The 288,358-nt window shown below is 51.2% G+C and overlaps 2 protein-coding genes and 1 pseudogene across 6 annotated transcripts in view; 1 reads left to right on the top strand and 2 right to left on the bottom strand.

Annotated features, from left to right (window-relative positions):
- ITGA9 (integrin subunit alpha 9) overlaps window positions 1-111,023 on the bottom strand; it is a 293,387-nt gene extending 182,364 nt beyond the window's left edge. The window contains exons 1-15 of the mRNA XM_062179765.1: window positions 110,839-111,023; window positions 90,079-90,206; window positions 88,513-88,619; window positions 79,660-79,783; window positions 63,311-63,378; window positions 55,972-56,101; window positions 52,990-53,075; window positions 52,354-52,422; window positions 46,309-46,446; window positions 43,637-43,742; window positions 37,616-37,710; window positions 34,408-34,498; window positions 31,568-31,613; window positions 24,833-24,987; window positions 16,059-16,219 (exon numbers count right to left, since the gene is read on the bottom strand). Coding sequence (XP_062035749.1) covers window positions 16,059-16,219; window positions 24,833-24,987; window positions 31,568-31,613; window positions 34,408-34,498; window positions 37,616-37,710; window positions 43,637-43,742; window positions 46,309-46,446; window positions 52,354-52,422; window positions 52,990-53,075; window positions 55,972-56,101; window positions 63,311-63,378; window positions 79,660-79,783; window positions 88,513-88,619; window positions 90,079-90,206; window positions 110,839-111,023 — 1,689 coding nt within the window. The remainder of the gene's footprint in view (window positions 1-16,058; window positions 16,220-24,832; window positions 24,988-31,567; window positions 31,614-34,407; window positions 34,499-37,615; window positions 37,711-43,636; window positions 43,743-46,308; window positions 46,447-52,353; window positions 52,423-52,989; window positions 53,076-55,971; window positions 56,102-63,310; window positions 63,379-79,659; window positions 79,784-88,512; window positions 88,620-90,078; window positions 90,207-110,838) is intronic.
- A 42,102-nt stretch (window positions 111,024-153,125) lies between these two features.
- On the bottom strand, window positions 153,126-280,098 carry GOLGA4 (golgin A4). Of its 5 annotated transcripts, XM_062216092.1 has the most exons (26): window positions 279,799-280,097; window positions 259,911-260,000; window positions 243,733-243,831; window positions 238,439-238,504; window positions 227,774-228,088; window positions 224,921-224,968; window positions 221,977-222,033; window positions 212,388-212,486; window positions 211,891-212,023; window positions 210,605-210,792; window positions 210,232-210,315; window positions 207,470-207,617; window positions 195,999-196,177; window positions 194,639-194,770; window positions 190,094-190,249; window positions 184,197-188,398; window positions 183,589-183,710; window positions 182,008-182,138; window positions 175,637-175,747; window positions 174,796-174,816; window positions 174,556-174,624; window positions 172,527-172,602; window positions 164,471-164,574; window positions 159,423-159,509; window positions 157,123-157,185; window positions 153,126-154,218 (listed from the first exon to the last, which is right to left on the bottom strand). In XM_062216092.1, the coding sequence occupies exons 1-25, from the start codon at window positions 279,868-279,870 to the stop codon at window positions 157,156-157,158; spliced, it is 6,819 nt and encodes a 2,272-aa protein (XP_062072076.1). In that variant the 5' UTR covers window positions 279,871-280,097; the 3' UTR covers window positions 153,126-154,218; window positions 157,123-157,155. The 5 variants fall into 5 exon arrangements, with proteins under 5 accessions (XP_062072076.1, XP_062072095.1, XP_062072087.1 ...); XM_062216111.1 differs by lacking the exon at window positions 210,232-210,315 and having other exon boundaries at window positions 279,799-280,098; XM_062216103.1 differs by lacking the exon at window positions 157,123-157,185.
- Window positions 280,099-280,621: 523 nt separating this feature from the next.
- LOC133752263 (multifunctional methyltransferase subunit TRM112-like protein) lies at window positions 280,622-286,009 on the top strand (annotated as a pseudogene).
- Window positions 286,010-288,358: the final 2,349 nt, after the last annotated feature.

Raw genomic sequence — 288,358 nt, 5'->3', positions numbered from 1 at the left:
GCAGCAAGCGTAAGGGCAATGATGGGTCCTCAGAGAGTGGTCCTGACTGGCCCAGGGGCTTCCCCCTCCCACATCCCTGCCACCTTCCAGCCCAGGGGTCTCCTTGGCTTCCGGGGCCTCGGGAGCTGGAAGCAGATTTCCCCTCCCCCCAGAGTCCTTTGCACACTCAAGTGTGGCCCCAGGTCCAGCTGCACCAGGATCGCCAGTCATCAGAAGGCATTCCTGGGGCTGGTGTTGGGCACAGGGGGTTAAGCCACTGCCTGCGAGGCCAGCACGGGAGCAGGTTTGAATCCTAGCTGCTCTGTGTCTGATCCAGCTCCCTGCTGATGTGCCTGGGAAGGCCGTGGAGGATGGCCTGAGTACCCGGGCCCCTGCCACCCACATGCGAGACCCGGAAGGAGTTCCAGGCTCCTGGCTTCCGCCTGGCCTAGCTCCAGCACTTGCGACCAGTATACGGAAGATTTGTCTCTCTTGGTTCCTGCCTCTCTCTGTAACTCTGTGTTACACATCTTCATGCACACACAAAGGCGGGGGCGGGGGTAGGCCGGCATTGTGGCAAAGCAGGTAAAGCCACAGCCCACGACGCTGCCATCTAATGTGGGCGCTGGTTCGTGACCCAGCTGCTCCACTTCCAGTCCAGCTCCCTGCTAATGGCCTGGGAAGAGCAGTAGAAGATGGTCCAAGTGTTTTGGTCCTTGTACCCATGTGGGAGACCCAGATGAAGCTCCTGGCTTCAGTCTGGCCCAGCACGAGACATTGTGACCATTTGGTGAGTGAACCAGAGGTTGGAAGATCTCACTCTCTATCTCTCTGTCTCTCCCTCTCTCTATGTAACACTGGTTTTCAAAATAAATAAATTTTTCCAAGGGAATGGGAGATGGGATGGTTGGTTGTGGTGGGAGGGAGGTTATGGAGGGGAAAGCTGCTATAATCCAAAAGTTGTACTTTCAAAATTTATATTTATTAAATAAAGTTTAAAAAATAAATTAATTAATCTTTTATAAAAATGGAGGGAGGCTGGTGTTGTGATGCAGTGGGTTAAGCCACCATCTGCAGTGCCGGCATCCCATATGGGTGCTGGGTGGTGTCCCAGCTGCTCTAAGTTTGATCCAGCTCCCTGCTAATGCACCTGGGAAAGCAGCAGAGGACGGCCCGAGTGCTTGGGCCCCAGCACCCACATGGGAGGCCTGGAGGAAGCTCCTGGCTCCTGGCTTTGACCCAGCCGAGCCCCAGTCATTGTAGCTATTTGGGGAGTGAACCAGCAGATGGAAGATCTCTTTTGCGCACTCTCTCCGTAGCTCTGCCATTCAAGTTTAGCAAAGGAAAACAGAAAGAAGGGCATTCCTGCCCCAGCCTAGACCCAGGGAACCTGAAATTCTGTGCTGTGATCGGTTCCCCAGGTGACCCCGATGCCCACGGACACCTGAGAGTCACGGGTTTCAAAGAGAGCCACAGACCTGAATTATGGGATGAGACGGCTCACTTCCAGCCACTGCCCGGACAGCGCCTCTGGCTGCTTGACTCACTTCCTGCCCAGGGCCCTCTGGGTTTGCTTGGTGGGCCTGGCCTTCTCGTCCAGGTGTGTTGATCTTGTCATCGTTAGGATTATGGCGCAGTCTTAAATATGGCGCGATCTACGCCCTGACACCATCCTTGGCTCTAGCCCCCGGCCCCGCTGCATGGCTGGAAGCCAGGTGGCCACCCAGTGTCAGCCCCACCCCCATCCTAATGGGATTTGCTGCTCCTGCTTCCCTGCCCGCCCCCAGCAAGGCTTTAAAAGGACCTGCTCCTGAACGTGTGGTGCTCTCTCTCTCTCCCTCTTTCTCTCCATCTCCAGATCTCTCTCTCGCTCTCCTCCCTCTTTTCCTTCTCGCCCCTTCCCTCCGATCCGTCACGTTTCCCCCAGTAAGCCCCTCCCCTGACTCTGGTGTTTGCCGTGTTCTCGGGCGGCCTCACAGTCCCCACTCACGGAGCCTGAAGCGTGAACCACACGGGGGCAGTTCTGCGAGGCCCAGGCTCAAGTCTGTGCCCCCTCCCCGGCTCTTGGACAACTGTGGGAGAGCTGCCTTTGGCTGGCCTCTCTCCCTGGGCGGGCCCTGGCTGGGGAGCGGCAGCTCTGGGCACTCCGTCCTGCTGGGCAGCCAGCTCCCCCTGTCCCACTGCCACCCACCAACCGCCGCACTGCCAGGAACTATCCGCTAGGCTTAAGTCACCACCCCTCCACCTGCAGCTCCCTCTCAGAAAAACAGCCAGAGCTTCTGGCCCGGTGAGCCCCCGCCTCTCGAGCGATGGCAAAGTGACAGTTCCAATTAACAAAAGGCCACTTCTCCTGGGTACATCCCAAGCGTGCGACACCAGCAGCCTCGCCCGAGCTCCAAGCGGACCATGGAGTTGGAGCTTGGTGGTTCTCTAAAGCTGACCATGGAGTCAGAGCGCTGTCAGTTCTCGGCTGCTCCCCTCGGCGGCTGCCACAGCTTGGGTTCTCATTCAGCACGGTTTTCTGGTCTGTGTTTGCCTAGTGTTTTCTCTCCGTACTCCTTGGATTGATTCTCTCATTATTAGTTCCCCTTTGCAATTAAAAAGAAAAAGGATTAAAATAGGAGACTCTGTATTTTTAGAAATGGAAGGAAGCTCTCCAATGTGCAAGGGCGCCCATGTTCCCAGAGGCAGCCCCTGCTGGTGGCCTCCCAGGTCCCTCGGTTGGAAGTGTAAGAAGTATCCCAAGTGAGCCTGGGAGTCCACACCAAGAGGCCACTGGGCAGGGAAGGCAGCAGCAGCCGGACCCACCCACTGCTGGAGGTGCCGAGCCTCTCCAAGGTGCCCAACACCCGCAAGACAACCCAACCCCAAACTCCTTCTTTGCAACTCACAGGGGCATCACTCCCCCACTCCCACCCCAGATGGCCCCAGGCAGCTGAGATGCCACTGATGAACCTTCTGCACACTCAACACAAGAATAGCCACAGCCAGAACCGCCCACAGGGTCCTACAGCTGTCCAGAAGCTGGACGGCACTGGAGAGGGACATCCCACTGGGCTTTGCGGCACACTTGGGAAGGAGGTCAGCCAAGGCCAAGAAGAAACGCCGGGGCCCAGCGGGATGAGGGCAGCCGCTCTGGGGCACGGGCATCGCTCTGCAGGGGCGCTGGTTCTTCACAGCTGTGAGATCCACACAGACTTAAAACCCTCTCTCTGATCTGACTCAATCACGCACATCCTCCAAGCAGCTTCGGTAGAGCCAACACCGCAGTGGGCACCCGTGGAAGCGAGCCACGTAGACCACACCTAGTCTGGCTCCATGCTCAGCCACGACTCTGCCCAAGAGACCTGCAGCCTGTCACTCCAAGGCCTCCCGATACCTCCAAGACAGCAACACCAAGGCCAGGCCGGGGGGGGACCTTGGCACGAGGGCTCCCCTCTCCCCGGAACGTCTCCATCAATGCAGCAAACTCCAACCTGCCTTCCAGGGTTCAGCTCCTCCTGCAGCTAGTCAGATCAGAGGCCAGGGAGGTGCAGCAAGAGACACAGCACATCCCATCGCCACTCAAGCCGCCCCAGGGTCCCCAGGGCTTCCCGCCAAGTGGTTCCCAAAGTGAACCCCTTGCCATTCGGCAGGTGCCTCGTGTGTGGTCCCCAGAACGGTGCCGGGGAACCTGTCCCAGACACAGACTCTCAGGTCCAACCCCAGGTCCGCCATTCATCTGTGTGTGAATGGAGGGGACATTTCTAGTGCACATTCGTACTGCCGTGCAACCGCTGCCGCCACGTGTCCAGAACATTCTCTCCTTCTCCGCCTGCCCCTCTGGGCCCACAGCCAGCCATCGTCGGGCCCAGCCCCCGGCTCCAGGGTAAGACCCGCTCATCAATGATGGTGCAGGCTCCGCGGCCACATAAGGCACGAGGCATTATCTCCCTCCGTCCTCAAGCTCTGTGGCCTCATCTTCTCGCCCACCCTTTGTCCTTGTCTGGGGAACAGGGATGGTAGCCAGGGTTCATCTGCCAGTCCAAACCCCGCCCACAGAAGAAACATGTCCTTGCTTGTACCCGTCAACCCAGCCTTCAACAGGAAGCCAAGGGAACTCGTGAGGCTCAAGGAAACCCGTTAAGGCCAACTAAAGGGCGCACAAGGAGGAGCACCAGCCACAGGCTAAGCGCTGGTCTGGGCGCTCTGGATACAGCATCCCAGCACTCCTCACTGCGGGATGGAGATGCCTCCCTCCCACAGGACTCCAGGAGGTCAGACGCGCACTCGGTCCCGGCTGGTGAGTGCGGGCGTCGAAGTGGCGCCAGGCCTGGTCCTCGCTCACCACAGGGCAGGCGTGGGCCCTGGGTCCCCGGCAACCCCAGGGGCAGGCCCATTCTGCTGCAACCTCTGACCTCGTGGCAGCCCTGCCTCCCAGCTCCAGCCCCACTCCCCTCATTAGGGCGCTGTCTCAGGTGCCTGCTAATCCCACCGGGCCTCTTCCAGCCATGGTCTCCCCGCGGGGTGGAGCTGGCTCTGGCTGCGTTGCTGGCCGAGCTGAGCCTGGCCCAGCACGATGTTGGCTTGCAGGCCCAGGCGTTCAACAGGTGCCTGCTGCATTAAAGGGTGAGTGCATCCATCGCGATGGCGGGTGGGTCACAGTTTTATAAAGACATTCGCTCATCCACTGGCTGCGCCTCTGGTCATAAATCAATAATGATTTAACGACAAGGGAGGGGGAGAGGGGATCATATTTTCTCCCATTAAGATCAGCAATCCATCTACGCCGCTAAGAATCCAGCTAAATTTAGCCCGAGATAGGGGCTTTCAGAACGTCCTCCAGCGTGTAGGAGGCCTCTAAAAATATAACAAACAACTCAGTCCCCAGGGGACCGATGGCAGTCTATAAACAGTGGGGTCCCTAGCGGCTGGGGTCAGAGCCCGCAGTGTCTGCACACGGGTCTTGGTGCAGAGAAGGCTCCGAGAAAAACCTCTAGATGTGAAATCTCACCGAGTCCTTCCATTATTACAAGGTGGAGCCAGAGAGAGTGTGTCAGCCGGGAGAAAGGCATAAAGCCAACTTACGTGAGAGCACACACATCTACCTCGCAGCAACACCTCTTAATCTTCAGCAGAGAAGCGTCTGCGCCAAGCCCACGAGGGAGAGGGCGAAGCGCACGTCCCCCGTGCACATCCTGGCGTGTACAGCTTTGCGGGGACGACAGCAAAGAAAATCACCCACAGTTACACGCAGCACGCTACGTGCAGCGGGCGCCAAACCTTGCGTCAAACAAGCTTTGCTTTGCCACCGAACTTGCAATCACCCTCTGCAACACAACTGAGGGAAATGCTGGCGTTCGGAATGATGCCCCTGAGGCCGTCGGCTGATTCGAGCAGGACCCGGGGTTCACCGAGTTCCGCTCCATGGACAGGACCAGCAGGCGCCCTGCAGCTGCCATGCAGGATGAGGGAGCACCAGGCAGGGTGGGAGGGGCCCAGCAGGACGTCACACAGGTGGCACGCAGTTAGAACAGCGCCCCTGGCCGATGCGGACATCCCAGGAAACCTGAGCAGCTCCCACACGGACCCAGCGAAGCTGCAGCTGGGAACCTGTCTTCCTGACGCAACACTCAGGTGTCCAACGCTGCCCACGGCACACCAGGGGAACGGGGGTGGGGGGAATGAGACAGAATTCAAACACTCCACACCTGCGGCTGAGAGGACACGGGGCCGGCGCAGCCAGGAGAGGCAGCAGCGTCTGCCCCAGGCCCCCACCTCAGAGTGGAGCAAAGCGAGGGCCGAGCACCACCTGCACCAAAGTCCCAAGACCTCCTGTGACAGCCCCGGGGCACAGGCATGGCGCGCTCCGAGGCCAGGCTTAAACACGGGGACTCTCAGGTTACCAAGGGTTCCCAGCTGGTTGTCAGCTTACGTGACCAGACAGGCATCAGAGTACTCACGACAACACACACTGTTTGCTACAACTGTTCAAGAATCGCTCGGACAACACAGAGAAGCTAACTCGGGCTGCATCGCTGGTTCCAAAGCTAGCATAACAGACTTGTAGCAAGATGTCTTGGGCATATGTTCATCTTGGACAGGACCCAGCTCCTCCTGACACTCACAGGACGTATCCTGCACAATCAGTCAACGACAACTACTCAGCGTGGTGCCGGGGATATGGAGACAAATGGCAGCCCCCGGTGCCAAGCATCTTAAAATCTTTCTGGGGCTCTTTATGGCTCTATCATTAATAAAAAACATTATCCCGAACCTCTTTGAATCTATACGTATTTCTGGCCAGTGCTGCCTTGGTTGCAACCCAAGTTCATGGAATTTGGGGCTCATCCATCAGGTAAGGAGACAATGTGTCTCCTGCTAACATTTCTCTAACATCCAGCTGGGGGAGGTACAGGATGGAGGAGGACGGAGGGCACGTCCAGGGCTGCTCCGCGGACACACATCGTATCTGATGCAGAGCGCCGTGCGGGAAGGAGGGCGCCAGCAGTGGAGCCAAGCGATGGCGCTGCAGCCGCCGCTGGGGAGGGAACCGGGAACCAGGAGGCAGCAGCAGCAGCTGCCCCGCGCCCATGATGCAGGCACCTTCCCTCCAGCGCTGCTGAGCAAGACGGGAGCCAGACCTCTTCTCCCTCAGCCTCCCTGACCCTCCTCAGCAGGGGCTGAAGGTTGGTCACAGAGCAAACTGGAGCCCCCAGGAGCTTGGGGCGCCGACCCTGGGGGCAGAGGAAGCGGGGTGGGGTGGAGCGGGACCGGGAGGGTGTGATGCTCGGAGGCATCAGGAAAGGCTTTCGGGCTGCTGACGCCCTGGCAGGCTGGACGGGAGGCTGGACGGGCAGCCAGACCCCGCGGCCAGACCCCGCGAGGCCTCCCCCCGCCAGGGCGCCGAGCTGACGGATGCCCGTGGTTGTCCCTGCTGGAAGAATCCAGCCGGTGGAGCAGCTGTGGGCGGGGTGGAGGAGTGGAGGGAGGCCCTCACTCACTTCCCAGGAATGCCCTGCAGGTGGACAGCATTATTTGTGGGGCACAGGAAATGCTTATGCCCTGACGCCAACACAGGAAGCACCCAGACAGCACGAGGGCCTGCTTCCTGCACCCATCCCCGCACCCCCCAGCCACATGAGTGCTCACAGGGCTGGCGGATATGGCCCGGGGAGCCTTGGACTGGAGCCCATGGGTGAGCCGTGGCCCTCTCTAGCCCCCCCAGGCGTCTTGACCCACACACCCAGCCCCGCCCCTCCAGCCAAGCCCCCAGGAATTCCTGCAATGTCATCAAAAGCCAAGCAGAGGGGCTGGCACTGTGGTGTGGCAGGTAAAACCGCCGCCTGCAGCGCCGGCATACCGTACGGGCGCCGGTTCAGGTGGTTCATGTGCCGGCTGCCCCACTTGCGATCCAGCTCCCTGCTAGCGCACCTGGGAAAGCAGTGGAAGATGGCCCAGGTGCTTGGGCCCTGCACCCACGTGGGAGACCCAGAGGAAGCTCCTGGCTTCAGGTCGGCCAAGCTCCAGCTGTTGTAGCCATTTGGGGAGTGAACCAGCAGATGGAAGGTGGGTCTCCCTCTCCCTCTCCCTCTCCCTCTCCCTCTCCCTACCTCCCTCTCCCTCTCCCTACCTCCCTCTCCCTCTCCCTCCCTCTCCTTCCCTCTCCCTCCCTCTCCCTACCTCCCTCTCCCTCTCCCTACCTCCCTCTCCCTCTCCCTACCTCCCTCTCCCTCTCCCTACCTCCCTCTCCCTACCTCCCTCTCCCTACCTCCCTCTCCCTCTCCCTCTCCCTACTTCCCTCTCTCTCTCCCCACCTCCCTCCCTCTCCTCTCCTAACTCTGCCTTTCAAATAAATAACTCTTTAAAAAAAAAAAAAAAAGCCAAGCGGAAAGGTTGCTCCTCGTGGGGTCAGTGGCAAACTGAACTGACTCTGCCAGTTGACAGCGGGGACGTTGTCCCATCACCGGGACCCCGCCAGTCTGCTTCAGAGGCACAAGACTGCACCGACGCCTGCTCACGGAGCTCTGGCTCCAGCAACCTCGGTTCAGCAGTCAGACCAGGCTTACTGACCCGAGGCTGAGGGCAGCCTTCACAATGGCAAAATGCTTCTCGGACCCTCAGGGGGGGACCCGTGCTGTGGCGTTGCTGCTTACAACGCCAGCATCGCTAGTTCCAGAGCGCTAGCTCCAGTCCTGGCTGCTCTGCTGCCGAGCCAGCGTCCTGCCAACGTGCCTGGGAAGGCAGCACGAGACGGTCCAAGTGCGTGGGCCCTGCCACCCATGGAAGACCTGGTTGGAGCCCCTGGCTCCTGGCTTCAGCCTGGCCCAACCCTTCCCATTGCGGCCATCTGGGAAGTGAACCTGCAGATGGACAACTGCATTGAGTTCCCAGCTCCTGGCTTTGGCCTGGCCCAGACGTGGCTGTTGTGGGCATCTGGGGAGTGAAGCAGTGGATGGCAGGCCTATGTTCTATCTGTGTCTCTCTCTCTCTCTGCCTCACAACATTCATTCATTCAGCACTAACGTGTTGCTATGAGCTGCTGTGTGCCCTTCAAGTTCACAAGCGGATAACGCACCCCAGGACTCAGAGGTGACTGTGCCATTTGGAGAAGGGGACTTTCACGGGCTGATTGAGTTAGGAGAATGCTGGGAGGCCCCGTCCTGCTCGCGCTGCCACGAGAGGAGGAGATTCAGACACACGGGGGGCGCTGCGCCCACGGGACAGACCGTGAGAGGCACAGGCGGAAGACGCCGCCGCAAGCCAAGGAGAGAGGTCTCGGAAGACACCAAAGCTGCCGACTCCTTACCTGGGGCTTCCGCCCTGCAGAACCGGGAGCAGGCAAACATCTTGGCCCAAGCCGCCCGTCAGGGACCTGGGTATGGCAGCCTCGGCAGATAAAAACGAGCATCCAAACTAATCTCGCCCACTCTTCTTGGTGCCAACACGGCTACTAGGAAGTGTATCATTTCGCGTGTAGCACAATCGGATTTCTATCCCAGTGTGACATCTTCCAGGCAGCCCAGCAGTGAGCCCCAGACCCACACCGGCTCCCACTCACCTCCATCAGGGGTCTCCCTGCTGGCCTCCCGGCCTCCCGGCCAGCGGGGAGCTGCCCTCGGCCCAGGGGACAGCTCCGGGAGGCGTCCTCAAGGTGATCAGACCTTGGGCCATTTCCTGAGAGTCCCAGTCCTCCTCATTCCCTCAGACGCTGGCTACTGAGTGGCTGGCACGGGTCACCGGTCTATACGAGCTCCACAGTCAGCACCCGGTGGGTGGCCCCTCCCTTCCTCTCTGCACTAGACTGACCCAAGGAGAGAGGGTAGTGGGAAACCATTGCAGGTGTGTGTGTGCACAGAGCCTCCCCCAGCAGATGCTAACCCCGCTCAGGTGAGTCAGAATTAGAGCAACAGGGGAAACAAGCGCCCAGGCACAGCCCATTAACTCTTCTCAGCCTCAGAAGGGCACCTACAACACCAGAGCCTGCTCGGCCCTGTTTCCCCATCTTTCTGCTGTTTACTGTGAGATTACTATAAAGAGAATGGAATCAATGTATCCACTGATACAGTCCCAAGACTACACCAACGCTTCCCTCCCTCCCTCCCTCCCCCCTCTGTCCTTCCTTCCTAATTTCTGAGATAACATGATTCAAGTCTACATTCTTGCCCAAGGTTTCATGCCCCACTAAATAAAGACTTCAACAAGCAGAGAGGAGAAAGGCCCTGTGAGCATTTCTGGGGTCCGCCCCCCAGGCGAGGCCCAGGGCTTTGGGGCGGGGGTCCTAAGCGCCCCACAAGACGGAAGCTATGCTCTCACGGGAGCTAAGCGCAAACGTCCCAACAGCGTAAACACAGGTGTCTCTGGAGACAGGTGAGCGCTGCACAGGTGCAGGTGGTGGGAAGAAAGCACCAAGAGCAAAGCCAGCCAGGCCAGCCGCGTGGAGGGCACGGGCGCGCGGCTTGGCAGGTGACGGCACTCAGAACGGAGGCCCGCGGAGGCAGGGGCTGTCTCTGTGGGCTCTGTCCCTCCAGGGCTTAGCACCGTGTCTGGCACACAGTGTTGGCTTGGTCAGGGGGCGCCATCAAACCCGAACCTTTGATAGTGAAAGGGGGAACGAGAGGCGATTTCACCACACAGCAGGTTAGAACCAGGGCTGTCCGGGGCATGCCAGGACACAGGTCACAAAGTCAAGAGAGAGAGAGACAGAGAGAGAGGGAGGGAGAGAGAGCGCCCATCCACTAATGGCTACACTCCCCTAATGCCTACAATAGCCAAGGCTGGGCCAGGCCAAGGCCAGGAGCCCGGAACTCCATCTGGGTCTCCCACATGGACGGCAGGGGCCCAGCCAAAGGGCTATCACCTGCTGCCTCCCAGGATGATGGCCTGGAAGTGACGTAGCCGGGACTCAAACTGGCACTCTGGTGCGGGATGCAGGCTGGGGGCCCAGGCCTGGCCCAGCAGGCACACGACACCCATAAACAGGCAAGTCATGTCCACGAGCTGCAGAACCAACACGGGCACCTTCTACCTTCCCCGCCTCCAGAGAGGACAGCTCAGCCCGCCGCACGCCAGCCCTGCAGCCTGGTCTCCCAACCCACACCCCCGTGCAAACCAGAGCGACCGCAGCCACCACAGCCCTCAAAGCCGTGCTAACGGCCCCTTGGTCACCCTCCCGGGAAACACGTGGTGAGCAAGCTACCCTACCATTACAACAGCTCCTTCGAGCACTACGCTCCCGTCTGGGCATGGCAACACTCAGGTCAGAACTTAAAATAAAAGGGTTGGGGCCGGTGCTGTGGTGTAGCAGTTAAGGCCTCAGTCTGCAGTACTGGATTCCTGTATGGGCGCCGGTTCGAGTCCCGGCTGCTCCACTTCCCATCCAGCTCTCTGCTGTGGCCTGGGGAAACAGTAGAAGATGGCCCAAGTCCTTGAGCCCCTGCACCCACGTGGGAGACCTAGAAGAAGCTCCTGGCTTTGGATCGGCCCAGCTCCGGCCATTGCAGCCAATTGGGGAGTGAACTAGCAGATGGAAGACCTCTCTCTTTCTCTCTCTGCCTCTCCTTCTCTCTGTGTGTAACTCTGACTTTCAAATAAATAAATAAATCTTTAAAAAAAAAATACAAGGGTCAAAGATTGTGGGAAAAAATGCAATTAAAAGATGTTTATGGTGGTAGAAAAAAATCGCAATCCATGCATGTTTTTTTTCATAACACACATTTCCCATGAACTTTTTAAAGACCCCTTCATAGGCATGCACTTCAAGAATTCTGCACCAAAATAATACCGCTGTCTGTGACCGGTCTGAAGTCCCCTGTATGGGTTCAAGTCTACAGGACACAATTACGCTGGGAACCCCCCCCCCCCCAGAATATACACACCCTTAATCTAATCTCCTGTGGGGACAGGAGCGGGTCCTGCTGGAGCTCATGCCCAGCGTCCGTTTTCGCCTGCGAGTAGAGCCCTGAGCCGAGGGCTCAACCTCCCCGAGGAGCCTTCCGGAACACCAGAGAACATTCTCCCATGCACCTGCAGCTTCGCAGGCATGCCAGAGCAGGTGGGCGTCCCCTGTGCGTTCCGTTCATTAACATGCGTCCCTGCTCCTGGCTCTCATGGTGCGTGGGACACAGGCTCTGCGCAGCCAAGCGTTCCTGAAGTTTCCTGGAGGGAGTCGTGACCCTCACGGGGGCAGGGACCCAGCGGCCTCAGGCCCCAGACCGCCACCCTGGCTGCCAGCGCCTTAGGAAGCAGCTCCCTCGCCCTAACCTACGAGGCTCCACATGGGGGCTGAGAGCCGCGCAGTCACCATCCGGGCAACCAGGAAACCAGAAAGGACAGGGGCGTGGCAGGACGCCCCCTATCCGTGCTTTAGCCCGGGCCACCAGCAAGCCCCTCCCTCCAAACGTCTGCAGGTGGGTGAGCGGGCCCCGCACGGTGGCCAGCCCGGTTAGTGGCCACACCATGGTTCTGTCTGACAAGCCAGCAGGCCGTGCCTGTCAGCCCCAGAACAGAGCCGGGCTCAGGGCCACAAGGACAGGCCTAGGACAGTGGCCGGCACTGAGGAAGCCCTAGCCTTGAAGAGCAGACGAGCCCTCGGCAGGAGGGATGGGGCGTGTGGCCCACGCAGTGGGAGCAGAGCGTGGCTGTGGCTTCCCAGACAGCACGTGGGAGCGGGCTCACCACACACACAGCCAGGGCTCCTTGACAGGACCCCGACATCTGACAAGTGGGTCCCCACAGGGAACACTCCAGCTTCGCCGCTTCCTCTCCCTCCGGGGCTTTGGCCAACACTGAAATCCAGCTCCACTTTAGGGACCCTGTGTGTCTCCTTCCGTGAAGACATGTGAACATTGTCAGCGATTATTGTCATAGTTACTTTCTGTTTGGAGCCTGTGAGCCTGGGTTTTGTGTTGACAAAAGGGTACAGAATGTTTTCACTTATTTTATTTGAGGCTAGACGTCAGCTGACTTAAAAGAGAAAATATGCAATAAAATACTGCAAGAGGTATGTGCTTAAGATCTAAAAAAATTACAAAACCCACACATGCAGGTGCTTCAGTTCAGACACGACAAGAACCAGGCCTCTGGTGAGGAGCATCAGAGAAGCAGGGGTGAGTGAGAGAGCCCAGCAGGGCAGCAGGAGAGGCGGGTTCTGGCAGGAAAGGCTCAGGGCGCACGTGGGGCCAAGACCTGCACAGCCTTCCGGCTAAGGGGCGCTGTCGAGGTTTCCACTTGTGACCCGGAGACGCTAGAGGTCTCCAGCCCATCCCCCAAACCGGGCTGGTGTGTGGGAAATGGGAGGACAGGCGGGTTGGGGTTCACGGACTCGAGGAGCAGCCTGAACTGCCTGCACTCTGCTCGGGAACAGCCCAGCCCCTCTGGGGGATTGAGTCATCGGCCAGTCTGCAGCTTCTGGACGACCAGCCAGAGCGCTGCGCGGACACAGAGCAGTGAGCTGGAGGCAGGTGTCAGCCCGGCAGACTGCTACAGCACGCACGCTTATCACCATATATGGCATGAAAACTTCCAGGGAAAAGGAAAAAGGAAAGAAAAAAAAAAGATTGGAGTAGGCTTAAAGAAAAAAAAAATACCTAAAGATAGTCTAAACAAAAACCCAGCCCCCCGCGGCGGCCGTGCCGTCTGCCGGCCATCTGGCGCGTGATAAGCCAGTCTTCATTCGGCTCCCGTGACTGGTCAGTGGAGCCCAGAGCCAGACCTCGCGAAAGCGACACTCGGGGCAGAGACACGCCACGCTCCTGCCCGACTCGTGGCTCCCAGGCCCGGCGCCCTCCCCCACCGCCTGCCTGGGATCCCCCCACACCACGGCAGCCTCCACAGCTGGTTTCCCACAGCCCGGCAAACCACAGGCTGCAGCTGCTGCCCCCTCAGCCAGGGCCAGTGCCACACCGGGGCCAGCCCGCTAGCTCACCAGCATCCCCACTCACCACGGCCCCCAGCCATTCATCAGGCCACGGCCACGGCCCAGACAACCACGGGTGGCAAACAGCTTCCCTGTAGCTCAAAGTTTCAGCCCTTCTTCTTTTCTTTGTCTTTTTTATTTATTATTTGTTTGAAAGTCTGAGTTACAGAGAGAGAGGGAGATGTTTTATCCACTGGTTCACTCCCCAAATGGCCACATTGGCCATGGCTGGGCCTGGCCAAAGCCCGGAGCCAGGAACTCCATCTGGGTCTCCCATGTAGGTGCAGGGGCACAAGCACTTGGGCCATCTTCTGCTGCTTTCCCAGGTGCATTGGTAGGGCGCTGGATTGGAAGTGGAGCAGCTGGGACTCGAACCAGCACTCCTATGGGATGCTGGCACTACAGGCGGTGGTTTTACCCACCACGCCACAATGCAGGCCCCAATGTATTAGCCTTTCTTCCAGCAACATCACCTCCTGGACCACAAAGCGCTCAGCTCCAGGTCTCCTGCGCGATGCCAGCACTCGCCTCCTTGCTCGAGAACATGGCCAAGCACTAACTCCACCCATGCTGCTCTAGGTCTCGGCCCACTAACGCAGCCCTGCTCTCTCTCCCGTGGGACACACTGGTACTTAAATTTTTTTTTAATTTAAATTTTTTTTTTTTTTTATTTTTGACAGGCAGAGTGGACAGTGAGAGAGAGACAGAGAGAAAGGTCTTCCTTTTGCCGTTGGTTCACCCTCCAATGGCCGCCGCGGTAGCGCGCTGCGGCCGGCGCACCGCGCTGTTCCGATGGCAGGAGCCAGGTGCTTCTCCTGGTCTCCCATGGGGTGCAGGGCCCAAGGACTTGGGCCATCCTCCACTGCACTCCCTGGCCACAGCAGAGAGCTGGCCTGGAAGAGGGGCAACCGGGACAGGATCGGTGCCCCGACCGGGACTAGAACCCGGTGTGCCGGCGCCGCAAGGCGGAGGATTAGCCTGTTGAGCCACGGCGCCGGCCTAATTTAAATTTTTTTAATTTAAATTCTAGATCAATGCTGATCTAGAATTCAGATTTCACCAGGGACTCCTGTTGGTTCTTCCTAAATCCGGCAACGCTATACACCAGGGAGGAGCTACCCAAGCCCTCGGGCAACCCTGCTGCTCCCCAGGAGCCCTCGGTGGCCCCACAGAAACAGCCCTGCCTCTGGCCTGTGCCCACTCTGCAAAGTTCTGCAGGCTCCTGTGCCCCTGTCTGGCAGCAGGGACCCCAGGCAGAGGCAAACAATTGGCAGCTTCCCAGCCTAAGCCAGAAGCCGCACAACACCCCAAAGCATTTGTGAACCCACAGAGCCCAGGGGAGCCCGAGAGGGGCGCCTGCGCGCAGCCAAGCACAGGCACTCAAAGCCCTGGCAGGGTCTGCACAGGAGCCTGTCCTGAGCAGCCCCACGCCCCCCACGGCACCCACGAGTCCATGTAACCTAAGAGGCAGAGGGGGTACGGGCTTAACAGGAGCATGAGATGTTTATAAACAGCCAATCCCATGAGTCGTGGGCCAGCTGCTCTGGGCAGGCCCCGGCACGAGTCTTGGCAGAAGACACGGCCCAGCCCCACTGACAGCACCCCCAGGGGTATGGACTCTCGGGCCCTGGGCCAGAGCAAGGTCATGGCTGGGCAGCCGGTGCTCCACACACAGTCCAGAAGCCTCTGGGAGCAGCTGTCGTCTCCTGTTCTGACAGGAGCTATGCAATGATAGAGCATCAGGCATCTCCAATCCTTTTTTACTATTTTTACCATTGATCAGAAATGTACCAGTTAATAACCTTAGGTTACACTGCATATGAAAGCGTCAATTTTGTTAAGTCAAAAATATTAGAAGATTGGCAATCCATTATGAGCAGCCCAACCAAATACTGCCAATGTAGTCCCTATAAGCATATTCATCACGGAACACTTCATTCCCACAACACCTTTCGAGGCAAGTGTTACTGTGTCCATTTCAGAGACCTGGAGACTGAGTCACAGATCACGGTACCCACCCAGCCGGACACACACAGGGTCCGTGTGACTCCCAAGCTCACGTCATTCCACCCAACGCACCGCGTGGACCACTCAGCCCTCACGGTCCCCTCGCTCTGTGGCCCTGCCCGGGACTCAGCAGCAGCCGGCTCCTGCCCCTCTGTAGCCTAGCACAGCCTGGCCGCCTGAAGTAGCAGCAAAGTGTATTTAGCAAACAATTTCAAGAGGAGAAAAACATTTGAAAGTTTATTCACGGAGAGTGGGCAAAAGGGGCCAAAAAATGTACTCCTCAAATAAACAGAAAGTAATCAAGTAGAAAAAACATCTCGTCCAAGCAGTGTTACAATGCCCGAACTGTGACAAGGAGCTAGCGTGCAGTGGGCCACTGAGGGAGGTGATGGTACGGTGGATTTCAGTGTCACCGCTGACTCCAAGCAGGTGCCTCTGAGGCTCTCCCCTGAGAAGACCACCGAGCCCCACGGCAGGCTGAGAAACCTCCCCCACACCCCTGAAAACAAGTCAGCCAGGACCCACCCCTGTTCTCCTGGCCCACCACGGCCCCTTCCAGAGGCCGGGACCTGCACACAGTGGGCTGTCCTGCCCCACTGTCAAAGACAAGGTGCGGATAAAGAGCTCCCCACCGGCTGCACAGCACATCTCAGAGCTGAAGGGAAGAGGGTCTGACCTTGACATGGGCCACGTGGTGGCGGCACGCCTCCTCCATGTGCGCCAGCTGCAGCCTCTCGGTGACCAGGCCCGCCGTCTCTCCCGGCAGCACAAAGTAGACCCGCGGCAGCTGCCCTTTCTCCTTTTTGGCCACGTCGGCGGTCAGGACGTAATTCAGGCCTATGAAGAAATGACAGGTGGAGACATCAGCCAGGACAGACCCCAGGGCCCAGGCCACTCGGCACGGAGCTCCACGGCCAGGCCTCCTCAGCGAAGCCAGCAGCTCACAGAATCGGGCGGCTGCCCTTCCAACCGTGCCCTGGCGCCACACTTCTCCAACTTAGACCTCCTGCATCGTGTGGGAAGTGTCTAAAGGAGCCATCGACAATGAGCTGTCCCCCACTCAGGACAGCATCGTGACAAGCAACCAGCGCGGCAGAGCCACGGAACGTTGGCAATAGCTGCAAAGGGCCAAGGCCTCCTGCACTGCTCTGACCAAGCCGTGATGCCTGCCCAACGCCAGGAGGGACCGCTGCCAAGACCTCTTAACTCACTAATGCTAAGTCCGCTCCATACCTGTGACGACGCAGGGGACTTACCTCCCAGCTGGCCGACTGGTGACCGCCTGCTTTTGTGGCCCTGTCTTTTCGGCAAAACATGGCCACAGTGAGGGCTGGACTGCAGTCCACTCACCCTGATACCTGAATGTGTCGTGCCAGATGGCAGACCTGCTGTGCCAGCCCGGGACTTAACAACGCACACCTGACGGAGCAGGTGCAGTGTGGCAGGCTTGGCTACAGCTCAGAGCTCCAGCATCCCAGGTCGGGGTGCTGCTTCAAGTCCCAGCTGCTCCGCTTCCAACCCAGTGCCCTGCTAGTATGCCTGGGAGGCAGGAGAGGATGTCTCCAGTGCTTATGTCCCGATTCCCACATGGGAGATCCAGATGGAGCTCCTGGCTCCTAGCTTTGGCCTGGCCCAGCCTCAGCTGCTGTGAGTGAGCCAACTGATGGAAGGTCTCTCTTTTCCCCCTCCCAACCTCGGATCTGTGTGTTTCCCTCCCTCTCGGTCACGCTGCCTTTCAAATAAATAAATAGGCAAATCTTTCTTTAAAATGCATTCTGGATAAGCCAGAGAAGGCTCACCCCCATTACTTACAAGACTGCAAATCAATACACAACGATGTGTGTTATTAGGCCAGAATGGCTCTAGTACGACCAGACCTGCTTCCGCACTTTCCTGTGCTGGACGCCAGGCCCCCACGGCCCTGTCCAGGTTTTAATGGCTTGTGGATTCAAGGGAACGTGGCAGTGAGAGAACAGGAACCGGAGTCCCTAAACGCCCAGGCGAGGAAGCTGAGCAGTGGGGAAGGAGACCGTCTTCCCCTGATGAGACCAGGCCACACCTGCTGGCAGGGACGTCTGTCAAGTGGCCAGCAGGCAGGGCTGTGGCTTTTAATAACATCAAAGGGACGGCCACAGGGGCGTGAAGGGAAGGGGGCCCGCCGGGCCTGCTGCGGCTGCCGTGGGCGTATTTTTGCTGCAGCTAATGGCTTCCTTGGGCCACTGCCACTGAGGGGACAGTGCCCTGCCAAGCCGGCAGATCCCAGAGGCCTGCAAAAGCAAGTCTGCCCCAACTTGTCTCTTCCCAGGCCAGGCGGGGTCACCGGGAGGGGCCCAAGGCCTGGATAATCCCAGGAGAAGCCATGATGGAGAAGATGAGAATGCCTACGGAGAATGGCGGCAACACAGGACACGCACGGGCAGAGAAGGGCTGGACCCTCACACTGCCAAAGCTTCCCAGCAACCCTGGAGCTGGGGTGGGGGGGGAGGGGCAAGACAGAACAAGTCTGGCTCCAGGCCCAGGAGCCACCAACTCCCCACTCCCACCCCGAGCTGCATCTAGAACCTTCCTCATCTCCAGGGCTGGGCTATGTCTACGGCGCCGGTTCTGGGTGCCTCCCCACCCCAACTTTATCCGACCAAAAGCTCTTGTTTGGAGAATATGTAGACAGCTTATTCCAACAAACAAGTGCAGAGACCAGAGGCTGCTCTGGTCAGCTTACTGTCTATCGAGCCTGACTCCCCCGTGCAACAGCAAAAAGGCGTGCGGTGCCCAAGTCCTGTTTCTTCGGCGAGGCCACGGCCAGAGACGTGCCTGCCGGAGGACCAGCCAGAAGGCCCAGGGTGGTGGTGGCGGCTGCCGAGCTGCTGCCCACCTCCTCCCTGGTCGGTCACCCCGGCGGCCTGCCCTCAGGAAGAGTGACCACCCTGTGAGCTCCGAGAGAGCCCAGGGAGAACCGAACGCAGGAAGACAGAGCAGATGGCCTCGTCCCCACCGTGTCCCCTCAGCTTCCCCATCCCTGCGCTGGCTGGCCCAACCTGCAACCACCAGCGCCCATGCGCCTTCTCCTGCCCGAGTCCCCAGGGCAGCCCCCCGAGGCGCAGGCCCCCGCTCCCTGGGCCCTCAGCAGGGGGAACTCCCAGACATGTTCCCCACCAACCCCAGGGCCCCGGCAGGTGGAAGTCTAGTAACAGACCCATCTGGCCGCTGGGATGGTTAATGCCGTGTGTCACCATGGCTGGGCCACAGCACCCAGCCAAGCTCCAATCTAGATGTCACTAGGAAGGGATTTTTAAGATGACTTTTTTTGTTTTGTTTTGAGAGGCAGGCAAAGACAGAGACAGAGAGCTCCGATCCTCTGGTTCACTCCCCAAGTGCCTGACGTGGCTGGGCCAGGCCACAGCTGGGAGCTGGAATGCGGTCCAAGTCTCCCACGTGGGTGGCAGGGACCCCGCGCACTGGGGCCATCAGCACTGCCCCCCCAGGACGCACGCTAGCAGGAAGCTGGCCTCAGGAGCCAGCCAAGGCTCAAAGCCGGGCGCTCCAACAGGGCAGTGGCATCGCGACGGGGCCTTAACCACCGGGCCACTTTCCCCAAGATCGGAAGTCAGAGCAGCAGCCTGAATAAGCAGACGGTCCTCTGTAGCACGTGTGGGCTCATCGCATCAACGGTCGCCGAGGAGGAAACACGACAGATTCCCAGCAGGAAGGGACGCGGCTTCGAGACGGCAGCCACAGCTCCAGCTCCTCCCGGCGCTTCCACCAGCCCGGCCTGGCCTGCGGGCTCAGCCTCCCCACCCCCACTCCGGCTGGCTGGCGAACCCTGACCTCTACAGCTGCCCGCCTACTTCCTACCGGTGTTGCCTGGGATCCCCCTGAAGCAACCGTGCACACAAGGATCCTGGACAGGGGCTGTGCTTGGAACAACCCAAGATAACTGAAGACGGCGCATCGGGAAAGGGGCGTGGACTTGGCCTTCGGTGTGCCGGCGCTGTGCCAAGTGCGGCACACATCCCAGCTCCAGGCCCCGAAGCCCCATCTCCCTGCCACCCAAGGGAGGGGAGAAATCGCTCACGTTGCCAGGAGCTGAGCCGAGGACTGGGCACCTGTGCTGTGCCCAGTGGGGGTGCCCGTGCCGACACTCCCCCATCAACGGGTTTCCTAACAGACCAAGCCCACGGGCACAGACAGACCCAATTACCCAGCTCACCAAGCACAATCACTCGGGAAGCATTTCATCTCTAGAACTGCCTACGAAGTGCTTCCGCTTGATTAAGCTTTTATTGTGACATTTTCAATTACTCAAAAAGAGGTCAGCTTTGTATCAGGCTCTCTCCCAGAGGAAACCCCAGCCCGAGTGAGGAGGGTCCTGGGGCTGTGGCGTGGCCAGAAGAAATACACTCCATTCTGAAGCTCTTAAACAGCACCCACCCCAAGAGCGTCTGGGAAGAGCTACAAACAGAGGGGGTGTCAGCCAAGCAGCCAATCAGCTCGCTGGGCTGGGCAGCCCGGGCCCGCCCTCGGGCCCTAATGCAAGCCAGCCGGGCCGCCTCGTCCTGGGAGGGTGCTGGTACCAATTAAGGCCTGCTCCGACCGCGCCTTTCACATCTTCAGGTTTCTCCTGCTGGCAGCTGTGTCCATGCCATGTCGAATGATGTCATGTTGATGGAAAAGCTGATCGGCCGCCTCCTCTCCCCGCCCCCCGGCTGGCTCCCCAGGGCCCCCGCTCCGGCCCGGGCCAGGAGGGAGCCAGCTGTCTCACATCAGCTCTGGCTCTGGTCTCTCGCAGAGTTTGATTCATCCCCCTTCTCCACAGAACAAGAATTCCGCTGTGAAATTCAACCAATAAATTCGCCTCCCAGAGTTACTCTGAGCGTCCCGGGGGACAAGGGGAAAGGGGGCCGTGCCCACCTCCCCAGCAGGCCTAGGCTCTCTCCCCTCCACCAGGAAAGAGCTGGCGGTGCTGGGCCCGGGTCACCGGCGCCCATTCCTCACGCAGCGGGGATCTGCCTGATCGTCTCAGCTCCGAGCTTCCCCAGAGAGCCCAGAGGACATCCTATGTGCAGAAATGCACCCTGGGAGCCAGAGGGAGGCCCTGGGGACATACGCCTGGCTCCAACCCTATTTCTGCTATGGGTAGGGTTGCCCTTGGTGTCGCCTCGCAGGACCAGGACTCAGCTCTCTGTCCAGGGGCAGGGCAGGCACCCCTGCTGGCTCACACCTCTGTCAGCCCGGCTGAAAGCCAAGAAACCAGAGGGGCATCAGATCAGAGCACAAAACACCATCACTTCGGGCTCATCTCCACCCCCCCGCTCTTGTGTAGCACTCCAGAGAGAGTCCGGACTGGCCAGCCCGATTCCCGGCAGGTGTAGGCCTCAGCCTGGCTGGGGAGGACGCACAGTGAGCGCTGCCCAGGGGTAGCCAAAGGGTGGAGCCCCCTCCTTACGCCAGCGAGGAGGCACCAAGGGGCCAGACGCTGCTCTCCAATCCAAGAACAAGGAGATTCATGACCCCCTTTGGGACGGGCAGAACTCGTAAACTGCCAATGAACTGTATGGTAAAGCTGTTCTTGGAGGAGGCCCCCATCCGAGTGGGAAGTCTGCGTTGGCACCCTGGCGCCAAGCACGGCACCTGCTGCACCACGGGGCTCCGCACACAGCTACAGGAGCAGATGAGGGTGCCTCCCTGCTCGGCGAGGGCGAGGACCTGCCTGCCCCATGCCCAGGCCTCAGCCCCGTCAGCGCTTCCTAACTACCGGCTGCCCGGCGGGCCCGGCCAGGAGCCCCACGCAGCCGGCTGCTGGCAGGGCTGGGTTCTGGGGCCGCCGTCTCTCAGCTGCAAACCCTCCCTTCTCTTCCCCGCTGAGGAGCTGGGTGCTTCCTGCAAGGCTCTGCCAATGCGGAGACCTTGGGGGCCCTGGGGGTCGCTGCCTCCTGCCTGCTTCCTTTCCCTGCCAGCCGACTCAACAGCAGTCAGTCCCAAGCTTCCGGGTTTCCCCTCACACCCCCATTGCCAGCCTACTGCACCCCTTCAGAGACCAGCAGCACCAGCCGTTTAGGGTAGTAGAGCCCTGCCCCATGCTGTGCAAATCCAGGTCACTGGAGGCCTGGTGACAACACCACCACGTCTCTGATGCTCAGAACTCACGCTCTAACAAGGGGGCACGTGGCGCGGAGGCAGTCGGTCAGGGACCACACACTGAGACCCACCGGTGCAGGCCTGGAGGTGGCACCAGCTCCTGCCGCCACTACGGGGCTCCCCATGGCCTGCTTAGCCCATTCCCGATGTCCAAGTCTCTTGTTAAAATAACTAGTGGGGTCTGTTCTCACCGGACCTGCCAAGGCAGACGCCCCGCCTACAGAGAACGCCCTACTGCTCACGGTGGCCATGCTCACCACCTGGCCCTGAAGCTCCCGAGCCCGGGGCAGCTGTGGTTTCCCACCACGAAAGCAGGAAATCGGTGTCACGTCTGCCTGAGCCCCGCCAGGCCCCAGGATGGAGAAACAGAAACCAAACGGACAGCATCAGCGGCTCCCACAGCCCCGAGCCCCAGGCACGAGTCCCCGCCGCAGACGCCTGGGAGCCGGCGTGGAGCCGGCCAGCCGCTCTGCCCACCCTGAGACAGGAGACCTGGCCTGCCCCAGCATGCAGTCGCTGGGCCACTCTGTGCTGAACTGGAGGACCCTGCCACGCACAGGCGCACCCCACAGCGGGTGCTCACCGCCCCGCACCTGCCCCCGCGACTCCATGACTGCCACCGACTCTCCAGTCCACACCAGGCCGGTGCCTGCACATCTCCCTGGGCGGCCAGGGAAAGGGACAGAAACGACCGAGACCCCCCTGACGCCCGATTCTTCAACCAACGTGGGCAGCGGAGCGGTGTCATTCCTCCATGACGCGGGGGCGCAGGGAGGAGCGGGAGTCGGACGCAGGGTGTGCCTGACGCTGGCCACGCCCAGTGCCGCGCGTCACCCAACCACCTGCCTCCTGCGTGACACCTGACCACCCAAGGGCCACGGCTACGCCTGGGCCTTCGCTGTCATTCAGCCTGGTGGTGGGGAGAGGCCCCAGGAGGTACAGTGTGGGCACAGCCCAAGGAGGCGTCCGCACCTGCTCCTCCTTAGGACCAGGGCTTTGCACCCGCGGGTCTTCAGCTCTGACGCCCCTCTCGCTCCCTCTGGCCCCTGGCTTCCCTCTCCACTCCTACAGCCACTGCTTCAGGGTCCAGGCGGGAGGAACTGTGTGGCGGGGACTCGTGCCTGGGGCTCGGGGCTGTGGGAGCCGCTGATGCTGTCCGTTTGGTTTCTGTTTCTCCATCCTGGGACCTGTCAGGGCTCAGGCAGACGTGAGCTTCAGGAGCTCCACCAGGGCCGGGCAGACACCCCTGTACCGCTCACAACAAATGCGAGTCTCTCACACAAACACCCCGCCGGGCTACCAGCGGCCGGCTTGTCCTAGAGCTCTAGAACCATGCTGCTAGGGCCGTGCACACCAAAAACCCATCTTCAGCACAACCATTCTCCGGAAAAGACTTCCCGCGCCCTTCTAACCATGTCCTGAGTTCCCATCTGAAAGAGGACGCACCGTCTAGTTAGGGGGAGTTTTCCCCTTAAGACGATGGCTTCCGACACAAACAGGGGGGTGCTGGACAGGCCCTGTGGTGCAGCAGGCGGAGCCGAGGCTTGGGGGGCCCTCATCCCACACTGGAGTGCCGGTGACTCGGGTCCTGGCCCCTCTGCTTCTGATCTGACTTCCACTAATGCATCCTGGGAGACAGCAGGCAATGGCTCAAGTGCTTGGGCCCCTGCCTTGCATATGGGAGATCCAATGGAGTTTCGGGTTCTTGGCTTTAGCCTGGCCCAATCCTGTCTGTTGCAGGCATTTGAGAAGTGAACCGCAGGTGGACGATCTCACTGTCACTCTGCCTTCCAAGTAGGTGAAAATAAATAAATAAAATTTTAAAACTGAACAAACAGAAAAAAAAAAACCTGTAATTCTTGGAAAGCAAAACTAAGTATCATCCAATCAGAATTCAATTCCTGGCTTCTCCAGTAGCTATTAAAATTTTTTTTTTAAGATTTATTTATTTTATTTGAAAGGCAGAGTTACAGAGAGGCTGAGGCAGAGAGAGAGGTCTTCTATCTGCTGGTTCACTCCCCAGATGGCCACAACGGCCAGAGCTACGCCGATCCAAAGCCAGGAGCCAGGAGCTCCTTCCAGGTCTCTCACGCAAGTGCAGGGGCCAAAGGACTTGGGCCATCTTCCACTGCTTTCCCAGGCCACAGCAGAGAGCGGGATCAGAAGTGGAGCAGCCGGGACTCGAACAGGCGCCCACATGGGATGCCGACACTGCAGGCGACAACTTTACCTGCTATGCCACAGCGCCAGCCCCAGCTATTGAATCTTGAGTGAGTTCTTTTTCTCACTGGACTACACACAAAAATTTTGTTAATCCTCCCTCACTAGCCAGTTCCCAAGTTTATCATGTGGTTACAGTCCATGTTGAAATTGCTAAGCCCTTTTTAAAAGAAAGAAAGCTACATAAATAAGTACGGAGCTGAACTGCTGAGTTTACTCAACCCACTTGAAGCTCGAGGTGAACTTCCAGCCAGACAGCTGACAAGGATTACCGCGCTGTTAAATACGGTGCCTCGGAGGGCGCACCAACATGCTTAGAACCAACTAGCGTGTTCTGCGTGTTCCGGCGCCTGCGCACACGTGTCCTCATGCTTCTCAAAGCACAGGGGTCTCATTGCAGCGCACATCCTGACCGAGGCGGCCAAAGACTCTGCGTTTCTAAGGAGATACCAGGTCTGAGTGTCAAGGGAGCCACTCCCGACATTAAAATATCCACAGAAGCCCCGGCCCGGGGTGTTATGGGTGTTTTTGTTTGTTCACCTGGAACTTCACTTCCTAGGAAAAGGCAGCCTTTGAAGTAAAAGCAAAGCACCCACCTAGGGCCTGGTGCTCCAGGCTGGCTTCCGCCAGGCGAACTCCAGCTCTGCCTGTGGTCTTCGCTGGCCCTACCCCGGGCTGGACCCCCCCCCGCCTCTGGAGCTGGGCTCACCAGGCAACCCTCCCCAGGTGGAGAAATGGCGGGGAAGGCGACCACCATCAGGGCACAATGCCTGCCTCGTTTCGATTCTCTGAGCCACCAAAGCAGCGCCCCCTTTTCTGTGAACCAATGCCCCCACCCACCACCACCCTTGGCCTCCGACACCCCGACATTTGCCTGATGCCAACGCCCGCACGTCCCATATGCCCACACTGCCTGTAGGGCCAGGCTCCAGGCTCTACATGGGCACCAGTCTCCCCAGCAGAAGGGGAGGCACCTCCACCTGCAGGCAGCCAGGGCACAGCGAGAGGGAGCGTCCGAGACACCCAGGCGCCACCTGCAACCCCAAAAGCCCACGCAGGCTCAGAGACCCCGGGGCCCTGACCAGGGCTCCTTACCGATTTCTCCCGGGACGTGTTTGCCGTGGAAGCGGAAGCAGGTGGTGACGTTCAGGCAGTTCACGGGCTGCTGTCCGTCGTGACACTGGGGCGCCGTGATGTTGATGGAGCCCGGGAGGAAGATGGACACGTCCACGGTGATGACGGGCCTGGCCCTGCAGGGACAGGGGTCGGTGACCTGGCCGTGTGAAGGAGCAGCTCCCAGAACCCACCAAGCGCTGGGCCGGCAGCCAGCCCTGATTAAAGTCCCCAGCACCCAGGAGCGAGGCCGTGTGTCCTGGGGGGCCTCGTCTGGGTTCAGAAGGCGCAGGCTTCCTCATAAATGAATGGTTCCGTCCCGACACTGAGGGCAAGTTAATTGTTAATGAAACACATCTGTGGAAGCTCTGAGCGCAGTACCAGATGCTGGGTGATTATTCAAAATTTCACCAATTAAGTTCCAATTTCCATTTTACTGGGGAGACACACACTGCAGGCAGACGCCACGATCCGAGAAAGCGACGCACACCCACGCCCCCCGCCCCCCCGCCGCCGCCTAAGCGTTTACAGCTGCTGTGAGCACGCAGCGCAAAGCTCCGGCCCATTCCGTAGCGCAAACCTCCTGCTTTATTTGCTTCCATCAACTCCAACTCATTGAGGATTTTTCTAAAAGAACTTAATGAATGGAGTCCCAGCGGGCAACAAAGCTCTTCAGAACCCAGGAACGCAACCCTCCTGGCCTCGGGACCAAACGAAACCCAAGAAACACCCCTGCCCCTCTGGTGTCTGCTGGGGGCAGCACCCGCAGACTCCCCAGGGCACCGGGACAAAGCTGACAGTGAGTCCCGCCACTCCACTGTCGCCGCCGGCATCTGCGAGGCAGGCTCTACCTGAGCTCAGACCTAATGCTGACCCCTGCGGGCCTCCCAAGGAGACCCTCTCACCCCTAAACGAGCCCCAGCTCAGCAAGATTAAGGGGCATCAGTGACCCCACTTGTGTTCAGCGACAGAGAACACCCAGGGGTGACCGATAGACTGCAGAAGACAGCGTTAAGGAAAACCCGGATGGAGAAAGGACAAGCCTGGACCGGGTGCGGGGACTCCACGGCTCCGCCCCGGCCAGAGCACGTGGTCCCCAAAAGGGCAGCTGTGACCAGGGTGATAGAACGTGGGCTCCCCAAGCAACAGAAGTCAGATGGCAGGGCCGGCGCTGTGGCATAGCGGGTGAAGCCACCACCTGCGACTCTGGCATCCCATATGGGCGCCAGTTTGAGTCCCGGCTGCTCCACTTCTGATCTAACTCTCTGCTGTGGCCTGGGATGGCAGCAGGGGACGACCCAAGTGCTTGGGTCTCTGCACCCAAGTGGGAGACCTGGGAGAAGCTTCTGGCTTCTGGCTTCCAATCAGCCCAGCTCCAGCCGTTGTAGCCATTTGGGGAGTGAACCAGCAGATGGAAGACTGACCTCTACCCCTCTCTCTGTCTCTCTCTCCCACTATACCTTTCAAATAAATTAAAAAAAAAAAAAAAGACAAAGATAACAACAGTGCCTGAAAGAAACCTAACATCTTTCCAGTTCTTCCAGGTTCATCCTTGGAAGATTCTAGAAATGACAGAGAAAGTGGTGGCTGTCCCCCAGGCAATGTGATGGACACCTTGCACCGCCTGCCGGCTCGAGGCCCCAGCAGCCCCGGCAGTGCATGGCCGTCTTCTCTGTGGTCCCAGCTCTGGCCCCAATCACCTGCAGACAGGAACCCCGGGATCCTGACCGACACACCCTCACCTTCTCAGCAGAGCGGATGTGCAAACCCTTGTGAAACAGGTGCCTGGGGCCCGGAAACCACAGGAGTGGCCAGGTGCACAGAGGCACCGGGAGAGGCCCAGGCCCGGCCTGCCGCTCAGTGAACAGACCTCGTTAGCCCCAACACGCAGTGAAGTGAGCAGGCCAGAGGGCAGGACCCTGGGACAAGGACAGAAGTGCCCTCGTGAGCACATCTCCCTCCCACGTCTGTCCCATTAGACCTTTCTGTTTCAACTCCAGGTGTGGATGAGAAAATGCCCGGAAATCTAGAAGCTTCTCTGATGGTTCCTGTCTGGCCTTGGATGGCAGAGCATCAGGCGCCCACCCCACCCCCAGCCCAGGACCCGCCCTCCTGAGCCAGAGCTGGGGCCACACTGCAGGGAGCAGGGAGCAGGTGGAGAACAACTTCACCGACCTGCCGGCAACCACACCAGCCTCCGAGACGAAGACAAAGGGCACCCAAGGCTGGGCCCCACGTGCGTCCATGAGAGACTGGCAGCCGGGACGCATCTGACAGCAGCCAGTTCAAATTCCAACACGTGGTGTCCAGCGAATGGGGAGAGCGGTCAGGATGCCCTGAGCCATGGCGCTGCCGAACACAACCCGCCTTTGGCAGGTGATGAGCAGGCTGTCTCGGTGACACTGTTGCCTACTGAAGCAGCCCTGGGCTACTGGGCTACCCACCCCTACTCCAGGGAATTCCTGGCCACGCAGCCCATGGCATGCCTCCCCCAGCACCTCCAAACTCAACGCCATGGGATACCTGAGGTCCCCAGGTGCACTGGTCTCTACATGTACACACTCACGCACGGTCCCTGGCCCTCTCTGCAAAATCCGAGGGGACCCACGGTCCGGCTGACCCATCGCCCGGCTGGGCCATGACGGGGCCCCTTCCCTCCTCGGCTAGCAGCGGCCTCCCAGCACCATCAGCGGAGGCCACCCCAGAGCGGCCGGCCAGCCTGGCCCGTCGGACGGCGCACCTGCCCTCCCGCTCCTCCTCTGAGGGTGCACAGCTCGTCCCTGAACCCGCCCACTCTCCCTGAGCCGCCAGCCCTCCTGGAACAGACAGGCCTGCCCTGGCTTTGCCCTCCACCACCGTCCACGCTGGACGCTGCCCTGACCTCGGGGTCTGGCTCAGAGGCCGAGGCACCCTCCGCCAGCCCACGTGCCAGGCGCCATCTCCCTCCTTCATCCCTCTCAGCCCCTCAACCCCTCCAGGCCCCAAAGGAAGGGGTGCGGCCAGGGCGTCAGAGGCCCTAGGAGAGGGGACACCTCTGATGGCTTCCAGGACAGCGAGGGACCTGGGAGACCAGGAAGGCCGGGAAGGCATTCTTGGGCTAGTCACTGTCCGGAGCCCCTCCCTTCGAGCCCCCGGCCCATCCCGCGTGCTCCTCTGCAGCCAGGCTCCCAGAGAGGCAGACAAGACCCCTGCCATGCCTGCTTCTCCCTCCCTCACCACCACAACCACACAGCTTTGCCCATCACTTCTCCAGCTTACACGGCCAAGGGCCCCTGGCCACCTACTGCCGCCTCCACCAGGACTCCAGCCTCACCCACTTGGCCCTTTCTGCTGAAACTGACATCCACCCTGGACCACGTAACCCTGCTTTATCGCCCGCATGCACTTCCCACTGTCTGGAAGTCTCTTCTTTTTTAAAAAAAATATTAATTTGGAAGGAAGAGTTATAGTGAGAGAGAAGGAGAGAGAGAGGATCTTCTATCTGCTGGTTCACTCCCTAAATGGCCACAACAGCTGGACAAGGGGCAGGCAGAAGCCAGGAGCCAGGAGCTTCATCCGGGTCTCCCAAGCAGGTGCAGGGACCCAAGGACTTGGGCTTTCCCAGGAGCATTAGCAGGGAGCAGGACTGGGAGTGGAGCAGCCAGGACTTGAACCGGCACCCACACGGATGCTGGCAGTGCAGGCAGTGGCCCGGTCTGCTACAGCACAGCATCGGCCCATCTCTTCAATTTAACTTAATGAAGTATGCATTATCAGGAGGACTGGGGGTTATTAATGTATGTTCTGCCAGCAAGAGGATGGGTGGCCAGACTCTAACGTACTCAGTCAAGGGAACAGTGGTGACAGTGACACGGCCACGTGACTGAAGCTAAAAATGCCCCGAGAGGAAGAAGCCAGAACGGGGGCTGCATCTGTGCGTATCAGGTAAAGCCACCGTCAGCGGCGCCGGCATCCCATAAGCGTCGGTTCACGTCCTGGCTGCTCCTCTTCCCATCCAGCTCTCTGCTGTGGCCTGGGAAAGCAGTGGAAGATGGCCCAAGTGCTTGGGCCCCTGCACCTGCGTGGGAGACCAGGAAGAAGCTCCTGGCTTCAGTCTGCCCTAACTCTGACTGGGGAGTGAGCCTGTTCTCTCTCTGTAACCCTGCCTATAAAATAAATAAAATAAATCTTTTCTAAAAAAAAATTTTAAAAAAAGGCAGCAGCAGAAGAAGCCAGAAACAAAAGTGTGCACACTGTGCAGCTATCAAAGTGAAATTCTGAACCCGTGTGGACAGAAATCAGAGAGGCGCTGTCTACCCAGAGACGGCGTGACGGAGGCAGCATCAGTGACACAGGCGTATACCTGGCTCAAAACTCACTGAGCCACCCCGCCAACTGGGGAGCTTGGCTGGACACCGAGTAGGCATCCATACAGAGGGGACAAAGCCACCAGGGTGAACTCACCAGCGACACTGCGTCAGAGCCTGCACGGGGAGGTAGGCACCACGCGTCAGCTGTGTGACCCCTCCCCATGGGTGACCCCTGACGGGCAGACGAGGTCTCTGCCGAATCCCCAGCACGTGGCGGCCCACTGCATCTCACCAGGGCAGGGCCTGTCAGGGAACGGACCCTGGGCTGGCCACCCTGCTCGCTCCCGTGCAGCGGGCACAGCCTGGCCACAACCCCTGGGCATCTCCCAGCCCCGTCGTCCTGGCTGGGAGCCCCTCTCGGAGGTGTGCTCTCCTAGCCTGCTCCTCCAAGGATTTGAGGAAATCACCACCCCACCAGATTCGACCCCCGACAGGGTCTCCCAGCCACTGCTTGACCGCTCGCTGTACGTGGACGGCCACCCCAAGGAGAGAAAGCGAAAAGCCGGGAGACCATCAAACGCAGGAACACTGAGCAAGCCGGCCTGGCCACGGGCTTGAAGCCAGGATTTACGAGGTCTGTTCCGCCCAGCAGGAGCCAAGGAGCTGTGTTTTACAGGAGAGGAGCCTGCGCTGCTCGGGGAGGTGAGGAGGGAGGGAGTAAAAGGACATCGCGAAGGCGCCCATGGGAGCTGCCGGTCTCGCAGCCCTAAGTCGCTGGGACCACGAGGGTCACTTCACCCGGGAGAAAACCCATCAACCCAGAGGCGGGGTAAGGGAGCAAGCTCAAGTGCAGGCCCACCCGGGACTAACACAGGGAGCAGGGAGGTTTTATCTGGGCACCGTCTCTCCCTGGAGGACCCCGCTGCTGCCTTCAGAGTGGGAGGGCGGCTGTGCACAGACACAGGGCCAGAAAGGAGAATTCAGAGCTGCAAACCTAAAACGCCATTTATTCGAGACCTGCTAACATCACTAAGCACTTAAACCAGACGCCGCTCCAGTCACCTGACACACCCTTGCTCTTGGAAGGGCCCGCTGGGATAAGGACTGCAAGTTCACGGAAAATGGAATTAAAAGATAAGTTTACGGCCGGCGCCGCGGCTCAATAGGCTAATCCTCCGCCTTGCGGCGCCGGCACACCGGGTTCTAGTCCCGGTCGGGGCACCGATCCTGTCCCGGTTGCCCCTCTTCCAGGCCAGCTCTCTGCTGTGGCCAGGGAGTGCAGTGGAGGATGGCCCAAGTGATTGGGCCCTGCACCCCATAGGAGACCAGGATAAGCACCTGGCTCCTGCCATCGGAACAGCGCGGTGCGCTGGCCTCAGCGCGCCTACCGCGGCAGCCATTGGAGGGTGAACCAATGGCAAAAGGAAGACCTTTCTCTCTGTCTCTCTCTCACTGTCCACTCTGCCTGTCAAAAAAAAAATAATAATAATAATAATAAAAAAATAAAAAATAAAATAAAAAAAAAAAGATAAGTTTACTTTGAGGCCAAAAAAAAAAAAAAAAGAAATCCACACGTAGATGGGCTATTCAAAAAGTTCATGCAAAGTGCATCGTGTAAGAAAAATATGCATGGATTTCAAAAACCTTTGCACCAAAATACACTTATCTCGGAGTTCCACCTCCCTGGACTTTCTGAAGTGCCTTTGTGTGGTTATCCTGTTTAACAGAGGAGCGTGCTGGAGCCCAGAGGTCACGGGACTCACCCAGGAAACTCACTGAGCAAGGCCTGCAGCGGGGGAACGCGGGCCGCCCCCCGCCCCTGGGCTCTTTGGCCTGGGACAATTCAGGATATAGCGCTACCTGGGGGCTAACAGGCTCCCTCAGCCCCCCTGTCAGGCGGAATCATGGGAGAGGGTGCTGGCAGCCCCGAGGCGGGGACTCGGAAGGCCCTGCTGAAAGGGGAGAACCTAGGGCGTGGTCTGCCCAGTCTCGGGACCCCTCCCAGCTCTACGGTCCTCCCAGTGTGTCTCAGAAAGTTCTGCCATCAGGGTACCCACAAACCAAGAGCTGGCTCCCACGCCAAAGTCGCCCACTGCGACTCACACACACAGAAGCACTCGGACACGCTTCGTGGACGGCAGGCCACTGGCCCCCGTGGGAGAGATCCAGACTGCCCGGGCTTCGGTGGGCACTGGGCCTGAGTTGGCGTGCCTGCCTGGATCCCGGGAGGCCACCCTGTCGCAAAGCCCAGTGGGAAACTCTGGTCAGAGGCAAGAAGCACTGAGAAACCGAGGGAGAACACCAGCAAGCACGGGACAGAGGGCTGGCAGAGGGCTGCCTGGGGGTGAGGAACCTGTGCCTCCCCCACCCGGCCCACCCTCCCCCGTGAAGGACGCAACCCGAGGGGCAAGGCGGAGGGGCGTCTCACCTCAGCAGGACCACGCTGTCGGACATGAAGGCTCCAACAGTGACATCTGGAAACGAGAAGGTCACAGCGCTCAGAAACTCGCTGGGGCCCCTCCCCAGACACCTGCCCTCAACACCAGGGAGGCCTCTGACTCCCACCGTGGGGCCACGCGCTGTCCCACGCGGCAGCCACTCATCACGTGTGGCGACTCTGAACGGAGATGCGCTCCAGGGGCACGACACGCACCAGCTTTCGAGTCCCTAGAAAAACCTCGAACCCTCTCACGAATAGCCCCGAACAACACTTTAATGTAACGCCACCCGCTGCTGTTCCTCTTCTGCGTGATTACTGGAGTAGCCGCAGGTGCACAGGTGGCGCCCATGATAACCTGTCTGGACAGCAGTGAACTGGAGAAGAGGGAACCGCTCTAGTGGCACGGAGGGGCCCCACTCCCCCAGGCTTCGTGCCACGTGGCCCGAGTCTCCCACGGCGTGCCCTCTACAAGACAGAGATCACGCCCCCGGTGCACTCTTCAGGAGCTGCCGGTGGGGGCCGGCACTGTGGTGCAGCAGGTCATGCCGCTCACCCTGGAGTCTCAGCTGCCCCACTTGCTGCAAATACGCACGGGGAGGCAGCAGACGATGCCCCAAGTGCCTGGGCCCCTGCCACCCATGGGGGAGACCCTACTGGAGTTCCTGGCTCCTGGCTCTGGCCTGGCCCTGCCCAGGCCAGGATGGACATCTGGGGAGCGAGCCAGCACATGGAAGCCCTCCTTCTCTGTCTGTCCCTCTTTCTCCGTTGTCACTCTGCCTTTCTTTTTCTTTTTTATTTTTATTTATTTATTTTTTGACAGGCAGAGTGGATAGTGAGAGAGAGAGAGACAGAGAGAAAGGTCTTCCTTTACCGTTGGTTCACCCTCCAATGGCCGCTGCGGCTGGCGCACTCTGCCTTTCAAATAAAATTAGATTAAAAAAAGAGCTGCCAGTGCTTCGTGATATTTCAGAAGATACTGATTAGACATGAGTTAAACAGAATACACGCTAAGCTCTCGAGCATTTGAATATGTTAATCAAACATTTAAATCAGACGTTCACGGAGAGACTTGCTGAGCTGCAGACCAGCCGTCAGTCTAGCCGGGGAGGTTCACTGCTGCGTAACTGGGGGCGTTCCCTCACTCAGAAGCTCTCTGCCTGCCTTTCCCCGACATAACCCCTCACCCTGGGACCCCCCGACCACGGGCAGGAGCAGGCACTGGCCCGGAGAGTGCCTCCATCATCGGACCGCAGCAGCCACACTGGCCCTGTTCGGGAAGCCGCCTGCGCTCTCTGCCTTGATTGATCGATGTGCTAGTCTTCAAGTCCCTTTAAATCGCCCAGATGTTTGACAATAACGGACCCTGCCGAGCTTGTCACGTGCCACGTGAGCACACACTCATCCACAGGCAAGCGGCTGAACCGCGGGGCAGCCCAGGCCTCTGTCCTCCAGGGCGGCCTCTGGTCAGCCCCTGACCCTTCCTGAGGTCCTAAAACGGGGACACACGCCCACCCCTACCTTCCGGGTCCCTGGGAGACGGACATGGCGTGCGGAAGCGTTCTGCACTGTGCAAGTGCTAACCCCACGGAAGGCTTTCACTGGAGTGGTCCTGCACGGCCCACACCGAAAACTGCTGGGGGGCCGTCCTGGGACCGAAGCCTCGACCCCCACCCCTTTCTCTGCCCACTCCTCCTCCTACTGAGGGCAGTTCCAGAACCCTGAGCGGACAGAGCTACAAAGCCTGGGGGCCCATTCAGGGATGGTTTAGCAACTGGAAGAAATTTTTCCTCAAGACAACCTGACCACACGGTCACGGAAGTGCTTTCTGGATTCTACGGTGCGTGCGCACGTCTCGACCTCCTTCCATTCCGTCTTCAGACACCCAGGACCAGCAGCCCACAGCCAGCCGATGGGACCTGCACCGGATACCACTCCGAATGGGAGCTGGAGACTGCAGCTTTTATCCCATCAACCTCAGCGACACGGGCATCAGTTAGCCCTGGGGTCCAGCCAGGCAGCCTGCAGTGGCCGGGGTCTGCTTCACCGGACAGCAGGAGCACAAGGTTTTCTTTTCGCTCCAATGCTTCCGGTCAGTCCCTTTGTTCTAGAAAGGGTGTTGCCCCTGCCCGGTCCAGGGGGACAAGCCTCAGGACAGGGCTCAACAAGAAAGCAAGCACAGGAGCTGCCAGGCACATCAAGTGGACAGTGCCTTTTCTCCCGCACAGCAAGGAATCGTGGCCACAGAACTGCTACACAAATCCATCTCCGGGTGCCTAAACCCATCAGAGAAGATCACTGTGAAACCCCCATTAGGGGCCAGTGTTATGTATGGGGCAGCAGGCTGAGCCGCTGCTTGCGACGCCCACGTCTTGTATTGGAGCTCTGGTTCACGTCCCGGCTGCTCCACTTCTGATCCAGCTCCCTGCTAACGCTCCTGGGAAAGCAGCGGAGGCCGGCCCAAGTGCCGGGGCCCTGCCAACCAGATGGAGCTCCTGGCTCCTGGTTTTGACCAGAACATTGCAGCCTTTTGTGGAGTAAAACAGCAGGTGGAAGATATTCTCTCTCTCTCTCCCCCCCTGTCGGTCATTCTGCCTTTCAAATACATAGATCTTAAAAAAAAAAAAATTCACTTAATTTTTTTTAAGAAATAAAGCCCCAAAACAAATTTCTACACTAGTTCACAAACTGAACAGCAGGCCGAACACCCCACTGTATGGTGGGAACGTCTGAACCCTAACTGGAGGTAATGATGGCTAAGCAGACTGGAAGTGAGTCTACCTCCTGCTTTCTCTGTTTATCTCACGCCCCGCTAGAGGAAAGCAGCTCACCAGGATAGCCATTGCCGTCCATATCAATGCCTCCCGATATGGACTGGCCAAACATCCGCAGAACTGGATTTATCTTCCGCCCGGACAGTTTCTGAAACAGATAACAGGGAAATGCAGTCACTGGAAGGGACCACGTCACACGGAAGGACAAAGGAGCAGTCCGGACTTGATCAGGGGTCTCGAGTGGGCAGCTGGAGGCCACCATGCTCCTACGACCACTTGCTTGGCCCAGTGTCGTCATCTTCAACTGTATTTTAAAAGTCCAGTGTTGACAAAAAATCTATCAAGACCAGTGTGATCCCACTCCGCCAAGTTGAAGCTCAAAACTGACAAAGGTTAACGTCCATTTCTCAGAGAGGTTCCGTCTCGTTCTGACGCAGGCACAGCCGGATGGAATTCTAAGAACATATCTACCCCGACACACATCCACAGCCAAGCTTCAGAGACAGGATTAAACGGCTGCACCCAGCACAACCACAACGCTGCGGTCCTGAAGCTTCTAGAAACTCAGGGAACTGACGCCGCCCTCCTCACCCAACTGGTCGGAGCTCAAGACGCCGCACCTCGGGGCACTCTGGGCACGGGTGCTCACCTGTCACTTGCCACTTGCCACCAAGTTCATCGCGTGTTGACACACAGAGCACTGGTTCGGGAATATCTGGGGCATAAGCAGCTCTGTCACCCTGAAGCTGGGAGTGGCCCCTCGGGCGGCACAGGCCCTCACAGGGACACCACATGTCCTGAACCAGACAGGGGCCAGCTTCCGGCACCCCCACCCCTTATCTGCTGCCGCCCGGCGGATGCCTGGACAAATACTCTGCCTGACCCCCCACGGCAAGACCCGGGTCAGGAGCAGCTTCCGGATACCCAGGGGCCGCTGGGACTTGATTGTCTTATCCTTCTCCCCACTGCGACATCCTGCAGGGAAGTCACCAGGGGAGGGTGGGAGACTCCAGGGACGCCCCCTGCCCCCAGCTGCCGAACCACAAATCCCCCCCACCTGCCAGCCGGCAGCCGGCCGCCGGCCAGAAGTGCCTGAGCCTCAGAACACAGGGCGGGCCCTGCAGGGGCCACTGAAGAGGTGCTTCCTGCTAGCAGCCCACAGGGCTCTGTCTAAACAAACGGGAGGCAGCCGCCCTCGGCTCTGGAGCACAGGAACACTGGCAGCAGCCTGCCCTGGGCCTGCACTTCCAAGGCGGGCTGTGGCTGGGCCGGGGCAGCGGGAACGGGGTGGTCTCCTGGGGGGGGATGGCAAAGCGGGCGGACGCGATGCCACAGACATCTGCAGGCCATTACGCTACAAAGCCAGGACGATCAGTCTGCTCGGTGCTAATAACCCTAAATGAAAACCAGGAGTGCCGGGAACCCCGCGCGGGCCCAGGCTCCGGGCAGCGGGATCACAGGGCCCGCCACGGCCACCGCCCGCCCCGGGGCACTCGCACGGGGGAGCTCGAGAAAGAGGAAGCAGTTAAAGAGTCACATGCAAGAGTCCGGCCCCAAGCGCACGATTTATCCAGCAGAAATAATACCAAGCTGCGCCAAAGAAAAACCGCTCCGCTCTCTGCCCGGCCTCGCACACACAATGCCCGCTCTGTCCCGGCCCCGGCCCGGAAGAATCTGTCGTTAGAGGATTCTTTTTTTCCTTTTAAATCCCTGACCTTATCACACACATATCAGCAGCTTGGAAAACTCTACTCAGAGCTGTTTCTGTTCTTTTTTTTTTTTTAAAGAGCCCCAAACCACCTCTGTTTGTGGAGCCGGCGTGCGTGCTGATGGAGCCGGGTCGGCCCAGCGGCCGCGCCCCACTTCCTACCCCGAACTCCAGCTAACCGCAAGTGCCCGCTGCGGCTCACCCAGCAACCAAACAAAGCACCGCGGGGCCCCGGGGGGGAAGCAGGGGTCTCTCACACGTGGCTTCTCGGCCCGATCAGCCTCCCAGGTCCTGGGACGAGTCTCCAGGAGGATGCGTGGGGGATGACCCTGCCCTGCCTCAGGACGGGGCTGCACAGGCGGCTGGCGGCGTGTCACCATGTCCCCAAGTCAGAACAGCCCTTGGGACACGGAGGCAGCCCCCAGCCTGTCCGCCTTCCTCCTACCCTGCCTGCAGAGCCACCTCATAGGTCACTAAGGAGCAAAGGTAAACACGCGCCCTCCGGCAAAGTGAGTTCCGCGTTTGTCCTTCTTCCTAGGGAGCTCCCCGAAGTGTCCCCCTGTGCGGCTGGAGTCGGGGTGCGGGGAGTTCCATGCTGCCACTCACTACGCGGGGCCACTCAGCACCTCCCTGTGCTGAAGTCACAGAGTGCCCCAGCCCACACGGCTCTTGTGGAAGGGCAGGACACAGCAGGCACACGAGCCCCGCTTTCTCCTCTCCCAGCACCTGCCCGGGGAGCCTCTGAACTGAGCAGGGCGTCAGCAGAGAACCTGACCCCCCACTGCAACCAGCAAACCCTGAACCCTCGACTGCCCACCGACACTGCGCAAGGACCATCAGGAATGGGCTCTGCTCTTGCACGTACACACTGCCTCCTCGGAGGCGTGGAATACAGCCACATACGTACAACACGAGCAGGAAGTGGCTGGCACACAGCAAGTGTTCAATCAATCAATGTCTGCTGATGGGCGATCTCTCCACGCGCATGCTGCCCTTCCCCATCACTGCCCTGGGGAGACAGACGTCCACAAACATCCTGACACGGCCTCTAGCCAACAGCGCGACTTCCTTTTTTCCCATGGGTTGGGCTTGACACCATCAGCAAGATTGGACACCAGGCTGATACGGCAGAAACACAAAACTCCCCACTTCCACCTCCCCTAGCCTGGTCTCCAGCCCAACCTCCGGGCTCGATGGCGGTTGTGACCACAGCCTGTGCCCCTTCAGGCCCCTCCTCGGAGGACCAGGGCCTTTCCCCATTATAACTGACAACGCAGCTCTGTGGCTGACGCTGAGCCAACCCAAGAGAGAGAAGCATGTCCACGCTTCCTAAAGGAAGAGCCCTCTTTAAGACCTGGCACATTATCCCTTGGGGGCACAAGGCATCCCTGACCGTGATGTCCACGGCCTGCGTCTTTACAGAGGTAGCAAGGCTGCAGGTGAGAACAACGCTGTGTCTGCCTGGGCTCCCAGCACCGGCGCACGATGAAGGCACCAGGCGCGTTCGCTGATGGAATTGAGAAGCGACAGTCGCTACAGCGCTGCTCCAGTAATTACCATGGAGTACCGGGGCACCACCCCTCCAGCGTCGCCGTGATAGACGTATACCGCGCCTGCGAAGTCATCTTCCTTGGGTGCGCCAATGGCCACATCTGAGGAGGAAAAACAGCCACGGGTTAGAAAACCCACAACGCAGTGGTGGCTCCCCTAGTCCTGGATACCACGTCTGAGCCCCTGACGCCAGAGATTCTCAACCGCTGACTGCTGAGCGCTAACTTAGACACGAGGTCTCCTAGCAGAACAAAAAGAAAGTAGAATGTTTAAAACGCTGGGAAGTGTCTACCCCATCCTCACAGGAAAAATCCCCTAACCGCCCAATAAAGATAATTCCCGTCCTGATCTTTGCCAGACAGGGGAATTCCAAGGACCACGAGAAAGGCAACGCTATTTGGGGACAGAGGGAACGCGATGAGGGCATGTGCCCCCACCCCCAAGTCCTCTTCGCTCTCACAATCAACAACACTGCAACAAGGCCTGGACCTTGGCTTTCCTCCTAACAAAACTCATGCATCTACAGAAGGGAGATCAGGGTGAGGGGCGAGCATCTCCATGCCCCTGCCGTGGAGCCCCCCCCCCCCCAATGAAGCCCTCTGTGGCAGCTGGCAGAAGCCATCACAGGAGCCTGGGTGCCCAGCCGGGAAGAGCTATGTCCACTCCCAGTCCTGATGTGATTCCTCCAGGTCCTGAGGATCCGCACTGTGCCTACAGCGGGGGGCGGAGGACTCACAGGTCAGAGAGAGGAGCCAAGAGGTGGGAAGGATCCTGCTGACTGAACAGAACTGGACGTGAGACAGAGACACAGAGAGATCTTCCATCCACCGGTTCAAATGGCTGCAACAGCCAGGAACAGGCCAAGACAGAGCCAGGAGCCAGGAACTCCATCTGGGTCTCCCACATGAGTGACAGGTGCCCACATACCAGGCCATCTTCCACTGCCTTCCCAGGCACATTAGCAGGAAGCTGGATGGAAACTGGAGCAGCCAGGGCTCAAACTGGTGCTGCAAGATGGGAGCCAGTGTCTCAAGTGGCGGCTTAACCCTCTGCTCCACAATGCTGTCCAACAGACTGAACACACATGCTTCTCAACAGTGCACAGAACATTTTCCAGGTAGGTCTCAAGCCTCAACAAATTTAAAAGAATAGAAAACATAGTAAGCACCTTTTCAGACCACAATGTAAAAAGGTTAGAAATCAGTAACAAGAAAAACCTTAGAAACTACACAGATAGGAGCTCAAGAAACTCAACTACAACGTGGCAAGTAATCCAATAAGAAACAGGCAAAGCACATGAACAGGCAATTTTCAAATGATGAAATACAAATAGCCAACAGACACATGAAAAGGCGCTCAGGATCACCAGCCACTGTGGAAATCCAGTTACAAACCACCATGAGGTTTCACCTCACCCCAGTGAGAATGGCTATCATCCAAAAATAAAAAAATAAATAAATAAATAACAGACACTGGAGAGAATGTGGAAAAAAGGGTTCCTTAATCCACTGTTGGTGGGGATGTAAACTAGTACAACCACTACGGAAAACAGCACGAGCTTCCTCAAGAATCTGAAAGCAGACCTGCCATATGACCCAGCAGTCCCACCCCTGGGAATTTACCCAAAGGAAATGAAATCAGCACATGAAAGAGTTACCTGCACCCCATGTTTATTGCAGCTCAGTTCACAATAGCTAAGACAGGGAATCAACCAAGATGTCCATCAACTGCACAAAGAAAATGTGATATATATACATGATAGAATCCTATTCTGCCATAAAAAAGAATGAAACCCTATCTTTTGTAACAAAATGGATGCAACTGGAGACCCCTATGCTTACTGAAATAAGCCAGACCCAAAAAGACACACATCACGTTGTCTCTGATTTGTGGCAGCTAATATACAGAGTAAAAAAAAAAAAAAAAAAAACAACCAAGCTTATGAGTGAAACTGAAAATAATCCATGTAAGTAATTCATATAGCATATAACATTTCATCTCTATTTTGATTAAAAAATTTAACATACAAAAAGAAAAGATAAACAAAATTGATAGCTAGAATAAACAAGAAAAAAGAGAGGATACAAATACGTAGGATCACAGACGGAAATGGAGACATTACGACTGACACCACAGCAATACACCGAATTGTTAGAGAGCATTATAAACAGTTATATGGCAACACATTTGATAACCCAGAAAAATGAACAAATTCTTGGACACATACAACTTACCAAGATTGAACCATGAGGAATATAACAGATCAATAATGAATCAGTAATTTTAAAAATCTCTCATCAAAGAAAAGCCCAGGACCAGATAACTTCATTGCTGGATTCTTCCAAACTTTTAAAGAATAAATAGCACCAAGACTTCTTAAATTATTTCAAAAAACAGAAAAGAAAGTAACTCTTTCAAATTCATTCTATGAGGTCAACATTACCTTTATACCAAAACCACAAGGGCACAACAAAAAAAGAAAGCCACAGGTCAACATGTAGATAGATGCAGAAATTCCAACAAAATACTAGCAAGTCTAATCCAGCAGCACTTTAAAAATATCATTAGCCACAATCAAGTGGATTCTTCCTGGGGTTGCAAGAATGGCTTGACAATAATCAGCAAATAAACAAATGTGATACACCACATCGACAGAATTAAATACAAGTCACGTGATCATCCTGATAGATGTAGAAAAGGCACTTGACAAACATCAACCTCCCATCAAGATAAAAGCCCTGACAAAATTAGATACAGAAGGAACATATCTCAACACAGTAAAGGCCATATGTCACAAGCCAACAGCTAATATCATACCAATGAGGGAAAGCTGCAGGCTGTCTCAGATCTGGAACAAGACAAGGATGCCTGCCTGCTTCTACCACTTTAAAAAAAATTATTTATTTGCTTATTTGAAAGGCAGAGTGATGAGAGAGAAAGGAAAAGACAGAGATAGATAGATAGACAGACAGATAGAAATACAGACAAATAGAGACAGGTATTTTGCATCTACTGGTTCACTCCCCAGATGTTTACAATGGCCAGGACTGGGCCAGGCCAATGCCAGGAGCAGGAGCTCCATCTGTGCCTCCCACAAGGGTGGCAGGAACCCAAGTACTTGGGGGCCACTGAGTTGTGGCACCCTGAAATGGAATGCAGTATCACACACAGGCCCCCACTTTCATCACTTTTATTTAACACAGTACAGGAAGTTCTAGCTAGAGAATTAATGCCAGAGAAAGAAATACAAGACATTCAAATTGGAAAGGAGGAAGTCAGACTGTCGTTGCTTGCATATGACCTTACATATAAAAAGTCCTAAAGACTCCAACAAAGAACTGCTAGAATAACCAAATTCAGCAAATCTGCATGACACAAAGTCAGTATGAAAAAATCAGTAGCATTATTATACAGCAATAGTGAATCACCTGAAAAATAAATTAAGATAGCAATCCCATTTCTAATAGCTACAAAAAATAAAATATCTGACAATAAATTTAACCAAAGAGGTGAGAGATCTCTAGAATGAAAACTATAACCCACTGATGGAAGAAACTAAAAAGGATACAAAGAAACAGAAAGATATCCCATGTTCATGGATTGGAATAATATTGTCAAAACATACACACTACCCAAAGCAATTCAAAGACTGAATGCATTTCCTATCAAAATCCCAGTGACATTTTTCACAGAACTTAAAAAAAACTACTAAAATTTGTATAGAAACACAAAAGACCTAAAATAGCCAAAGCAATCCTGAGCAAAAAGAACAAAGCAGGAGGCATTACACTGTCTGACTTTAAAATACATTACAAAGCTAAGTACTTAAAACAGCATGGCAGGGACCAGAGCTGTGGGGCAACAGACGGGGCTGCCACTAGAGATGCCATATTGGCATCCCACATCAGAGCACCAGTTTCCATCCTGGCTGTTCCACTTCCAAACCAGCTCCCTACCCTAACCGAATGTGCCTGGGAGGGTGGCATATGGTAACCCAAGTACTTGGGCTCCTACCACTTGCATGGGAGACGTGGAAGGAGTCACTGGTTCCTAGCTGTAACCTGGCCCAGGCCAGGCTCTTCTCGCCCACCCCCACCCATCACTCTGCCTTCCAATTACATAAATAAATCTAAAAAAAAAAAGCATGATATTGGCATAAAGCAGGTCCACAGACCAATGGAACATAGTAGACTCTAGAATTAAATCCACACAGCTACAGCCAACTAATCTTTCACACAGGCTTAAACACGCATTAACAAAAAGTCTTTTTAATAAATGGTGGTGGGAAAATTGGATGTTCACATGGAAAAGAATGACAGCAGACCTACCTTTCACTATGTACAAAAATCAACTCAAAATAGAATAAAGACCTAAAGTGAGATGTGCAAGCTTGACGTATCAGAATAAAACATAGGGAAAACAGCTGGACACTGGAATGGCCAAGGATCCTTATGATCAACCTCAACAGCAGAGAAAATAAAAGCAAAAATGGACAAACGAGACTTCATCAAACTAAAGAGCTTTAACACAGCCAAAGAAACCAAGCGAAGAGACAGTCTACAGAATGTGAGAAAATACGCACAGGCTATATGTCGGACAAGGGGTTAACATCCAGAATATACAAGGAACTCCAAAATCAATAATAATCCAATTAAAAATGGACAGTGGATCTAAGCAGACCTTTCTCCAAGGAGGATCCAGAAATGGCCAACAGAGACAAGAAAGGAATTCTCAGCATCACTAACCACCAGGGAAATGTAAATCAACAGTGGGATGGCCCTCCCTCAGTAAGACTGGTTACCATCAGAATGACCGAGGTTATCAAGTGTTGGCAAGGGTGTGGAGAAACGGGCACACTACACACTGCTGGGCCATAAATTACAGGAGGGCGGGCCCTCAAAACACTGAAAACAGAACTGCACGGGACCCAGGATGCATCCAGGAGAAATGCCACCCAGTAGTCGAAAAGACACGTGCCACGCCAGTCACAACAGCCAATGAACAGGAGCCGCCCGAGTGTCCACCCCCCGGGGCCTGGTGAACACAGTGCAGAGTGCACGCACACAGCACACGGCTCAGTGGTAGAAAGGAGGGGATTTTGTCCTCTACGACTTGGAACTGGGGGTCACTATGCTAAGTGAAATGGCCAAGAGAGAGACAAGGGTCACATGACCTCACTCACTTGTGGTGTCTCAAACACAGGTGCTCTCAGAGATAGGATTTTTGACGCTTCCACTGTAAAGCAATGTTAAGTGTATCTACCCTGATTGGATCTCATACAAGCTACACATGTAACAAAACACCATCTAGCACCCCATAAATATGCACGATTTTCCTTTGTCCATTAAAATTGTTTTAATAAAACAAATTATTTTAAAAAATCAACCTGGGGCTGGCATCAACCTGCAGTGCCGGCATCCCATATGGGTGCTGGTTTGAGTCCCGGCTGCTCCACTTCTGGTACAGCTCCCTGATTATGGCCTGGGAAAGCAGTGTAAGATGGCCCAAGTCCTTGGGCCCTGCACTCATGTGGGACACCTGGAAGAAGCTCCTGGTTCCTGGCTTCCGATCGGCCCAGCTCCAGCCGTTGCAGCCATTTGGGGAGTGAACCAGCAGATGGAAGACTCTCTCTCTCTCTCTCTCTCTCTCTCTCTATCTCTGTAACTCCGCCTCTCAAATAAATAAATACATCTTTAAAAAAGGCAACCTGTGTGCTGCCGCTATCTGGGCAAAGGTCCCGTCTTCCCCTCACTCACGAGGAGGGAGTGTCTCGGAGCAGCAGAGGCTGATAAACTCAAATGTGTGGGGGAAGAAGCTGGCTCCGAATGCCGCACCGCCAACACGCAGCAAAGAACGCGGCACTGATGCCAAGCGGCCGCCGCAGAACAAGCAGGGGGGCCCAGAGCGCAGCCTGAGAGCTGTCCTCGCCCCACCCCACACACAGACGTGCGTCGGCCCCAGGGGCGAGGCGGGTGGGACAGACACAGGCAGCCGCTGCGCGCTAACGTGAGCGGTCGGCCCGCTCACCTGGGAAGCCGTCGTCGTCCAGGTCGCCCAGGCTGGCGATGCTCTCCCCGAAGTGTGCGTTGTAGGCGCCATCCCCGGCCAGAGCCAGCTGCTCCTCCAGGGCTCCCTGGGAAACAGGATGGAGGAGTGAGAGGGAAACAGAACAAAGACAAACAGAACAAGGCAAAAAACAATAAAAACCAGAGCTGCGACACGGCCCTCCGAGAGCAGCCCCTCGGCCAGGAAACACCTGGGAGGCAGCACAGGCACCCAAGCTTCTCACCCCGGGGGCAAAGCAAGTCCTTTCACCCAGGTGCACCGTGGAGCGCAGGAAATGGCATGCTGGCCATGACGACAGCTCCCCGTGTCCCCACAACTCGCCACTGGCCAGCCACGGCCCACCTCCTCCCCTGCTGTCCCCACAGCGGCCCTCTCTTCCAACGCCTGGCAGGTCCTCCCCAGAGTTGTTCTAAAGGGGCACACACGTCTCCACCGTTTCGCTCCCGTCCCCTGTGGTGCAAATTCACAAAGATGTTTTTGCAAAGCACATGTCTAACGGGTCTTCAGAAAGTTCACGAAAATGTGGACTATGAATATGTACGGATTTCAATTTTTTTTTGGCACCAAAATATTTATCTTTGAGTTCCACTTTTCTAGAAACCTTCTGAAGTATCCTTGAATTAGCAATTTTGATGCAAAGAGTCATGGTTCCAAACAAACACCTCAGCCGGTTTATCAGGCTTGGCTCAGGTCTGAATTTCCGGGCCAGCAGTGAGAGAGGGAGAGCGGTCAAGGCAGAAGGTGTAGGAAAGGCCACTCTCTTCCCAAATCGCCAACATGTGACTATCAGAGCTGGCACCAGGACCAGGGTGCTGCTCTGGGACGGCAGAGTGTTTGCACCACCCCGGTGTACCCACAAGCCACCACTGTCTGGCTTGGTCAGGACAGTCTGCGACCTGCACGTGCTAAGGACGTGAGTCCACAAAATCCCCCATCCCAAACAACAATGCCGTCACCACTCTGGAGCCGAAGGGGGCCACTGCCAGGACCCCACGGTGGGTATCAGGATCACAGATGCTCACGTTCCTTACGTAAGATGCTGCCGCGTTGGCACAACCTCTGCGCCTCAGTCACCTCCAGATCACTTGCCTAATACAAGGTTGTGACACATAAACGCTAGCGGTGCTGGTGGGTTAGGGAACAGCAGCAAGAACCAGAGTGTGCATGTTCAGTACAGACGCAACCTCCCCCGAGCAGGTGCAACCCACGGCTGGCTGAATCCACGGACATGGCAGCCCTGAGTATGGAGCTTTCGCTGGGTGCACTGATTTGCTCCTGGTACAGAGACAGGCAAGAGAAGGCACCAATGGCTACTGTCTACGTGACAGGTGCTGCGTAGCCATCCCCTCATTTGAATCACACCAGGACTCCACAAGGGCACGATCCTTCCCACTTCAAGGACAAGGAAACTAGGTCACCAGCTTCGGGCTACCTAGTCACGTCACGTGGGCTAAGAAATGCCAAAACCAAGGAAAGGGACGCCAGCAGCCCCGGAAAAGGAAAGAAAAATATAGGGAAGGAAAGGAACACGCAGTATAACTCCAGGAGCTCTGAAAGAGACGGAGAGAGGAGCCAGGGCGGGGTGGGGACAGACACAGTGTGCTCTTCAGATGTTATTGAGTTGACTGAAGGGACCTGACTGAACCCTCTGCACACGTCTGTGCAGAACAGGCCACGCCAAAGGTGGCTCCTGATTGGTTCATGTAGCATGTCTCATTAGCATACACTTTCAGTTCCCTGATTATCTGTTATCCCTGCCTCCCGACTGGCTGTTAGACTCTCCTCCTGTTGATTGGTTAAAATTCTACTCACTTTGCAGAAAGGGGCCAATCAGAGGGAGCCAATTTGTGTATAAAAGAGCCAGCACTGGCAAGCTTCTTTGGCGACAGCTCCCTTAGAGTCCCCTTCCTGCCTGCGGCACACCAGGTTTCGCACTTTCAATCTCACTCTGCCCACTGGCCCCGTCCATGTGGAAATTCTTCTTCAAGGTGAGACAAAACAGGTCGCCCTCATCCTCCCACAACACCATGATTCGAACTCCCACCCAGCTCCCAAGCTTCCTGCTTTTCCACTCCTCCATCCACCTTGCAATCAAAGTTCAAATGGGCCAGGGTTCCACGGGAGTAAGATACCCTCATCCCTGGGACATGCCAGCCAGGGGAGCGCAATGAGTAGTGGCATTACACCCACAGCGGGTCTGGGACACTATCATGCTCCACAGTTCCACTCCTGATGCAGACACCAGTGGATCTGCTGGGCCCAGCACCCGGGAAAATGTTTCAGCCCCTGCAGACACGCTGGCAGGCACGCTCACCGAATGCCCACTGCTGTCGTCCACCCAGCGACCTCATTCCTGCCCGAGTCCCTCCCCGCTGCTCCTTCCTGGAACGGCCAAGAGTCACTGCCACCATCCAGAGAAGCGTCTTCCCTCCCAGGTCTTGGAGGAGCCTGCAGACCTCAGAGGCACCACGCAGCGTGAACGGCCGTGGCTCTCTCTTTGTCCCCTGGCTCTCCCTTCGCTGACCAGCCTCACGTTCCGGCCTCTGTCTCCCCAGTAGCACGCCCAGCGCGCGCCCACATGGTTGCTAGCCCCCCCCCCACACCCGCACCCCTGTGCCCAGCTTCGTACTCACGTTTCCTCTGTTGATGTAGACGGTCACCTGCCCCTCGTCCCTGATTTCAGAAAACATGGGGGCCCCCACCAGCAGGTCAGAGAGGCCGTCGCCGTTCAGGTCCACTGCACACAAGGAGGAGCCGAAGTAAGAGCCCATCTGCAACCAAGGGGAGGGCAACAGAGTGTTCAGTGTCCGTGCTACACAGAAGCCTCACCCTCCTCCTCCACCAACACCACTCCCCACCCCACGGCGGCTGTGACGACCCCCAGCCCCACGGCGGCTGTGACGACCCCCAGCCCCATGGAGGCTGTGACGACCTCCAGCCCCGTCCCCACCCCCACGGCAGCTGTGACGACCCCCACCCCCGCGGTGACTGTGACGACCCCCAGCCCACCCCCAGCCCCACGGTGGCTGTGACAACCTCCTAGCCCCATGGAGGCTGTGACGACCCCGACACTGCCCGGGCGGCCTCGGTGGGCCTTCCGGCAGTCAGCAGGGCCCAACCTGAGACCCGAGCTAACTGGCTTGGGGTTCCCGTCTCCTGAAGTCCCCTCACAGGGCAGACAGAGACCCCTGCCCAGAGAATGCAGCGCTGTTTTTAAACATCTAAGATGAGGCTGCACGTTGAGGTCACCACAGTGAGAAAAGTGCCCCAGGGCTGGCACTAAGACACAGAGGTTAAAGCCTCTGCCTGTGACGCCAGCATCCCACATGGGAGCCTGTTTGAGTCCCAGTTGCTCCACTTCCAATCCAGCTCTCTGCTATGGCCTGGGAAAAGCAGCAGAAGATGGCTCAAGTGCTTGGGCCCCTGCCACCCACGTGGGAGACCCGGAAGAAGCTTCTGGTCCTGGCTTTGGTCTGCCCAGCCTCTTGGGGAGTGAACCAGCGGATGGAAGATCAATCTCTCTCTCTCTCTCCCCCTCTCCTTCTCCCTCTCTCTGCAACTCTTTCAAATAAATAAAATAAATCTTAAAAAAAAAAAGTGTCCCTATATGTGACATTTGACAAGGCCAGGCAAACAGGAATATGAAAGTTCACCAGACATGAAAATAAATATCACAGGAAGAAGTCAGGGCCTCTCCAGGGTCTGGGCGGCTAAAGATGGCCGAGGGGAGCAGGACCTGAAGTGACAGAAGAGGTACCACTGGGAAGGGGACAGAGCCGCTGTACACGCAGGGGCCCCGAGCCTCAGCGCTCAGCTCCTGCGCCTTCCACTGCAGGACGCTGCAAAAGCAAAGTGGGTTCAGCGGAAGCGTGCTTGCAGCTCTGTGCTGTGCTCCTTCCCCAGGCTGGCAACAGGAGCCGTGAACCCTGGCCAGGAGGGGCAGCCCGCGACCTCGGGGCGCGCACTGCCGCTCTAGAGCACCGATGGCCGGGAATCAGGTGCGGTGACCAGGCTGGCGACGGGAGCCGTGAACCCTGGGCAGCCCGCCACCACGGGGCGTGCACTGCCACTCCAGAGCACCGATGGCCGGGAATCAGGTGCGGTGACCAGGCTGGCGATGGGAGCCGTGAACCCTGGCCAGGAGGGGCAGCCCGCGACCTCGGGGCGCGCACTGCCGCTCTAGAGCACCGATGGCCGGGAATCAGGTGCGGTGACCAGGCTGGCGATGGGAGCCGTGAACCCTGGGCAGCCCGCCACCACGGGGCGTGCACTGCCACTCCAGAGCACCGATGGCCAGGAATCAGGTGCGGTGACCAGGCTGGTGACAGGAGCCATGAACCCTGGGCAGCCCGCCACCACGGGGCGTGCACTGCCACTCCAGAGCACCCATGGCCGGGAATCAGGTGCGGTGACCAGGCTGGCGACAGGAGCTGTGAACCCTGGGCAGCCCGCCACCACGGGGCGTGCACTGCCACTCCAGAGCACCCATGGCCGGGAATCAGGTGCAATGACCAGGCTGGCAACAGGAGCCGTGAACCCTGGGCAGCCCGCCACCACGGAGTGCACACCTGCTCCAGGGCACCGATGGCTGGGAATCAGGTGCGGTGACCAGGCTGGCGCCTGCCACCACGGAGCGCACACCTGCTCCAGGGCACCGATGGCCGGGAATCAGGTGCGGTGACTACGTTTTTGGCCTCTAGGCGTTTCCCATCCACGACGGGGCAAGGAAACGTGACTCCCCGGGAAGCCAAGCAGCAGCGGCAGCGGCTCTTCCCCCACCATAGCTTACTCGACACTAAGCACTTCCAATCCAGGAGTGGCTCCCACCCAGCTACAGCCAAAGGGAAGACCAACCTGCGGACAATCAAGCTTCCCGTTTCGCAAGAGGAGCCAAGAACCTACGATTTCATTGCAAGTGCCTGGTTTTGAAATGCTGGCATTTATAATTCACAGGCATTGCACAGGCCAAACAGAAAATGTTGTAGGCTCTGTCTTTGCCAAAGGCTGCCAGTTTTGCAATCTCCATTTTAAAATAACAACAACAACAATAATAATAACACATATGTTTAAGCCGCCCTTTAATAAATGTTTTCAAAGGGCTCTGGTTTTATGGACACAAACAAGCTTTTCTCTCACTGCCTGGAGCAAGCTGGCGGCTGAGGTCGCGCCTGCTCCAATCTATTTCCCGCGACGGCACTGGCACAGCAGGGCTTTGCGGTGGCCGCTCAGAAATCCTCCCCCACTGCCTGTCCCTTGCCAAAGCCACTGCTCTCCCCAGTTCTCCGGAGAGCAGAGCACGGGGCGGGGCTGGAATCAGAGGTGGGGAGAGGCAGAACCCAAGTTGCCAGTCACCCACTCGGTGGCCCAGCCCACCTGCTGATCTGAGCCCCCTCCCCGCCCAGTGGGCTAGTGAAGTTGGCATCGCGGGCGGGCGGTGTTGCACCAGAGCTCCCTGGGCAGGGAGCTGCCCACCTAGCTTCTGAAGCGCACGCGATCTGTGTAATCTGGGAATTCAACACAAGTCCGGGATGGCCACAATGCACTCTTGGGAGAGGGCCCCTTGGTCAGAGCTCCCGGAAGGCCAGGAATGAGGAGCTGGGTTCCTGGAGTGACACGGGAGGCACTCAGGTGTCAGCGATGGCGCACGCACTGCGTGTGGAGACCAGGATCACGCTACTTGGCTACGGGGAGCCAGGATGCAGGATCCTCTGACCAGATTCGAGCCAAATGAAGTAGAAATGCATGGTGGGGGGAGGGGCTCGCTGGGCTGGAGCCCCGCCCTGTGTGCTGTGCTGGACCCAGGGGGTAAGTAAAGGCATCCTCGGACAGCCAGGGGCCAAGGCCTCGTCCCGAGAGCGAACGGAAAAGTCAGAAACCAGAAGGCCGCATTTCTCCTGGCAAAAAGCTGGATAAGCAACAGGAAGAGAGACGACGCTGGCTTCCAAACCCGAGCCATGACGCCGGGGGGTGGAGCTGCCTGGAGACACTGGGACAGAGGCACAAAATGGAAGGCTGGCTCCAGTCGGTGTGATGGGAGGGCGGGAGGAGGGCCACGCAGCTCTGCAGCTGTGACCCCCGGCCGGCCCCTCCTCTGGAACAGGCTGTGTGTCCGCCACACTGTGGACACCCAAGTCTGTCCCGGAACGTGACCGCATCGTGTCCGCGGGAAGTCTGGACAAGTGCGCTCCGGTTCACCTGATCCCTCACAGTACCTACGGCCTGAGCCACCCTGGCACCTGACCAGCCTGGGCAGAGGTGGACGGCTGCGTTAAGTTAGTCTCCAGGCAGCCGGCGCTGTGGCACAGTGGGTAAAAGCTGCTGCCTGCAACACCAGCATCTCACACGGGCACCGGTTTAAGTCCTGGTTGCTCCACTTCCCATCCAGCTCCCTGCTGACGCACCTGGGAAAGCAGCAGAGGATGAACCAAGTGCTTGGGCCCCTGCACCCACACGGGAGACTCAGAAAAAGCTTGTGGCTCCTGGCTTTGGTCAGGCCTTCCCCCAGGCTGTTGAGGCCATCTGGGGAGTGAACCAGTAGACAGGAGATTCTCTCTCTCTCTCTCTCTCTCGCCTGTGTATGTGTGTTTGTAACCCTGACTTTCAAATAAGTAAGTCTTTAAAAAAATAAATAAGTACGGCCGGCGCCACGGCTCACTAGACTAATCCTCCACCTGAGGCGCTGGCACACCGGGTTCTAGTCCCTGTTGGGGTGCCGGATTCTGTCCCAGTTGCTCCTCTTCCAGTCCAGCTCTCTGCTGTGGCCCGGGAGTGCAGTGGAGGATGGCCCAAGTCCTTGGGCCCTGCACCCCATGGAAGACCAGGAGGAAGCACCTGGCTCCTGGCTTCGGATCAGCACGATGCGCCGGCCGCAGCGGCCATTGGAGGGTGAACCAACGGAAGGAAGACCTTTCTCTCTGTCTCTCTCTCTCACTGTCTAACTCTGCCTGTCAATAATAATAATAATAATAATAAAAAATAAGTAAAGTTAGTGCCCAGAGCATGGGTGTTCAGAAGAGAAGGAAGAAGTCCAGGTTGTTGCTGATGCCGGCCTGAGCCGGCCGAGGCAGCAGGGAGTGGAGGGGAGGGCAAAGCGGGTTAGGGGGCTCAGCTGTGACAGAACACCAGGAGGCTCGGCAGCCAGGGTGGCAGCGTGTGTGTCATTGTCGCGCCCCCCCCCCCCCCCCAGCAGTCACCGCCAGGAACACTTTAACTCCAGGCCTCCGAGCTCAGGTGCGGAGCGCAGGGGCGGAGTTCGCACCGGACACACCCTTGCCCGGGGGTCATTTCTTGGAGAAGGGTCTGAAGTGTGGGCTTCCTAGCGCTCACATCCAGGGCCTCCCTGCAGCGCACAGCCTGTGGCTATTTATTTTCTAACCTAAGGCGTGCTTGGAAAACCTCAGTCATTTTCCAGTGTTGTTGCTTCGGGGTTTTGGAAATGTTAGAATAACACAGGCCCGCACAGTTCTCGGGGGGAGCGCGAAGCTGATGTGAGAAAAATGCAATGCTGACTTTTTGGATGCGTTGTTTTTTTAATTCAGATGAGTGGCACCATCCTTCATGATGTCTGCACAGAAAACTGCCCAGAAGTCTGTCTGTGAGTGGGAGATCCGGACTCAGAACAGGGCTCGGCATACCCAATATGGGATTGGTGGGATGTTCCAGGCCAGCAGGCAGCAGGACTAACACAGCAGGGGCAGAACTGGGGCGCGGGGAGGGAACAGCCGCTCTCCCACTGTCTCAGGGCGGGGTCGGGTGGACACACCCCCCAGCATTCTTGTCTCCTGCGGTCTCCTCACTACCAGCGCCGCTCTCCCACTGTCTCAGGGCGGGGGCAGGGGACGCACCTGCCGGCGCGCTCCTGTCTCCCGCAGTCTCCTCATTGCCGGCGCCCTCTGCTCCTTCCCAGAGCTCCACCACGTCCGTCCTCCAAGCTACCCCAAACCTCACGGCCTCAACTTGGCCTCAACCAGGCGATCTCAGCCAAACAGCCCTGGGATGCTCGCTGCACTGAGAACAGCTGACAAGCCCGGGATAGCGTGGCAGCACAGCCAAGGCCTCGTGGCATGGATCGTGGTGTGGATCGTGGCGTGGCAGGGAGCCTTCGGGGCGGGGCCCGCTTCAGGGCAGCCTCCTGTTCTGAGGTTCTCAGAGGGACAGGGTGGCTTCTGTTCGGATTTGTGTGTGTGACCAGACTGGCAGGGACAGTGAGGACACAGGGAGAGGGGTGCCCAGCGCTGGGCTGAGACCGGGACGGCGAGGTGCCGCTGTCCACCTCTGTCCTTTAAAAGCTATCACTCACGTGCAACAGCTCTGCCACGTGTCCTCATCTGCCCTGACCCCCCCGGACTTGCAGGTGCACACGTAGGAGAAGGGGAGAGTGGACACAAAGTCAGGAGGCAGAGCAAGGCCTCGCGACACGTGGGATGCCTGAGCCAGGGACAGCCTCTGAATGTCTGCGCTGTCACTCGGCACCGCACAAACTCAGCTCCTACCGATGCCGCCTAAAGGAAGCCCAGACCCCACGAAATGTGCAGGTTTCACACACCGCTGGGACTAGAGCAGACTGGACCAGCAAACGAACACGAAGCCTCTCTGTGAAAGGTGTAGAAAGTGCCGAGTGACGCCACGTGGTCCCAGCTCGCAAACGGAAACCAGCCACTCACCCCGGGAGAGCTCACCTTTTTACCTGATGCCTGAAAAACCTTGATCAGCGTGCCGGATCGTCGATCGGCTCTGAAAATATAAACCTACGGGTGAAGCAAAGATCTGGTTAGGACGGACGCGAGGACCACGGCTATGTGTCAGCTTGTGCCGAGCGTGGCAGGTGTGCTCATCCCGAGGACGGCCAGGCCGACGGCCCCGTGCAGCCTCGAGATGCGTCAGGAGCCCAGTGATCCCTCGAAACCCCGGGAGAAAAAAGCAGGAGGAGACCTCGGGGCATAACTAAAGCTGCACGAAGCCAAAGCCAAACACGGGAAGGACCCGGAGGGGAGGGCCAGGAAGCTGGACAGCACTGGATGTCACTGCTTTGAATGGTGCGTGATGCCAGGGGTCAGTCTTGGAAACCTCTCTCTCTCTCTCACTCACACACACACACACACACAGAGTCAGCGATAAAGAACAGAGAGGGTGAGCGGGGTTCACACTCTGAGCTCTCCAGCGGAACTCTCAGGCGGAAGGAAGCAGCTGGGGGGTTCTCCCCACTTGTCACACATCCGCCAGCTACCCAGGCGATAGCTCAGGTCAGCGGCCCCTACAGTGGAGGCAGCACCCGCCCCGGCCGACCCCTGCCACCCCACAGGCCTCCCCCTCACCTTTCCGACGCCTTCGTCCTGGGGGGCACCTCCCACCACGTCAGTAGTGGATGGGTGAGAGAAGTGGCCAGCGGTCACTGCATAGCCTGGACAGCATGGGTGGAGAGCAGGGACAGGGTTGAGAAAGATAGGCAGGGAAGAGAAACACCCATCAGAGGGAGGAACTACTCAGGTGGTCCCCGATACAGACAGGTACGCTGCAGCCGCCCTGGAGACAAACCCCCCAGGGAACAAATGGCTGCCCCATCTTCTCCCCGGCACTGTTCCGAAGGCCATGGGGGCATGGAAGAGCGCCTCCTGGAGGCACGCGCTCAGATACAACGCACATGCATCTGAAAGGCGGAACTGGACCAACAGGTGCACGTATACACAACCACGCGGCCCCCACCCCGCTCAAACGACAGCACTGCAGAACCAGAGCCCCCGGGGTTCCCTCCCGCCCCTTCCCAGCCACTGGCAGCCGTTGTTCCGCTCTCTACTGCTACACGCCAGCTCTGCCTTTTCTAAACTCCATTCAGCACGACACCTGGACATTTCTCTGTTTGCTTTTTGCTCTTGGCGCTGAGCAGGTTCCAGGGGATGTGTACGTCCCACCTGTGGCCCCGTTGCTGGGCCCTTACGCGGGCTGCTTCCAGCCTGGGGCTGAGCTGAGTCTCGCTGCTATGAACACTCGTAGACCAGCCTCTGGATGCTACTATTTCTTCTATTCTAGCAGCTCCATGCCTACGTCTCCTGTCCTACAGATTTAGAAAGAGCAGCACGTGGCTAAGCAATGGGGTCAAGATCACACCCAACCTGCGGGCCTCTGGAGCCCTGGCTGATGCCCATGCTCTCATACTCCTTCTAGGGAAAAGGTCAAAGTGGACATGATGGATGGACGGACGGTCAGTCAGCCAAGCAATCTAATGCAAACGTGATCTACGGACAAAAGCAGCGGTGGACTGAGCTTGGTCCTCGTGCCTCTGCCCAGCTGGGAGCTGAGATCCCCCTCCGGCCAGCCCTCTCCCGGCTGCCGTACACGCCCCAAACCTTGCCATCACCCGCAAGCCCCCGCTGGGATCGTAAGCTGCTCACGTCTGTGACGACACCGCGTGGCTGACTCCGCCCAAGCCAGAGCCCACACCGCTAAGAGAAGGATGCGTCAAAGCCTCCAGACGCCTGCAATCCGGGTGGGGGGGGGGGGCGCTGCTCTGTACACAGGGAGACGCCGCAGACCCCGCGGTTTTATTTAAACCACCTTTCTTCTGCCTTCTCCTCACTCCGCTGCAGTGAGCACACACAGGGTTCCTACTAGGCGGCCGGCACTGCGCCACGCCCTGGGAACGTGAGACCCAGCCTTGGCAGGGGTTTGGCCACGGTGGCAGGTGGCATCTTGGCGGCTCACTCAGGGGAGGTGGCCCAGGCTCAGCCTCTGCGCCCCAGCTCTGCCATGTGACGTCAGCGAGCTGCAGGACCTCTCTGCACGTCAGTCTCTTAAACCACAACACGTGGATGATAACGGCAGCCGCCTCATGAGGCTGTGTCAGGAATTCCGTGGACACAGAGCCACACGAGCCGGGCGAGTACAGCAGCCCGCACCCCTGAGGCTGAGAGCAAACCCACGACAGCGCCCATGTCACAGGGAAATGGCCAGGGGCAACTTCCTGCCCCGACCTAACCAGGAACTCCCCCTGACTCCCCAGGCAGGCGGGGACCAGGGCTTCCCCGACTGAAGCTACGTGCCTTGTCCCCTGCGGGCCTCCCTAAGCTCAGCTTCACTTTGGGTCCAGAACTAGAGCACTGGAGGTGTGGACTAAAGAAAAGAATCTTCTCATTGTCATCAGCATGAGCCAAGACAGCCGTCTCTTTTCTTTTTTTCTTTTTTTTTTTTTTTTTTTTTTTTTTTGACAGGCAGAGTGGACAGTGAGAGAGAGACAGAGAGAAAGGTCTTCCTTTTGCCATTGGTTCACCCCCCAATGGCCGCCGCGGTTGGCGCACCGCGCTGATCCGATGGCAGGAGCCAGGTGCTTCTCCTGGTCTCCCATGGGGTGCAGGGCCCAAGGACCTGAGCCATCCTCCACTGCACTCCCTGGCCACAGCAGAGAGCTGGCCTGGAAGGGGGGCAACCGGGACAGGATCAGTGCCCCGACCGGGACTAGAACCCGGTGTGCCGGTGCCGCAAGGCGGAGGATTAGCCTAGTGAGCCGCGGCGCCGGCCCCATCTCTTTTCTTAAACAGGCAGAGCCTGGGCCCAGCACCACCCGTGCTGACGGCTGCTAAATCAAATTGTGTCTTCTCTCTAGAAGACTGAATAGGTAGCGAGAATCAGAAAAATTTCTCTGATTTTTTTTTTTTTTTTTTTTTTTTTTTGTGATGTAGACAGACAAAAGGAGAGCTCGCTCTCATCCTCTGGTCCACGCTCCAAATGCCCACAACAGCCAGGAGTGGGCCGGCCTGAAACCAGGAGTCAGGAACCCAACCTGTCTCCCACGTGAGTGGCAGGAAACAAGTCCTGGAGCGGTCAGCGCCGGCTCCCAGGGCCTGCGTGAGCAGGGAGCTGGGGTTGGGAGCTCGAGGTGGGCACCAACCTGGCCCAACACGGGCTGCCGCTGCCTGCCCTCCCTCCTTGTCAGTAAACCTCAACCCGAGACTGCCACCGTCATGGTCATTTCTGATTCCTCCTAAGAGCCGTTTTGTCACCAGGAGGCAGGGACCCTGTTCAAGAATCCAGAATTTCCTAGCGTTCATTTACATCTGAACCCGAGTAACTGCTCAAATAAGGAAATACAGTGTCTGCTTCCCCCGAGGCGCAGCTGTCAGACTGTTCATCAAATCACCCAGTTTGAGCTCAGTTCCCTCCCACGGTTTCCACTCTGTGTGGGACTAGATCCCACGGTTTCCTGGTTAAAGGCGCCCCAATCAGAACTTCTTCTTTCCACCAACAAAGCTTGGAGGAACTTGGGCCCTCTCGCCGTCTCTCCCCTGTCACCTCCCGTCACTCACCCAGGTAGGTGTACCGCCTGCTCATGATCACGTCATCATTCAGCTTGAAATAGGTGTTGTCCGTCAGGTTCAGCACTTTGACCGTCCCAGCCCAGTAGAACGACCCTGGGGCGCCCATCACCACCAGCTCCTGCCAGAGAGGAACGCAAGGGTTAACGGGGACGGAAGCAGAGGAGGGGTGCAAAGAGGACCACAGTCGATCCAGGAGAACCCAGGAGTAAGTCAGAAATGCCGCACCAAGAGCTTTGTGCAGCCAAGCAAGAGCCACGATGACGGTCGCCGCACCAGGTCCGTGGGCCTTCCGGGAGCTCCTACACAGACAGCATTACGAGGACTGACAAGGAGACAGGAGCAGCGACACGCTGGGTTCCTACCCTGCCCACAGAAGAGGGTGCACCTGCTTGTGTTTCCCCGACTTTACACCAGGATCAAACATGGCAATGGCAAACGACTGGCACAGTCCTAAACCCCAGGGAACTTCCAGCGCTCTGAGAAGGCGGCAACAGCCCACAGCCCCGAGGCAGCCTGCCACCCTGGCTGCACCTGCCTGACACCCAGCAAGACGGAACCAGGAGCCAACATCAGCTGAGACTCTACAGGTCCTCCAGGGGAATCCTCCAGGGATGTGAGACCATCGCTGGGATGCCCACCGCAGACTCGGAGAGCAAGAACCAGAACAGCTCAAGGAAGGGGAGGAGAAGAGAGCGCGGACAGCGCGAGGCGGGATGACTGCCAACCACAGCAGAAGGCCCAGGCGTCCCAGCGTCCACAGCCTGAGACCACGTGATGGCCTGCAGGCATGGTCCCGGGAGACCCCGAAGAAGCTCCTGGTCCTGGCTTTGGTCTGGCCCAGCCTCGGCCATTATGGCCATCTGGGGAGTGAGCCAGTAGATGGAAGACCTCTCTCCCTCTCTCTCTCTCTCTCTCTCTTTCTAATAAATAAAATAAATATTTTTTAAAAAAAAAGAAAAACACATACAAACAGACGAAGGTTGGGAGGATGAGCCCCACTACACGGATGGGTTTTTCCAGACCAGAGATGGGGTGACAGGGACCCCCCCTTCTCTCTCTTACCCCCAAAGCTTATTTTTCGTCTCTCACAATTCTGGGACGGCCGGTTTTCAGGGCTCTGGCGACAACTGCACCGGTCAACTCCTCCAACTAAACCCAGTGCCTCGGACAGCAGGCCCAGGACCCCCGGCTGACGCTGGTCTCCCCAGCACACTGTGCACTCCCCGCAACGCCCCACACCTGCTGTGCTCTGACCCTCCCTCGGCCTTCACAAGTCGGCTGGCATGCGGGTCAGTCTCGGACAACGCTGCTGGGAAAAAGAGAACACAGCCCGAGTCCGCTCCTGGGAGGTTCTGGAAGCGCCAGACTACGACGTCGGACAGCGGTCAGAACAGCGTGCTCCCGGGGCACTGCCAGCAGAGGGGGTGAGGAAGCTTCCCGGGCGGCGGCCACGTCGGCTTGATGAGGATGGGGCGACACGGCGCACCGGCAGAGCTCAGTGTCTGCACGCCCCCTACCACTGGGTCTACCCAACGTGACGTTCAAAGCTGAGACAGGGATTAAAGACGGGCAAGGAAGCCATCGCGCCAACGTGGCACACGTGCTCGCAGGATGACACGGCTCCTTGGCCAAGGCTCCAGCCTCCTTCCCCGGGAGGGAGCCCCATTCGCTGAAGTATCCACACGGCGAGGGAAATAACAGAAAACATTACAGAGATCGCTGGTTCTTCACCCATGATGCCCAGCGGGTACCTACAGTTATGCGTGAGCCATTGAGCACGGGACAGAGGTCACGCCCCTTTGAGTGACCCTCTGGCGGAAGGCACATGCAAGTGTGCGAGATACTTCAGAAAAAAATTCTAGAAACGACACGATCTCTAGAGGAACCCCTGAGCTGTTGGCAAAACCCTCACGGCCAAGGCCACGCAGGCTGGGGGTGGGGAGAGCCCGGCCCAGGCCATGCTCTCATGGCCGACACCCACCACCAGTCCCTCCACTCACCGGAACATCCGGAACCAGACCTCTCCCAACCAAGTTCCGCTCAGCTTCCCAGATGAGAGGGGGCGTGGCCAGGGCGGGCCACCTTTGACAGACAAGCTGCCTTTGAGGACTTGGATCCACAGGGATGGATGCTTGCCTGACACACCCCCATGTGCGCCCTCAGAGGCCACAGCGGATGAAGCTGAGCGACCCCTGCCTGCTCAGCCCCATAAAAGAACAGCTTCCTGCATTTTCCTCTCCTTCCACCCAAAGGAGAGAGACAGGGCCAGGCCTGCAAACCGCAGGCCCGGGTAGGGCCCGTGTACCAGGAAACAGGGCAGCCTCTCCCAAGAGCGTCCATTAGCAGCCTCTGCAGAGGCCCCCACAAGGCACCGTCAGTGGACCGGAGCAGGCGCTGGGGGTCCCGGGGTGTGCCGACCCGGCCTCCACCCAGAGGTCCCCTGGCCCCCAGTGCTGGCAGCACTGGCCAAAGCCTTCTCCCGTGGCTCAGAAGTAGCCTTCACCACTGTCACTCTAGTCAAACACAGAGAGATCCCAGAACACTCTCCGTGGCCCCTTGTGCTGGCCAGAACCCAGTGGGCTCTGAGGCCCTGAGGGTGCTGACCTCACCATCAAGCACCCGGGGCAACGGGGCCATGGCCACAAGGCCAGAGAGGCCGTCCAGTCCAGCTCGGGCAGCAGCTGCGAGCCCACGGAGGGGACAGACCAGTTCCCAGCAAAGGCAAGCCCAATGGGGAGAGGTCAGAGGGAGGGCGGCGGGGTGGGGGCGGCAAGGGGCCCCACAGCCCCATTTCCTGCTTAGCCGCATACAGCTGAAGTCCCCCACTGAGGGAGGCAGCGAGTTCAAGGACCTCCTGTTCAAGGAGGCCGAAAGCCTGGGAACCACAGCAGAGGACAAAAACCACAGGGCCGGGAGACAGTGGTCTGGGGTCCGTCGGCGACCGGGCGACGACGAGGCGACAGCTGCAGGGCCTGCCTTCTCCCTGCCACCCCTGCCTGCACGGAGCCCCCCTCAGCAGGAGCCATAGGGCACTGTGCTCCCTGAGGCCCGAATTCCATAGCCTGGAGCTGGAGCGAGGCCCCCTCATTCCTCCCGTCACCCCGAGCCTGCACCGCCCCTGGGCAGCCTCCCTCCTGCCCCCCACACGCCCCGGACACTCGCTGACTTGCCAGGGGCTGGGACCCTCGCAGGGAACCGCCTCTCTGATTTCGGCGGCGAACCTGGCCTTCCCTCCCACGTCTGAGGGGAGGCGTCTCCCCAGCCCCATCTCAGCACACTGCCCTCAGACAGCCTCCAGCAAGGGCCAGACCGAAGTACCTAGCTCAGGCCGGGCACCAGTGCCTGCGTCCAGACGGCTGCCACAAAGGGCTCTGGGAAGGTGCTCGGCGCCTCACTCTGCAGCATCTGATCCATCTTGCACCAGCCCTCCCAGCGGCTCCCAGAAACCCCTTCCCCTGCTCCCCAGTGCTCTGGCCACACAGCCCCCTAGGCCCTGCCCTCACAGGTTCTAATCCCTCCCCCAACCATTTTGAGCCCTGAACCGTCAGCCTTGCCGGCCTGGACGCGTGGCCAGGCCACAGCACAGCCTCCCACCTGGCCTCCCTCTCCCCAAGCCCCAGCCACCTTCCCAACAGCACTGCCGCCCACTGCGGTGGTCAGCCACTTGGAACACCCAGCGCTCACTCTGCCTGCCGGCGCACTGGACCCACAGCAGAGATAACAACCTAGTCCTTCCTGGGAGGGGAGAGCGCGGCACAGCGGGTTAAGCTGCAGCCTGCAATGCCAGGAGCTGGAACAAGGCCTCAGCAACAGCTCCAGTCCCGGCTGCTCCGCTTCTGATCCAGCTCCCTGCTAACGTGCTGCGGAAAGCAGCGAAGGATCTGCCTGTCAAATAAATATCATAAAATCCTGGATGGATAGATGGATGGGTGGGTGGGTGGGTGGGTGGATGGATGGATGGGTGGGTGAGTGGAAGGAAGGGAGGGAGGGAGGGAAGGAGGGAGGGAGGGCGGGCCACCACAGGAGTGGGTTTGTCCCAGCAGCAGCCACAAGCCACGGGGACTGGAGCCGTGAAGAGTCAGGGTGGGCGAGGCTAGGGAACAGATGAAGCCGGGAAGGAGGCAAGGCCTGCAAGGCTGCGGGAAGGCATCTGGGTTTATCCCAAGTGGGATGGGAAGACACGGGAGCACTGTGCTGATTTTCAAAGATGGCTCTGGCCACGCGTGGGGCAGTCTGCCACCCAGCAAGGGTGGACGAGGGAAGCAGGGGTTCTGCCGGGGGCTGAGGGCAGGACAACGTGGCTCAGGCACGCAGGGTGACAGAGGACGTGGACAGAAACCTTCTGTGATGTGCGTTAGGGGCACAGGAGGTGGGACTTGCTGCTGGCTGCTGGCCGCTGACAGGAGAGTGAGGTAAGAGGAGAATCTTTTTTTTTTTTTTTTTTTTTTGACAGGCAGAGTGGACAGTGAGAGAGACAGAGAGAAAGGTCTTCCTTTGCCGTTGGTTCACCCTCCAATGGCCGCTGCGGTAGCGCGCTGCAGCCGGCGCACCGCGCTGATCCGATGGCAGGAGCCAGGAGCTTCTCCTGGTCTCCCATGGGGTGCAGGGCCCAAGCACTTGGGCCATCCTCCACTGCACTCCTGGGCACAGCAGAGAGCTGGCCTGGAAGAGGGGCAACCGGGACAGGATTGGTGCCCCAACCAGGACTAGAATCCGGTGTGCCGGCGCCGCAAGGCGGAGGATTAGCCTAGTGAGCCGCGGCGCCGGCTAAGAGGAGAATCTTTTAACTTCTGCTCCCAACAGGTATGACGATCGGAGATGCCATTCACAGGGCCTGCGTGGACGTCTGGGCAGAGCAGGTTATTCCAGGAATGCGTCGGCACAGTAGGAGTGACTGAAGGTGAGGGACACGCTCGGGAGGGAGGCTACGTCCCATTCTCCGGTTTGCGAGCGAAGACAGTGAAACCACTGTCCACCCCGTTTTCTGCTGTGGGGGACACTTTCTCCCTCCTCCTTGAACTTGAACAGCGGACAGTGTCTCTCCCACACGAAGGGGCGCCCTCCAAGCGGTGTCTGTCACCAGCCCTCCTCCAGCTCTCCCCCACTGTCTGGCACTGAGTGCCACAGACAGGTGGCCTGGGAGAGCCAGGCCCATAGGCCAAGCCATGGAGTTGGGGTCTTCATCCCCTGTGGAATGTGAAGCCTGGGGTCGGAGTGACGTATGAGACGCTGGAAGATTCCGTAGGCTGCTGTGCAGCAGACACAGAGGTCAACGATGGCCCGGGGTTGGTGATGAAGGTGTCCTCAAACTGTGCGGTGGTGACAGTGACCGTGCCGGGCCCGTACAAGACACCACGCACGCCGTGAGCGGGTTCCACTGCTGCACATGCCAGCACGGGTTTTTAAAGGGGACGGAAGGAGGGCAGCTGGGGACCAGGTATCTCCAGGTGATCATGGTGGCCTTTCTGGAGGCAGGGTGCTGACAATGGACGTGAGGGAGTGACAGCCAAAAGCTGTCGTGCTGGGGCTATGTTTTGGAGGTTTGGAAAACAAGACCCCAGATGAGCCAGAGGTGGAGTGAACAGTGTTGTTTTGTTTTTTCTGTGCAACTGAACAGATGATGGCACCACTCACAGAGCCCGGCGTGTCACTGTGCACATGGCAAGAGTCACCGAAACATTAAGAAACGAGCAGTTGACAGGAAAGTCAAACTTACAGTGGATGAGGGTCACCTTGAAAAATGGTCCTGGGGTGGGCATTTGGCCTAGCGGTTAAGAGGTCGCCCAGGCTGCACAGCTGGCTTCAGCTCCCAGCTCCCCTGCTGATACTGGCTCTGGAAGGCAGCAGGTGCTGGCCCAAGTGGCTGAGTCCCTGCCCCCCACAGGGCAGACTGCATTCCTGGTGCCCAGCGTTGGCCTGGCCCAGCCCTAGCCCTTGTGCACATTTAGGGAGTGAACCAGCCATGGGAGCTCTCTCTGTCTCTCTGCCTCTCAAATAAATTTTTTTAAAAAGAAAGAGAGAGCAGCCATTAGAAATACACCTTCAAGGGTTAGTGCTGTGGCTCTGCCTCTCTCTGTAACTCTGTCTTTCAAATAAATAAAATAAATCTTAAAAAAGAAAGAAGTGGAGCAGCCAGAGCTCCTGGGAGGCAGCAGCTGATGGCCCAGGGATGGGGTCCCTGCCACCTGCTTCCTGCTTCAGCCCAGCACAGCGGCTGCCGTTGTGGGCATCTGGGGAATGAAGCAGTAAATGGGAGCTGAATGTCTCTGAAAAAGAAAATTTGTTTTATTTTATTTATTTGAAAGAGTTACAGAGAGAGGTAGAGACAGAGAGAGGCCTTCCATCTGCTGGTTCACTCCCCAGATGGCCGCAATGGCTGGAGCTAAGCTGATCCGAAGCCAGGAGCCAGGAGCTTCTTCCGGGTCTCCCACATGGGTGCAGGAGCCCAAGGACCTGGGGCCATCTTCTACTGCTTCCCCAGGCCACAGCAGAGAGCTGGATGGGAAGTGGAGCAGCCGGGACCCGAACTGGCATCCATACGGGATGTTGGCACTGCAGGCGGCAGCTTTCACCCGCTGTGCCACAGCGCCGGGCCCTGCTCCACTTCTGATCCAGCTCCCTGCTACTGTGCCTGAAAAGCAGCAGAGGACGGCCCAAGTGCCCGAGCCCCTGCCATCCACATGGGAGACCCAGATGGAGCTCCAGGTCCTGGCTTCAGCCTGGCCTGGCTCAGCCCTGGCTGTTGCAAGCATTTAGGGAGTGAACCAATAGATGGAAAATCCACCTAGTGATTGTTCTCTCTCCCTCCCTCCCTCCCTCCCTCCCCCTCTCTCTACTTTTCCAATAGATAAAAATACATTAATCTTTAAAAAAAAAAAAGTGCCCCTCCAGCCCAAGAGCAGGCTACCTCTGCCCTGCACAGGCCTTGGGAGTACAGAGAGGGCACGGTTAGAGGTGTGGACAGATCCAGGCTCTTCACAAGGCCCACAGTGAGGCACCTACAGTGAGGCACCCCCTGAGTGGCCCCAGGCCTCCCTGCACCCTCTTCGATCAACTCTGTCCATGAGTCTCGGAGTCAAGCCCGCTCCCCTAGAAATCTCCAAAGGAGCCACCCCAGCCCCCTCTGCCCAGTGACCTCCAGCCAGCCAACGCCCCCCCACAACGCAACCAGGTTTAAATACCTTTCCCCAGCGTGAGGGCCAGAACCCCCCACCCAGAGCTCAGGCGTCTGGAACAGAAGCCCAGCGCCAGCGCTTACCAAAACCACGCTAGGCAAGGAAACACACAGCCCCCAGAGAAGAGCCGCGCCCGGAGAGCTGGCACCCACCTCGGTGCAGAAGCCGGCGATCCCCGCCTGGCAGGAGCCGTGTTCCTCCCCGTACTTCTTCTTGTACTCTACAGGGGAGGGAGGAAAGACAGCAAACCTCAGCACGTCCGTGCACGCCAGCTGTGTGTGCAGCCGCTGCGGGCTGGCCCCAGGGCGCCGTCCAGCCGGGGGTGCGGAAGGGAAGTCTCCGGAACCCACCAGACCTCAAAAATCCAGACCCCAGTGCCATCAGGTAGGGAGGCTGCCAAGTGCCCTGGGCCGGGGGGTGATGGGGGTGGAAACTTCCTCCGCTCCTGCGGGATAGGGAAAAGGGGTGAGGCAGCCACAGCAATCAAGTGGGAGGGCTGGGGACAATTATTTCATTGACTTCAGAAAGCTTGGGGATCCCTGGTGGGCCCAAGGAGCTAAAAACATGACCCAGAAATGGAATAATGTGGCCATCCCAGCACGGTGTCCCCTGGAAAAAATCCAGCCCTCCTCCAAAGACACCCGATACAGCTGCAGGCAACGTGCTTCCCATGTCCAACCCGGAGCAGGGGCGCCCCGCGGGGGCGGGCAGCAGCACCGGCTGCACTGGGGATGGCCGTGCACAGCCACCCCACGTGCTGACGCCCCTGTCTGCCTTGAGTGGGAGGACGTCCCAAGGCCAGAAGCAAACAATGGGTCCACTCCTTTCCTCAGGCATCCCTTGGTTCCCAGCGCACAGGGGCGTTCTGCAGTTGCTGTTTATTTTTAAGTCGGCAAGGAAGCGGAAGGAAGCTTTGATGACGGTCGGCCTGTGCCAGGCGCTGTGTGAAGTGCCTCTACTCACACCATTTCATTCGGCATCATATCCTTGTCCCTGGGAAGCCACGCCCCCACGTGCTGAAAGGTACGATCGTGGAGGCCCAGAGAGGTCCACAGCACCATCCAAGGCCACACGGCTCGCAAACGCAGCTTCCTCTCACCTCCGAGACCTCTCCAGGTTATGCAAAGTGGGGGATGACACGAAACCCAGAGAAGCGGCTGGATGTTCGAAATTACTTCAGGGATAAGGACAAGAAGCTGGAGAGATGCAGAGCGACTCAAATTAATCACGCAGGACACTGACACTGGCTGGACAGGGGAACCACAGGCTGTCCCTGGGCACCCTTGGGTTAGGGGCGACCCAACAAATGGCCCAGAGAAGCCCGCTCCACTCCCCGGGCTCCTGGCCAGTCTCTAGTACCACGAAAAGCAATGTATTTATTTTTGAAACACAAAATAAATAATACAAAGGAACAATGCAGCTGCGATTGCAACACAGTACCACTTCCTGCGGCTCAGCATCTACTCCAGGAGGTGGGGGCGGGGAGGACCCTGGGGAAATATACAGAGTAATTCAGTTTCTAACAACACTCACCGCAGACCTAGTAACGCGTTCCAGTAAGTGGCCATTAAGCGGCTGCTACATGACAACAGAATGTGCACATAGTTAGCCCTCTTCCGTGGGAGGGCGGGGTCAGCCCCTCCAGCCTCACTCGCCACCGGCCAGAAGGCAGCCAAGTGACCTGCGGAACTCACTGGTTCCCTGCAGAATCTCGCATCAGGGCTGCGTGCTGGGGGCTCACACACAGTAAAAATTATCCCACATCAAACTGCACGATGGCAAGGAGGATCAAAACGCCCCAACCCGAACAAACAGCTACAAACTGCTGCTGGGAGGGCTGGCACACAGCCCATCCACCCCACCGACTCTCTTGGGTTAAGCCCACTGGCAACTCATGCCGCAGAAATCCAGACCCCAAAAGCTGAAACAAGTAGGTCCGGACCACCTGACCAACCCGGCCCTCCTCGGTGCATGCCACGAACGGGAATTCTTTGGGACTCTCATCGTCACAACAAATGGTCTCAGGGCTGCGGCTGTGGTGCAGCGAGCCGAGCTGCTGCCTGCGAGGCTGCTATCCCGCACCCGAGCACTGGTGGAGTCCTGGCTGCTCCGCTTTCCATCCGGCTCCCTGCTAATGCGAGTGGGAGGCAGCAGAAGATGGCCCAGGTACTTGGGCCCCTGCACCCACAAAGGAGACTGGGATGGAGTTCCAGGCCCCCAGCTTTAGCCTGGCCAGACGTGGCTACTATGGCTGTTTGGGGAGTACATCAATCAACAGAGGAAAGATCTCTCTCTCTCTCTCTCTCTCTCTCTCTCTCTGGCATTGTGTGTTTTGAAAGAATGAATAAATAAATACATCTTTTTTAAGAGTTTATTTATTTATTTGAGAGGCAGAGTTACAGACAGAGAGAGGGAAAGGCAGAGAGAGAGAACTTCCATCTGCTGGTTCATTCCCCAAACGACGGCAACAGCCGGAGCTGAGCTGATCTGAAGTTGGAAGCCAGGAGCTTCCATTGGGTCTCCCATGCGGGTGCAGGGGCCCAAGGACTTGGACCATCCTCCACTGCTTTCCCAGGCCACAGCAGAGAGCTGGATCAGAAGAGGGGCAGCTGGGACATGAACTGGCACCCATATGGGATGCCGGTGCTGTAGGCGGAAGCTTAGCCTACTACTTAAAACATAAATAAATATTAAAGCAAACAGTCTTGAGGTCTCTTAGTGATGGGGACTCCAAAACACTCAGACACAAGAACCGCAGAGCGTTTTCCCAACCTCCTCCGCGAGCCGTGCTGTGAGCTCTAGGCCTGGAACAGGACGGAGGGCTCGGTGGTGACCACAGCCTCCTGGGCAGTGGGGAGCACCCCAAGCTGAGGGTCTACAAGGGGAAGCCCTAGCCAGCGCCCTCTGCCTCGGCCAGCAGGAGGCACCGTTTCGGGACCACCCCTCCCCAGGCTGGGCCTGCGCCACCTGAGATGTGCGGTACTGGGACACACACGGAAGGGATCACATCACGCGGCTTGGCCCTCCCTCTCTGAAACCAGGGGTCTTGACCGGCCTTCTCGGGTGCTCTCAGCCCAGGACACGAGCAATGTGGGGCCCGTGTGTGGTACCCCACCCCACACTTCCCAGCTGGAGGGCAGGCGTGTTCCACTGACTTGGAGTGGGACAGAGTCCCGTGGCTTCCACCTCCTACCCCGGCGCCCACGCACGCTGCCCTAGGGGGGCTCAGCTGGAGTCGCCCGCTCAGGGCTTCAGTCCCAGCCTTCCAGCCCCTCTGTCCAGGGAAAGGCGAATGCTGCCCCCTCCTCCTCCAGCTCATCACAGAGCTGACTCAGCACAAGGAGAGCTTACTCATCCCAGGTCCCTGCACCAGCCCATGCTCACCGATGCTGCGCTCAGACGCACAGCCCCACGCACAGCCCCACGCGCAGCCCCAGGCCCACGTGCAGGTTCCTCTGGCCACACAAGGTCCCGAGCGCCCCACGCTGAAGCTCCGCCTCCCTGCAGACTTCAGCCCCGCCTTCCTCTCTCCTGTGAGCCCCCCCCCCCGCAGCCCTGCAGGCAAAGGAGCCGTGCTCTGGGCTGCAGACCTCGAGGCCTTAGGGCAGTGGGCAGAACCCGCAGGATGGGCCTGCAGGGCCGTCCACTCGAGGGTGGCTGCTTCTCCAGGAGCTCGAGGGACACCCAGGCCGCGGTTCTTTGCCCACCCCTGGCAGGCCGTCCACCGACCCTGCGACAGCCCACCCCAGGGGCCTCTGCACGACCTCGCTGTGTCGGTGTTCAAGGCCTGCCCTCAGCACAGAGCTTTCCTGCCAACAGCCAGACCCCCTCCAGCACGGCAGGGAGCAGCCTCTCCAGAAAGAGGCTGTCCCGGTCAGCCTCAGCCTGGGCTGCAGGACACCACGCGAGCCCCAGCAGCCCCAGAGCCCCGCTCTCAGCCCAGCCAGCCTCTCACTTCCTGTTAAACACATACACACGCAGCCAGCCATGTACACACACACACCCCAGCCATCTACACACACACACACCCCAGCCATCTACACACACACATCCCAGCCATGTACACACACACACCCCAGCCATGTACACACACACACAGCCATGTACACACACATACCCCAGACATCTACACACACACACTCCCCTAGCCATCTACACACACACTCCCCAGCCATCTACACACACACACCAGCCATCTACACACACACACACCCCTAGCCATCTAGACACACACACACCTAGCCATGTACACACACACACCCAGCCATCTACACACACACACCCCAGCCATGTACACACACACACAGCCATGTACACACACATACCCCAGACATCTACACACACACACCCCAGCCATCTACACACACACATCCCAGCCATCTATACACACACTCCCCTAGCCATCTACACACACACACACCCAGCCATGTACACACACACATACCCAGCCATGTACACACACACACACACCCCAGCCATGTACACACACACCCCAGACATCTACACACACACACTCCCCTAGCCATCTACACACACACTCCCCTAGCCATCTACACACACACACACACCCAGCCATGTACACACACACACCCCAGCCATCTACACACACACACACACCCCAGCCATGTACACACACACAGCCATGTACACACACATACCCCAGACATCTACACACACACACCCCAGCCATCTACACACACACATCCCAGCCATCTATACACACACTCCCCTAGCCATCTACACACACACACACCCAGCCATGTACACACACACATACCCAGCCATGTACACACACACACACACCCCAGCCATGTACACACACACACACCAGCCATGTACACACACACCCCAGACATCTACACACACACACTCCCCTAGCCATCTACACACACACTCCCCTAGCCATCTACACACACACACACACCCAGCCATGTACACACACACACCCCAGCCATGTACACACACACCCCAGCCATGTACACACACACACAGCCATGTACACACACATACCCCAGACATCTACACACACACACCCCAGCCATCTACACACACACATCCCAGCCATCTATACACACACTCCCCTAGCCATCTACACACACACACACCCAGCCATGTACACACACACATACCCAGCCATGTACACACACACACACACCCCAGCCATGTACACACACACCCCAGACATCTACACACACACACTCCCCTAGCCATCTACACACACACCCAGCCATGTACACACACACATGTACCCAACCATGTACACACACAAACACCAGCCATGTACACACACACCCCAGACATCTACACACACACACTCCCCTAGCCATCTACACACACACTCCCCTAGCCATCTACACACACACACCCAGCCATGTACACACACACATGTACCCAACCATGTACACACACACACCCCAGCCATCTACACACACACACACCCCAGCCATCTACACACACACCCCAGCCATGTATACACACACACCAGCCATCTACACACACACACACACCCCTAGCCATCTAGACACACACACACCTAGCCATATACACACACACACACCCAGCCACATACACACACATGTACCCAACCATGTATACACAAACACAACAGCCATGTACACACACATGCACCCAACCATGTACACACACACACACCCCAGTCACCTACACACACACACATCCCTAGCCACCTACACACACACACAGAGCCATCTACATACACACACCAGCCAGCTACACACACACACACCCCAGCCATGTATACACACACACCAGCCATGTACACTCACACACACACACCTCAGTCATCTACATATACATGCCCCTAGCCATCTACAGACACACAGCCATCAAAACACACACACACCCCAGCCAGCTACACACACATACACCAGCCAACTACACACACAACCAGCCATCTACACACACACACATACACCCCAGCCATCTACACACACACATACACCCCAGCCATCTACACACACATACCCCAGCTATCTACATACACACATACACTCAGCCATCTATACACACACACACTCACACACACCCCAGCCATCCACACACACATACCCCAGCTATCTACATACACACATACACTCAGCCATCTACACACACACACACACACACACACCCCAGCCATCTACACATACACACCCCAGCCATCTACACACACATACCCCAGCCATCTACATACACACACAACCAGCCATCTACACACACACACATACACCCCAGCCATCTACACACACACACACACACCAGCCATCTACACACACATACCCCAGCTATCTACATACACACAACCATCTACACACACACACACACACACCCCAGCCATCCACACACACATACCCCAGCCATCTACATACACACACCCCAGCCATCTACACACACACACACACATACACACCCCAGCCATCTACACACACATACCCCAGCTATCTACATACACACAACCAACCATCTACACACACACACACACACACACCCCAGCCATCTACACACACATACCCCAGCCAGCTACATACACACACAACCAGCCATCTACACACACATACACACACACCCCAGCCATCTACACACACACACACATACAAACACATTCTGCGCTGGCCCCTGGATGCCCACTGATCCCGAGCAAGTGGGAGAGGGTCTGCGAAAGCACTCTACAAAGTGAGGAAGGTGACCCCACAGTGAACTGACCCCTGGCTTCCCCTGTGACCCAGGACTGGCTGAGCTCCAGCGATTCCCAGGAGACACTGAGCGCCACCCACAGACCCTGCGACTGCTTCCACTCCTCACCGTGCCAGTGCTCTGGGCGAGGGACACCATCACTGCTTTAATCTGACTTCATCCTTCCCCCCTCAAAAAAAAAAGATAAACAGGGCAGGCTGAGGCTTCTCCCGAATCCACCTTCTGACTGCCCACACACGAGCCTTGCTTCCCCGAAAAGCACACACAGTGAGCCCCCGGATGTGAGGAGCCCACCAGCTGCAGAGCAAACACTCTTGGGCAGAAGCTGCACCAGAGCCGGGCAGGTGCAGGCCTCCCTCATCCTGACTCCCTGACCGGTACGGCAGAACAACTGTCTACACGGCGTCTGCTCAGAGTGTTACAAGTCACCCAGAGATGCTGTGACGTGTGCGAGAGGGTGTGCCCCGTTCTGTGCAAACGCTCTGCCGAGGCCAGAGGGACTTAGCATCTTTGGATCAGGGCACGGAACTTCCCAGTTCCCACACAGATGTTGTCTTCAGATTTTTGTTTTTGACTTTTTGACTTATTTGAAAGGTGGAGTTACAAAGAGAGAAGGAAAGACAGAGAGAGAGAGATCTTCCATCTGCTGATTCGCTCCCTAAATGACCGCAACAGCTGGGGCTGGGCCAGGCTAAAGCCAGGAGCCAGGAACTCCATCTGGGTCTCCCACGTGGGTGCAGAGGCCCAAGCCCTTGGGCCATCCTCTACTGCTTTCTCAGGCCACAGCAGGGAGCTGGATTGGAAGTGGAGCAGCCGGGATGTGAACCAGTGCCCAAATGTGATACCAGTGTCGCAAGCACAGCTTAACCCACTATGTCACAACTCCAGTCCCTAAGATGGATTGATTTTGGAAAGCAGAGTGATGGGGGGGGGGGGGGCAGGCTGGGAGAGAATCCTCCATCTATTGGCTAACTGCCCAAAATGGCTGCAATGGACAGGGACAGGCCAGGATGAAGGCCAGTGGTCAGGAACTACATCCGGGGCTCCCTGTGGGTGGCAGGGACCCGAGTAGCTGATCCATCACCTGCCGCCTCCCAGGGTGCATTGGCAGGAAGCTGGGTCAGAAACGCAGCACTGGAACCGGCTGACCCACCGGGACGTGGGCCTCCCAAGCACAGACTAGCCCCCTGTAGCACGATGACCGGCGTACCTCCCCGACACGGAGGAGCAGCCCCAGCCACGGTGCCACGCCTGACGCCGTGCGGACAGGATCTACGGACAAGATCCGGGAAGCACAGGATGGGGCTGAGCAGAGGACCCAGACACGGCGCGGGGCAACGGGCACAGCTGGGACACCTGCCTCCGCCTTGGTGGCTCTGCACCACCAGGCCTGCGTCACACACTGCAGGCCGCTAAGTCAGACAGCTCCTGCATTCTAAAAATGGTAGCATCGTCCTCGGTGTGCTCACTGGTGTTATTAAACACTGTCTATAAACAGAAGGCAACTCAGAGAGGAAAAAAACACACTGGTTTCCAAATGTTGCGTCAGCAACGCCATGCGTGGGCCCGCACTACGGCGTGTTAATTCATTCAAGGCGGCCACGGTGGGGCGGGGCCCCCTCCTCGGCCCTGTCCTGAAACACCGGGCTAGAACCACGGCACAGACATGGAGGTTCACACACGGCACGCGTCCTTCCTGATGGTCTCACCCCGCTACCCACCCGAGAAAGTTCCACCTTTCAAACCTGGCCTTTTTAACTGATTATAAAATAATCGTTCCCTAAGTACCAGGCTTAGCTCTGAAATAAATTGGGGGAAACAGCTTCCCGCCTTCCATCATTTCTAAATTTCACCAAGGAGTGGCAAATCCGAACACTCCAGATTCCACATTTGTTCAGAGGACAGTGCCTTGGGGCAGACAGACTCTAGCGCGGGGGGTGGGGTGGGGTGGGGGTGGGGGGGGACTGAAACACCCCCCACGGGGCAGGAGACGACACTCACTTCCCAGGAGCCCCGATACTGAACCTGGAGCCACACAGAGGAGATTGTCATGGCCCCCACGCAAATTCATGACGCGTTCCCCATCCTTTTGGGTACAGGAAATAAATAAATAATAAGCAGAAAACAAAGCAAATGAGCTAGGTTAGAGAAGAAGGGAGACTATTTTATCCAAATAATTCCTGATTAAGCTATGGTAAATATTAAAAGCAAAGGGCACAAAGCCAGAAGCTTGCCATTCAATGAAGTGAGGAACAAGAGTCTTAGAAGCGGAAAAGGAGCTCTGGGGAATGTGTCACAACCCTGCCCCACCCAGTCCTTCCTCAGGTGAGGACCCAGCAAGTGGTGCCTCAACCACCACCCAGCCGGGGGCTCCCGCCTCCCCGTGCCCTTGGCCACACCGCACGGCCCCCTGGAGCTCTCTTCAGTCCCCAGTGGCAGCCTCTCAGCCTCCAAGAGCACACAGGCAAACAAAACGGGGCACCTGCATCGAGGAACACCACTCGGGCTTCAAAGGCAGGAAACTCCGACACCTGCTACGTGACGCCCTCGAGGGCCGATGCTCAGTGAAGCCCAGCCACTCCCACCCCTGCCCTGCTCCACTTCTGTGGAAGGGAGCTGGGGCGGCCGAATCCACAGGGGAGGAGAGCAGGATGGGGATGGTGGGGGCAGAGAGCGAGGACTGTTGCTGAACGGGTACAGAGGTCCGGTCCGGGGTGATGGAAGGAGATGGACGTGGTGAAGGTTGCACAAGGCGAGTGGACTTCATGCCACAGAACTGCACCATAAACACTGTTAACAGGGTCGACTTTACGTTATAGCCTCTTCTACAAGTGTAAAAAATTTACCTTAAGGGGCCAGCGCCGCGGCACAGCAGGTCAAGCTGCCACTTGCAATGCCAGCGTCCCACGTCAGAGTCCAACCTGTACCCACGTGGGACACCCAGCTGCAGCTCCTGGCTCCACGCCTGGGCCTGGCCCAGCCCCAGCCCTGAGGGAGTGAGCTGGTGGACGGAAGATCTCTCAATATCTCTCTCTCCCTTCCTCCCTCCATCACCCTGCCTTCCAAACAAAGCAAATTTTTTATTTTGAAAAACAGTTTTGTAATCTTTAAATAACTCCTTGCACCCACAATCTCACCACCCGTCTTGCTGACTGCACTTCAGAAGGAGTAAGAGGCCGCCCCCCAGGCAGGCAGCGTCCGACAGCTGATCTACACGTGATCTACACGTCCTGCTGCGGCACACGGAACACTCACACTGCAGCGGAACCTCCAGGTCGGAACCAAGCAGAATTCCAGGCTGTGGTAACACGGGCACTGAACGCCGGACAGTCACCTGCCGTCCCCATATTAAAACCACACGTCTGGAGCGGGGCCGGGCAGGCCCAGGACACGCACAGCTCAGCCCCTTGGCAGCCATCTGCCTGACTACGGGCCAGGCCTACCCGGGGACCAGCGAGAACCTGTACGTAAAATCGCAAAGCCTTACCCTGGCTTCCAAAGTCTAGAACATTAAACTAACAGAACATCTCTGTCATGGGCCACGGCACCCCGCCATCACCAACACCCTAACTGAACAGGCAGCCACCGAGACACCCGAGGGCCAGCACCCCTCCCCTGCTTAACGTGCCCGTGCCCCTCACCCACCTTCGGTTTTCTCATTCCTACACGAGGGACAAGGACGCTTACCCCGACACGATGCAGGTCTCAGATGGGAAGTACCCAGCACAGCACTCGGCACCTGCTAGGAGCCAACGTCAGGTGACCCCGAACCTGTCAGCTTCTCACAGAGACACAAAACCCAAGATACACATCTCACAGCTATGCGCGTCCAGAAGCAGGTGCGTAAGGAACAAACTGGAACAAGAGGCCGTGTCAGCCATCAGCCATGCCACACCGTGCTGGGAAACACATCTGGAACACAGAATACAGTTTTGCCCAAGAGGAAAATTCTTGGCTCCAAAGGCAAAGCTCCATGGGCCTCCTGGCACCCAGGAGAGTCACCCCTGCGGCCTGGGGCCTCCTCCTTCACCCCTGGCTGCCCCTTGGGCCACCCTACCTCTCCCCGACCAAGGCCTCCAGCCTCCTCAACCGGCCGTAACAGAGCTGCACCCTCCCGGTACCTGGCGGTATGTACTTCAGCAAGGCAATGCTTCCGAGAGCTCGTAGGAAACTAGAAAGCCCTGTGCAAGTGCAGAGGTCCCTGCTTCACACACAGTTATGGGGCTTGTTGAGCCCTCAAACGGGACACCTTGGCCTTTGAGGGTTCTCTCCAACACAGAAACACACACCGCAGAACCTGCACTGCTCTTCGTCTGTAGGTGAACCCTGGTTGATTTGTATCCCCTGTGGAGCCAGAATATCTTCCCCATTGCACGAGCGACTGTCTCCTTCCCCAGAAGTGAGCCCTGCTGGAACACAGCGCATGCAAAACACGAGAGGAACAAAAGGCCAGCCACCCCTCGATAATAAAAAAGAAGCGGTGTAGAAATCTTTGGAACCGATGCAGCAGTTTTAAAGTGCGGTAAAATCTGACAGTTATGCATTGACGGTCCCAAGCTTGAGAACGTTTCAACGTGGCAGGAGTTACACTTTCAATCACGGTCAAAGGCAGGGAAAGAGAACTTCCCAAGCGGACAAACTGAGCAAATACAACCTTCAAGGACAGTCCAGAAATTATAACCTCAAGAGCTCTTACGATCATCTTAGTCAGACCCAACTCTCTACCCTCCACTATCTGATACTGAAACAGGATGTACTGGACACATCACGTGAATCTTTAAGAATGCTATTACCAGGAAGCTAATAGGAAAATTCACATTTGGGACGGGCGGGCACTGTGACCCAGAGGGTTAAGCCACTGCCTGCAGCAGTAACACCCACGTGCGAGTCCAGGCTGCTCCAACCCAGCTTCCCTAACGCACTTGGGAAGGCAGAAGATGGCCCAAGCACCACGCCACCCACATGGAAGACCCAGACGGAGTTCCAGGCCCCGGCTTCAGCCTGGCTGAGCCCCAACCGCTGCAGCCATTTGGGGAGGGAATCAGCACGTGGACAATCTCTGTCTCTCCCCCTCTCTGTCACTCTTTCAAATAAATACGAGATTTTTTAAAAATAAAATTCCCAGGGTCACTGCTGTGCTGTAGTGGGTAAAGCCGTCACCTGCGACACAGCAGCCATATGGGCACTGGTTTGAGTCCCGGCAGCTCCACTTCCAATCCAGCTCCCTGCTAATGTACCTGGGAAAGCAACAGAAGAGGACGCAAGTGCTTGGACCCACTGTGGCCATTTCGGGGATGAACCAGCGGACGGAAGTTCTCGCTGTGTAACTCTGCCTTTCAAATCAACCAATCTTAAAAAAAAATTAAGTAAATAAAATTCCCATGCATTGAGCACACACTCAGAGCTGGGTCCTGTGTCAACATTTTCTGTGCACCTCAGACACTTCTTAAGTGGGGGTTAATCTCCCCTCCCCCTATGACAGATGAGGGCCCTGGGACCTTCCGGAGCTTCCGAGGTCACCAAGGCAGGAGGCAGGCACACGGGCTCCATCCGAGGAGTGCGCCGCGGTGAGCCGGGCTCTGGAGGTGAGGTCTGAGGATGAGGTGAGCGCCGCTCGCTCGCCACGGTTCTTTATCTGCACCTTGTCTTGAGCTGCCCCCCAGTCACCCCGCACTCGGAGGTCCCTCTGTCGCAATGCCAGGAGGACTTGTGGCCCTCTCACTGCCCCAGCCTTCGCACTCCTGGGCTCAGGGCCCGGGGACTGCTCTTGGGAGCCCTCGGATCTGAAGTGGTGACAGGTGCAATGGCAGGCAGGCACCCGCGGCTCCGCCTTGCGCCCGGGCTCCAGGTGGGACGCTTCACGCCCTGGCCTCGGCCCCTCCGCATTTCCCGGCTCCAACAGGAAATTCTGGTGGCTTTCCCCGCCCAGCCGCAGCCAGGAAGCCCCTGGGCAGCCAGAACACTGCCCTTGTGCCAAACCAAAGCCCGTGCGCTTTAAAACTCCAAAGCTTGAGCCGCCACAGAAAGGTGCTCACGGGTTTCCTGGAACAAGCCCAGCTGAGCCCGGCGAGCGTCCTGCGCCCCCTCCCCGTGAGACCCCCAAGAAGGCCTCGGGCAGAAGCCCGGGTGCTCCCTCTGCGCATGTGCACCCGAGCTCTCTTGCCAGCTCGTGGGGTAACTCGCAGAGCTGAGCGCACAGGAGCCATATAGCATCCAGCCCGGGAGGGCCCAGCCGCAGGCCTGAGGCCGCAGGCACCTGGAGAAGAGCCAGGGCGCGACCACAGAGCCAGCCGAGCCCCCTCCCCACACGCCCTGTGCACAGCGCGCTTGCCACCCCTCTTCCACGGCCTCGGCAGGCCACACACGCCGTGTGGGTCTCCATCCCCACCGCAACCCTAAGAGGAAACAGCCCTCCTTAGGGCCACCTTGCCTTTGGGCGCAGCAGGGCCCCCGGGGAGGAGGCCCCCAGTGCACAGGCACCCCTCTCCCTCTTTAAACTTCCTGCTCCCTCTCTGCCTCCCCTGTGGGTGGGGGACTTCTTGGCAGCTGTCACCACGGTGATACCTGCCTGGTGCCTGGAGACACCAGGGACTTCAAAAACTCATGAAAAATGGAATAAAGAATAAGCGACTGTGATGCGCAAGCGTTTTGGAATCCATGCATATAAGGGGTCTGAAGCCGCCACTCGAGGCCCGCGTCCCTCACCAGAGTCCAGCTCCACACCACTGCACGTCCTGGGAAGCAGCGGTGGCGGCGCAGGTACTTGGGTTCCTGCCACCCTTGGGGAAGACCCGAACTGAGTTCCTGGCTCCCACTGCCATCCGATGGTTCACTCCCCATGTCCACAGCAGCCAGGGTTGGGCCAAGGAGGCACCAGGAGCCGGGAACTCAATCCTGGCTCCCACGTGGATGGCCGATTACCTGAGCCATCAATGCTGCTTCCCAGGAACCAGGAAATAAACCAGCCCAGGAGCTCTGACACAGGACAGGAGCAGCTGAACCACGAGGCCAGACACCCGTCCCTAAACTTCTCTTTTAATTCCATTTTCCATGAACTTTTTTTAATTTACTTTATTTATTTATTTATTTGAAAGACACTGTTAGAGAGAGAGATCTTCCATCCACTGGTTCACTCCCCAAATGGCCACAACAGCCAGAGCTGCGCCAGGCCAAAGCCTGTGGGTGCAGGGGCCCAGGCACTTGGGCTGCCATCTGCTATTTTCCCAGGCTATTCGCAGGGAGCTGGATCACAAGTAGAGCAGAGGGGTTGGAACCAGCGCCCGTATGGGATGCCAGCTTCGCAGGCAGTGGTTTTACCCGCTATGCCACAGCGCCGGCCCCTCCATGAGCTTTTTGAAGTCACCTTGCACTCAATAAGACGAGGTGAACTCAGCTCCTGGTGACAAACCAGATGCACCTGACTGGCTCTGCACATAGCAGCCTGCTGTTTGGAACGGATGTCACCCAGGAGCCCGAACCGGACCTGGTCACCTTCCGCCAGGTGGAACCTCTTGCATCCCGCCACTCAGTTCGGCTCTTCCACCACCCTGGGAACCAAGCCTCTAGCAGGAGAACCTGGGGGACAAACCACAGCCCACATCTGTGGGAAGAATGGATGTGCATCGCTCAGTCCTCTCCACGGCCCGGGAGGCAGGCAGGGCACAGAGGAGTTACCACTCAGCCGAGATCACACTGTCGGACTCGAACCCTGGCAGTCTGGGCTCAGCGTCAGGGTTCCAGCCTCCACACTGTGCTGCCTGTCCATCGTGAGGCACAGGAGAAACGGAAGGAGAGGAAAACTCGGGTTGGGGCTAGCTCCAGCCCCTCCGCGGACCTCAACAAAGACAGGCGGCCAGCCGACTTCCGCCGGCTTCCCCACAACGTGAGCACCGACTTTCCCCGCAGGACTGGAACACAGGAGCTGCCTCCAGAGCCCAGGCAGGCTTGGTTTGGGCCACAAAACAGGGAAGCGGTGGTCCCTGCAGGCATGGGCGCACTGGCGAGCGCCCCCTATCGGCACCTGCATGTCGGTCCCCACCCCTGTGTGAGAAGGCCCGCCCACTCAGTGAGTGACAGCCTACACTCAGCAGCCTCATCTGTGGTCTGTGGTTCACCCCCCAGCGTTCACCTGCTGGAGCTTGGTCCCCAGGGTGGCAGAAGCTCCAAGAGGTTCCACCTGGCGGAAGGTGACCAGGTCTGGTTCGGGCTCCTGGGGTGACATCGGTTCCAAACAGCAGACTGCTATGTGAAGAGCCAGCCTGGCCCCTGCCCAGCTCTGCCTTGTGACGGTCACGCAGCCCCTCCTTCTCACACGTGCTCCTGTCATGACACAGGCTGCCGCGGTGTGACTGTAGCCAGCGCCAAGCACACCTCCCAGACTGAGCTAACCAAGCAGTCTTGTGCATCAAGCACCCAGCCACCATCACCCCCTGCCCCTGGGCTGCTCCGGCCTCAGGGAGGAACCCACACAAATGCACCGCCCCCCAGCCTGCCTTTGGAGCACTACCCCTCCCCCACTGCTCTGTGCCCTGAGGCTCCCCAGCCCACACTCAAAGCAGAATAGGTTGTGCAGTCGGCTGGACAGGGCCCCAGCCCAGGCTCTTTGGGCAGCAGAACTAAGGAGGGGTGCTCCCTGCTAGCCCCCGCCAGGGCCCGCGCGGACTGCGCCCAGCCACCCACAGTGGGAGCCCTCCGACAGCACACCCTTCCCAAGAGTCCTACCGTCCCCCTCTCCTCTCACCTCCCCATCTCCACATGTCTGGAAACTATGCAGCTGCTCCTGCTGCAGCCCCGTTTGGGGTCAGTGAGCCTGGCCACCCTGTGGCTACTGGATGGCAGGTTTGGGGCCAGTGATCACGGCCAACCTATGGCCACCACTGCCCACTGATTCCCTCACTTGCCCCAGCCCAGTCAGCTGCCCTGTGCGGACCCCTGGGGAAAGGGGCAAAGTCAGGTGGGCAGAACACGAACCTGGACCAGCCACCTGTGTCCCTCCCGAGTGTGTGCAGAGTCTTCAAGGACCCCGTGGACGTGTGCATCATGACAGAACTACGTGTGGATTTGCACCAAACGCCATACCCACGCTCCCTCGCACTCTGAACCACCCTCTGTTTGTGGAACCAGGGCGGTCTGCTTCGCACTGGGACAACCACAGAGACAAAGAGGCTCAGGGCTGGATTTCCCCACGTGGCCCAGCCAGGGCTGATCAAACGCAGACACACACAGAGGAGAAGAAAACAAACCCAGGAAAAGGTTGGTGCCTCCGGCAGGGGCCCTGCTGCTTCCTCTGTGGGTCACGGCACAGAGCCCCAGCTTTGTGTGCAGACAGCATTGCTCAGAGCCTCTCTGGGGAAACGGACAGAGGCATGGTGGACCGGGGACCCGGGACAGCGGACATTCTGTCCAAACCGACTGGGCGCGGGGGCGGGGAGGGAGCCGCCTGGAGCGCAGGGACCCCAGGCCCACCCGAGTTCTCCGGTAAGGAAATGAGGCTGCCAAGAGGAGTCCGCGTCCCAGGATCAGAGCACCTGGCGGTGCCCGGAAGCCGTGAGGCTCGGCGAATTGTGCTCCAAGACTTCACAAGGCTTGGTAAGGACCCTGGGCTCCGTGGGCAATGCCTGGATCCGCGCTAACATTTGCACCTGCTCTTACCTGGACGGGGCCTCGGGCAGCAGGAGGCCATCCGGGTGTGGACAGTGCTGCCCTCTCTTGGGAATGGGGGTGGGGGCTGCAGGTGGTGGGGTGGAGGGGGCGGGGTGCTTACGGTGTGAGGCGGGTAGGGGACGAAGGCGAATCCGCCCACACTCACCTTCGTAGCACGGGATCAGCGTCCTGCCTTTGGCCTGCAGGTTGGACGGGATGATATAGCAGAAGCCGTGGGGCAGGATGTGGTCTGTTTCGTAGTAGATGTTCTTCCAGCGGTGGGCACAGGCCTAAAGGAGTGGAGAGCAGGAAGGTCAGCCCCAAGAGCCCAGCGCCAGCAGCTCTGCAGGAGGCCAGAGCAGTGCAGGGGCCCGGAAGCCAGCCACACCTCCCCAGCAGGCCCTGCTCTGGGCATCAAGAGCTCGATGAACACGAAGCAGCCCAGGAACAACAAGCAGCTCCATCAGTGGGAACAGAGGATCCAGGAGGCGCTCCCGGCCGGAGGACGCACCAACCGCCCAAGCCCGTGGGGAGGAGTTCCAGGAGGCTGGAAGGTCGGGAGCGGAGGATGTGCAGTGAGAAAGGTGTGGACGTTCAAGAGAAAGAAGCCGGTCTCGAGTGACCGTGGTAGAGGCAGGGGCCTTGCAGGCCACGGGAATGACTGTCTGCAGGGCGAGTCTTCCCAGGTCTGACCTACAGCGTGGAGAGACACGCCATGAGCAGGTGGGAGTGGGAGCGAGCAGGGTGAGACACTGCAGCCCCGGGCCAGGGACCAGCAGTGATGGTGAGAGAGGGCTGACTCCACTAAGGAGCCTGGGAACCAGCAGGCGAGAGCCCGAGGGACGTGTGGCTGATCCTGAACTGCTCCCGCCTGCAGAGGCCTGCGCTGGCCTATTGACAGTTCTTTTTCAAGATTGATTTATTTGAAAAGCAGAGTGACAGAGAGAGAAGACACAGAGAGAGATCATTCAGCCTGCTGGTTTGCTCCCCAAATGGCTGCAACAGCTGGGGCTGGGCCAGACCACACTCAAGAGCCGGGAGCTCCACGCAGGACTCCTACATCAGTGGCATGAACCCAGTACTCGGGTCGTCTTCTGCTCCCTTCCCAGGTGCATTAGCAGGGAGCTGGATCGGAAGCAGAGCAGCCAGGACTCAAACTGGCGCTCCGACAGGGAGTGCTGGTGTGCAGGCAGCAGCTTAACCTGCTGTGCCACAAGGCCAGCCCCTGACAGTTCCTTTTTTTTTTTTTTCTTTTTGTAGTAAATTGATAGATGGCAGCAAAATGCACAAATCTCAGGTGTACCCTTTAATAAGCTGTGACAAACGCGCACACTGAGGTCCCTAAGCCGCTAGCCAGAGCTATAGCATTTCCTTATCGCCCAAAGTCGCCCCCAGGCTGGACAAAGAGGGGTCCTGAGTGGGACGTGAGAGGGCCTTGGGGTGGACAAGAGCCCGGCTCGCGTCAGGGAGGGGCAGACCTGGGCCAGTCCCAGAAGCAGCCTCTCCACCTTGGAGCCACACCTGAGGGGGCACTGCCAGGCACACGGTCCTCATCAGCAGACACGGGCCAGGGCTCAGCAGGTCGGACAGAGCCCTGCTCACCCTTCTGTCCCACAGGACACTTGCGACAGCTGCCCCGGACCTGCTCGTGTCTCCACACGTCCACCAGTCACAGCGGCCACCGCCTCCCCCGGCCACCCCCGCTCACCCCTGCAGCTGCTTCCCTGGGCACTGGCCAGCACCTGCTTTCTACGTTAACGGGGTCAGAACTTTCAGCGTCTTGCTTTGACCCCTCAAATGCACTGTTTGTACAGGCCGTGGCCTTCGTCACTTAGTCCCCTTCAACCTCCTGTGCGACCCGAGAAGGGGGGAAGAGGAGCTGTTCTTGGAATCCCCACGTTCTCTGGAGGATCTCTGAGCCGCTGAGACAGCTTTGCCTGAGCTGCAGGGTGAGCCGGCGCTGCCAGCAGGGCTGGGATCCACAGCCTCTGCGTCTACCTCGTCTCACTCTAAAGCTCTTTCCATCTTAAAACTCCTAATTCCTGCGCGAGAAGCCATCCACACCCGTGGCTGAGGCAGGCCTGGGAGCTGTTACAGTCCATAGAGCCCTCCCCACAGGCCTCAGGGCCTCGGCAATAACCGCTCTGGGGTCCCATGGGATGCCCAAGGTCAAGGTCAGGAGCAAGTGGGGCGGCACTTGGGGCCCGGCCACCCTGAGGTCACCCACAAGGAGAGAGAGCACTGCCTGCAAAGGTCCCCACTCCAGCCTTCAAGACGACAGCCGCCAGGGCCTGACAGAGGCCAGAGGCGACTCTGGAAACCTGGGCCTGCCCACACTCTGCCCTGCCCCCGCACTGCCTGGCACAAGGCAGCACCTGGTGTCCCTCCTCCCACTGCGAGGGAGCTTCCTCCCTCCCCACTCGGTGCTTCTGCGCTAACAGCACGTTTCTCAACAGATGGAAGTGACACAGGGCACCATGAGCAGAGGGTCACCCCAGCGCCCCCTGACCCCGGGCCGGTGGATGCTCCAGTCCCTTATAGAATGCTAATAACCTACCCAGGTCCAGCTGGCATGCCAAGTCATCCCCAGGTGAGTGAGGACACCCGGCAGGACATGACGTGTGCTATTCCACGCCGCTGTCCTGCATCGTGGAGGGACCCATGGTAAGAAGAGCCCCTCTGTGGTCAGTGCAGATGTAATTTTTCTTCCTGCAGATATTTTCTGCCTACAGCTCGCTGAACCCGCAGACATGGAAGCTACAGAACTGCAGGGCTGACTGTCACTGACTCCTTATCTTTTATCTCTGACTCAATCCTGATGGCGTGCAAACTCGAGCTGCTCGTTACCAGCAAAGCACGGGAGAATTAGGGATGTCCGAGTTGGTGCGTTCGTCAAAGACCGTGGATTGGGGGCCAGCTGTGGCTGACCCTAACTCTGGGTGGCAGGGACTGTACAAGCAGGCGGCTGTGTCTCCTGGTGCTACCGACGGCCAGCTGCTTGGTGACACTTGGGAGAAGGACGTACTGCCTTCGATGTCCACTTTATTGTCCCCTCATTTATTTTAAGGGCCACGCACTTAAAGAGAGACCTCGGAGGAGTCCAAAAAGAGCCAGATACCGCCTTTCACACTCCACTCCACGCTGGGAGAGCAGAGGTCACAGTGCGAGAGGTAAGACCCACGCAGGAAAACAAGGAGCGTCACACAAAGCGGGCTCTGGGGTTAGCCACATTGCCATTACCTGTACACGCACATACGTCAATTAAAAACAAACAAGCCTCCCAGGCCGGTCTCCAAAGCGTGACCACCTCCATCAGTCTCTCCACACGCCTTCAGTAGCGAGGGAGAAAGGGTCAGAGTGGGGACGACCAACGGAGCAAGGAGACCAACCGTCAGAAACAGAAAGATTCGCTCAGTCTCGCTCCAAATAATCCCAAGTCGGGGGGAAGGCCTCGCTCCACCCCAAATCCTACAATCTGACGCATTTCACCATATATGTTTTGCTTCTCCTCTCAGAACAATAAAAAGAGGAAGAAAATGAGCAACTGACTCAAAAATCATTTTTGTTGCATGGAAACAGCAATGTCCTCCCTGGGGGGCGGGCACGGGGCTCTCCGGGCGCTCCCGCCACGCCCTCCCACGCATGCGTGCGCCACTGCAGAAGGCCAACGCCCCACGGTGCTTCCAGACCCCGGTGCACAGCCAGGGCCGGGCCCGGGCCGCCGAGAGCCGTGCATGGTAGGGAGCAGGAGGATCCGAGAGGCTGTGATGAACCCAGCCCAGAGAAGCTCGCCCAGACAAAGGAGCAGTGGCCGGGGCGGCGGCAGGAAGCGGCGTGGGGGGCTGGGAGTGTGGTTCTGCAGACACGCACACAGTGGCAACCCACGGGCCCACGCTCAGGATGGGCGCACGTTCCTGTATGGCTGCTGCAGCTCCACACTCACACCCACTCCACCAGGAAACAGCAGAATGCAAAAATGGACGCTGTGGCTTTGCAAGCTCTGGACGGACGGGAGGCGGCGCAGAGATGGGGCAGCCCTGATATTTAGAAAGGAAGTAGCCAAGAGATAGAGCCAGAGGCCACAGCTTCCACCCAGACATCACCGGGGAACAGACACGCCTGGCGCGTGAGCCACAAAGGGGCACGTGGCTGCCCCCCCCCCGCCCCCAGCTCAGAGGGAAGCGGCCAGGGTCTATGCTGGTAGTGTATGGGGGGTTGAGGAGAAGTGATTGTTCAAGATTCTTCTGGAAATGTCATCTGCACCCCGCAGGTGCAGGAGGGGAGTTTGAGGAGGGGAGAGGCCGGCCTGGGACACGATGCTGCGCTCACACCTGCTCCCTGGGGAAAACCTGCAGGCACCACACCCACGGAGCCCAGCAGGGCAGGTGCTGAGCCAGGGTCCAGACAAGGCCGCCTCTCACTGACACCCTGCACTCCCTGACACAGCTTTCAAGTTCTCCCTCTGTTCCTCACTTTGAAACCAGTACCGGAAGCCACATCCCCTTCTCCCTTCACGCCCGAGCCTGGGACCCAGCACTGCTGTCTGCAGGGGTACGGTCCTCACACCTGCACGCCCGGGAACGTGCGCAGGGCTCAGGACGAGTCTGCACAACATGGCTCGCTCCTACTTTTGATCTGAAAATGAATACTTTCATCTAAAGCTTCTGCAACCAGAACTCGGCCACTGAAGAAACAAGAGAAGGAGGTGAGGCTCCCAGAATGTGAACCGGGGCTTGGTGGCGCTCACTGTCCCCTGTCGTCACCTGTCATTCTGCGGGCACATTTGCGGCGTGCTGCCTGGCTCTCCCATCCTCCGCTTGGATCTGTCAGCTAGCGGCTGCTCGCTGGGTCTCCAACTACTTTCATGCTGCTTCCTTAGAGCCGCCTCCTCCAGGCACCGAGAGCCAAGCGGTCTCGGTCTCCGCGTGAACTCCATAGAGAAGGACGTGGGGGCAGGTGCTGGCTCAGCGGTGAAGACAGCACGTCCCACACCAGAGCCCCTGGTTCAGCCCCCAGCTCCGGCTCCTGGCCCCAGCTTCCTGCTAATGCCCCCCCTGCAGCAGAGTGCCCGTCACCCACGTGGGAGCCCTGACTTGAATTCCTGGCCAGTGCAAGCTTTTAGGGAGAGAAGCAACAGACGGGAGCTCTGTCTACTCTGTGTGTGTGTGTGTGCGCGCGCGCGTCTCTTTAAAAGGAACACAGACGCACAAAATAAATCACACACACCCTACCACACTGAGTTTCCAGCGACAAAGCTGCCAGGCCGGCTCCCAACAGCTCCTACAGCCTCACAGAGGGGACCCGAGGACGGCCCAAGCCTGCAAGGACAAGGGACGTAAGACGCGCCTTTCCAGCAAGACAACACTTAGCAAAACATCAGGAGGGCAACTCAACAGCAACAGTGACAACAACATCCAATGAATAAATGAGCAAAGGACTTGGCGAGCCATTTCAAAGAAGATATTGAAACAGCCAAGAAGTATATTTTAGAAATCAAAAATAGAGGCTGGTGTTGTGACATAGAAGGTAAAGCCACCACCTCCGAACCCGGCATCCCATGTGGGCACCAGTTCGAGTCCCGGCTGCTCCACTTCCCATCCAGCTCCTGCTAATGGCCTGGGAAAGCAGTGGAAGATGGACCAAGTCCTTGGGCCCCAGCACCCATGTGGGAGATGTAGCTCTGGCTCCTGGCTTTGGCCTTGCCCAGCCCCAACCTATGCAGCCATCTGGGAAGTGAACAAGTGAATGGAAGACCTCTCTCTCTCTCTCTCTCTCCCTCTCTGTTCCTCTCTGCCTTTAAAATAAATAAATAAATCTTTTTTAAAAAATAAAAATAGAATGACATGTGACCCAGTAATCTGACTTCTAGGCATACACCCAACAGAAGTGAAAATAGACTGGTGAAGACATTTATACATGCCTGTTTAGCACAGCGTTATTCTTGTTTAAAAAATTATTTATTTCCTTGAAAGGCAGAGTTACAGAGAGAGGGAGAGACAGAGACAGAGAGAGGTCTTCCACCTGCTGGTTCACTCCCCGGATGGCCACAACGGCCGGGCTGGGCCGGGCAGCTCCTTAGCACAGGAGACAGGAGCAAGCCAGCAACGGATGGACAAAGGCAGCGTGGAGCACACCCCAAACACGTTCCTGCCTCAAAGAGAAGAGGATCCGGCCGTGTGCATCTATGTGGCTAAAACTGGAGGGCCTTAGCGAGCGGAACAATGCGGTCCCCAAAGGAAAACTGCTCTGCGAGTCCCTCACGCGCTCTCTAAACCAGCCAGCTCTCAGCAGTGGGGACCGGGTTGCCAGCGACCTGGGGGAGGAGGCGAGGGAGCCGTCTCCATGCGTTTCATGAAAAAGTTCCAGAGACTTTTGCACAACCACGTGCACACAACTGTCTGTCCACTTCTCACCGGTGCAGATGGCTGGCTTTATGGTCTACGTGTTGGCCACAAATCGGGGAACAGAAAAGGCCCCAGGGAAGTGGATGCTGGGGATGCCTCGACTTTTCTCCAGCGCCCACGAGGAGTGGCTTAGGGGAAGCCTGACGCAATATTTGGGTCAAACACGAGGGCATTTGCTGAGGCAGAATGGTCCTGGCACCAGGACCCACGAGTGCCCCCACGCCAGGACCCACGAGTGCTCTGGCGCCAGGACCCACGAGTGCCCCGGCACCAGGACCCACGAGTGCCACGGTGCCAGGACCCATGAGTGCCCCGGCGCCAGGACCCACGAGTGCTCTGGCACCAGGACCCATGAGTGCTCTGGCACCAGGACCCATGAGTGCCCCGGCGCCAGGACCCACGAGTGCCACGGCGCCAGGACCCACGAGTGCCCCGGCGCCAGGACCCAGGAGTGCCCCGGCACCAGGACCCACCAGTGCTCTGGCGCCAGGACCCACGAGTGCCCCCACGCCAGGACCCACGAGTGCTCTGGCACCAGGACCCACGAGTGCCCCGGCGCCAGGACCCACGAGTGCCCCGGCGCTGCCTTCTTGGTTTCCTTGGCTAACTCTTCCCCAGGTCCTCACTGCTGTCCACGAGCCCAGACGACTCTTCCTTGGGACGAATGTGTGGGAAGGCAGGACTCCATCTCGTCCCCAGGGAAGCAAGTCCTCAGGCGCCACGAGGTTACCCTCCCAGGGGACCAGGAAATGTTTGCACAGGCCCAAACAGGCTGCAGGCTCGACGCCCGCCCATAACAGCCTCTCGTGTTCTGCAGCCACCAGGCCGCCGGCCCACCCCGCGTGCTCGGGTCAGAACTGCAGGCCTCCCTTTGATTAAGACCAGGGTCAGCCCTTCTCCTTTCCCCAGAATGACAGACGACAGTTCTGGCCCCTCCAGGGCCAGGCCGTCCAGCTGGGGTCAGGCCACCAGGGCTGGAGGAATGTGGCGGCTTGGAGAGGGGCCAGGGCCTGCAGGGCCGGCGGCAAAAGGACTGGAAGTCAAGGCCGAGAGCGGCGTGGGGGGAAGCCGCCTCAGGACCTGCGACCATGTCCAGTGGGGAGGCCTTGGGAGGCTGGCGACGGCGTCCAGCTGCTCCCTCCCACCCTCTCCTGAGCGGCCCGACCAGGGGGCCTTGCTCCCTGAGCCCACGGCCCTGTCTCCCCCGGGAAGGAGCCCAGGAAAACCAACCGCTCGGCTTCGCAGAAGGAGCGGCCAGGCCTGGCCTCCTGTCTTGGTCTCGCACCCCCGTCACAAAGCCTCCCTCCAGCTTCCCAGGGAAGCAGAGGCGCTGAGGGAGTCACAGCAGTGGCTGCTGGGAGCTGTGACCCGGGACAGCTCGCGGACCCACAGCGAGGCCACAGTGGTGCGTCTCAACCACCTTCGTACCGGACTGCAAACAGAAACGGCTTCAGGGAAAGCAACACAGCCAAACCCTCGGCCGCGGCCGTGCGGAAGGCCTTCCCTGTCGCCCGAGGCCGTCAGGACCTTCTAGGAGGGTGGAACTGTCCTCACCGTACTTGCCACACCGCGGCCAGTGCCATCCGGGTTCCCGAGCGCTCGGAACGCGGCTGATGAGGTGAAAAGCCGCGTTCTCACTTTAATTTAAATGCACCTGCTTTCACTTCCTGCTCCTGGTCTCTCCGTGGGGCAGCCGTGGGGCAGAACACGGCACGTGCTAACAGGTGACTGGTCAGCAGTAACGTGTTGAGAGCGAGCTTTGCGCCTAGGAATTAGGACACCCGGGGCTCACCGCAGAGCACCTACATTCAACCCCTGGCTCCACCACCGACTCCAGCTTCCTGCAAACACAGACCCTGGGAGGCAGCCAACCATGGCTCAGCTAACGGGGTCCCTGCCATCCCCGTGGGGGACCCACATGGAGTTCCCAGCTCCTGGCTTCAGACTGGCCCAAGCTAGGCATGCGAGGAGTGAACCACTGAATGGGGGTCCTCTCTCCCTGTCTCTCTCCCTCTCCAACAAAATATAGTAACAATATGCATTTCATTAAACATCTTCTTATATAGGAATGCATGGGAATGAACTTCTGAAACACACACTATGGACTAATCTCAAAAATATTCGGAGTGAAAGAAGACTTCGATGGACGAGCTCACACACTGTAGGGTTACACTTATACAAACGTGCAGAGAAGTGCAAACCGTGTCGGAAACACAGCCACAGCAGAGGACTCCTGGAGAGGGGGAGGAGGACTCCCCTGCTTCTCTGGGCTGCATTACAAGGTGCACACAGCTGTGAAAACCCACACTGTCATCTTCAGACTCGTACTTCCCAGAAATTATCCCTCGACATAAAAAAGACACCAAAACCATGCGTGTAATGAATGAGATTTACGAGGTACATTTTATTTGTCATCTTTCAGCAGCCGCACTGAGAGCCCTGGGAAGGCACTGACATTTGACAGAAAAGAGAAGAAAAAAGAAGCCATCTGTTACACAGCGGCGCAGGCATGCAACCTCCAGGCCATGTCCGCGCCCTGCCACCCCGTGTCCCCAGCAGGTCAAAGTCACTGGTTCTCAGCGCACTACCCGCCCAGGGCACCCCTGAGGCCTTACCAACACGTGGCCGTCGGCCTTGGGCTGCCGGGCCAGGCTCACTCCCATCCACTCATCGTCCCGGTCTTCCCGGCACGTCTTCCCGCAGGGCGCGCCCCGATTCCTTGCTGCGGGGAGAAGAGAAGAGTCAGGCTGGGATGAGGAAGGATCTCGGCTCTGCAGAGGGCGGCCCACAGCGTGGCCACAGGCGTGAAGCAGCTCCGGCACCACCTACGCTGCTCAACTCGGCCACGTGTTCTCGGCAAAGGGCTCAGGGTTCGTGTGAACAGCGCCTTCACCCGTGAGGTCCCAGGAACGTGTGGCTCACAGCCAGGCTCTGAGAAGCACCAGAGGGCACCACAGACACCTGTTTTTCTGCTAAAGGAAATCAACGCGACTCTTTGTTTTAAAAACAGTCATTAAGGGCCTGGTGTTGTGACCTGTGCTATAGCATGCCAGCATCCCACATGGGCACCAATTTGATTCCTGGCTACGCTGCTTCCAACCCAGATCCCTGCTAATGCACCTGGGAAAGTAGCGGAAGACGGCCCAAGTGTCTGAGCCCCTGTCACCCATGTGGGAGACCCAGATGGAGCTCCAGACTCCTAGACGGCCTAGCCCGGCTCCAGCCATGGTGGCCATTTGGGGAGTGAACCAGCAGATGGACGATCTCTCTCTCTCTCTCTCTCTCTCTCTGCCTTTCAAATAATTAATAATTTTAAAAAGAACAGTCATTAGAAGATCTAGACTGGAAAGGACTCAAAGTGACAGCCCCTGTTTATTGGGAACCTACTGTGTGCCAAGGCAGTCCTCCATCAGCTCACGCTGTCACTCAAGGCTGTCCCCGTGGGGGGTGGGGGGCACCTCAGTCTCGATTTCACAGGAGGCCACAAGACATTCCCAACAAGTCCCAGACAGGCTTGAACCCAGGCTGACTCATCCGACTCAAGAGGTATTTTCCATGAGGCCAAAGTGAGCTTTTAAAAGCGTTTGCCTCATCGTATCTTTCCCTACGTAAGATATAAAAGCTGAAATTTACTTTAATGGCCTCCCCCTCAATATGCATAGAATAAAACCCCAACCCCTCACCCTGGTCAGCCCAGCCTTTCTCGCCAACCTGCTCCACTCCTTGTCCCCTGCTCTCTGCTCCAGCTACGCCACCTTCCGTGTTGCACCTCTGAGCCTGCCAGCTAACTACTGTGTGTCTTTCCAGGCACAGAGAAGGGTCCCCAGAGGGGTCTTTCCATCTCGACTGGATCGAATGCCTGACTTCCCTCAGGCCTGCTCTCACTCAATCATCTGGTTTAATCTCTCTCTGGCCCATGGGGTTTCAAGACCTAGGATGACAGGCTCCCTCTCTGCTTTTTTCACGAATATATCCCAGTGCTCATAACTAGTGTTGGAGAGAGAGAGGGAAGGAGAGAGGGATGGATGCATGGATGGACAGAGGCATGCAGGGGTGGATGGATGCATGATGGATGCTCGGCCAGACGGACGAGCAGGTGAATGATCGGGCTACCCTGAGAGGAAAGAGTCAAGTGTGAGGGTGCAGACCCCACTTCCGCCTTGCCAGTGACGCGCACCCACCTCGAGCCATGTCCAGTTCGGTGCATCTCCGGTCAGGGTTGGTGTGGATTCGGCACTTAAACACAGCCCCCGGGGACTTCACTGAAGTGCTGTATTTGGAATCTGCCTTCGGTGCACCCACGAGGACCCTGCGCATCAAGAGGAAAGCATTGGCTGTCACAACCCAGCACCAGAAAAGAGGAGCAGACGGTTAAATCCTCACCCAGCCATGGGTGGGCCGAGTGAAGGCTTGTTGGGAGGAGGCGAGGGGTCCTCCAAGGAGCCTGTTAGATCTTCTAGCTCCAAAGGTGGTTGGGAACATATCCAACCACCCACAGGTTCCTATCGAGAATCTGTAAAGAACTCCTCGCAAGTCGGTAAGGAGAACACAGACTAGCAAAGTAATGGGAATAATGGGGAAAGACTTACACAGATACTTCATGAAAGAAGACAGCCAAAGGGCCAGCAACCACTTGAGGTCCTCAAACACAGCAGTCACCGAATGAGATACCACTCCGCACTGCCCCAGGGCTAAACCAAAATGCTGGATGCATCAAGTGCCGACAAGGAGGCAGACTAACTGGCACATTCACTCACTACTGGGCGAGTATAAACTGTCAAGATCACTTTGGAAAGCTATGCAGTGGTTTCTAACAAAGCTGCACACCTACCTACCCCATGGCCCAGTAATTCTACTTCTAGGAATATACCCAGTAGAAACACACACATACATCTGCCGGGAGGCGTGCACACAAATGGTCACAGCTGAACATGCAATAGCCAAACATGAAAAGAAACCCCAAGGCCTATCAGTGCTAGAGTGGACAGGTAAAGTGAGACATAGTAACACAACGGAATTCCACAGTGATACAATAGAACCCTAGAGTAACACAATAGAACTCTATAGTCATACAACAGAACTCCCTAGTATACAACAGAAATCCACAGTAATACAACAGAATTCCAACAGTAAGACAAAAGGACCCTATAGAAATACAATAAAATTCTATGTTAATACACTAGAACTCCATAGTAACACAACTATCTACAATAATACAATGGAACCCTGCAGTAACAACAGAACTCTAAATTAATTCAATAGCACTCTACAGTAACACAACAGAACTCTACAGTAACACAACAGAACTCTGTGTTAATACAACAGAACTCTATAGCAACACAATAGAACTCTATATTAATACAATAGAACTCAACAGTAACACAATAGAACTCTGTGTTAATACAACAGAGCTCCATAGCAACACAATAGAACTTTATGTTAATACAACAGAACTTCATAGCAACACAATGGAACTACAAAGCAACACAACAGAACTCTATATTAATACAATAGAACTCAATAGTAACACAAGGGGCTGGTGCTGTGGCTCACTTAGTTAATCCTATGCCTGCAGTACCAGCATCCCACATGGGCACCAGGTTCCAGTCCCAATTGCTCTTCTTCCAGTTCAGCTCTCTGCTGTGGCCCAGAAAGGCAGTGGAGGATGGCCCAAGTGCTTGGGTCCCTGCACCTGCATAGGAGACCAGGAAGAAGCACCTGGCTCCTGGCTTCAGATCGGCATAGTTCTGACTATAGTGGCCATTTGGGGAGTGAACCAATGGAAAGAAGACCTTTATCTCTGTCTCTCTCTCTCACTGTCTATAATTCTACCTGTCAAATAAATTTTTTTAAAAAATAGTAACACAGGAGAACTCTGTTAATACAACAGAACTCCATAGCAACACAATAGAACTCTGTGTTAATACAACAGAACTCCATAGGAACACAACAGAACTCTATTAATACAATAGAACTCAGTAGTAACACAGGAGAACTCTGTGTTAATACAACAGAACTCCACAGCAACACAATAGAACTCCATACTAACACAACAGAACTCTAGAGTAACACATCAGAACTCTTCAGTATTATAGTCCGTGAACATTCACCTGCACCCACACAGATGAGCCTCACAAGAGAATACTAATACTCCAGACACAAAGATAATCCCAGGCCCATTTACCTCAAGTTCAAAAGCAGGCAAAATTCAGCTGTGGTGTTAGAAGCCAGGGTGAGGACTACTTCTGGGGAGGAGCGGGGGGGGGGGGGGTTGTAATTAGGAAGAGCTGGCTTCAGAGGCGCTGAGAATGTTCTATTTTTCAACCTGAGTGGTGTTTACCAAAATCTGGTAATCTACCTAATTGGAAATAATAACAGCTCTTTTCTGGGTATGTGCCCATTTCAATTTTTTTTTTTTAAAGTAAGAAATTTAGGAGCTGGTGCTGTGGTGCAGCAGGTGAAGCTGCCACTGACAACGCTGTTATCCCATATTAGAGCACCAGCTCCCGTCCTGGCTGCTCCACTTCCCATCTAGCTTCCTGCTAATGTGCTGGGGAAGACAGCAGATGATGCCCAAGTACTTGGGACCCTGTGACACATGCAGGAGACCCTGATGGAGCTTCCGGCTCCTGGCCTCAACCCAGCCCAAACCCAACTGTTGTGATCATTTGTGAAGTCAACCAGCCAATGGAATCAATCTCTCTCTCTCTCTCTCTCTCTCTCTCTCTCTCTCTCTCTGTCACTCTGCCTCAAATAAATAAATCTTTTTTTTTAAATAGGAAATTTAGAGGTCTTGTTTCTCTTCTGCCTGTCCCTTCCCTTCTCGCCACCACCCTCCACCCAAGCACTCACACAATTGCATTTAGGAGGGAACACGAAATACACAGAGCAGCGTGGTATTGCGAACTGCCACATCTACCCCAAAGCACAACAGAGGCAGACCAGCTCACACACACACCCAGGCAAGGACGAAGCTCTGCATGGCACACCTGGAGCAGGAAAGCTGCCTGGGGTGGGCCGCCCCCGCCCAGCAGGGGCCTGCCCTGGCCAGAGCGAAGAACCAGACAGGCCAAGAAGGCTTTGGGCCCAAGCGAGGGCAGAGCTCGGGGGGACGGCAGCAGGCTCCTCTCCAGACGCTACAAGAACTCTCTGGCCCTACAGCTCCATCATTATTCACTGTTTCCGGAAAGTAGTCAACTGAAGAGCTACAGCAGAGAACCCAAAACAACACTCATCAGGCAGGGTCTGTGCGGAGCCAGGAGCCAAGTGGAAAGGTCTTGTACAATGAGACTTCAAACAAAATCCACACGGAGCTTCAAAGAGGAAACTGCAGCCACTGCCCACTGAGGACACGGGCCGCTCCCCATCCTGAGCGGCCCGGATAGGAGGTGGAATTCACCCCATAAGGGAATGGGCGCGTCACGAAGCAGACTGGAATAGGGCGCGTTTTCCCGACGGCCTCCTGGGGATGTGGAAAGCTTGGCCCAGCGCCCTCACTCTGCCCGCTACGCCGCCTTCATCATGTGTGCAGTCCCCCCACCCCGCCCCAGGTCTCTAATTGTCACTGCACCCCCACGCACACGCCGGCTGGGCAAGGGGAGAACAGAGGTCCCCACATCACACCGCAGAGGGCTGGGGCCCTGCAAGCGGGACCTCAGAAGGCAGAGCACAGGGGACATCGTCACTAAGCGAGATCACGGGCCCAGTATCAGGGGTCACTGCCAGGCCTCTGGGTCCTTTCTGGTCCTTCCTTACTTCCCACTGCCGGGCACAGCAGGTAAAGCTGCTGCCTGGGACATCAAACAGCCACTGGTTTGTGTCGCGGATGCTGCACTTCTAGTCCAGCTCCCTGCTAATGGCCTGGGAAAAGCAGTGGAAGATGGGCCCCTGCACCCATGTGGAAAACCTGGATGCAACTCCTGGCTCCTGGCTTCGGTACAGCCCAGCCCTGGCCTGTGAGGTCATCTGGGGAGTGGTCCAGTGGATGGAAGACCTCTCTGTCTCTACCTCACCCTCTCTCTTTCTAAGTGACTTTCAAATAAACAAATCTTTAAAAAGCTCAACCCCTCAAACCGTCCGAGGACATGCAGGGCCCAGGAGACTGACCCCCAGGAGGGCCCCTTCCCAGGCCAGCCTTCGAGGGGCTCTGCTAGGTCTGAATGTGTGCCCCCATTAAATGTGGGCCCCCATGTTCGCGAGCTGGAAACGCACCCTGCCAACTCCTCCATCAACGGTATTTGGAGGCACGGCCTGGGGGAGGTCCTCAGGATACGATGAGGCTGCAGCCCCCATGCTGGGATTAGCGGCTTTCTGAGAAGGGGGAGACCCGAGCTAGCAGCTGGCTCTGTCCCCACATGAAGGCCTCGCCGGGTCATGACACAGCGAGGAAGCCCTCCCAGACCCGAGCCAGCGCCTCCAGAACACTCAATAAACCCCTGCGCTTGCCACGTCACCGCTGTGTGGAAGCCAGTTACACCTGCAGAGACGCGCAGGCACGGGCTGCGCTAACCCGACACTCTTCTGGGGTGTGACAGGTGCCAGGCCCCCAGCAGGGAGGGCAGCTCACACCCTCAGCCTCGCGGGTGCAGGACCGCCGAGCAGAGGCAGCACCAGCACCCACAGCCCCTCGGCACTCTCCCCAATCAGCCTCCAACAGACCACGCCACCCACCCTCCCACCCCAGCGGCCCCCAGCTGCTCTGCCGCAGACGCACCAGGGCACACAAAACAAAACCCAAATGGAGGAGCGAGAGCCACCCGCGTTTCCCTCTTGTGGGCTGAGCCTCAGGGCAGGCGGGCAAGCCCAGCGCTGCTGTCCACGGAGCCAGCTGTCTGTAGCAGCAGCACAGCGAGAGGTGAGGCGCACCTGCCGAGGGGCACCGCCAAGAGGGGGTGGCCCCCGAAGTCACCTCCCCTGCCTGAAGACCCCGGGGCCAACCCCGCCCCACCGCAGTGAATGACTGCCACTTGGAATTAACCCACGCTACTCAAATCACAAAGAACAAACCAGGTTGAGAACGCATCACACGACAGGGAAGGGAACCGCCGCCAAGAAACAACCGGCAGCTGGTCTACCTGTCCCCGACCTGGCGCTGAGACCCTGGAAATTGCAGGTGGCGCCACTGCTTCAAATTCACACACACAGGCCGCAGGCTGTCCAGGGAGGAGGGACCCTGAGCGCTTCACTCCATGACACAGGGCAGAAATTCCTATCAGATAGAAAGCAGAGAAGAGACCGGCCGGACTAACCCCTTCCACGCCGGAGGCACAAAGTGGTTCTGACAGCCACGGCTGATCCTCGCCCTGATAACAACCCTCCGGCCCAAATCTGCAATCAGCTGAGAAGACTCTCCCCAAACCCTGTGCAGCGGAAACTGAGAGGTAAAGAAGCGTTGCGCACACGGCGGGACTCTCAGTGCTGGCATGCAGAGAATCGGCTTGTGGCTCCGTGTCTGCGGGACACTGTGGCTTCCTCTGGGCCCGCCGTCCAGCAAGTCTGCCACTGCGGCTGGCCCACGGGCTGTTGGCCAGGCTGATCCCAAGAGACAGAGGGAGTGTGGGGGCCCAGGGTTCGGGGGAAGCCACTGAAAACACGCCGTTTGCTTTTGCACTATCTTCTGAGTTACAGACAACCCGGCCGCTTCACACATCCCCCAAAACCGGCCCTGAGACTCCTGATGAGACAGTGTCTCTCCTCTGCACAGTCTATGCAGAAAGGGCCAGAGTGCCCCCACCACCAGGCTCCCGTTAGCAAAGGCCTCACTGGGGCCGGCGCTGTGGTACAGCAGGTAAAGCCATGGCCTGCAGTGCCAACATCCCATATGGGCGCCGGTTCAAGTCCTGGCTGCTCCACTTCCAATCCAGCTCCCTACTAATGTGCCCAGGAAGGCAGCAGAGGATGACCCAGGTCCTTGGGCCCCTGCACCACAGGGGAGACCTGGATGAAGCTCCAGGCCCCTGGCTTTGGCCTGGCCCAGTCCTGGCTATTGCAACCATTTGGGGGATGAGCCAAGGGATGGAAGATCTCTCTCTTTCTCTGCCACTAACTCTCTCTCTCTCTCTCTCTGTGTAACTCTCTGCTTTTCAAATAAATAAAATAAATAGTTTTTACAAAATGAATAAACAAAGGCCTCACTGATTCTCATCTGTGCTAGTGAGCTCAGGTGTGGTCCTCAGAGCTGCAGCCTACAGAACACCTGCCGGCTGGCAGCAATGCAGAGTCTCGGGCCCTGGCCCCGCCCACTGAATCGGACTGGGCGTCTCATCATGACATGTAGTCGAAGGAGTGTCACACAACCACCTGTCCCAAGGAAAGACAACCGCGGTCACCTGCAGCCATGGTGACCAGACTGCCCTAGAGACGTTGGGCACCCCTGCCATCCCCAGCGAAAGACGCTGCGCACTTCCAAGGCATCTTAGAGACCATTGCTTAACTCAGCACTTCCAACTGGGGCCGCCAGCATGGCGCAGGCTACCGGGCTACGTTCATTATGGGCAGTGTCTAACCAGTCTGCCCAGCAAACCCGCGGGAGATACAGATATGATCTGATCCCCATTCACAGAGCAGCAGGTGGGCAGGGGTGGTTACGGGACTGTCCCAGTCCACAACTCATCTTTCTATTTTTTTATTTAAGATTTATTTATTTATTTATTTATTTGAAAGTCAGAGTTACACAGAGAGAGAAGGAGAGGCAGAGAGAGAGAGAAAGGTCTTCCATCCGCTGGTTCATTCCACAATTGGCCACAACAACTGGAGCTGTGCCGATCCAAAGCCAGGAGCCAGGAGCTTCTTCTGGGTCTCCCACATGGGTGCAGGGGCCCAAGCACTTAGGCCATCTTCTGCTGATTTCCCAGGCCACAGCAGAGAGCTAGATGGGAAGTGGAGCAGCTGGGACCTGAACCGGCACCCCCATGGGATGCTGGCACTGCAGGCGGCGGCTTTACCTGCTACGCCACAGCGCCGGTCCCACAGCTCATCTTAAGATGCCAAGCTGCACCACGCACAGCAGCCGTTGTGTGCGTCACCCACTCCCTGTGCACACACCCCTGAAAGCCAGGAAAGAGCAGGAACCAACAGGGGCCCGGTGCCCACTCCCTGGGTGCCAGCGGCTCATACGTGCCCGAGAAAGCCCGAGTGAAGCTCTGAAGACTCTGATTTGGAAGCTGCCTCCCGCCAGGAACAGACGGAGGTTTGGAACATAAAGGAGGCCTTTCTCCTCCTCCCCTTGGAGCTCAGGGGATCCCAGGATAAGTTTCAATCACCTGCCTGTTTCCTAAAACACTGACATTGCTGGCATGGTGTTAACCAGCGCACGGCTCTCCTTGCAAACGGGGGCCCATCTGTCCTCTGCCAGCAGAGTCCCGCCCACAAGTCTGATTTCCTGCTTCAGGCAACCCTAACAGGCAGCCCCTTTGTGTATTCTACTCAGAGGAGCCGGGGGTGAACCGAGGGTGCCTGTGTCCTAGGGCGGGCTCCTTCAGCCCCCCCAGACTCAGTCTGGCTGCAAAGCCACCATTCCTGCTGCCCACGGCGCTGCCCCCCACATTGAACTGGCCCAGCCTGAGGGTAATCTGTGGGTCAGGTACCTGGAGAGCAGGTGGCCAGTGCGGCTGAGCCACAGCTGCCTCCCTGGGGAAGGCTGAGAACTCACGGTGTCTCTGCTCCCTCCCCACAAAAGCCAAGGCAGCCATTCCACAGGGCGAAATCGCAGCCAGACCGACGGCAGCACTGGGGGATTACAGCCTTTAAACCCATTAGGGTTGCGTCCACGCGTTTCATCCAAAGCCAAAGCTTCCCCAGGGACGCCCATTTTGGTCACAAGCGCTGTGTGTCCACCATGGGGAAACCCCAGCAGAAACCAGCCAAGGCTGTGTGCAGGGAGAGCCGGTGCCAGCAGAGCCACCCCTGGCCACACCAAACCACTCCTAGAGGGACGGGTGCTTGCCCACCGGCGCTGCGGAAGCTGAACGCTCGGAAGCTCCTCTTCTTGCATCGGGGAAACTGAGGCCACAGCTATGTAAGCAGTGGTCACTCACTCACTGCTGCCCAGGGTTTTAAACTCACGGTTACACCTGGATTCTAATGTGTGTAGGGAAGTATTGTAGGGTAAGAAATGTAAGGAACACTGGCAATGACACAGGGTTCACACCCTGCCTCTATCTCTGATGAACTGAGTGACCTCCTACAAGCTAAGGTCTTAACCACTCGGAGCCTCCGTCTTCCTCCTCCCCCAAAGCAGAGGAATAACAATGTACCTCGGGGCCAGCGCTGTGTGTAGTGGGTAAAGCCACCACCTGCAGTGCTGGCATCCCATACGGACGCCAGTTTGAGTCCCAGCTGCTCTGCTTCTGACTTCCGATCCAGCTCTCTGCTATGGTCTAGAAAAATAGTAGAGAATGGCACCCAGGTGGGAGACCCAAAGGAAGCTCCTGGCTCCTGGCTTCAGATTGGTCCAGCTCCAGCCGCTGCAGCCACTGTGGAGTGAACCAGAGGATGGAAGACTTTTCTCTCTCTCTTTCTCTCTCTCTTTCTCTCTCTCTCTCTCTCTCTCTCTCTCTCTCTCTCTCCCTCTCTGTAACTCTGCCTTTCAAATATAAATAAGTCAATCTTAAAACACACACACATACACACACACACAAAATGTACCTCACAAGAGCAAGAGAAGGTTTATAAAGCTCCCAGACTGTAAAAACTTGCCATGGGACTCCAAATGTTATTAAGTTGGCAGGTACCAATGCCATTGTACTAGTTAAAGTGATTAGTTTAAGTTCATAACTGATCATAAAGATAGGATTAAGGGTCAAAGGGATCACATAAATAAGACCAAGCATTTGCTAATACTAACTGATAGAATTAAAAAGGATAGAACGATCCAACATGGGAAGTGGGATACACAGCAGACTCACAGAATGGCAAATGCCCTAAACAGCACTCTGGCCTCAGAATCAGCCCTTAAGGCATTCGGATCTGGCTAAAGAGCCCATGAGAGTATTTCAGGCATGGAAAGCCAAGACACTGTGGCAAAAAATGACCTAAATAAAATCTCTGTGAGTGAGATCCCGGTAGAAAGAAGGGGCCATCAAAGAAGGAGGTACCTTTCTCTGAAGGGAGGAGAGAACTTCCACTTTGATTATGGCTTTGTCTAAATAAGGTCAGAGTTTGTGAACTCAAGAGGCTTCCATAGCCTTGGCAGCTCATGACAAGAGCCTCGGGTGATTACTGACGTCATACATAAGTGTGTCAATTATTAAATCAACAACAGGAGTCACTGTGCACTTGCTCCCCATGTAGGATCTCTGTCCTTAACGTGTTGTACTATGAGAACTAATGGTAAAACTTATCTTCAAACAGTACTTTATACTTTGTGTGTCTGTGAGGATGCAAACTGCTGAAATCTTTACTCAGTATAGAGTTGAAATTCTATATATAAAGATAATTAAAAATGAATCTTAATGAAGAATGGGATGGGAGAGGGAGTAGGAGATGGGATGGTTATGGGTGGGAGGGTGGTTATGGGGGGAAGAACCACTATAATCCAAAAGTTGTACTTTTGAAATTTGTATTTATTAAATAAAAGTTTTCTATTAAAAAATAAAAATTAAGCTCCCAGCCTGGTGCCTGGACAAAGTACGTGTTCAGAAAAAAGTGAGAATCCTGGGCAGTAGTGGCCAAACACCTTGACACCCAACTCTAACTCTTGGCAGCACCCCAGGAGCTCACAGTCCTCAGAACCATGTTCCCTCTCCCAGTGAGTTGGGCAAACTCTTATCAGAATCCACAGAAACCCAGGGGTGAGCAGGATGCTTTCCCCACCAATAGGAAATTGCAAAAGTGGCCACAATGCTCTACCCTTCGGGCATCCCCGACCCTTCCAGTGTGGCTCTGCAGCTTCCTCTCTCAAGAGGTAAAGTCTGGCCAGCACCATGGCTCACTAGGCTAATTCTCCACCTGCGGTGCCAGCACACCAGGTTCTAGTCCCAGTCGGGGTGCCGGATTCTGTCCCAGTTGCCCCTCTTCCAGGCCAGCTCTCTGCTGTGGCCTGGAAAGGCAGTGGAGGATGGCCCAACACTGCACTCCATGGGAGACCAGGAGAAGCACCTGGCTCCTGCCTTTGGATCAGCGCAGTACGCCAGCCACAGCGCGCTGGCCGCGGCGGCCATTGGAGGGTGAACCAACGGCAAAAGGAAAACCTTTCTCTCTGTCTCTCTCTCTCACTGTCCACTCTGCCTGTCAAAAAAAAAAAAGAGGTAAAGTCTGTCTGCCCTCCTCTTGGTGTGTGCTGGCTCTGTACCAGAAAAGGCATTGTTCGGTTTCTGAGCTTAGGCTTCCAAAGACCATGCATGCTACTGACTGTCCTCTTGGCACCATTCCTGGCCACCGTGGGCACCGGCTCAGGCTGGCCTGCAGGAGGATGAGACACACCAAGCAGAGATGAGCTGTCCTATCCCAGCTGGCCAACCAGCAACCCAGAAGCTGGCCACACAGTGAAGCCCAGCTGAGAGCAGAAGAACCACCCAGCTGAACCCAGCCTAAACCGCCAAACACGGGATCATGCACTAACAAATGGGAGCTGGTTTAAGCACCAAATTTTAGGGTGATCTGTTTTGTAGAGATGCCACAGTAACAAAAGACGGAAACATCCTTAAGCAAGGGCAGGTCACTTCTGCAGGGAGCTGGGCCATCACCCACCACTGCTCCTAAGTCCAACACAACGATCCACCTTGCGGCTGAGAACTACTGTGAGGGCTCCTCCGGCCACTTCACCTCCTTTCTGTCCCCCACAGGACTCTCACCAAGAACCAGGACCACAGGGCCCTGCTCTGAGGCAGGCAGGGTGGGCTGATGGAGACAGCCCTGAAGAGCGTGCAAGCCTGGAGTCGCGCTGGGATGTGGGCCGGCTCCCCTCCAGCCGTGGGACCCTGGAGGAGTCTCCCAGCCTCTCAGGCCCTCTTTTTCCTTATCTCTAATAACAAATGCATGGCCCCTCCAGGGCAGTGTTAAAGCACAGGAGGAGCTGGCAGGACAGCAGGACAGGGACGGCTCTGGGGGTCTAGGGGCTGCGGTCTTTCATCTTCAAGGCCAGGAGCAGAAAGAAGCATCAGGGCGCTGCTCCTTCCTCCTTAGGGGCCTGACAGCTTGGAGGGGGGGGGTATTGTTGGGATAAAGGGAGGACAGCATGGCTGACCCTGGAAAAGTCAAATTAGCTCAGACCGGGCCCATGTGGGCTCAAATCACAACCCTGCCATCTGCTTGCCTGGTAACCTTGGACAAGTGACTTGGCTTCTCTGTGCCTCAACAGTAGCAACTCCCACTGCATCAGGGTCTCTGTGAGCACATGGAAAGGATTCCTAAAAGGCTGCCACGATCACAACCTCTCCCTCTGGCATCCCTGGGTTGAGTTAACAAAGCGAGGGCAGGGGAGCCATCCACAGCAGAAACCGGTCAGAGAATGCAACAGGTGGGGCTCCATGCACACGCAGGAAAGAGGAGAGGCACAGGCGGGGACTGTCAGGAAGTGAAGTGTCCTTCGGGGGCTGCCGTTGCCTGGGGCCGGGGTCTTGGCGGGACATACTCTAGGGGAGGCAGTTGGTGCAGGAGGCACGAGGACTGATTCCTGAGAGTTAACAATGAAATCAGGCCAGCAACCTCAGGGAGATCTAAGTAAGAATCTTGATGTCAGGGCCGGTACTGTGGCCGGTAAAGCCGCCACCTGCAGTGCCAGCATCCCATATGGGCAGCTGGTTTGAGTCCCAGCTGCTCCACTTCCGATCCTGCTACGGCTTGGGAAAGCAGCAGAAGATGGCCCAAGCGCTTGGACCCCTGCACCCACGTGGGAGACCAAGAAGCTCCTGGCTCCTGGCTTTGGATCGGCTTAGCTCCAGCCGTTGCAGCCATTTGGGGAGTGAGACAGCTGATGAAAGACCTCTCTCTCTCTCCCTCTCCCTCTCCCTCTCTGCCACTGCCTCTCTGTAACTCTGCCTTTCAAATAAATAAATAATTTTTTTTGAAGAGACCCAGCCTCTTTTTTTTTTTTTTTTTTTGACAGGCTGAGTTAGACAGTGAGAGACAAAGACAGAGAGAAAGGTCTTCCTTCTGTTGGTTCACCCCCCAAATGGCCACTATGGCCGGCGCTGCACTGATCCGAAGCCAGGAACCAGGTGCTTCCTCCTGGTCTCCCACGTGGGTGCAGGGCCCAAGGACCTGAGCCATCCTCCACTGCCTTCCCGGGCCACAGCAGAGGAGCAACCGGGACAGAACCGGTGCCCCAACCGGGACTAGAACCCAGGGTGCCGGCACCACAGGCGGAGGATTAGCCTAGTGAGCTGCAGCACCAGCCTAAATAAATATTTAAAAAAAAAAAAAATCCTGATGTCTTCCCCTTGGCTGCTGGAGATAATTCTCTTCTCCAAGAATAATGGGGCAAAACGAAAAGTTCTCATCACACCACTACCGCACCTTGGAGCTGGAGACCCGATGCTACCTCCCAGACTTATCTGGAGCCTGGGATGAGAGCTAGGTCTCCCCACTACAGGTTTGGCCTCCCCACAACAGGCATGGCCTCCCCACTATAGGCATGGCCTCCTGCCTGTGCCCTGGATCTGCAAGAGAAGTGTTGGAAGAGGCCTGCAGAACTCTATTATAACCCCAGGTCTCCCACTAAAGGGGGTGTCTCAGATCCTTTTGGGAAACAGGCCGAGTATAAACGGATGAAAATGCAGACCTGCACAGAGCATGACCAAAACTGGAGAGACCACACGGGGTGAACAGTGTCTCTTCGTAAGAACACCTCACTGGCTCCCGTGCTGAGCACCGATATTCCAAGTGTGATGAACGAATGCATTTGAGAAATGTACCAAAAGAAAACTCTTTGGGCAGAATGAAAAGAGACATTAGGGTCAGAAATTAGATCACACCAGGGTAGGGGTTGTGGCACACTGGGTTAAGCCACAGCCTGGAGCACCTGCGTCCCACATTGGAGCACTTAGGTCAAGTTCTAGTGCTTCCGATCCAGCTTCCCGCTAACGCACCTGGGAAAGCAGCAGCACATGGCCCAAGTGCTCGGACCCAGCACCCTCGTGGGAGACTTGGGTGGAACTGCAGGCCCCTGGCTTCAGCCTGGCCCAGCCCCAGCTGTTGTGGGCATTTGAGGAGTGAACCAGGTCATGGAAGACCTCTCTATCTTTCTCTCTCTCTCTCTCTGGCTCTCCCTCTCTAACTCTGCCTTTCAGATAAATAAATAAATAAACCTTTTGAAAGAAAGGAAGGAAGGAAGGAGGGAGGGAGGGAGGGAGGGAGGGAAGGAAATGAGACCGAAGCAACAGCTGCTCCTGTCATCAAGCCCCCCTGCGCTGTGCCCTGCGCTTGGCAGAATCATCCCGGTCCCTGCCCCCAACAACCTGATGGGCGGGGTGGGGGGGCATCACCTTCTGACCGAGGCTCAAACAGCTCAGCTCACACGGCTCCCAGGAGGACGCTGAAGAAGGCAGGCTGGGGGCAGGGCTGGCGTTGGAGGCCGCCCCCCACCCCGCCCATCCTGGCCCCTGGGCACTTGTCCATCTGCGCAGCCCCGCTGGGCACAGCAATCACAGACCTGCTTGTGGCTCAGGGGAGACAGCGACGGCAGCCAGGCACCTGGAGGACCCGGCCGGGTTCTGCCTTCTTGTGTCCTGCACAGCAAGCTTCCCCCGCGTGGCGTTGCAACACTGGACAGCTAGCACGGGGCAGCAGAGGTAAATACAGCAAGGGACGAGCGGAGCGGGAGCAGGCTGGCTTCATGTCTTTAAAAATACACTTATTTATTTATTTATTTGAGATGCAAAGAGACAGACAGAGCTCCCAGCCACTGGTTCACTCCCTAGATGCCCACAATGGCCAGGGCTACACTGAGGCAGAAGCTGGGAGCCAGGACCTCAACCCAGGGCTCCCATGAGGGCGGCAGGCACCCAGCTAAGCTGAGCCATCACTGCTGTCCCCCAGGGTCTGCGCTGGGGGGAAGCCGGAGGCAGCAGCCAGAGCCGGGAATCGAACACCGCTCTGACTTGGGATGCAGGTGTCTTAACCTTAACGTACACCCCCATACCTGGGGACAGAAGTCGTCCTCCCACAGCCTGTTGGCCACTGGTGCGGGAAGCGTGACTCCGGGTTTAATAAAGTTGCAGCTCCAGAGGTGAGTCCTAGACACTGGCCCCACGGCTACCCGCCCCGGCTGCTCTCGGAAATGGGGGGTGGGAGACAGGAGGCCTCACAGTGATTGGGGGAGGGGGGGGTGGCAGTCCAAGCAGGTTAGGCAGACTCGTGGAATATTCCAGAATGTCCTGTCTTCCCATGGACTTCACACATGCCTGACAGACCCACTCAGGACGAACAGCACTGGCGAGCAGGACTCCCAAACGCAGCGAGTGGGTCAGGAGCAGACCTCCACAACGGCTTCTGCAGGGGCACCATGCAACTGGGGTTCCGGAACTTTTCCAGTGAGTCAGAGCGGGGCAGACCTCTCGAGAAAAACACCAGGGTCTCTGAGCCCAAACTCAGCCCCTGGACTTGACAGGCAGCCGGGCTGGGGGACAAAGCACAGACCCCACTCCCCTGCCCAAAAGCCACGTGACCGGAGCACCAAACACCCCTGTACCCCGGCTTCTCTCTCTGTGAACGGGGATAAAATGACAGCCGACTGCTGCAGACTGAACGCTTGGTCCCCTCAAGATCCTACGCCCAAGTCTTCCCCCATAGTGATGGGACTGATGCCCTTAGAAACAGGACCCCAGAGAGCACCAGCCTGCACCATGTGAGGGCAGGGGAGGAGACAGGCCCTTGTGTGCCAGGAGGTGGGTGTGCACCAGACCTGGAATCTGTCTTCATCTGGGACTGCAGAGCCGCGTGGGCATAAACCACGCGGTCCAGGCAACTCATCAGAGTGGCCAGCAAGGGCTGCTGGGAACACTGAATGAGCCGACGCAAACACAGTCCGTGGAACGCACCTGGCAGGTACCAGGTACCGGCAGGCAGACTGCCACCGCCGCTGCTGCTGTCACTCACGCTAACTCGCCACACGAGTCCCGTTTAGCCCCCTAAGAGCCAGGAGGGCTCGGGGACCGGGAGGGCTCGGGGACCGGGAGGGCTCGGGCACCAGGAGGGCTTGGGGACCGGGAGGGCTCGGGCACCGGGAGGGCTCGGGGACCGGGAGGGCATCAGGGACCAGGAGGGCTCGGGGACCGGGAGGGCTCAGGGACCGGGAGGGCTCGGGGACCGGGAGGGCTCGGGGACCGGGAGGGCTCGAGGTTTCAGGACCCGAGCTTTGCCCAAGCTCGGGCTCACTCTCGCTGTGTAAGGCTCCCTCCGGCAAAAACAAAGAGCAGGATAAAACATCTCATTCTGCTTTGGTCGCCTGCCAAATCCACTTGGCTAAAGGGATTTGCGGTTCAGAGACCTCGGGGGCTCCACGTCAGGTGAGCCCCTTCCTCCGAAATCCCTCACCTGAGACCAGGAGAGGCCGCTGGCCACGAGAGCGCTCTGGATTCTGCTTCTGGGCCCATCCACTGCCCTGCGAGTCAGTGCCCACGCTCGCCCCCTGCACACACACACACAGGACGGCGCCACGAGCCAAGGCACAGCCAGCCGCCACCACACCTGCAGGAGGTCAGAGCCTCCTAGCACGGTGATCTGTGTGCGTCGGACTCCAGGGCAGCACCGTCAGCTACAAGGGACGGTCAGGTGACAGCCCCCAGCCGCAGCCCCTGTAGGCACTGCGGCAGCGGGCGGCTGAAGCCCCGTGTTCTCCAGGAAGCCCCACGGCAGAGGACGGCCATGTCTGCCCATGGGTCCCTGCTGAGCTGACGGAGACTTGCACCAGACTTCCACTGTAGCCAAGGCTGTCCCTCCCCAACCCCGCTGCTCCCCGCACCGCTCTCACACACAACAGCCACCCCTCATCACTCTCTCTCCTAGCCTGTCTCAGTCTGTGCTTCCTGGGGACGCACTCGACACAGCCCCAAAAGTGTGCCCGTCTCGGTTCCCACACTCACACCCGGAAACCACCCACCAGGGTGACCCCAAGCTCCAGCTAAGGAACATGACCCCTGTGAAAGCAAAGCGCCTGACCCCTTGTAGACACCCAGCAAATTCCATCGGATGGAATTAATCCTGATTTTTTAAAGTTACATGCAACTCCCTGGGAAGCAAAGGATTCCAAGAACACCGTGGCTGCTTTCAGAGGGTCCGGCTTCCTGGACAGCGGCTTGTCACCAGGGAGTCGGAGCCGGCTGGGACTGGTCTTTCACACTCTCACACTCGGAGCTGTTAATGCCTGGCTCAGAGCGTGTCTTCTGGCTCCGGAAGGTTCTCCCCTGGGCAAGACGCGGCCCCGCCCGTGTTCAGCACCAGCTCAGCAAACAGCACCGTGCCAGCCTCTCAGGATCTTCAGGGAAGCATCCCAGAAGGCGCGAGAAGACGCTTTCCGGGTCCCCTGGTGACTCAGCCCCGGTATGAGCCGCCCCTGCCCAAGATCCTGAGAAAGCAGGCTGTGCAGGGCATGCTGGGAGTAGAAGCAAGCTCTGCAAAGACCACATCCAGAAAGCCCAGGGAGGAAGGAGAGCAGCCCCCTCCCCTGCACCCTGGCACGGAGCTCAGCGAGCGGCCACCCGCAACGTGACGAGAGGGCAGGGCTGCCACCACCTTCCCTGGCCGTGTCCTCACGAAGACTGGCAGGGCTGTGACCTCGGGGACCCGCTCCTAACCCTAACCCCTTGCCCCTGCCACAAGTCTCCCTTCCACCCCCTGCCTGCGTGGGGACAAACCTCCCCATCACCTTACACCTGGCCTGAGACACCAGACATCAGAACCCTGCCACCATCTCCCCCATCCGACTGGGAGTGCACTGGCCTTCGGCAGACACCCTGGGGTCAAGGAGCAGGCAGCCCCTTTGGTGGCGCACACTGTGTGGCTCAGAGAGAAGCAGTCCTGTTTCCTTACTGACACCCCCTGACCACCCTCTGATCCCACCTCGCTTGTCCAGACTGAAGTCGCCGCCACAGCCCCACCAGCAGCCCAGGAAGATGCTCGCCCCGGGCTGCCTGACCCAGCAAACACTGCCCCACGCAGCTGCTGGGCGCTGGCAGGAGGCTAGCGGCGACCAGGGACTGAATCCTCCGTTTGTTGAACTTGAGCGCATTTTCTTCGAAACAGTAATACATCTGGCTTGGCGGCAGCCGCCTTGAGCAGCTCTCCAGCACGGGCTGGCTGGCTCCTCTCATTCTCGACCTTAACGCATTGATCTCCTTGGCCCTGAATGCCCTCCCATTCCTCACCAAAGGGTGCTCTGCCGTGACCTTAACAAAGCAAGACGCCAAGTGCATCTTCCATTTCCGAGCACTTGGGCGCAGGCGTCCCCAGAGAAGGGCCAGGAAGCCCGTCGCCAGAAAGGAAGCCAGTGCACCCCGCCGCAGTGGACGCCGGGACGCCAGGGGTGCCGAGGGAGGAGGCCGCGGCGGGGAGGATGTGAGCCGGGCTGTGTTTATTTATATCACAGGGGGGCTACAGTTGCCGGCCCTGCAGCTGAGGAACTGGTGGTCCCTGCCTTGGGGAAGGGCACAGAAATGGGCTTTGTCCATGTTCCCTGGCACTCCTGCTGCTGTTCAAAGGATGCCAGGGACTCTGGGGGTGGGAGGTGTGGGAGAGGAAGCCGGCTCTGGGCACACAGACACCCTCTGGGTGTTCTCAGAAAAACAGGAGATTCAGTCGCTTGCATGTTTGCATCCAAACTGACACAAATGTCACTGGATGTGCCGGTGCATGCGCCAGGGGGTCATTCTCAGTGTCCAGAGCGAGCACGCAAGCACTGTCATGGAAGGTGGCTGTGGGGTCTGTCCTCACTGGGGTACCACCACAGAAGCCACCAGGGCTCCAGAAAGCAAACTCACCCCAGCCACTGCGCAGGGACCCAGGACCCTGTGGCCAGTGCCAATTCTGGTTTGCCAAAGAATGGATAGAGACGTTAAGTTAGGGGCTGGAGAATGGATAGAGACGTTAAGTTAGGGGCTGGAGAATGGATAGAGACGTTAAGTTAGGGGTTGGAGAATGGATAGAGAGGTTTAGTTAGGGGTTGGAGAATGGATAGAGAGGTTTAGTTAGGGGTTGGAGAATGGATAGAGACGTTAAGTTAGGGGCTGGAGAATGGATAGAGACGTTAAGTTAGGGGCTGGAGAATGGATAGAGAGGTTTAGCTAGGGGTTGGACAATGGATAGAGAGGTTTAGTTAGGGGTTGTAGCATGGCCAGAGACGTTTAGCTAGGGGTTGGAGAAGCACACTTCCCCATGCTTTGGGGCGTGCATCTGGAAGTCCCTCGACACAGGGACCCTCAGCTCTGCCACCCGGTGTCTGGGCTCGCCCCGCCCCCTCCAGCCCACGCCTACCCTCCATACAACACAGTCTTTCACCTGTAAAATGGGGGGGGGGGGGGGAGCCGGAAGCAGATTTCCTAAACCACAAAATAGCAGGTTAAGAAGCTAGAGCAATTTCTCCAAGAAGAACCCAAGAGCAGGCATTCGGCACCGAGATTGGGACACCCCTTGGGACGCCCACATTCCACATCAGAGGGCCTGGGTTTGAGTCCCGGCTCTGCTCCCTCTCCCAGCTTGCTGCTAGTGTGCACCCTGGGAGGCAGCAGGTGATGGCTGACACAGAAGGGCCCCTGACACCCATGTGGGTGACCCGGATGGAACCCCAGACTCCCAGCTTCAGCCTGGGCCAGCCCCAGTCCACCCCCAGTGGACCCAGTCCACCTCAATGTGGACATTGAGGAATAAGCCAGCGGACAGAAGCACTCGCTCTCCCTCTCTCTCTCCTTCTCCCCAACAAATGTAAATAAAGGAGTAAGTAATTTTAAACGCACAAGATGCAGGCTCACTTAGCCTCTGCCTTCACCGCCCTCCAGATGTCCACGCACGCTGGCCCCTCTTCACGCCCGTGCCCCGGGCTTCCCTGCTCGTCCTGACTCCCGTCTGGAAGGCTCTGTGCAGCCCTTTGCTGCACTATTCCAAAGGCCAGGGCCTGGGTAAGTCAGCGCGGTGCTCTGCAGCACAGCCCTCAGTGTCCGGCACTCGGGGAACGCGACAGAGGACGCCTCACACCTCCTCTCTCTGCGCCACAATCCCAGCCTCGGGGGTTCGCTAGGAGGGGTAATGAAGGATGTTCACAAGGATTCGGTTGCAAGGACGTTACCCTGCTGCTGCTTCTAATCAAGAATCAGTGCGGCCTCTGAGCAAGGCTGGAAGATGCAAGGCTCGGGAGTGCCCAGGAAGAAACCAACAATCAGTTACTAAGTCAGCGACCCGGCCCCAGTGTCTAACGTTAAGGTAGATCCAGATTTCACAGGACCTGGCGCCTACTCACTCAGTGCGACTGCCTCTAAGAAAACGGATGTAATATTGTGAGTCTAGGGTCAGGAACAAGGCCTGGTGAGGCACCTGCCTACCAAGGGGACGGCCCTGGGCTAAGTCCTGAAGAAGTGCAGGGCACACCCTCCATAACAGCGAGCAGCCGGCAAAGGATCAGGAGGAGAGGGGCCCCTTTGGAGACCAGAGGCGCAGCTGCGTGAGCTCTCCTGGAAGTAGCCGCCCGGCGTCTCCACCAACACAGCCAGGTCCCAGCCGCGCCCTTCGACCCTGTGCCTGCCCCCAGCCAGAGCTCCTCACAGCACACGGCTCTTCTCCAAACAAAGCAGGCTCAATGTCTTCATGCCCCATCCACCCCTGACTGCCCACTTACTCCCAGATGAGGGCTTCGACCCCCGGAGACGGGGGCTTGGCCCCTTGCCCTCCAGGGACACACAAGCCCAGCGCTCGCTGGCCCACTCTCCCCTCTCCTCTGCAGCCCTCGGATTCCCCACAGCTCTTCCCGGTGCTGGGAGCCCAGCCCAGTCTGGAGAAGCTAGGAAAGGTGTGCAGTTGCTTTGCTAGGGGGTTGGCAAGTGCAGGACGAGCCAGTCTGGTCTCCAACTCAGCAGCTGGAGGGGCTACTCAAGGACCCGGAGACCTGGGCCCCTTGGAGGCAGCTCTCCCAAACGGCCTGACTGCTAACCGGCTGCTGGTCCCGGACTCCCTTTCTCCCAGGAGTGCTGAGGACACAGATCCACAAACTACCCCTTTCCATCAGCAACCACTCTCCAGGAAAACTGCGTGCTGGGTGCACGGGCCCCACGGGCCACCACCCCCCAGCCTGCTCACCCCACAGCCCCCAACCCAGGGGCCCGCTGGGGCACGGCCTCCCACGGGAGAGCAGCCCAGCCTAGCTTCGCTGTGGTGGAAAGGTGACCACTGCACGCAGCATCACTGTCGCTAAGCGCTTCCTGGCTGAGCAGGGCGCCTGGCCCACCCCTGGGCCACTGGACTCCTGGATCTCCCAGAACCTTGCCCCTCTCCCTCGGTTCTGGAGTTCACGTGCAGGTAGGACGGCCCACGTGAGACCAGGCCAATGCAGCCCCAGGAAACCCAGCGGCTTGGGGGGGGGGGGGTCCTTCGCGGCATCCGGGGGTCTCTAGCTCCGCTTCCACGCATCCTGCCCCCGGCACGCGCGCCCGCACTCACACAGAGCCCAGGCTGCCCAGCCTCCAGCAGGCAACAGCGCTGGAGAGGCTGCAACGGCGCCCAGGAACTCCCTGAACCTGGAGGGGTGCCCCGCGGGGCTGGGGATGTCCGCCCGGTCCCGGCGCCCCCAGGAAGCAGGCGCGTAGGGAGTGCGGCCGGGCGACCGAGGACGCGCCCCGGGCCGGGACCCCGGGAGGCAGGCGCCCGGCCCGACCCCCTCCGCCCCGCGGGGCCCGGGATCGGCGGCCGAGCAGCGCGCCTCGGAGACATTTAAATCGCCCCCTCGGGACGGCGGCGGGGAAGAAGCCGGAAAGGCGGCGGCGGCGGCCCAGGGGCCGCGCCGGGGAGCGGGGGGCACTCACCAGCGCGTGTGGTCGTGGAAGTGCTCCAGCACCGCGTAGCCGAAGAACGAGCCGGCGGGGCCCTGGAAGCGCACGGGGCGCTGCGGGTCCAAGTTGTAGGCGCCCGCGGGGCTCCCCGCGGCCACCAGCGCCAGCAGCAGCGCGCGGAGCCCCCCGGCGCCCCTCCGCGCCGCCGGGCCGCCCATCCCCGGCCGGCCGCCGCCGCCGCCTCCCCTCTGCCCCGCGAGCAGGGCGCCGAGCGCGCGGGCCGCCGCCGACGGCCGGAGTCCCGGGAGGCGCTGTGCGCGCCGGGCCGGCACCGGGGCGGGGCGGGGGGCTGAGCGCGCGCCCCGGGGAGCGCAGAGGCGGCCTGGAGCGGGCGGCGTCCTCGGAGCCGCGGAGCAGTCTGCGCGCTCGGAGCGAGCGGTCCCGGGCCGGGCGGCGCTGGGCTGCGGAGAGGCGCGCCCGCGGGGTGGGCGGCCCCGCTGGCCCCGGCCGGACGGCGCGGCAGCGCCCCCTGCGGGCCGCGAGCCCCGCGCGCACCGCCCCGGCCCCGAGTGGGGTGCTGGACCCTGCGCCGCGCCCCGGGCTGTGTCCCCCTGCGTCCCCCACGCCGCCCACAGGCGCCACAGCGCCCCGGGCGCGGGACGAGGGCGCACGCCGCTCCGCACGCCGCCCGTGCTGCTCTTGCGGGGAGCGGTACCCGCGTGTCCTGCTCCGCGGCGCCCCACGCAGGGGGTTCCCTGCGTGTGCTCGGCGGCACAACACCGTCAGCGCCGCCCAGGACCTCCCAGGTGTGCGTTCCTGGGGTCCCGCGCGCGCGTGTGCTTGTGGCAAAACACACATTGCACAAAGTCCAGCGGTACGACCACTCTTCGTAGTGTGGCGGCACCACCTTGCATCTCGGGTACAGCTTCACAACCCAGTCCTCGTCCGGGCAACCACCCTCTTCCTGTCTCCTTCAATCTGCGCTCGCTCCAGGGGAGGTTTGCGGGTGACTTGGGGCCTTGTGAGTTGAGCCACGGGAGCACCTGTGCCAGTCCCGCTGTGCTTCCGATCCAGCTCCCTGCTAATGGGCCTGGGAAAGCAGCCAAAGGCGGCCCAGGTGCTTGGGCCCCTGTACCCACGTGAGAGACCCAGAAGAAGCCCCTGGCCTCAGATGGGCCCAGCTCCAGCTGTAGTGGCCATTTGGGGAGTGACCCAGCAGATGGAGGACCTCTCTGTCTCTCTCTCTTCCCGAATCTCTCTATCTGTGTGTGTGTAATTCTTTCAAATAAATAAATGTTTAAAAAAGAAGAAGAAAATACATCAAACTATTACCTCCCAGGCTCTTTTGCAGAAGGGGTGCCCATGTAACAGCATGTAGCCAGTGAGATCGGAGCATATGTTGTTTGGGAGGGGGCTTCTGGGGAAGTTTCTGGAAGAGAACCCGACTCAGCTGGCCCCTGACTTTGGACCTGTGTCCTTCCCGGTCTGGCCAGAACCACGAATCATGGCTGGAGAGGCAGCTGGCCTCAGGGGGACGGCCGGGAGAACCGCAGAGACTCCAGCCCCGGCGTCCGAGAGCCGCTGCACCTGCCTTCCTCTGGATGTCTCGCTGCCCGAGCAAAAGGGAGCACGGCACGGAGAGGAGCCACGGCGTCCTGAGGACCCCGTCACTGGCAGCCGAGAGAATTCCTTGTTGACTCAACATCCAGCGTGAGTCGAATCTGAAACAGATGCTGCCACACTCGAAGCCGCTCAGAAGGCTGTCCCCTCCCCCACCGCGTGCTCGCACACACACAGCTAGACTGCAGCCTGTGCCCGTGTCACCCGGCAGGGCAGAGGACTTGCAGATGTGGTAAAGGCTGCCGCCCTTGAGCTGGGGAGATTTCCCAGGCCTGAGAGCACAGCCCCTCTCCTGGCCGTAGTCAGAGACACACGTGACAACGGGATGGGTCCCTTGCTGGCTTGGACCATGGAGCAAGAATCCAGGAGTCAAGCGGTGGGGAACCTCCGTGTGGTCTGTCCCCACCAGGACAGCCGCAGATGGTACTCGAAATTCGGTTAAGTCTACGGCGGGCTAATTTTTCAGTTGATTATCTCATATGGCCTGTGAGTGATGTTCTAAATATCCAATGGTCCCTGGTAGAAGCAGGAAAAGGCAATGAAATGGGTTACCCCCAGAAACACGGCTCCACAGCACCTTGAATGCCGTGCATGAAGAGCCAGGTCCAATCTCTGACCCCCAGAACTGTAATGAACAAATGTCACCTTAAACCCTGTATTTATGACAAATTGTTATAGCAGCAATAATTAACTAATATACCCTCCCTAAGTTGTGTGTAAAGATAAGTGTGTATGTTTGATTCTTTTAAAAAAAAATACATAGATTGCATCAGGTTTTTTTTTTTTAAAGATATTTATTTGAAAGACAGAGTTACAGGGAAGCAGAGAGAGAGAGAGAGAGAGAGAGAGAGGTCTTCCATCTGACGGTTCACTACCCAGATGGCCACAATGGCTGGAGCTGCACCAATCCGAAGCCAGGAGCCTGGAGCCTCTTCCAGGTCTCCCACTCAGGTGCAGGGACTCAAGGACTTGGGCCATCTTCTACTGCTTTCCTAGGCCATCAACAGAGAACTGGATCAGAAGTGGAGCAGCCAGGATTCGAACTGACACCCATATGGGATGCCAGCACTGCAGGCCAGGGCGTTAACCCACTGTGCCACAGCACCACCCCGCATCAGGTTCTTAAAAGGAAAGATTGTTACTGAAAGGTTAAGCACCACTGATGTAAAGCACACGGATTTCCGTCTTTATAAACAAAACTGTACAGGTGACATCAAGTAAACACTGCAGGGTTGGCCTTTGATGTAACAAAGCACTTGGCTCCCAGGTTTGGACAACCCTTTAAATCCACAGGTTCACACACCCCGACCTGGGTCAGAATCTCTCCAGGGTGCAGTGGGGTAGGCACATCAACCTGCGCACCAGACACCGTCAGGAGATTCGGGGAGCAGCCAGCTTCGGGAAGGACTGTCCTGCCGGGCGAGATTCGGGATCCCGCGGTGCTCTGGAGCAGTGGGCACCGTGGTGGGGTCGGTAAAGCTGGGGACTTGGCACCAGCTGGGGGGGACGTCCACCCCGGGTCTGCATGGAACGGGGGTGCTAACCCACGCAGAAGCCCCGGGGCGCGCTGCCCGGGACAGCATTTTCCAGATGTAAAACTCTCCACGTCGATTACTTATTCATGTAATCTGACATCAAGCTGAGCTCAATCTTCGAGTCGCCAGCGTGAGTGTTTCTGTCTCCAGGATGACGAGCTGCAGCAGGGAGGCCCACGGTTTCCAACCTGGGCGTGGGGAGTGCAGATCCGCTTCACCGAACCGTGTCTTCGGGACGCCTTCCTGTAGTGGCCGGCTTCCAGACGCATCCCGGGTTCCGCGCACCACACTGGCTACAAGCTGCTGGGCGTGCACTGTCAGCTCACCTATCCTTGGCCTTTTCCACAACCTGTCATCCATTTCCTGAGGCTAACCTGACTTCCTGGGGTGATGCAAGCCGTGGAGAGCCCCTCTGCCACAGCAGCGCCAATGAAGGGAAGGCTTTGCTGCCCAGTAGAGGAACAGCGACAGGATCCAGCGTCTGGGTGGAGACGGCACCGGTTCTCACCAGCTCTGAGAACAACCTCGGGATAATTAACGTGTCTTTTTATTTTCCTTCTCTACCAACTTTTTTTTTTTTAAGATTTATTTATTTGGGCCAGCTCCATGGCTCACTTGATTAATCCTCCACCTGTGGCGCCGGCATCCCATATGGGCACCAGGTTCTAGTCCCGGTTGCTCCTCTTCCAATCCAGCTCTCTGCTGTGGCCCGGGAGGGCAGTGGAGGATGGCCCAAGTGGTTGGGCCCTGGACCCCATGGGAGACCAGGAGGAAGCACCTGGCTCCTGCCTTTGGATCGGCGCAGCGCCGGCTGTAGTGGCCATTTGGGGAGTGAACCAGCGGAAGGAAGACCTTTCCCTCTGTCTCTCTCTCTGTCTATAACTCTTTATTTATTTATTTATTTGAAAGGCAAAGTTACAGAGAGGCAGAGAGAGAGAGATTGATCTTCCATCCGCTGGTTCACTCCCCAGTGGCTGCAATGGCTGGAGCTGCACCAATCGGAAGCCAGGAGCCAGGGGGCTTCTTCCAGGTCTCCCACGTGGGTGCAGGGGCCCAAGGACTTGGACCATCTTCCACTGCTTTCCCAGGCCACAGCAGAGAGCTGGATTGGAAGTGGAGCAGCTGGGACTAGAACTGGTGCCCATATGGGATGGCGGCACTGCAGGCAGCGGCTTTACCTGCTATACCACAGGGCTGGCCCCAATTTTTTTCTTATAAATGCATTGATTTTTGTCTGCTTCGCAATATTTCCTAAATAATAAACTACTAGGTCAGAGCTATATGTTAATACACACTGATTGGCTCAGTGAGCTTTAGAGTTTAATAAAATTTTTCATGACAAAAACCTAACATTATCACAGAAAATACACAGCTCTTCCACTTGAGAAGGTGAGTGAGTGAGTGATTCAAGCCCTGTCTTCTCCTCCTCTTGTTTGTCTATTTATTTATTTACTTGAAATGCAGAACATCAGAAAGAGAGAGAGATTCTACCCATTAGCTCACTCCCCCCAATGGCCACAACAGCCAGATCTGGGCCAGGCCAAAGCCAGGAGCCCAGAACTCCATCCGGGTCTCCCCGGTGGGTGCAGGGGCCCAGGCACTTGGGCCATCCTCTGCTGCCCCCCAGGGCTGTTAGCGGGAGCTGGGAGAGAAGCCAGGCCTGGAACGGGCACTGGGAAATGGGAGGCAGCGGTAGCAGGCAGCAGCTTAACCAGCCGCCCCACAGCACTGGCCTCTCAGGGCCGGTCTTGAGCTGCGGCTTTGCCTGCCCTCCGTCTCTCCTGGGGGGTGGGGGTGGGGTCTTTCCCTTGGGCTTCAAGAGAAAGCACAGTTCCCGCCTCGACAAAGCTCCCCGGTGCAGCTCCTCCCTGTGGGGCTCTCCCTTTCTGGCTTTAGACCTTACAAGATGTCACGGGTGGACTGACCTCATTAACCCCGCACAGTGATCCGACTGCAGGACACGGGTTAAGATCTGCTCCCAGTGATGGCAGAACCGTGTCAAGGGAGGAAGGCTTGGACCACAGCTCCGCAGTCCTCGTCCCAAAGTCTGGGGGCTGGATGTGTTTCTGAATCCAGAGGTTGGCAGGTAATACAGCCTAACCACTCTCTATTCTCTATCCAGCCCGTAAAGCAAACATAGAAATAGGCAGCAAAGTGTCAGTTACTCACACGCGTGGCAGGCAGGATGCCCCGCTACACAGACACCCGAAGAGGTATCAGTGTCCAAGTCACTGCATCTCTGACGCCTGTCCGGCCGGCAGCAAAACACTGGTGGATCTAATTGCTGCGGGCGTGGGTACAGCTAACCTTCCTCCAGGTCCCTAACACAAAGATAAGCCTTCCAAGTGCAGAGATGTGGATAAGCTGCACAGAGTGATAACGACATTGACTTACAACTATCAGAGCCAGAGAGGTATGGAGAGGGAGCCCCGGAGGAGCCCCTCCAACCGTGGTGGGCTCTCCCCACTTGTTCTCTGTTATGGGGAGGGTGCCTCTACACGGGTGAAGCCACCTGGGAATTCTAGCATCCCTCCATAAATTCCACGTGGAGCTTAATATCCATATTGCCGTGGCATCCCCCTCTGAGTCCCAGATGAAGCAGGTGCATCCTGAGAGAGCCGGTGTTTGGACGGACAGGCGAAGGGGAAACGTGACAGCGTGGCCTGCAGGGACTTCCAGCTCACGCAGACCTAACCCAGCTACCCAGCTACACCGCATCGTGACTATGTTCAAGATCTCGCAAGGGAGAATTTGCCTGGGGCGACCCAAGGGGGCCCAATGGAAGCATAAGAGTCCTTACCAGAGAAAGCAGAGTCCGTGGAAGAAGGCTTGCCGACAGGACAGCCATCCAGGGTGGGCACTGGCGCACCTGGGATGCCTGCATCCTGTATCCCAGTGCCTGAGTTCAAGTCCCAGCTCCGCTTCTGGTTCCAGCCCCTGCTAATGCTCACCTTGGGAGGCAGCAGGCGCTGGCTTAGGTACTTGGTCCCCACCATCCATGTGCAAGACCTGGATTGAGCCCCAGGCTCCTGGCTATGGCCTGGCCCAGCCCCTCCCCTGTGTTGCAGGGTTTTGAGAAGTGAATTAGCCATTGGAAGATCTCTTTCAAATAAAAATAAATTTAAAAAATCATTTTAGGGGCCAGTGGTGTGACATAGAAGATTAAGCCTCCACCTATAGCACCAATATCCCATATGGGCGCTGGTTCGAGTCCGGGCTGCTCCACTTCCAATCCAGCTCCCTGCTAATACACCTGGGAAAGCAGTGGAGGATGGCCCTAGTGCTTTGGCCCTTGCACCCATGTGGGAGACCCAGAAGAAGTTGCTGGCTCCCGGCTTCGGCACAGGATGTTGTGGCCATCTGGGGAGTGAACCAGCAGATGGGAAGTTCTCTCTCTCTCTCTCTCTGTACTTCTGCCTTTAAAATAAATAAGCAAATAAATCCTTAAAAAGTATTTTAATAAAGTAAAAAGTATTTTTAATAAAGTAAAATAAAATTAATCTTAATAAATAAAGAATGGTGTGGCCTTGACCAAGGGATGCGGGCAGCCCCTGGGAGCTGGAGATGCGCTCTCTCTCCTGGTGAAAACCGCGCTGAGCTCCTCGGTTTGTGGTCACCTGTTACAGCAGGGTGGGAAACAAGCCCCCCACTCCACGGACGATCGACTCAGAAACACACAGGAAGCAGATAGCCAGGGTTAACTGAAGGGCGCAGTGGCCAGCGGGTGGAGGCAGGCACCGCTCCCTTATACCTACCTGCAAGGTTCCCTTCCCCCAGTTTGGGAAGCAAAATCTAGCAGACACAGCAACGCAAGGGGAGGGAGAGGGGATGGGGTAGGACTGCTGGGGGGGGGGGCGGTGGTTATACTGTGACTACATAGATGAGACTGTTAGGAAGTTAGGGATCAGCCCGTATGTGAGTGAGGGCCTGAACACAAGAGAAGCCACCAGAATCTCACACTAGGGAGTCCTGGCCCTAACCAGGATCTCTGCAGGTGGTCCCGGCCTTCCCCACAGGGGACTGTGTCTGCCTGGCACCGGGCGGGGGGGGGGGGGGGGGTGCTCACCCAGTCTGACCACACTGAGAGGAATTCCGCCCAATCCACACCCAGGAAGGGGGGGGTGGGGCAGGGAAGGAGGAAGGGTGGAAGAGCTCGACCCCATGGCCTTTGAAACCCCAGGCTAAATGGAAAGTGGCGCTCTGTCTCAGAGCCTGCGGTGAGAGGGCCATCTGACGATGTCCCCCTCACTAGACCTTGCTACCTCGCTCACCACTCCTCTCTGTGTCTGAATTCCCTCCTGCATGAAGACCAGAGCCTGCTCCACTCGCTCCTGCTGAGCGAGCTCATCTGGGGGCAAGGCCCTGGCATCATGGCTGTGCTTAGGCTAAGCTGAGTTCTTAGGAAAATACGCCACTGGGTCACTGCGAAGGCAGCAACAAGAAATAATTTTTGAGGGCCAGCGCCGTGGCTCACTTGGCTAATCCTCCGCCTGCAGCACCAGCATCCCATAAGGGCGTCGGTTCTAGTCCCAGTTGCCCCTCTTCCAGGCCAGCTCTCTGCTGTGGTCCAGGGAAGGCAGTGGAGGATGGCCCAAGTGCTTGGGCCCTGCACCCGCATGGGAGACCAGGAGAAGCACCTGGCTCCTGGCTTCGGATCGGTGACACTCTGGCCATAGCGGCCACTGGGGGGTGAACCAACGGAAGGAAGACCTTTCTCTCTCTCTCTCTCTCACTGTCTATAACTCTACCTGTCAAATAAAAAAAATAATTTTTGAAAAGCTCCGGTTCTCAGAACTTTCTGTATTTTAGAATTTGAGTCGCTCCCCGACCCCAATCCTTACATTATACATGGTAAAAACAGGCACGGCAAGGTCAAGGCCACGCAGAGAGATGCACAGTCACAACGCTAAGTTTCCCATAGCGAGAGAAGACCTCCCCAGCAGCGTGTGGACAGGAGAAACGCTCTGTGGGTAACTGTGCCCCGTCAGGCGTGTCCAGCGAGTGCCGAAGGCCCCACGTCCCAGACGCTGCTCACAGCTCTGGCAATTCAGGAAGGATCAGCACGCTAAGAAGTCTCCTCCCTCCCAAGCCTACGTTCCATGGGAGGTTGGCAGGCAACAGACGGGTACCCGCGTCATCACGAGGCGGGGCGGGCAGGTGGTACCGAATGCTGTGAACCAGTGCAATCAGGAAAGAGGGAGAGGAGGCAGGGGAGCCGGTCACGGCGTGGTAGTAGGTGCTGTATGTGCACAGTCAGGGTAGCAGGCAGTCAGGCAAGGCCCCTGTGGACGTGACAAAGGGCCAAGGGCCCTGCAAGAGTGGGGAAGAAACGCCTGCTTCTTCCTGTGACAGCGCTTGGCGTCCTCACAAAGGCTGAGTGACGAACCCGGTGTCTAGGAGAGAGAAGCCCCAGAAAGGCTCCTCCGACTCCATAGATAAGCACGGAGCCCCGTGGCTTGCGCACTGGACAATTTCTCCTCCTGCCTCCCTGGTTGCTTGCTAGCCCCACGGTCACAGCCCAGTCAGAGTGTAACTTTCCACAAGGCACTGTGCCCCTCCGAGTGGACACAGTTTCTTTTCAATCCTTTAAACTGGCCAAAGAGCAAGACCCCGCTCTGGTGCTACTTTGTGGATAAAGGAGCCCCGGCTTGCAAGGGGCGCTGGCAACCCCTCCTTTGGAGCCCCCTCCTGACCGCCGCATGCCAGAGAAAGACATTGTAGGTTTCTTACTAATTCTTACATCCTACTTAGAATGCACTGGGTTCCTGACTTTAAAGACTGTCACCTTTCTTTGATTCTGCAATGTTTACAGCTATTTCTTTCTTTTACAAATCTATTTTATTTGAAAGGAGGCGGGGGTGGGGGAGGTAGAGAGAGAGATTGATCTTCCATCTGCTGGTTCGTTCCCCAAATGGCCACCATGACCAGGGCTGGACCAGGCCGAAGCCAGGAGTCAGGAGCTCCATCCCGATCTTCCACATGGATGCAGCGGCCCAAACACTTGGACCATCTTCTGCTGCTTTCCCAGGTACGTGAAGAGGGAGCTGGAGAGGAAGTGGAGCATCCGGGAGTCGAACCGGCACTCACGAGGGATGCCAGCGTCACAGGCAGCCTGGTAAGCCGTAACACCGGCCATAACCACAGCTATTTCTTTAGATCCCGCCTCTCCCAAGTCTCGTCCTCTCCTGGGATTCTAATCTGATGTGTCTTCAGGCCTTCTTGTTCTACCACCCACATCTTTAAACCTCTGGTATTCTTGGTCTTCATGCTTTGTTCGGCTGAATTCTGAGCAACGTCTTCAGTTTTGCTTCCAGGATCACGTCCTCTTCAGCTCTGCTTGGGCCGTCGTTAACGACAGCTGGGACTGTACACCTTGCATTAGCACACTTTAGTCCAGAAACTCCAGGCAGGGCTTCTCTTAAAAACTGCCTGGGCGGTGTTGACAGTCCCTTGTCAATCCTGATGGACTCTGTTCAATGCTGGTGGCCCCTTGCTCCTTCGTCATCGCTTCTTCAACCTCCTCCTCGTTCACCGAAATAAACCCCTGTCTGTTTCTGATCCTTCTGTCTGCAGTCCGCAGATCCGCGGCTGCCCGTTCTCCCACGGTGGCTTGCTTCCCTGTGCGGTTTGTGATCCTTGGCTGGGCGTTCACGTCCCTTGGAAAGTTATCTTTGTTTAGAAGGCTTGTATGTGTCCACACAGGGATTTCTATGTGCGCCTGCCAACGGCCTGGGGCACTGCTGATTCACCACCACTCTAACCTAAATGGCTTAGTTTTTTTTTTTTTTCTTTTTCTTTTTGCAACACATACAGAAGAGCACAGGTTTATCACTTAGGATTCTCAACAGATATAGTTTCTTTTTTTTTTTTTCTTTTTTCTTTTCATTCCATCAACAGCCAAGCCCAAAGCAGGAAAGACTTCTTCCAGTTTCTCTCTGTGGATCAGACTAACCTGGTTCCAGCGCTAACGGGATTCAGCTTGGAGCCTCCCACTGGTCTCCACCCCAGGACTTGGGCTCCGGCTTCACTGTCTCCCGCGTGGGTGAGTTCCAGTTAAACTCAGACACCCCCAGCCCAGTGCTGACTTCAGCACTCATTTTTTCCTGTAGATTAGAATTTTTTCATGATTTCTGGCCCCTGAACATTTACTTTCTTTCTTGCCAGCCAAGCCATCCATTATTCATTTTTATATTTAATTCAGCAATTGTAGGTGTTTTACACCAGGAAAGCGTTTCAGATATCTGCACAGTGATTCTGTTATACTGCCAGAAAGGAAACCACTGATTCTTAACTTACTGAATAACCTAATTGCACTTTTAACCCCTTATGCTACTAGGAAGTTTCATGTTCTTTTCTTAAAAGGGAGCCAGAGTAAACGTGGGGCTCTGTGATGTGAAGTTCAGCTGGGTCTAGAGCAAAGGGCTTTGCCTCCTGGGCGAGCAGAACCTTTGGGGGGAAAAAGGGACACAGATGAAGACTCGGCCGGCTCTCCTCGCTGCCCCAAACCAAAGTTGTACAGGAGCAAAAAGCAAAAGCCTTTATTTTTCTTACCTACTCACTTTTTTGCTCACACGCATTTGGATTCTTTGTTCACGCCTTTAAATCTTTCCAGCAGCCAAGTCGGCCCCTTTCACCCTCTCCCTCCATCCCCGCTGTGCCCGAGTCGCCCAGCGAGTCTCGGCACAGTTCCAGAATCCCCTGGGTGCACGCAGGTGCGGCGCTTTCTCTGCGGTCAGCCCCCTCACAGCCTGTGCAGCCAGAACTCGCAGTGAGATGGAGTCATCCCGTGTTAATGTGACCAGCTTCCTGAGGACTGCGTGACTCCACGCCCTGACCGACCATAACTGGTTCTCTCTCACGCACACGGAGTTGGTGGATATTGTTGGTTATTGCTGGACAGTGCTATGAACATTCTGGTACCGGTATCTTGTGGCCGTGGGTAACTATTTTTGTCTAATAAAATCCTAAAGGTGGAGCTCCTTAGTCGAGGGGCGTGTCTATTCTAAATGAAATGGCTATCACCAGATCGCCCTCCAAAGAAGGTGAGCCAATGCATAGTCCATTAGCAAAGCATGACAGGTGCTTCTGGGGTGCTTGTTTTTTAAGTTTTATTTATTAAAAAGGCAGAGTGTCACAGAAAGAGAGGACGAGGAGAGAGAGAGAGAGAAGAAGAGAGAGAGAGAGAGAGAGAGAGAGAAATCCATCTACCACCCACTGCTTCAATCCCAAAATGGCTGCAACAGGCAGGTGTAGGCCAGGCCAACGCCAGGAGCCTGGAGCTCCACCTGGGTCTCCCACCTGGATGGCAGAAGCCCGAGTACTTAGGCCATTATGATTGCCTCGCGGGCGCCTGGGCAGGAAGCTGGAGCAGAAGTGGAGCAGCGGGCACTCCAGTATGGGATGCTGGCACCACAAATGGCGGCTTAACCCACTGTGCCATAACACCAGCCCTGGGCATGACACATGATGCCTATTATTAAATATAACCTCTCTACGGGTGGGCGAGCTGGGCAATGACATTGAAGTTGTAGGTAAAACTGTGTTTTATTTCTAAATTACCGCCTGAGGCTGAAGATGATTTAAACGGCCTTATTCGTTGACAGTCCATCAGAAATGGATTCTTAGGCTTTATGTCCAAGATTATATTCTTCCTTGTCCTTCAGCTCTCCTCTCAGCACCACAACGTGAACCTCAAAGTACCAACAATTTGACTAGATTTTGTTTGTTTGTTTGTTTTTGTTTTTGACAGGTAGAGCTAGACAGTGAGAGGGAGAGAGACAGAAAGGTCTTCCTTCTTTTGGTTCACCCCCCAAATGGCCACCATGGCCAGCACTGCACCGATCTGAAGCCAGGAGCCAGGTGCTTATCCTGGTCTCCCATGGGGTGCAGGGCCCAAGCACTTGGGCCATCCTCCACTGCCTTCCCGGGCCACAGCAGAGAGCTGGACTGGAAGAGGAGCAACCGGGTCAGAATCCGGCGCCCCCAACCGGGACTAGAACCTGGTGTGCCCGCGCCACAGGCAGAGGATTAGCCAAGTGAGCCGTGGCACCAGCCTTGACTAGACTTTAAAAGCCGGGGTCCTCTTACATTCACTTCCCAAGAATTTATCATAAGAAAATAATTGATTATGAGATTTTGAAATGTTTACATAAAGATTTTATAGAAGGTGTTTTTATAAGATTTATTTATTTATTCAAAAGCTAGAGTTCCAGAGAAAAGGAGAGATTGAGAAATTTTCCATCCATTTGTTCACTCCCCAATTGGCCGCAACAGCTGGAGCTGCGCCGATCCAAAGCCAGGAGCCAGGAGCTTCTTCTGGGTCTCCCACGTGGGTGCAGGGGCCCAAGGACTTGGGCCATCTTCTGCTGCTTTCCCAAGCACAATTGCAGGGCTGGATTGCAAGTGGAGCAGCTAGGACTCGAACCGTACCCATGTGGAATGCTGGTACTACAGGCCACAGCTTAACCTGCCACATCACAGTGCCGGCCACTTCACACAGTCAAAGATTGAAAATGGCTAAATGATTTAATGTCAATACAGAAAATATGGGCTTATACTTTATGGGTATCCATGGAATAAGAATTTATACACGGGGCTGGCGCTGTGGCATAGCAGGTAAAGCTGCTGCCCATATGGGCACCAGTTCAAGTCCCGGCTGCTCCACTTCCACTTCCCCTCGCTGCTGTGGCCTGGGAAAGCAGCAGAAGATGGCCCAAGTGCTTGGGTTCCTGCACCCACTTGGGAGACCCAGAAGAAGCTCCCGGCTCCTGGCTTTGGATCGGCGCAGCTCTGGCCATTGCGGCCAATTGGGGAGTGAACCAGCGGATGGAAGACTTCTCTCCTCTCTCTAACTGCCTTTCAAACAAATAAATAAATCTTTAAAAAAAAGGCATCCTCATTCCAGGTCGGTGGAGACATTAAGAAAACGATGCACCCACCAGCTGGACTATTTCCATTATTTGGTTGAATCAGCAGCTTACACAGGCACAACTTAATATACTGACGAGTACCTACGGCAGAGGAAGGGTTAAAAAAATGTGGCCCCTTAATGCTACCATTTGAACTGCTGCAGGAGTTTGGGCCCCCAAGTCTGATAGTAATAACACGAAGAGAGGCCGGCATCGTGGCTCACTAGGCTAATCCTCCGCCTGGGCTGCTCTTGCCTGTCCATCTATCCTCCTATCTCGCCCTTGGCATTGGCTGACTTGTCGACAGAGCGCCAGCATGGATGTAGAAGATGCTACCTCCCAAAGCGAATGCCTGTTGGAAACAGGGAAGCAGACCAGAGCTGTGCCCACAAAGCCATCTGCTCCCCAAATGCAAAGGAGACTCGACTTTCCTACAGCGGAGCCAGAGGCAGCCACGTCGCACACCTGCCGGTGGGCCCTGCCCTGCAGCCGGGCCTCTGCTGAACCGAGGGACCTCTGCAGAGGGACCCGCCAACCGTGGCAGACAGTGGTCAGTCCCCGGAGGGCCCGCTCAGCTCACAAAGGTGGGAGAGAAAAACACAAGCCTCTCGCCCCCGCACGGCCCGGGTCATCGTCCTTCAAACGACCAACACTGAGGAAGTGAACTGATTCTTCAAAAGCCGCTCTCCCTTATTATTATTTTTTTTTTTGTACTTGCAAATGGTTTTGAAATCCAGAAAGTTCAAAAAGAGGGCAAATACTATCGCCAAACCTTCAACTATAATAGCAGGCAGAGATTGAAGTAAATACTTTCCCACTGAAGTAGTTCATAAGCCAAAGGTCTGACTGTTATTGCTGGGTGCAATCTTTCCAACCTGTTTCCATGTTCAAAAAGTTTTTTCCAGAGACCTAAATTTAGTGAAACAGCTTGAAGCAACAACCATCAACATCAACCGTCAAGTCTTAAACAAACAAAATAAGCCCCGCCTCTCACCTCAACTGAATTTTCGAACTGAGCCTACTACAACCTGTCAAAATATCAAAATGGTGACACGAACAGCCCCCGCTTGTGACGGGTCGCCTGGAAGATGGTTCCACGTTACGGTGGTGTGAAAGCGCCTTTCCTTCTCACTGTCAGTGCAGTGCCCAGGGACACAGACATCGGCCACTTTATCACAGAACAGGCTTTGTGTGCAGTGACTCTGCCCAACGTTAGTGTCCCCAGCGTGTCTGGGACAGGAGAGACCAGGCAATGACTTCTCCACGTAACGTGTTTTCAACCTGCGATGTTTCGAACCTGTCGTGGGTTCGCTGGGTTGTAACACAATCCTAGTCGAGGGGCACCTGTGTTCCTAGGCAGCCGTCGAGAGGGAAGGGTGAGAGTGAACTCTCTACTCTCTGGTCCTCTTATGGGGACAGCAATCCTACCGGATCCAGGCCCCACCCTGCCCACCTTAGCGACTTTCCCCCTCGCGGTCTAGCCACACTGGGGACTAGGGCTGTGACATTGCAGGGGACACATCCGTTCAGCCCCGGGCCTCCGGTGTGCGGCTGTGAGAAGTTTTTTTGCAGCTCCGGCCTCAGTTCCCCATGTGTAAACAGGGCTCCTAAGCCAGGGCGCTGCTGTGAGTGAGGTCTCAATGAGATGAACCAGGTCCAGCGCAGCACAGTGGCTGGCGCCGGGAAGGGATGGTAAGCGTCAGCACCATGTTGCCATCACGGTCCTCGCCTTCATGTCACTCTTCTGAAAGCAGCCGGGGCAGGCATTCAACCCGGTGTTAAGACAACAGTGGGAGGCCCGTATCTTGAACCAGAGTGCGCGGGATGGACTCCCTCCTCTTCTGATGTGCGAGCCTTGGGAGGCAGTAGGTGACGGCTAGAGTACTTGGGTCCCTGCCGCCAGCTGGGAAAACTGGACTGAGTTCCAGGTTCCGGCTTCAGCCTGGCCTAGACCCGACAGTTGCAGGCTTTTGGGGGAGTGACACAACGGATGGGAGATCTCTGTCTCTCTGTGCCTCTCTCTCTCTCTGCCCCTCAAATTAGAAAAAAAATAATAAATAGCTATTCTTATTTTGAATAAGAAAAAGATGACTTCTCCTTTTCAAAATTTTTATTTATTTATTTGAGCAAGAGAGAGAGAGCAAGCTCCCATCTTCTGTTCGACTGGCCCAGTGCCCCTGGCAGCCGGGGCCAGGCTGGGGCTGGAGCCAGGAGCCAGAGTTCGAAGCAGGTGTCCCGAGTGGGTGTTGGGGAGCCAATCCGCTGAGCCGTCGCTGCTGCCTCCCAGGGTGACGGAGCCAGGAATGAAACAGGACAGGATGCACAGGCATCTCCTGCCAGGCTAAGGCCATCTGGGCTCCATTCTAAAGCAGGTCGTTTAGATCCTTCCTTCGTTTAGGAAGCTCAGGACCCCGAGCTCTTGGAGCTCCGGGTGCACCTTGTGGGGCTGGAACACTGAGTCCTGACCCTCACCCTCACCTCGCGGCCCAAGTCCTGCCACCTCTCTGGGGATGTCTCCAGGACCTCGGTCAGCGGTCAGATCCACATCTTCCCAGCTTCTGAGAGGCGAACCATCAGAGGGAGGCTACTGAAGGTCAGACCCACTGTTTTCACGGAGTTTTAAAAAACCGCTTTGTGTGAAACTTTGTGTGAAAGGTAGACGCACAGAAAGACTCAAATGCTCACAACAGCCAGGGCTGGGCCAGGCCAAGGCCGGGCGCCAGGAACTCCACCCAGGTCTCCCACGTGGCTGGCAGGGCCCCAAGTACTTGGGCCATCACTGCGGCCCCCCGGGTGCGCGTTAGAGCCAGGCCAGCACTCTGATGCGGGGTGGGGGCAGCTCCAGCAGCCCCTCCCCCGCGGGCCAGCCGCCCACCCGGTTTCTCACGGTGTAGACCATTGGGGTGCAGCCGCACACGAACGAAATAACAAGGCTCGGAAAGGGGCGAGGCGGCGAGGCGGCGAGGCGGGGGCTGGGGGGTGTGTGCGGGGCTGGGGTGAGAAGTGGAGCGCAGCTCCGCCCCCTCCCTGTCTTCTCTCAGGCAGCCTCAGTTTACCCCAAGCTCTAAAGAGATGCGCTTACCTTGGGGGTGGGCAGGCTCACGGTGTGGGCGGGGGCCGCAGCTGCACCTGCTGGGTCGCAGTAGGGGTCCACCGTGGCAGTCGCGGCCGTGGGAGGAGTCCGGGTCACGGCGCCGCTGCACGCACGCCCCGTGGGACCCCCCAGCCCCGCGGAGAGGTCCTGGCGCCCCCAGGTGGAGAGGACAGGGACACGTTGTACCTCAAGGTGCCCAGGTGAGGGCTCGAGCCCGCTCACCGAGGGATATCCTCCAGGCAGAGAATCGGGCCACGCAGGCCACACGCGTGGACCGGAAGTGTCTGCCCTGCACCTGGCCCTGCGGCCCCAGAATTCAAGACCCCATCCGCCGGTGGACCGCAGACCCAGGGCTTCGCACACGGGAAACCAAGGCTCTGGGGGCCGCAGAGCTGGAAAAGGCAGCCACGTCCGCTCCCCCAGGCCTCTCTGGCCAATCAGAAGAGGAGCAGCAGGTGTGCGCATGGGATGCGGAGGCCCACCTGCTATGCCACAGCGCCAGCCGCGGGCCCCGCTGTCCGGTGTATCAGTGTAGACACTGGGCGAGAACCGCATCTGTGCCCGGCACAGCTCAGGGAGCATCCGCGGGATGGATGGAGTTTGTCCCCTCCCTCGCTCTGCTGTCTCAGGGCTTCCAGGGCTGAAAATGTCCATCTGAGACCCGGGGGACACCCACACCACGTGGCAGCTGACTGGTAGGTGGCCGTCAATGGACTTGGCGTGGGTGACTGCTAGGGTACCTTCTGCTCTACCTTCTGAAGGGACATCTGGGGTCGGTAAAGCCACTGCCCTGCAGTGCCGCCATCCCATATGGGCGCCGGGTCGAGTCCTGGCTGCTCCACTTCCGATCCAGCTCTGCTATGGCTGGGAAAGCAGCACACTGTGGCCCGAGTACTTGGGCCCCTGCACCTGCGTGGGAGACTCGGAAGTTCCCGGCTCTGGATCGGCTCAGCTCTGGCCGCTGCGGTCATTTGGAAAGTGAATTAGCACATCGAAGATCTCTGCCGGGTCTCTGCCTCTGCCTCTCTGTAACTCCGTCTTCCAAATAAATAAATAAATCTTTTTTAAAAAATTAAAAAGAGACAGTTGTTTTCTCTTTATTTTTTTAAAGATTTATTTATTTGAAAGGCAGAGTTACAGAGAGGCAGAGGCAGACCACTGGGTCACTCCCTAAATGGCCGGAGCTGGGCCAGGCTGAAGCCAGGAGCCAGGAGCTTCTTCCAGGTCTCCTATGTAGGTGCAGGGGCCCAAGGACTTGAGCCATAGTCTGCTGCTTTCCCAGGCCATAGCAGAGCTGGATCAGAAGTGGAGCAGCCGGGTCTCGAACTGGGCCCATGTGGTGCCACAGGCAGAGGCTTTCCCCGCTGTGCCACCGCACCGGCCCCAGACAGCTGTTTCCAGACTCGATGGTGAGGATCCAGGCAGGGTCCCTCTTGCCGGCTGCACAGTCCTGATCCACAGCGTGTCCAGGCACCGCACTGCTTGGGTTGAGCCCCAGCCTTACAGCTGGTAGCCTAGGCCAGGCTTCCTAACCTCACGGCATCTTCATTTTCTCGTCTTAAAGGCAGCTGACAAGAGCACCTATGGCATGGGCGTGTTGGCTGGACCGAGCGAGGGTGCAGACTTGAAGCCCTTACTTGTGTGATGGATTGGAGAGGGCTGCAGATTCTCTGCTCGTGTCCCCACTGAGAAGCCGAGTGGAGCGCCCCCCCCCCCCCCCACAGCTTGGCCTGGGTGCAGTTCTGGGCCTTCTGAGGCCAAGTCATCAGCAACCTTGCAGCCTCCCCTGGGCCCCGGCTCTGGGAGTCCAGAAGCCCATCGGGGGGTCTGACTACCCTGGAGAGCTTCACACAGGAGATGCCGTGTGCAAGTGCTGAGATGGACAGGCCCAGCCGAGCCCAGCCAATCAGCTCCTCTCACCCCGGGCTGTCCACATGAGCCCAGCCACTAGCTCACCACCGCTGCGGAACCTCAGTTGATGGCCCACGAAACCAGGTTGTCCAGTCAGGCCCTGCCTGGGTTCCACAGAACGCGTAGAACGACTCTCAGATCTACCGGACAAGGGCTACAGCCAGGCCACAGCTGGAGTCCGGGGCAGGCAGTGTGGACAGGAGTCGGGCCCCATGCATGTCCGAGCTAACAGAGGAAGGAAGCCTCGATGGGAGGCCAGAGCATGCGTCAGGAGGATGTTAGAGGAGACCAGGGAGGATGGTGCATTCGGCAGTGGCCGGAAGCCGGGGGGCAGGAGAGCAGGTCCCTGTCCTAGGAGGGGGGCAGGGGCGGAGGTTCCCTGAGCCTGGAAAGAGCGTGCAGGAGTGAAGGTGGCGGGGAGCCTGTGGGAGGCGGAGCGGACGGTGCAGCCAGCCATGGGAGCTGGAACAGGGGACAGGAGTGCTTAGACTCTCCTTCCTAAAAAGGATACTGCTTCCCTCCAGGAGCTGCTCCCTGAAGGAAATGCCAGCTCGAAGTTGCCAAGGAAACTTGAACAATAACCTACAGCACGTGCGGCCTGCACAGGTGGGCGGGGCATCAGTCACAGCCCCACCCCACCCCACCCCCGGCCATGCCTCCAGAGATGAGGCCAGGTGCTGGCTGGTCCATAACAATATACAAATACGGGACACAGGTGAGCCCAATTTTGAAAGGATTCTCCCCACGTGGGAGAGGGCTCTTGCGTGAAAATGGAAGAGGGGAAGTGGCTCCAAACGCCTGCGGGGAGCGGAGATGGGCAGAGGTGGCTCTGAGCACCTGGCGGGCCATCGCGGGGGTAGGAGCCATCAGGCAGCCTTCCCTGGCTCCACTGCCCCTGGGCTGGGCGGCCACCATGGAGCAGGGGGTGGGAGCCTTCAGGACAGAAGACCGAGTCCCAGGGCGCTGGTGCGGCTGGTGAGGAGTGAGGAGCTCTCCTCCAAGAAGCCCTCCCTGTGGCCTCTGGCTGTCCCCCTCCATCCCCGGGGTGGCCTCAACAGACGGCCGAACAGAAGCTCGCAAAGACGCTGCCCCAGCTAAGAATGACTAAGCTCTTCGCTGCTAACAAGTGCAGAGTTTACACCTGAAAACCAGGGCCGGCAAACCGAGCTGAGCTGAGCTGAGTAACATTCTCAAGGAGATGCGAGATCCCCATGTTGCAAGCATCAGGAATGATTTATTTATTTTAAAAATTAATTTGAATTTGAAAAGTTGAAAGAATCCAGTGTGTAAGCTGACTACGACAGACTGCCAAAGAGAAAAATCTGTGAGTAGCAATAGCAAGCCAAAGAAATCTTCCAGGATGTAATTGAGATTTTTAAAATGGGACATAGAAGCTAAGAGACGTAGAATATGAGACTTCACCAGAATTGAAAACTTCTGCTCTTCAAAAGACACTGTTAGGAGTATGAAAACACAAACCTAGCCGCAAAGAACATCTTCACAGAACATATTGAAAGACTTGTGTCCGCGGAGCTGGCGTTGTGTGGTGGGCAAAGCTGCTGCAGGGCCGGCATCCCGTGTGGGTGTCAGTTTGAATCCCAGCTGCTCCACTTCCGACCCAGCTCTCTGCTGATGCACCTGGGAAAGCAGCAGTGGCTGGCCCAAGTGCTTGGGCCCTGCACCCATGTGGGAGACCTGGAAGAAGCTCCTGGCTTAGGTTTGAGCCAGCTCTGGCCATTGTGGCCAACTGGGGAGTGAATCAGGGGATGGAAGATATCTCCTCCCCCCCGCCCCTGTAACTCTGCCTTCCAAATAAAATAAATCTTTAAAAAAAAAAAAAGACTTGTATCCAGAATATGTAAAGAACACTCAAAATTCAATGATAAAGAAATAAACAGGGGCTAGCACTGTGGCACAGTGGGTTAATGCCTTGGTCTGAAGCGCCGGCATCCCACATGGGTGCTGGTTCTAGTCCCAGCTGCTCCTCCTCTGATCCAGCTCTCTGCTGTGGCCTGGGAAAGCAGCAGAAGATGCCCCAAGCTCTTGGGCCCCTGCATCTGCATGGGAGACCTGGAAGAAGCTCCTGGCTCCTGGCTTTGGATTGGCGCAGCTCCGGCCGTTGTGGCCATCTGGAGAGTGAACCAGCGGATGGAAGAAGCCCCCCAGCCCCCTCTCGCTTCTCTTTGTGTAACTCTGACTTTCAAATAAATAATTTTTTAAAAAAAGAAATAAATCAAATAGAATAAACAAAAAATTTGAACACACCCTAAAGAAGAAATATAGATGGCAAATACGTACATGAAAGCATACTCAGTGTTGTTAGCGATCAGGGAAATACAAACTAGAACAGTAAGAGATTTAATACCACCACACACCGTTAGTACAGCAGAGACTAAAAGGATGACCATACCACGTGCTGGGGAAAATGGGCGGAATAGGAGTTCTCCTACACTGCTGATGGGAATGTAAATGGTGCATTTTGGAAAGCAGTTTAACAATTTCTTTAAAAATTAAGCACAGGGGCCGGCATTGTGGCACAGCAGGTTAAGCTGCTACTGTTAACACCAGCATCCCAGCATCCCATATGGGCACCGGTTCAAGTCCCAGCTGTTCCACTTCTGATCCAGCTCCCTGCTAATGGTTGGGGGAAACAGTAGAAGATGGCCCAACTGCTTGGCCCCTGCACCCACGTGGGAGACCCGGACGAAGCCCCTGGCCCCTGGCTTTGGTCTGATTTGGCCTGGCCATTGTAGCCATTTGGGGAAGGAACCAGCAGATAGAAGACTCTCTCTCTCTCTGACTCTGCCTCTCAAATAATTCAATCAATAAATCTTTTTTTTTTTTTTTTTAAAGAAAAAAGATGCGTGCCCACCCGGGCGTTTATTTGACCGTGCCCCTCCTCCCCTGCTCACATGCCGCCCCAGTGTGCAGACCCAGGTTGGTTCCCAGCTGCACTAACACTGGCCGTGTGCTCTTCAGTAAGTGGTTCACAGCTCCGAGCCCTGTTTTCTCGTCTTGAAGTTGGGATTGTGACCAGGATCAAACCATGGGGCAGGTGCTTGCACACTCGAATCCACCGGCCGCCCCAGAAATCAGCACGTCGTCTTCCTGGTTTCCCCGGGGCCTGGGCTCTATTTTTAGCCACAGAGGCCAGCACTGCGTCATCTTGTGTCCAGAGGTCCAGGGGGAGGGACGTGGAGATGCGGGCCCATCTGCTTCGCATTAGCCGGCCTCCCCCTGTTTGTTATTCCTGTGGCAAGCCGCCACCCATTCTCGGTGAAACACTCCGTGCACAATAACCTCTTTATCACATTTTCAGGATCTGGGCCTGTTTTGGAAAGCTAGCACCTTTGCCTTGTTGCCATTGTTTGCAGGCCGATTCCAATTTCTGACAAAGGCATTTGGAGCGCTTTGCTGGGAACGGCTGTGTGCAGAGGAACATAGCCCTGAAACGGCACGGAGCGGCCGGAGGAGTGAGCACGCGGCCCTCGCCGGCTGTGGCTGGGCCCTGGCCGGGCGGGAGGCAGGGAGTGTGCCGGACCAGGGGCTCCCGCGTGCTCTCTGCTAGGCCCGGGCCCTGGGACGTTTCTCCCTCTCCTTCTCCCCTTTGGCCAAGTCTCAGTTGGGTTTGGAGAAGCCGCCCTCCCGTGGGGCCCGCACTGGGACGTGAACCGGGTGCAGCCCCTCGGACTCCTGCAGTGGCTTCTTCCAACCCCAGTGTCAGGGGTCTCCCCGACCAAGTACAAAACAACATACATGCAAAGACGTTCACTGTGGCCTGCTTATGCCACCAAAGTCCTGGAAACAACACAGATGTTCTGGCTGGTTGGATAAATTATAGAGCATCCATGCAGTGAGACGCTGGACCGCTGGGAAAAGCAGCAGGAAGAGGACGGAGCAGTGCCCGGGGTTTACTGACAGGTGCTCGGAGAGCAAGCAAGATGCGGAAGGATGCACGTAGCAGGCCAGCTGTTGTGTAAGAAAATACACGTGTGTGTGTGTGTGTGTGTTTATAACACACGTATAAATACACATACAAGTATTGTTATCTGTTCTTGCCACAAGAAACACTGAAACATGAAGTACCATACAGGGGAGAAGCAATACTCTCCAAGGATATGCTTTTTAAAATGTTTATTTATTTATTGAAGAATCATTTATGGGGCCGGCACTGAAGGATCATAGTGGGTAAAGCCGCCACTGCAGTGCTGCCATCCCATGTGGGCGCCAGTTCGAGTCCCAGCTGCTCCACTTCCAGTCCAGCTCTCTGCTATGGCCTGGGAAAGCAGTGGAGGATGGCCCAAGTCCTTGGGCCCCTGCACCCACGTGGGAGACTTGGAAGAACTCCTGGCTCCTGGCTTCAGATCGGCCCAGCTCCAGCAGTTACAGCCATCTGGGGAGTGAACCAGCAGATGGAAGACCTCTCTCTCTGTCTATGCCTTTCTGTAACTCTTTCAAATAAATAAATGATTTTTTTAAAAAAAGAATAGTTTTGGGCCAGCGCCGTGGCTCACTTGGTTAATCCTCCGCCTGCGGTGCCAAATCCCACATGGGCACTGGGTTCTAGTCCCGATTGCTCCTCTTCCAGTCCAGCTCTCTGCTGTGGCCTGGGAAAGCAGTGGAGGATGGCCCAAGTGCTCGGGCCCTGCACCCGCATGGGAGACCAGGAGGAAGCACCTGGCTCCTGGCTTTGGATCGGCGCAGCACCAGCTGTAGCAGCCATTTGGGGGGTGAACCAACAGAAGGAAAACCTTTCTCTCTCTCTCTCTCTCTCTCTCTCTAATGCTACCTGTCAAATAAATAAAAAATAAAAAGAATAATTTCTTTATTTGAAAGGTAGAGTTACAGAGAGAGGAAGAAACAGAGAGAGAGAGATCCTCTACCTGCTGGCTCACCCCTCTAATACTCACAACAGCCAGGGCTGGGCCAGGCTGAAGCCAGGAGCCTGGAACTCTATCCAGGTCTCCACACAGGTGACAGGCGCTCCAGCACTTGGGTCATCATCCACAGCTTTCCCCGGGGCATTAGCAGGGACCAGGACTGCCCTCATATGGTGTGCTGGCATCGCAGGCCATGGTTCAACCCTCCGAGCCACAGTGCCGACCCCTAGGATACTTCTGATAGTGTCTTACCCCATGTAAATGCCTCACAACTTAATGTAAACTCTAAAACCAAAAGTAGAGCAACAAGGATTTGGTGACCCTTAGATGCCACATGCAAGAAAGAGCCGGGTGCTGACGAGACCCTGGAGAGGTGGCCTTGCCTTCCAGCACCCTGGGAGCCACAGCAGGAGCGGCAGGCTGTGGGGACAGGATGCGGCGCTGAACTCGTGGGGCCGTCAGACTCCCCCATCCAGCTGGAGATGTGCGACAGGAGGTTGGGTTTGTGAACTGGGATCAGGGACGGTGCTGGAGCTGGAAACGTGAATGGGGGTCACCAGCGTGCAGCTGGCATTGGATGAACTTGGCCGTGAGACAGGATGACATCACATAGGAAAGGGAGAGGCCTGGACCCTGAACCCTAGGCCCTTCCAATATTCAGGGTTAGTGGTGTGGGGGTGAACCAGCCAGTGGGGACGAGGGGGAGGTAAGAACCAGGCACCCTGGGAACAGCGTGGTGAATCAGGGACCCCACCAGACTGTGTCCAGAGGAAGGGAGGAGGGCCACTCTCCAGAGAGGTTTTAAGGGGAAGGCGGATGGTGAGTGCAGTTACTTCTTTTCCAAGGGTGCATCTCTGACAAGGAGTAGAGAGGTGGAGAAACGGGGCAGGCCGGAGAGTTGAGAGCAGATCAACACTCTAAGACAGGAGACAGCACAGCGTGCTTGCACACTCATGGTCACGACCCAGTAGACAGGGGAAAGCAATCAAGGCAAGAAAGTCTTATTATATAATTTGTAAAGGGAAGAGGTCCTCTGGGAGGCGGTGAGCAGAGGTTGGAATGGTGTAGGCCAAGGTCACGGAGCAGGATGTGACCCACACCTCCGGCCCCACCGTGTCCTGGAATGAGCACGGCAGAGTCTGGCTCTGCCCATACATGGCCACAGAGCTGGGAGCAGCCTCTGGCCCGGCTGCTGGGGAGACAGGCGGCCACAGAGGGACAATAAAAGTGAAGCTGCCTCCATTAATCAGTGTGCTGGATTAGATGTGAATGGCTGGAGCCACGCCAGCAAGCTTCGGCCGTGGATTAGATGTGAATGGCTGGAGCCACGCCAGCAAGCTTCGGCCGTGACAGCTGACTGGGGAACCGGGAGGCGCTGCAGCACAAACACGCCTCTGAGAGCTTCCAGGAAGCCTATCTGAAAGACAGTCACACCGCTCACTGCGAGCCCAGGCACAGCTCACAGACACAGCCGTCGAGCCGGGGCAGGGGCCAGACAACCCCGCGGAGCCCAGCACCGCTGGGAACCGCAGCAGCAGCGCGGGGACCTGTCACAAGCAGAAGCTGTGACGCTCACAGATGAAGAAACGTCCCCCTCCCCCCACTCATAGCTGTGTGGTCTGCACACCAGCCAAGTGTAGTCAGCGTTTGGAAAATTGGCCCCAGTCTTCCCTTCCGACGTCCATGCCCCTGTACAATGTGACACTGGAGCTGCTCCCATTAAGAAGTGGAATCTACAGCCCCCCTCGAATCCAAGCTGGTCTTGTGATTTGCTGTGGCCCCCAGAATGAGGTAGAAGGGATGGAGTGGGCAGGCTGAGCCTCGGCCCCTTAGAAGCCACACATATTCCTTCTTTCTGGGCCTCCTGGGCGTCTGTGTGAGCGAGCCCAGCACCCTGCTGACCCTGCTGACCCCACAGAACAGACAAGCCATCTTATCCCCTGGGCCAGCCAGTCTCAGCTGACACACAAGTTAACTGCAGTTTTATGCATGAGCCCGGCAGAGAGCAGAAGAACCGCCCAGCTAATCCCAACCCACAGATTTGTGAGCTCAGTAAGTGGTTGCTGTTACAAGCAGTAAACCCCAACCGATGTCCACATGTGACCAAAAAGAATTTGGTCCCTGAAGGTTTATAACATCTCTTTGATGAAGAAATATTCAATGAGACTTTAAACCTCAATGGGGGGGGGGGGGCAGTGTTGTGGCATTGCAGGTTAAGCCTGTGATGCTGGAGTCCTATATGAGCACCAGTTCCAGACCCGGCTGCTCCACTTCCAACCCAGCTCCCTGTTAATGCACCTGGGAAAGCAGCAGAGGATGGCCCAAGTGTTTGGGCCCCCGCACCCACATGGGAGACTCAGGAAAAGCTCTGGGCTCCTGGCTTCAGCCTGGCCCAGCCCTGGCTATTGCAACCATTTGGGGAGTGAACCAGAGGATAAAAGACCTCTCTCTCTCTAAATCTGTCATTTAAATAAATACAAAAAAAAAAAAAGCTCAACTTTTGGCATTGGCATAAGGCAGTATGGGCGCACACCAGGCTTAGAAATGAGGGGCGAAGGCCCCAAAGAAAGGGTGGGCAAGGCTGGGCGTGCACTCAGAGACGCGTGTGCAGGATGGCATGCTGCCGTGGTTTGCATGTCCACTCCCAAACCCACGCTGCAACCTGGTGCCATGGAAACAGTATTTATTAAGAGATGGGAAGTTTAGGAAGTGGCCAGGCCCAGGGGCTCCACGATCCTGATGGCTCAGTGCTGTCACGGATGCTCATTATCGCAGGGGCGCGTTTCTTATCAAGGGGGTGGGCTCGCCACACAAGAGCCAGTTTGGTGCTCCCACTTGCACACTCCCTCTGTGATGACACAGCAAGAAGACCCCCCCTCAGAGGATGCCCCTTGCTCATGATGTCCCAGTCTCCAGTGAGAAGTTGCTTTCTGTCCCTTATACATGACCTGATCTTGGGCATTCTGCTTATAGCAGCATGAAGCTAAGACAGAGCTCTGGGAAACAGGCCCGGGAGCCCCACCTCTGCCCACCAGCTCCAGGGCACAGCCCAGGCCTCCTGGGGGCCTGTGCGGTTCCCTTCCTTGAGGCAGGACCCCCCTGGTGCTCACATACCCGACACTCACCTCTCCTCAATGCTTCCTTCTCCGTACCCTGTCCGTCAGAGCTAGCCGGCAAGGTCCCGCCTCCGTCACAAAGATCTGCAGCAGGCATGGGCTCTATGTCGCAAGGAGGAGGGTGCAGAACTCACATGACTCCCTCAGACACTGGAACAGGCTGGCTGCTGAACCGACGTATTTCTTTCTCCCTTTCTCTCCTGCGGACACAACAGGTGCAAATGTGGCTCGATCAGAGGGGAGCGCTGTGAAATGTCATATGCGAGCAGCACCTCGAAGAGATGAGGACCACACCCACGTGCTAGCCAGGGTGGCAGCATTTTGTTTGCCGGAGTGGTGCATGCAAAGGCCCTGAGTGGCTGAGGCAGAGGGCAAGCAGCCGAAGACCGAGAGTCAGACCGTGACCAGAGAGCCACATCACTGCAGACAGGACTCCGCGTGCCCGTGGGGAAAGCTTTTGGAAAGCAAAGGCTGAAACACGAGACAGCGTAGGGGGCCACTGTCATAGTTCAGTGAGAGGTTACGGTGGTCTGAGTCAGGGTGATGGCCGTGAGGTAGACAGCACACGCATTCCGGAAGTAGACACAACAGGGTTCGCGGTGGAAGGGGGTCCGGGGGTCATGGCAAGGTTCCAGCCGGAGCAGCTGGCGGCACGGAGGAGCAACGCCCAGAGCGGACGCCCGCCAGACGGCTGTTACAGAGTCCCCTCCAAATTCACACGTCCAAGCCCTGACACCCAGGGAGGCTGGACTTGGAGAAGGGGCCCCGTGGAGGAGATCACGACTAAAAGAGGCCACAGGGCTGGGGCCCTAACCCGACAGGACAGGGACCTTAGGTGAGGAGAGAGACGCCAGGAGGGCGTGCGCACAGAGCAAAGGCCAGGTGCTGGCACATGGAAGACGGCCATCCACACGCCGGGCAGAGAGGCCTCAGGAGAGCCCCCGGCCTGCGCGCTGGACTCAGACCCCGGCCTCCAGAACCGCGAGCGAAGGCGCTCTGTCGTTCGAGTCTCCCAGGCTGCGCTGTCTTGTGGCGGTCCCAGGGGGCTGGAACAAGTCTCTTGGAGCTGTAGAGTCAGCTGTCGGGTGCTGTCTGGAGTAGGTGGCGAGCTCCAGGCTGAAGATGTGCACTTGGGAGCTGGAGCCCGGAGACCGAACGCGTTTGTCTAGGGAGAGAGTGTGGAGAGCGAGGAAGGGCGGCGGTGGTCTTGGTGGTTAAGGACACGGGCAGATGAGCAGCAAAGGAGACGGAGGACGTGGGTTGAGGTGGGAAACGAGAGCGGCATCCCAGAAGCCAGGAGGAGACGTCGGCGAACTGTCACAAGCCCTGACAGCTGGCGCAAGATGAGCCCCGCCCGGGAGCCGAGCACTGGACCGGGGAAGACGGAGGTCACCAGTGACCTGGCGAAGAGCCATCCTGGCGCAGTTACGGTGTGAACCCCTCACTTAAGTGGTTCGAGAAGACGCTGAGAAAGTCTGGAGACAGTGAGCGCATGCAGCTCCTTCCAGGAAGGTCTCACCAAGAGGGTAGGTGAGTGGGCTGGGTGTTGGAAAGGAATATGGGTGGTGGTGGGCTGTGGCACAGCGGGAAAAGCCACCACCTGCAGCGCCGGCCTCCCCGATGGGCGCCGGTTCATGTCCCAGCTGCTTGACTTCCCATCCAGCTCCCTGCTAATGGCCTGGGAAAGCAGCAGATGGTGGCCCAAGTGCTTGGGCCCCTGCCACCCACGTGGGAGACCCAGATGAAGCTCCTGGCTCCTAGCTCTTGGCTTCGGCCTGGCTCAGCCCCGGCCCCCGGTGGCCATTCGGGGAGCAATCCAATGGATGAAAGATCTCTCTGTCTCTAACTCTGACTTTCAAATAAATAAATCTTTCAAAAATAAAAAAGAAAGAGAAGGACTATGGAACCAGGCAGCTACTTGCCCTTGTGCACACTGCTCTGTCTTTGGAGTGGATGCTCCCACAGCACGTTTACAGGTGGGCAGATGAGGCCTCTGCTTTGGGTTAGAGCACAGGATTCAACTGCATTAGTGGGAGCAACGGTCAAGGTTACGGGACCGGGGAACGGGTTGTAGACGTGGCAGAGCTGCCACTGCCTGTCTTTCCAGTGCAGTGGGAGCTCTCCGGGGAGCGAGGGGGCGGGGACGAGGGCACAGTGAGACTGGGGCTCACGAAGGGCCCTCTGGAAGCTACTGCCTGTGAACGTAGAGGTAGCCGGCGAGCCTACCCCAGCCGATTTCTCCAGCCTCCAGGTTGCAGGCGAGGAGCAGGTGCAGGATGGGTGGAGCCAAGGCAGGGATTTTGTTGGGCGACTTCAGGGAGAGGCAGGCACTGGAGTTGAAATGTGTGACAACGAGGGGCCAGGGACTCTGGGCTGGCCAAGGAGAAGAGTGAGGCAATGGACAATGGGGACGAGGTGCGGGAACAGAGGAGGAGGAGCAATGGGTCCCTAGGTCTGACCTCCAGTGTTGAGGAATTTGGGGTGAGCGCCTCAGAGAGAGGAGCAGCTGATTGGAGGGGCAAGAGCTGTAGAGCTCAAAGCTCCGGGGGTGGGGGGTTGGAGAACGCGGGCCAGAAGCTGCAAGGTAGAGGCAGGCTCGGCCTTGGGGCCCAGTGATCCGAGGGGCAGGGAGAGCAAAGGCACAGCCCAGCCCCAACCCTACCGCATGCAATCCCGAGACAGCTGCAGGGGAATCAGTTCTGCAGGCCGTCGGGCTTTCTCATAAATCAAGACAGCGCAAAGTCCTGGGCTGAGGGAGAGGGAACTGGGGGATCTGCTGATGGGTTGGGTTGAACGTGAGAGGGCCCCGGGGAGGGACTTGAAGAGCAGGCTTCAAGCCCCGCCTTCCCGTCACATGGGCTGACCTCTGCCATGACTCCTGTGGCTGCTGGGAAAGCCACAGAAAAGGAGGCGTGAGAAGTGGCTGGAGAGAAGCCACAGCCAGCCAGGGCCGCACTTCCGGTGATCCAGCAGGTCGCAACCACTGTCTCAGATGCTGTGCTCACAGCCAAAGCTCTTCCTGTCTCCTGACTGCTCGTGTTTCTGGGGTTCCCTCCATTTCTCTGTCCACACCCCCTCCTCTTCCTCCAGCCCCCACCTCCACTCCAGCCACTTTTGGTTAAGCAAATCTTTTTTTTTTTTTTTAAGGTTTATTTATTTATTTGGAAGGCAGAGATAAATAAACAGACAGATTTTCCATCCTCTGGTTCACTCCCTAAAATGCCGAAATAGCTAGAGTTGGGCAGGTCCAAAGCCAGGAGCCAGGAGCTTCCTCTGGGCGTCTCACATGGGTGCAGGGGCCCAAGCATCTGGGCCGTCTTCTGCTGCTTCCCCAGGCCATAGCAGGGAGTGGAGGGGAAGTGGAGCCACGCCCATAGGGGAGGCCGGCACTGCAGGTGGTGGCTTCCCCAGGCCATAGCAGGGAGTGGATGGGAAGTGGAGCCCATAGGGGAGGCCGGCACTGCAGGTGGTGGCTTCCCCAGGCCATAGCAGGGAGTGGATGGGAAGTGGAGCCCATAGGGGAGGCCGACACTGCAGGTGGTGGCCTAGCACTCAAGCCACTCTAACGCATCCCAGTGCTGCCAGGGGATGAACCCCCGGGTCTGATCGCGGGACCACAGGAGCCGACGTTTCTGATCCTGGAGATTTCTGTGGATGCATCTCTCCCTGCTTAGTGCAGGAAGTCATTAAAAATGCCAAGGGCGAGTCCTCACCGGAGTAGCAGGCACGCGATGCCTCTGTCTCTGAGGGCTTAGGCCTGTGCTGCTGCGGCCTCGCTGGCTCTGCGCAGCCTCTCGGGTTGCCTCGACCTTCAGCATCTCTGCCTTGACCTTGGCACAGCTCAGGGGCCCAGCTTCCAGCTGCTTTGGCATGGCGACTCTTCCTTGTTCTTTTGCAAAATTTTCTTGTCTATCCCCGGCCTTTCATCTTTCCACATAAATTGTAGGCTCTGGAACATTCTCAACTCACCTCTGTATAAATCATTTTTATTTTATAATCATAAATATATTTGCTTCTCAAACTACCCTCCACGTCTCTTACCTCCCCTTCCAACTTCTTCCCTGCCTTCCTGCACTGGACGGTGGGCTACCTCCTCATACTATCTTCCAATTTCTGATTTGCATCTTCACCTAAGTTCCGATCTAGAATTCTCTCACCAATAGGCACTTTTGTTTCAGTGAGTAAAGCTATAATTACAATGATAAAGTTAAGGCCATTATGATTATCAGTAGGAGCTGGCATTCAGCGCAGTTGTCAGGATGCTAATTGAGATGCCCGGATCCCGTATCAGAGGGCCTGGGTTCAAGTCCTGGCTCTACTCCCAGTTCCAAAGAGGCAGCAAGTGACGACGTAAGTCACTGGGTCCTTGCCACCCACGTGGGACCTGGGTAGAGATCCAGGCTCCTGGCTTTGGCCTGGCCCAGCATGGGCTGGTGTGGGCATTTGGGGAATGAGCCAGGGGATGGGAGATCTCTTCATCCCCTCAATCTCTCTGCCTCTCAAATAAACAAATAATGTTAAGGAGATAATGAACAATTAGGAAAGAGGGACACATGTATCCATGACCAGAACTGGGAGCCCAGGGGCCAGGGTCATGGCGAAACGTGGGCTTCCTCCCTCCTGGGAGCAGCCAGACTGGACGATCACAAGCTTCCTCCAAACTCAGTCTTCCCAGGAAGGGAGATGGGAGTTGCTAGGGGAGGGCGCAGAGCAGGGCACAGGGCCTGGTCCGAGGTGACCCCGCTCACACCGGAACAGGAGGGGCGGCATCCCTCGGGTCCACGCACAGCGGAGTGGGGGGAGCTGGGGTGGAACGAGGAGGAGGTGTGAGATTTCAGAGTGGAAGAGAGAACCCGAGAGTACTTCAGCGTTCACGGAAGACAGGATTCCCAGATAAGCTTGCTTTGGTGCAGAGAATTTCGAAATCTCTGCATACCAGGAGTCTTCAAGAAGTTCACCCCACCAAAAAAGTGTGTTCTCACAAAACTAGATGTTGGCCTGAAACGTCTTTGCACCAGAAGACTTGTCCTTTAGTCCCACTTTCCCACGAGCACTGCAAGGACTCTGGATTCTTGAGTGCCTGTCTGAACTCCTGGTTGATGTAAACTTGTAGACGCGCCATTCCCATCTCCGAAGCGACTCTCCCCTGTGGGACCTTCAGAATCTGCCAGAACACAGAGCCTGTGAGCAGCCCAGCCCCAGCCCCTGGCTGAGCCAGCGGGGGAGTTGGGGGGCTGGGGGCGGGGACAGGGCCCTGGCTGCTCCAGCTGCAGCGTGCGTGTCCCAGGCTGCTTCCTCCTCCGGCCCTCATCACAGGCCCTCCCTCTGGCCCCCCCGTTCCATGTCTGCTGTTCAGAGAACGTGAACTCACGCACTTGTCGTGAATCTAAATCGAGACAAGCCAGCCTGACCGTGTGCTGGTGGAGAGGAAAACTCGGCCGCTCTGGTGCACACACAGACTAGGCGTGGGTTCTGCTGGGTGTTCCTGTGTGAAGGGACTTGGGAATGTCGGTAAGATCGTGAACCAGGAAAGGGGGAATAAAAAGACATGGGTGGGGGAGACTGCTGATAGTGATAAACTTAAAGGACCAATGAATTAGAATAACTTGTGGTGGGCCAGCGCTGTGGTAGAGCAGGTAAAGCCGCTGCCTGCAGTGCCAGCATCCCGTATGGGCGCTGGTTCGAGTCCCGGCTGCCGCACTTCCGACCCAGGTCTCTGCGACAGCCTGGGAAGGCAGTGGAAGATGGCCCATTACCAGGGAGCTGGAATGGAAGTGGAGCAGCCGAGACTGGAACCGCGCCCATGTGGGATGCTGGTGGCAACACAGGTGGTGGCTTTACCCACCACGCCGCCGTGCCAGCCCGAGGATAATCTTACAAAACCATCAGTTTGCTGTTTGTATTCGGGTCTTCTTAGAGAAAAAACAAGAGGCGCGGAGTGCCGGCTGGCAAGCAGGATTGTGCAAGAGCACATGTTGTGCATTAATGTGCAGAGAAGGCTGAGGGGTCCCGACAGCCTCAACGAGCCGAGACCTGGGAACCAGACAACCCTGGATTCGAGTCCCGGCCCACGCGCCAGCTGTGTAATGCTTGGCAAGCCGCTCCACTTCTGATTCTTCACTCGTTTTCAAAGAATTACCACGAGTCTCCGCGAAGAGTGGACCAGACGGAGCGAGGTGGGGATTAAAGTGTGCGAAGAGCCGGCCGCTCACTAGTGCCCTCGGTCCCGCGTTGATCAGGATGCCCGAGCCCTCAGACGACGTGAGGCGGGGGGCCAGCCGCGGAGTCGGCCCAGCCTCCCACATCTCAAATGGAGGCTTCTGCCGCTCTGTGCGCACGAGGTGCACAAGCCGAAGGGGCTCCAAGGAGAAAGGACAATCTTTCCAACGAGTGGTGCTGTGATGACTGATGTCCACGGGCAAAGGGATGGAGCCGGGCCCCTTGCCCCACACCAGCTACAAAACTGTCAGAAGACGACAAGTAGATCTCTACACCTGTGGATAGGCAACGGTTTATTGGATATGACACCGAGGCAGAAGGGACACAAGAAAAGGAGATAAATTGAATTTCACCAAAATTAAAAAGGGCCAGCACTGTGACACGGCAGCTAAGCTCTGCCTGTGATGCTGGTGTCCCCTGCGAGCTCTGGTTGGAGTCCCGGCTGCTCCACGTCTGATCCAGCTCCCTGATGATGTGCCTGGGAAGGCAGCAGGTGATGGCTCCAGTGCTTGGGCCTCTGCCACCTGTGGGAGACCCGGATGGAGCTCCCGGCTCCTGGCTTAGGCCTGACCCAGCCCTGGCTGTTGTGGCCATTTGGGGAGTGGACCAGCTAATAGAACACATGTCTGTCTGTCTGTCTCTCTCTCTCTCTCTCCCCCCCCTCGCTCTCTCTTTTCCTCTGTCTCATAACTCTGCCTTTCAAATAAATAAAATAAACCTTTCAAACAAAAATCTAACCAGTTCCTCTATGACAAGTTCTAAAAAGAATCACCAGGCCCACTTGAGGGCAATGCCCTGTGACGAGCTATGTGCAGAGAACCAACAAAGATCAGGGTTTGTTTCTCCCTGGCATTTACCTTCAGTTGAGTTCAGAATCACTCGCCAGAAGGCATTTTGGCTCCTGACCCTCAGAGCCACCTCCTGCCGCGCACCCCCTGGGAGGCCTCTTTCCCCTAAGCCCCCAGGGCTGCTGGCTGAAGGAGACCCCTGGGTTCTGAACCCCTGAGATCTGCAGGGCAGGTTTGCCTCTGCCTCCCCTCTGCTAGGGATCTGCCCTTTGGAGTGGGGCCCCCAGCCGGCCAGAGGCCTTCCCCGCCTGCACTGGCGCCATGGCAGCCCCTCCTGACTGCTGGTTGGACCCAGGAATAACTGAGCTCACTTTACTAAAGCACGGTCCAGGCTAAGAACAACAGGGAAACACAGAACCCAGAACCAGAGGGCAAGTCCAGGGTTGAGAGAGAGCAGCAACCGACTTGAATTTGGCGCTGAGGTTCCCAGTGGCCAAGGTGAAGAGAGAAACACGTTACATAAAACAGCTCTTATTGTCCAAGAGGAGAAAACATACTAAAACATCCCCCTGGTGCCCGCCTATAAAATAAACTGCTCACAAATGGGTGTGTCTCGGAAGACTGGTGAAGAACACAGGAACAGTCACTGGCAACCCGAGGTTCTTTCCTATCAAGGCCTTTGAGGAGAGCCCAAGGCAGAGCCAGCAACACAGCTGGGCAAGGGCTCACCTGCAGACACACCTGGAGAAAAGCTTCTTTCTTAAGAGAGATTCTTCTTTATTTATTTGAAAGGCAGAGTGGCAGAGAAAGAGGGAGAGAGAGACACACACACAGAGGTCCGTTTGTTCACTCCCCAAATGGCCAGGCTGAAGCCAGGAGCCTGGAACTCCCTCCAGGTCTCCCACATGGGTGCAGGGTTCGAGTTCCCAGGCCACCTTCTGGGGCATTCCAGGCGCATCAGCAGGGAGCTGGATCGGAAGTGGAGCAGCCGGGACTGGAACTGGCACTCACACGGGATGCCAGCGCCACAGGCTGTGGGTTAACCCAGTGTGCCACAGTGCGGGCCCTGAGAAAAACTTCAAGTTTTTTTTTTTTGACAGGCAGAGTGGACAGTGAGAGAGAGAGAGACAGAGAGAAAGGTCTTCCTTTGCCGTTGGTTCACCCTCTAATGGCCGCCGCGGTAGCGCGCTGCGGCCGGCGCACTGCGCTGTTCCGATGGCAGGAGCCAGGTGCTTCTCCTGGTCTCCCATGGGGTGCAGAGCCCAAACACTTGGGCCATCCTCCACTGCACTCCCTGGCCACAGCAGAGAGCTGGCCTGGAAGAGGGGCAACCAGGACAGGATCGGTGCCCCGACTGGGACTAGAACCTGGTGTGCCGGCGCCGCAAGGCGGAGGATTAGCCTGTTGAGCCACGGCGCCGGCCTGTTTTTTTTTTTTTTTTTTTTTTGAAGGCAGAATCTTTTTTCAAAGTCTCACACAGAACACTAATATGCAAAACAAACGGGCTGGCGCTGTGGCACAGGTTAATCCTCTGCCTGTGGCACCAGCATCCCGTAAGGGCACCTGTTCGAGTCCCGGCTGCTCCTCTTCTGATCCTGCTCTCTGCTGTGGCCTGGGAAAGCAGTGGAAGATGGCCCAAGTCCTTGGGCCCCTGCGGAAGAAGCTCCTGGCTCCTGGCCCAGCTCTGGCTGTTGCGGCCATTTGGGGAGTGAACCAGCAGATGGAAGACCTTTCTCTCTCTCCTTCTCACTGTCTGTAACTCTGTCAAATAAATAAATAAAATCTAAAAAAAAAAAAAAAAAAAAAAAAGGCTAGGTGCTATGGCATAGCAAGCAGGTAAAGCCGCCACCTGCAGTGTCAGAATCTCATATCGGCGCTGGTTCGAGTCCCGGCTGCTCCACTTCTAATCCAGCACTCTGCTTTGGCCTGGGAAAGCAGTGGAAGATGGCTCAAGTGTTTATGCCCCTGTACCTGCGTGGGAGACCCAGAAGAAACTCCTGGCTCCTGGCTTTGGATCGATGCGCCTCCGGCCGTTGTGGCCATCTGAGGAGTGAACCAGTCTCTGTCTCTGCCTGAGCTAAACTGTGGCTTGTTTCAGCCCTGGGGAATTCTGGGTGGCTTTAGGTGCAGCACTTACTGTGGCGACAGACAGCTGAGACCGGAGTCTGTACTGGAAGCGAGCCGACCACATCCCTGCAGGTGTTCTGGGACAACCGGTGACTGACTGCTCCTTCCTTCCCTCCGTGTTACCCCAGCCAGAGGTCTGCCCAAGACCTGCAGAGCTCAGCCTCACGCGGTGCCTGCAGGAGGACAGTGCATGGGGGGAGTGGACCCCCTCGGAGCCAGAGAGGAAAGGGAACCTCGCAGCTGGCAGGCAGCCCCGCTCTTCGCCTCTTGTGAGTCCTCCCCTTGCCTACTTCCCGGCAGCGTGCAGGCTCCTGTTTAGGCGCAGGCTAGTCTCTCGGCGAGGTCTTCCTGACCTTGGCAGGGGTTGGTGCCCATCATCAGTATTTTGCTGTTTCTGGGGCCGACTCAAAGAGTGCCTGGCTTCAGTTGCGTTCATCTCGTATTTTACCCAGCACTTCTGCCTCTTAACGGCGGATCATTTCAGTCTCCAGAGGCTGGGACGAGCCAGCTGTTACCGCGCTTGTACGTATGTCAGCCCCTCTCACCACTCCAAGCGTCTCAGTTCCAGCTACAACTGCTTGCAGAGGTAGATGCTATTATTTTTTCCATTTTATAGGCGAGAGAAAATGGCCCAGCCAGGGCAGGACGCCTGGCAGAGCGGCCGTCCTGGTGCATTCGTACGGCTGTAACGGAATGTACTACAGACTGGGTCGCCTGTGAAGAGCGGGAAGTGAAGATCAGGCTGTCAGCATCTGACGCAGGGATTCTGTTGCATCCTCACCTGGTGGAAGGTGAGGGCAGGAGACAGCCACAGCAGAGCCGCGGGCGCGCTGCACCAGCACACAGCGCTCACCATGCCTGAGAGCGGAGGCCTCCTGACCCCAGCACCTCTCCCCCGGCTCATCTCCCAGCACCGTTGCACTGGGGATCAAGTTTCCAGCGCAGGACTTTCAGGGACTTTCAGACCACAGCACCATCTCCAAGCCTGCACTCTTAGGGGAGTTTGCCATGCTACCATCCCCGCCCCGCAAGAAATGTGGAAAAATAATCTATCGGGACAGATTCTTTGTCTGGACCTAGGCTACTCTCCAAACCCAAACGAGTTCAATGTCCAAAGGAAGGCCCACCTAGGAAAGCAATATAGGCAGGCAGATAGGACCAAACTGGCTAGATTTGTGAAATAGAGACCACATCTTCACACCACGCTCATGTCTCTACCTGACCTCACCTGGACACTCACCTGCCACTCAGACTGTGTGACCACTCTCCTCTGGAAGTAAATAAAAGGCCTGGAACACAGCAGGTCCCTCCCTGGTTGCCCCCTGCCTCCGGGTGTGCGAGGCCTTGTGGCCTGCACCCCGCCTCTGCTCTCCTGCCTGCACACTTGCTCCACGTTAGCTTCTAGGCTTCTTTCTCCCCTGACTAAAGCCCTCACTCTCCTGTGCATTTTTCTCACTGAATAAAATGCTTAAAAACTTACTATGTCGCCTGGTCTGTTTGAGCCGATCCTCAGTATTCTTCTCTGAATAGATGGCAAGAACCCACAGGATTATTAATAATAAGATTATTAACAAGGCTAGATGATACCAAAAGCAGGGAGGAGGCCTACAGCTAGGGCTTCCGACAGCTGACTCATCTCACTGGCATGTTCTCCTACCCTGCCGGGGTAGTCCCACTAAAGCAGAAGGCGTGAATTCGATTCAGAGCCTCATGATATCCAAAATGTCCAGGTTTCAACCGAAAGTCACTAGACATACCGAGAACCAGGACTATCTCAACTTGAATGATAATGAGAACCCACGACACTGAGGGGACAGAGACGTTAGAATTCTGACAAAGCACGCTTGAACCAACCAAAGAATCCAACTAAAGTCTCAGTAAAGAAACACAAGATGTAGGGCTGGCGCTGTGGTGCAGCGGGTTAACGTCCTGGCCTGAAGCGCCCACTTCCCCTGTGGGTGCCGGTTCAAGACCCAGCTGCTCCACTTCCGATCTAGCTCCCTGCTATGGCCTGGGAAAGCAGTAGAAGATGGCTCAGGTCCTTGGGCCCCTCCCTGCACCCTCATGGGAGACCCAAAACAAGCGCCTGGCTCCTGGCTTCAGATTGGCCCAGCTCCGGCTGCTGCAGCCAACTGGGGAATGAACCATCAGATGGAAGACCTCTCTCTCTCTCTCTGCCTCTCCTCTCTGTGTAACTCTTCCAAATCAATAAATAAATCTTAAAAAAAAAAAAAAAAGAAAGAAAGAAAGAAACAGAAGATGTAAAGACCCAAGTGGGAAGTTTAGAACTGAAGAATATAATAACTGGATTTGACAACTCAGTGAATAGGTTCAATGGCAGAAGGGGGCAGTGAATCCGAATGAAGAACAATAGGACTCACCCATTCTGGAAAACAAAGAGGACAGAGGCCAAGAGAGAAATGAACAGAGCCCCAGGAGCTTGTGGGACTGACCACAACAGAAGCTCTAACAGTGTTCCACTGGAATCTCAGGAGGAAACTGAGTAGGGCTAACCCCAAAACACAAAGGCTGAAAACAAGTTTGGCCAAAGACATAAATCTACAGATTCAAGAAGCCAAGCAAACTGAGCAGGATAAGCCTAAAGAAATCTATACCAAGACACATCACAGTTAAGCTTCTAGAAACTAAAGATAAGGGGTGGGCGCTGGGGTGCTGGGTTAAGCTGCTGCTTGGGATACCTGCACCCCGTATGGGATAGCTGCTTGGGATACCTGCACCCCGTATGGGACAGCTTCGGACCCTGCTTCCTGCTAATGCATCGTGGGAGGCAGCAGACCACGGTCCCTGCCACCCTCATGAAGACTCACCTAGAACTCCTGGCTGCTGGCTCTGGCTGTTCTAGGCATTTGGGAGTGAATCAGCAGATGGGAGATCTTGCCCTCTCTCTCTCTGCTTTTCAAGTAGACGGAAGTTAAAACATAAACATTAACCAAAAACCAGACACTCACATTATCCTGTAACTTGGTTTGTTTTGGTGTTTCGTTTGGTTGGCATAGTATATTAGCTTTTTCTGGATTATGCTACAGCAACAACTGATGCTCAGATCTCCGTGGCTTACAATAATCTGCGTACTTTTCACTCTTGACCTGTCTGCTTCCTATGTCTTCATTCTTCCAGGGCCCAGGCAGAAGGAGCAGCCCATATCTTATCTAATGGCAGAGATAAGAGTGATGGCTGAAGAGCCAAGGCAGCTTACAACTACTGCTCAGCTGTGGCATAGGTCATGTCCACTCAACACTCACGGACCAAAGTCACAAAGCCAGAGCTGGCATTAGTTGAAAGTGGACCCTGTCTGCCCTCAAAAAAATCACAGAACGAAGTGTGCACGGCAAAACCCAAACACAGGCAGCAACAGACGGGGAACAGCGACCCCATCACCACAACCTGGGTGGTTAGTAACCATTTCCTCCCTGTCTGGCCCCAAAATAAACTTCTCTTCTCCCCCAAGACACTCCCAAAGGCTCATCCAATGCCCACATCAGACATCATCTACAGGAGATCTCGATTCAGCTTCTACTGGGAACGTGAATTAAAAAGACAGATGGCCTTACCCATGCCCAGCGTACAGTGGTGAAAGAAAACAGGCAAGACAGGGAAACTCACCATCCCACCTCCCCAGCCCTCCCCGCAACCACCCCTTACCAGCAAAGTAGAAGGCTGCTTCTCCAGGGTGCGGGCCAACCAAGGGCTCCTCTCCAGCAGAGTGAACGGTGAGAAACCAAGAAATACAACCGTATTTGCATTTTAGATTGTGAAGAGAAAAATCTTAGAATACAACTTTTTAAAAAAGATTTAATTATTAGAAAGGCAGAGAGGGAGAGACACAGACAGAAAGATCTTCCATCTGCTGGTTCACTCCCCAGATGACTGCAATGGCCAGCTTAAGCCAGGAGCCTAGAACTCCAGCCAAGTCCCCTACATGTGTGCAGGGACCCAAGCCCTTGGGCCATCCTCTGCTGCTTTCCCAGGAGCATTAGCAGGGAGCTGGACTGGAAGTGGAGCAACCAGGACTTGAACTGGCATAGATACGGGATGCCAGCACTGCAGGCAGCAGGTTAACCCACTGTGCCACAATACCAGCACCTATTGTTGACTGTCACTCAGACCACGTTCACATCTGGAGTTTTAATGCTTCCACAGAACACAGCCAAAACCTAACTGAAAAGGATGAAAATTAGGGAGAGGAAACTATTACCAGGCAACAAACACTCAGCTCAGGGGCCGATGCCACAGCTGCCCTGCCGGCGACCCTCCCACGCCCCCGCTACCCGTGCCAGGGGTTCAGGCCCTGCAGCTTCCAGACTGGGTGAGGCCCAGCTCCGAGAGGGGACGTTCCAGGAACACACGGACTCAGAAGGCTTGCCCGGCCATCACAGCCGTGGGATGTGCGCAGAAACAGAGCCGGCCGAGCCTGGCACACAGCCCCCTGCAGTGAGGCCGCCGGCTTGGCCGCTGGCTTGGCTGCTGACAGACAGGGTGGTGCTGCAGGGTTCCTGCAAGTGCCTTCAGGCCCAGCACAGTGAGAGCATCAGGTACTTGGGGAAAGGGATCCCACGCAACCCACACGTTCCGCGGTGGACAAGTGGGTAGAACAGTGGCCAACCTAAGGACACCATGGTATGCAGCTGAGGATGGTTTCAAAGAAACCCGAGTGACCCTCCTCAGTGATGGACGCACAGATGCACACACACACGGCCTGTCCTCCCATCTTCTCACATGCTGGGGAAACACTCCAGGATTAAAGGCTCCAAGGCAGTAACGACGACTTCCTGGAGGACTGCTTTTGTTTTTTTAAATGAACTAACTACATTGCTAAAACGTTAAATGTAGACATTTAGTCTACAATGAGCCTAACTTTCTTTCAGGGTCAGGGAAAAATTATTTTTGGCTGTTTTTCAGAGATAAAAATAAAATTCAGCCAGAATAGTCTTTGAGAGAGCAGCCTTGTGGCCACCGCTGAGCCACAGCCCACCCTGGGCCCCCAGCAAGGCAGGGGGTCCCTCACAGTCTGTGTGACTCCACAGGCATGAGACTTGCGGATTTTCCAAAGAAAAGAAGGTAGCACTTACACATCAGAAATTCAGAACTAATGTTCCAATTTTCTAACTTAGGAATGCCTAATGCAATGATTTTTCTTTTTAATTTGAAAGTCAGAGCTGGGGTGGGGTGGGGAGCTCTTTCATCTGCTAGTTCACTCCCCAGATGGCTGCAATGGCTGGAGCTGAGCCAGGCTGAAGCCAGCAGCCAGGACCTTCTTTCAGGTCTCCCACGTGGGTGGCAGGGGCTCAAGCACTTGGACCATCTTCGATGTTTTTCTCAGGCCATTAGTAGGGAGCTGGATTGGAAGTGGAGCAGCTGGGACTGAACTGGCGCCTATGTGGGATGCTGGCATTGCAGGTGGCAGCTTTATCCATTACACCACACAGCCAGTTTCCTAACTCAATTTTTAACAACAGTCAATGACAAAGTCTTTACAACAATTCACACGCACCTGACCTGAACAAGGTGACTACAAATTCCAGAAACTGCACATCAAGTTTCTGCTAAAGTGGTATCTTAACAGCATCTAACACCTTGCGAACCGAATGTGTGCTTCCTGGCAGCACGTTCTGCATCAGCCCTTCTGTGTGTTAGCCGTGAGCCCTTGGAGACAGCCTCCGGGATCAGAGCTTTCCGGGTCCTCAGCTGATACACCCGAGTCTGTCAACAGCTCCAATCAGAGAGCCAATCACCAGCCACGGTGCAATCGAGTCCTTTACCTGCTGCTGGAAAGACTTTGGCACTTCCCAGGCCAGGAACACAGTTAAGGAGATCTTTGAGAAAACTTCCAGAATTCAGCCTAACCCCCTAACTCTGACCACAATGAGACATGCTTTCACCTTCTCACCAAATAAGTGACAGAGACAATGTCACCTGATTCTCCATCAAGGTGAAATGAGTTTGCTGCACCCTTCTCTGAAGGAAAATGAACAATGAACAACTCCTATATATACCTGGTCATTGCTTTTTGTTTTTAAGATTTATATAATTATTTGAAAAGCAGAGTTACAGACAGGCAGAGGCACAGCGAGAGAGAGATCATCCATCCATTGGTTCACTCCCCAAATAGCCGCAATGGCCAGAGCTGGGCTGATTTGAAGACAGGAGCCAGGAGCTTCTTCCGGGTCTCCACGTGGTTGTAGGGACCCAAGCACTTGGGCCATCTTCCGTTGCTTTCCCAGGCACATTAGCTGGGAGCTGGATTGGAAGCCGAGCAACTGGGACTCCTACTGGTGCCTGCATGGGATGCTGGCACTGCAGGCGGTGGCTTTACCCACTAGGTCACAGAACTGGCGCCTGGGTCATTACTTTTACATTCCAGGATGTTTCCTTTCTCAGGAGTTGGCAAACTACAGTCAGCCTGGCAGGGGCCTTTTCAGGTAAAGCTGTCTTGGAGCACAGCTGTGCTCACGCACTTACGTACTGTCTTCGGTGACAGCCAGAGGCTCAGCGCAGACCACATCAAGCTGAACATACTCACCGTGTGGCCTGCACAGAAGGCTGTGGACCCCTGCTCTTTTGGATGTGCTTGTCTCCACAAATGAGTGGACTAAGGAGAACTCGTAACGAATGTCCCCCAAGAGTCCACCACTTCCACCCTAGAAAAAGGTATAAAAAGGGTGACTACCTATAACAAGACAGAAAAGAAGTCAGGTCTGTTGTCAGACGCCTTTTAGTGGGACAATTTAAGTAAACCAGAGCACCCCGACTCCAAGAACTGCCCAGTTTCCATCACAATGTAAGATACACCAGCAAAGCTAGGGTCTACACCGAGACCCCCGGAGCCAGAGGCACGCAGGGTCTACTGAGCTCTCTCTAGACACTCCCAGGGCCTGGTGTCTCTCAGCACGTTTACAAAGAAGTCAAGTGTGCTCCACGCCGTGCTGGCAGCACCCCAGCGCAGACAACAGAAGGGTTCTTCATTCCCACTCCTTCTGACTGACCCGGTCAGACTACTTTTCAATGCAAAGACTCTCCAGTATTCAGCTATCCTACAGACAGGTCTTCACTATATTCACCTAAAAGAAACAGGAATCCTTAAAAAGATGTTTTTAAAGGTTTATTTATTTATTTGAAAGTCAGAGTTACACAGAGAGAGGAGAGGCAGAGAGAGAGAGAGAGAGAGAGAGAGAGAGAGAGAGAGAGAGAGAGAGGGAGAGGTAGGTCTTCCATCCGCTGGTTCACTCCCCAGATAGCCGCAATGGCCAGAGCTGCGCCAATCCGAAGCCAGGAGCCAGGAGCTTCTTCCAGGTCTCCCATGTGGGTGCAGGGGCCCAAGGACTTGGGCCATCTTCTACTGCTTTCCCAGGCCAAAGCAGAGACCTGGACAGGAAGTGGAGTAGCCAGGTCTCGAACTGGCGCCCATATGGGATGCCAGTGCTTCAGGCCAGGGCGTTAACCCACTGCACCACACAGCCGGCCCCTCGGAATCCTTAAAAATTTTAAGATAAATTCCAATTTAGGAAGAAGCACAAGAACATGTTATATAGTAAATAAACTTTATTTATCTCTTCCTCTGAGATGACTTTGCCAAGTCACAGATTTGCATACAATAGTTAGGTGCTGACTATGTACAATTGACAGTAGTATTTTCCTCCGAAAAATGTAAGTACAAAAGCTAAGTAAACAATGAGGTACTGCCATCTGGGATTTATCATATGGCATAGCTTAAAGAACTAGTCTTTAGCAAATATTCAAAAAATTAATCTGGGTAAAATAGTCAATTAAATGCTCTGATTCATCAGAAAAAAATCCACTAAGTTTTCACCTCAAAATGTATTGCACAAGTCTTTGGGAGAAAAAAATCACCCTAAAAATAAATAAGAAAGGCAAGCAGTTCAAAAAGAGGGACAAAAAGAATGGAAGAAAGAAACATTAAGTGAGCCCATAAGTCAGGTTGAGTTATTCAAAATATCTTTTTAACAACAAAAAACTCTTCCCAGCAGAAAACTGAAAAGAAAAAGCTATCACCGCGTCTCCACTGGTAACATCTATCTTCAAGCAATCTGTCGTCAGTCTGCGGCCAGTGTCCGATCTCCCTCGGTCGGCCCGCTGCACCAGGGCCCTGAACGACAGCTTCACTCCCAGGAACAGCAGACGAACGGCCTCGCACGCAGCGCTCGCCCATTCTTCAGGATGAAGGCCGGAGCCAGGACTGGGAAGAGCAAAGAGAGAGGGTAAAGAAGGAGAAGAAAACTTTGAAGGTCAACTTTTTGGGGAGATTTGTTTTTCTAGGTTAAAATCATAAACTATGGTCTGGATGTTACAGTAGGAATATTTTAAACGCTGAATCTTCACAGGATCTTCTAAAACGGATGTTCTTGGAGCGAGTCAGGCTGCCTGTCGTCAGCAATTCTGGACAAGAGCTCTTCTAAGTAAAACCTGACACTACGACCTTTCAGCACATATTGAACACTATCAGGCCATAAAAAACGCAAAGGAAGACGAGATGTAGCTTTCCAGACTGATTTTTAAAGAGGAGAGCGCGCTCCCAGTCTTTGCCAGGATGCTCACTTTCCTACATATTACAATTCTCCCAGCACGATGTACGTGGCAGCAAAAGGCACTTTGATAGCATGAAAAGCTATGCTTCATCTGGAATTAACAAACTTAACTTTAAAATTAAACATGCTAAGAGAAAGAAAGCCAAAATCTTAACTTTTGTTTTTTTTATTTAAATGTTCCAAGCCAGTAGTAAGATCAACTAAGAGGTTTAAAATGCCATAAAAATATATTCCCTAATAAGATGAAGTAATCTGTCGCTTAATGTGGGTAATGCACTCTCGAAAACAGGTGATAAATCACTTGCAGGCATCACTGGCTGTTCGTACACCGAAACTGCGAAGTCACTGCGGGATTCGTTTTATGGGATCACATTGTACATGTGGTCTCTCAACGACTGATCAAAATGTTGTTAAGCCAAACACAACTACGTCTCATGCAAAGGGGAGATTCTAAAAGTCTCCTCAATTTGTAAATGAACAGTATGATCCACTAACTCCTGAGAGATTCCTAATGGCGCATTATTTATAAAACTAGATCAACAATTATGCTGATCCTGGAAGCCTAAATAGATATAAAAAACCTTCAGTTATATGTGAATTCCTTTGTCAGTTATATTGAAACCTAAGTCTGCGCTGTTGCAGGAAATGATAGTCACGAATGATTCCACAGTGCTGCACAATGTCAATGCCAGGAAAGACAGAAAGGCTGGGGGAACTTCTCCAGTTTAAAAGAGATTAGAAAAAATAGGAAAACTAAGTCATGTGATCTCAGGCTTTAAAAAATTAGATGTCAACATCCCGTGAGTGCCGCTTTGAGTCCCTGATGCTCCACTTCCTCTCCAGCTTCCCACTAAAGAGCCTGGGAAAGCAACCCAAGTGCTGGGCTCCTGCCACCCACATGTGAGGCTCCTGGTTTCACTGGGCCTGCCCCAGCCCCAGCTGTTGGGGCCATTTAGGGAAGTGAACGAGTAGATGGAAGAGCTGTCTCTCCCTCTCTGTAACTCTGCCTTTCAAATAAATAAACTAAATCTTTTGGAAAAAAGAATCTAATATATATTTATTATATACTATATAACAAAATTGTGTTACTATTACATTACTTGGGCTTAACAGCCATATTGTGGGTATGTAGGAAAATATCCTTGTTCTTCAAAATACATGTGATTTAATGTATTTTTGTAACTGTCCAATGCTTGCAATCACAATGTTTGTTGTAACTGTAAAATGTTATAAAGGGGAAGAGAAGTCACAAGTGAGAGCAAGAGACAAAGTTCGACAAAATGTTAATAACTGGTAAACCTAGGTTAAGGATATAAAGATGTTCATTGTTCTGTTTTTTCAAATCTTATGTCTGAAATGCTTCAAATTAAAAGTTGAGGAGACAATGAGGCAATCGACAGAAATGCGAAACAGCACACATTTCCAGTAATAACGTAGCAACAAGCATGGTGTCATAGTTATGGTACTAAAAAAAATGCAAAACTTAGACTTAGTGGATTACAAAGAGGAATTACACTGTTTTTAATTTTCACAGACTAATTATCAAAGCGAACTACTACAAACATGCACTGTACTGCCAGCCACTGTAATGTGCCTGACAGGAACAACAAGGTTGTTCTAGATAACCACTGAGGCAAATTAAATGATACATGGGTAGGGTAAATCAAAAGGAGACTCAAATGTAGACATCAATAATTTCTATAGCTCAAAGCTTAAAGGAAACATTTATCTTGGCATTTTAAACCTTAATATTGTTAGCTGAATACTGGCTGAATTACCAATCACAGAGAATCTTTATTTTAATTCTAATCAAGCTAAATAAATTGTGATGCAACTAATGTATGAAAATTCTGGCAACATCTGAGGTAAACATGTACCCTAAATTCTTAGGGGGTACTAAATGAATGATCATGTTGTCTTCTACTAACAGCAGACGAATCCACGATGAGGGGGGAGGGACCACTGCGCAGAAACCTGTTGGGTGCCCTGCTTCTCTGTTAGTGACACAGGCGTCAGGAACAGCCACGCTCAGTACAGCAGGCTGGGGAGGGTCACCCTGGGACAGAAGCGTCACTGTCTGCAGTGATCCCAAGAACTAATACAACTGCATCTGCTTTCAAATCAACCTTACTGGTTTTCATTGTTTCCGACTAGATCTGATTCCAATTAGGCTTTACAGTGTTTTAAATTCTGGATTTGTAAAGTATATCATATCACTCTTATCTAGAAAGCGATTTTTCATTTCTTTTTTACAAGCTTAATTAATTTCAAAGACCATTCTTGGGAAGTTGAGAACCAAAAGAAATATAAGATACATCAACTTTGATTCTTCAACAAAATTTCAATTACTCTTCAAAGAAATAAAATTTCCAAACATTCTGAACTCTCACTGGTGGTAGTGCTTATTAACCAATGGAAAAGAATTAACAGAAAACATGCTGACCCACAGCATAATCATAACTGATTAACGAGAGCAGAAGAATTCCAGCAAAACAGTTAGTAACATGCAGGACACGTGAGTTCTGAGCAAAGCCAGACACGGGATCGTCACTCACCACAGGCTAACTACGCACAGACTGACGTTTTACTCAGAAGAGGCCACTGCGCGGCGAAGTAGACTACAAAGCCAGGGAGAAAAAAGCTTATTGGGTTAGTCTTCAGGCAACATAACACACAGATTCTATGTGTATATCAAGATCACAGGGTTAAACAGATTGTACTTATTTTTTTCTCAAATCTCCCCAAACCAAGGGTGCATAGGTAAATAACAAGGAATCTGGAATCCCCTCCCCCCTTTTATAGGTAAATATAATTTCATGTAGTTGAGATTCTACTTACAACTTTCACTTAAAAATGCAAACACCGTGACAAGTGTCCTTCAGCCTTGAGTAGACACTGACCTGCTAAGCAAGCTAGGGGTCCTTGCCTGCATCATAAAATGATGCTTATACCTCCATTAAGTACACAATCCAACCTGATTTACATAATTTCAATTTACCTTCAAAAGTATTTGGGAAAATGCTGATGAGACACAGACTAAATGAACAACAAATATCTACATGCTCAATTCTCAGTCCCCAAACGCATCAATTTTATCAGGAATGGTTTCAGGGATGGGGGATCCAGGGTGAAATTTCAATTTATAGGAACTCAATCTCCAGTTTAATTTGCACAGTATCCAACAGTCTCAAATAGTTTCTATGGCCTTTTTAAAGATGGTCATAATCCAAAATCATTCATGTTTTATTTTAAAATGTCAGGACCAAAACCAAAGGTGTAACCAACCTCAGAAGCATCATTTTAATTAGCTTTTACATCTAATGTGAAGTTAGTAAAAAGCAGCAAAATCAAAATTTGCAGCACACACACACAGTAAGGTTAATAATATCCTACAGGAAAACATGCAGAGGTCTGCGAAATAGGTACATGGATACTCCCCGTGTCAATGCTGGGAGCCGGAAAAGCCGAAAGCAAGGAAGCAAACGGAATGAACAAAACATCATACAATCAGCCATGACACAGAATGAGGTAGGTCAGTTTGTAGTGAGGCAGAACGCCATGAAAGCATGTCAAGTGAAAACAGCAACTTGTCAGGGCCAGCACTGTGGTGTAGCAGGTGCAGCGCCAGCTAGAGTCCTGGCTGCTCCACTTCCAATCCAGCTCACTGCTCATGCACTTGGGAAAGCAGCAGAAGATGGCCCGAGTCCTTGGGCCCCTGCACCCATGTGGGAGTCTGGGAAGAAGCTGGTGACTCCTGGCTTCAGCCTGGCCCACCCCAGCCATTGAGGCCATTTAGGGAGTGAATCAGTAGAAAGAAGATCCCACTCTCTCTCTCTGCCTTTTAAATAAATAAATCTTTTTTTTAAAAAAGCAAATCGTCACATATTCTCATTTTTATAAAACAAAAAATCAAGTGCTAAAGGAGGAATGCTAACTCCATAACTGCAAGCTGTAGGGAAACATGGGGACAGTCACCAGACCAACAGAGGTGACGTGATGTGTCACAGTCTGCAGGCTGCAGATGAGGAAGGGCCCCTTCTTCTGTGACATGTTTCTGCACTGTTGGCGTGCTACGTGAAGAACATCAGAGTGAACAGCTTTTCTGAGATGAAAGAACACGAGGGAGAAGATGTGTGCTTGCTCTCGTGAGGAGGAAGAAGAGAAATGCAACATTGGGGTCATGAAACAGGTAAAGAAACTGGGGGGAGGGTCAAGGACAAAAAAAGGAAGCAGAAAGTGACAGACACGACAAACACAGATGTCACAGATGTCAGTCTGCCTGAAGGGGATCTTCTTATTGAGTTACTGGCCAGGGTGAAAGATGTTAGGCGTGAGGAATTGTGCACAATTTTTCTCATTTTTTAATCACAGCTGACTTCACATAAAGTGTTTAAATAATAGAGTTTTCTATCCTTTGCAAGATGTGTAAAGCTCAAAGATGATTAAATTCTTGTACCCAGAAATTACCTGAAACAGAATATGGAACTATAATCTGTAAAACACCTAACATCATGATGTGATTTGATTTAAAAAATTATTACTCGAAATGCCATGTCAGAACAAATGCCTTTCCATCCTTTTTCTAAACAGCCCAAGTTCTAGAAATCCCTATACGGCATACACATGTGTCAACCTCAAGTATGCTATCTAAAATATTGTCCTTTCATTAAGGGCACTCATTTCATTTGTCCTTGGTCAAACTTTCTTGGTGTAAATTCATTCTCACTTTGCAGGCAGTAGTACAGGAAAGGTTCAAAAAGTTCAGTTCTCTTTTAGCCACTCAGAATTTACAGATGAAAGAATACTAACAGATGACACACAGTTGTTTCCGCCTACAACCTTTCCTAAAGCTTACCATTAGCCGAGCATCTTCTCTTTCCAAAATTTTCTGAGTCTGATCATCAGGGAACTTGAGTACAGTGGTTATAACCTTTGCCATGGTCTACAAGAAAAACGAACAATGATCACCAATAGACAGGGAAGCCTCAACCCCTTCCGACACGTTCTGTGGTGGGATTCTCAGTGCTCTCAATGGAAGCCACAAACAAAGAAGTATGATGTGAAGGTATTGGTCAAGGAAAGAACAGCCAACACTAGAATTTCAATTTAAAAGGACTCCTCACGCTGTCTGGGCTTACAGTATTTGAAGAAGATGCATTTACAATAGCATGAAGCTGGATAAAGTTCTAATGCTCTTGGCCCTTTGTCTCATTCAGATGAAACATTATTACTCATTCATTTTAAAAGACTTTTTATTGCACAATCTATCAACTGATGTGTTGCCAAAACATACGTTCTAGATAATCAGAATTAGAAACCCCCCAAGTTCGGCTTTAATTTAATCACATCATATATCTCATAAACATGGGCTACTGCATGGACATGAACATGCTTAGTAGGTATTTTCAAGACATGCAGCACATCAGCCTAATAAAAATACAAATTACATTTTAAAGAAACACAAGATGTTTTGTTTGGAAGAAAACATGATGAATCAAAAACATTACACATGGTGGCTTGCAAAACAAGATCATAAACTGTGCAGATCTAAACAAATATACCGTAAGTCAGACTGTCACCCATAAGCTCCTGGCAAAGTCTCCTCAAGGCTGAGACTCCCTATTTTGTATCAAGATGAGATGTTTTGAGGAAGACAGAGAGGAAAGAAGATACCGCTTATGAAATACATTGGATAACAAGTTCGTGCTTACATACAGTCAGGTGCTATTGATCTCCTGGGGGTGCACAGGGTGGGAGGGGGCCCAGAAAACTGACTCTACCATTCTCCACTCACAGTTACACAAGCTCTGGTTGGGGGGAGATGGGGGAGGGGAACGAGGGCTGGGGAATCAGTAAGGAAAAGGAGACAGAATACAGTTAACCAAAAATTTTGGAAACTCAGAAGAAAGAGTAATTATTTCCAGGAAGGAAAGGTATTAATGAATTTTTTAAAGTTCTAAGTTTGCACCAGGCCTAGGTAAGACACTTTACATATTTCTAATATGTACTTCAACTAGTAGAGCAACTGATACTAGTTCTCAATCCCAAACCCCACACAGGGCACGATTTTAGTGTCAGCCCTCATTCTCCTCTTTATCTTTGCCTCTGCTATTTCATGATTATATCTTAAAAAAGCATTCAAAATACCATTTAAAGTTACTTAGTTGTTGTAGAATTCCAAAACCCTCAAACTGTATTTAAATTGTATTGGCTAGATGGAACAGTGTCTCATGTACTAAAAGTCTAGAAACCAAGTATACATGTGGCATGCAATGGCAAGAGAAATACTTAGTAGTTATTATTCCAACATTTTCTTTCTGTATATACCCTGGAGCAACTTCCTGCATCCTCCATAGGAACTTTATCTTTAGGAAGTACCAAAAATTTTGAATTTAGGGCTTTACAAATATAGGGAACATTGCTTTATCTCAATAGCACATAAACTCAAAGTTCCAAAAAGTCCATTTACATTCACCGTGAAACCACATACACGTGAATGGACAAGCATGGTTTTAACTTTGCTTATCTGTCTCTTCACATTTCTAGACAGCGGGAAACAGCAATGTCATCAGTGATCCAGAATTTGCATAAAGCCTGAGAGCTCAGCCCTGGCCTGCAGAAAACACTTCGGTGGAGAAGCGCGGGCTCCTGACGCACCCGGGGAAGAAGTCAGACTGTCTGCTCGACATTCCATAGCCTCAGGCCTGGGAAGGAAGGAAAAGCTCAAACCAGCCATCTGCCCTAGAAGGGACCTTTCCCGCCAGGCTTCCTCAATTAACCTCCAGATGAAACACACTTTTTCCTGAAAATAAGGATCAACAGCAGCATGGAGCACCCAAACCCAAGAAAAAGAAAGTGCAAGACAGAAGCAAGGAGAGCCTGCTTAACTGCATACTCCAAGAATCCGCACAACAAATGCGGTCTTTAAAAAAGTCACGGGCCTCCTAGAACAGAGACATGAAGAAACACAGGTGAGGTGACGCCGGGCCTGCTAGACGAGAAACAACTGCCAACGGTAATTAAAGTACAAAGGCCACAACATACTCTGGCCCACTGTAAAACCGCAGTCTGGTCTCCTTTCCAAATTCTTTGTTAATGCACAGAAATCGGGCAAATTGGCAAAAGGCTTGTCTAAAACCATCTCTAATCTTGTCAAACTCTGCTCAGAAATGTTCTGGGCTATCCTCTCCCCAGTACCTTCAGGTAAAACTCTGAGAACACTCAAGGCCCTCCACACCCTGCACAACCTGAAGTGGGCCCACTTCTATCTCACAGGTCCAGTTTCTCAGTTGGACCAGCTGACTTCTCATTCCAGAAGCCCACGGTCCATTTCCCGTGGAGGACCTTGTATCTCATCTATCAGTCTGCCTTCCCTCCTAAAGCCCAGCTTACACAGCACCTCGCCCACATGAATACGAGGGCTCAGCTCCTCACACACTGCTCTTGCACTCTGTCTCACACAGGGTGATCTGAGAACAGCTCCACTTTCTTTCAATATGGACGACTCCTTAAAGTTAGGGATGGCGACACTCTCATCTTAATACCCATCACGATGATAAATAAAGGGTACTGTGGGTAAGTGCTTAATAAATGGGCAGTAAATTAAACCGAGTACCTGCTACCAACTTTCAACACTGACCCATAAAATGAGGTGGCAGACTACTCTGCATTTTTCTACAATGGATGCTAAAGATAAAGGCCAGAGACAGCAGCGCTCTCGTCAACATGGATTCCCAGCCAGGATTAGATATGGCTGCACGAGCCAGGGGACATCTCTCCAGCTGCCTCTCACTTCACACTCTAAATCTGACTGCACGGCCCTGAAAGCACAGCACAGTGTGGCTGAACTGGCACCACCCTAGAATGCAACCTAGGCTTGAGCTGGGTCCTCCGTTGTGGAGCTCCAACTCTGCACACATCTCATCTAACATTCAGTCTCCAGGAAAGCAGGCTGAGGCCATCTCTGCGTTTTACGTATCAGGAGAAAGTTAAATTACTTTGTTTTCTCCCTACAGATTTATTTATTTTTAACGGCCAGGGCTGGGCCAGGCCGAAGCCAGGAGCTTCATCCGGGTCTCCCACGTGGGTGCACAGGCCCAAAGACTTGGCCCATCTTCCACTGCTTTTCCCAGGCACATCAGCAAGTGGCTGGCTCAGAAGTGGAGCAGCCAGCACTTGAACCAGTGCCTCTATGGGGGGGGGGGGGGGGGTGCCAGCGCTGCAGGCGGTGGCTTAACTCGTTTTGCTACAACACTGGCTCCAAATTATATTACTTTTATGGTAAGGATACTTGCAGCAAAGCTTTAGATTCACTGATGAACCAAGGTAACTAAACTTCTGGGAAGGTTTTTTAAATATGTATGCCTCTTCTTCCCATCCCTGATGAGGTAACAAGATAATTTTATCTGGGGCCAGCATCGTGGTGCAGCAGGTTAAGCTGCCACTTGCAATGCCGGCATCCTATCCTGGCACCAGTTCGTGTCCTGGCTGCTCCACTTCCAATCCAGTTGCCTGCTAACGGCCTGGGAAAGCAGCAGCAGATGTCCCAAGTCCTTGGATCCCTGCCCCCACATGAGAGACCTAGAAGAAGCTCCTGGCTCCTGGCCCTGTCCTGGCTGTTGCGGCCATCTGGGGAGTGATCCTTTTCTCTTCCTCTCTCTGAAACTCTTTCAAATAAGTAAATCTTTTTTTTTTAAAGATAATGTTATTCTTATCCTGCCTCAAGTACAGGCTGCTACTTTATATCCAGTAAGGACATAACAAGAGAAAATGTTATCTCATCAATTTAATAAGAGAAGTGAAAATTAATTTTGGCTCCTTTTGACTTTTAAAAAATCCTTAAGAAAAGAGACAATGAGTAACTGTGGATTAATACCCCTCCTGTGACACACACGCATGCTCATACCAGCTATTACTTCAATCTGAAGACTACATGATGCTATCAAATGTGATCTTTGTACATGATATGGATCCAAATGATTCCTAGTCCTGGAATTCTGGGTGTTTACAGGAGTTTCCAACCTATAAATTCATAGCATTCTTTTAAGATATGTTCTTTTGCCCTTGCTTTTTAGGTTTTGAATGTTTGCCTGATCAATTCCTGAGCTGGCTTAAAACCCTGTAATCCAGGAACCCCACAAAGATTTCAGTGAAAACATCGACTGCTTCCACAGACAGAAAACCACAGTAAATAGACAACATAAAATTTCACAAAGGTAAAATGCTGTAACAATATTATTAAGAACAGAAAGTGCTTTAAGTGAAAAAATTTTGTTTGACAAAGGCTCATGAATTTCCCTAAGATAAATCAATCTATTCAAGATACACTATCACATGTCCAACACGGGCTCTTTTTAGGACACAAGTAAGAAAAAGGTAAGACTTAATGCTCAAGGACCTTACTGTAAATATAACACTCTAGCAAACCAATTAGCCACACATTATTCCTTACATGATGTGGTAATTTAAAAATGATCACTATTCCAAATGTGCAGAAAGGAAAAAGCAGTTCTCAATCTTCCTAAGTACCCATTCTAAATTACGACAACCTTCAGGATTAGCCACAATACCCTAGCCTCCTTGACAGAGGACTCTATTCTCCTGACTTTAAATCCAAGCAAGAACAGACACAGGCTTTACAAAATAGTCTCAAGTTAGTGAATTTTTAAATTTTGGTATTTAGCATATCAAACAGCATTTTAAAAACTTGTACTTTATAAATGTAACAAACGTAAGCAAGATCTGCCAATTCACTTTTCCAAACCAAGAACAGCAACTTAATTACCTATGATAGCATGTATGACCTGCTAACAGCAAACATACGGTATCAACATATGTATCAACAGTGGAACATATCTCCTTTTCAATTCAGCCATATACCAAACTACCAGACAGGATTTATACCTTAGTCTCACGACCCATCATATACTCAAAAAGTACTTTTCGCAAATACTCAAACTCGGTAGGTTCTCCGAAGAGCGATACGTCAGTATGGTATAAATTGCCACCTGTAAAGACAAAACCAGATACACTATTTATTACTCAGAAAACAAACTAAAAACAATCAAGGGAACAAAGAAAGGGGGCCTGTTTTTTATTAATAATATTATACTGCACTGTATTATATTGTATATATACATATGCACTGAAACATTCCAACTGGTATTTTACTCTTGGAAATAAAAACAAGAATTATTACAATTTTGCTTCACATATACATCCTCCTCCTCCTGGCACAACAATTTTGAAAGTCTGTATAGGTAGTGTAAGGATTCTTTCACATCAGCACTTCTCTTCTAAATATTATGTGTTTGGCTTCAGATATTCCACAATGACTAAAATTAACAATCACTTTTATTTCATTAAGAATTTAGTACATCAAAACAGTATTCTATTTTTTCCAGTATTCCAAATCGAAAAGCACTTAGTTTAAGTCAAGTTTAAACATAGGATAGACAAAAGTGCATAAAATATTGATGTATATGAAGTCATGCAAACTTTAACCTGAGTAAATTCAGAACTATGCATTACTGGCATCCACTTCGTGCAGCACATCACACTGGATCATCTGAAAAGCCCTCTGCTATCAAGAAACATCTAGACGCTTGAAACCCTCCCAGAAAACAGGAAATCCCTCAGGGGTGGAGGAGCGAAGTAAATGAAATCACAGAAGTAATGGCAAGGCAGACAGGAACCTGCAGACGCCTGGGGATGACAGCTAAGAAACAAGCGACTGGCTGGGGGATCTTGCAAAGTGGGAGGGCTGAAATACAGGTTCTGATGTAAAACAGGAACTCTGCTGGCGGAAAGCTAACTGACTAGGAAACCCATCCCCTGAAATGTGTGACCACGGATCTCCTCTCAGGGCTCAAAGTTACAATTTTAGGCCAGAAATTCTAAAACTAAGAAAATAAACCCCTTGAAGGATAGTTAAAGAAAATGTAAATCCTCTTTGACAAAATCCTTAAGATCTAGGACTCTCCAGATGAACAAACACAGGTTATTTTTAGCCAAATGAACTTTTTTTTTTTTTTTTTTTTTGACAGGCAGAGTGGATAGTGAGAGAGAGAAACAGAGAGAAAGGTCTTCCTTTTTGCTGTTGGTTCACCCTCCAATGGCCGCTGCGGCCGGCGCATCACGCCGATCCAAAGCCAGGAGCCAGGTGCTTCTCCTGGTCTCCCATGGGGTGCAGGGCCCAAGGACTTGGGCCATCCTCCACTGCACTCCCAGGCCACAGCAGAGAGCTGGCCTGGAAGAGGGGCAACCGGGACAGAATCCGGCGCCCGGACCGCGACTAGAATCCGGTGTGCTGGAGCCACTAGGCAGAGGATTAGCCTGTTGAGCCGAGCCGCAGCACCTGCCCCCAAATGAACTATTAAGGAAAAAAAAAAAAAAAAAAAAAACTCACGCCATAGGAGACAAGCCTTAATGAGTAAGAATTAGCAAAACAGTAACCAGACTTAACTTCAAAAAGATCCTGCTATTAGAATTATAATTTAAAAGTTAACTATGTTTGAAATGTTTAAAGAAAGGACAATATTGAAGAAGTAAAACCATGAGACAGGCACTCAGCACAGCCATCTGACACTGCTTGGTACACCCCTGCCCCGCCCCCCTCCCCAAACCAGAGTGCCTGAGTCTGAGACCTGGCTCCACTTCCAACTCCAGCCTCCTGCTAATGCACACTCTGGGAGGCAGCAGATGACGGCAGAATACTTCAGCCACAGCCACCCATCTGGGAGTCCTGGATTGAGTTCCCAATTCCTGGTTTAAGCCTGTGTATCTGCCTCCATTTCTCTCAAATGATTTAAGATATAAAACTATATTTGCACATAATATGATCTTGCATATAGAAAATTCTAAGAAATCCACTAAGAACCTAATTGTTGAGTTCAACGGTATTACAAGACACAAGATCAATGTACAAAATTCAATCTTTGACACACCTGCAGTGAACAATCTGAAAATCAAATTTAAAAAGTAATTTCAGTTAAAATAGCATCAAAAACAATACGATTACTAGAAATAAATTTAACCAAAGAATGCAAAACTTACATTTTGAAATTACAAAACACTATTGAAAGAAATTTAAAACATTTAAATAAATGGAAAGACACCTCATATTCATGGATTAGAAGATTTAACATTGCTGAGATGACAATAAACCCAAACTGCTCCACAGATACCACAGGCTCCCTACCGAAATCCTATCTGGCTTCTTTGCATAAATCGACAAGTTGATCCTAAGACTCATGAAAATTGAAGGAACCCAGAATAGCCAATCTTCAAAAGGAACAAAGTTGGAGGATTCATACTTGTAGATCTCCAAACTTAACGCAAAGCTACAGTAATCAAAACAGTAAATTTGTTGGGGCCGACACTGGCACAGTAGGTCAATCCTCTGCCTGCAGTGTTGGCACCCTATATGGGCGCTGGCTATAGTCCCAGCTGCTCCTCTTCTCATCCAGCTCTCTGTAGGGCCTGGGAAAGTAGCAGAAGATGGCCCAAGTACTTGGGCCCCTGCACCCATGTGGGAAACCTGGAAGAAGCTCCTGGCTTCTGGCTTCAGATTGGCCCAGCTCTGGTCGTTGTAGTCATTTGGGGAGTGAACCAGTGGATGGAAGACCTCTCTCCCCATCTCCCCTGTCTGTAACTTCAACTCTCAAATAAATAAATCTTTTAAAAAAGAGATATGCATTAAAAAGTCAATTCCAGAGGAATTAAAGACTTGAATTTTGAAAATGAGAATACAGGAACAGAACTTTATGACAGTGAGTGTAGGAAAAATTTATGTGAGACACAAAAACAATAACCATAAAGGATTTCTTTAGGGGCTGGCACTGTGGCACAGAAGGCTAAGCCTCTGCCCATGTGGGTGCCAGTTTGTGTTCTGGCTGCTCCTCTTCCAATCCAGTTCTCTGCTTATGGCCTGAGAAAGCAGTGAAAGATGGCACAAGTGCTTGGGCTCCTGCACCTACATAGGGGACCCAGAAGAAGCTCCTAACTTTGGATCGGTCCAGCTCCATCTGATGTGGCCATTTGGGGAGTGAACCAGAGGATGGAAGACCTCTCTGTCTCTCCCTCTCTGTCTATAACTCTGCCTCTCATTTAGTTCTTAGAACTATTATTAAAAAAAAAAAAAAAAAAAAAAGGATTTCCTTATAGTAACATTCTACAACATCAATATTAAAACATTTTAAAATGTATGCTCATTCAATCAATGACAAATCCTGGCAACTTCATTTCCAAATATTTACCTAAGAGAAATGAAAAGGTATGTTCACATCAAGACTTCTTTGTGAATGTTCATTGCGGCTGAAGTCACAGTACCCCAAAACCAGACAGAGGCTAGATGTTCACTGACTGGGACAGGGTAAGAAATTTGTGGCTGAGCTGCACAATAAAACACACTAGGGGCTGGGGCATAGCAGATAAAGCCACCGCCTCCAGTGCCCGCACCTCTACTTCCTTTCCAGCTCTCAGCTATGGCCTGGGAAAGCAGCAGAAGATGGCCCAAGTGCTTGGGCCCCTGCACCCGCGTGGGAGACCCAGAAGAAGCTCCTGGCTCCTGGCTTCGGATTGGCGCAGCTCCGGCCGTTGCGGCCATCTGGGGAGTGAACCAGCGGATGGAAGACCTCTCTGTCTCTCTCTTCTTTCTGTGTAACTTGACTTTCAAATAAATAAATAAATCTTTAAAAAAAGAAAAAGAAAAAGAAAAAGAAATGGATGAAACCAGATAAGGTGTCCTTAAAGGTCAGACACACCAAGCAGCTGTGAAGAGGTGAAACGACGGAGACTGGCGCTCCAGCAGGACAGGGAATAAGCGCTGGGAGTAAGGCTGTGGCAGCTCGGCGTGATATGGTGAAGCTGCTAAGCAGAAGACAGGACAGTCCACGACACAGAAATAGCCAATTCCGAGCAATATGTCCTCGGCCAAAACTGCACGCGTATGCTCCAAGTCACTGTCCACACAGGCATCTGCGCATCACAAGCAAACCTGAGACAATTCAAATGGCTACCAACAGGAGAATAAAGTGTTGACTAAAGATACAATGTACTATCACCAAACTCAGCATCAAAAATGGCTACATTGTAGCTTCACATTTCACAGAACCTCAAAATCATAACGTTGCGTGAAAAAAAGTTACACAGAATACATACACTAGAAGGTTATTCCTGTGTGGCTCCAAACACATGAAGCACTAACGTTGATGTGTTAGGACAGAGCTACTCATATTCTAAGGCGGAACACTGTTCACCCTGAGAGAGCAGAGAGTACACACTGCAGAGGCGCGCAGAGGCCTCAGACGTAACGACAACGGGGGCTCCGGGCTCCGCAGGCTGGACTTACATTACAGGCGCCTACCTGGCATATTCCACTTTTTGGTTTTCTTTTATTTAGCTGAGATGCAGACACGGAGACTGACGGGAAGGAAAGAGAGCTACCATCCACTGGCTTACCCCCATCATGACTGCACCAGCCACGGTTGGCTAGAGCCAAAGCCGGTGCCAGGTCACCCACTGGGTGGCAGGGACCCAACTACGGAGCCATCACTGCTGGCTCCCAGGGTGTGCCTTAGCAAGAAGCTGGAGTCAGGAGCTGAAGCTGGGAAATGAACTCAGTTACTCTGACGTGACACGCAGACATCCTAACCTGTGCCTTAATCTCTAGGTCAAATGCCCACTCCTCTCTCTTTTTTATGATTTATTCATCTTACAGGCAAAGTGAGAGAAAGAGAGAGATAGACAGACAGACTGGGAGGTCTTCCAGCCACTGGTTCACTCCCCAGAGTGGCCACAACAGCAGCCAGGGGTGGATCAGGCAGAAGTCAGGAGCCCAGAACTCTATCCTGGTCTCCCGTACGGGTGGCACAAGTCCAAGCACCTGGGCCTCCTCCACTGCTTTCCCATTAGCAGCATTTGGTACATTAGCAGGGAGCTGGATCAGAAAAGGAGCGGCTAAGGCTGGAACCGGCACTCCTAAGGGACGCTGGCGTTCCAGGTGGTGGCTTAACCTGCTGCACCAACACTGGACCCTGCTCCTCATTTTTAAAAGCGTGTACTTTTAGAAAACTCAATTGACTCAAATCACTTTCTGCAAGTACACAGTTCTACAGAACTAAATAATAATAATATAGTAGTTATCTTTTCTTTAAAATATAATGATCCATATTTTATTCCTCTATCTATACAACTCCAAGAATTTAAAATGCTTTTCATTTTTCAGAGAGCAAAGTTTTGTTATTTTAAACATGCAGATCACTTTGTTACTTCTTTTTCAAATAATAAAATTTAAATAAAATGTACAGGTCGGTGCCGCAGCTCAATAGGCTAATCCCCTGCCTTCGGCACAGGCACACTGGGTTCTAGTTCCAGTCGGGGCGCTGGTTCTGTCCCGGTTGCCCCTCTTCCAGGCCAGCTCTCTGCTGTGGCCCGGGAGTGCAGTGGAGGATGGCCCAAGTGCTTGGGCCCTGCACCCGTGTGGGAGACCAGGAGAAGCACCTGGCTCCTGGCTTCGGGTCAGCGCGGTGTGCCGGCCGCAGTGGCTATTGGGGGGTAAACCAACGGAAAAAGGAAGACCTTTCTCTCTGTCTCTCTCTCTCACTGTCCACTCTGCCTGTCAAAATAAAATAAAATAAAATAAAATAAAATAAAAGTACATATATATTCTTAAAACTAATTAAAAATGGGGAAATTCTTGAGTTGAAACTAACAAGAAAAATCTATCCTGTTCTCTAAGCACTGTTGGCACTGATCAGCATAGTTCTATGCCGACAATCTCACACAGTGACTTTGCTATACCTAATAATCTTTGCAGCAGGAATCACCTCTGTAATGAGCATGGGAAACTTCCAGGTTGGCTTTGCTTTTTTCTGTACAGTGGTTTGTAAGCAATCTAAATTTAATTATAAATGATTTACATTATCTACATGTAATTAAATATATAACAGCTGTATAACTGCTATTATATAGTAATAAGACAAAACCACAAGAGTGGCGTGGCACAGCTTGGACACACACGTCACATTTCAGAGCACTTGGGTGCACGCCCTGGCTCTCCTCCCACATGCAGTCTCCTGCTGATGCACACCCTGGGAGGCAGCGGGGGACGCTCAAGCAGCCCGGTCCCTGCCTCCCACATGGCAGACTGGGTGTTCCTGGCTCCCGGCTTTGGCCTGGCGGAGTTCCAGCAGCTGCAGACCTCTAGTGAGTAACCCAGCAGATGTGAGCTCGCTCTCTTCCTCTCGAATAAATTAAGAAAAAAAAAAAAAAAACTGAAAAGAAACAAAATGCTAAATGGTTTGATCCATGCCCTGTGCCTCCCATAAGAAAACACAAAGTTTCAGAAAACACCTAGCACAACAATAAGAACTATTAGCACCCAGAAGCGGTGAAGCTGAACTTTACAGAAACGTTAACTGTTGTGAGATTACCAGAGATCATGCTTATCTCGAGCAGTAACTATGGAAAGCTCATCTTTAAAGCCCTCTGTAAGTGGAAGTCTGTTTGGACCCAGAGAAAAACATTCCTCCCCATCCTGACTGTACGAATTTTTACGACATTATTTCTAGCGTTACTGTAAGAATAAACACAAGAACCATCTAAACCACGGAGGAGTGTGTATGTGTATGGGCACGTGCAGTGGGTTAAGTAAGCACACACAGAGGAGTCTGGAACAGCACACACAAGCGGGCACGGGGTCCACGTGGAGAGCGGAGACGGAAGTGGGAACCTGCAGTTCACTCACGTGAGTACACAGCTGTCTGCTTTTCCCGTTTTAAACAAGTGTGCGTCAATTTTTGTCTTGGATGACCATCATTCTTTCCTTAAAACTTACTGTGATTGGCAGAATAAATTCGTTATTAAAATAAAAGTCCTGACAGAATATTACTCAGCCTTAAAACTGATGTCCTGTCCTTTTCTACAACGTGGATGAACTTAGAGGGCACTGTTAAGGGGGCTGGGGTGGGGGCAGGGGAGATTTCTTCAAAGGATACAAAGTTACAGTTAGATAAACCAAGTGCAAGACCTCTACCATGTTGACATGGCTACTAATAATGTATCATTCTTTTTTTTTTTTTTAAGAATTATTTATTTATTTGAAAGCTAGAGTTAGAAAGAGAGAGATATCTTCCATCCACTGGTTCACTTCCCAGATGCTGGCAATGGAAGGGGCTGAGTCAGCCCAACGCCAAGCGCTTCTTCTGGGTCTCCCACATCTGTGCGGGGCCCAAGCGCCTGGGCCAGGAGCACCAGCAGGGAGCTGGATCAGAAGCACTCGGACTCCAACTGGCGCCCATATGGGATGCCAGCGTCACAGGTAGAGGCTTAACCTGCTGCGCCACAACGCCAGCCCCCAATGTATCAAATTCTAGAAATCACTAAGACTGAGTATTCTCACAAAAAAGGTGTGTGAGGCAATATACATATTAAAAATTAGTTCAACTTAGCCATTCCACAACAAATACATATTTCTTTTTTTTGTTTTTTTAAAGATTTTATTTATTTGACAGGTAGAATTACAGACAGTTAGAGAGAGAGACAGAGAGAAAGGTCTTCCTTCCGTTGGTTCACTCCCCAAATGGCCGCCACGGATGGAGCCAGGAGCCAGGAGCTTCCTCCTGGTCTCCCATGTGGGTGCAGGGGCCCAAGCATTTGGACCATCTTTCCCAGGCCACAACAGAGAGCTGCACTGGAAGAGGAGCAACCAGGACTAGAATTGGTGCCCATATGGAATGCTGGCACCGCAGGCAGAAGATTAACCTAGTACGCCATGGGACTGGTCCCACAAATACATATTTCAAAACATGCTGTACATGATTAATACATATACTTTTGTCAATTAAGAGAAAATAATTTAAAATAAGAAAAACTATAAATTAGCAAAGACATAACTAAAAATCATCTGTAAGCCCATCAATGAGAGAGAACTGTGGACAACACGAGAAATCGTTCTTACCTTTGTGAGGTGTCCCCACGGCTGTGGCATATATGTTCTTTTCATACTTTTTTAAACGGTCTTCTAAATTGTGAATCTAAAAATAACAAACGGTATCTTAGGATTCTTTTGAACACTATATGTAAGGAAAAAGGAATGTTATAGTCACTAGATTTTTAATGCTAAAAACAGATAAAATTAGAACAAATGGTTTCTTAGATACGACACCAAAAGCACAAGAAACAAAAACTAAGTAAGTTAGACCTTATTAAGATTAGTGTCTCAAAGGGTAGGGACTGTCAAGAAGTGAAAGACAACCTACAGAAGGGGAGAAAAGATTTGCAACTCATACATCTGGTGACAGATCCCACCTGGAATATACAGGCAGTATATGAACTTCACAACAAATCAACTGAAAAACGGGGGCAAAGGACTTCACAGACATTGCTCAAAAACAGTGATGCAAAGGGCCAACAGGCAGATAAAAAGCTCTGGACACCGTTAGTCATTAGAGAAATGCAAGTTAGAACCACAAGGAGATACCACTTCATCCTGACAGGGATGGATATAATCAAAACCTGTGGGTGAGGATGGAGAGAAACCAGTCCTCCAGCTGTGTTGCTGGTACTGTAAAATGGCACACCTGCTTTGGAAAGCAGTTTGGCGAGTTCTCAGAAAGCTAAATACAGAATTACTAGCAATTCCACTCCTGGGTATATACATCCAAAAGAATGGCAAACGGGTGTTCAAACAAAAATGTGTACACAAATGTTCCCAGCAGCACTGGTCACAACAGCCAAAGGGGGAACAACCCAAATATTCAAACACTGATGAATGGATAAAGGAAATGTTATCTGCCCATAACATGGGCTAGTATTCAGTCACAAAAAGGAGTGAAGTATTTAAACAGGCCACAACACTGGTGAATGTAGAAAACATTAAACTAAGTGAAGGAAGCCAGACACAGAAAGGCAAGTGTTACATGGCTCTGCGTATAGGAGACGCTCAGGAGAGGCAAATCCAGAGACAGAGGCAGGCCCGTGGCTGCCAGAGGCTGGGGGGGAAGGTAGTACAAATGGACACGGAGTTTCCTTTTGGGGTGAAGAAACAGAACAATGATAGTGATGGTTCACAACATTGTGCGTGAACCAAATATCAATGAATTGTGTACTCTAACACTAGTAAAACAGTACGTTTTATCTTATATGTATATTACTACAATAAAAATAACAAAAATTGCTAATGATAAAACAATTTTGAAGACTTGAAGATGCTAAAATAAGAAAATTTTAAAGCAGCAATCTTGAGTATAGATGGAAAAAGATAAACCACTTGAGAAGTAGAAAAAAATAAAACGACATAGAGACTTAGCATCTTTGTGAATTTTTACAAGTATTAAGAAAATTTTCAAATATACTCAATTATTGTCCATATATCCAACCATCACCCAGTTTCAACAGTTATCAATATCTAAGTCTGTATAAATTTTAAGAGAACTACAAAAATCCCTGGTGATTCATCCTTAAACCTAGCCTCTGACTCGGACCACTGTTTCTTCAAAGTTTAGAGAAAGGTTTTAATAAACAACAAATACCCCAGACACATATATGACTGGTGCACACATACCTGCTCATTCTTGAAGGTTTAAAATGATTTAGATGTATTGTCCAGAGATAATATAGGAACAAATCATATTAAATTAGGAAACTTTAGCCACCAGCACTAACGGCTGATGTCAACTTTCCCCACTGGTAAAACAAGGACAGAGCATGCTACAACAAAGCATGTTAGAACTTGAGTTATTCCAAACTGTGCCAGAACAGGAAGTACTGGAACAGCAGGACGCAAAGGTTCTCACACAAATACATGTGACTGTGAATTTACAGAAACAACACCAAATGTAACACTTTCAGTCTGGAAATGAAATTTCTTATACAAAAGAATTTCAAAGTCAACTATTAAATCAGATGTTTTTCAAAAATTAGCTACATGCGAAGTGTACACATCAGCATAAATTTAATTAAAAATAAAAGGCACCAATGAACTCTACCTGTTCTCTGAACTCCTGTTCTTTCAGCTTTGAATCACTGATCAGAGTAGTCTTCTGTGCTAGCTGTGTCTGAAAGAATAAAGATTTGAAATACATATGGGTTTCATCGTCGCCTGGATACACTTCTGTACTGTCTGGGTCATTTCTCCTGGTTAACACCGTCTTATTATACATGTGTACCATAGAGAAGCTCTGAAGATGCACTATCTTCAGCCAAATTTAATGAAGAACCAGCCTTACCTGTAGCTCCATAATTGTCACCTGAAGAGGAAAAAGAAAAGAAATAAATGTATACCATAAAGTCTATTAGTAAAGAAAAAAATTAAACAGAGCAATATGAAATTATAAAAGAAGTCAGCATTAAGCAATGTTCATAATCAATAAAAGTATTTGCTTTTAAATCTGAACTTTTCTTCTTTATCTTAAAATTTTATTTGCAAAGTAGAAAGAGAAAGAAAGAGAGAGAGAGAAACACTCCCATTTGCTGGGTCACTTCCCAAACGGCCACAATACCCAGAGCTGGGTTAGGCTGAGCCAGGAGCCAGGCTTCCACACGGGGGCAGGGCCCATGTACTTGGATCATTATCTGCTGCCTTCCCAGGCACATCAGCAGGAAGCTGGATTGGAAGCAGAACAACTGGGATTCGATTCACTGCTGCAGCATAGGGGGCTCTAGTCCAACCTGCTGTGCCACAACACCAGACCCTGTCCAGTGCTCCTAACTGAGATACACCTACCAAGTGGCACAGCACAACAGAGCCCTTTATAAAGGAAGTAAGTCTGCATTTTGGGAAAATGATCCATGTAACTAACTGGCTGTACAGAAAATTGCTACTTTGGTAACCGACTTTATGTAATAAATAAACATTTAACTTTTTGGAACCTTAGTTTCCCTGTCTGTAAAATGAAGGCAAAAAATCTCTTTAAAAGATTTTTGTTAGGACTAACCGAGATAATCCATATGTTAGTAGGTGAGTAAATGAGATAACACATGTTAGTGGGCAAGTTAGCAGGTATCATGCAGGTATCATGCAAATGATAGTGATTTCAAAAACATGCAGCAAACTCAAACTGCTCTCACGGTATCACTGCTAGCGCTCTCCTGCTGCAGCTTCTGCTGATACTTTTTCTGCAGCTCCTCAAGTTGAATCTGCAAGTCCATTACTTTGGCAGTCATCTCTTCTTCACGAGCCTTTAAGATGAAAAAAAAATGTTAATAAACACCCAAAAAAACTGTATACAGAAAACATGGCACAGAGAATGAACACAAGCTTTTGAGACACACATTGCTGGTTTTATTTTAATCATTACCACACTCTAAACACTTTCCTTCATGCCCTGCATAGAACTCCAAGCTCTTTCCAATGCTGCTCTCCATTCCCAGGGTATCATTTTTCCCGCCCTCAATACCTCTCGTCCTCACCCTGCTAAGCTCATTAATCTGTTTTTCCTCCTTTAAAATGGGGTCCCCAGGCTTAAACAACAACTGGGGGATGAGAGAGTGTTGTCACAGAACTACCACACAGACCCTATACTTGAAGACCTTTGCCTGTCCTGTACTGAGATTCAATGTCCAGAAAACATTCATTGAAATGAGCTAGCAGGGGCCGGCGCCGTGGCTCACTTGGTTAATCCTCCGCCTGTGGCGCCGGCACCCCATATGGGCATCGGGTTCTAGTCCCGGTTGCTCCTCTTCTGCTCTCTGCTGCGGCCCGGGAAGACAGTGGGGGGTGGCCCAAGTGCTTGGGCCCTTGCACCTGCATGGGAGACCAGGAGGAGGCACCTGGCTCCTGGCTTCAGATCAGCATAGCTCCGGCCGTAGCGGCCATTTGGGGGATGAACCAACAGAAGGAAGACCTTTCTCTCTGTCTCTCTCTCTCACTAACTCTATTTGCCAAATAAAAATGAAAATAAATAAACTAACAGATATTTTTATACACAGCACTGTCCAACCAGCTGGCAACGTATTGGTCACAAGCAGTTAGGGAGTGTCTACTCTCTGGATAGACTGTATAAATCAACAGATTCTCCTTTGTCCTGTTTAGCACATCTGCATATTTCCTGTCCATCTGCCCCCAGATCATACCCACAGTTCTTTGGGGTAAAATGCTTAAAATCTATTCTTGCCGGCGCCGTGGCTTAACAGGCAAATCCTCCGCCTTGCAGCGCCGGCACACCGGGTTCTAGTCCCGGTTGGGGTGCCGGATTCTATCCCGGTTGCCCCTCTTCCAGGCCAGCTCTCTGCTATGGCCCGGGAAGGCAGTGGAGGATGGCCCAAGTCCTTGGGCCCTGCACCCGCTTGGGAGACCAGGAGAAGGACCTGGCTCCTGGCTTCAGATCAGTGCAATGCACTGGCCGCAGCAGCCATTGGAGGGTGAACCAGCGGCAAAAAGGAAGACCTTTCTCTCTGTCTCTCTCACTATCCACTCTGCCTGTCAAAAAAAAAAAAAAATCTATTCTTGAAAAAAAAAATGCTGTCCAATACGTTGATAACCAATGCAATGTCTCCAACTGCCCTGAACTTTGAAAACAAAACAAAAGCAGGCTCCATGAGAAAAAGAAACATGTGACTTACTGGCCCAATGATCCCACTTACAAAATCTGGCCTCGAACCATCCTCTCTTCTGCCTGGACCACACATGTAAAAGGCCGCTGCCCATGTTTGCATCCCTTCATTTGTCTTGAATTGTGATGTATTACACAGAACAACCCAGACCTCTCCTCATTCTATAAATCCTGCAATAACCTTTGTGCTACAGAACATTGGGAAGTGGACTATCGATCTGATCTGAGGAATGAAGACAAGCGTTTGCTGAGTAAGGGACTTAACAGGAGAAATTACACAAAGGAATCTGAACAGGTGCTGGTGCGCCAGAAACAAGCACTGGCCTTCTCGAAAACAAACACAGACAGCCCCACGGCACAAAGTGAGGCAATGAACCACAGAACACTAGGGAAACTAATTTTAAATACAACTTTGTCATAAAACTTTCTTAAACTAATCGAAACCAACCAACTTGTTCTCTCGATACATGCAAAGTGAGATTCCAGCGACTACTTTCCTTCAATACTGCCCCACTGAGGCCACGTTACCCTGGCCTCCACTCCCAAAACATCACCAGCCAGAAAGTGTTCTAAGGACACTATTGCCCTCACTCATGACTGAATGTTTTCATTCTACCACGATGCATCTTCTGTAGCTGTCCATGCCCATGTAGCTCAGCCTCACTTGAGGGGACCCCATCCATAGCAACTTTACTCATGTAGGCCCAGATTTCAATATGACAATTAGTTATTTCTGACGTTCCCTTTGACAGTTGTGGGATACCAACCTAAAGCAAGCCCTTCAAAAAGTAGAAAGGAATCTTTGATGTGTTATTTCTAATTTAAAACAATTCTGGAATTTCCTTTGTAAAAGCTTTCCAGTCTTCTTCAAAAATAAGAACAAGAAGGGCCGGCGCTGCGGCACAGCAGGTTAAGCCACAGACTGCAGCACCAGTACCCCATATGGGCACTGGTTCAAGCCCCCACTGCACCACTTCCAATCCAGCTATCGACTAATGTGCCTGGGAAGGCAGCAAAGGATGGCCCAAGTGCTTGGGCCCCTGCCCCCATGTTGGAGACCTGGAGTGAGCTCCTGGCTCTGGCCATTGTGGTCATTTAGAGAGTAAACCAATGGGTGGACGCTTTCTCTCTCTGTCTCTCGTTCTAACTCTGCTTTTTAAATAATAAATAAATAAATAAATATTTAATTAAAAAACAAAGAAAGAAATTAGTTTTATATCTGATGCTGCTGTAGGAGCTGCTTTTCCACTGAGACTGCTCTGGAGCTGGAACTGGGCTACGAGGTCAACTCTTTCACTTGTGAGTCTCAATTCCTCCTTTGAGATGTTACCATGCCCTCCTCCCAAATTCTTCACTGCTGGGGCCAGTGTTACGGCACAGCAGCTTAAGCCACCACCAGTGACACTGGCATCCCACATCTGGAGCATCAGCTTAAGTCCTGGCTGCTCTGCTTCCAATCCAGCTCCCTGCTATTGCACCCAGGAAAGCAGCAGAAGATGGTCCAAGTACCTGGGCCCTTACTACCCACATCTGAGACCAGGATGGGGTTTCTGGCTCCTGGCTTCACAAGCCATTGCAATTCATTTGAGAAGTAAACCAGTAGATGGAATCTCAATCTCTCTCTCCACCCCCACCCCACTCTCTCCATCTCTTCCTCCCTCTCTCACTCTGCCTTTCAAATAAAGAAAATGAATCTTAAAATAAAAGGTTCTTCCCTGCCTGCCATGTCACCCAAGTATCTGACGTGCCAGGCATGGGGTGAGGTTTTCAAGACTAGAGATAAAGAACAAAATCTCTGCCCCACAAGACAGTTACAGTCTAGGGGATAGGACAGATAATATTAACACATCCCTATGCAAATCTATATGCCAAAAATTACATGTTATCATACAGATGTCTATATTTGTATCAAAGGAAGAAAGATGCAAGTTAATTATATTTAAGGGATTACCAAAAAACCCTACTAAATAGAAGAAAATATGATTCAGGTAAAGTTACTCAAAAAGTTACCTTCTGACTAGGAACAGGAAATATGAAGAATATATTTCCTTTTTGTCCCTGTCTTTATGAGCAAACCTTGGAACACTGCACAGGAAACTACTGACTGCCTGAGGAGGGAAGAAGGGGACAGAACACAGAGAAGAGAAACGGGTGCCATGTTCATTACACACCATTTCCAAAATACTATTTTGATCTTTAAGTTGTGACTACATTTGATTCAAAAACTTTTTTCTAAATAAAAGTTAAATTCAAAGTATTTCTTTAAAAATATCAAAATACATTAATTCACCAAGTTTGAGAAGGGAAGTTCAGGCCCGCCGTGAAGGGTGAGCAGAGGTGTAGGACGGGCAAGCTGGAGTGGAGTCTGGAACGCAGGGTGCACAGGAGTCAGGGAAGCCCCTGGGCGTGTTTGGGAGAAGTCATGTGATCACACCCTTGTTTCAGACTGGGACGGATGAACGTATTGGGGTGGGGGGAGACCATCGGCAAGATGAGGAAGGAAATTAACACAACAGACCAGACCAGACCAAAGACGGTAGCCAAGTGGTAGGAGCATGCAGCTCAGGAGAGCAACATGCAGTAGGACTAAAAAACAATTCTACGAGTCTAATGTGTGATGGATATTGTGCTGGGGACACAAGCCGATACGGGATAACAACTACGTGTCTGCGTATGGAAATCAGTGATGACAAAAGTTCCTAAATTCCTAATACAGGAACAGTAAGAATGTTACCTAAGACAGGAAAGGCAAGAAAATGAACACGTTTCTGTGCTCAAGTCTGCTATTAACAAATCAAACAATTACTTTAATAGTTGACAAAAATATAGCATCCTACAGCTTTTCAGACAGGAAACAAATACCAGAACATAAGAGAAGGCCTCAAAAAGTTCAAGGAAAATGTTTATTATGAAGACTATGGAGGGATTTCTGAACTTCATGCACCAAAATAAATTTATTCCATTTTCCATGAACTTTTGAAAGTACCCTTGTACATTCAAATCCTATATAAACACTCTATTCCCAGAAAATGTTAAATGGGAAAAAGGTAATCAAGGCAATATGCTATCTGCTAAGAACTGCTAATACTCCTTTTCAGGAGTCTCTGCATTTAAAAATTCTCTGAGATAGAGAGTATAGTAGGGATGATTAGATGAGGACTGCCCACTTAATTACCAAGTCCATTCTAAACTATCCAAGACAGTAGTCACTATCCAACCCAGTTAGTGAGCATCAAAAATACGGCTAAATTGTTCATAAATGTAAAAACACTGTGGATGTCAAAGAATTTATACATGTCTACATATAGATATATAATTTTATATTGATTACATGGTGAAATGATTTTTTTTTTTTTTTGCATTGGACTCACTTATTTCATTTTTTAAATGCAGCTCCTAGAAAATGTTACAATATGGCTCACATTGTATTTCTCCTGGAAGATGCTGGTCTGAGGAAAAAGGAGGGACCTGCCCACCCTTCCCTTTCATGTCCACTTGCTCTACTATTCCAAGCCTGAAGCCCGGAGAATGTTTCCCTAAGATACATGCGATGTTCAAGGAGGAGCCGTGTCAGAGCACCTATTACCTGTCTCCCTTTTCTCTACCCCTCCAGATACAGGCATTTGTCATGACCCTTAAGAAGTCTATCATGTGCTGTCCTATATTCCAGACAGAGAGAAGCAGATCATAAAAGGGAACCCTAGAGCCGTGGCACACCTTACCCTTGCAGATGAAGCTCCCTCTCTTTAATGCACACAATAAGTAACTTGCCTTCCCTAAATTGCCTTCTGTGGAAGTTTTTATTTATAGATCATGTGAGGCTAATGAAGAATTACTGCTCTACCACTTATTAAGTTTTAAGGAAATCACTTAACTTTGCTAAACTTGCTTTTCCTTCTGGAAACAAAAAAGTAGAATTAGCTTTAATGTATCTTCCAAATCCAGCATACTCTAAGCATTCAAAAAGTAACAGTATTTTTTTTTTTAAACTTAATACATATATAGTCTGGAGGTATAAGAAGTGGTGTGAAATTATTTAAATTTTTTCATAATAAAGTTTAAAGCTCAAATATTATATACAGAGGTAACATTTTTAGTAATGTGTCAATATCTTAGAATTTCAGTCACTTCACTTTCCACATTTCACTTTTAAATTTGTTCCTGGCTCAGACTTCTATGGCTAACATATAGTTAGCTGAAGCATAATTCTTCAATTTATGGATTCATAATCATCAAATGGTTTTGACACACAGAGAAATAAAGCTTGGAGTAACTAAAGGACCTACAACCTAAACAAGGACAATGTGCACTGTTTTACATCTGAAAAGGTTCTCACGGTCCAAAGCACTCACTAGCATACACGGCTTGTTTTCATGGCTCATTTTATTCTATTAATGGCAACACCAATTAATATAAAAGATTTGCCTGATGCATTCATATCCCTGCTCTCCCACTGAAACTAACACAACCTCTGCAGGTCGGGCAGGGGTGGAGAAAAGCCAACTGGCCCTCATAGGAAGATCCCAGCTAAATTCGGCAGCCACACTCAGAGGCACAGTGTCCATTACTCAGAGTCTTAGCCTGCTTCTTTCACAGTTCAGTCTGAATTTGTGAGGAAGACAGAAAAAAAGCATCTATTCCTCCCTGTAACAGTAACTCACTGTTGCTTCAATAACCACCAAGCAGACTGTCCTGTTAGCAGAATTTCATCAGAAAACTACAATCCTGGCAGAAATCAACCGGACTATAAATCTGCATATAGTACAGGAGTACCTATTCATATAACATCATGCCCCACAAAACTCTCTACACTAGAAAAAGAGGAGATTTTCAACACTATCATGAAATCCAGTATAGCTAAACTTCAAAAGAAAGAAAAGAAGATACATCAAGGATTTCTTCATATCTTTTGGCTGTTCTTTTCAGGTCGTCATCTTTCTCAGCAATTTTTTTATGTAACTGATTTGTCTCTTCTTGATGGCTTTCCAAAAGTTCAGCTTCTACCTCCTGGGCCTTATCTAATAAATGAACACACAAAGAAAACACATTAGTCAATAATATCTACATCCCACTTTTAGCCAGAAATTCTACTCTAAATTAATCTTGATAAAAGTCCACTTTATAGGTAAGTATTACAACACTTTTTTTCCTTTTTTTTTTTTTTTTTTTTTGACAGGCAGAGTGGACAATGAGAGATAGAGACAGAGAGAAAGGTCTTCCTTTTCCGTTGGTTCACCCCTCAATGGCCGCTGTGGCCGGCACACTGCGCTGATCCAAAGCCAGGAGCCAGGTGCCTCTCCTGGTCTCCCATGCGGGTGCAGGGCCCAAGCACTTGGGCCATCCTCCACTGCACTCCTGGGCCACAGCAGAGAGCTGGACAGGAAGAGGAGCAACTGGGACAGAATCTGGTGCCCCAACTGGGACTAGAACCCAGGGTGCCAGCGCCTCAGCGGAGGATTAGCCTAGTGAGCCAAGGCGCCGGTCAACAATACACTTAATGAGACACACAGCTCAACACTAATCAGAGGTACCCTCCCCCTGAGAATAAGGCCTTAATAAGGTACTTAATTAGTAAATACTTCCAGGTTCTTTCATGTGCTACACCAGGCAGGGCAGGATCCCCTCAGAGCACTTTACTGGCCAAGGATCTTTTTTTTTTCTCCAGTTTAGGGATTTACAGCACTTAAGATAAGTACAAAAATAAATAAGGTTAAATTTATAGTTTCAGAATGGGTGTTTCACCCAGAATTTTTTTTAAAGATTTATTTATTTTATTTGAAAGTCAGAGTTACACAGAGAGAGAGAGAGAGAGAGAGAGACTTCCATCCGCTGGTTCACTCCCAAATTGGCCACAATGGCCGGAGAGCTGTGCCGATCCGAAGCCAGGAGCCAGGAGCTTCTTCCAGGTCTCCCACATGGGTGCAGGGGCCCAAACACTTGGGCCATCTTCTACTGCTTTCCCAGGCCATCAGCAGGGAGCTGGATTGGACGTGGAGCAGCCGGGACCTGATATGGGATGCTGGCTCTGCAAGTGCCGACTTCACCCACCGTGCCATACCGCACAGTGGAGCAGCCGGGTCTCAAAGCAGTGCCCATATGGGATGCCGGCGCTTCAGGCCAGGGCGTTAACCCGCTGCACCACAGTGCTGGCCCCTCACCCAGAATTTAAGATGCATTCACCCCACAACAGAGAGCCTGGGTTCAAATCCCAGCTCTGGTTCCTACTCTAGCTTCCTACTAACACAGATCCTAGGAGGCAGTGGTAATGGCTCAAGTACTTGGGTTCCTGCACCCACATAGACTGCAGACCCAGCTTCAGCCTGAGCTAGCCGCAGTTATTGTAGGCATTTGGAGCGTGAACCAAACGGGAGTTCTCTCTGTCTCTGTTTCTGCCTTTCAAATAAGTAACTTAAAAAACAGTCTCTGCTGAGTGTGATTTGTTCCTTGCTGAATTTAAATTGTACTTACTGATGGTTTCTTTTACGGTCACTTCCAGCTCCTGCTCCTTCTGTGCCAGCTGGGTGTTAAACTCCCTCATCAGCTGTTTCAGTGTGGAATTGTGCTTCAACTCAAGATCCTCCTGCTCCTGTCTGAGCAACACAAATGTAAAGCATTAAGCGCTGCCACAGAGAGAAGCTTCAAAGACTTGTCTAGTCTCCCAAACGGTGCACACGCATGATCTCACTGTATAAAAACCTTCTAGCTGTGTGTCTGTATGGGCACAGGAAACTTCTGGAAGGACACATAAACTATGATCACCTCTAGGGAGTAGTCCTGGGGACTGAAGAATTTTCCTTTTCCACTTTAAATTTTCACCTTATACATCTATGTTCTATAATAATAGTGCTAATGCTAAAAATAATAAATAAAAAGAAAAGTTACTTGGTTATATACCTAACAACCACAATCTTACACACAAGGTTTTCCTTCTCCATGGATATGGAGTAATACTGCCTCGTGCCCTAAGTTGTTTTTATTTCTCCTCTGTATTTAACTTATGGATTTATGTCTTACGCTTTGGGTAGGGGAAACTGACCCAAATAGCTTGAAGTAACTGTACTAGGCACAAAACTTACTTGATTCTCTCCTCCATTTCCTGTTCGCACTCCTTCTTCAGGATGTCCAGTTCTTGCTGATGCTCTCTCCTCAGTGTCCGGAGGTCTTTCTGCAGCCTCACGACCTCCTTGCTCAGCTTCTGCTTCTCGCGCTCTGCCCCGGCTAACTTCAGCTCCAGCTCACTGCGCTGGGCTTCCACGTCACTAGGCGATCTGGGTTGGACCACGTGTGGTTTGGACTTCTGCTCAGCACTTTCATCCAAGGCTCCTGTGGGTTTATTTTTTCCCTCCATCTGCTGTTGCGAAGCCTGTAATTTTTCATATTTTGAGGTCAACTCTTCCAATTCAGCCCTATGAACTTCCTTCTCTCTTCCTAAGCAGGAGTCCAGTTCTTTTACCTTTTGCTCCAAGATCTGACAGGTTCGCTCCTTCTCCTGGAGGGCTTTCTGGACATCGCCAGCCACACTGTCCCAGGTCTGCTCTGCCCCCGTGTCATTTTTATCTCCCTCTTCTCCCACATGCGGGGACATTATCAAGGAGGATTTCTTGCTTTGTCCCTCGAGTTCTTCCTGAAGATGATTCGCCTGCACCTGAGCCTCCTGTCTCTCTGCTGCAGCTTGCTCTACCTTTACCAGGAGCTCCTGGTATTTGCCCTGCATTTCAGAAAGAGAGGAAAGTGTCTCTTCTTTTTCCCGCTCGAGCCTCTGCAACAGCTTTTCTTTGTCAGCTAAATCTCTCTGTAAAGCACTGATTTTCTCCTCACATGCCTTCTGCACGCAGCCTTGGGAATCTGCTCCACGCGCAGTGCATGCTGCCACACTGTTTGCTGATATGGGTAAAACTGATGCTTCTGAGTGCGGTGAACTTTCCACTGACTTAAGTTTTTCTTCCAAGAAGTGAACTTCCCTCTCTCTTTCCTGCAATTTTGTATTCAGCTCACACAAATGGCTTTCTGTGTCTTTTTTATATTGCTGTTCTTTCTCTTCCATTTGAGATAACAACTGCTTCTTGATGGCAGCGATTTTCTGTTCAGCTTTCTTCTTCAGTTCTGCTAATTTCGCAGCACTTTCCAGCTCCAGCCTATCTCCCAAGGCCTTTAGCGCCTCCTCGTTGCTTTTCACACTTGAATTCGCCTGTTCCAATTCTTTCTTCTTAGTCTCAAGTTCAGCTTCCATGAAAGACACCTGCTTTTCAAAATTTAGTATTTGTTCTTCCGCTTCTTTAACCCTATTGTCCTTTTCTTCTCCCATCTCCTTAAAGTGCTGAAGTTTCTGGACCAATTCTTTCTGCTCGATATCCTTTTGTTGATTATGATTTTTAAGAATTTCATTTAAGGACTCAATCTCCACTGTTTTCTGAGTAACCAGGTCCTGTAATTCCACAATTCTTGCTGTCTGATTCTTCAGCTCGGTCTCTAAGTCACACTCCCTCTTCTCCATCTTGGTCTTCTCTTCCACCTCACCCTTTAAACACTCCAACCTCTCAGTCTGCTGGCCCAGGTCCTCCTTCAGTGCCTGTATCTGCTCATCCTTTTCACCAGCTTCCTTTGCTTTCGACTCAAGCTGCCCCTGCAGCTCTTCAATAGTTTCCTGATACTGCGCGTACCTCGACTGTGCTTCCTTCTCGCACTCTGAGAGCCTGCCGGCCGAGCGGTCTGCCTGCTCCAGAGCAGAAGCCTTCTCTCTCCCCAAGGCACTGACTGTCAGAGACAAGTCCTGCACCTGCTGCAGCAGTTCGCGCTGCTGCTCCTCGTGCTGCTGACGCAGGGACGACAGGGCCGCCTCGTTTTCAGTCAGACTGGCACTCAGGCGAGCGTTCGCGTCAGCCAGCTGTTTGCTCAGACTGCCGACCTCGGCCTTCTTCTCTTTCAGCTCCTCCTTCATCAGGGTCACAGCGTTGATGTTCTCAGACAGCTCCTTCCTCAGCTGCGTGATGCAAGACTCCTTTTCTGAGGCGGCCTGCTGCTGACTGCCCCCTTCCTTCTGCAAGGCCTCCTTCTCTGCCACGAGACCTTCAATGTCAGCCTCCATGCTCTTAATCTGATTTTCTTTTTCTTCTAACTGATGAGTAGCTTGCTGAAAAGAACTACTCAGCGTATTCCGCTCATCTGTTAGCTGCCTAAGTTGCGCTTCCAACTGAGAAACTTGGCGAGTTTTCATTGACAGTGCCTCCTTAGCTTTAGTTGTGTGGTGCTGACATTGGGAAATCCTAGAGAGGATGGCGTTGGTTTTACTACTGCTGATGTGGACCAGCTCATTTGTTTTCGTTTCTAATAAGGCTTCCACTTCCCGACAGTAACCACCTAGCTGAACTGCTACTTCCTCGGACAGCTTTCTGAATTCCAGGGTTTTGTCTTCTAGGCTTTTCTTACTTCTTTCATGGGAAGACTGCAGGCTCCGGAATTCTGCAGCTGCGGCTTCCAAGCTGTCGGTCAGCTCCGAAATCTTGAGCTTATCTTTCTCTGCTAGCGTCCTCAGTTCAACCAGCTGCTCTTGGAGAAAGGCATTTTCCTTCTGCGAATGCTTCCAGTCGGCCTCCAGCGTTTCAAGCTGTGCTGCCTGACGCGTGAGAGAACCAACGTGAACAGACTTCTCCTTCAACTGTTCCTGTAACTCACGCAACGCGGTCTCCTGCTTCACACCCTCTTCCTTCAGCCACGCTAGCTCCCTGCTCATCTCTTCTTTTTCACATCCAACTAGGAGCATCTTTTGTTTCAGCTCCTCCACTTCTTGCTCTTTGCCCTGTAGCTGACTCTCATGTTTCTCCTGAAGTTCCTCGGCCTGCTGATGAAGTTTCTGCTCCCAGACTGATATGACGTCATCGAGTTCTTGCCGATGCACCTCAGTGAGGCTTTCTATTTGCTCCTTTTGGTTTGCTTCCAGTCTTGACACTGCATCGCTGATTCCAGCTGAGTTGGCCTGCGCCATTTCCAGCATTTTGGCATTGAACTGCTTTTCTTTCTGACTAAGCTCCAGAGCTGTGTTCTCAAGCTCCTTTTTAAGTTTGGCTTCCTGATCTAACAGTTTCTTCTTCAGAGTTTCCTGCATCTCTTTGGCCTTCTGCTTAATTTTTTCCATCTTTTTTTCTTGATTTTTAAATTTAGTTTCATATTCCTCTTGCAGAAGACTGATACTGTCCTCCTTGGCTGACAATTTCTGTTTGAGTACCTCAATTTCTTTGCTCTGTCCTTCTCTCATTTGTAAAATTGTATTTTCCTTTTCCATCAAGGTTTGCTTTGTCTGTTCCTGCTCTATGTTACTGTCTTTAAGCTGGCGCTCATAGTGCTGGGTTAAAGAGTTAACTTTCTGCTCCATTTCACTATTCTGTTTTTTAAGTTGCTGCATTAAGTCCTGCACCTGGATTTGGTGAGTACCTAACTCAGTACAAATATCTTTCTTTTGTGTTTCAACTTCAGCTACCTGTTTGGTAAGAAGATTTTTTTCAGTTTCCAAATCCAACAACTTCTGCTGCAGCTGAGCCACCTGCTCTTCATGTGCCGTGGCCTGCTCCCGGGTGGCGCTCTGGTGCTTGGCAGATGCCTGCTGTACCTCCTCTTCAGACCTTTTGATATCTGCCTCTAGGTCTTCTACACGCGCCTGATGTTCCTTCAAATGCTTGTCCTTTTCCTCCAAGAGAAGCCCGAGTTGATTGATCTGATCTTTTAATGCCTTTTCCGTTCTCTGCATTGATACCTCCTGTTCTTTAATGATACTGTCAACTTGCTGCTGGTGGTGATCTCTCTGTTCATTGAGCTTGGCTTCTAATTCCTGCTTCATTCTATCGGCGTGGTCCTTGAGAACAGAGAGCTCCTCTTCCAGCTTGTGACGGGCTTTCAACACTTCTGAGAGCTCAGAAGACAAGGACTCCAGTTCCGTCTGCTTCACATCAAGCTTCTCCAGGGTCTTCTCATTCATCTCCTCGATGTGAGCCTGGAAGAGAGCCTCCTTCTCCTTCAGCAAGGCTGCTTTCTCCTGCTCACACTCTCCTCGGAGCTTCTCCATCGCAGCCTGATGCTCCTGCTGCAATGCATGGAGTCTTTCAGTCCACAGCTTCTCCTGCCGACGCTGCAGGCTTTCTAACTCCGTCTTGTGGTTTTCAACCATGACTGTAAGTTCTTTATTGTGCTTATTTTTTTCAGCTTCTAAATTAACAGCCAAATCTTCTGACTGACTTTTGCTTTCTTGTAAGCTTTTTTCCAAAGCACTTTCCAATTCAAGAATCCTCTGTTAATGAAAAGTTGTAGTTTCATTAAAGTACATACTTGTTGACTAGCAATAACATAAAACATGATGTCTACCACCTAAAGATTAAAATGTAAATAACTTTATCTAAATGACTTTACATATCATAAAATTCAAGAAAGAAGAAAGAATCTGTGCTTAAATACTGAAGAAATCTAAGAAAATATTATATTTTTAATACAAATCATAATTCCAGATAATTCTTATTTGGCTAACCATTTAATCTGCCTATATTTTCGAGAATATTCTACCTGGATAGTCAAAAAATAACAATTAAATAGAAAATAAATAAGTTAAAATTAAATAGAAAAGAGTAACTTTTGGTAGGAAAATGGACTATTTTCTACATTTTTATTTTAAGCCCTACAATTGTATTTTATTTTCATAATTTAATTTTGCAAGAAAAATATCCAATTTTTGCACCCTCAAAATCATGATTTACAGGGTGATTTTTTTTCTCAAAAAAAGAAGGGATTCATACAAATTTTACCAAAGAGTCTATTTTCTCATGAAAATATGAATCTTGAATCTGAAGGAAAAAAGAGCCAATTAAGGCAGTCACAGAACGTCAGAGCTACAAAGGTCCTAAGGGCTTTACCAATCCACTTCTTCATGTGACGGTGAGGAAATTAAGGTACAATTAATTTTACAAAGCTAGCAAGCAGACGAGAGAGACCTCCTAGGTGCCCACTTCACTCCACCATGCCACCTTTTAGAAACGTTGGGAAGGGGAAGATTAGAGCGATGGGCAAGATGTGCAACTGCTTCACTGCCCAAATCAGGGCAGGAAGTCCAAAAAGTCTAAACATCAGTCGGTTTTCCAAACAGGCAAAACATGTCAAATATTGCTAAAGGAAGGGCCAAAGGGCCTTAAAAATGTGCACAATGAGACATATTTACAAATATGTTCATTAAAAAACTATATTGAGGACCGCCATCATGGTTTAGGGGATAAAGCCACTGCTTGTGATGCCGGCACCCCTTATGGACACCAGTTCAAGTCCTGGCTGCTCCACTTCCAATCCTGCTACTTGCTACTGTGCCTGGGAAAGAAACAGGAGATGGCCCAAGCTTGGGCCCCTGAACCCACGTGGGATACCTGGAAGATGCTCCTGGTTCCTGGCTTCAGCCTGGCCTAACCCTGGCTGTTACTGCCATTTGAGGAGTCAACGAGCATTTTGAAGATCTTTCCCCGCCCCTGCCACTCCCTTTCTCTCTCTGCCTTTCAAATAAACAAACCTTAAAAAGACTGTACTGAGAATGGAAAAATTGGGGAAAACTGAAACAGAAAAGCGGCATTAGTATCACTCAACTGTGATACAAGCAGAGAATGGATTATGACCAGGACACGGCAAGAGATGAGTCCAGACACGCAAAACGATGTCAGAGCAAGTGCTGCGTACAAAGTGAGGCCACCCGATGGGGCTCAAGGAAGTAAACGAAGGAGTGGAGACGCTACAGAGCCTAAACTGACAAACACAGGGCCAGCTGAAGGCACAGCACCAAGTAAACACAGGCCCACGAGTAGCTCTCACTCCTGACAAATAAAGGCGTGGCAGACAGAAACGTACCCCACGAAAGCCAAAGCTTCTCTGACGCCTCACGCAGACCGCAGAGAACAACAGTTTTCATACAGAAACGCCCACGGCTCTGGGCCCGAACACTCCTGAAACTTACAGTTCGGTAAGTCTCCGCTTCCTGCTGCAGGTCCCGAAGCTTATTTTCACTCTCTGTGAGGATTGCTTTTTTCTGCAACTCTAACTCTTCCAGGGCCAAAGATTCTTGCTGTTCTTTCTCTTGGGTAATTCTCAAATATTCTAAATGACTCTTTTCCTGTGCCAAAAACAATTAATAGTGCCATCTTAGACGCCCATCAACCTTTAGCACTCCTGCAGCACTTGCATGGGAATCACTCCTTCCATTTGATCTGCACCCAGATCCGCAGAGTAGGCAACGTCTTTACCTTCTCCTCCCATACTCCACTCTGCAGAAACAGGTCCTTTGGCTTTTCCAGTGTGGTGGCTCCAGTTCTGCAACAATTACTAATGACATTGAAGGTTTTGTTCCAGCAATCCCCTGTGTCTGCTATTTTTCCATTAGTTAGAATGTGAGCCAAAGTAACAATGAACGCAGGGCTGGCACTGTGGCATAGCGGGTAAAGCTGCCATCTGCAGTGCCAGCATCCCACAGGGGCGCCAGTTCGAATCCCGGCTGCCCAACTTCTAATCCAGCTCCCTGCTAATGCATCACAGAAAGCAGCAGAAGATGGCCCAAGCACTTGGGCCCCTGCCACCCTTGTGGGAGACCTGGCTGGAGTTCCTGGCTCCTGGCTTTGATCTGGGCCAGCCTTTGCCATTGTGGCCATTTCTGGAGTGACCCAGCAGATGGAACCCCCCCCCCCCCCGCCGCCTCGCCCTCTCTGTAACTCTGACCTTCAAGTAAATAAATAAATCTTTAAAACAAACAACAATGAATGTGGTAAGTCATACAACTGTCATTACCTCTTCTTTGTAGAGTTTGGTGTTTCAACTCTAGATTTAGAAACTAGATATTAAATTTATATAATTCATAAGCAATACTTCACTACACGGAGGAACCCCACATGCCAACACCAAATCAGACTCAGAAGAAAACTACTTGTAAACATAAAGAAAAGATCAAGGAAATACCTATGAAACTAAACCTACAAAATAATACTCTTCAGATGATCTGGGCTGTATCACCCATCAACCCTGAAATGCTGCTCTGATTCTCCTTACTACAGATCAACATTCACACCCAACGTGTTTCCTATTTTGAGAAGAGAAGTTCTAAAGAGCACTTTTGGCATTAACCCATAACTGTAAACGTCTTACTGAACTCCTAGTAAGAAAAGTACACTTATCTATGTATACCTTTTGCTTACGGTTCATATTGCCAAAGCAATATTTTCAGTTCACAATGCTCTGGTGAGGCACACTTCTTTAAAGAATAATTCTGTACAATGTTAAGGGTAGATCAATAAGAAAATAATTTCTACAACATTGATTTTAAAATATTTTAAATATTCTATATTTTTGATGTAAACTATATTTTAAATGAATTTCTATATACCCATAAAAATAAAAGAGAAAATTTTAATTCTCTGTTGAATTAGGAAGGGGCTAGTTATGTGTGCATGTATGTGTGTGTGTGTGTGTACATGTGCTCTCTTGTGATCTCTATTTGGAATATATCTGATTTTTAAGGCCAATACTGAAGGCTCAGTGCCCACAAAGGCCAATTACCTCAGCATGAAATCCATGAAGGTATTAAAATTGGACATTTAAATGTATTCCTGGCTTCATTTAAGCTACACTTTGCTAATTTCCATGCTCCTATTTATACTTTATGCTATTCCATCATAGTTTAAATGTTCTTGTAAACTGCTTTAATTCCTTTCCAGACAACAAAGGGGGAATATAAATATGTGCCCATATATATGTAACCTTCATGACCACAGACTAATATGCCCTCAGCCAAATGTACTATAAACCCATGTGTCCATCTGCCCCCCAGAGCAGATGAGAATTTTTGCTAACTCTTCCAAGAATCACTGCTCCTGGAAATTCTCAGAGCTCCAAATCCAATGAAAAATGGAAAAATAACACATGAAAGATTAAAACTTAAAATACAATTTCTTATCTTTTGGCACTAAAGTATTTTAAAACTGCACACATATTACTACCTTATAAATAACTTCATATAAAAACAAACTATATTTCTGGCATTAACACTTTTATGGTGACTTATCTAGAAGGCTTTCCCAATTGAAGAAAAATACTTTTGACTTTTTATTTGCTATCACTGTTCTATTTATCTGTATTTCATATATACAATTTTAAATCCACAATGATACTTCCCACTCTTCTTCCCTCCCTCTTCCTTGCTTTTTAAAAAAGTTTTTTGCAATAACAAAAAGTCACAGGCTTAATCGTACACTAAATAAACAATTCAACAAGTAAAAAGTAGAAAGACCACTGTTCCTCAGGAGTATAGACAAGGGATAAACAATTATCAAGAGGCCAGAACTCTGGCGTAGTAGGCTAAGCTTCTGCCAGTGGCACTGACATCCCATACAGGCACCGGTTCTAGTCCTGGCTGCTCCTCTTCCAATCCAGCTCTCTGCTATGGCCTGGGAAAGCAGTAGAAGATGGTCCGCACAAGTACCTGGGCCCCTGAACCTGTGTGGGAGACCCAGAAGAAGCTCGGGGCTTCATATTGGCCCAGTTTTGGCCACATCTGGGGAGTGAACCAGTGGATGGAAGACCTTCTTCTCTCTCTTCCTCTTTCTGTAACTCTAGGTCTCAAAAAATAAGTAAATAAAATAAAATAAAATCTCAACATGTCAATTTCACTTTTTTTTGTACTGTATATATTAGCTACCACAAATCAAAGAAAACATATGATATCTCTCTTTTTGGGTCTGGTTTATTTCACTAAGCATAATGGTTTCCAGTTGCAACCATTCTGCAAAAGACAGGATTTTATTCACTTTTATGTTTTTTTTATAATTTGTGTATATATGCCACATTTTCTTTATCCATTCATCAGATGGTGGACATCTGGACTGATTCCATAGTGCAGCTATTGTGAACTGAGCTGCTATAAACACGGAAACACAGGTAAGTTTCATGTGCTGATTTCATTTCCTTTTGTGAAATTCCCAGGAGCAGGCGGGCTGGGTCACTTTTCAGATTTCTGAGGAATCTCCATACTGTATTCCATAATGGCTGCACTAGTTGACATTACCACCAACACTGTGTTAGGGTGACTTTTGCCCACATTCTACCATGCATTTGTTATTTTTTAATTTCTGGATGGCAGCCATCCTAACTGGGGTAAGGTGAAACCTCACTGGTTTTTATCTGCATTTCCCTGATGGCTACTGACACTGAGCTACTTTGTACTTGTTGACTTCTTTTTCTTGTCTAATGGCTGTGGCTAAAACTTCAAAATTATATTGAGGGGACAGCACTGTAGTGGAGAAGGCTAAGCCTCCGCCTGCAGCGCCAGTATCCCATATGGGAGCCAGTTCAAGTACTAGCTGCTCCACTTCCCATCCAGTCCCCTCTAATACACCTAGGAAAACAGAAGATGGCCCAAGTCCTTAGGCCCCTATACCCACATAGGAGACCCAGAAGAAGCTCCTGGCTCCTGGCCTAGCCCTGGCCATTGCAGACATTTGGGGAGTAAACCAGTGGATGGAAGATCTCTCCCTCTCTCTCTCTTCTTCTCCTTCTCTTTCTCTCTGTATTTCAGCCTTTCAAATAAATTAATAAATCTTAAAAAAAAAAATAGAACTACCTTGAATAGTAATGGTGACAGTGGACATCCCTTTCTGGTTCCAGATCTTAGTGGAAAATGCTTCCAGCTTTTCCCCATTCAATATATGCTGGCTGTGGATTTGTCATCTATTGCCTTGACTGTGTTGATGAATGTTCTTTCAATACCAAATTTGCTTAAGGTTTTGATCATAAAAGGATGTTGCATTTTATCAAATGCCTTCTCTACTTCTATTGAGACAATCATATGGTTTCCGTTCTTCAATTTGTTAACGTGATGTATCACTTTATTGCTTTGTGTATGATACATCACATTATTGGTTTGTGTATGTTAAACCATCCTTGCATCCCTGCAATGAACCCCACTTATACTATTTCAACAAATCCTTCATCAAAAATGAACCTTTGCTTTTATGGCTATTGTTTTCATTAATTCAGACAGCTTTTTAAATATCACATTATTTTTTAAACATTCTAAGGATAGGAAATTAGTACTGAAATTATTCTGCTTACAGTAAAAATCACACAGTCATTTTCAGGTTTTTCCTCTTTAAAATGCAACTCAGATCAAACTTTCTGAGCTTTGAGCTCTGAGCGTATTCAGTCAGGTGAATGTTTAGTTTGTGCATTAGTCTTTATTCTTTTGTCAATAAACCTGCCTCCTCCTTACTGCCACGCTGGAAGGCACATTCACATCAGCACATAAACAGCCTGACAAAAGCTTGTTACATCAGCCAACTTAACTTCCACACATAACCACATTGAAATCTCCGATGGCCTTTCTTGACAGCTTGTTAGCCTCTTGGGTACCTACAGGCCAAAGCTTCCACAGTTTCATGTCAAGCTGGGAGGCAAGGCTGAGGGGACCACTTTGTAACTCTGTGAAGTTGACTTGCAACAAGGACAAACAGGTACTCACAAGAGCCACCTTCATTTGCTCCTGAAATTCCCTTTCTCGGGACTCAAGCTTCTTGGTCAGTTCCTCCTCCTTACTGGCCAGCTCCTTCTCATGGAGCGTCTGTAGTTCAGCAATTCGTTCTTCTGAGGACTTCTGAAAATCAGCGAGAGAGAAAAGTGAAAACACCCAGGATACAATGTGTAACTCCACAAATGAATCTCATACACGCTAGTAACCTGAAAGGAAAACATCTCACATATATCAAAAGTCACCAAAGTCATGATAATTTTTTTTTGACAGGCAGAGTTAGACAGTGAGTAGACAGTGAGAGAGAGAGGCAGAGAGAAAGGTCTTCCTTCTGTTGGTTCACCCCCCAAATGGCCGCTACGGCCAGCACTGTGCTGATCCGAAGCCAGCAGCCAGGTGCTTCTTCCTGGTCTCCCATGCAGGTACAGGGCCCAAGGACCTGGGCCATCCTCCACTGCCTTCCCGAGCCACAGCAGAGAGCTGGACTGGAAGAGGAGCAACGAGGACAGAACCGGCGCCCCAACCGGGACTAGAACCCAGGGTGCCGGCGCCGCAGGCAGAGGATTAGCCTAGTGAGCTGCGGCGCCGGCCAAATGATAGTTAAATGAAAAAACTCAGCGTAAGGCAAGAGTGTTGCTGCTGCAGGACAGTCCGACAGGGCAGCAGCTCCACTTTCACCTCCAGCAGGGATGTGCCACACCAGTCAGGATAAGGAAGCGTGAGGGGCAAGGCCCAGGATGCTCTCCGAGAGGGCCCTTCACTGTGGTCAAGCTATGCCTACTTCCAGGCATGCCCTAGCTAAAGATCTTATAAAAATGCCAAATCTCCCCAAAGAAGTCTAAAAAGTTAATATAACCAAATAAATCTACCAATAGAATGGGAAGAGGCTCACTAGCTAGAATGAATGCACAAGAGCCTATAAACAGCACCCTCCTGGCTAGGCCCAGAGGACGAAATGCTACTGAAGCGGCTAAGCACCACCTTCAAGGAGCCCTCAAACAGCTAAGGTGCACCTCAGCTTGTAACGCGGCCCACTGAAGAGGAAGTGAAGCTTACAAGGCTCCAAAGAAGTTCCTGAGTATTAACCTCATTTCCTGGAGTGAACTTGTTACAGGGTCTGGGGAATGAGGCAGCAGACAGCTCTGTCGACCCGTCTATCTTTGAAATAAAATAAAAATTAAAAATTTTTAAAATAATTTCATTGCTCTATCAAAGTGCCTTTTTATTATACCTTGAACACCACAAAACTTTCAGACTGAAAACAAATGAGCTCTTCTTTACAGTAAGACTGCAGAAAAGCATCAGACTGAAGTTCCAAAATCACGCAGCCACTCCTATCCAGAATGATCCTTACTTTCATTATGTCAACAACCTCCTGTTTCACTCGACTCAATTCCTGCTGAAGACTGATGCGTTCCTCCTCACTTGTTTTCTCGATAGCTTTGATCTGCTCGTCCATTTCTGCCTTCATTTGTCTCCGTGCTTCTTCTGTTTTTTGGGCTGTGCTCAAGGCTTTTTCAAGTTCCTCAAAAGCTACAATGAGAACAGCAGAAAACAAGTATCTCAAGAAATATCATCACTGAGCAAACGCGGTTTAATTCAATTTATGCAAACTAAGAGCAGCAGTAGCAGGACAGGTTAAAACACTCACCCCTGCTCTCAGCCAGGAGCTAGTTTTCAGTTATTCAACAAAGCACCAAGAAATGCTTGGTTACTGAAACCAGTTTGTTCACTGAGTTCATTGAGTGCATTAGATATTAAAACTACTTAGGCTTAAGCTCGGAAGTTTGAAAAAAAAATGAACACCACTACAGGTTCTTCACTCCACCCTTACAGGCAGCACCTTGAAGAAATGAAGACTTTGTCCCACTTTTGTACGGTGTGACTCCCGGGGCTTTCTGTTTCTTCTACAGTCCCTTCCGGTTGACTAGAAAGAAATGACTGCAGTACGTAGAAAGGCTCTATCGGCAAGGACTTCTTGGGTGAAACAAGTTAGAATTCAGGCCCCGCAAAAGCAGCCATCTTGGCAAGAATGGTAAGGTCTTCAGAGAGGACAAACAGGTTACCCACACTCACACAAAACCACAGAGCGATGGCGCAGGGCTGGGTAACCTGGGTACCAAAAATACATGTCTGTTCATGTACATGTGAACATCGGCATGCGTGCCTGTGTGTATATGTGTGTGTTGCATAGGTATGTGTACATACGCATACTCAAATACACAACATTAGCATAACAGCACCCTGTGCAATACTATTGTGATGGTTATCCTAGAGGATCTCCTTTAGGCCTCACAGAAAAGAAGACCACAGGGGCCGCGCTGTGGTGCAGTGGGTTAACGCCCTGGCCTGAAGTGCCGGCATCCTATATGGGCACTGGATCAAGTCCCGGCTGCTCCACTTCTGATCCAGCTCTCTGCTGTGGCCTGGGAAAGCAGAAGAAGATGGTCCAAGTCCTTGGGCCCCTGCACCCGCACGGGAGACCTGGAAGAAGCTCCTGACTCCTGGCTTCAGATCAGCACAGCTCAGGCCATTGCGGTCATTTGGGGAGTGAAGCAGCAGATGGAAAATCTTTGTCTCTGTCTCTCACTCTCACTGTCTGTAACTCTACCTCTCAAATAAATAAATCAAAAAAATCTTTTTAAAAAAAGGGGGGGTGGTGTTGTGTGTTAATCCTATGGCCCCAAGTCTGGAGCCAGCACTGTGGCACAGTGGGTTAAACCAACAGCTGCAACACCGCTGTCCCTTATAGGAGCCAATTCGAGTCCCGGCTGCTGAACTTCCAGTCCAGCTCCCCGCTAATGGCCTGGGACAGCAGCAGAGGATGGTTCAAGTCCTTGGGCCCCTGTCACCCATGTGGGAGACCTGGATGAAGCTCCTGCCCTGGCCACTGCGGCCATCTGAGCAGTGAGCCAGTCAGTGGAAGATTTCTCTCTCCCCCTCTCTAACTCTGCCTTTCAAATAAACAAATAAATCTTTAAAAAAAGAAAAAGAAATATACGTCTAGTGGGGACAATTCATTGACATGTAAAGTATTTTCATTTGCAGTGGTATAAGAAATGTAGGAACCTTAACATATGGCATCTCAGGAAAAAAGTCTGATTAACAACAGTTCAAACAGAGGCTTAGGCACAGGAATCCCATTCCCACAGACAAGCATCTGTTCCAAAGCACTATTTTATCAGGTACAGAAAAAGGCAAGAGAAGGCTGGATGCTGGTAACAATTGGGAAATACAGTAAATTTTGTTCAACATTTTAAAAATAACTTCTCTCGGCCGGCGCCGTGGCTTAACAGGCTAATCCTCCGCCTTGTGGCGCCAGCACACCGGGTTCTAGTCCCGGTTGGGGTGCCGGATTCCATCCTGGTTGCCCCTCTTCCAGGCCAGCTCTCTGCTATGGCCCGGGAAGGCAGTGGAGGATGGCCCAAGTGCTTGGGCCCTGCACCCGCATGGGAGACCAGGAGAAGCACCTGGCTCCTGCCATCGGATCAGCACGATGCGCTGGCTGCAGCGGCCATTGGAGGGTGAACCAACGGCAAAAAGGAAGACCTTTCTCTCTGTCTCTCTCTCTCACTGTCCACTCTCCCTGTCAAAAAACAAAAACAAAAACAAAAAACAAACTTCTCTCAGGCTGATGCTGTGGCGTAGCAGGTAAAGCTGACGCCTACAGTACCAGCATCCCACGTGGGCACAGGTTCGAGTCCCAGCTGCTCCACTTTCAATCCAGCTCTCCTCTATGGCCTGGGAAAGCAGTAGAAGATGGCCTACGTCCCAGCTCTTGGCTTTGGATCGGCTCAGCTCTGGCTGTTGTGGCCACTTGGGAAGTGAACCAGTGGATGGAAGACTTCTGTCTCTGTCTCTGCCTCTCTGTAATTCTGCCTTTCAAATAAAATAAATCTTAAAAAAAAAAAAAAAACTTCTCAGATACAGAAAAAGAAAACCTAATCAATTTATTCATTTTATACATCTGAAGTATAAAACTGATGAAATAAGGTCTAAGTGCCAAAGAAATATTAATTAGCTGAAATAACTTTTAATGATTTCTGTTGTAACTTTACTGGCATTTTCCTAAAAACACCAAAATAACAATTCTTAGACAAGAGAATGTTGGAAAATGAAATTCTTAAAGTAAAATGTTGCCTTTGTTCTATTTAGATATTCCTTTAGGGAAATTCTAGAGTCAAGGAGAAACGATTGATACTAACAAGCAACTAGTTTCCTCAAGCAAAAACCAGTCAGGTGAAGTGATGACTGTGACAGAGTGTGCAGCAGGGGCTCACCGCCGGGAAAGGGACACAGGAAAAGGGAGGACAGCACTTGTGACGCTCGGATGTCAACAGCAGCTTTTCAATACTATTACTCAGACTGTATCTTAACACTTTCAAGCATTTCCTAGAAATTTCTTAAATCAGGCCCCAGAGAACCTGAAGATACTTGTGATACTCCTCCTGCAAAACAGAGTTTAAATGAAAAGCTTCTATCAATTAAGCAAAATAAAACAAAACTTTAGACGTCAATGTCAAGTGAACTTTGTTTTCATTTTTTAAATTCCAGAATCCAACACAGAATAAAGATAAATGTAAATGCAATGCTTTCCCCTTTTCAAGCAACAGAAAAATTCATACCACAGGTTCCTGTTTAGATAGAATTTTCATACTTTTTCCAACCATACTCAGCAAATGGCAGACCATTCTTCTGTATTATATTCTAACTTCAGTGTTAAATCCACTAAGCTGGTTTAGTTATAGCCCATCACGTAGCTGAAGCAGGACACTCTGGTTTCTGTCATTCTCATCTTTGCTCCCACTTTTCACCGTGTCAGACAACCCAGTAATTTCACATCTACAAAGAGATCTCTGAAATCTTTTCATTTAACACCTTCATTCAAGTGTAGTAACTGAGGCATCCGATAAACCAACTTAAACGCTAGAACTTTGAGACTGGGTTGAACAAATGATCCTTACCTTCATTTTTTTTTTTTTTTTTTTTTTTTTTGACAGGCAGAGTGGACAGTGAGAGAGAGAGACAGAGAGAAAGGTCTTCCTTTTGCCGTTGGTTCACCCTCCAATGGCCGCCGCAGCCGGCGCGCTGCGGCCAGTACACCGCGTGATCCGAGGGCAGGAGCCAGGTGCTTCTCCTGGTCTCCCATGGGGTGTGGGGCCCAAGCACTTGGGCCATCCTCCACTGCACTCCCGGGCCACAGCAGAGAGCTGGCCTGGAAGAGGGGCAACCAGGACAGAATCCAGTGCCCCGACCGGGACTAGAACCCGGTATGCCGGCGCCGCAGGGTGGAGGATTAGCCTAGTGAGCCAGGGCGCCTGCCCCTTACCTTCAATTTTTAAAAACTAAGAATGCTAACAATGACCAAGCTCCACTGAGCTATAATATTTCTTACTAAACCAGAATTTCTGAATCTATTACTAATGTCTCCTAACTCTCAACATACAGCATGTTCTATCTCTGACACACACAAACTCACTGCTGTCATCTCCATTCTGCTTTAAGTCACTGAATCTCAAAGTACGTTTTCTGAAAAAAGCAACGAAACACACCACATGGGTGCATATACAGAAAGCCCTGCAAACCCGTGATGGGCTCCACACTGCATCCTTAACGAAACGCTGCCTCTCAGGGAGTGCGCCTCCAGTCAGCAAGGAAGATGGGTGTACGAGGGTCCCCTTAATAACCAGAGACGTCTCACCCTCTGACCTGGCAACCACAGACACGGTCCGTGGCTCTCTACACGTGGATTCCATACTCTTTGCTCAGTGAAATGGAGCTAGTGTTTTAACGTAAGTACCAAATAAGTATTTTCTGAATGTCTACACGATGATCTTTCAACTACCAACAGAGGCTAAGTGAGTGCGGAGAGAGCGGGCATGCGTCAGCCGCCGCTGACAGGTCTGCCGACATGCAGGGTGCGCGGGAAGGCCAGCACAGCACACACCCACAGGGGCTAAGCACCAACCGCGGCACGATGTTGCAAGAACACGTGTGTTCTTCCAAAGCAAAATTCAATGTATCTCAGGCAATTTTTATTTTAAACAAAGTTGAATCACTTTGAAAATATGTACTTCTGGGCAAAAAACTAATGAAGCTTAGGTGTGGTCCTTTACCAGTTCATTGAAACGCAAGGCGGGTCTTCCACTGCCAGCTCCTCACCTTCCACTTCAGATGAGGTTCACTCACATCCGTGGGCATTATTGAAATGGACACAGTCTCAGCAGAAGAGTTACACAAGAACGGCTAGCAAGCTGCAGCTCTGTAACTCAACCATGTTCTGATCAAATATTTACTGGACATTTATCACCTACCAAGCATGTGCTAGGTATTAGGTGATGCAAAGAAAATGTTTCACAAAAAGATGGCTGAAGTAGTAAGGAGTGGAGGGGAAGAAAATGGGAAAAAACAAAACAAAACAAACCCCGTTTCTGCCACTCCATTGCCTTTCCCGTCCTCATCCTCAGCGTCCTACAGTCATGACAGCCAACGGCAGAACTCACAAGTACCACATGTGGCATCACTGCCTTCTCCCAGAGAACACCGCAAAATAAGGCTACCAAGACCTCCTGCTACTGATACCATGCAGACGTGTGCAAAGACTGCTGATCTTGAGAATCCGGCCAACAGGGCTACTGTGCGGCACAGCGGTTAAAACACCATTTCTTTAGGATGTCTGCACCCCACCTCTGAGTGCCTGCGATGGAGCCTGGCTCCGTTTCTGATTCCAGCTCCCTGCTAATGCAGACGCTGGGAGACAGCAGGTGAGGACCCAGGTACTTGGACCCCTACCACCCACACGGGGAGACCCAGGCTGACTTCTGTGCTCCAGCCTCTGGCCGGTCCCAGCAGTTATTTGGGGAGTGAAGAGCAGATGAGATCTCTCCCTCTGGCAGTCTCTGGTCTGTTTTTCAAATAAAATGAAATAAATGAATAAAAATTTTTTTGAGACTAAGATGCATTTCAAAAGTGACATCAAAAATTTAAAAAGCTGGCTAATGACATCAAGAATAAGTAAGCCAGTGCCTATGTCAGTATCCTAGTTAAAAAAAAATGCTGCTAGTATACATGTGGCAATCAGCTAAAAAAGAACATAGCTAGTATTGCAAAATGAGTAAAATACAAATTAACAGAAGAAGTACAAAAATTGTTCTTACTTATCAGAATCCCTATACAATTCTCAAGGATTCTTTTATGAAAATCAAGTCTAAAGCAGCAGTTTCCAATACGTGGCCCAAAGATCCTGAGGTTCCTTCAAGAACCTGTGAGATTATCCCTTTTCCAAATACCCTGTAGCTATAGCAGATTTTCCTCATAGATTTTAACCAAAATTACATATTACTACAGAAACAAACATGGAAATCCAGCTCTATTCTATTCAAACAATGAGATAAACAAAAATGTTAAACAAGGCCACTTTTCACACTAAATTTTATTTTGGAAACATAGGCATATTTCATAAAAGTATGCAAATATGACACAGATTTATAATTGTTATTTTTAAAGTGAATTAAACTTCAAAAAAGTTTTAGTCTTTAGTTACTAGTACAAAAAATAGCTATATATAACCCACATCAACAAAACTCTCTGGAATCCCCAAGATCAAAACGCTTGGAAAGCACTGGTCTGGAGCTTCCATAAACCGGAAACAAAAGACCACCACCCAGTGGCACAGAACAGACAGTGCAAGGTTCACATATAAACTGGAGTCTTCAGAAATTCACTAAATATCATGATGCAAATCTACTTTTTAAGCTATTTTCTTAAGTTTATTAAAAAAATTCATTCTACAACTATACTTTGACCTTCAAACATCTGAAGATCCATTTAAATTTTCACATACTCCCTACCCACAAATCTACCTACCAAATACTCTGAAAATAACAGGCTAATCTCAAGAACTATTAGACTAAGCAAGGACAATTTAATTAAAATGGAAATACAATTCTACATCAGAGAAGTGTCGTCTTCAGTTTCTGATGCAGTCTATTAACAGTGACATTTCCTGGAACATTTAATTTTTTTCTATCAGAAATGCATGCAGTGCACAGATATGTACATACTGCATATCTAGCATGGCACAACTAAAACCTACTTTAATTCAAACTTTTTTGCCTGAGAAACATGGAATTTTCTTTGTAAAGCTTATTCTAAGTATTTGTGATAAAAGCAAAAAAACAGCCCTTACCCCAGTCCTGTTCATACAAGGCTTGGGAAAGGCACCATGATTCACTTATTGGCATGTGTGGATGCACAAAAATAAGATGTTTTGTGAGACTTAAGACACCAAGAAAATTCCGTTACATAAATTATCAGCAACAAAAAGCACTTAAATATACATCTAATTCTGGTTTGTTGTATATACGAATATATTACACATTATGTATATATATATATATATAAACTCTATTTTAAAGGGTATATTCCACTCAATGTCTCTCATATATCAGGCCTATACTATATAAATGAATTTTAAAAATTTATTTGCTGCACAAACACAACATGACAATAAAAAAAAGCAAAGAATGTTATGAGTTAATCCAAGTTTTTAAATGCAGCCAATCATATAACACATGAGTTTAGCAAAGACAGGGCATAGGAGAAGGAAACAGGTTTTACAAAGTTACTGTCGTCTAGAATTGCTCCTAATCCAAGCATAATAGTTCCTTCATTGTGCATAATTGTAGCAAGAACACTGTAATGGAGGGGGGAGGAAGGCTTATCACTGTAGCATGGGTTTGTGTGTACGTATGTGTGTAATGATCATATTTAAATCACTTTACAAAAAAAGATTAAAAACCCTATGGGTAATAGTTTATCTTGAGAAAAAATACGGAAAATAATCAAAGATATGGAATAAGCTGTACCATAAAATTGTTACAGTATTATATTCATAACAGCAAAACCACAAAACCATCTAGGGATTGAACAGTAGAAAAATGGTTACCAAGAAAAATGGTGTGCATGCACTCTGACCCAGCCGTCACCGTGTGTTAGTACTGCAGCAACATGTAAAGGAATTCCCAGAATAACGCTAAATGGGAGAAGGTCAGAGCAGACAAAACGTATACGCAATGTGGTCACAGTAATATAAAAGGAAGGACTGCAGAAAAGACCGCACGGAAGTGTACAGAAACCACGATGCACTGTCATCTCATTTTCCCTTTTTGATGATTTGCTGAATGAGTAACAGACAGCCACTCCTACCCTCCCACCCTGTTAGACACACACACACAACAGCCAAGACCTAGTGTGACCTTAGTAACACTAAGCGTCTACGCTGCTGCTGCACTGAGAATGTTGTTTTCCAGACAATCAGAAATGCTGCCTAACACCCAAAATACAGCATTATGCACTTAAACTAAATTACCAGATTACCTTAAGTTTAAAATCTCGGCACTGGAAGAAAAGACCACCTGCTTTTAAGTAACATTCAGAAATGAACAGTACCAATGGTTACAGTGACGTACCTATAACAAACATTTATGTTGCGTTTTCTTTATCACTAAAATAATTTTAACAAACCCAAGAGTACTATAGTGTCATGCTTCAAAAAACCAGAGAAGGAGACTGTTTAAGAGCCGAAGGTTGGTAGAGCATCCTGAGGTTGGTACATCACCATCTTCATAGCCTCAGGATTTCAGCACGGATTTTTTTTAAAAACAGAGACATTCAAATTTCTTCTAGCTTTCAACATATGGGAAGCATGACATCTTTCTAGAAATTACACAATGTGTAGTACAACATACTTTCCCAAGAAAAGTAGTAGGAAATGTTCTTCAGCCATCCAGCGTGAGTAGGTCAATGGAATCAGTGATTTGTCTACAAATATCCACGTGTCAAGAATTACTAACAATATCAAACTTAAGTGTTGCATCGTTGAAAATGCATTGGTAGAGTTAATTTGCTCCCACAATAGTACACAGACACAGCTACTGCTAAAACCCTAACAGCAGCAAGCCCTCATATCCTCATCTCAGGCCAGCTCTTTTGTGTTTAGCCTTTGAATTTTAAATCTGAGAAAAAGGAAACAAATGTCTAGGAGAGCAAATGAACTCCCCAGAGTTCCACGATGTCCACAGACTATTTTCCAAAACCCTTACATGGAATTTTTCTCGTGTCCAGCATGAATAGGAATTTTTCTTTTGACTGGAATGTGCTTTGTATTTGAACGAGAAACCACTTCCCATCTGATCCATTCCATTCAGACTCAACTGAGACCATGAGAGGAAACATCACTGGGGCACAAAACTAGTTTTCATTACAGACGCAGAAACCACCACCCACACGTGAGCAAGTCTGTCTGTCACAACTTCTTGTCACAGCCCTCCGTAATTCGGACTACCAACCTAACTTTTAAGAATATCTATAAAAGCATGCAAGACCTTCCAAAGTGAATGTATCTATCAAATAATTTCAATCTTAATTCTCACATATTCATTAACTTTTAATATTTTGACAGCACTCATGAAAATCACATCTGACGACAAAATACATCTGTGTTTTCAAGGTATAGTACTAAAGATCATCTGGCTGAAATAGTTATGTGGGAAATGTTATCTTGTGTTTGAATTAGAAATGTATTTTGTCTTTTCATCATTTACCCTTTCCAGCTTGATACTGTTCATCAGTTGCTGGCTCCTCACAAAGTATACCCCAATTTTAAAAGGCAATTTAATCCCCTAACCAACATTATATTTTCTTCGCTGGTTACTACAGTCAAATAAAAGCAGCCCTAAAAATGGCAGGGCTGGACAGGAGCAGCTAAGACTGTGCACTCTGTGTTCTCCTTTCTGACACAAACTGTTGAACAACGTCTCACAACTCTCAGACCGCTTCAAGTGCGTCTTCAGAGACTGCATTCTGAAAAATGCTTTTACTGACTCTGAAGGGAAATGTTCCTAGGCTGAATGGAAACAAATTCATTAACTGGATTCTCCAACCACTTCACCATACAACAACTCAAGGAGATGGGGAAATATTTCTGAGAACATTTGGGGTCAACCAACTGTTTCTCATCCAGACCCATTCCCTTCCTTAACACTTTGCAACCTAGTGTCTAAAATAATTTCTCAAAATTGCATCCTAAGATCAAATCCTCACCAAGTTCAAAAACCTTTTCAAAGTCTTAATTCTCCCTTCCCCACTTCTTAAAATACCTTGTAATTCTCTCCAAAAGCCTAACTATCCACAATTCCTCGACTTCTCTGAATAACTTGTTTCTCTGCCAAACTCAGGACCTCTCTGGTCAAGAGCACTGACTCTGAGTGGTAACGCTTGGACTGTACATTTTCTATGCATGAATGTAACAAGTTACTCAACTTCTAATGGCCTTAGCTCCGTATTGGTAAAATGAAGATAATAAATAGCACTACCTCCTAGAATTGTGAAGATTAAATACCAGTCAATACAAGCAGAGCGCTCAAAGCAGAGCCTTCCGTGGCTCACAGTAGCAATGCCAGGCGGCAGCAGCAGCTGCTCCCACCACCATCAGCACCACTGCAAAACATCACCTTCTGGAGAAACCAGCCTCTCCTGCAGGCTGACTCACAGGCGTCCATTCCTGCAGGACAGTCCAGCTTCTGATTTTCATATTCCTAACAAGTCAAGTTCGTTTGGAAAGCTCACGATTGGCTCAAATCCACTATCTAAACAAACTCACCAACTCACCGCCGTCCTCAATCCTCACCTTCCTGTTTGAATTCGGACTTCCTATTCTGACTGCATACTACTTATTTAGTTTCCTGAGTTAAGACTCTGGAGTCATCTTAGATTGCTACTTGACGTCTGCCCCTCCACGTGGATCAAATACCAAGCTCTGCAGATTCTGCCTTTCCTCTCCGTGCCGGAACCACCACCCTAAGCCACAGTGCCAAAGCTCTCAGTCCCCCAAGCCTGGATTTCCATCTTCGCTTCTAAGCTTGACTTCCTCCTTCATTTCTTTTCTATATACAACACTAGTTCCATCACATTATGCGCGTTTTCCGTTGCCTTTTATACCAAAGTCTAAACTCGGCTACTCACCTTTTAGGATTTCAATAGCAGTTCCTTCACAAGCCAACTTCATTTCCCATTTCAGCAAAAATGGTTCCAGCTGGTGAACACATCCACTGTACTGCCTGTGCCTTTGACCTGGCAGCACCTGAAAGGTGTGCAGCCTCATCTCTCTGTGTATGCTCATTTTCTACTGTTTGAGGCCCAATGCAAAACTCATACCCTCACTGACCAGAAGACACAGTCAGCCCCACTCTTCTCTCTCTGACACCTCTCTTGTCCTGGAAGTACTCAGTGTTGTAGCTTGTTGAATCCTATGCTGGTCTCTATGCTTAACAGCCTGGCATTCATAATGGTATCCATGTACACTGATGGTGCACTGCTCCCTGTGAAAGCAGACAATCCCTCTGCTGTTGTTTACCTTAGGGCATCCACAAGGTAGCAGTTACTTTAAGTAAGAGGCTGCATCTGCTTGGAAGCTCCTGTATTTTAAACCTGAATTCTGATGTTCTAGGGCAGAAGTCAGCAAACATGTTCCATAGAGGGCCAGCTGGTAAATATGTGAGGTTTTACAGGCCACAACTGGCCTCTGGTACATACTCTTCTCTTTTTCAACTATTTAACAATCTAAAAATCATTCCTAGCTTGAGCCATATTTATTTCACAGACCACAGTGTGCAAACTCCTACCTCCTCTAATGAGTAGTATGGTATCTTAACACAGCCCCTACAATGGAGCACTTTTATCAGTAGTTAGTTTAAAAGTATTTGGCCAAGCACTTTAAACAACTGTTGAGCTCCAACATAAAGCAAGCAACCCCTGGGTTCTCACCAGCTCTCTCGGACTTTTCTTTCTGTTCCCGCAGCTCCTCCCCCTGGGTCGTCATCTGCTTGATGCGACTACGAAGTTGAGCAATTTCTTCTTCCTTCATCTCCAGGGTCTCATGCATCTGACGCTTTGTCTCTGCGATTACCATGCCCTAAACAGAAGTGAGACACTAACGCATTTACATAATCAAACTCCAGCATCAATAACACACATCAATCTCAATAAAACGTATGATTTACTACGGCATTTCATGGAAAATAAATTAAAACTGGGGTCTGTGTTCTGCATCCCCTCAGTTACCTGGCATGTTATCAGGGTATTTTTGACATGAAAGATTATTTTAGTAGTAAGTTTAATCTTGTAAGCATTAAAATACATTTTTCAGCTAAAAGATTTTATAACTCTGTATAATGTGCTATAATTCTCTCTTATTAAGCAATTTGTAATGAACAAAATAAAGCTTCCTGTACTTAGCTCAGGTCAATAGGAACTACCATGACTGATCTGTGCTATAATACAGACAATCCCAGAGACTGCACAGCGTGCACTGCCTGCCGTCACACCACACGAGCAAGGCTGCTCCACAGAGGCACCTGCTTTCCTCTTCCTTCCTGAGACTCTCTGCTCCCACCACCACTCCTTACTCCTCCACTCTTCCACTCCGCTTGTTGCTGTTCCCTCTCTCTGGATAATCTATACTAGAAATGTAGGTCACTGTGGGGAAAAGATAATCAAATATTTTGTGTTAAATCAGTCATTTAAGACTAACAAGAAGGCAATGGTTCAATCTGTCTCTTGGAAAAGTGTTCAGGCTTTGTGACAGCTATTTTACAATTTTCAGAAGATAATGGCCTGACGTGGAAGGTTGCCAACCACTGCTGTACAGTCTGACTCCTCAGAATGCCCAATGCTAATGAACAGACAGTAACAAGGTAAATCTCAAACCAAAATCATGGACCTCTGGCTTCTTCAAAAATGAAATCACAATAGAAAAGAAAAAACAAAGGATTATCAAACCTGTAGACTAAAAGAAGTCTTGGGGTCAGTGCTGTGGCACGGTGGGTTAAAGCCCCAGCCCACAGAGCTGGCATCCCATTTGGGTGCCAGTTCAAGTCTCAGCTCCCCTTCCACTCCAGCTCTCTGCTGTGGCCTGGGAAAGCCGTGGAAGATGGCCCAAGTGCCTGGGCCCCTGCACCCACGTGGGAGACTGGAAGAAGCTCAGGAGACCTGGAAGATGCTCCTGGCTTCGGATTGGCCCAAGTCCGGCTGTTGCGGCCATTTCGTGAGTGAACCAGCAGATGGAAGACCTCTCTCTCTTTCTCTGTAACTCTGCCTCTCAAATAAATAAATCTTCAAAAATAAATAAGTAAGTAAAAGAAGTCTTAAGAACCACGCCAACCAACTGCAATAAAGGAACGTCATTTGGATCTTAACTCACAGAAGGGAAAAAAATGTGTACAATAATAGAGAAAATCTAAAACCGAGACAGCAGATTATATTAAGGAATTATTATTAAATGTTTAGATCTATGCAGGATAATGAGATTTATTTCTGTAAAACTGAAAAGTCCCTTATTTTAAAGGTAGATTAAAATGTTTCTGGAAGAAATAAGATTTCTTAGATTTGCTCTAAAACAATCCAGAGCTGAAGAGCACAACAGGGACTGGTGCCGTAGAGATGAAACTGCATGGGTTCACAGGAATTGACTTTACTAATACGAAGAGTTCTTTTGTTAAAAAAAAGTTTTTCGTAATAAAAATTTTTTATATAAAGAAGGCTCTTATGAAGTTTATAGTAGAATCTAGCAAAATGACATTATAGAAATAATGAAAAAACTGCCCAAAAATTTCCATAGCTAGACAGCTCTGACATGGTTGCTTTTTCATTTCTTCTCTCTCTTGTTTTGAAAAGCAGAGTGACAGAGAGCTTTCGGTTAAGTCCCCAAATCCAAATGGACGCAAAGGCTGAGGCTGGGTCAGGCTGATGCCAGGAATTCTATCTTGGTCTCCTACGTGGTGGCAGGAACGCAAGCACTTGAGCCATCATCCACTGCTTCCCAAGCACATTAATAGGAAGGTGGATCAGAAGCGGAGCAGCCGAGACCTGAACCAGCACTCCAATACGGCATGCAGGTGTCACAAGTGATGGCTTAACACAATGCACCACAACACCAGACCCTGCCATGTTCCTAATTACAAGGTCACTGAAAACTTCGGCCTGAAAAACTTAGCTCAAAACTGTTTACCTATGATTTTCAGTTGGTTTTGCTGTATAGGTATAGCTGTTACATTAATTCCAAATAGCCAAGGGTTAAGATTCATTCCTTCCTTAATCTTCCAATCTAAAAAGTTCAATTTTTCTGTTCATACTAATATATACACTACGACTTCTTGTTAGGCAACTTCGAGACGAATTCGTTTCCATAATATTTGAAAGAATATACTGATACCATTCCCATTTAGAATGCCTTTGCTATGAATAACTTTCTCTGAAAACTAGTTATGTACTATACATATAGACTTCCTCTGCAGCAGATATTCTAATCTACAACCCAAAATGCTCACTGGGATCAAGAAAAATCAGACAAAGAATCAGCCTCACATGATATAAACTAATGCTAAGTTATATCCATGTCGAATCAAAGTTTTCGGGGAAGCAGCTACAATAATTTTGGAAAGCAGAAGTATGAATGCTGCCAACTGCTTCTAAAAGTGAATTTTTGGGTCCTCTGACAAATTTCAGTATCATAAGTTTTGTTGTTTTACCTTATCTTGTTCAAGCTGTTCAATTAAGTTCTTTGCATCACGCAACTGAGTGATAAGTTTAGTCTTCTCAGCCATATGAAGCTCCTAAAAAAATTTTAAAAATTCATTTCCAACTCTAATAAAGCTTCCCGTATGAGAATGCTAACATTTTCTCTAACTTAGGTACTTCTAATAGTCTACCAGGAGAAAGACATACAGCAAGACTTGGAAGTGCAGTAGGCCCTATGGAGCCCAGGGCACAGGGGTGCCCAAACAACACCCCTCTCCATCCGGTCTCTGCAGGGTGGAGGAAGGGGGAGACCACACTGAAGCCTGTGCGTCTGGCTTCACACAAGACCAGAACCAGAACCAGAACGACTCCGTGCTCCATTACCTTCATCTTCTCCAGCTCCTGCAGCCTCTCATCCAGCTGTTCCTGCAGAGCTTCCTTCTCACTGGTGAGCAGCGCACACTGCTCCTTATGTGACTGAAGGGTCTCCTTGCAGCGCTGAAGCAGATTCTCCTGGCGCTTGACTCTTTGCTGGAGAGCCTCTAGCGTCTTGGCAGAGGCGCCATCTCCCACTGACAACAGAGCAGCACAGCAGGGCCGGTCAGTAAGGAGCACAGGGACTCCGGCAACAGTGCGTTAGCATGCAAGAGTACGTTCTTGTCTCTACACTCTGAGCCATCGCAAGTGGCAGAACAACCATATTTAGTAATAAGCGAGCTAACACTACAGCCCCTTCCAAACCTCCACTTAGTTACCACTTGTTTGATAGTGCATCCACCTCTTTCATGTTCAACTCTATCCCAAATAACACAGTAGTTAACTAACACAAACTGAAGCCACCTCCCTAAAAGAGAGTTTAATAACCATATTTTATTATTTGAAATGATCCCACGTGTCTTAGAGCCCATCTCAAAAGGATTAACACAGTGTCTGCCAATCCCATTCTAATCCCTCCCCAGGAGGAGTTCTGCTGAGGACGGCTCTGCCCAAGTCCTTACGTTCAGGAGTGCGGTTTCCACGTCCCAGAGGGATCGCAGGACCCTCAAGGCTGACTGTGCTGGCACCAGGTGCTCTGCAACTTACTATGGCTGGACCAAAGTTCTGTGTAAGTCTCAGATTTAAAAAAAAAAAAAAAAGCCAGGAAATAAAAAGTGGGAATAGGGAGAGCTGTAACTGAGTTTCCAGTCAAACAACTAATAGGCCAAGGCAGCATAGGCATCATTGAATATAGAGATATATAAGTATTATTTTAAAGCTAAAATATTCAAACAATTACAAATAGCATATTAACAGTAAACAGAACTGACCTGTTGATATGAAATCTACCTACTGCTATCAATAAAATATTATATTTATTATATATTATATTTATTATATATATATTATATATATTATGTTTAACATAATAAACAAATTTCAATTATAACAAAATGAAGTGCTACTCACAGACTGTGAAAATTCCAAAGTTTTAAAACAATTATTTCCTTTCTCCTGAATAACAACAAGGAACCAAACAGCAACAACAAAAATCCTTGCACCTTTGTGGAAATGCGAAGCCCAAGGATACGTCTATGTCAGCCTGTGTCTACCAGTTCACACCCTCCAGTTTTTGGTTTCTGGGTTGTCTCTCCTCCAGTTTTAAATTAACCTCCTGACACAACAAGTCTTACTTGCTGGTTCCACATGACTCTCCACATTCTCTTCTTTAGTGACACTTTCAACCTGAGCTTCGATCTGACAGACTGGGTTTGGGGCATCCACATTCCCTGGGCCATTTCTCAATCGCTGTTTCAGTAGAGAAACCTAAGACACATGCATTTCATTAGAAGACAAAAAAGTCAGGAAAACATATGGCAAGAACCCTCTAAAACACACAGGGACAAAGTAAATGATATTCTTTTTATTACAGAGAGGAGAAAAAACAAAACAAAAAGGTTGTTTTCAATGCAGTTAGATTTTATGTCAGTGATTGCCAATGATATCATAGTTTGTAAAAAGATACAAAAAAATTTAAAAATGATCTTTAAAATTAACTAAGGAAAATCGGTGAATTTTTAAAATAGGTTATTTCTGGAAAACAAAAATCTGGAACCTCTTAGATATCCCACCAAAACTCTTGCATTTCTCTCCATCCCAAAACTCCACACCTTCTCTCTGACGCTCGTACCTGAGTCTGGAGAACACTGATATACTGATCTTTCTCCTCTAACGAAGCGTCAAACTCCTCCTGCAGATGTTTCTTGGCCTGCTGGTCCATTTGGAGCTCCTAAAACACAAAGGAGTTCATAGATCATTTTCAGTATAAGACTAGCAGTACAAACTTAAGGCATTCCAAATTTAAAACCATGATCTGATCGATCTAGTTTTGTATTTTGCTTGAGATAAAGTATCAGCAACAATAAAAGAATAATCAGCATTTAAAACATCCTGTAAGACAATCACACCAAACAATCATCCTGTTCCTAAAAGAACATGAACGTGCAAGAAGAAAAAGCATACTCTGTGGAGCTGTAATGACTGCAGGCTACATGATAACAAAGAGAACAACTTCCTTAAGACGAAAGTAAAACTTCACTTTGAGAGATGGTACTGCTTGTGTTACCATATAGTCACTTCAACTAAACCTACGTGGTCATGTATCAGTCAGTAGTCTTTCACCTCCTAACACGAAAGCTTTAATCACAAACTTGCTCACCCACAAAATGAAGAGGATGGGTGTCAGCACTGTGGTGTATCGGGTAAAGCCACTGCCTCTGATGCCAGCATCCCATATGGACATTGGTTCGAGACCCGGCTGCTTCATTTCAGACCCAGCTCCCTGATAACGCACCTGGGAAGGCAGCGAAAGATGACCCAAATGCTCGGGCCCCTGTGCCCATGTGGAAGATTTGTAAAAAGTTCCAGGCGCCTGGCTTTGGCCTGGCCCAGCCTTGGCCGATGTGGCCATTTGAGGAGTGGACTAGTGGATGGAGATCTCTCTCTGCCTTGCGCTGTCTCTCTATGACTCTGCCTTTCAAATAAATAAAATAAATCTTTAAAAAAAAGAGGATGAACTAGTCGATTGCCAAACAATTATATTTTTAGTTTCAGAAATTGGTCAAACATATTGCTTTCTTTGTCATTAAAGAGCCTTCTTAACTAAATCCAAAGATCTTTATCTCTTTGTTATATACCAGCCACTAATAATTCAACTGAGGCACCCACCTTCCATCACCTCGGGGGTCCCATTGTCCTGGTTTCCTGTGTCCCTCACCAACTCTGTAGCCCCTCCTGGGCTCAGCACTGTGTCCCCTGTTTCTGCCTGTCACGCGCTCCCGTAGAGTGCTAGAGATTTACCACTGGGAACGTGCGTGCTAGCCCGCCAAAACCGCTTTATTTTTCTAGGACTCCTCCTCACTACTTAACTAAGTTTGAAATATATAAATATTAATCTTTGCTGATCCTTGCGTATGATCAAAACATTTTACGAATTCTCTACAATTCTTAGGTTTACCTTTTCCCACAACTATAACCACAGACCAGATTCAATCAGTTATTTTCAATAACTGATTTCTTTTGCTAGCCTTCTAGAAAGTTTCTTATCTGAAGTCTTCTGGCTTAATCCATTGCTCACACATTTGCTAGAATAATTTTCCTCAAATGATATTTTCAAGGACTCATAAGCAACTCCACCTCTCACTGTTTCAAATTTATGAGTTCTCCAGTCCACAGAGGTGCTGTCTGATACCTACTGTCCTCCAACTCCCCCACCCACACTGCCCCACGTCCCCAAGCCCACAGCAGTAGTCTTCAAATGCTGGTCAGGTCCAGAATGAAACTACCACAGCCCCATGGTGAAGCTAGAAACAGAGGAACAATGTGGAGATTTTTCTTATGTCTAAATTGCTTTCATTTAAGCAACGGTATGGAGGTGGACATTTGGCTCAGTGGTTAACATGCCACTTGGGACACCCACATTCCATACTGGTGCACAAGTGACCAAGTCACAGCTCCACTCCCAAATCCTGCTTCCTAGTAATGTGCAGCCTGAGGGCGAGCAGGGGATGGCTCACCTGCTGGGACACCTGGCTCCTGGCTTCGGCTTGGCTTAGTACCAGCTGTGGGCATCTGGGGAGTGAACCAGCAGATAGGAAATATCTAAATGTCTGTCTGTCTGTCTCTCTCTCTGCCTTTCAAATAAAAATAAATAAAAGATTAAAAAAAAAAAAAAGCCACTCAAAGGGCCAGCACTGTGGCATAGTGAGTAAAGCAGATGCCAGTTCAAAACCCAGCTGCTCCACTTCCAATCCAGCTCTCTGCTATGGCCTGGACAAGTAGTGGAAGATGGCTCAAGTCCTTGGGCCCCTGCGCCTGCATGGGAGACCCAAAAGAAGCTTCTGGCTCCTGGCTTCGGATCAGGCCAGCTCTGGCTGTTGCAGCCATTTGGGGAATGAAGCAGTGGATGAAAGATCTCTCTCTCTCTCTCTCTCTCTCTCGCTCTCTCTGCCTCTGCATCTCTGTAACTTCCTTTCAAGTAAATAAATAAGTAGTTTAAAAAAAAAAAAAAAGCCACTCTAGGGACCAGCATTGAGGCACAGTGGCTTAAACTGCTGCCTGCAAGGCTGGCATCCTATATTGTTTGGTTTGAGTCCAGGCTGCGCCACTTGCAATTCACCTCCCTGCTAATGCGTCCAGGAAGGCAGAAGATGGCCAAGTACTTGGGCCCTGCCACCCATGTGGAAGACCCGGATGAAGCTCCTGGCCCCTGGCTTCAGCCTGGCCCAACCCCAACTGTTTGGCCATTCTGGAGAGTGAACCAGTGAATGGAAGGACTCTTGCTCTGTCTCTCCCTCTCTCTGTAACTCTGCCTTTCAAACAAAATAAATCTTTTTTTTAAAAAAAGCAACTCTATTTTGTCCTCAGGATATGTCCATCCTAATTTTTTTAAATATTAAAATAAGCTTTCCTTCATGAAATAATGACCATAAAGCAATCTGGTTGCTTATTCTCCATATCTCTACTTGAAAAAAATAAAAGCAACCCTATTACAGGTCTCCTTTTCCCCATTTCTGGAGAGAACTGGGAGGTAATCCTTCAGCATACAAAATCCAAAACTCTGATAAGAATTACCCTCCATTTCACTCCACACATCGTCTTTAAGTAGGTCCTTTACTTTCTTTAAAATTCATTTCTTCTACATAATTGTCAGCCATCTACTCATTCTGGATTCTGTCAGCAGCCCACGAAAACGTCTACACTTCTACACTTCCGTACCATGGTTTTTAGATTGTGTATGTTACCAGCTTCTCATCTAGACAAGAAGGCTTCAGCTACACAGGGTGCATCTTTTAATCGTGTCCCCTTCACCCTCTCCTGGAACCACTACTCGATTCTATCAAAGAACACTCCATAAACAAGAATGACCACTGTTGTAAGGACCTTATGAGCTGTCTACACTTAGATCCCAACTACAGTCCACAGGCTGGCTGGTAAAACGCCCAGTACCTCCACGGCCGGGAATTTCACTAGTTCTACAAGTGGACGGTAGTGTCTGGGGTCACTGTGCACTTTTAGTAAGTCTTCTGGGTGGGCACTGTGGCAGGGCAGGTTAAGCCAACACTTGGGATGCCTACATGCCACGTCAGAGACCTGGTTCAAGTCCTGGCTGCACTGCCTCTCCAATCCAGCTTCCTGCTGATGTGGCTCGGGGCAGCAGGTGATGGCCCAAGCCCTGGGTTCCTGTCATCCTCATGGGAGACCCACATGGAGTTTCTGGGTCCTGGCTTTGGCTTGACCCAGCCCCAGGTATTGAATGGATTTGAGGAGTGAACCAATGGACAATCTCTTTTCTTCTCTTCCACAGATGTCACTCTACCTTTAAAGATCAATTATTCCGGGCCAGCGCTGCAGCTCAATAAGCTAATCTTCCGCCTGCGGCGCCGGCACACTGGGTTCTAGTCCCGGTCGGGGCGCCGAATTCTATCCCGGTGGCCCCTCTTCCGGCCAGCTCTCTGCTGTGGCCCGGGAAGGCAGTGGAGGATGGCCCGAGTGCTTGGGCCCTGCACCCGCATGGGAGACCAGGAGAAGCACCTGGCTCCTGCCTTTGGATCAGCGCGGTGCGCTGGCCGCAGCGCGCCGGCCATGGCGGCCATTGGAGGGTGAACCAACGGCAAAAGGAAGACCTTTTCTCTCTGTCTCTCTCTCTCTCTCACTGTCCACTCTGCCTGTCCAAAAAAAAAAAAAAAAGAAGAAGAAGAAAAAAAAAGATCAACTATTATGAATAAATAAATAAATAAATAAATGGTCCCTTTTGGGACAGGCATCTTGCCTAGCCATGAAGACCTCAGTTGAGATGCCCACGTCTCACTACAGGGCGCCTGGGCTCAGTTCCTGCTAATGGGCTCCCTGGGAAGCAGCAGCTGATGGCTCAAGTGGTTGGCTCCTTGTCACTCACATGGGAAATCGGAGCTGAGCTGCCAGCTCCTGGCTTCAGCGCAGCCAAGCCTTGGTCCCTGTGGGTATCTGAGGAGTGAACATGGATAGGAGCTCTCTGTTTTTCTTTCTGCCTCTCAAATAAATAAATAAATATTTTAAAGTCCTTCTTTATACTTTGAAGACCTTTGTAAGAACAAATCTAATCCTTCTTCCCGTGACACAACTTTCAAACTCTGAATCCCACCAAAATCAAACGTCAAATTATTCCTAGTAAACCTTACTGTCTCCTACTGTTCTCTATCTCACCAAAGGACATCACCATTCACTGGGCCACTCAAGCCAGGAGCCTCAAAGTGACCTTTACCACTGCCTCTTCAGCCATGTCCGATCATCAGCAAATTATACCAGTGCTACCTTCAAAGTAGGTGGCAAATCTGACCATTTCTCTCCACATTCAGTCCCCACCACTACTGCAGGTGTCTCCTAACTGGCTCCAACTCCCCACCACCATTTCCCAAAGAGAAAGTCTCTGACCACCCTTTCTCAAGGCTCACTCAACCTTCATCTCTATGTTTGCTTTATTTTTCTTCAGAAGTTCTACTACCTGACACTGTGCTACAGATTGTACGTACGCCTTACCCTCTAGAAAACTTCCTTCATTGATCAAAGGTGTGTGTGTGCGCACACAGAAAAAATGATCCAGGTATTTACTAGGTCTGGCACAGTACGTATTGATTAAATACTATGCCTTTTCACATAACACAACCCCCATTTGTCCAACTACTCCCAAAGAACATGATTTCAATCCCCTTTCCCATTCAGCTCACTTTGTTTCTTAAACATTCCAGCAACTTGATTAAATTGTTTAAAAAATGATGCCAAGTACTGATTCTAAGTCCAATCTTTTTTTTTTTTTTTTTTTTTTTTTTTACAGGCAGAGTGGACAGTGAGAGAGAGAGACAGAGAGAAAGGTCTTCTTTTTGCCGTTGGTTCACCCTCCAATGGCTGCCGCGGCCGGTGCACCGCGCTGATCTCAAGGCAGGAGCCAGGTACTTATCCTGGTCTCCTATGGGGTCCAATCTTAAAATTCAGCATCTTTCTTGGGGGAATAAAAGCCACATATCAGTCACTCAAGATTTACAATCATCTGACAGTTTATATACTAACTTCAATAATCAAAATCATTCTGCTAGAGCATAAACGTATGGAAGGAAAAAAACCTCAGAGATCACAATAAACTGTATCTCCAGTTTAGGTTTAAATCAATAAAAATTTAGAAAATATTTCCAATTTGGTGCTCCTTCCCTTTCAACAGTTCAACATAGCCCCTCTTCAACTTACAAAAACAAGATACTGGATTGTAATAAAATTGCTGTAAAACATCTACCCCTCTATTCTTTTAAAACACAATTAAACTGGTTGTATAAATGGAAACCTTATGAAAGAACAAGTAAGAAAACACTGTTGGGGCTGGCGCTGTGATGTAGCAAGTAAAGTCACTGCCTGCAGTGCTGCCATCCCATATGGATGCCACAAGACCTGGGTGCTCCACTTCCAATCCAGCTCTCTGCTATGGCCTGGGAAAGCAGCAGAAGATGGCCCAAGAGCTTGGGCCCCTGCACCTAAGTGGGAGACCTGGAAGAAGCTCCTGGTTCCTGGCTTCCGATCAGCCCAGCTCTGACCATTGAGGTCATCTGGGAAGTGAACTAGTGGATAAGATCGATCGATCGATCAATCAATCAATCAATATCTCTCTCTGCCTCTGCCTCTCTATAACTCTGCCCTCCAAATAAATAAATAAATCTTTAAAAAAAAAAAAGAAGATGACACGGTTGAAGCCCATCTCCAGAGGGAAAGGCGAGGTCTGGTTGGGATGCACATTTTCAATGTGTATTTACAGTATTTGATCTGTTCAGCACAACAATAAGCGGCTCTATAATAAACTTGTAAATATACAACCAATTCAATAATTCTATTATTGGCAATTTAAATTACTTCTAAAGTTTTGTAAACTCTTGCATTAACATTCTTCTAAGCATTAGTTTCACAAGGTCGTTATATTAAAATTCTGATGAATGAAATGTAGCTAATATCTTTAACTTTCACTAATATTTTATCCCACTATGGTCAGAGGTGATCTCAAGCTGAAAAAAAGTGAACATTCCTTGTCTGTGGTTAGCTTGAGAATACCCACTGTGGACAGAATGGCGTCTGGTAAGCCTGGGTAAAGCACAGGCCACGCACAGGCAGAGGACAAGAAAGGAGGAAACATCGAAGGCGACGCTTTACTTCATTCTCCATTTAACTGACCTGGAAAGCAATGAGAGAACCCTTCCTACCTAAAGGAGCCCACAGTCTGCAAAATGCATTTACCTCTTCCCCCCATTTATAGGGCTTTTATGTTATAAGAGTCACGATCAGGCAAAGACATGACAGGAAATGTTTCTACTTACCTTTTTTTCCTTTTTCCATGATTTAAAGTGTCTAATATGGTTGATACAGAAACAAGACATGTGCCTACACAGAGCTGTTGTTTTGTCATCTAGAAATTACTATGGGAAATGCTCATGAATTCCACCTATGCATATTTCCATAACCACACAGGAAAGAAAAAATACTAGGAATAATTGTTGAATGTCTTAATATAGTAAAATAAAGGCCGGCGCCGTGGCTTAACAGGCTAATCTTCCGCCTTGCGGCGCCGGCACACCGGGTTCTAGTCCCGGTTGGGGCGCCGGACTCTATCCCGGTTGCCCCTCTTCCAGGCCAGCTCTCTGCTATGGCCTGGGAAGGCAGTGGAGGATGGCCCAAGTGCTTGGGCCCTGCACCAGCATGGGAGACCAGGAGAAGCACCTGGCTCCTGGCTTCGGATCAGCGAGATGCGCCGTCCGCAGCGGCCATTGGAGGGTGAACCAACGGCAAAAAGGAAGACCTTCCTCTCTGTCTCTCTCTCTCACTATCCACTCTGCCTGTCCAAAAAAAAAAAAAGGCGTCAGACTCAAGTGTGGTCTATGAATAAAGTACCCAGGAACTACGTAACTTTTACAACTTTATGGGTTATACTATTATGGAAGGAAATTCTTTCCATAAACAAAAGTCCTCCAGGCGTGTACTTTGGTGCAGAAGTTAAGATGCTGCTTGGGATGCTGCCATCCCATAGCGCAGTGCTCAGGACAGCCACAGCTCTGCTTCCTGCTAAAGCACACCCTTGCAGGCAGCAAGGATGACCCAAGTACTTGAGGTCCCTGCCACCCAAGTGGGAGATCTGGACTGAGCTCCTAACCCCAGGATCCTGGCAGCCTGGACCAGCCCTGGCTCGAGTGGGCATTTGGGGAGTAAACTAGTGAGTGGGACTTCTCTGTCTCACTATCTCTTTCTCTATCTGAAGTAAATATTTTTTAAAGTACCTAGAAGAGCTGGTGTTGTGGTAAGGCGGGTAAAGCTGCCACCTGTGAACCGGTGTCCCATATGAGCACAGGTTTCAATCCTGGCTGCTCCACGTCCAATCTAGCTTCCTGATAGAAGGGAAGGCAGCAGAAGATGGCCCACACACTTGGGTCCTTGCCACCCACCTGAGACACCCGGAAGAAGCTCCTGGCTCCTGGCTTCGGCCTGGCCCAGTTCTGGCTGTTGCAGCCATCTGGGGAGTGAACCAGTGGATGGAAGATCAATTGATCTCTCTCTTTCTCTCTCTCCCCTTTTCTTCTCTCTCTTTCTTTCTCTCTCTCTCTCTCCCACACACACACACACACACACACACACACACTCTGTCTCTGTAACTCTTTCAAATAAATAAAATATAAATTTAAAAATAGGCCGGCGCCGTGGCTCAATAGGCTAATCCTCCGCCTGTGGCGCTGGCACACCGGGTTCTAGTCCCAGTCAGGGCACCGGATTCTGTCCTGGTTGCTTCTCTTCCAGGCCAGCTCTCTGCTATGGCCCGGGAAGGCAGTGAAGGATGGCCCAAGTCCTTGGGCCCTGCACCCACATGGGAGGCCAGGAGGAAGTACCTGGCTCCTGGCTTTGTATCGGCCCCCGTTTTGTATATATTTTGAGCTAATAAATTCCATAAATTATACAGTGTTAGCACTGCTAATACACTAAACTCTGATTTTTCCTCAAGCTACATGTTTCAAACTTCTTATCGTGACCCTGATTTTGGTAATAAATTAACAGGAAGTAGCAAAACAAAAATCATGAGGAACATTCATAACAAAAATAGGCAAGTATCTCCTACGATTAGGTAACGCTGAAATGATTCCAAACACTTCCACAGCATGCTCCGTGACATTTTGTTTTAGAGTGTACCTCTCCCACCCCTCAGGAGTACATCTTCCCAGACCCATACCTGAGTGTGTAGAGGGACTCCCCTGCCCCAGACTCCCTGCTACGTGAGTCACTGACCTAGTTACCAATCTCAATCACCAGACTTCAAAACACATATCAACGCAACAGTCTGATCAACACCCGGACGGCTTAGCCTGCGACAGGGCGACATCTTGTGACAGGTTTGCCAGCGCTGCCTGCGCGCTCAAGACCTCCTGTACCATCAAGGAGCTCCACAGCGTGGCACACCTCCAGCCGTAACCAGAGCCCTCCACAGAAGCCAGTACCGCCAGGCAGCCGGCCTTGAAGGAAACGCTCTCACCAGCTGCTCACGTTATTCTCCCCTCTTGCATGGCAATAAACCATGTGATGTGTGAAATCACACTTGGATCATCTGCCATGTCCACCATATACAACACCCACAAATACCAAAACACAACAAGACAGCATCAACAATAGCAGAGGGAAGAAATATGGTATCAAGTGGACCCAAGAGCAAAGGACCCCAAAAAGTCAACAAGTACTCACTGCAAAGCACAGCAGGCTGGCGGGGGGCAGGGGGTTGACACCAGCCATCCTGCCCACTGAGAGGGCAAGAGGGCCCCCAGTAAGACACAAAGGAGCTTCAACAGACCAACCCCTAAGAAAACCTCCCCCCAAAACTACAATGAACCTGGATTATTATTTTATTTCACCATAAAGATGGTTGGCTAGAGAAAGCAAAAAGAAGCCTGAAACACCAGAGGAACAGCTGAACTCTAGAAGCTACCACCAACTGTTCAGTCAGACAAATGATATTCTGGTACTAACTAGGACATTCTCACCCTGTTAATTCTGACAACACATGTGTTTGGAAAACCATGCATTTTAAAACTCTTAAAAAATAATCATGGCTTTGTAACCTGGGTAGATTATTATAATTAAGTGCATATGAAACTACCCTAACATATATAATAGTTTGGATAAATAGAAAGGATTTAATTACTGTTCTTTAAGTACTAATCACTGAAACTTACCTCTCTTAATTCTCCAATTCTCCGAAGTGCTTTATCTTGACTCTGACTTAATATACCCTTTAATTAAAAAAAAAAAAAAAAAAAAGGTTAAACAAAACTGCATGGCATAGTAATGCAAAATAAATCAAAATAATTACTTTAAAAATATTACAACTGTTGAGGACGGTGCTGTGGCAAGCAGGCTAAACTGTGGCTTGCAATAACTAGCCACACCCATATCAGAGCAGCAGCTGGCATCCTGGCTACCTCACCTCAGACCAGCTCCCTGCAAACGCAGCTGTAATAGCAGCACATGACAGCCCCAGTACTGAGCCCCTGCCAGCCACGTGGAAGAACCAGATGGAGTTCCAGGCTCCTGGTCTGGGCCTGGCCCAGTGCTGGCCACTGCAGCCATTTGGGGAGTGAACCAGCAGGTGCAGGCTCGCTCGCTCGCTCTCTCTCTCCCCTCTCCCATCTGTCACCCTGTCAATTTTGCCTTTCAAATAAAGAAATAAATCTCAAACTTTTAAAAATTACAGCTTTCAGAACTAAAACGTTATGACCATGTTGGAAATCTGTTAAATGTTAGTGGTTATACAACTCTATACCCTCGTTAAAATACATAGGCAAGTAAATCAAACAAGAAGTAAATTTTATTATTATGTCAATTTAAAAAATAAAAAAGTTCAATCAAATTTCAAATGCAATGTATTTCACTGTAACCTATAATGTGTGGAATATATCAATTACCAGCCTGTTCTAAAGGTTTTTGTGACTTAAAAAGAAACAGTTCTTGGGGCTGGTGTGGCGTAGTGGGTAAAGCTGCCATGTACAATGCCAGCATCCCATAGGGGAACCAGTTTGAGTCCTGGCTTTCAATCCAGCTTCCTGGTAATGGCCTGGGAAAAGCAACAGAAGATGGCCCAGGTGTTTGGGCCCCTGCTACTGACATGGAAGATGTGGAAAAAGCTCCTGGCTTCAGCCTGGTCCAGCCTTGGCCACTGCAGCCATTTGGGGAATGAACCAGCAAACAGAAGCTATCGCGCTCTCTCTCTCTCTCTCTCTCTCTAACTCTGCCTTTCAAATAAATAAATGTATAAAAAAATCATTTTTCAAAAATAAATAGTTCTTATTTATATTAAAGCAAAAAGTTGAGGGACACTATAGATGGCTAAATTATTAATCATACATAAGAATAAAAAAGCTAAAAGAGTAATACTGAAAGATGGAATGACTCTTTCTTGAGAGGTATGCCTTCCACTTTTGGAAGAAAATAAACTTGTAAAGTTACCATCTATGGAAACAAAAAAAACCATCCATTCTTGTTCAATATACCTACATAGAAGAAAGAAACAGAGTGACCTGGAGCTTCCCTGGTGTGTGTGGACTGACAACAAAAAGGCAGGGACTCAGGTAGGCAAATGGTTTGCCCATGGTCAAGAGAATGTGGCTGGATTGCATTTGTGTTCCCTTGTATGTGAATAAAACTAAAACTAAAGGCTTTTTTTTTTCCTAAAGCCATGAGCACAGGTTTTATTCATTAAATTTCAAATACAGGTTTTAAACACAGGAAGATAAATGCTGAAAAAGACAGTTTGCAGTAACTTTACAGCCGCATGATCTGGAGTCCGGCTGCTGGAAAGTGGCCCCTACCTATTTCGGGCTGTGCAACACTGAACATGCCAGGAGCCAGGAGCCGGGAGCTTCTTCCAGGTCTCCCACACGGGTGCAGGCGCCCAAGGACTTGGGCCATCTTAAACTGCTTTCTCAGGCCATAGCAGGGAGCTGGATCAGAAGTGGAGCAGCTGGGTCTTGAACCGGCATCCATATGGGATGCTGGCACTTCAGGCCAGGGCGTTTACCCGCTGTACCATAGTGCTAGCCCCATTGCAATAATCTAATTTTCATTCTTTAGTGTGTACAATTAGAACACTAAATTAGCAATGAATAGCTGTAACCATTCTGAACTGATTATATTACATTTATTAGTGGTTAAAAGGTATGGCAGATTAATTATTTTAAATAAATCACAAGAGAAACAAATTAATTTTACCAAAGCCCACTTTAAAAATTAGTTTTGAGTTCGTTAAGCTTAATGCTAACCTATTTGAAATCATTTTTAAAATATTTTTTATTTTACTGGGCCATAGCTCTCTGCTATGGCCTGGGAAAGCAGTAGAAGATGGCCCAAGTCCTTGGGCCCCTGCATCTGCGTGGGAGACCCGGAGGAGGCTCCTGGCTTCAGATCGGCACAGCTCCAACCCATCGCAGCAAGTTGGGGAGTGAATCATCAGATAGAGGACCTTTCTCTCTGCCTCTCCTCTCTCTGCATAACTCTTTCAAATAAATAAATCTTAAAAAAATTTTATTTTAAAAACACAGCAGACTGATAGCACCATTTGAACTGGAGTAGATGTTCCCCTTAACGCTGATGTGCAGTGGGTATTTCTGGCCACAAGCAGGATGGCAGACTGGGGCCAAGGTGGGTCGCCCAGAAAAGCTGTAACAGCTTCTTATCCCCACGTGTAACAGCCTCTAAAATGGTGATTTTAGAAGACAGGATGCTTGTTTTTAGCACCTGATAAAATGCTAAGAAACAGAGACACCTGCAGAAATCTAAAGCAGAGGGGAAAACACAGACAGCTCAGTGTCTCTTTTCAATAACCCGAGAAAGCAACCTGCAGACTGAGAGACGAGGAAACACACTCGAAGGAAGCAAATGTGATTTAAATCCAAACCTCTTAAACACTGTAGGGACGGGAAACTGAAGTGCATCCCTAACAAATGTAAAATCTCAAGGATGTCTCGTTCACTCTCTTCACCACACCTCCCATAACAGTAAAATAGGTTACATATTGTAATCATATGGAGAATTATTAAAAAGGGACAGTCAGAAATATCTTACTGTAACATCCTCTAACTATAACATTGCATGACTCAAGAATAAAGCAAATAAATCACTTACTTGTAGCTTTTTCTTCTCTCTCTGAAGAGTCTGATAAGCTGTAACAAGCTAAAATAAAGTCATCAATAATGTTAGTTATTCCTAAACAAGTGGCATTATACTAAACTCTCAAATAATTCTAACATATCTCTATGACAGTCAAAAGACATACAAATGAGAAGGGCCTTTTATTAACAACTCAACCTAATTAGATGCATAATAGGAAACCTCTTTCTAAAAAGAAAAATGTGACTTGACTATAAGAAACAAACTCTCTGCACGACTCCTGCTTAGACACATATCTCTTTAAGCTTCAGAACCTAATTTCACAGGTGGGGATTTGAACCTGGAGGCAGGAGGCTAGTCAAACTGTAGTCACAGACTCCATCAGCAACATCATCTGGGAGTCTGTGGAAAAGCAGGTTCCTGGCGAGAACTGAGTGAGAACGGGGAAGGGAGGGTGGGAAGAGGACTCGGCTCTCAGAAGCGCCCCAGCTGCGGGCTACAGCAGCCTCATACCTGGTACCTCGAAGTCCCTTACAGTAACGGGCTCTGTACTACGTCTGTAAAACTCGGGGGGAAACTTACAACTGACACGGGAAAGGTGGTCATTCAAACAGCAAAGATGTATTTAACCCAAACTAAACATTCTCGCACCGCTTGGCGAAAGTAAACCCCTAAGCGACAGGGCCCTGCGCAGCTGAAGGCTGTGAGTGGCTCCAGGGCATTATGTGGGCCCTGCTGCACGAAAGTCCGAGTGGTCTCTGAGGAGAAGGCTGCGGGCAGCTCTAAGAGGAAGCACGCCCCCGCCCTCAGTCTTGCCAGTCCCCTGTGAAGGCTGTGCACTGTGTGCCCCCAAACGCCCCCTCACGTCCTGAGTCAAGAGGCAGGGAGCAACGGAAGGTGAGGCCAGAAGCAGACGTAAGGACACAGAGACAAAATTCTGCTTATGGAGGAGGAGACAAGGGCTGTGGGCTCTTTGGTCCCTAATACGCTACTTGGTTGTACCTGAAGTAGCACAGGACAGCTGAAACAACCAGAAAGACCTAGAAGCCAATCAACACTGCCAACTACCACCTGTGTGGCCTTAAACACGTTCCTGCATCTCCTTGAGTCTGCCATCCCTTTTCTACAAAACAGAGCTAACTATGTCTACTTCACGGGCATGGTACAAAAGCCAAGGAATTACAAATATAAAATACACAGTGTCTGGCCTAAAGCAATATTAATTATACTGCTGCCTCAGCTTCACACTTAAAAGCTGTGGATAAGTTACTGAAGGTAACGTGAATATAAACAAGCAAAAAGACTCTAGACTAGTACTAACTGTGGTGTAAATTAGAGAGAGAGAGACAGAGCGAGCGAGCGAGCGCGCATTCTTAGAGGAAAAAGCTGCCTGACCGCACCAGTGCCCCTGGGATGCAGCAGCTACAGTGCCGTTCACACAGCCTGAAATCCAACAGCACGCGTCCTGGGAGACAGTCAGGGACGACTTCCTCCAGAAGGGCTCCCCGAGGAAGAAGTGTTTCAACAGGACAGGACAGGACAGGACTCGAGGGAGGGCAACGAGCACAACGCAGCTGGAAAGGAAAGAGCCACGTTCCTGAAGGATCAGAGACACCTCTTCCTCCCTGAGATGGTCAGGGGCTGTCACCCTCAGAGAAATCCTCATAGGAGGATCCATCTGAGGGGCAGGCACTGGTGGTGGAGAAGACGCTGCCTGGGACGCCCATATCCCGTATCTGAGATCCTGGGCTCCTTTCCCAGTCTACCTCCAACTCCAGCGTCCTGCTAATGCCCCGTGGGAGGCAGCAGGTGATGCGTCACGTACTTGGGTCCCTGCCACCCATGTGGAAGACTCATGAAGTTCCAGGCTCCTGAATTCAGCCTACCCTGAATGTGGGCATGTAGGGAGTACACCAGTGGGTGGAAGGTCTTTGTGTATGTGTGGGGTGTGGATGTCTGTCTGTCTCTGTCTCTCCCTCTTTCTGCCTCTCAAATAAAATAATTTAAAACTTATTTATTTATTTGAAATCAGAGTTACACAGAGAGGGAGAGAGAGAAAGAGTGTTCATCTGCTGGTTCATTCCCCAGGTGGCTGCAATGGCTAGGGTAGAGCCAGATCGAAACCAGGAGCCAGGAGCTTCTTCAGGTGTCTGGGTGCAGGGGCCCAGATATTTGGGCCATCTTCCACTACATTCCCCAGGCCATCTGTAGGGAGCTGGATCGGAAGTAAAGCAGCCAGAACTTGAACTGGTGCCCATATGGGATGCTGGCATCACAGGCGGTGGCTTTACCCACTATGTCACAGTGCTGGCCCCCAAATAAATATTTTAAAAATGAAAAAAAGATTCATAAAAGGCAAAAGCATAAATGCAGGCACAATCAGAAAGAACCAAATCTGAAGATCAACAGACACCTAAAATATAACTGGAGTCAATCACAATGGGAATCTGGTTGGCAGACTTTGGAGCCGTGGTACTTAAATCTGAACAAGGGAGGCTATGTGAGGAGGAAGGCGGATGAACTCTATACTGGGTGTCAAGTGACCTGGAAGAGGAGGGTGGACAGGAAAGGGACACAGAATGGGAGTCTCAGAAGGGTATGGACAACAAACATTTACCAAGCGTCTTGCTGCAGGGCCTCTGTAGCACTGAAGATCTGCACCAAGACCTTGCCAGACTACCTACCATCACTAACCAGAGTGTCTGGTGAATCCAGCTGAGCTAAAGATGCACAGGGTTGTAAAAGCAATATAGCAAAGCAAATGAAGAGAACAAGGAGGAAGATTGTGTACAGTGGATTAGTGACATCCCACTCTGATCTGCTCACCATTCTGTCTACTGGAAACAAAAGGGCCACCCACGCACGTACCTCGGAATACTTTCCTCTGTAGCTACTCAAGCTTCGCTCCATTCTTCGCAAGCGCTGAATCAACTGTTCTTTGTTGAGACAGTCTGAACTCCCCAGTGAGTCTTCGGCCTCACTCTCCATGTCAGAGGGCGGATCAAAGGTGGCAGTGGAACAGTCCAAGTCAAGTCGATTCAGGGACTCCCTGGAAGACGTGCGTACCAAAGACTCCTTGGAAGAAGATCGGAATAGAGACTCCTTTATGGGACTTCGAAACAAAGACTCCATGGAAGGCACCCGGAGCTGGAGCTTCTGTGCAAAAGACTGTGTGTCGCCTGGCTGCAACCAAAACCCAGAAGAATGCGTGGGTTACAATACACATGTGTACTTCCAGTGTCCTCTATCACTAGCAATGAGCCAGAATGCGTGGGTTAAAACACACGTGTATATTTCCATTGTCCTCTATCACCAGCAATGGCCCATAAAGCACTAGGAAATGCAGTCTATATTCACGACAGTTTACACACTACACTGTTTTATGAAAAAGAAAAGGCAGCTGGCTATTTCTGAAAAAGGACTGGACCAGGAATCAGAGGCTGTGGTGCGGGTCCCAGGTCTGCCAGTCATCGTCCAGGTGACCTCACAGGTGTGTTGTGAGGGTCATCAACTATCCTGTGAGCTCCTTGAAAGCAGTGACCATTTGGGAACCCCTCATGCAGCACCAGCATATACCAAGTACCTAAAACGGGAGTGTACACTGTGAGGGGTGTGACAACTAGCACAGCAGGGTCACCTGTAAGTCTCAGAGATGCCAGGGGAGACTGAGTCACGCGTAGGCAAGGATTATAAACAAACAGAAAGATTCTCTTCAGTATATAATTTTAAAAATTCAACAGAAACACTCTTAGAGGCTTATTAATATTAAATAACACTACCAGTAGTATGGGTTAACATTAATACTGCTGAGAGTGAAGATGAGCTAAAATGTCCTACCCCCTCCATATGCACACAGATTGACAATAGTATAACCTAGTAACAATCCAATGTTCAACCACTACAGGATACATTATATACAGTAAAGTATATGAAGAGATACACTATTAGACGGAAAACAATCAGGTTATAAATAATGTGCCTACTGTGAACTCATTTAGACTTAGAATACATAGTTCTCAATGTATGCATATGTTTGCACAAGGCCTTTAGAAGCAAACCATGAAGGACAAATGCCCTAAGTCAACAGAGGGTCTCTGAGGAGTAGGATTTGGGATAGCTTTTTCTTCTCATTTTTATATTTTTCAGTACTTTGATTTTTTAAGAAAATAAACAAGTTTTATCTCCATACTGGAGGAAGAGGAAGGTTTTAAGTGGAAGGAAGGACTAGTATGTTAAAACGATTTAAGATCATTTTACTGATATTCCATTTTCAGCCACTCCTGACCCATGAAAAATGCACTTTTCAGTTCACGGCAGACAATTTTCTTGTAAAAATGCCCTAGGACAAACAGGCGAAGCAAGTTCAAAGAATGCTACTAAAAAAAAAGATTTTAAAAAAAATAATGCTACTAACAGCTGGTATTTTAGGGTCAGCCAGAAGTCAACACACAGTGTCAAAGTCTGGAGTTCGTAGATGCTGATGACTTAGCTGTCACAGCTCCTATGTTTGGGAGTCTCATTTTTAAGTGTAGTGATTCAGTCTTTAGGCTGCTGAGATGGGCTGCTTACGTTCAAATCCAGGCATCATCACGGCGCTCTGCATGACCCTGACCAACTTCCTTAACCTCTTAGTCCTGTGTCCTGCTCTGTACATGCAAACGACAAAAATGATGATAATGAGGATGATACAGTACCATCCACGTCACCTGGCTGCCCCAAGGACTGAATGCCTTACAAAATGTTTACAATGTGACAAACAATTATTGTTATTAGACAAAGAGACTAAAAAAGATGCTGAATCAAATAAAAGACAAACTTGCAAGGAAGAATGTCATTACAGCACACAGCGAATCTTTAGGCTTAGGAGCCGGGAGCACAGGCTGTATCTCCCCACTTTATGGACAGGCACTTTGGGTAAGTCACTTAACCATTCGGTGCCTGTCTCCACCTATTAAATGGAGATAACAGACAGCACACACCTCATAGGGTAGTTGTGAAGAATAATAAATACATGAAGTATTTGTGACTGGCTTGAGGTCAACACACAGTATTACCTACAGGTAGAATCTAACCTTGCCTTCCTCCTTGCCACCACACCCTGTTCTTGCTCAGGGCAACCACACGCCCCAGTAACAATATTCACCTTCTCAAACACAAACTAAAGCCACAATGAGATACAACCCCACACTCATCAGAATGGAAAAATACAAAGTGTTGATGAAGGTGTACAGCCAGCTATTCTGAAGAACTGTTTGTCAGTATTTAAATCTAAAATAGTTTGAGCCACCAATTTCAGTCATTAAGGGTACACTTTCAGAAATGTGTAAAGATGTTTAGTAAGATACCTCCCCTAGGAGGTTCACACCTCCCTTAGGATATACCCCATGTGAAGAGATAGATAGGTCTGGGCCTCTTCACTTACAAGGCCTAAAACCCAACAGATTATTATCAAGCCCCTTCTATCAGGTTCTATTTGCCTCTCAATCAGAAAAATTACTTGTAGCTTAGATAGCACCTTTCTTAGCTCCTCTAATAATGACTCTGTCCTTTGTTCTAGACCCTGTCTAGTGCACTTGAGCCTCATTCCTTTGTAATCATAACCTCTACTCTACCACCAATGGCTCTACTCCCAACCTGTGTGTACTGATGGTCCTCTTCCCCACTTAATGCTGTATAATTGTTCAGACCTGGTTAAGGCCACTCTTAGGATCATTGGTTACTATCCTCACCCTGTCTTTTATGACCTTGTCTAAATATGATCAGAGTCGGGGAACTTGGAAGGCTTCCATAGCCTTGGCAACTCATGACGACAGCCTAGGGTGGTTACTGGCGCCATAAACTAGAGTGTCAATTTGTTGGGTCAACAACAGGAGTCACTGTGCACTTGCTCCTGATGTGGGATCTCTGTCCTTGATGTACTGTACATTTTGATTTAATGCTATAACTAGTACTCAAACAGTATGTTTCACTTTGTGTTTCTATGTGGGTGCAAACTGTTGAAGTATTTATACTAGATTGACCTTCTGTATATAAATAGAATTGAAAATGAATCTTGATGTGAATGGAAGGGGAGAGGGAGCGGGAGAGGGGAGGGTTGCGGGTGGGAGGGAAGTTATGGGAAGGGGAAGCCATTGTAATCCATAAGCTGTATACTGGAAATTTATATTCATTAAATAAAAGTAAAAAAAAAAAAAAAAGATACAGACTAGCAAGTTCCTAACAGCACTATAAAAAATAGCCCCAAACTCAAAACGTAAAATTACTTTATAGTACTATGAATTGAAAAGAAAAAAAAACATACTATATTCATTACCAAAACAAAGGCAATGAGAATGAATGATTTATAGCCAACCACAAGCAACAAGATAGATAAATCTCACAGAGAAAATAAACCCACTTTTGATTCCATTTACATAAAATTCAAAAACAGGCAAAATTAACCAACAGTGTTAGAAGTCTACTACGGTTCCCCTGGGGACGGAGGGGAGCGTCTGGAAGGGCACACAAGGCCTTCTGGGTGTAGGTAAGTTCTGATTTTAGGTCTTGGTGCTGGAGATAAGGTGGCTTTGGTTTGTGAAAATCCAGAAAATTACATATGAATGTATTATACTTTTATGTGCATATATACATGCATTATGATATTAGACTTCACTTATTTTTTAAATGCACTTTCCCCAGACTCTCTCACCTAGAAGTAGGCCATATGACCCAGTTTGTCCAATAATACATATTAAATGAGAAAATCTTCAGGACAGAATCTTTTGGGACAATTACTGATTTACTGAGGAAACAGAATCTGCCTCTTGTCCCTGTCTTCAGCCTTCCCCCTGCCTGGAACAGAGATGCAACACCTAGAAAGCCATACGTGTTTGTGAGGGTGGAAGGCAAGTTGTCAGGACGGGCCAGCTTAGGGGAGACCAGGGACAAGGAGCTAAGGGGAAGGCCGGCGCCGCAGCTCACTAGGCTAATCCTCCGCCTTGCGGCGCCGGCACACTGGGTTCTAGTCCCGGACGGGGCGCCGGATTTTGTCCCGGTTGCCCCTCTTCCAGGCCAGCTCTCTGCTGTGGCCAGGGAGTGCAGTGGAGGATGGCCCAAGTCCTTGGGTCCTGCACCCCATGGGAGACCAGGAGAAGCACCTGGCTCCTGCCATCGGATCAGCGCGGTGCGCCGGCTGCAGCGTGCCAGCCACAGAGGCCATTGGAGGGTGAACCAACGGCCAAGGAAGACCTTTCTCTCTGTCTCTCTCTCTCTCACTGTCCACTCTGCCTGTCAAAAAAAAAAAAGAAGCTAAGGGGAAACCGTGGGTCTTTCTGTCCACCTGGCTATCTGGAGGCCTTCTGAGACATGAAGAACTAAACTCCCACTGGCACCCACTGTTGTCAGTTTCTGGCACTCAAGACCTTCTCTATCACTCCTTTTGTTAAAAGTGATGGAGGTTAGGAAAGTGGAAATACACAAGTAAAAGCAAATACACATACCCGCTTACCTGCTTTGTCTCCCCACTTCCCACTGTCCCCTGCACTACTCTGCGTCAGTTACCCGTCATCAGCAAATCTGCAGTGGCCCTCTGACTCTGGCCTCCAATCTCTTACCAACCTGCTCCTGCCACACCGTCACCACGACTGATTTTCTTTCCTTTTCTTTTCAAAAAAATATTTATTACTTAATTGAAAAATTCAGTGATATAGAGGAGAGGAAGAAAGAGCTCTTCCATCTGCTGGATCACTCCCCACATGGCCGAAACAACCGGGACTGGGCCAGGCCAACGCCAGGAGCCTGGAGCTCTGTTCAGGTTTCTCATGCAGCTGGCAGGGGCCCAGTGACGTGCGTGGGCCACTGCTTTCCTAGGTGTGTTAGCAGGGAGCTGGATCAGAAGCAGAGCAGCCAGGACTCAAACCGGCCCTCTCACATGGGATGCCGGTGTTCAGGAGGCACCCCAGCACACTAAGCTACAACAGTGGTCCTACCAAGAATGATTTTCTGATTCCAATTCTTAAACACATCACATGGACTCTGATTTAACACAAAGCTCCCAAGATTCAATTTCCTATAAATCCATCCTTCCATGCAACAAACACTTGCTGTGCCTTGAGCAGAAGTGCTGTGACGTGCCTCAAGACCTGTGCCCACACTTCCTCCCGAAAACAGAAATGCTAACAACTCAGTTCTTACGGGCAACGTGAGACCCCATCCATCAGATGTGTCCATTCTTATGGCCTAAGCACTTTACCAGGACCACTACCAGAGCATTCCCTGTACTCTGATATGTATGGTGCCAGTGCCGCTGTGTAGCGGGTAAAACGGTCACCTTAGATGCCAGCATCCCATACAGGATCCACACTCTCTTTGTCCCTTGCCAAAGTGCTTTCCAGAAACCAGGCACTTAGTATGTATCTGTTCAGCTGAACCTGAACCTGGCAATATGACAACAGTGATCGAGTGGGATACATTTAAAGACCCAATGCCTGGGCAGAATCATTTGTATCAAAACACATCTTCTATACATGCAATGTATCAAAACACACTTTTATTATATGCAATATATGCTATTTTGGAAATCATCAAAAACTAATATTAATCAACAGCATTCAGGAAGAAAGGAAAACACATCCACACAAGTGTGCTTAGTGGTTTTACTTATAATAGCCACCAGCTGGAAACAACCCAAGCACCTACGAACAGGAGAGCGAGCTGCGAAACACTCAAAGGAATACTACTAAGAAACGAAAAGCAATGACTGATCGCCACAACACGGGTGAAAGGACAAAAGCATGCTGAGCTAGAGAAGCCTTCCACAAAAGGGTGCGTGCTCCAGGGGACTTCATTAGAGGGTGAACCAACGGCAAAGGAAGACCTTTCTCTCTGTCTCTCTCTCTCTCACTGTCCACTCTGCCTGTCAAAAAAAAAAAAAAAGGAACTAAAAGATAAGCTCACAGGGCAGGAGTTCGGCGTGGTGCTTAAGATGCCTGCACACCACACTGGAGGATCTGGGTTAGATCCCCAGCTCCCTGCTAGTGTGGATCCTGGAAAGCAGCAGTGCCAGCTTGAGTAAATGGGAAATCTGGATTGTGCTCCCCACTCCCAGCTTCGGTCAGAGCCAGCCCCAAGGTCATATGGGTATCTGCAGAGCGAACCAGCAGATGCGGGGGGGGGGGGGGGGTGCTCATGTGCACGCCAGCTCACTCTCTCTCATTCTCTACCTTTCAAATTAGAAAATAAATTTATTCTGCTGCAAAAAATAACCTGAAATCCATGCATACGAGGCCACTAATACCAAGTTCTATAGTAAGCAAAACTGATCTGTGGTATGGTAGAAACAATTATAACAGTGGTTCCCCTGGGGGGAAGAACCTTAAAAGAACTTTCTGGGGTGCTGATAATATTCAATACCCTACATGAATGCCAGAGGGGTCTGGCTTACAGATTTGTTAAAACACAGTGTACAGTTGAGTTTTAAAAATTTCATTGTATATTAATTGCACCTCAAAAGAGAAAATACAAATACTGAGCTCAAGTTAATGACATTCAGGCTGAAATACTAGGGGACCAGACTGTTGCACTTTGAAATGCATAAAAAATGTATTGAAGGACAAACAGAGGAATGGACAGATGGACAGCTGAATGAGAAAGCATCAATGGTAAGTATGGGTGGCAGGTACGTAAGTGCTCACTATCATGCTCTTAAACTTCTGTTTGAAATTACATAACAAACTGGGGCCAGCGCTGTGGCATAGTAGGTTAAGCCTCTGCCTGTGACACCGACATCCCATGTGCGTGCCAGTTCAAGTCCTGGCTGCTCCACTTCTGATCCAGCTCCCTGCTAATGGCCTGGGAAAGCAGTGGAAGATGGACCAAGTGTTGGGCCCCTGCAACCACATGGGAGAACCGGAAAAACTCCTGGCTCCGGATTAGCCCAGCTCCAGCCATTGCAACCATCCGGGGAGTAAACCAGCAGGTGGAAGACCTCTCTCTGTCTGTCCCTCTCTCTGTAACTCTGCCTCTCAAATAAATAAATCTTTAAAGAGAGAGAGAGAGAGAGAGAGAGAGAGAGATGAGAGATGAGAGAAAGAGAGGTCGGAAATGACAACTGCTTAGCTGTCTAGACTGATGGCCAGAAAGTTACACCTGCTGACAGTGCATGGAGGATGTGAGGACCTTAGGGCTAGAAAACAATGGAGCAAACTGAGAAAACTGTCAGGACAGAACAAATTGTACAGGAAAGGAAATGTTCCTTTATTAAAAAAAAGAAGTTACGTAACAAACTGTTGAAAATAAATGAAAAAACAGAAACATTCAAACAACAAAAGGCAAAATTAGATCAAATACTGCCATAATTTCTATTATATTAAAAAATTATAAGTGGTTTTTAAAGCAAATGTTTATCCCCATGATTAACAAGACAAAAACAGCAAAGGAGATGGGCAATTTAAATCCCTATATTTTGCTTTATCCACTCTAATGAAATTCAGTTCTCATTTTTTTTTAAAGATTTTATTTATTTATTTGAGAGGTAAAGTTACAGACAGTGAAAGGAAGCAAGAGAGAAAGGTCTTCCATTCGCTGGTTCACTCCCCAATTGGCTACAACAGAGCTGAGCCAATCCGAAGCCAGAAGCCAGGAGCTTCCTCCAGGTCTCCTGCAAGGATGCAGCGGCCCAAGCTTTTGGGCCAGCTTCTACTGCTTTCCCAGGCCATAGCAGAGAGCCAGACTGGAACTGGAGCAGCCGGGACTAGAACCCGTGCCCATATGGGATGCCAGCACCGCAGGTGGAGGATTAACCTACTGTGCCACAGCACCGGCCCCCTCATTTTGTTTTAACAGCATAGAAATTCAAATTAAGGTGATGCATGGCAAAGACATAACAGATAGACAAAATGTTTGCGTTCTTGTCTGACGAGAACAATCCCACAGTGCTGCCAATAACCAAACCTGGACGTATCATTTAAGATTCATGGCTGATTTCTCATAGACACATAAGAGGGTAATACCAAATCCCTGACGCTTCCTCAGCTCCCATATATTAAAACTATGATCCAAGGAAACACTTCACAGCTTATCAGATAACAAAATATATTTTTCTCTATTATGTGACAGCATAAACTGGTTATCTTCCCAGAGTCACAGGTTACTTGGCGACAAGGATGTGCTGTCATCACTGCCAGCTGTGTCACTGTGAAAGGCCAGAGTGCGCCTACACAAGTGAAGGCAGCCGAGACAGCACCTCTGGCTGGAACCGTGCTGTGCAGAGCACGGCTGCGGGGTTGACAAGTCTGTCTGGGAGAAAATGCCAGTCACCCGCATTCTTCTGAAGAGGAACTGAATGAATGATTTTGATTAGCACAGTGCTGTGAACTGCATTAGACGCCACACTAAAATCAACTATTTTAACAGAAATTGTTACGAAATATGTATCTACCTTTCTCCTTCTTAAATTAAGAAGCGAGTATATCTTTCTTAACAACACTCGTGGCACAGCAGGTTAAGCCTCCTCTTGCGATGCCGGCATCCCACAGAGCGCCAGTTTGGTCCCCAGCTGCTGCACTGCCAATCCAGCTCCTCGCTAATGCACCTGGAAAAGCAGAAGATGGCCCAGGAGGGCCCCTGCTTCCCACGGGGGAAATCCAGACGGAGTTCCAGGCTCCTGCCTCAGCCTGGCCCAGCCCTTGCAGCTGCGGCTATTTAGGGAGTAAACCCGCAGCCGGAGGCCCTCACACTCTCACTCCTGCAGGCGGGCTCTCTCTCCCCATCTCGCTGTGACTCTGCCTTTCAAATAAATTAAAAACAACACTCCTGCTATCATTGTTATATTGTGTACCAAATCTACTGGTTGCTACAGTATAGTCTGTGCCCATATTAAGGAGGGGTCCAGAGGCTGCTGTGTTTCATGAACTCTTGGGCTTGCTTTTCATTTGACCTCCTACCTCAGCATAAGCTACGATGTCTTGCTGCTGTCAATACGCCCACCACAGGAAGCACTGCAGACCCTTCATGTATACACTCAGTTCCTGATCTGCTCAACCCAACAACCGACTCATCAAAACTTTGTTTAAAATAAAATAGACCCTGAGTGAGGGCATCTCTTTATTATGAGAATGATATTCTAAATGTAAAATGCTTAACACAATGCCTGATGCGTACTAAACATCTGGGAAATGCAATTTTTTAAGAAAATAACTACAATTTATTTTAAGAAAGCACAGGCTTTTAGTGGGCTTACTTCCTGAATATCATCCACAGTCATTCTTTAAGTAAAACTACCTTGAACTTGCTGTAAAGCTGGCTATCATTCACGCTAGTTTTGCATTCATGTCTGTATTTAACCATTTTGCACTATTCTATAAAAGAAGTTCCATATTTTAAGTAAATTCTTTAAAGATCACTGGATATGGCCAGTACTGTACAGTTTGGATTGGGCTTCTCAATACTCACCCCTGCCTTACTGCTATTACAGAACATGATGCAGAGGACTTGGGATGACCAGAGAGGCGGCACAGGCCCGAGTCAACGCCCAGGGACTCGGGCTCTTCCCAGAACCTGACCAGCTCCAGCTGAATGCCGTAAGGACCTCAGCTCACACGTCCCTCTTCCATCCACTGAGTTCCAGACGCTGTTGTTTATCATCTGCTAGACAGTACTTAACAAAGTGGCTGGTCTACATAATTTAGTCCACAAATCATTTATCTCATAAATCAAATTGTGAAGATTCTTCCCCTGAGTTCATAAAACTAGAAACATTACTGCTCTACATTAGCGAGACCACTGAGAACAACTAAAACATTTGTAACAGCAACCACTAAAACCAAAGTAAACATACATTTATCTAAGACACTGGCTATCATTCCGATTTTCTTCTTCCTTTTCCAAACCGGTCCATATGTCACTTGAGGCCCACTCTCCCTGAAGTCTCGAGCTGTAAAATCCTCTGGCTGCAGGGATTGCCCTGGCACTTGGGATGCCCACACCCCTGTCAGCGTAACTGGCTGCAATGCCTGGCTGGGCTCTTGCCTCCAGCTGCCTACAAATGCAGACCCTGGCAGACAGTGGTGAGAGCTCAAATCATTGGGTTCCTGCCACCCATACACACACCTGCATTAAGGTCCCAGCTCCGATCTTTGGCCCAGCCCAGTATGCATTTGGGGACCACAACAGCAGACAGGAGTTCCCTCTCATTCTATCAAATAAATGAATTGTTTTTTTAAAAAAAAAATCTCATTTCTTTCATACTCTCCTTCCAGATTATGTAACTAACATGTTTCTCAATATGGCTATCTCCATAACTTCTTACAACTATAAAGTCAGATTTCACTTTTAAAAAGCTTTTACTTCACTTCCCTCATTTTTTAAAATAAGAAATAAGTGAATGTCACTTTCATTTTAAACTTTTCCCAAGAAACCAGAAACAAACTTGTATTTGCAATACATTAAATTTCAAATGTTTTATATTATCACTGTCTCAACAGATTCAAATGCTGATAAAATTAGATTGACCAATAACCTGAAATGACTTATTTTTTAAAACAATTAATAACAGACCTGATGAATGGTTGGTTCACTTCCATTAACATTGTCAGGAGATTTCACGGCATAGGCAGATGCATTCTAAGGAAACAAGAGAAACAGCATAAAGAAAAGGAACAGAAAACTGAAGTCCCACAAGAACAAAGTCCAAGTACCAAGACCTATTGGACACATTTATCTATTAAACAAAATTAGTAATTGTTCATTGATTAATATTTTCATGCAAGGCAAAGCTAGTGTGGTAAGTATTTTAGGAAACTCATTTTGCTGTAATATATGGAACCAAACAGCAAAGATTAGTATGTAAAAAAAATTATTTCTAGCTAATCACAAAACTCTTACAATTCTATCTCCAATTTTTTCCCCATGACAAAAATCAATGCCAGGAACTCAATTAGCAAAATTTATTTAAATAAAAGACTATCTAGGAAAAGAAATAATGCCAACTATTTCCTAAAATAACATTCAAATTAAAATTATTTGGCTAAGCAATGACAACAAGAAATGGAAATGCCAGGGCCAGCACTGTGGCGTAGTGGGTAAAGCTGCCACCTGCCAGCCCATGTGGGCGCCAGTTCAAATCCCAACTGCTCCACTTCTGATCCAGCTCTCTGCTATAGGCCAGGAAAGCAGTTTAAGATGGCCCAAATCCTTGGGCCCCTGCACCCACATGGGAGACCCAGAAGAAACTCCTGGCTCCTGGCTTTGGATCGGTGCAGCTCCAGCCATTGCAGGCAGTTGGGGAGTGAACCAGCAGATGGAAGACCTCTCTCTGCCTCTCCTTCTCTCTTTCAATTAAATAAATAAATCTTAAAAAAAGAGAGAAATGGAAATGTCTCATTTATTTGAAGGCAGCAATCTAAATGAAACTGTTGTGACAATATCAGAAAAACTTATAATGTAAAACTTCTTCTCCCACACGGGAGTTTTTGTTTTGTTCAGTTGATAAGACAAATACCCAGGATAAGCAACATTCTACTGATTATATCATATTACCTTAGAGTTCATGGTAGTAAATAATATTCTATGATAGTCAAAATTCTTTATTGCATTCATAATATACTAAGTATCTAACTTCAATTAGAGCTAAAGAAATAGCTCATAATAAAATAACCTTCATGTTTTAAAAAAAAAAAGCATCTCACCAAATACAGTATTAGCCACTATTTTTCAGCAACTTGGTACTTAACTAGTGCATTTCTCCATACCTTAATGTCTAACCAAGAACCAATTCAATACCTGGCCTAACCTAGCCTTAAATATCAAAGGAGGGGGCCTGCGCTGTGGCACAGCGGGTTAACATGCTGGCCTGAAGTGCTGGCATCCCATACGGGTGCTGGTTCGAGACCTGGCTGCTCCACTTCCCATCCAGCTCTCTACTATGGCCTGAGAAAGCAGTAGAAGATGGCCCAAGTTCTTGGGCCTCTGCACCCGCGTGGAAGACCCAGAAGAAGTTCCTGGCTCCTGGCTTCAGATCAGTGCAGCTCTGGCTGTTGCAGCCAACTGGGGAGTGAACCATCAGATGGATGACCACTCACTCTCTCTGCCTCTCCTCTCCCTGTGTAATTCTAACTTTGAAATAAATAAATAAAATCGTAAAATATATATATATATATATATATCAAAGGAGATGGCAATGAGCTCTGCAAAAGTGTTCTCTAAATTTCTGAATGCTGATTAGCTAAAAATTATTAATTTTTAGATAGGATACATATTTTGATATTAACTTTGTATCTTTTTAAAACATATACTGAAATATTTAGAAATGAAACAGGATTTCTGAAATTTGCTTCAGATACAAAGGGGTTGAGCTGCATGTGTGGGGAAGGTACTAGTAGCATGATCAGGAAATACAGGAATGGGGCAGTAATAGACACGGCATGCCTGTGAATGAACTGCTGACATGGGGTAATGGATAAGGGGAAGGGTGGATTCTTGCACCACTTCCACTCCTATTTCCACTTTTGCAATATGTTTGAATTTTTCCTTAATGAAAAAAAAAGGTACCTTCTTTTACCTCTAAGATAAAAATTAATGAAATTTTATTAGTCTAAGAGTTTCCTGAAAGATATGCAGCAAAGAGAGCTTGGGAGAACATAGGAATTAACTTTTATCTTCCTGTTCTCTACCATTTGAAGAATTCTAAGTTATACACAAGGAATATCACTCATATTTGTATAGCATCAAAATTCTTTAACCCTAAAAATATACTGCACTAAACACTATAAAATACAAAATATATTTTACATAGGTCAACGATTCTCTTGGCCAGTCAGTATATTAGAAAAATAACACTTGCCGGCGCCACAGCTCACTAGGCTAATCCTACGTCTGCAGAGCCGGCACCCCGGGTTCTTGTCCCAGTTGCTCCTCTTCCAGTCCAGCTTTCTGCTGTGGCCCGGGAGTGCAGTGGAGGATGGCCCAAGTGCTTGGGCCCTGCACCCCACGGGAGACCAGGAGAAGCACCTGGCTCCTGGCTTTGGATTGGCGCAGCGCGCCAGCCGTAACAGCCATTTGGGGGGTGAACCAACGGAAAGAAGACCTTTCTCTCTGTCTCTCTCTCTCGCTCACTGTCTAACTCTGCCTGTCAAAAAAACAAAAAACAAAAAACAAAAAAACACTTAAATAATGGAAAAAGGAGATGAAAGGCTTCCTAAGATACCTGGATTAGGAGGAGAGTGACAAGAAGGTTTTAAGTAAATGACTCAACACATGACTGTGGTCTGTACAGAAAGCCACTCCACCATCTCTCAAGTATCATCCCACCAAATACACAGTACAACACTTGAAAACGTGCCCTCTCTGCATATGTATTCCAACATATGTACTAGGCTTTATGTCCAAATCAGGGGTGGGGAAGCTTTTTTCTGCCAAGGGTCACTTGGATTTCAGAGCATCATTCACAGGCCATACAAAATAATCAGCTTAAAAATTAGCCTGCTACAGATTTATTGAATTTTGAGTCCTGCCAGCAGTTGCAATGGCAGGGATTCCCACATGATTTCATGGGCCTTATGTGGCCTGTGGGCCCAGCGTTCCCCACCCCTGGTTTAAATAAAGGCAGGACAGCTTTACACAAAGTGTTGGCCTAATTCACCCTCTAAATCCAAACTAGGAATCTTCAGAGGCAAGAGATACTTTGTCACTACCAGTAACTCCTATTCATCTTTCCACCTGCAAAAATCCCTTTGTGAAGCCTCCTATGGCTTGCCCGGATGGAGGGCTAACACATTCCTTCCTCTGGAGCACAAGTGGACACCGACATATAGGCCTCCACTTCGATTACAATCTTCCAGAGGACAGACTCCACATTTCACATCCGTCCCCAGGGCCTAACATTTCGCTCAATAAATGCTTGTTCAATCCTCCACAGTCACTTCCTTTACCATAAGACTTCCAAAGGCTTTCTCCCAGAGAGAAGTCTGAAGAAGTAACCCAACGGATACAAACACTCCAGTCACCAGTGCTTTCTACTGGAGGAAATTCTCAGATAACGGGAAAACCCTTCCAAAGTGTGAAAACACTCTGATGGTGTATTTAACTTAGGACACACATGAACTCCTTGCCCGGGTTGTTTTCAATTACATTCTTTTCTACCTTCCAACTGTTTTGTTGATTGCTAAGCACTAAGGATACAGCAGGTTTTTGAATTTGGGGTAAAGAGTAATTCAGTTAAAAAAAAAAAAAAAAAACTGATTTAGGGGCCGGTGCTGTGGCGTAGCAGGTAAAGCAGCCAGCTGCAGTGCTGGCATCCCATATGGGGGCCGGTTCCAGTCCCGGCTGCTCCACTTCCTATCCCGCTCTTTACTGTGGCCTAGGAAAGCAGTAGAAAATGGCCCAAGTCCTTGGCCCCCTGCACCTGCATGGGAGACCCAGAAGAAGTTCCTGGCTCCTGGCTCCTGGCTTCAGATCGGCACAGCTCCGGCCATTGTGGCCAACTGGGGAGTGCACCTGTGGATGGAAGACCTCTCTCTGCTTCCTCTTCTCTCTCTGTATAACTCTTTCAAATAAATAAACAAATCTTAAAAAATAACAATAAATAAAATAACTGAATTAAGGAAAACACAAAACCTGATGAATACATTATGGAATTAGATCATCACTACAATTTTTTTTCTGATAGAAGTTACACTACAGTTTTTCCTTTGTCCCACGGGGAGATAGTTTTTATCTAAATAATTCAAAATTTTTTAAAAATTTAGAGGCAATTTTTAGTCTTCTGAAATTATTTTTTAATAGTTCTGAAGTCTCAACTTTTACATTAATAGAACAGGTACTCAATATAAATTACATTTATGAACTTATGGCAGTGGGCATAGGAGAAGCTGTTCTTTCTTGGAACAGCTTTTATCACTACTACACGAGTTGTACATATCATTTTATGTTATTAAAGTACACTGGAGAATTTTGACTGGAATTTCCAACTTTCTCAAATCAGTTTTGGAATAGTGTGGCTTTGCCCGTAGCCAGAGCCAAGACCAGATCCCTGTTTCGGCATCACTAGAAAACTCACGCTTGCCCTGATAAGTTTTTTTTCCCCTCTAAAATCAAGTTTAGAACGTAATTTAAAATCGCCATGGCCATACCCAGCCACGTCTCTTCTGGCTACATGGTTTAGATACAGAAATGTTTCCCCATTGTTTAGAAAAACCTAAATCCCAGTTCAGTCAGCAGCCAATCTAAAACCAAAAGCTATATCCTTACTGCGCCAATCTCTCTAAAGTTCAATTTGCTAAATTATGAACTTACCAGATACTCTATAGCAAAAGGTCCACTTTCCCAAAATGAAATTATATACAAGACTCAAAATTGTATGAATTCAGTCAGTTGAAAAAGAATGAGATAATTATTTTTATACAGATGTTTAATATACACAAAACTAGTAATTGCAAAATAAGATACAATTATTTGTTTTTGTAGAACCACCTAAAGTAAACTAGATTTACATAACAATGAATTTTTCCCTAAAAAACATGAGTCAGAGCTTAAAATATTCTTGACCATAGTAAAACAGAGATTTCTAGCAATGATCACCTTCCTCCAGCTAGTGAGCAGACTTAAGAGGAAACTTAGCAGAAGGTGGTCTTCAGCGCATTAGTAAGTGTTATTCTGTTGCTGTTAAACTACCAGGAAGCAGTAGCCATCAGAATTCAGCAATTCACTCTGATTTCTTAGAAGTGGGTTAGCAAAAGGACACCAAGGATGCTTTACGAGATGGTAAGTGACAAGCAACATCAGATTTGCTTCTACAATTGCCAGATTACTTTGCTTCCCCACAAAGGGAACGCAGAAAGCGGTGGAGAACTCACCACACTGTCACTCTGTGTTTTAGGCTGCCTGGGGGAATCCAAAGCAAAGATAGTGTATTCAGAGAGAAAAGCAGGCTCTGCTATCATCCCGGCTAGCAGCTGTCTCATCCAACGTAACAAGCAGAGGTACAAAAATGAACAAATGATGAAAACCAAATCGTAACAGCATGTTCTCACCACACTGCACCCTCACGACCACCACCCCAGCCACAGAACAGCATGCTGCTGGCAACAGTCAGGAATGGAGGTAAGCTGATCAGTTCAGGGTCTCAGAGCCCAACTTATAAACCATGCTCTGTGCTTAGCAGCAAGAGCGGATATTCCCAGCAGGAACGCAAGCACAGTGTCTCTGGCAATTTCTTATAAAAACTCACACCAATAACAACAATACACGAGGCACAAAGTTTCAGATACGCAAAATGAATAAGTTTTAGACGTGTTCTACACAGCACAGTTTCTATAACTAACATAATGAATATCTTACAATTTCTAGAAAGACAGAGCTTGTTAAGTGTCCTTGCCACAAATAAAATAAGAGAAATAATATCAATAGAGTGGGAGGAGCTCTGGGAGGTGATGAGTGTCTAGAGCCTGCATGGCAGTGATGGTTTCATGGGGTTACGGATTTATCCCCAAATCAAGGAGCTGTACTCATTAAGAATGTACAGCGTTTCACACATCAGTCAGACCTCAGTCAAGAATGAATTTTTAAAAGCTGCATATTAGAAAAGAACACAAAGCCTTAATATTCATAAATACTGAGTCAATCAAAAAGATAGCATGAGAATGTACACAGGGAGGGTAAAATACAAAAAACTTCAAATAATCATTTATTTGAACTTATACACAAAATTATTTTTCTCCAAAATACAAAGAGAAGAAACTTTTGAAATGGATATTTACAGTAAGTTTTAAAGACAAATTCTATCACACTAATCCTTTTGACAAAATCTCTTTTGTGCTTCAGTTTTCTTTTAGAAACTGTACATTACACATCAAATACTAACAATATGGTTAGACATACAAGAAATTATAATTAAAATGGACTTTTTGAAAGTGGAAGTTACAGGTCTTCAAGTGATAAAACTGCACAGAACTAGACACACACACACACTATAAACACATGTAAAAGTGGTGAAATCAGAACCAGCTGTGCGGATGTCACACAGCTTAGCGACGTCAAGGACCCTGTGTGGTAGTATACTATGGTCACACCCGACGGCACTGCTGGGGAAACTAAGTGGAGGTACACAGTGTCAGCGAAATGTCATCGTCTTATCTGAAGTGCCATCTTGAGCCCCTGGACACCACCCTGGCCTCTCCAGGACCCCACCAGGCTTACTGGGAGGCAGGTGACCGGATGGCCCAACCATAAGCGGCAGCCCCAGGCCCACTCTAACGGGATTCACTGTTCCATTCTCTCGCCCCCGCGAGTCTACAAAAGGCCTGTTTCCCAGTCCAGGGTCTCTTTTTCGCCCTCCCCCTCCAGCCTGTCGGGCTTCCCTGTTAATAAACCCTTTCCCTTGAAGGACCCTTATGGGGGAGAGGGACAAGAAACTAGGCCTGGGCAGATATCAGGGGCTTCTTAAGAGGTTAGATGTTCCCCAGGGTCCAGCGGGCACGTTCTCTGGGAAGGAAAAGTCTATCCCCTTTAGAGAACCTCTAGGCATGCCCAGAGCAGAGCTGCCACTCCCCCTTCGAAGAGTCTCAGTACTCTCCTCAGCATTCTCTTCAGCTGGTTCCCTCAGTACTCTCCTCAGCATTCTCTTCAGCTGGTTCCCTCAGCACTCTCCTCAGCATTCTCCGGTATGCTAATTATCCCTCTATATAACCTGTGTGAAACTGCCGCTCAGGGCTCCTCACCGCCTTAGGTGGGGGCCCGTTTGCGCAAACGTACAATAAATACCTCATGCTTTTTGCATCAACTGGTCTGGAGTCTGGATTTTTGGGCGTCCTCTCGAGCAAGTGGGCATCTCTACAACTGAGAGGTCCAACACCCTTACCCAGGTGTTTGGTGGGTTTTGTGGTGGCCTTCCACATAGGGCTTCCCCCACTCCCAAAAGTTTTTTTAGAATTTTGTTTGAATCTATAATAACCTCAAAATAAAAACCTAAAACCAAACCCTTTGAAATATTATCTTAGCCTAATAAAGAACGTATATCTAACAATAAATATCCGAAAATGCTTAAGATCAGAGACTTGGGGGCTGGTGCTGTGGCATAGCAGGTAAAGCCCACCACCTACAGTACCACCATCCTATATGGGTGCTGATTCGAGTCCCAGCTGCTCCACTTCCTATCCAGCTCTCTACTGTGGGCTGGGAAAGCAGAAGATGGCCCAAGTCCTTAGGCCTCTACACCCACATAGGAGACGTGGAAGAAGCTCCTGGTTCCTGGCTTCAGGATGGCCCAGCTCCAGCCATTGTGTCCATCTGGGGAGTGTACCAGCGTATGAAAGACTCTCTCTCTGCCTCTGCCTCTCTGTAACTCTGCCTTTCAAATAAATAACTAAATCTTTTAAAACAAGAATCAGAGACTTTTTATCTCAGTATTGTATGGATACTAACTAGAGCCTGCACTAGCTCTCCATCTGGGCCTATATTACACAGCATCATAATCACAGACAGGAGAAATGTTTTTTTGTCTTGACATGTAATAACTGACACTCCTTAGCTAGGGTTCGAGAACTGACTATATACTAAATTTTAAATGTTAGGAATAGCAGTGTAATCGTCGCCTCCAAGTTTCTACTACCCTCCAGGAAATTTGACTCTTGGGCAAACTCAGAAAGATCATCCTTGGAATGAATGTTAAATGTGGTTTAAAGAATACACAAATTCACTCTTCTTGGGTTTCCAAAGTTAATTTCTTTTTCTTTTTTTTCTATTTTTTTGACAGGCAGAGTTAGACAGTGAGAGAGAGACAGAGAGAAAGGTCTTCCTAACGTTGGTTCACTCCCCAAACGGCCACTACAGCCGGCGCTATGCCTATCCAAAGCCAGGAGCCAGGTGCTTCCTCCCGGTCTCCCATGCGGGTGCAGGTACCCAAGCACTTGGGTCATCCTCCATTGCCTTCCCGGGCCACAGCAGAGAGCTGGACTGGAAGAGGAGCAACCGGGACTAGTACCTGGCGCCCCAACCAGGACCAGAACCTGGAGTGCCAGCGCCGCAGGTGGAGGATTAGCCAAGTGAACCACAGTGCCAGCCAAATTTAATTTCTTAAACGAAGTCACTCTAATCCACCCATGTAAATAACTCAAAAATTTACAGGGAAGAGTATGTTTAAAATTTTATGAAAAAAAAAACAAAAAATTGATGCCTAGCAGAGAGAAATGTTGACCACCATTTTAAAAGATGCTGCCAAACGAAACTGACACAAAGGCCCCACCCCTACAAAAACTCAAGTGCATCAAAACTGGCTTCCACTGACAGCAACCTCAAAGCCTAAGGGGCTTTTTTCTCACCTGTTCTCATTTGCTTCAAATACTTGCGCAAGTCTCGCAAATACCACTTCTCAAACTCAGTCTCTCTCAAACTCTGCTCAAATTCTAATCCAAGTCTTCTACAGATTTACTTCCCATCTTCTATGTTCTCCTCTGAGGCCAAAGTCGACCATTCATGAAGATCATCCGGGTTGAGTGTGTGGCCCAGCAGTGAGGCCACGGGCGGAGAAGCCGTGTATCACAGTACTCAGGTTCCACCCCGGGTCTGCTGGTGACTTCACGTACCTCCAATGTGCACAGGGATGACTCAAATAGTGGAGTCCAGCAGCACTCTCTGTCTTGCAAATATTTATGATTGAAATAATAAGCAGCAGGTGTGAGCAGAAGGCCTTCACTCACTCCTGCTTGTCTCTGACTCACACAGGTGCCCCTCTCTCTGTGTGTCTGTGCTGCTGGTAGGGCTACTCAACGTTCTTTCTGAACTCCCTCATCTTCCCACTCCTAGCACCAGTCTGAGTTGCACTGTGATTGACATGTTTGTATTAAATTTTTTTCTTCATCTCTAAAATTTCTATTTAGTTCTTTTTCACATCTATTATAGTTTTGCTTTGGCTTGTTTTCCCCACAATTTTTTTTTAAAGATTTATTTATAATGCAGAGTTACAGAGAAAGAGGGAGAGACAGAGAACTTCCACCTGCTAAATGGCCACAACAGCTGGGGCTGAATCAGGCCAGGTCTTGAACAGGAAACCATATGGGATGCCAGAGTCATGTGCAGCAGCCTAACCCATTATGCTACAACACTGGCCCCAAATTTCTGTTCTTTTAATAAAGTTATTATTTATTTGTGTTACAAAAAATTTTTGTTTTAAAGTCTTTTCAAGACTGGTCTATAATATTAATTTCATCTGGGATACATTTATATCCCAATTCTTGCTTTTATTGGCTGCATTTTTAGCATTTTAGAATTTTCATTTACAGGCTCGTTTTGAGAAAAATATTACCTTTCTCATTTCTGCAACCATCCCTCCTACCCAGCCAATCTGATTCCCACGACCCAGTTTGAGTTTCCTATTCCATACAGTATGAGCATTGCCATAAACTCCACCACTAAGACAATGAGGCCTCCCTAACGACAGCAGGTACCCATCACAGGCCACAGAGAGTGCGGGGCAGCAGTTAGCAAGAGCTTTTCTCAACCTCTTTTCACCATGGTTTAAGAGCCCCCATTAGCCTCTGACTTGTAACACAAAATCCAACTCCCTAGAATCTTTTCATCCTTCTCAACCAGAATTCAAAAAGAAAATTAGGGGCCAGCGCTGTGGCACAGCAGGTGAAGCTGCCGCCAGCAATGCCATCATCCCATATGGGTGCTAGTTCATGTCGTGGCTGCTCCACTTCTGATCCTGCTCCCTACCAATGGCTTGGGAAAAGCAGCAGATGATGGCCCAAGTGTTTGGGCCCTTAGACCCACGTGGGAGACCTGGATGAAGCTCCTGGCTTCTGCCTAAGCTTTTTGGGAGTGAACCAGCAGATGGAAGATCTCTCTCTCTCTCTCTCTGGCTCTTCTCTCTGTGACTGTGACTGTGACTATGACTCTCAAATAAATAAATAGGGGCCAGTGCTGTGGCACAGCCGGTAAAGCCGCCACCTATTGTTCTGGCATCTCATATGGGTGCCAGTTCGAGACCCAGCTGCTCTACTTCTGTTCTAGCTCTCTGTTATGGCCTGGGAAAGCAGAAGATGGCCCAAGTCCTTGGGCCCATGCACCCACATGGGAGACCCTGAAGAAGCTCCTGGCTCCTGGCTTCGGATGGGCACAGCTCCAGCCATTGTGGCCATTTGGGGAACAAACCAAAGGATGGAAGACCTCTCTCTTTCTCTCTGCATCTGTCCCTCTGTAACACTCTGCCTTTCAAATAAATAAATAATCTTTTAAAAATAGATTTATACAAATAAATCAATAAGTTTTTTTTAAAAAAAAAAAAAGGAAATTGGGGCCAATGCTGTGGCATAGTGGGTAAAGCTGCCTCCTGCAGTGCTGGTATCGCATACTGGCACTGGTTCAAGCCCCAGCTGCTCCACTTCCAATCTAGCTCTCTGTTATGGCCTGGGAAAGCAGTAGAAGATGTCTCAAGTCTTCGGACCCCTGCACCCGCATAGGAGACCCGGAAGGACATCCTGGCTCCTGGCTTTGGATAATGTAGCTCCGGCTACTGCGCCCAACTGGAGAGGGAATCAGCGGATGGAAGACCTCTCCCTCCCTCCCTCCCTCCCTCCCTCTCTCTCTCTCTCTCTCTGCCTCTCTTTCTCTCTGTGTGTAACTGTTTCAAATAAATAAATAAATCTTTAAAAAAAAAAAAAAGGAAATTAAGTCCTAAAGCCTGCTCTAAGGTACCCACTACATGTAATGACTTGAGGTGTGCCCTATGCATTTAGTACAGTACTATAGAGAACTAATATCCCAGTTGAAGGTAGTTGCTTTTGCCCCAGCGGTAAGCCCTCTAGGCCCAGAGCTTCAGTCCCTCTCGGCCCCGGAAGACGCTCACTTCCTTCGTGAACCCAGATATCTCTCAATTTCTTTAAAGTTTGATTTACTCCTTCTGCGTTTTTTGTTTGTTTGTTTTAACAATGAGGGTACCTCAAGGGTAAATCATGGCATGATCTGACCAAAAGTCTTTACATGAAGATTTAGCATGGTGAGTGGCACACCACTGTCACTGATTATTGCTAATAACCAGCAGTTTTTTGTCAAGTGAAAAAGCTTCTTTGAAAGTCCTTAAGAAACTATTATTGCTTATGTTCAGATTTCTTTTTACTCACAGGCAGCAAAGTTTGACATCTATCTCTCACATATAATGATGGGCAGGGACAGGAAATAAGAGGTTTACCTATAAATCCCTCTGTCTTGAAAACAAGTAGCCCTGTTTCTATCTTCCCAGACACTGTTATACACAATGGCTACTAGCAACACTTACAATTTTGTGTCAATTAAACTAATTTCATTCTTATTCACAATTCTGTATACTTTTTAAAAGTAGCTCTATGATATACCCTGCAGAAGATACAAGAGTAAAATTGTCTACAGCAGGGGCTAGCATTGGTACAGTGGGTTAAGCCACCACCTGGGGTGCCAGCATCCTGTATGAGCACCAGTTCACATCCTGACTGTTCCACTTCCAAGACAGATCCCTGCTGGTGGCCTAGGAAAAGCAGTGGAAGATGGCCCAAGTGTTTGGGCCCCTGCACTCATGTGGGAGACCCAGATGAAGTTTCTGACTTCAGCCTAGCCCAGCCCTAGCCACTGCAGGCATTTGGGGAGTGAACCATCAGATAAAAGACCCCTCTCCCTCTCTCTCTCTGTAACTCTGCCTCTCAAATAAATAAAATAGACCTATAAGAAAAAGAAAAAAGAAAACTGATATCCTGAAAACTATAAAATAATTTTTTTTTAATTTTTTTTTTTTTTGACAGGCAGAGTGGACAGCGAGAGAGAGAGAGACAGAGAGAAAGGTCCTCCCTTGCCGTTGGTTCACCCTCCAATGGCCGCCGCGGTAGCGCGCTGCGGCCGGCGCACCGCGCTGTTCCGATGGCAGGAGCCAGGTGCTTATCCTGGTCTCCCATGGGGTGCAGAGCCCAAGCACTTGGGCCATCCTCCACTGCACTCCCTGGCCACAGCAGAGAGCTGGCCTGGAAGAGGGGCAACCGGGACAGGATCGGTGCCCCGACCGGGACTAGAACCCGGTGTGCCGGCGCCGCAAGGCGGAGGATTAGCCTGTTGAGCCACGGCGCCGGCCTATAAAATAATTTTTAATAAATTAAAGAACTCAACAGAGAGGAAGAAGACAGCAAGCTTCCCAATTAATTGTACTAAAGACAGCACAAACAGAAAAGTATAAACCACTCTCCTTAAAAACACAGTTGAGAGAAATATAAATAACCATCCAAGCAGGTGCAGCAGATTAGTATAGACGCATTGTGACCAGAAAAGAGTTGATTTAAGGAATATCAGGATGGCTAATTACATAACCCATGACCTATATCTCTAGATCAAAAATAAGTATTTATAAGAACTGAATAAATGCCAAAGGGCAAATTAACAGGTCTTTTACCTTCATTAACTGACAGCGAATAGGTAGTTTACTCGGTAACTTCTGCTGAAGTAAATGCCTATCAGCTTTGAAAGTCAATTCATTAGGGGAAAAATTAACTCCAAAGTTAGGAAGGAATGTTTCTCATCCATCACTTGAAGATACTTCTTAGTAATCCCTAAAGGATACTGGATTTAAAAGTCCTAAAACAGGGAGCCGGCGCTGTGGCGCAGTGGGTTAAAGCCCTGGCCTGAAGCGCCAGCATCCCATATGGGCGCCGGTTCAAGACCCAGCTGCTCCTCTTCCGATCCGGCTCTCTGCTGTGGCCTAGGAAAGCAGTGGAGGATGGCCTAAGTCCGTGGGTCCCTGCACCTGCGTGGAAGACCCAGAAGAAGCTCCTGGCTCCAGATCCGCACAGCTCCGGCTGTTGCGGCCATCTGGGGAGTGAACCAACAGATGGAAGACCTCTCACTCTCACTCTGCCTCTCCTCTCTCTATGCAACTCTGACTTTCAAATAAATAAAATAAATCTTAAAAAAAAAAGTTCTAAAACAGAATAAATATCTAAAATGTGCTTTAGAGGGGCTGGTGCCTGCAACACTGGCATTCCATGAAGTGTGCTGACTTGATTCCCAGGTGCTCCACTTTCCAATCCAGCTCCCTGTTAATGACCTGTGAAAGCAGCAGAAGACAGCACAATGACTTGGGCCTCTGCACCCATTTGAGACAGGATTGAAGCTTCTGACTCCTAGCTTTGGCCTGCGCAGCCCCAGTGCTATCACAGCCACTTGGGAAGTGAACCAGCGATGAAAGATCTCTCTCTCTCTTTCTGTCTCCCTTTCTCTCTGTAACTCTGCCTTTTAAATAAATAAATGTCTTTTAAAAAAATAATAAAATGTGCTTAAGAAGTATCAAAAACTGAGAGCATCAGGAATCTCTTAGTGCAAACTAACCTAATAATACAAGAGACAAAACAGCATATCATTTCTGCAAAGTAAGAATAAAAAAGAAAAAGTGGGTCAGCGCTGTGGCTCACTAGGCTAATCTTCCACCTGCGGCACCAGCACTCCAGGTTCTAGTCCCAGTTGGGGCGCCAGATTCTGTCCCGGCTGCCCCTCTTCCAGTCCAGCTCTCTGCTATGGCCCGGGAAGGCAGTGGAGGATGGCCCAAGTGCTTGAGCCCTGCACCCCATGGGAGACCAGGAGGAAGCACCTGGCTTCTGGCTTTGGATTGGTGCAGCGCCGGCCATTTGGGGAGTGGACCAACGGAAGGAAACTTTTCTCTCTCTCTCTCTCACTGTCTCTAACTCTGCCTGTCAAAAAAAGAAAAAAAAGTGTCATCTTTTCTGAGGTGTGGGAGAGCACCTGGACTGTAATTCTCCTGCTTCAGGGTTTCCTTCCCTACAATGTCACTCCTGACACAGTTGAGTGCCTGTGCTATCCAACCACTCCCCTCCCGCACACACGGAAAGCATGTTCCTGTTCTGTATGACAGCTATCTTCTGTATGTTTGACTCACAAATTACAAGTATTTTCCTATCTCACAAGAGCCTTGTGAAAGCATATTCACATCACACTGTTAGAGAGGAGGAAGCCGAGACTGCAAAATTGAGGAAGTTGCCAAAAGCCACAAACCAAATGGGGGATGAAATCCTACAATCCTCCCACTGCCCTGGACTGTCCCTCTGCACACAGGAAAGCAACACCGCCTATGACACGCATGAACAGAGTCCATCATTACCTAGAATTATTTCCATGCTTCTTTTTAACACATGCTCCCCCACTCCCACCCCACCCACCCCCAGCAAAGGATACGACACTGAGCTCTGGAATTTAACTTAAAAAACGGGACGGGTGCTGGGCCTAGTTGTTGAGACACTGGTCAGGACACCTGTGTCTCCCTCTGGAGCACCAGGTTGATGCCTAGCCTGCGCCTTACTTCAGCTTCCTGCCCATGCAGAACCTGAGAGGTGTAAGTGCTGGCTCACGTGATTGGGTCCTGCCACCCACACGGAGCACCGGGACTGAGTGTCCAACTCCAGACGTCAGCCCGGCCCAGCCCCAACCATTGCAAGCATTTGGGAAGGGAACAGCAGACTGAGTTAGGAGTGGGGGTGTTCTCTCTCTACCCTCCTCCCTCCTTCCCTCTCATAGAGATGAAAAGATATATAGAAAATGCTTAACATACGAGTCCAGGATAATGAGGACACACCTACGATGGCCCCTAATCCATGAGGAAATGTCAGAAAGAGACCAAACCAGAGAGCAGGATTGGAGGAAAAGTAGATGCTCCAGGAAGACAAAGACGAGTAACAGCTCCAGGACTCGAGTCCACGTAATGGTCCATCTGTTTCTCTTTCCCTCACAGAGGAACCTATGTGCAGTTAAACTGAGCAACCCTCCACTTTTCAACAGCTATCCCCGGGCCGACACTGTGGCATACCGGGTAAATTCAGCCACCACCTGCAGTGCCGGCATCCCACATGGGCACTGGTTCGTGTCGTGGCTGCTCCACTTCCGACCCGGCTCCCTGCTAATGGCCTGGGAAAGCAGCAGAAGATGGTCCAAGTGATGTGGGACGGCTCAGATAGGTAATTTTAAGTTCAGCAGCTGGAAGCCGCACCGCCTTCACTTTGTGTTGTCATGCTCATCTACCTGTCAATCAGGGGACCCCTTTCCAGGAAGTACCTCCTCTTACCTGGAACATGGGGGTGGTGCCATGTAAACACGTCCATTTTCCCAAGCGCATAAAAAGCTGGGGAGAACAAAGGTGTGCTCTCTCCTCCGCTGGACTCAGGACAAGCACAGCAGGGTATGGTAATTCCACTTCTTTGGCCCCATTCTCCCTAAATGAAGCTCTAATGAGCCTCTGTATTTTTCTCATTTTGTAAATAAAGTTTATTACACTGAATGCCCTGTTTGAGCCTATATTTAGAATTCTTCTCTAAGTAAAAGGCAAGAACCTAGAAAATTAATTTAGGCCCAAAACTCATCCCATAACACAAGTACTTGGGCCTCTGCACTCATGTGGGAGACCCAGAAGAAGCTCCTGGCTTCAGATCGGCCCAGCTCTGGCTGTTGTGGCCACCTAGGGAGTGAACCAGACAATGGAAGATCTCTCAATCTTGATCTCTCTCTCGACCTCTCTGTCTCTCTCTGAAACTCTACCTTTCAAATAAAATAAATAAATCTTTAAAAACAAATAGCTGTCCCAAATTAACAGCTTAGTGAGCGCCTACTGTCTGCAAGGCACCATGCAGCAAATACTGGGAGTCCTGTAACAGCAGCACAGAAAGTTACTATTCCCTTTGTACAACGGAGAAAAACTGAATTGTTGAGAAGTTAATTTTTGAGGCCTGGAGCTTTGGTGGAGCAGGTAAAGCCACCACCTGCAGTGCCGGCATCCCATATGGGTTCCAGTTCGAGTCCTGGTGGCTCCACTTCCAATCCAGCTCTCCGCTATGGCCTGGGAGTACAGTTGAAGATGGCCCAAGTGCTTGGGCCCCTGCACTCATGTGGGAGACCAGGATGTAGCTCCCGGTTCCTGGCTTCAGCCTGGCCCACTCCTGGTCTTTGCAGCCATTTGGGGAGTTAAACAACAGATGGAAGATCTCTCTCTCTCTCTCTCTCTCGCTCTCGCTCTCGCTCTCACTCTGCCTTTCAAATAAATAAAATAAATCTAAAAAAAAAAAGGCAATAGTAACAACAAGTTATTTTAAGGGTTTCAACAATATTGTATGCAATCAAATATACAATAATACTAATCAACATACTGAGTATAAGAACAATTCTGGGGCCAGTGCTGTGGCGCAGTTGGTTAATCCTCCGCCTGCGGCACCGGCATCCCATATGGGCACCGGTTCTAGTCCCGGCTGCTCCACTTCTGATCCAGCTCTCTGCTATGGCCTGGGAAAGCAGAAGATGGCCCAAGTGCTTGGGCCCTGCACCCACATAGAAGACCAGGAAGAAGCACCTGGCTCCTGGCTTCGGATCAGCATAGTCCCACCTGTTGCGGCCATCTGTGGAGTGAACCAACAGATGGAAGAACTTTCTCTTTGTCTCTCCCTCCCACTGTCTGTAACTCTACTTCTCAAATAAATAAATAAATAAAATCTTTTAAAAAGATAATTCTATTAACACTGATTAAAAATAGTACTGCAACTTCCATTCAAACTGGTTACATGTGTAAACTAAGTTCAACACTGCACTTGAAACGAGTTACAGAAATGGAGTGTTCTGAGTAACACATAAGGAAATAGGTTCTGAAGGAAATTATGCCTATACTCTGTACTTTTACATGGCTTTATCGGATCATTTACACATATGCACCAATGTTACAGTGTATATGTTATTAACTTTGAACACAAAAACTGTACCATGAAGCTTTTAATTATTTTGCTATCAATATCTACTCAATAAAAATGAAAATAATCATTTGTTTTAAAGTGCATTTTAAGACAATTTTTTTAAAAGATTTATTTATTTATTTGAAAGGCAGGGTGATAGAGAGCAAGCTGTTCCATTTGCTGGTTCATTCCCCAGATGGCCACAAAGGCAGGGGCTGGACCAGGTTGCAGCCAAGAGCAGGAACCCCATCCATGTCTCCCACCCTGGCGGCAGGGACCAAGTACAGGGGTCATCCTTCCCAGGCACATCAGCAGGGAGCTGGATCAGAAACAGAGCAGCCAGGACTAAGGTTGGCACTCTGATGCTGGATGCTGGGTTTGCCAGCAACCGTTTAACCTCCTTTGCCACAATGCTGGTCCCCCATCAGGACAATCTGGAAATAGCTTTCAAGGTTTTAAATTTGCTTACATCCTGTCACTAGCAATTCCATTCCCAAAAACCTATACTAAAAAACAGCAGTACTATAAACATACTAAGATACGAGAAGTCTTCAAAACTTCATGAAAAATGAGTATTATGAAAAAAGCTATACATGGATTTCAAAATCTTTTGCCATAAAATTAATTTATCTTTTAATTTCACTTTTCCACATTCTGAAGTATCCTCATATGTACAATGTCCACTACTGCACTATTTGTAATACTAAAAAATTATAAAATTTAATTTCTAATATTGAAACTTTCTCCAAATCCACTTATAGACTTAATGCAATCTCAGTCAAAATCCTTATAGGTTTGTTTTGCTATCAGTTCGTGTTTTAATCTGAGTGGGACTTTTTTGTGGAATGTAAATATTTGATTCAAAAACTTACATGGAATTATATGGAAAGGAGTAAGAATAACCAAGACACTGAACAAGCATGAAGCACAAAACCTGCTCTACTGCCAGCAAGAAGTAATGTAAAATGACAGTTATTAAACCATGCAGATCATTTCCAAGTGAAGTATGCATCAGGTGTAAAAAGCAAAACAAGATAATACGGGAAGATATTTTCAGGGTAAGAAAAGAATGCTTTAAAAAGTTTTTTTTAATTAATGTATTTGAAAGGCAGAGAGACAGAGACCTCCCATGCACTGGTTCACTCCCCCAAAAGCCTGCAACAGCCTCGAACTAGGGCTAAGGTTGTCAGCTGAGAACTCCATCCAGGCCTCTCGTGTGGCTGAGGGGACCCAATCACCTGACCACCACCTCTGCCTCCTACGATCTGCTTTAGCAGGAAGCTACAGTCAGAAGCAGAGCAAGATACTGAACCAGCCAAGAGCCACCCCTGACAATTCTCCATGGAAAAACAAAGAACGCTAGCCATACAATGAAATGAAACACTGACAAACTGGAGAGTATATGAGAACTAAGAATTTCTGATCATCAAAGGATACCACTAAAAGAATGAAAGACAAAAAAAAATGGAAGAATATATTTGTGAGATACAGATCCAATAAGAACTTCTATCCATGTTGTATAAAAAGAACTCATTTCAGCTCACAATTGATAGCTCTGATAGCTCTAAGAGTCAAAGAGATCACACAAACAAGACAAGTATCTGCTAATACTAACTGATAGAATCAAAAAGGGAGAGAAAGATCCAACATGGGAAGTGGGATACACAGCAGACTCATAGGATGGCAGATGTCCTAAACAACACTCTGGCCTCAGAATCAGCCCTCAAGGCATTCAGATCTGGCTGAAGAGCCCATGAGAGTATAGCAGGCATGGAAAGCCAAGATATCATGGAAAAAAAAAAAAAAGACCTAAATGAATGATCTCTGTGAGTGAGATCCCAGTGGAAAGAACGGGGCCATCAAAGAAGGAGGTACCCTTCTCCGAAGGGAGGAGAGAACTTCCACTTTGACTATGACCCTATCGGAATAAGATCAAAGTCAGCGAACTCTAAAGGCTTCCATAGCCCTGGCAACTCATGACTAGAGCCTAGGGAGATTACTGACGCCATGAACAGGAGTGTCAAATTGTTAAATCAGCAACAGGAGTCACTGTGTACTTACACCCCATGTGGGATCTGTCCCTAATGTGTCGTCTAAAGCGAAGTGATGCTATAACTAGTACTGAAACAGTATTTTTATACTTTGCGTTTCTGTGTGGGCACAAACTGATGAGGTCTTTACTAATTATATACTGAAGTGATCTTCTGTATATAAAGAGAATTGGAAATGAAAAAAAAAACAACCTGGTGTTAAAATGGAAATGGCATAGAAAATTAATTAATTTGAAAAAAAAAATTATGTAAGATCTCTGTCTTTAATGTGCTGTACATTGCTATTTAATGCTATAATTAGTAATCCAATGCTAGTTTTTTCACTTTATGTTGCTATATGGGCAAAATGTTGAAATCTTTACCTAATATATACTAAACTGATCTTCTGTATACAAAGAGAATTGAAAATGAATCTTTACATGAATGGAAGGGGAAAGGGAGCGGGAAAGGGGAGGGTTGCGGGCGGGAGGGAAGTTATGGGAGGGGGGAAGCCATTGTAACCCATAAGCTATACTTTGGAAATTTATATTCATTAAATAAAAGTTTAATAAAAAAATAAAAAAAAGAACTCATAAATTAGCAAGAAAAAGACAATCCAAAAGAAAAAAGGGCAAGAGATTTAAACAAGCATTTTATAACAGGAGATATCAAATGGCCAATAAACAGATGAGCAATGCATACTTTTATTAATTTTCAGAGAAATACAGATTAAAGCATAATGAAAGACCATAACACATCCAGCAGAATGGCTGAAATTAAAAAGACTATGAAGGACGCGGAACAAAAGCAACTTCCACGAACTCCTGCTGGGAAGGTGTATCTCTAAACCACCCTGGGAAACAACCAGTGTCGTCTCCTGTGTGTAAAGCTAGCTAGGTCTCCTCTACACCACTGATTCTACTCCAAAATACCTACCAGCAGAAACGCAGGTTCATGTGTGTCCACTAATGCTCACAGCAGCCAAACACTGGGGACAACCCAAATGTTTAGTTATGGTGTTTGCATTAAGAATGGAAACTTAGGTGGTCAAATTTTAAAGAAAAGGAAGGAAGCCAGTGCTGCGGCTCACTAGGTTAATCCTCCGCATTGTGGCGCCAGCACACAGGGTTCTAGTCCCGGTCGGGGCACCAGATTCTGTCCCGGTTGCCCCTCTTCCAGACCAGCTCTCTGCTGTGGCCAGGGAATGCAATGGAGGATGGCCCAAGTGCTTGGGCCCTGTATACCCCGTGGGAGACCAGGAGAAGCACCTGGCTCCTGCCATCGGATCAGCACGGTGCGCCGGCTGCAGCGCGCCAACCGCGGCGGCCATTGGAGGGTGAACCAATGGCAAAGGAAGACCTTTCTCTCTGTCTCTCTCTCTCTCACTGTCCACTCTGCCTGTCAAAAAAAATAAAATAAAAAATAAATTAAAAAAAAAAAAAGAAAAGAAAAGGAAGGAGGGGCCGGCGCCATGGCTCACTTGGTTAATCCTCCGCCTGCGGCGCCCGGTTGCTCCTCTTCCAGTCCAGCTCTCTGCCATGGCCCAGGAGTGCAGTGGAGGATGGCCCAAGTGCTTGGGCCCTGCATATGCATGGGAGACCAGGAGGAAGCACCTGGTTCCTGGCTTCGGATTGGCACAGCGCGCCAGCCGTAGCGGCCATCTGGGGAGTGAACCAACAGAAGGAAGACCTTTCTGTCTCTCTCTCTCTCACTGCCTAACTCTATCTGTCAAATAAATAAAAATAAAGAAAAAAAAGAAAAGGAAGGAAGCAAATACCAGAACTCCAGGATGTTGGTGCTCTCTCAGGCACAGGGAAGGAGCACTGAACCCTGGCAGGGCCCCTTTTCCTGACCTGGGCGGTAGGAACATGGGAATTTACTTCGCGATTTATGCTTTATCCTCTTTTCTGCATTTGTGTCACACTTCACAGGAAAAAAAAATGAATCTCGGTGCTAGCTACTTGTTACATGGCAAAGTGAAGTTACTTCTCAGTTTCTTCTCACCAGTTTGAAAACACGGGATGCTTTCCCATAAGATGATATGTTGAACAAATTGTTATCAAATTATTCTGAAAGCTTTAAATATTAAATGCAGAGTACATTATTCTTTCAAAGAGCTCAAAACTAATCATGTGATTAATAAAAACAGTATCTAGGATATTATGTAATTGCCCTGTCAAAACAATTTCCCATTTTATCAGCAGCAGCATTACATTTCAGATCAATGTGCTTCTTGTGAGAGGGATTTCAGAAAAGAAATGTCAAGCTTACCTCTCTATTGGGTGTACCTTCATCAAGCTGCTCTGTAAACGAAGAGGTCCTGTTCCTGGTTCTTGCTGGTGTTGCAGAACTGGAGGGAGCCTGGATTTAAAAGTGATTGCATAAATCAGAAAAGGCTGGCGTCACTGCATGCACTGGGCACTGAGCACTCCTTTTCTCAGTGCAAGTTCAGAGACTCAGAGAAACAAAGGAAAAGAGCAAACACATGAGAAACAGAAAAGGATGATGTCTACTAAAATAAATCAGCTGGAACACCCAGCTGACCTACTTTGCTCTTGGCCTGACTCTGCCACCCATTACAACTGTGATGTTAGCTAAGGCTACTTTTGAGGGCTATGTCTCTCCGTTTACAAAATAAGGTTGTAGGGGCCAGCTCCATGGCTCCGTGGTGCAGTGGATTAATCCTCTGCCTGCAGCACCGGCATCCCAGATGGGCGCCGGTTCTAGTCCTATCTATTCCTCTTTCAACCCAGCTCTCTGCTGTGGCCTGGGAAAGCAGAAGATGGCCCAAGTGTTTGGGCCCCTGCACCTGCATGGGAGATCGGGAAGAGGCACCTGGCTCCTGGCTTCGGATAGGCGCGGCTCCAGACGTTGCAGCCATCTGGGGAGTGAACCAGCAGAAGGAAGACCTTTCTCTTTGTCTCTCCCTCTCACTGTCTATAACTCTACCTCTCAAATAAATAAATAAATAAATTTTTAAAAAATAAGGTTTTAATGGTAACATTAGATGGATAATTTTAGGGAAAACTGAAGCAAAGTGAGGAATACATGAAAATTCTCTGTACTACCTTTTTAATTTATAATCAAAATTATTTCAAAATTAAAAGTTCATTTTTTTTTCAAAATAAGCTTGTCACTTCAATCTTCAATGTCTCCTTCAGCTCTGACATTCAATTCTAAGAAGAGCACAGGTAGACAGCGCCACCCCATCTTCAAGGTCTTTGCTTTGAGCCTAGCTCATATACCACAGTTGGACAGTGAGATTCTAGGGCAGTCTGAATCCTGTAACCCTCCACACAAAAACCATCAGGAGAAAGAGCCCAAAATTTAAAATAACATTAGCTCTAACATTAGCTTTAAAAAAAATCCTGAAAGTATAAAACCAACTTCAAGACCCCCATATGACTGTAACAAAACAGATCTGAACTTATCTACACAGGAAAATGAGTAGTCTCCACAGCTCTACACAAAAGACATCTAATAAGTATCTGTCAAGTACATGAATGAACAAGTGACCTCTGACCTGTCAACCCTGCATCCATACTGCTTTGTCTGGGCTGGGATGAGAGGTCACGAGGAACAGTGCACATGCATATACACACACAGACAGCCTTAGTTTACAATAAACATTAACACTATGGGGGGAGAGACACCAATCAGATCCTTAGCTTACACTTAAACTGTATTAAAGATTTTAATTTATTTTTACTTAAACACACACACACACACACACACACACCACAGGAGTCTATTTCTATCACCTCCAAACGGGAAAGATTTTGATATCAAGCAGAAGGCAAAAGGAGCAGTTCAACTGGGAGGCAGAGGAAACCAACTATAACAGATCACAGAAGTTTAATGATCAAAGTCTTTTCTATAAATAGGTCTAATAAATCCATTAGTTAGAACTTAGAAGACTGACTAACCGAGTCATTTTATCTGGGGCAGGAAACCTAAACTCCACCAGACACACCCACGTAAGGCTCTGAGTCACAAGTGAGCAACATGAGAAAACAGACATGGAAAACTGAAGTCCCATCACGGGGCAAGCACGAAGACAGAACTCATGCAGCCTTAGGAGATGCACCCCAGTGCAAGCTGCGGCAGCTGCAATACTCCTACATTAGAGCAGGCTCCCAGTGTGGGTGGATGCAGCAATCAGTCCTAACTCTGGCCCCTTAAGGAAATTCTGTAATCCATGGAATACCTTTAACACATTCCTTTTCTGCTTATCTAGATCGACTGAGTTCTGTTGCTTTAAGTTAAGAACTCCAACACCACCACCCCTGCTTAAAAAAAAAAGTCCAAGAAGTTGGGACATCTACATTCTACATCTGTCTGGATTTGAATCCTGGCTCTGCCTCCAGACTCCAGCTTCCTAGGCTATTGCAGACCCTAGGAGGCAGGGGTGATAGCCCAAGTAATTGGGCTCTTGCCATACATGGGAGTCCTAGATTGTGTTCCTGATTCCCGGCTTCAGCCCTGCCCAACCCTGGCCTTTGCAGGCATCTGGGGAGAAAGCTAGACTTGGGAACTCTCACTAGCTCTCGTGCATGCACACACACTCTCTCTCTGCATCTCAATAAATAAAAATAAAAACATTAAAGGTAACAGGTGGATGTGGAATAAGGCTGAGGCTTTACCAGTGGTTCAAATGTCTAGAAAATATCTAACAAATGTGGCAGGCACTGTGGCACAGCAGGTTCGGCCACTGCTTCAGATGCCCACAACCCATATTAAAAGGGTCTGCAATCAAGCCCTGCTTCCGTCTCCAACCCAGCTTTCTGCTAACGGCACCCTGAGAGGCAGCGTGTAATGGCTTGGCTCAAGCACCTGAGTTCCTGCCACACACACGTGAGACATGTGAGACCCAGTGGGAGTGCCCGGCTCCTGGCTGGTCCAGCTTTGGTACTGTGGGCATTTGGGAATGAACCAGCAGACGGAAGATATCTGTCTGCCTTTCAAATAAAACTAAGAACATAAACTTTAAAAAAAATTTTAAAGAAAAGGTATGACTAAGAGTCAACATTGTGGGGCCAGCATCGTGGCTCACTCAGCTAATCCTCTGCCTACGGCACTGGCATCCCATATGGGCGCCAGTTCTAGTCATGGTTGCTCCTCTTCCAGTCCAGCTCTCTGCTATGGCCCAGGAGGGCAGTAGATGGCCCAGGTGCTTGGGCCCTGCACCTGCATGGGAGACTGGGAGGAAGCACTTGGCTCCTGGCTTCGAATCGGCGCAGCGCCAGCCGTAGCGGCCATTTGGGGAATGAACCAATGGAAGGAAGCCCTTTCTCTCTGTCTCTCTCTCTCTCACTGTCTATAACTTTACCTGTCAAATAAAAAAAAAAAAAGAAGAAGTCAACATGGTGCTTAAAGAATGAGAAGGGAGGGGCCAGCACTGTGGCACAGCAGGTTAAAGCCCCAGCCTGCATCCCATGTGGGCGCAGTTTGAGTCCTGGCTGCTCCAATTCCCATCCAGCTCTCTGCTATGGCCTGGGAAAGCAGTAGAGGATGGTCCAAGTCCTTGGGTCCCCAAACCTGCGTGAGAGACCCAGAGGAGGTTCCTGGCTCCTAGCTTCAGATTGACACAGCTCCAGCTGTTGTGGCCAGTTGGGGAGTGGACCAGCGGATGGAAGAACTTTCACTCACTCTCTCTCTGCCTCTCCTTCTCTCTCTGTGTAACTCTAACTTTCAAGTAAATAAATAAATCTTTTTTAAAAAATGAGAAGGGAAAGCAGTTGCTGAACAGTTTATTCTAAGACCAAAGCTAAATTATAAATGCTCAGATTATGTCTAAAATCACTTTCACTAAAATTAAGGCAAATTCAATAAACCCTCCCATCCCCACAGCCGAAGTCTTGAAACCAGGCAGCTCCAAGGTTAAGTGCCTCAAGGCTGCCATCCGAGCAGGAAGAGCTCCTTCGGATAGACTTACAGCGGTATGCAGGCTCTTTAGGAAAAGGGACTGAGGGGGTAAAAGTCAGGAAAGCAATTAGAAAGGTAGGACTAGAATAAAGGAAGTATCTCTTGATCAGCCCCTGTCTTTCAGTGACTCCGTCATTAAGATCTTTGGGTTATCAATGCAGCTATCCAAAGATCTGCAGGCCAGGAAAGGGCTACCCTAGAGTGTGACCTTCCAATCATCTGAAAAATACACTCCATGGTAAATTTTAGAAGCTGGCAGGATGGCTTAGAGCCTGACCTCATGTGAGTCTAGTCAGCAACTGAGAGCATGCATCAGCCCTCGATAAACATAAAATCCAATGATGGGTGGGGCTTACAAAGTTAAAGAAGAGGTTCTAAAACACCTGTCCTCAGAAAACTAACATCCCCGGGAATAACCTGGCCTGGCGGCTTCTTGTTCGAGTAAGCAGCACGTGAAAGAATGGATGCAACTATAAAGTAAAAAAAAAAAAAAAAAAAGCCCACTGTATGAAGAGCTAAGTGTACGTGAGCATTCGTCCCAAGTACCCAGATCCTCACTTCAGAAGGAGCTACAGAAGAGTGAGGCCACTCACGTCCTGCACTGGAGGGCCTGGGTTTGATCCCTGGCGCCGGCTCCTGACTCCAGCTTCCTGCTGATGCAGAACCTGGGAGGCAGGCATGCGGCTCAAATAACTGGGCTCCTGCTCCCCATGTGGGAAACCCGGATGGAGTTCCTGGCTCTCAGATTCCTCCCCGTGGCCACTGTGGGTATGTGGGAGGTGAACCAGCATATGGGAGGGCTCTTTCTCTCTGCCGCCTACATCATTTTTTTTTTTAAAGGGACTTGTGTTCTTCAAACCAAATTTGAGCTCATTAATTCTCACAGCCATTAGCAATCTGTGAAGTCAGATGTCTAAGCTATCTGCCAAGACTTGTGATGGTTATATATCTAGGCTCATGATTAATATTTTTAACCGATCACAGGCCTCAATTTCAGTACCAGAAAAATCAGTTTAGTCACTGTTTCAGCAAAACACAATATAAGAAAACCTGCTGCAGAAGGCAAAAGACGGAGACTGAAGACAGCAGCAGACAGCTCCAGAATTAAACCAAATGTACTTTACTGAGGGGAATTATAGACTGGGAGTTTGATATAGACAAAGGTGGCTCTTGGCAAACCACAACACACCTGGACTCTCTCGGGAAACAGTGGCACTTGAGATTACCTGATGTCTGAATACCCCTCAGGGCTCGAGGTAACAGTCTAAGGTACGGAAAGGGTGAGACAGCGGTTATAACCAACAGCTGTGGTCACATCAACTGAGTCCCCACAGCGCTGTGAAAGGCACAGTTCACTCTTGCCCGTGAATACATCACTCACACGATTATATTACCTGGCAAAAGGAATTTCTAAGGTATACGTCAGGTCATAATGAGTTGAGTTTGAAATAATCAAAAGACAAGCTGGATCAGTCTAACCTAATTATAAGAGTCATCAAATAAGGACGTGGAGAGCAGAAAGCAAAGTGCGCTCTCGCTCCCTTGGGGCCGCGGCCAGGAAGTGATTCCCCTCACCTGTCAGTACGAAAGGAGGACCCCAGTCCTAGAACCACAAAGCACACAACTCCACCACACCCACAAGAGCACACGGGAGGACCCTGAGCTCGCGATGGGAACACAGCCTGGATAACAGCTCGTCTCAGCTGTCTGAGACCTGGCAGAGGGCCCAGTCATAACACACCAAGCTTCCGACCCACACAACTATGAAATAATAACTGGCTATTAGGCACAAAGGTTGTGGTAACTTATTATGCAACATGAGAAAACAATATAGTCACCTTTGGGAATAAGCCTTGAATACCTTTTCCTGTACCATGACTTTTCTTTTCTTTTTTTTTAAAGATTTATTTATTTACTTGAAAGAGTTACACAGAAAGGAGAGGCAGAGAGAGAGCGAGAGAGAGGTCTTCCATCCTCTGCTTCACTCCCCAACTGGCCGTAACAGCCGGAGCTGCGCTGATCCAAAGCCAAGAGCCAGGAGCTTCTTCTGGGTCTCCCACATGGGTGCAGGGGCCCAAGCACTTGGGCCATCTTCTACTGCTTTCCCAGGCCATAGCAGAGAGCTGGACTGGAAGTGGAGTAGCCGGTCTTGCCCATGTAGGATACTGGCGCTTCAGGCCAGGGCGTTAACCTGCTGCGCCACAGCACCGGCCCCACCATGACTTTTCAATAGCCATCAAGTATATTCAGATGTCATCCTTACACTTTCCGGAAATGACTTACCGTATGCAGCCACAAGACCCTTGCCCACACCAATATAACACTGCAACTATCTGTCTCTCAACTCTGATACAGACACTACACCTACCCTTCAAGGCAAATGCATTACCCAACACAGCATCTTGCAGGCACTGTTAAACATACTCTACAATTACAACTGCTTTCAAATACAACCAACCAACCAGATAAGCAGGACAGACATCATTCCCAACTTCCTGACGAGAATATAAAAAACTCAGATTGCATACTACAAACTCTGGCTTAGCCCACGGGTTGTCTGTCTTTTCATTTTTTTAACCTGCAAAGCAGAAAGAGGTCTTCTTGATGTTTCACTCCCCAAATGCCCACAACAGCCAGGGCTGGGCCAAGCTGAAGTTAAGACCTTGGAACCTATTCTGGGTCTCCTATGTGGGTGGCAGGGGTCCCAAATACTTGAGCCATCACCTGCTGCCTCCCAGAGTAACACTAGCAGCAGCTGGAGAGCCAGGGCTCGGAACGCAGGAATGCGGGTATGGACCTGGGATGTAAGTGTCCCAAGCAGCATCTTCACTGCTGGGACGAACACCTGCCTCCAGCACACGGGTCTTCTGATTGCCTCATCTGCTTCTGTGGTATTCTGTTATAAAATTGTATGTATTTTTGAGAGGTAGAGAAAGAGAGAGAGCTCAACTGCTGGTTCATTCCCCAAATGTCCACAACGGCCAGGGCTAAACTGGGACCAGGGCCAAAGTCAAGAGCCAAAGCCAGGAGCCAGGAATTCCACTGAGGTGTCACGGGTGGGTGACAAGAACCCAATCACTTGGCCATCACTGCTGCCTCCCAGGGCTCACATTATCAGGAAGCTGGAGTCAGGAGCGGAGCCAGGAGGGAAAAACAAAACAAAGGTACTCTGATGCAGTACCTGGTGCCTTGACCATTAGAGTAAACACCCACCCCCACCCCCCACCATCCAGCCCCCATTAGATCCCTGTTTCTCACACTTTTCCCCTCTGGGACTCACAGTCAAACCAGTAATGATGAGGAGGATACTACTCAATGTACAGACACACCTCTAAAACAGAGTCTTACAGAACAATCTTAACCTGTATCACATGAAAAACCTCATTCTCCGATCTGATTTATTTTCCCATTAAAAAAAAAAAAAATAGCTACCTCCAAGAACATGCATTTGCTGGAGCTACGAGGACGTGACCTGGGAAGCCCATGCCACGTCAGAGGGCCTGGGCTTGCGCCCCAGCTCTGCTCCCGGTTCCAGCTTCCTGCTCTCGTACATCCTGGGAGGCAGCAGGTGACAGCTCTGGATTGTTCCCAGCTCCTGTCTTTGCACTGACCCACCCCAGCTCCAGTGGACATCTGATGAGTACAGCAACAGATGGGAGAATTCCTTTCTCCCTCTCTTTCAAATAAATTAAATAAATAAAAAATTTTAAACAAAGTTTATTCTATTGGGTATTGCATGGAAAGAACATTTAAGAAACAGAATTAGGCCGGCGCCGTGGCTCAACAGGCTAATCCTCCGCCTTGCGGCGCCGGCACACCGGGTTCTAGTCCCGGTCGGGGCACCCATCCTGTCCCGGTTGCCCCTCTTCCAGGCCAGCTCTCTGCTGTGGCCAGGGAGTGCAGTGGAGGATGGCCCAAGTGTTTGGGCTCTGCACCCCATGGGAGACCAGGATAAGCACCTGGCTCCTGCCATCGGAACAGCGCGGTGCGCCGGCCGCAGCGCGCTACCGCGGCGGCCATTAGAGGGTGCACCAACGGCAAAGGAAGACCTTTCTCTCTGTCTCTCTCTCTCTCTCACTGTCCACTCTGCCTGTCAAAAAGAAAAAAAAAAAAAAAAAGAAAAGAAAGAAACAGAATTATTATTAGATGACATTCATGTGTATCTCAAAATTTCTTCAGGCATCAATAAATTTTTTTATTTATTTGAGAGGCAGAGTTACAAAGAGAGAGAGAGAGAGAGAGAGAGAGAGATCTTCTATGCATTGGTTCACTCCCCATATAGCTGCAACAGCCAGAGCTGAGCTAATCCAATCCAAAGCCAGGAGCTGGGAGTTTCTTCCGGGTCCACCACACAGGCATATGGGCCCGAGCACTTGGGCCATCTTCCACTGCTCTCCCAGGCCATAAGCAGAGAGCTGGAACTGAAGTGGAGCAGCTGGAACTCGAACCGGCCACATGGGATGGTGGCGCCGCAGACGGAGGCTTAACCTACTAAGCCATAATAGCACCAGCCCCCATCAATGAAGCCTAACCATTTTGGATCTATAGCTTTTTGACTGATTAACTAATTTCCGTTTTCTAAGATACAAGGAAGCGGAACATAATTTAACGTTTTCTAGGTCAGTGTCACTCCCATCAATACTGCTATCCATGCTGGCCTGCTACTAGTTTAGAAGCCACTTACATTTACTGGAACTGGGGGCAAAATAAGCATAAGGAGGCTCTACGTCAGGATTTATTTTTCTTATAAATAATATGAGTTACGAAATGTGAAGTTAGTGACATTAACACTTTTGATGCTCAATTTTTACTTATTTTCCACTTCTCAATATTACTCTGTACAAGCATAATAAATACTTGATTCTTTTCCCTCTTTCTCCCTCCCACACCTACAGATAATCATCACGTAAGCACATAGCCAAAGAATCTTCATTACGGCACAGACGAAAGTCACTGCCAACTCCATTTGACATCCCAGCTCTAAAACAATGGTCGGGGCTGGCGCTGTGGCCTGCAGTGCCGGCATTCTATATGGGTGCTGGTTCAAATCCTGACTGCTCCACTTCCAATCCAGCTTCCTATTAACGCATTTAGGAAAGCAGAGAAGAATGGTCAAAGTACTTGGGCCCCTGCATCCACATGTGAGACCCAGAGAAGCTGCTGGCTCCTGGCTTCGACCTGGCCCAGCCCTGGCTGTTGCAGCCATTTGGGGGGGTGAACCAGAGGGTGGAAGATCTCTCTCTCTCTCTCTCTCGCCTTTCAAATAAATATATCTTAAAAAAAGAAATAAATAAAACAATGGCCACGATAACAGGTTAATTCTTGAGTACACCTCTGAATTTAGTTATTAGAATTGTTACAGGTGGCACGGCATTGTGGCAAAGCAGCTTAAGCCATTGCCTGCAACACCAACTTCCCATATGGGCACCAGCTCATGTCCCAGATGCTCTACGTTTGATGCAGCTCCCTGCTAATGCCCCTGGGAAAGCAGCAGAAGATGGTCCAAGTGCTTGGGCCCCTGCACCCACGTGAGAGACCAGAATGAAGTTCCTGGCTCCTGACTTAAATCTGGCCCAGCCCTGGCCATTGAGACCATTTGAGGAATGAACCAATGGACAGAAAATCCACTTCTTTCTCTCTCTACTTCTCTGTAACTCTTTCAAATAAATAATCTTTATTTTAAAAATTGTTAGTTTTTCATCATGACCTTAAAAAACTACCTTTCTCATCCTGATGTCTAAGATAGAGGTGCCAGAAATGAAATGTTCTTCATGCTATAAATGTTTATCTCTTAAAAACAGCCCTTCAATATAGTGAAATCCACTTAACCAAAAATAATGTAAGGAAAAAGTCCAGTTAAACATGGCAGATGGAAATATGCTCCTAATTTCTCTCTTCTTCTCTCCCAAAGAGTTCAAAAATTTCAACCAATTTTCAGAAGACTGTATGTGAATGAAAAAAGGGGGGGGGGGGCGGATTTAGAATGGGGGCCGGTGCTGTAGCACAGCAGGTTAACAACATGGCCTGAAGCGCCAGCATTTCATATGGGTGCCGATTTGAGACCTGGCTGTTCCACTTCCGATCCCTCTCTCTGCTATGGCCTGGAAAAGCAGCAGAAGATGGCCCAAGTCCTTGGGCCCCCGCACCCACGTGGAAGATCTGGAAGAAGCTCCTGGCTCCTGGCCTCGGATCGGCGCTGCTCCGGTTGTTGCAGCCAACTAGGGAGTGAACCATTGGATGGAAGACCTCTCTCTCTCTCTCTGACACTTCTTCTTTATCTGTGTAACTCTTTCAAATAAATAAATAAATCTTAAAAAAAAAAAAAAAAGGGCCGGCACTGTGGCTCACTTGGTTAATCCTCCACCTGCGGCACCGGCATCCCATGTGGGTGCCAGATTCTGGTCCCGGTGCTCCTCTTCCAGTCCAGCTCTCTGCTGTGGCCCGGGAAGGCGGTGGAGGATGGCCCAAGAGACCAGGGGGAAGCGCCTGGCTCCTGGTTTCGGATTGGCGTAACTCCAGCTGTGGCAGCCATTTGAGAGATGAACCAACGGAAGGAGGACCTTTCTCTCTGTCTCTCTCTTTCACTGTCTAACTCTATCTGTCTAATAAAAAAAATTTTTTTAATAAAAAAAAAGAATTTAGCATGGCTGATGACATTACAATACCAGCGACCTAACTAAGGGAATACTGATGAAAAGAAGTCCTCTTTGCCTGTTTTCATCCCCAAAACCCTAGTAAGACTCAGAACCTTAAGCAAAAGGCATAACAGGATGTAGAAGTGAAGAGGCAGGACCAAAGCCAGAAAGACTAGCTGAAAGATCCCCAGGGCCTCTGGCCCATCCTGCACAGCCTCTGAAGGAGCAATGAAGCTCCAGACTGGGCAGCACCAAGCGCAGGGAGCTGGGGCAGTGGGGAAAGTCTACAGCTAAACTTAGAGGGACTGAGTGACAGCCTGTGCAGTGCTGGGGGAGCCGCGGCCCCTCCCGGGCAGCGAGGCTTCCCACAACAGAATGCTTCTCTGGAGACGCTCCATGGTCGCCTAGAAAGGACCTCTGGTTACTGACACATGGGTATCCCCCGAGTAACAAAGCCTTTACAGCCCATCAACCAGCAGTGAACCCTCTCTATCCCTGTCACATGCTACTCCCACACAGCATGGGCACTTTCACTGCCTTACCCTGAAATACGACCAGACATCCAGAGCATTCAATGTCAAAGAGCCAAATAAATAAATAAATAAACCTGGAAAAAGCAAAATCAATAAAGATGAAAAGAGAATGTCAAAACAAAAAAATGTGTCTAGTATTATCAGAAAGATCAAAGACTTTATATGTATAATAAGAACAAATGCTATGAAAAAAGCAAAAGACAGTAAGAAACAGCACTGGAAATTTTAAAAATAAGTCAACTAAAAGTAAAAATCCAGTTGAAAATTAGATAAACTGAAAAACATCTCTCAGAAGTGGGACAAAAACATACAGAGACGATAGAGCAAAAAAACAGACCATCTATCTATAACGTGCAAAAGCCAACTCACTGGAGTTCCAGGAGGAAGAGAACAAAGGAGAGGAACTGTCAAAGAAGTGATTATCTACACGTTCCCGCGGATCGAAGCACAGACATCTCCCTCCTTGATGTGCCTATCGAGTCCCCACCACACTGCGTCAAGAAATGCATACTGAGACATAAATGTCATGAGATTTCAGACAAGACATAAAGGAAGGGCCCTAAAATCTTTGAAAAGAAAGAATGACCTCCCAACAGCAACACTGCCAACAGCAAACAACGGTTTAAAAACCCCTTTAGTAGTACTTGGCCCTTAGAACTATGTAACATACTCTTTGATAGAAATAAAGCAACATTGTGTTTTAAATTTTGTGTAAAAAACCATGACTCTCTGGGCTGGCATTGTGGCATAGAGGGTAAAGCCACCTTTTCCGATGTTGGCATCTCATACGGGCGCCAGTTCAAGACCTGCTCCACCTCCAATCCAGCTCCCTGCTAACACACCTGGGAAAAAAGCAGAAGATGGCCCAAGTGCTTGGGTCTCTTGCACCTTCGTGGGAGACCTGGAAGAAGCGCCTGCCTCCTGGCTTCAGCCTGGCTCACCCCAAGCCCTGCATCCATTTAGGGAGTGAACCAGCAGATGGAAGCACTTGCCTGTGCTCACTCTCACTCTCTCTGCCTCTGCCTCTCTGTAACTCTGCCTTCCAATTAAATAAATAAATCTTGAAAAAAGAGATGTATTTACTTATTTGGCAGTCAGAGTTATACAGACAGAGGCAGAGGCAGAGAGAGTGAGAGTGAGCACAGGCAAGTGCTTCCATCTGCTGGTTCACTCCCCAAATGGTCACAACAGCAGGAGCTGGGAGCTTCTTCTGGGTCCCCCACGAGGGTGCAGGGGCCCAAGCACTTGGGCCATATTCCACTGTTTCCCAGGCCATATCAGAGAGTTGGATGGGAAGTGGAACAGCCAAGTCTCCAACTGGCATCCATATGGGATGCTAGCACCGTAGGCGGCAGCTTCACCCACTATACCACAGCGCTGGCCACATAAATAAATCTTAATTAAAAAAAAAAAAGCTCTGAACTCTAGTTCAAAAATTTTAAAACATCATGACTATCTAACATGCTCAGTACAAGATACTCGGGAAAATTTAAAGGCATCATATTTAGATTAAAAGATGATCTTGGGCCCCTGCACCCACGTGGGTGACCCAGAAGCTCCTGGCTTCAGATCAGTGCAGCTCCCAGCCACTGCAGCCATCTGTGGAGTGAACCAGTGGATGGATGACACCCCTCTCTCTCTTTCTCTCTCTCTCTCTTTCTACCTCTGCATCTCTGTAATTGCCTTTCAAGCAAATAAATAAATCTTTAAAGAAAAAAACAGGTGATCTATCTTTCACCCTAACTCTCATCCAACAGCCGATAATGCGCAAGTAGACTGATACTCTCCACAGTTCAGGTACATACAGCGCATGTCAACTCAACTGAATGTTTCTATAAAGGAAGATAAAAAAACTGGATAGCATCTTTACTAATCTAAGGTGTTCCCGTAATACCCAATGTATGGAGGTACGAGAGACTCAAGGAAGAGGTGGACAAACCCAGGACTACAAAGTGTGATTTCCTGGGGAGGCTTAAGGACAGAAGTGAGTCACAGGCAACCATGAAACACACGGACCTCCGCACCACACAGCATGGCTCGTGGCTACTCAGAATGAACCCTAACTGTCTCAGGAGACAGGAACATTCATGAGAGACATTCGAAGTGCCATGTAAGAGGGCAGGGTATCTTAAGGACTTTATTTACCTCCTAGGTTTTGGGCTGACCTCCAGGGTGACCTAAGGGGTAAGACGGCTGTGGTCATCTCAAGCTGAATCCCTACACAGAATATGTAATTGCTGAGAATTCACAACTTAAAAATCAAATGTTTTAGTCCAGCTGCTCCACTTCTGATCCAACTCCCTACAAATGCGCCTGGGAAAGCAGTAGAAGATGGAACAAGTCCTTGGGCCTCTGCACCCATGTGGGAGACCAGGAAGAAGCTTCTGGCTCCTGGCTTTGGCCTGGACCAGCCCCAGCCATTGCAGCCATTTGGGGAGTGAACTAGCAGATGAAAGATCTCTCTATCTCTCCTTCTAACTCTGCCTTTCAAATCAATCACTCAATCTTTTTTTTTTTTTTTTTTTTTTTGACAGGCAGAGAGGACAGTGAGAGAGAGAGACAGAGAGAAAGGTCTTCCTTTTGCCATTGGTTCACCCTCCAATGGCTGCCGCGGTAGGCGCACTGCGGCCGGCGCACAGTGCCGATCCGATGGCAGGAGCCAGGTGCCTCTCCTGGTCTCCCATGGGGTGCAGGGCACAAGGACTTGGGCCATCCTCCACTGCACTCCCTGGCCACAGCAGAGAGCTGGCCTGGAAGAGGGGCAACCGGGACAGGATCGGTGCCCCAACCGGGACTAGAACCCGGTGTGCCGGCGCCGCAAGGCGGAGGATTAGCCTAGTGAGCCGCGGCGCCAGCCTATTTTTTATTTTTTTTATTTTTTGACAGGCAGAGTGGACAGTGAGAGAGAGAGAGACAGAGAGAAAGGTCTTCCTTTTTGCCGTTGGTTCACCCTCCAATGGCCGCCGCGGCCGGTGCACTGCAGCCAGTGCACTGCGCTGGTCCGAAGGCAGGAGCCAGATGCTTCTCCTGGTCTCCCATGGGGTGCAGGGCCCAAGCACTTGGGCCATCCTCCACTGCACTCCCGGGCTATAGCAGAGAGCTGGCCTGGAAGAGGGGCAACCGGAATAGAATCCGCGCCCCGACCGGGACTAGAACTCGGTGTGCCGACGCCACAAGGCGGAGGATTAGCCTGTTGAGCCATGGAGCCAGCCAAATCAATCAATCTTAAAAAAGAGAGAGAGAAACCCTAAAAATCAGATAAATCAAGAAACAGAACTTAATATACATGTACATATAATGCTTATCTTCTCAGAGTTTTAAGAAGTTACAGTTTCTATGAAACAAACACAAGCTGAAAACTAAAACAAAGCAACAAGCACAGTCCAGTGGTTCTACCAGGTGCAGTGACACTGAGGTATGGTTACGTAGGAAAAAAATTCAAAGGGGCTGGCACCGTGGTATGGTGGGTAAAGCTGTCGCCTGCACTGCCGGCATCCCATGTGTGCACTGGTTCGAGTCCGAGCTGTTCCACTTCAAATCCAGCTCTCTGCTATGGCCTGGGAAAGCAATGGAGGATGGCCCAAATGCTTGGGCCCCTGCACACACATGAAAGAACTGGAAGAAGCTCCTGGCTCCTGGCTTCAGATCAGCACAGCTCTGGCCATTGCAGCCTCCCGGGGAGTGAACCAGTGGATGAAAGACCTCTCTCTCTTTCTCTGTCTCTGCCTATCACATGAGTAAATAAATAAATGTATTTTTAAAAAAGGTTGTGGAAAAAGAAATTCAAGAATTGTGTTACACAGTAGAGTGACTGTGGATAGTGTACTGTATTATACAATTATACCAAAACATAGCCTATATTTCTCTTAAAAAGCTAGAAGAGGAGTACACATTCGGCACAGAGGTTCACATGCTGCTCGGGGTACCCTCATCGTGTATCAGAATGCCTGGGTTTGAGTTCCAGTTCCGTTTCTGACTCCAGCTTCCCGCTATAACACGAAGCCTGTGAGGCAGCAGGTGATGGGCGAAGGACTTGGGGCCCTGCCATCCATGTGGTAGATCTGGATAAATTTCCAGGCTCCCAGTTTTAGCCAGGCCAGGCCCAGCTGTTGTGAGCATTTAGTGAATCAGCAGATGGAAGATCTCTCTATCTTTCAAATGAATGAATAAAAATTAAAATGATAAGCTAGAAGGAATTTTGAATGCGCTCACCATAAAGGAATTAAGGTTTGAGTATCTACGTTTACCGTGACTTTTAAACACTACACAATGTATATGTGTACCAAACCTCACATGGTGCGGCACACATATGATGGGATTTCAAAAAGTTTAGGAAAAGTGTGATTAGAGAAATGGGGCAGATGTTCAGCTTAGTGTTTAAGATGCTGCCTGGGGGCCGGCGCCGTGGCTCAACAGGCTAATCCTCCGCCTTGCGGCGCCGGCACACCGGGTTCTAGTCCCGGTCGGGGCACCGATCCTGTCCCGGTTGCCCCTCTTCCAGGCCAGCTCTCTGCTGTGGCCAGGGAGTGCAGTGGAGGATAGCCCAAGTGTTTGGGCTCTGCACCCCATGGGAGACCAGGATAAGCCCCTGGCTCCTGCCATCGGAACAGCGCGGTGCGCCGGCCGCAGCGCGCTACCGCGGCGGCCATTGGAGGGTGAACCAACGGCAAAAGGAAGACCTTTCTCTCTGTCTCTCTCTCTCACTGTCCACTCTGCCTGTCAAAAAAAAAAAAAAAAAAAAAAAGATGCTGCCTGGGACACCCACATGTTGCATCAGAGTGCCCTACCCAGTCAAGTCCTGGCTCCCGTTTCTGATTCGTTTCCTGTTACTGTGCACCTGTGAGCCATGGTGGCTCCTAACTTCAGCCTGCTCCAGCCTTGGCTACTGTAGGTATTTGAGGAGTGAACCAACAGATAGAGTTCACTCACTCTCTGCCTTTCAAATGGAAAGTGAAAATATTTTTCTTTTTTTTTTTTCTGACAGGCAGAGTGGACAGTGAGAGAGAGACAGACAGACAGAAAGGTCTTCCTTCTGTTGGTTCACCCCTCAAATGGCCACCACGGCCGGCGCTGCGCCCATCCGAAGCCAGGAGCCAGGCGCTTCCTCCTGGTCTCCCATGTGGGTGCAGGGCCCAAGGACTTGGGCCATCCTCCACTGCCTTCCCAGGCCACAGCAGAGAGCTGGATTGGAAGAGGAGCAACCGGGACAGAATCTGGCGCCCCGACTGGGACTAGAACCCGGGGTGCCAGCGCCGCAGGCGTGAAGCTTTCTTTTGGTAAAACTTTAACTAATGTTCTCAGAACACTCTCCTAATATGCTAATGGTATCACTCTTTGGTCCTTCAGAAAGTCCACACACAAAATGCCTTAAGCAATCCCAAAACTCTTGCCGGCACCATGGCTCAACAGGCTAATCCTCCGCCTAGCGGCGCTGGCACACCGGGTTCTAGTCCCAGTTGGGGTGCTGGATTCTGTCCCGGTTGCCCCTCTTCCAGTCCAGCTCTCTGCCGTGCAGTGGAGGATGGCCCAAGTGCTTGGGCCCTGCACCCCATGGGAGACCAGGAGAAGTACCTGGCTCCTGGCTTCGGATCAGCGCGGTGCACCGGCCGCAGCGCGCAGGCCGTGGTGGCCATTGGAGGGTGAACCAACGGCAAAAGGAAGACCTTTCTCTCTGTCTCTCTCTCTCACTGTCCACTCTGCCTGTCAAAAACAAAAACAAAAACAAAAAACTCTGCTGCCGGGACCTTCGCTCTTGACCGGTCTGGCTCTGCTTAGACTGGAACACCTTCACCCTGAGCCGCTGTTGCTCTGACTGCGCTCGGTCCTCAGGATGGGACGGTAAAGCCACATCTCACCTGCACAATCATCTGAAGAAACGCTCTGCTCCCGGCCCCCATCAAGCAGCAAGTCTGCTCAACTCTAATTTTTCACTCAAACTGTGTAAGCTGAACCAACTGAGATGTCATGGTACAGGCTACTACTTCTGCTATTAATCATTAGTGCTCTTCACTTACAGCATGATTATTTTTTCCTCAAATTGAAGCTGCAGGCTTCATCTTCAACATCATCTTGTCCCTTCTTCAAATGAGTCAACCATTTGTAAACTGCTGATTTATTTGGGGAACTGTCCCCATAAACTTCTGATGAAGCATTAACGACTTCATCATTCTGGTACCCACGCAGGATTCACGTAGCCCTGATAGGGACTCTTCAAACTGAGGTCTTATCCTTCTGAGTGCCTCAAACTAGATCCTCCTCCAACATGGCACAACCAATTAATGCAAGTTATTCTGGTGCAAAGATTTTGAAATCCACATGGAAAATTCCCATTTTCCATGAACTTTTTGAAGACCCCTTCCTAACTAATTGTAGAATTTTTCTGTATTGTCGGGCGCCGTGGCTCACTAGGCTAATCCTCCACCTGCAGCGCCGGCACACCAGGTTCTAGTCCCGGTTGGGGCGCCGGATTCTGTCCCAGTTGCCCCTCTTCCAGGCCAGCTTCTCTGCTGTGGCCCGGGAGTGCAGTGGAGGATGGCCCAGGTCCTTGGGCCCTGCACCCACATGGGAGACCAGGAGAAGCACCTGGCTCCTGGCTTTGGATCAGCGTGGTGCGCTGACCACAGCGGCCACTGGGGGGTGAACCAACCAACTGAAAAGGAAGACCTTTCTCTCTCACTAACTCTGCCTGTCCAAAAAAAAAAAACAAAAAACAAAAAACTTCTGTATCAGGGTTTTTGTTTCTTTTGTTTTAGATTTACTTATTTGAAAGGCAGAGTGACAGAGAGCAAGGGAGAGAATGATAGGTTTTGTATATGCTGGTTCACCCCCAAATGGCCACAATGGCCAGGACTGGCCCAGCCCGAAGCCTGAACTACATGTGGGTCTCCCACATGGGTGGCAGAGGCCCAAGGACTTGGGCACTCTTCCACTGCTTTCCCAGGCAGGCACATTAGCAGGGCGCTGGATCAGAACCAGCATTCCAATATGGGATGCTAGTGTTGCAAGCAGCAGGTTGACCTGCTGTGCCACAAAACCAGCCCCTAAAAGTTTTTAATTAAAAAAGAAACAAGGAGGCAGCGCTGTGGCATAGCAGGTTAAGCTGCCACCTGCAGCTCAGCATCCCACGTGGGCGCCAGGTTGCATCCCGGCTGCTCCACTTCCAATCCAGCTCCCTGCTGACGCACCTGGGAAAGATGGGAGATGGAACCAGAAGAGAACTGAGTTTCTTTCCGTATTGAACATGATCAACTTACTTTCAAGTTCTGGATAAATATACACATTACCCCAGAGAACTGTTTTACATGTGGTTCACACAAAGTGACTTTTTTTTTTTTTTTTTGGCAGAGTGGATAGTGAGAGAGAGAGAGACAGAGAGAGAAAGGTCTTCCTTTTTGCCGTTGGTTCACCCTCCAATGGCCGCCGCGGCTGGCGCGCTGCAGCCAGTGCACCGCGCTGATCCGAAGGCAGGAGCCAGGTGCTTCTCCTGGTCTCCCATGGGGTGCAGGGCCCAAGCACTTGGGCCATCCTCTTCTGCACTCCCGGGCCATAGCAGAGAGCTGGCCTGGAAGAGGGGCAACCGGGACAGAATCCGGCACCCCAACCGGGACTAGAACCTGGTGTGCCGGCGCCGCAAGGCGGAGGATTAGCCTGTTGAGCCACGGCGCTGGCACAAAGTGATTGTATTGGATTCAGAGGCACCATCTAGGCAGCAGCTTTCAGCTACACCCCCTGCCAGTCACCAGCTTTTACTACTGCTGGTTCTAAAAGCAACGTCTCTGTTTACACAGAACTCATTTTCATAAAGAGAAACTAAACACTGCAAATGAAAGATAGCACACTCAGTATCCCATTAGCACTTATACCCTTCTTACACTTTTCACAATGGCATATATAAATACTTATACACACTATTTTTTCCTGCAAAAGTAGGATCACAGTCCACGTGCTTTTACTGTTTCACACTTTCACACCTATCATCCTGGGTAACGCTTTTGGGGGGCTCTAACGCTAAGCGTGCAGAATCAGGAAGGACCCAACGAACGCCGGCCTCCTCTAAGGGGCAGCATGGCTGACCCCACACAGGGTAGAACGCCTTTGCCCGGCTAGCTTTTAACCGACCAAACACTGAAAGGAGAACGCCCCGCGTAGCCAGGTCTATAACACATCGAGATCTTCTCAGGACAACTTCGAGAGCCGGGTCTCCAATGGCGTAAGGTGGCTGCGCGTTCCTAACCGCGGGGCTCGCGCTCGCCGACCGGCCCGTTCCTCCCACTTTCAAGTCACAGCGCTGCGCGAAGTGAGAACGGACGGAGGCGACGGGCCCTGTCCCACGGAGGGAGCAGAGCAGCTCGCAGGTCCCATCCCCTGCAGAGCAGCCCACCCGCACGCACGCTGTCGGACAAGCCGGGGCAGCAGCCGTGGGTCAGATCGGTGCGCCCGGAGGCTGCAGACTGATGGATTGGTACCATCACCATCACCATCGCCATCACCATCACTTCGGGAGCCGGGGGTAAGGCGAGGGATCCGCGCACGCCGAGCTGAGCCGCAGAAAGGTCGGCAGGCGCCGGGCCCCGCGCACACGGCCGCGGCCACGCAGGGGCAGGGCAGGTGCAGGGCAGGGCAGGGCCGGGCAGGGCCACGCAGGGGCAGGGCAGGGCCCGGCCGCGGCCACGCAGGGCAGGCCAGGGCCGGGGCGCACAGGCCCGGGCCGCCCGCCCAGCGCCGGACTCGTGACGGCCGCGGGCAGCAGCGCAGGCCGGGCCGCCCGGGCCGCTTCCTCGGCCTTCCCGCCCGCCCTCACCCCCAGGGCTGGGTCCTGGGACGAAGCGACGAGTCCCCTAGGGGTCCGGACTCGGGGACACAGGTCAGAGGTCACGAGGGCTCCGGCCTCTCACTCGGGGACGTAGTCTGGGGGCTGGGGGCAGCCCGGGTCAGGGGTCACGGAGCACCGCCTCCGGCCGGGGTCAGAGGTCAGAGGTCTCGGAGGGGCGTCCCCCGCCGCCCTCTCGCGCCCCGGGCCGGCGTCAGGGGCGTCGGGAAGCGGGGACGCGAGCGGCGGCCTCGTACCTGAGCAGGGGCCAGCGCCTGCTGGAGCTGCTGCTGCTCCTCGCTGATCTTCTGCTTCAGTTTCTTGAACATGGCGCAGCGCGGGGCCCCGAGCGTGCAGACCGGACCTGAGGGGGCACAGCCCGCGGCGGCTCCCTACTCCAGCGGCCGCGGGGGCCGGGCCTCGCCGCCGCCTCCTCGAGCTCGCGGGCTGGTCGGGACTCGCGTCCCGCGGGTGTCGGCGTCGCCGCCGCCGCGTCTCCTTCTTCCGGGTGCCACTGGCTGGCCTCGGCCCCCCATCCAGCCCCGGCGGCGGCGGCGACAACGGCAGCAGGTGAACGGGGCGCCCAGGGCGCCTGCGCGGCCGACGTGGAGCTCGCCGCGGGAGCCCTACGGAGTGCCGCGAGGGACAAGGCAGAGGGCGGCGCCCGCGCATGCGCGCAGGGGCCGCGGGGCAGCCGGATCGCGCTGCCGGGCAGGCCGCGCTGAGCTCCGCGAGTGCGCGTGTCCAGGGAGGGCGCGGGCCACGCGGGCGCCCGGCGGGACCCTGCTGCCTTCCCCGGGCCCGGGCCCGAGGGCTCCCGCCGCCCTCGCCTCACTGAAATCGTGTGTTCAGATGCGTTCCCGCACCCGTTCCCCGATCTCAGGGCCGGGCCCCCGGGGATGTGGAGCGGACGCGCAGAGCCGCTCTGTGGGTCGTGAGCGCGATGGTGGGCTTGCACACGTTGGCGTGGGCTGTGCCTCCCTCGGGCCGGGTTAGGGCGCCGTCCGCACGTGACTTGGGCGCCGTGAGGCGCTGATCGCTGGGTGCAGAGGTTCCCCGACAGCGCAGCCGCCCCCGGACATGCCGTGTCTGCGTGTGCGACGCGTCCACGCCCCGGGTTTGCACCGCTCCCACGCCCGCCGCCTGCGTGTGGACCTGTGCACGCCCCCGCTCTTCGCGTTCTCGCGCGCTGTGTTGAGGGCAATATAGGGAGCACACAGCCCTCGTGGGTCGCGGCCTGCTTCCGCAGCGCATCCGAGCCGGCACAGGGCCTGCAAGGCCTGCGCACGCCTGGCCCAAGGCCTGACACTGCACGGCGAACACCCACGTGGTCAGGTCAGCGTCCTTAGCTCTCAGAGGCTGAAGCTCCGTAGGCCTCAAAGCTGCTGCAGCCTCACTTCAACACTGAACATCAGACTCGATTTCATATTTACCCGCGTGTGTACACACACACACAGACCCCGTCAACACAGACTTCAAGTAGTTATCAGTGAATGAGAGAGTTGGGTTACCACGTAGAGAAAGACAAAGATCTGAAGTCGGGGGCAGAGGTGGGCAGCTGTTTGGCCCACGTTGAACGCGGGGTTCAGTGCTGACCTTGGCTCCTTCCTGCTGGTGGAGATCCCGGGGTCTCAAGCAGTTGGGTTCCTGTCACGCGTGTCAGAGACCCGGGTTCAGTCCCAGCCCCCAGCTTTGGCCTACACGCAGTCCTGGGCATTGCTGGCGTTTGGGGAGTGAACCAGCAGATAGGAGCTCTGTCAGTCTCTTCCTGTCAAGTAAATAAAAATTTTGAAAGGGGGTTGGTGTTTGGCACAGTGGTTAGGTTGCCCGCATCCCATTTTGGTTTGCCTGGGTTCAGGTCTTCCTTCTGATTCCAACTCCAGCCTCCTGCTCATGCAAACCCTGAAACGTAGCAGGTGATGGCTCAGGTACCTGGCTCCCTGCCGCCCGTGTGAGCTCCAGGCTCCTGGCTTCAGCCTGGCCTAGCCCTGGCTATGCAATCTGGGAAAGGAACCAGCAGATGAAAGATTTCTCTTTCCTTGTCCTTCTCTCTGTTTCTCTACCTTTCAAATAAACTTTTAAAAAGTTTTAAAAAAAAATCTGAAGAGGTCCAATTATGTAAGATAAGAGATAGCCTTGGCAGATTGCAAAAATTAAGAATACCTTATAGGTTTATTTAAGAACAATGAGATATTAATTTGCAGAGAAATTAAGCAGACTGGGGCTGTGAGGAAGCCTCACGTTTCAGTGAAATCCTAAACGTGATGAAGGGCTTCACCCCTATCTGCTCTTCCCCGGAGCTCTCCCACGTCTTCAGCTGCTCTGGGTGCTGCCAGCGTGGGTGTAGAAGCCCTCCCTAGGGCTCTGACATTACCCCACTTCTCAGAGCGCCACACTAACAGCCAGAGCACCCTGCCGCACCTGTCTTCCATGATGGTGATCTGAACTCAACTCCGAGTGGCTGCCCATGGACTGGCACACCTTTCTGCAGAGCAGGACACTGCAAATGGGCTGGCACCCAGTAATCATGGCCGAAAGCTTCATTCGCCCTGAAACGACCCGCACATTTCACCACAAAGAAGCAGTCCTCGTAATTACAGGACAACCCTAACTATTGCTATTCTTCTGCCCCTTCCGATTATAGACACCACCTCCATGTTTCAGGAAGTTTTCAGAATAACATAGTCACTAGGACTGTGCTTCCTAAAACAGCATTACCTACATTATCACATTCCTTTCCAGGTATATCAACGGTTGGCATCTGCACAGTGCCTGAAGTCACTACTTGGGACACCCACATCCCATGTCAGAGTGGCAGGTTCAAGTCCCCACTACTCTGCTTCCGATCTGGCTTCCTGCTGATGTACAACCTGACAGGCAGAGGTGGTAACTCGGCACTTGTGCTCCTGCTGCTCTCCAGGATAGAGTTCCTGGCTCCTGGCTCCAGCCTGGCCCGGCCTGAGCTGTTATAAGCATTTGGGGAGTGAACCAGCGGATGGAATATCTCTCCTCTCCCTCCCTCTGTCTCTCTGCCTTTCAAATTAAAATGGAAAAAAAAGACAGTTTTTAAGCAAAATTTTTAAAAGTTGATGGGAAAAAGGCTGCTAGCCACAAAACCATACGCAGACGAAACCTTGAATTCTGATTTCCTCCTTTCTGACCACAAGTGCTTTCTCAGCCCTTTGGCATCACCACAGATTGCACTTCCTCAGCCCTCATCAAGAATCTTCATTCGTGCAAACCACAGAAGTGTAGCACCGCGGCTCGGAGATTCTGATTTACAGCTCAGCTCTCTGCATTTCATTATCTTCATCTGTGACATCTTAGGCTCCGGGGGGTTAGTGTGAAGTTTCGATGAGATGATATACCTGGCAGGTACAGCTCATAGCCGATGGTGTTTGTGAATTCTAGGAATCTCGAGGGCTTCTGACTGGAAACACTCCCTGTGTATGTTGAGAGCTCTAGCCTGGTCCTTTCCCTGAGAGCCTGACTGGCGTCTCCACTAGGCTCTTAGGTCTGGGAAGGTAAGGATCATGGCTGTTCTGTGACTCAGCCAGTGTTCGAGCAGGCCCTGACGCTGCGTTTCTACAGAGTGAGTCTTAGCACACACACACCTGTCCGCTGGACAGCTTCCCCTAATGACCCATAGGCACCGCAAATGCAGCATGTCCAAACCGAAATCCCCCACCACGGCACTCCACCATCACGCCCCTCCTGTGTTTCCTCCCGCCCTCTTGCTTCTCTTCATAAGCTTAGTTTCCCATCTGTGTGTTTCTGCCTTAGCTTGTAGCATCTCCATCTACCTGGTTACCCAAGTAAAAAGTGTGCAAGGTGGGGCCCGCCTTCTGGTGTAGCAGGTAAAGCTGCCGCCTGTGATACCAGCATTCCCATATGGGTGCCAGTTTGGGTCCCGGCTGCTCCACTCCGACCTGGCTCCCTGCTAATGGCCTGGGAGAGCAGTGGAAGATGGCCCAAGTGGTTACGCCCCTGCACCCATGTGGGAGACCTGGATGAACTTCCTGGCTCCTGGCTTCAGCCTGGCCCGGGCCTGGCTGTTGCAGCTATCTCTGGAGTGAACCAATCTCTCTCTCTCTCTCTCTCTCTCTCTCTCTCTGGGAAGGCAGAAGAGTATGGCCGAGGTACCAAGGGCTCTGCCATGTGGGAGGCCCAAATAAAGCTCCTGGCTCCTGGCTTCCGCCTGGCCCAGCCCAGGGCATTGAGACCGTTTGGGAAGTAAACCAGTGGATGAAAGATCTCTCTCTCTCTCTCTCTCTCTCTCTCTCTCTCTCTCTCTGTGTAACTGCCTTTCAAATAAATAAATAAATCTTTATTTCATATATAATGTCTTAAAAAGCAGACATGTGGGAGTGGGTTCTTGGTGCAGCAGTTAACATGCCGCTTGGGGCGTCCATCACACATCAGAGTATCCGGGCGCAAGTCCTTCCCCACTTCCAGTTGCAGGTGCCTGCTAGCGCACACTCTGGGAGGCAGCAGATGATGGCTTAAATAGGCAACCTGGATTGGATCCCAGTCTCCTGACTCCAGCATGGCCCAACACTGGCATTGGAGGAGTGAACCAGTGGATGTGTGTGTGCGCTCTCTCTCTCTTTCAAATCAGTAAATAAAAAATTTAAAAAGACGTGCAGATTGGGGCAGGCGTGTGGCACATTAGTTGAGATGTGACTTGGGATGCATGCATCCCATACTGGAAGCCTGCTGCACTTTGGGTCCCAGCTCCCTGCTCCGTGCATCGTGGAAGGCAGCAGATCATGGCTCTGACACCTGGGTCCCTGCCACCCATATGGGAAACCTGTGTTGTGTAACATGCTCTTGGCTTCAGTCTGGCCCAGCTGTTGTAGACATTTGAGGAGTAAACCAGCAGATGGAAGATCTTTGTCACCTGTACGTCCCTGTCTATATCTCATTGCCTTTCAAAGAAATGAAAATTAAATAAATAAAAAAGTCAAAATATAATGGCCATCAAAGAAAGACACAGATTAAACTTATATTAGCCACCTGAGAGAAAGTAAGGGAATGATAACATTTTAAAGAAATAATTTGGGGCCGACGCCATGGCTCACTAGGTTAATCCTCCACCTGCGGCGCCAGCATCCCATATGGGCGCCAAGTTCTGGTCCCGGTTGCTCCTCTTCCAGTCCAGGTCTCTGTTGTGGCCTGGGAAGGCAGTGGAGGATGGCCCAAGTGCTTGGGCCCCTGCACCCACATGGGAGACCAGGAGGAAGCACCTGGCTCCTGGCTTCGGATCGGCACAGCACCAGCCATAGTGGCCATTTGGGGAGTGAACCAACAGAAGGAAGACCTTTCTCTGTCTCTCTCTCTCTCTCTCTCTCTCTCTCACTGTCTATAACTCTACCTGTCAAGTAAATTTAAAAAAAAATAATTTAAGTGCTGGTGTTGGGGTACAACTGGTGAAGTCACCAATGTGATACTGGATCCCATATCAGAGCAATGGTTCAAGTCCTAGCTGCTCCACTTCTGATCCAACTCCCTAGTATTGTGTCTGGGGAAAGCAGCAGAAGGCAGCCCAAGTACTTGGACCCTGCACCCAGAAGTGAGACCAGATGGACCTCCTGGCTCCTGACTTCGGCCTGGCCCAGCAGGGACCATTGAGGCCATTTAAGGAATGAGCCAATGGTTGAAAGATCTCTTTATCTCTATCTCTACCTTTTTCTTTCACTTTGCCTTTCAAATAAAAATAAAAATAAATCTGATTTTTTGCTTTTAAAGATGTACTTATTTATTTGAAAGGCAGAGTTACAAAGACACAGAGGCAGAGAGATAGAGAGAAGTCTTCTGTCCGCTGGTTCAATCCCAGATGGCTGCAACGGCCGGAGCTGCGCCGATCCGAAGCCAGGAGCCAGGAGCTTCTTCTAGGTCTCCCACATAGGTGCAGGGGCCCAAGGACTTGGGCCATCTTCTACTGCCTTCCCAGGCCATAGCAGAGAGCCAGATTGGAAGTAGAACAGAGGGGACCGAACCGGCACCCATATGGGATGCTGGCTGGCGCCGCAGGCAGAGGCTTAGCCCACTAAGCCATAGCACGAGCCCCATAAATATGTTTTAAAAAGAAACAATTTAGAACTGTTCACCCACAACCTCCTGAGCTCCCATGTGGGGGGGGGGGGCTCGTGGCTTCCCCCAGTGCCCTCTGGCCACCGAGGTCCTTGTCAGCCCTCTGTAGTTCAACCCCACTTTCGCCACGGCTGACACCGAAGGTGGAGTGGGCAGTACTTCTGGGGGCGGCCAATACCTTGCACCTGCTGGAGGTGCCCAAGGAGCCAATGGAGGGCCACGAGTGGATGGGGCGTTTCTGCAGAAGATGGGCCATGTGCTGCTGGAGGTGGAGGTGTTGGAGGGCACCCTGCAGTGCCCGGAGCCCGACAGCTGTTCCCCATCAGCCATGGGATCCCCAACATGCTGCTGAGCTTCGAGAAGCCTGAGACATGACCATCGCCAGCCACACCCCGCTTCTGTCAAGACCACGTGTGGCTTCGTCGACGTTCGTCTGGTGTAGATCCCAGCCCCTCACCCAGTGACACACCGCACACACGGTGTTCCTGTGCCTGGTAGTATGTATGTGTGTGTGTGTGTGTGTATATATATATATATATATATATATACATATTCTCATTGAACATTCAAAACAAACAAAAAAGAAACAATTTAAAACTATATGCTGGGGCTGATGCTGTGGCACAGTGGGTTAACACCCTTGCCTGAAGCGCTGGCATGCCATATGGGTGCCGGTTCAAGACCCGGCTGCTCCACTTCTGATCCAGCTCTCTGCTGTGCCCCGGGAAAGCAGTTTAAGATGGCCCAAGTCCTTGGGCCCCTGCACCCACGTGGGAGACCTAGAAGAAGCTCCTGGCTCTTGGCTTCGGATCAGCACAGCTCTGGCCGTTGCAGCAATCTGAGGAGTGAACCAGCGGATGGAAGACCTCTCTCTCTCTCTCTCTCTCTCTCTCTCTCTCTGCCTCTTCTCTCTCTGCCTCTTCTCTCTCTGTGTAACTCTGACTTTCAAATAAATAAATAAATCTTTAAAAAAAAAACTATATGCTAAATATAACTTTTCCAATAGTTGGAGGCAAAAATCCCAAAGTTAGATACTCATAGGCTGTAAACTGAACTGACCCCAGACCTTAATCTTGCCTTGTCCCTGGCCATAGGCACTCTTGTACCGAGCCATGAGCGGCTAACTTCTCCAGTGCACACACGCACTGAGCTTCAGGACAGGTCCCCCGTTCCACGCCGGGGCCGGTCCGCCCTCTTCTCTAGCCGACAGTCCTGGGGACTCAGCATTTCTTAATTGCGCTCTTATCCTACTCTGAGCTGCTCAGGCTATGCGAGCACCACGTGGCGAAGGGACCAAGCTCGCAGCGGTGGGTTCCATGTCAGAGTTCAACACTGCACACCTGTCCACCTGCGTCTCTCTGAGAACGGAATGTATGGCACCTTATTCTTCCCAGCATCCAGAAGACCTTACGAAGCAACCAGAAAAAAGGTATATCCAGAACGATGAAAAGGATGACGTCATGAACAACATCTCTTAATGCCGAAAGAAATTGCCAATGAAATGAAGGCAAAATAAAAATGGGTTCAGAACAACAAAACTTCAGAAAACCTGTTCCTGGCAAATTATAAAGAAACGCTAAAGTTCTTGAGGATGAAAAGAAGTGATATGGATGGATAGACAGATAGAAAAACAAGGGTTCTCGAAATGATACATGGGTGAACATGCAAAACAATTTGTCACCTTTCTCATTTCTTTTTTGTAAAATATTTTTTAAAATGTATTTACTTGAGAGGCAGAGTTACAGACAGAAGGAGAGACAGAGAGAAAGGTCTTCCTTTTGCTGATTCACTTCCCAAATGGCCCCAGCGGCCAGAGGTGAGCTGATCTGAAGCCTGGAGCCAGGAGCTTCTTCTGGGTCTCCCATGCAGGTGCAGGGAGACCATCTTCTACTGCTTTCCCAGGCCATAGCAGAGAGCTGGAGAGGAAAAGGAGCAGCCGGGAAATGAACTGGTGCCCAAATAGGATCCCAGCACTGCAGGCAAAGGCTTGGCCCGCTATGCCACAGCACCGGTCTCTCTTAATTTCTTTAAAACCCAATGGAACATGTAAAGTAAAAAAGGAAGATGTTACATTGTAGTTTACAACATACAAAGAAATAAAATCTATGACAACAATAGCACAAAGAACAAAAAATGGGTTCATAGAAGTACAATACGAAAAGATTCTTACATGGGGCTGGTGCTGAGGCATAGTGGGTAGAGCCACTGCCGGCAGTGCCAGCATCCCATATGGGCGCCAGTTCGAGTCCCAGCTGCTCCACTTCCAATCCAGCTCTCTGCTGTGGCCTGGGAAAGCAGTGGAAGATGGCCCAAGTCCTTGGGTCCCTGCACTCGCGTAGGAGACCCAGAAGAAGCGCCTGGCTTCAGATTGGCCCAGCTCCAGTCATTGCGGCCATTTGGGGAGTGAACCAACAGATGGAAGACCTCTCTCTCTCTCTTTCTCTCTTCTTTCTGCCTCTGCCTCTCTGTAACTCTGCATTTCAAATAAATAAATAAATCTTTTAAAAAAAGATTCTTATGTTGTATGTGAAGCAATATTATATGAAATCAAGTTAGACTGTGGTATGCCGTGGGTGTACATTTTTATAAATGTGCATGCATAGAATAACCACTGAAGACTGAATACAATAAAACAAAAGTTACATCAGCTTTAAAGTCCCATCAAAGATATAAAATGCAATTCTCAAAAATATTCCGGTAATCAAAAAGAAGGCAGCAATGGAG

Source organism: Lepus europaeus, chromosome 2 (genome assembly GCF_033115175.1).
Source record: "Lepus europaeus isolate LE1 chromosome 2, mLepTim1.pri, whole genome shotgun sequence".
Taxonomy (NCBI): Eukaryota; Metazoa; Chordata; class Mammalia; order Lagomorpha; family Leporidae; genus Lepus; species Lepus europaeus.
The sequence above is the reverse complement of the archived record's forward strand: the minus strand, read 5'-3'. Positions and strand labels throughout refer to the sequence as shown.

Excerpts from the sequence above, each read along its gene's own strand:
- GOLGA4 (XM_062216092.1), bottom strand. The coding sequence starts at position 279,870 with ATGTTCAAGAAACTGAAGCAGAAGATCAGCGAGGAGCAGCAGCAGCTC. Across the intron at positions 207,618-210,231 it reads AACAGCTTGAACAAGATAAG|GGCATGGTAATCGCAGAGAC; the intron begins GTAAAACAACAA and ends ACTTCTGTTTAG. Across the intron at positions 172,603-174,555 it reads AACAGGAGTTCAGAGAACAG|ATTCACAATTTAGAAGACCG; the intron begins GTAGAGTTCATT and ends TGTTATTTTTAG.